The 284,964-nt window shown below is 50.3% G+C and overlaps 3 protein-coding genes and 4 long non-coding RNA genes across 18 annotated transcripts; 4 read left to right on the forward strand and 3 right to left on the reverse strand.

Annotated features, from left to right (window-relative positions):
- Positions 1-14,136: 14,136 nt before the first annotated feature.
- On the reverse strand, positions 14,137-30,161 carry PARD6B (par-6 family cell polarity regulator beta). Its single transcript, XM_053926863.2, has 3 exons — positions 29,707-30,161; positions 24,967-25,189; positions 14,137-17,341 (listed from the first exon to the last, which is right to left on the reverse strand). Exons 1-3 carry the CDS (start codon positions 29,770-29,772, stop codon positions 16,512-16,514), a joined length of 1,119 nt encoding a protein of 372 aa, XP_053782838.1. The 5' UTR covers positions 29,773-30,161; the 3' UTR covers positions 14,137-16,511.
- A 3,558-nt stretch (positions 30,162-33,719) lies between these two features.
- LOC123479654 (uncharacterized) lies at positions 33,720-34,824 on the forward strand. The gene is made up of 3 exons (XR_006655334.2): positions 33,720-33,938; positions 34,204-34,372; positions 34,497-34,824. It is a non-coding gene; the product is annotated as an uncharacterized lncRNA (long non-coding RNA).
- A 20,721-nt stretch (positions 34,825-55,545) lies between these two features.
- On the forward strand, positions 55,546-115,723 carry RIPOR3 (RIPOR family member 3). Of its 7 annotated transcripts, none has more exons than XM_024559830.3 (22): positions 55,546-56,106; positions 92,055-92,173; positions 97,774-97,920; positions 99,004-99,082; positions 100,213-100,236; positions 100,541-100,594; positions 101,268-101,417; positions 101,567-101,630; positions 101,969-102,012; positions 102,159-102,284; positions 102,361-102,506; positions 103,275-103,404; positions 104,453-105,013; positions 107,521-107,651; positions 108,067-108,190; positions 108,855-108,990; positions 109,551-109,712; positions 110,303-110,464; positions 110,927-111,129; positions 112,223-112,306; positions 113,515-113,605; positions 114,030-115,723. In XM_024559830.3, the coding sequence occupies exons 1-22, from the start codon at positions 56,104-56,106 to the stop codon at positions 114,131-114,133; spliced, it is 2,844 nt and encodes a 947-aa protein (XP_024415598.2). In that variant the 5' UTR covers positions 55,546-56,103; the 3' UTR covers positions 114,134-115,723. The 7 variants fall into 7 exon arrangements, with proteins under 7 accessions (XP_024415598.2, XP_045050935.2, XP_045050930.2 ...); XM_045194995.3 differs by lacking the exon at positions 55,546-56,106 and adding an exon at positions 58,567-58,672; XM_045194999.3 differs by lacking the exon at positions 55,546-56,106 and adding an exon at positions 87,775-87,890.
- A 460-nt stretch (positions 115,724-116,183) lies between these two features.
- Positions 116,184-177,881, reverse strand: PTPN1 (protein tyrosine phosphatase non-receptor type 1). Of its 3 annotated transcripts, none has more exons than XM_024559883.3 (9): positions 177,660-177,881; positions 137,998-138,088; positions 134,914-135,014; positions 131,978-132,076; positions 126,287-126,424; positions 123,009-123,218; positions 122,479-122,640; positions 121,881-122,104; positions 116,184-119,624 (listed from the first exon to the last, which is right to left on the reverse strand). In XM_024559883.3, exons 1-9 carry the CDS (start codon positions 177,720-177,722, stop codon positions 119,438-119,440), a joined length of 1,275 nt encoding a protein of 424 aa, XP_024415651.2. In that variant the 5' UTR covers positions 177,723-177,881; the 3' UTR covers positions 116,184-119,437. The 3 variants fall into 3 exon arrangements, with proteins under 3 accessions (XP_024415651.2, XP_045050936.2, XP_045050937.2); XM_045195001.2 differs by having other exon boundaries at positions 116,184-119,660; XM_045195002.3 differs by lacking the exon at positions 137,998-138,088 and having other exon boundaries at positions 116,184-119,660; positions 177,660-177,877.
- Positions 177,882-184,710: 6,829 nt separating this feature from the next.
- On the forward strand, positions 184,711-193,759 carry LOC123479684 (uncharacterized). The gene is made up of 4 exons (XR_006655377.3): positions 184,711-184,873; positions 185,959-186,125; positions 193,033-193,108; positions 193,649-193,759. It is a non-coding gene; the product is annotated as an uncharacterized lncRNA (long non-coding RNA).
- A 41,606-nt stretch (positions 193,760-235,365) lies between these two features.
- LOC123479606 (uncharacterized) lies at positions 235,366-240,538 on the forward strand. 2 transcript variants are annotated; one of them, XR_006655266.1, is made up of 3 exons: positions 235,366-235,469; positions 235,800-235,935; positions 240,262-240,538. It is a non-coding gene; the product is annotated as an uncharacterized lncRNA (long non-coding RNA). The 2 variants fall into 2 exon arrangements; XR_006655267.2 differs by lacking the exon at positions 240,262-240,538 and adding an exon at positions 237,551-238,065.
- A 5,699-nt stretch (positions 240,539-246,237) lies between these two features.
- LOC123479671 (uncharacterized) lies at positions 246,238-255,120 on the reverse strand. 3 transcript variants are annotated; one of them, XR_008427179.1, is made up of 2 exons: positions 250,359-255,120; positions 246,238-246,592 (listed from the first exon to the last, which is right to left on the reverse strand). It is a non-coding gene; the product is annotated as an uncharacterized lncRNA (long non-coding RNA). The 3 variants fall into 3 exon arrangements; XR_008427180.1 differs by having other exon boundaries at positions 248,282-255,120; XR_008427178.1 differs by having other exon boundaries at positions 247,849-255,120.
- Between the last annotated feature and the right edge of the window lie 29,844 nt (positions 255,121-284,964).

Raw genomic sequence — 284,964 nt, forward strand, 5'->3', positions numbered from 1 at the left:
TGGTTCCCAGCCCCCGCAACACTCCGGAACGTCCTGGGGAGCTTTTAGAAGTCAGGAGGCCAATCCTCCTCCCAGACCGCTGCAGCCCGAATCCTTGGGGGTGGGGTTTAGGCAAGGGCTGTTTTTAAAGCGCGGCGGGTGATTCAGCGAGTACCCAGGATAGAGAGCCGCTATCCTAAAGGATCCTTTCGTTTAAAGACCGAAGTCCCCGCCCCCAAGGCCCTCCTCCCTCCAGCCTGTGGTTGGCGCCAGGCGGGGAGTCCTGGAAATTCGGGAATGCGGGTGTGGCGGTCCTCTTCCTCGCTGGGGAAGCTTTCAAAATAAGCTCCGCAGAGAATTCTTAAACGCACTAAATTTGACCCCTTAACCTCCCATAGGAGGCTTGTCCAAACCCTTTAGAGGCTGCAGAGAGTGGGGTGCACCCCCCCAAAGCAATGCTAATAAAGAATATGAATAAGGTAAAGAAGTGGGGGAATCTAGAGCTCTTTTTTCCTATGATGACTTTTCTTTTAAAATATTAAATTCGTTTTTAAAAATTGGGCTGGGCTTAGCGTTGCAAATAAATTAAAAAAAATACAGACGTCGCTTATCCTCCTCAAGTTAAATCTGAATTTATACTTTTCCTCATGACCCTAGGGAGGGCGTGTCAGCACACGCTTGGTCTGCCTTCCGGATAATCTCACCGCACAATTTCCACTTCCACAGCTGCCCACTGCTAACTTCTCCACATCCCCGCCCGAACATTCAGGCCTTCGGGCCAGAGTCATTTTCCAGAAAATTCTTGGCAAAGACTTGGGCCTCAGGTGCTTGGGGAAAGGATTTGATGGGGACTCACTGAACCTGCACTTGGCCGCTCATTACTGTCCTGACCTTGCGGATGCGGAGCCCTTCCACGCACCACCACACACGCCCGGGGGTGGCGCTCAGACCCTCAGCCGTGCAGGCTGGCGGGGGCCCCCCTCGGAAAAGCCCAACGGGGGCCTCAGATGAGCCTTGAACACAGCAAACTTCCCCCATGGATGAATCTCAAAAACAACGCTAAGTTACAGAAGGCTCCGTAGGGCGCGCTGCCATTAGCATAAAGTTTGAAAAACATGTGAAAGCACACTATATATTGTTTATGGATACAGACATATGGAGCGAGAGTATAAAGCTGTGCCCGAGAATGATGTGCCACAGTTAGGAAAGCGGGTACTGGTGGTGGGAGGGGGGACTGGGGAAGGGAATGAGAGGGGGCTCAATTATAACTGCAATGTTTTATTTCTCCTGCGGATACTGGTTATACTATTTAAACTTTTTAAATGCCCAAAATGGCTCATTAAAAATAAAACAAAAAAGCCTGGGATGTGAGCTGAAAGCGCAGGCTGCCCAGACCCCTGCCCCTGGGGAAGGGGCGTCTGGGGAAGGAATCTGGGTTCTTCCCAGCATCTCAGTGAGGCACTCCCTGGGCCAAGTTGGCCAGCGAACAGTCATTTCGTTTCTAGTCTCCCCCGCCACCCCAAATGCCTTAAAAACAGTTTGCTAAGAATACAGATGCCCAGAGCCCTGCCCCAACTTTCTGTCTGCATCAGCATCTTTGGGGAGCTGGGCACTCGCGTTTGTAGAGCTCTGCAGCTGAGTCCCATGCACACCAAAGTCGGAGAGGAACCCCCACCTGGGGGGCTCCCTCTTGCCGCCATTAGCCAGGGACCTCCCGTGGGAGGCGAAATGAATGATTTTAAATAGAAGAATGAATTTTTAAAAAATCGCCCGGCCCCTCAGCGTGTTGGCCCATGCCCCAGCGCCCTGCCCTGGGCCCCCAGATCCTGGGGGAGACCGGGGGGCAGACAGCCAGCCCGAGGCCTGGAATGCAGCCTGCCTAGGCCGCACCCTGCCCGAACCAGTTTGAACCAGCTGCGGGGATGGAGCCGTGGCCGTCCCCACGAGCTCCCCCTGGCGCCCAAGCCCGGCTCAGAGCCGCTGCTCCGGCCTCCTGCTCCGGAGTCGCCCAAGAGTGAGGACTGCGGGGCGGTGGCCTCCATCCCAGCCTGGAATGTGGGTGTCAGTGACCGCCAGGCACTCAAGGCCCCCAGGAGCCCTAGCAATCCCGCCGCGCTGGGCCCGAAAGTCACACACCCTTCCACCTCCACGCCATCTGGCTTCACCTCCTGCGGCAAAATGGTGGCCTGCCTGTGTCTTGTCAAGGTCAGTTCCAGCTCAGGCTTCAGGCACACAAGGTTCTAGATTAGCAACGATTGCTGAGCTAAGCTGTATATTGGAAACTCCTGGGAAACTTCCACAAAACGATGATGGCCAGACCCCACTTCAGAGACTGATTTAATCGGTCTGGGGTGTGGCTTTGGTTTGGGGAGGTTTAAGAGATCCTGCAGGCGCTTCTAGCCTGCACTCTGTTCCCGGGCTTGCTTAATTCTGGAGGCACGGGGATCCTGCGGTCCCTTGGCCTCTACATGGGTCCTCATTGCTAATGAGTCCTGAGAGCAAACTGTGTGCCAGGCACTGTTCTCATCTTAACCCTGATGGCCCCGTTGAAACTCCACCACACCGTGTGGGATCAGCGGGCCTTGCAGTGATGCCCGTTTTACAGACGAAGAAACCGAGACGTTTGGAGGCTCCATTGCTTGCCCAGGATCATAACTAGCAAGTGGAAACGTCAGGATTTGAACTCTGATTCCAGAACCCAAGTCCTTATCTGCTACTCACACCAAGATAACCCCCTTTGGGTTCCTGTGGCCGCCTCCCTAGCCCCAGCCTAGCCTCTTAGAATAGCCCTAAGCAGCCCACTCTGTTCCCTGCCCTCCCAAAGCACATTCTGGTCATCTTCCTTCTTGCTCATAATTCTTCAGTGGCTCCCCAGGGCCCACTGAGCGAAGTTCAAAGACCTGGCCCTACCCTTGCCAATATGTTTGAACTGCTTTTCCCTTTGAACCCTAAATTGCAAATGGGAGCTCAGTGAGAGAGGCACTTGGATACGTACACGCTGCGAGCAGCCTCGCTCTGCGGTGGGCACCTGGGGCTGAGGGTCTCCCTGCGTGAAGGGCCCTGGGCTCCTGCTTACCTCTCCCGAGTCCTGGCCCCGCCACAGGGCGTGCCTGAGTCACAGGAATTTGTTCATCATTCGAATGACTGATTTTGCCAAATATAAAGGACAAGGGGAGAGCAAGGGCAGGCAGGGTTTGCTCTCTAGACGCTAAAAGGTAGTTTAAAGCTTCAGTATTAAAATGGGTCCAAAGTGGGCAAATCGACCGACAAATCAGAATGATTTGGCCCAAACAAACCCAAGAACATTTGAGAAGTTAGTAAATGACAAAGGTGAAACTTCAACGAGAAAATAGAGTCTTATTCAACATATCATGCTAGAACAATTAATGAAGAATTAAAAAAAAAATCAGACCTCTTACCCGAAGGCCAAATAATTTTCAGATGGATTAAATATTTAAGTATAAAGAAATCATAAAAGTATAGTACTTAGGATAAAATCTGGGTAAAGATATATAGAATCTGAGAGAGAAACAATTAGAGAAAAGAATAAAGGGTTTCCCTATAGAAAATAAGAAATTCCTACACAATGAATAGAAATGCCGATGATGCACACAGGAAGAAGCAGTAACTATAATTAGGAAAAGTGTTATCCATAGGTTGACCTCCTTAATATATACAACACCTCTGTGGATTAAGAAAAGACTGATACCTCGATTTTTTAAATGTTGTGCAAAGGACTCACATAGAGAAGCTAACGAAAGAAGAAATACAATATACAATAAAAATAAAAAAACACTTGCAAACGAATAAAGATATTCAAAGTCAAATAATGACATGCCTTCTTCCCCACCTTCCCCCACCTCCCACCGCACCGCTATTAAATAGGCAGAGTCTAAAAGTAAAAAGTTGGCTGGTTTGGAGGGGAAATGACTCACACACACCCCTGGTAAGGCTGTAAATTGGAACCTTTCCAGAAGGAAATGGGATTCCAAAAAAAGGGATGTGCTGTGACCTGATGATTCCTATTCTGGGAATGCATCCTAAGGAAATAATTGGGCGAAGGATAGAAGGATGTATTTACAAAGCCGTCCGCCACAGCACCGTGTGTGATCAGGAAGGAAAGAGCCACCGGTAGGGAATGGGTGTTAGAAAGTGCTGGTTCCCCTGTGCAGGGACGCCACAGAACCATGACGTGATGCAGAGCAAAGACATTCACAAGACTTTGTCCTCCGAAGAAAGCAAACTTCCGATAATTTATATGGATGCTGTGGTCCTGTCTTCATCCAAATACACATTAGGTAATACACATCAGTATGCACATGGACCAAAAACCATAAGAGACTATCTCTGAATAGTGATTTTGGGGGGTGGCTTTTTTAAAGATTTCATTTTTAGAGTTGGGGAGGGAGAGGAACATGGATATGTGAGAGAAACATTGATTGGTTGCCTCTTGCATGCGCCCCAACCAGGGACCAAACCCACAACCCAGGAATGTGCCCCAACCAGGAACCGAACTGGCGACCTTTTGCTTTGCAGGATGACGCTCAACCAACTGAGCCCTGCTGGTCAGGGCGGGGGTGGCTTTGAGCCACACCACCAGCGAGGGCATGGCTTTTTACTTTTATATACTTTTTTTCTAAAGTGTCTCCTGAAGTCATGTATTACTTCAGTGGACACACAGCTTCTTAAGCAGTCTACTTTTCATAAGCAACATTTATACACACAAATATTTTTCTCCTTCCCAAGTATGTCTCTGAAGCTCAGAGTAAACCCTAAGGACCAGTTCATGCATGTGTGTGTGTGTATATGTACACACATGTGTATATATGTATACATATATATATGCCTACAGTTTTTACTTTTTTTTAAAGATTTTATTTATTTCTAGACAGAGGGGTATGGAGAGAGGAAGAAGGAGAGAATCATCGATGTGTGGTTGCCTCTTACACATACCCCCACCAGGGACCCGGCCTGCAACCCAGGCATGTGCCCTGACTGGGAATCGAACCGGCGACCCCTTTGTTCACAGGCTGGCACTCAATCCACTGAGCCACACCAGCCAGGGCTACAATTTTTACTTTTGCTGCCTGTCAATGAAAACAACATTGAGGAAGGAGTACTTCGACTGGCAAATGGAGAAACAATTAGCCTTAGGAAGACAAGAGTAAAAATAAGCACAATGTCACTTTGCCAGGGAGACAGGATGGTTCGATGTTCTGAGAAGCTCTAATGGCTAGCAAACCCTTGGGCTGGAAGTGGGCATCAGCTTAGGCATAAATTATGCATGGCCACTGTTAAATATTTTATCCATCCTTAACCAGTGTTTGTCTTCGTGCAGCTAAAAGAGGAAAGAAAGAACATACCCGCATCATAGGCATCGTCAGTCTTGCCATCGTCCCTTCACCCTGGAAGGGCCACACCATTCAAACACAAACGCTTCTAAAGAGGAAAAACTAACCATGATTAAACCACGGATCAACTTGACAAGCTGAACTTAAACTTCACACCTTGATTGAGGGACGGCGGGGGGATCTCACCTTCTGCATCAAATCAGTCACCCCTCAAAATCACGAACATGTTGCTCTACCTAGCACGCTGTTTTAGAAATGAACATTTAAGGATCCTCGGTGACGTCCTGGCCCAGGGCTCCTGTGTTCCCCTGGCATCCACGCAGCAAGCAGGAAAGGACAGCGGGGATACTGGAGGAGCTGCCGGGATCCGATGCGGCCCGTTCAGCCTGGCGCCGTTTGGCCACCTTCCCAGCCACTCTGCTTCCTCTCCTGGCTCTCCTCCCTTTACCGTTTATTTCCTCACGCTCCCCTGGCCCTGTCTGCTTGGCTGGTGGAGGCACCTGCCAGCCCCAGCGGGCACGGGACCGGCGAACACCTGCCAAGGCACCCTGGCGGTGGAGGAAGGGCAGCTCAGTAGAAAAGCCCTGGAGTGTCACAACTGAATTGCAAAGGTTTCATTGCAAAGGTCTTACTGTTACCTTCCACGGAGGATGGAAAAATTATTACAGGGGCCTTTTTCCTTTTTTTGGTGAGACTTACTTGGAATCATTTTTCAAATATTGTCTGGCATTAACTTCACGTTCAGGCAGACCAGATTTGTCTGTGTATGTGTATGTGTGAATGCAAATACCCAATGTACAATCAATTAGCTAAAAGTTGTGTTTAGGTGCCGTGACTGGTGTGGCTCGGTTGGTTGAGCATCATCCTGTGGAGCAAAGGGTCTCCGGTTCGATTCCCAGTCAGGACGCATGCCTGGGTTGCAGGCTGTCCCAGTTGGGGTGCAGGATGCAGCCATACACTGATGTTTCTCTCCCCCCTTCTCCATCCTTTCCTCTCTCTAAAAACAAATAAATAAAATATTTAAAAAGTATGTGTGTTTTTAAGCCAACAAGCCTTTCTCACATTTTTGGTCACTGACATTATTGGAGGCCCACATTCTAACACTCTCTCCTTTGAGCTTCCTTTACTCATGCTCGGCAGGAATTTACCAGGTTAATGATTTAGTTTCTAAGCCACTGAGCCTGTAGAGTTTTGCCTGAGTCACCTGGGGCACATACCTGAGACAGCAGCTAAGGGCCTCTGGGAACGTTAGCAAAAACCTGCTATGCGACTTGCTATTCACTGTAGACCGGGGCTAGCACACGCGGGCAGGGCGGAAAGCCTGGGAACAGAGCGCTGCTGTGGCCTATCAGCACAGCGCCGGTTTCATCCGAGCGCAACCCGCTCCAGGTCTTGGTCAGAAACAATGCCGCGAATGTGACTTCCTTGTCATCTGCTGCATTGCTAGGAGACCAACGGAGCAGGAATGCTACACTGATACCATCTATGGGTTGTACTAGTAGTCCGACTCTAGGCTTTCTCCCTTTTTTTTTTTTTGCAGATAAGCCAGCACAAAAATCCAGCCTGGAGTTTTTAGAACCTTACTGCCTGCACACCTGTAATGATTTGGCACGGTGGAGAGGGGTGGGCGGGGGCTGGTATGCAACCAGAGTGCAATTCTGATGTCAGAGTCTACTGATTCAGGACATGGGACCCTCTGCGCAGGGGGCTGGAGCCTGAAGCCCCCTGTGGCCAAGAGCCCCGACAATACAGCACGCCAGGTCAGTACATGAAGGCTTTTCATAGTCTTCACGAATTCTAGAAGAAAGGATGGGCCATGCTTATTGAAGCAGTGCTGCTGAGAGTGCAGAAGGCTCACAGAACAGTGAGCTGGGTTTGAGCAGCTCCCAAACTGCCGCTGGCTTTGTTAAAATGCACCGCGCCGGACCCGATCAGCAGGGATGCTGTCCAGTGGGATGCAGGCGGGGCCTCAGCATCTGCATCTCCAACACGCACCCAGGCGCTATGATCTGGGAGCAACACTTCGGAGTCACGCAGGGTTAGGAGACTGCCTGGGATAGTCCCTTTGGGTCTCGGTCGTCTCCCGGGAAAATGGACAGAACAGCTCACATTCACTGAGCACTTAGTCCTCGGGCCCTGACCCCACCCCTTTGTCCACATTACCTGTGCAACCCTCACAGACACCTCACAGTGGGGGAATTCGAGCCACTGACAGTCTGTGGTCCCTGCCCTTCTGAGACTCGGGGCAGCAAACTGGCAGCCTGCAGGCCAGCTGCAGCCAGCGGGTCTGTTTGGTCCCTCTCATGAGTTGTTTTAAAAATCGGGATAGGCCCCAGCTGGTGTGGCTCAGCGAACTAAGCACCAGCCTGCTAACCAAAGCGTCACTGGTTCAATTCCTAGTCAGGGCAAATACCTGGGTTGTGGGCCAGGTCCCCAGTAGGAGGCAAGCAAGAGGCAACCACACATTGATGTTCCCCTCTCTTTCTCCCTCCCTTCCCCTCTCTCTAGAAATAAATGAATACAATCTTAAAAAATAAATAAATAAGTGAAATCTTTAAAAATCAGGATGGTTCACCCAGGCTTATATGGTTAATTAATCTAGGGTAAGACTATACAAGGAGGAAAAGACAGTCTCTTCGATAAATGGACAGATAAATGGAAAAACTGGACAGATGCACGCAAGAAATGAAATGGGATCACTTTCTTACACCATATACAAAAATAAACTCAAAATGAATTAAAGGCTTAAATGTAAGACCTGAAATCATAAAACTCCTGAAAGAAAACATAGGCAGTAAACTTTTTGACACTGGTCTTAGCAATTTCGGGGGCTCTATCTCCTTGGGCAATGGCAACAGAAGCAAAAATAAGCAAATGAGATTCCATCAAAATGAAAAGCTTTTGCACAGTAAAGGAAACCACCGACCCAAACAGGCAACTGAATGGGAAAAAATGTTTGTCAATGATACATGCGGTAGGGTTTAATATACCAACTATACAAAGAACTCATAAAACTCAACATCAAGAAACCAAAGAACCCAATTAAAAAATGCACAGAGGACCTCAACAGCCACGTTTCCAAAGAAGACAACAGATGGCCAACAGGCACATGAAAAGATGTTCAGTGTCACTAATGGTCAGGGAGGTGCAACTCAAAACCACAGCGAGATATCGCTGCACCCATTGGAATGGCTATAAGCAAAAAGTCACAAACAGGGGTTGTGGAGGATATGGAGAAAGGGGGCCCTTGTGCACTGTTGGTGGGATTGTAAATTAGCGCAGCCAGTATGGAAAACAGTATGGCGATTCCTCAAAAAATTAAAAATAGAACTCCCATAGGACCCAGCAATTCCACTCCTGGGTATATATGCCAAGAAAATCAAAATAATATGAATGATATAAGCACCCCTATGTTCATAGCAGCATTTTTTTTTTTGCAATTCAGTATATTTGGGGGGGTAACTTTTTAAAAAAATATATTTATTGATTATGCTATTACAGTTGTCCCATTTCCCCCCACCTCACTCCACTCCATCCTGCCCACCCTCTCTCTCCTGCATTCCCCCCCTATAGTTCATGTCCATGGGTCATACTTATAATTTCTTTGGTTCTACATTTCCTACACTATTCTTACCCTCCTCCTGTCTATTTTCCACCTACCATTTATGCTACTTATTCTCTGTACCTTCCCCCTCCCCCTCCCACTCCCCTGAAGCATTATTTTTAACAGCCAAGATCCAAAAGCAACCGAGGTGTCGATCGATAGATGATGGGTAAAGAAGACGTGGTACATACATACCACGGATGACCATTCAGCCATAAAAAAGAACGAAATCTTGCCATTTATGACAATACGGATAAACCTAGAGAACATTATGGTAAGTGAAGTAAGACAGAAAAAGACAAATACTGTATGATTTCCCTTACATGTGGAATCTAAAAAAAAAAAAAAGAATAATCAAAACGAAACAGAAACGAACTCATCGATACGGAGGACAAACTGATGGTGGCCGGAGGGGTGGGGGAAGGGCTCAGACAGAAAGGGGACGGGGACGAAGAAACCCACACCTCCAGTGACAAGCTCAGTCGTGGGGGTGTAAGCGCAGCCAGGGCATAGAGTCAGCAGCAACTAGCGGACGATGGCTACTGGACGGGCTGCAGTGACCACTTCATAAGGTACGTGAATGTTGAGCCATGATGCTGTACACCTGAAACCCACGCACTACTGTATGCCGACTACCGTTGAAAACAAAGTTTAAACATTGTTTTAAAAAATCAGGTTGTTCCACGTGAAATTCTGGATATCCGACACTTTCTGAAACGGTGGAAGAGCTCACAGCACTGGGCCTACAGGTCCCCGATGGCAACAATGGGGCACCATACAGACAGAGGGAGGGAGACCCTGAGTCACCAGCCCCACCTACCCTGCCCACTCTGGCTCCTCGGAAAATCTGAATTGACTCACTGCTCTAAGACCTATGACCCTCATCTCTGTAATTCAAAAGTAATAACATTTGAACTTTCTGCCATTTCCGATAGAAGTTTCTATTGGATTTATATATTCTTTATATATTAGACTTGTATCAGATCTAGTTAAATAAAATAAAAATCAACAATAATACCCGGAAACACAGGTCCAAGTGTTATTATGATGAAATTTAAACTTTTTCCTCAAATTCAGAACATGGCCACCTTTACCATTTTCCTTTGATAGAGGACTGTTGTTTTCTTCTTTTTTTCCCATCAGACTTTGTGCTTTTAATTCCCTCCTTTCTGAAAAATGGATGCCCAAATACTTCGGAAACAAAGCTGCGAGTGATAACCACTGTGCCGACTTCTGGGTGGCATCCTTCCTTTCTGGGTGGTGACAGTACCCTGGGTCCCTGATTGGCCTTTGGGGAACCGCCCCTTGCCAACCCGGTCCCGATTCGGGCCCAGGACCCAGACAGGGCCAGCGGGAGCCAGCTCTGAGGCTTTGGTTGTGATCTGTGGGGGGTTTGGAGGGACTCCCTCCTGGATGAGCTGTTAGGGGGGCAGAGCCCTGGCTGGTGTGGCTCAGCGGGCTGAGCATCGGCCTGCCAACCGAGAGGCTGTTGGTTTGATTCCCGGGTTGTGCGATGCTTCTCTCACATATCGATGTTTCTTTCCCTCTCTTCCTCCCTCCCTCCCCTCTCTCTAAAAATAAATGAATAAGGTCTTTAAAAAAAAACCCGACGTAATGTCCACTGAGTTGCTGGAGGCCCTTTTGAGCCTGAGAAAAGTGCAAACGGAGAAAAGCAAAGCAAAAAATGGGGAGATTCGAGCTGGTGCTGTAAAACACAGTAGCCACTAACCTCGGTGGCCTCAGCCACATCTCGAACACGCAGTAGCCTCGTGCAGCAGCCTCGCGAAGACTCTACTGTCTGGGCGGAGCAGATACAGGGCGTTCCCAGCAGCGCAGGAAGCTCTACCAGGCAGCGCTGCCACACGGCGTCTGTGGCACGCTCCTCGCCCGCAGACTCAGCTCCGTGAGCCTGTGCGTCCTTTCTCTTTATGCAGTCGGGGCTGGGTTTACTCGTCGCCCCAAGAACCCCAAGGTAGAAGCTTCCCGTCCGCACTAAGCACGTGCCCACGTGCACGAGGAGGCTTCCTGTGGGTGTTTGCCTTCAGCGCAGGAGCAAACAGTCGCTGGGTCCAGGAAGGCAGTGAAGGGAGTGACGCTGGAGGAATAGCTGTGCCAGTTCACCCTTTTTTCTGTTCTTTCTTCAGTTAGAAAACAACTGAAGATGTAGGACAAATGTTGCTGTTTGTCGGCGTCAGAATAATTAGAATGATGGACGACGCACAAGAATACAAGACACTTATTCCCCTTCAGAAAGTGCTTAGCATCAGCCACACAGAAATAAAGGGATGATGAGGATATAACATCACATACGTACCCTTCTGGCCCGAAACATAACTCAGACCTAATGATGAGGAAACAAACCCAAATTAATGGGCGGCCTACAAAACAGTTTGTCTTTACTTTTCAAAACCGTCAAGATTATGAAAGATAAAGAAAAACTGAGGCCCTGGCTGGTGTGACTCAGTGGGTTGAGCATCGGCCTATGAATCAAAAGGTTGCTGGTTCGATTCCCAGTCAGGGCACATGCCTGGGTTGCAGGCCAGGTCCCCAGTTGAGGGTGTGCAAGAGGCAACCACACATTGATGTTTCTCTCACACATCTGTTTCTCTCCCTCTTTTTCTCCCTCCACCCCTAGAAATAATTTTTTAAATTCTTTTAAAAAAATAATAAAAAGGAAACAATGAAGAATTATTCCACATTAAAGGAGACCCAAGAGATGGGACACGTGACTCTGGACTGGATCCTACCTCAAGGGAAACATTTCTGTAAAGGACATAATGGGGACAAGGGGTGAGATCCTAGTATAGTTTATACATGTTAATTTTTAAAATTTGACAGTGGAACGGTGGTCGTATAAGAAAATATGTGAAGAGCACGTCCTTGTCCTTAGAAAATCCGAGCATATGCTTGTCCGCTGGGGTCTGAGGACTGTGATCTCTGCAACCGATTCTCAGGTGTTTCAGGAAACACCACCTAAAGCAAATGTGGGGATGACCTGGTGAAGGGTGCCAACAGTACTTTTCATGAAGCTCTCATCTAGGTTTGATCATTTCAAAATAAAATAAAAAAAGAGAGCAAGCAGTAGTGTTTTCCCCACCTCAGAGAAAAAAAAAAAACCTAGTATTTTTCCATGGCAAACCTATCGAGTGGAAAGCAAAGTGCTTCAAATGTGTTCTTCAAATAGTGCATCCTAAAACTGACTGGATGTTTACTTTTAAACATTTTTTTTAAATGGACTAGGAAATCAGAGCATTTTCCCTGTCATATTGGCCTTGTGAAACTTTCGACTCTACATGTGTGCGTATACACACGTGTCCATACACACACATGTCCACACACACACATACCTGTGTGTGAGGTCACAGTGGTCAATGCCTTTCTCACGGAGGGTCACAGTTTCAAAAACAACGTTTGAAAGCCACTCTACGACAGAATCTTCACCAGGGTGGTCCGCATTGCCACTTAGCGGGACAGCTCGTTCGTGCTGGCGGCCTGGCCGGAGAGCACACCCACTCTCTCAAAGTGCTCCCACTTAGGCGATAAATTACAGTCACTCTTATTTTAAGCCAACTTAATTCCTTTTTATGATGAAGTACTGTATGCCTTAGTGGTCAAAAAAGGACTTTAGCCTTTTTTTTTTTAAAGAATGAATTTACATTTGTATGATTAAAAATGTTTTAAGTTTTCTTTACTAATATTGTATTAAATAATTTTGTTAGCCATTCCTTGGGATTAGAATGAAGAAAATAATAATAGACTAGAAAATAGTGATGTTCTATTACATGGAGAACAAATGGTTTGGGGATAAATACCATTTCCAAAAAACTTATTTAAAATGAGAAAACACCTAAACATAGCTTGTAAAGAGAACATGAACTCCACTGAATTTTAGTAGTAATTGATAAAATACACATCAAATGTTGCAAAGTAACTAGGATAAACACAGCAGCTTTAAAAATTTATCTAAGTCTTGTTTTTAGGGAAGGACTTGCTAGACTACTACGTAAGGGGGACTTGAAACAATGAAACCTAACAGATTAATTTCTATTTACCTCCCAACAGCCAGACCTCCACACCATTACGGCACTGAAATAGTGGATCAGTGACCTTACTGCAGCTAGGAGGCACAACTTGGGGCTCACCCAGTACAGCCACCATCACCAAGTGACATGTTGTCACAAGTCAAAACTTTCAGTGTCTCTGGGGTGGAGGGATGGGGAGAAAAGGCAGACAACTGTAATTGAATAACAATAAAAATTTTTAAAAAACAACTTTCAGTGTCTCAAGGAAGGCCTCCTCAAATTTTCTTAGGAGAGCTCACCTACCAAAGTTCCCCCCCACAATTTAACCGTCCACCTCCACCCATCTAAAGACGGGGAAGTCAAAGCCAATTACCTGTTGCTAACCAGGAACTCGAGCACCTTAAGGTGGATACACAACCAGAGGGGCTAGCCTTTCCTTGTAAATTGCTGCGACTTCAAAATCAAATTTTCTTTCTTGCCTGGATTGGAAACTTGGAACACAGCAGGGATTTAAGATACAACCTTGGGGTCACACTTTGGGGTGAAATGTTTTAGTACACCACCATGGACCCTGAAATCGAAGTGAACACCAAGTGTGAGATGCAGCACAAGGGTACCAGTCCGTGATGTGAAGGGGTCTATAACCAGGAGGCTGAGTTTTTCCTCAGAGGACTCCCGATCTGTTAATTGGGAGAAGGCATCAGGATTGTCACCCTTCACACCAGTTAGCAGAGATCAACTAGGCCAATGACAAGGGGACTAATTTGGGATTAGGAGTGGTCTACGGTATCTCAGGCCTCTTACATTTTTCAGTATAAACTGAATTCAATCCATACGGGGTGGCAATAAAAAGTAAAACTAAGTGAATTTGAGTTTCAGAAGATAAACTGTCACATTCCAAACCACTTTTTCCTTGTTTCAAATAATCTGACCCTAAATGGTAACTCTGGAAGGATGAGCATGCAGTTTCTCACTTTACCAGAATGAACTGCATTTCCAGTGCTACCTTCCCATCTATACACGCAAACAGAATCGTGGTGGATGTACGTACACTTTGGTGTTTACCACTAAAAAATTAAAAGTAAGGGTGTCAGGACCTTGCTATAACATATATGATGGGTGCTCGGTAAATAATCATTGGGTGACTTTTCATATATTTGCAAACAAGAAAGTAGCCTTTATACAAGTCTATCTTTATTTGTAAAAAATAATATACAACTAAAGCTAATTTGATTTTTAAAATCAAAGTTCAGTTAATGATAATGTACATTTTATAATAAAATTGTAGTAAAATACTGACATTTGATAGTTTAAACAAAGTATCATCCATGTAAAAATCATGTTGTCGTATGTAAAATTTAATTAGAAAATTCATAGTTCACAAAAAGTACATACATTTTGTTGATAGCACACGAGAACAATATCATAAATTTACTTAAAGGTACAGAACAAAATTCACAGTTAAGCTGGACATTCGGTACTAGAAAATTTTGTGCTGAATCCACTGATATTTTGGTTAATGATGATACACTTGAAATAATTGATTCAGACTACCAATGAAATGACATTTTATTGTATAACCAAGATCTATTGGTTTTACAATACGTCTAATAATCAATTATTTTACCAGTACATGAGATCTAGTTGAAAACACCACTGACGATTAAAACAAAACACACTAGCAGCTTCGACCCCCCATTTTCATGAATACCACACCCAGGACGAGTCTGTATTTTACAGTTAAAATTTGTACAAAAAGTCAAGCCCTGAAGTGTTTTCCCCCCGCAAGAAAAGTTCTGATGTTAAAACTTTGTTGAAAAAAAAAAAAAAAAAGGGAGAGCCAGAGAGAGGTAGTGTGTGAAAGTATTTTTACTTAAAATGCTGAACCCCTAGCACTGCGTATCAATGAAGTTTAACCTTACACATCATTATCGTTTCGCCATTCAAGAGTCAAACTTATAAAACTCACAGAATGCTAAAGCTAGGGTGCCCCTCAAAAACAGTCGTGGTACGTAGTAGAAGAACTCGGGTGAATTCAATAAAAAGTCCATTGCCAGTACACAGTGCTGTACAGTTATAATAGTTTAGTGATAATGTGTTTAGTGGTAATGTGAACAAAATACGTTTAAGTGTTGAGTCTGCTGATCGTCATTTTAATCAAGACTTTACTTCTTCATATTTTGACCATAGAGAGAAAATAACCTTCAAAACGGAGTCCTTGGATTCTTCATTGTTTTAATAGCACGCAACTGTTATAAGGTAGCCATACGAGCCCTACCATAAAATTAATCAATAAATAACTGAGAGTAATATCTGTAAGTACATAAGAGGACTTACGTACTTCACACTATTCTTAGTTTCTATATACAAGCATACTGCAGTGTTCACACACACCATACAGTAAAACCAGGCGAGGAACGCAAGTTAGCAGCCTTACTCTTACTTGTTCTAAGTGGATGCATTGGAAAGTAATAAATATCCTCATAAAGTTAATAGTGATAAACTCTACCTGTCAAAGGTGAATACTATATCATTTTCATAAAGTGTAGGCAGTGTCCCTAGAAATCCCATGAAGGAAAACCCAAATTGTTCATATAAAAAGTGCACAAGTTTGTCCTGGGTGTAAGAATCTCTTAATCTGGGTGCCTTTTTTATTCAACGTGATTCGCACTACTCGTATACATTAAAGAGTACAGAGAGCACACCAATGACACACGCACAAACCACCAAAGGGACGGTCTCCAGTGAGATCGGGAACGCGGCTGAGAAGAGGTCGAGAAGGGGCTGAGGCCAGGGGAGAGTCTCCCACAAGCCCAGCGTCGACGGAACTGCCGTTCCCAACACAAAGTCACACCCATTTGGAGTGAGTTTGTGGGCATGAGAGCTACACTACAGGATGGACAGGCACGGACCTGAACGACCATTAAGAGTTTCTTAATTCAGGAACATAGTTTCGATGCCTTGTAACGTAGGAAGCAACTCCTAAAAACGATCAATAGATTTGATTTCTTAGAAATTAGGGGGGGAAAAACACTTGAAAAAAATTACTCATTACAATTCGCAACAGAGGAACACCATTAAAAAATCAAAATAAAATACGGAGAACATAGGAGCTGAGGTCCCCAAGGTACCAAAAGATAGAATCAGACTTTTCTTTCACATTAGAATTAAAATATATATATATATATATAAAAAGGAAACATTAACTGGGCTCTGCACAGCAGGTTAAATACGCAACCACTTCACACAGAAATGATCCAGTCCTGTCACACGGTGCTGAGAGTGCGCTCGAACATCCAGTTCTCTGCAGACAAAATCGCCAAAGCACATAATTGCATCAGCAAAGGCCCCTTTGATTCAGACTTAAATTCACCTCTGACCCTCCAAAGTCTGTATTAGCAATTATCAACCTATTTTAATGACATTTTAAGCTTGCAATATTCTTGTTTCTCATGCCTATTCTGGGTCACTGGGTCAGAGGTACATATGCTGTACACGAGCCAGGTCTACGCGTCCCAACAGCCTCCTCACTCAGAAAACCTTCAGCCAGTGGTTTCATAGTGTTATGATTGTTCCGTCTTCTTCTAAGAGTTTCTGATCGGGAACGCGCGTTTCAAATTCAGTGTTGGTGCCGCTGGCTACGGGTGCTAAGCTCACTTCGCCAGAAGGGATAAAACCATTCTGCCCAGACTCCAAACTGAGCTCTATCTGCGTTAATGATTCTAGGCTCTCCGTGTTAGGAACAGCTTTGGGAATCTGCTGTGGCACTCCGTTATCTTCGATAACAAGGTCGTCTTCATCGCTGTCTTCGTCCTCTGGCCCGTAGCTTGGTTCGGTCTGCTGTGAGTAGCCAGGGAGGCTGTTGTCCGTAGACTGGCCGGAGCTGCCGGAGGTCCGACTGTTCCTGACAACATTGTTCCTCTGGTTCGCAGGTCTCACCGTTATGATGAGGTTGCGGCTGTTTGCGATCATCATGTCTGTTACTTGGTCCAGACTCTTCCCTGAAACTTCTATGCCATTCACTTCCAAAACTTCGTCATTAACAGCCAGTAGTCCTGTGCTCTGAGCCAGACCCCCGGGGACAAGTCTGGATATGAAGATCCCCGGGACCTTCTCTAAGCCGTGGGGCGTGACCCTGACACTGGAGCCGTCCCGGATGTAGAACCCGAGGGGCTTCTCAGTGCCGTACTTGTAAAGACGGACCCTGCGATGCGTTTCTGGGAGAATATCCACGTCTATGATGGAAGACACAGGTCTGAAGTCTTGGGGCATGCTAATGACTATATGTGGCTTTTTCCTATGGTTGTCAGGGCGCAATACATTGGTTAAAACGTTCTTCTTCTTTGTTAATGTGTCTGTACCAAAGGCACTGTAGTCTGCTTCTTCTGTTTAAAAATAAAATAAAATAATTATGGAAACGTTGTGAAAACACCCATTTATTTACAGTTGAATCCGTACAGAAAGAATAACTTAAATATATTTGGTACATAAACACACTAGTTAAATATTAGCTTATTCTATCTAAGTGGATCAAAATGTAGTGCAACTGATAGGCTGTATCAGAAAAAACCACTAGGTGGCCCTCTCAAGCACACGTCATAAAATTACTGAATGTTCAAGCTAAATTTGATAAAGTTCAGTAACAATTAAACAACATTAAGTATGGCAAATGAAATTCTGGGAAGTACTGCTAACATTCTTAAACAAGTTACTTAAAATATATTTTGCCCCGTTTAATGAATGACACAGCTTCTCTAAACTCCAGACAGTTTTTCTTCCTGGACTGTAGGAATTTGCCAGACTCATGTTTTTTAGGTAAAAATCTTCCCATTTTTAAATGCTGACATCAGTTAAACAACAACAAAAATCTATTTGAGCTAAATAACATCTGGGGGTTGAATTCATTCTTCAAGCCAACAATTTATAACCTCCGATGAAAACTAAGGGAAAGCAGGGCACCCACCACCAGATACCCTCAAACCACGCACTGCTGCAGGAAGACCATCTTCCTCACCAGAGAAGGAGAGGTAGAAAAGGAAATGAAATTAACAGCAGGCACAAAAGGCGAAATCGTGCTTCAAAAACGACTGGAAAGGGGTAAAATAAGAGACAAAAGCCCGCTCAACACGACCGCGAACTAGTTTAAAACCCTGGTGTCAGGCCACCGCCCAGGGCTTCAGTCTGTGTTCTCTCCATGCTGCTCGCGCCCCCCTTACTGATAGCTGTTACCATCTTCATAAACAAAGAAACGAAGGGGACAGGCGAAGTCACACAGAAAAGGCTGCACCAGGTTTTCTTTCGAGGCTGATATCCAACACATCTGCACAATGAATGTTCAGTGCCACCTGTGTCAGAGCGTGGAGTTCTTTTTTTCATACTACTTGAACCTTCTTCAAAAGTTAGTATCAGCCCGGGCTGGTGTGGCTCAGTGGATTGAGTGCCAGCCTGAGAACCAAAGGGTTGCCGGTTTGATTCCCAGTCAGGGCATGTGCCTGGGTCGCAGGCCAGGTCCCCAGTAGGGGGCATACAATAGGCAACCACACATTGATGTTTCTCTCCCTCTCTTTCTCCCCCGCTTTCCCTCTTTCTAGAAATAAATAAATAAAATCTTTTTAAAAAGTTAGTTTCAGAGAAATGTACAAGACTAGGGATACTTGATTTTTTTTTTGGCATTTTCCCCTCCCGGGGACAATTTTGTCTCATTTATAGATAAAGTACTTATATTGTGTTCTTACAGAGGCAGATATTTATTTATAATTTGGCTTTGGAAATAAATCCATTGCCACAAGGATCTTTTCAGCAAAAGTTGGCCAAAAATCTAACAACAATTATCTTGTAAATGTTCTTTTTCAAAATTATATATTTTCATTTTGAAACAATCAATTTAAAAAGCCCACACAATAAATATAAGGAAAGCTCCAGACCATACAAACTGAGAACAAAGTTAGGCTGCCTACATACCTCCTCATGGGAAACCTGACCAAAAAAGCCCCAAATCTGCATAGCTGGGCACCGCATCCAGTCTGTTTGAATGCACCCTGCTAAATTCTCAAAAGCAATCCGCCCCCATACAAAGGCACCTTTGTTCTCCCATCCAGCTAATCAGTTTCCAGGCACTGGGAAACAATATTTTGGCAGGAAGCCAGGGTGCAGGCTGTTAGTTTAAAAAGTGTAAAGGTGAATGTCCACACGGAATAGGAGTTCACTTTCTACCAGAGCGTGTCTACCAAAGCACTGAGCTCAGCACGTGATGGGAAGTTTGGAAACCTGGTTCATAGCAACCTTCCACTTGCACAAACCAGGCTTACGTAACAGTGCACGATGTAGGCTTCGAGGGCGACACTCACTCATCCCGAGCCTGCCGCCCCGCTGACCATCTCCACTGACAGGATCGACCAGGACCCACCTGCAAGGCTCCTGACCTGCCGAAGCAGGTGTCTCACTTCTCCCCACATGAAGAGCTCCTGTGCTTTACGAACAAGCCCTCCTTTTGCACCCCTTCCTCTTGAAACATTAATTCTGAAAAGCCTGGCTCTCTCATTCCTCAGCCCGCAGAGACTCTGAGTTACACATTCAGAGGGAGGGGCAAGGGTCCACCAGTGAGTGGTGGACACAGACACAAGAAATAAAAGCCTACAGCGGAGGAAAAGTAAATCTGGAAAAATTTTAAAAAGCTGTATGTGAACCCATCAGCCTCCCTGTGTGGTAACAAAGCAGGAACAGTTCACGGCGGAGTTGTCAAGAAAGTTCAAGGTGACGACCTGTTTGAAGTTCAGTGGGAAGACAGGGTGAAATAAAATGGTTTTTCAAGTTGTCCTCATCCAGGGGTTGAAGGGTTATACAGTAAATATTTTAGGTATTGCAGGCCCCACAGTTTCTGTTGCAAAAGCAGCCACAGGCAGTCCATTAAGGAAGGAACATGGCCGTGTTCCAAGAAAACTTTATTTACAAAACAGCCAGCAAGCCTTAGTTTGCCAACCCTTGTTCTAATCCAAAATGGTTAAATGAAATAGATCTGGGAACTTCACAAGGATTAAACGCCACTTAAAGCAATATTCAACCCTGGCTGGTGTGGCTCAGTTGGTTGGAGCATCATCCCATAGACCAAAAGGTCATGGGTTTGACTCCCCATCAGGGCACATACCCAGGCTGCGGTTCAATCCCCAGTCAGGGCGCATATGAGGAGGCAACCAAGTGATGTCTCTTTCACACTGATGTTTCTCTCTCTCTCTCACTAAAAGTAATGAAAAAATGTCCTCAGGTGAGAATTAAAAATAAAGCAATATTCAAAGCTTGCTTCCTAGTAAGAAAAATCTATTACCAGATTAGGAAGCACCTTGTGTGCGGCCAAGCTCTGTGCTATGCTGCAGACCCAATGAACGGAGCAGGTAAGGTGCCTGCTTTCACGGCGCTCACAGTCCAAATGGCTATTGACAACCCCAAGTGATTAAAGCATCACAGAGGCGCCAAGAGTGGCAACGTCCACTGTGCGGGGCAGATGTGTAAATGGGCACCTAGCCTGGTTCACAGAGTAAGGCAAGGCTTCTCCAGGAAAGTGAGCATCATGCTGAGACTGGAAAGCAGAGCAGCGAATCAGGTGGAAGGGTGGGAAGAATGTTGCAGGTACGGAAGACAATGAATGAAGAGGAGAATGGGAGGGGTCGACAAAGGTCCAATGAGCAGTCACGCACTGCTTAACGACAGGGATGCACTCTAAGAAACGCATCCATCCTTAGGTGATTTCCTTGTGCTGTGAGCCTCACAGTGACTGACACGAGCCTAGATGGTGTGACCTGCTTGCACACGGAGGCTACACAGCCTAGCCTACTGCTCCCAGGCTACCAGCCTGTACAGCAGGTTACTGCACAAAACTTCATGCGATTAAATCAAGCACAAGAGAAAATAACAATCAAGAGGCGTAAGAGGAGGATACTGGTGGTGTTAACAGCGCACACTGTTCACAGCAAACTTTTCCTTCACCAACAGAAAATAATCTGTAAAATGAGGATGCAAAGTACAGCGCAGTACAACACATACCTACCCCGGGAACACAGTCAGGGAATAAGGACTGGCCAGAACTGCACATGCTGGGCTTTCACAGGACCGCAGCGCAGCGTGTCCGCACCAGCAGCAGCACCAGCACCAGCAGCAGAAGCACGTGAGGAATGCGATGCACTGCGACCTTACGCAGTGCAGCTACCTCACTGGGCGACAGGAATGTTTCAGCTCCATTATGCTAATGAGATCACCATGTACGCAGGTGGGTTTGTTGACAGAAACCTCCTTATTGGCCCGTGACTGTGGTGAGGCTAAAGGGCAGGCGGGGAGGGAGAAGGAGGAGTCCTGAACCAGTCAGAGGCAGCCAGGGGCCCGCAGACCGACAGGGCCTCCGAGGAAGGGTTAAGGATTGTGGACTTCAGCCTAACAGCAATGAGGAAAAAAATCCAAGGGTTTGGGTCTTTCTCTAAAGCTCATTCTGGCCACAAGGTGGAGAAGGAAGGGACCTGAGGGAAGACAGGAGGATGTTACAGTTCTAGGGTGGGGCGTGGCCTGGAGCAGAGCCAGTAGAGATAGGGAACTACACTTGAAAAATAATTACAGCAGGCTTGGTGACTGAAAAACAGGTATGTGTCCAAGTGGCTCCCAGGTCATGAGAACTGGTGTCATCTTCTGAGATGTTACACCGCAATTCCTCTTCATTGAACTTTTAATCTCGGAGGTCGTAGCTCTTATTAAACTGTTTTTCACAAGTTTCTATTAAAGTGTATATCCCTGAGACCATTTCTCAATTAAATCCTGATTCATTAGAATATAACCCTTAAGACACATCTACAAAATAACATGCACTGCCCAGTAAAGTTCTAAGAGGTCATTTGGGAGCCTGCCAGTGACAGGTGTGTGGGCCACAACACACGTTCGGAGCAAGACAACATTTGAAGCAAGTCCCTTCCGGTGTTTCCAACAAGCCCCTTCGACTGAACCCAAGATGTAAACGCATTTGTCTCACGTCATTCAGAGGCAGGTCCCGCTGTGGCGAGCACATCTCATCAGATCTGGCGAGGGGTCTGCGCATGTCAGCAGACCCCAGACTTGGCTGCTCACCGTGACTGGCTGGGAAGCTTTTAAAAAATACACATTTCCCTGGCTGTCTTCCAAACCTACAGGAATAACCTGAGTATTCTTTACAGGTACAACCTCTGACTGTTTTCTAATACTGTTGGCCACACAATGGTAATCTAAACAAGAGAGGGAAAACTCTACTCCGTGCCTTCTCTCCCTCTCTCTCAAATAAATGATACCCTAAACTCCAGTGGGGGTGGGAGTTGGCAAGAGACCTGGGAATCCTCTCTGTGAAAATAAGTTTTCAGATATCAGGTTTTTTGTTTTTGCTTCCAAGATAACAGCCCTAGAAATAGAGTATGGGGATTGTCTTCTAACAAATTATTATAAAATATAAAACTTTTCAGTACTATCTTCAAGTCCAGGATATCAAGGAGCTTACGCATTCAATCGCGAGCTTTTTACTTCAAAGAAATTCTGAATTCCAGGTCTTCAGAAGGTAGTTAATCTGCTAAAGGTGGGGGGTATGGCCCTGGAGCCAGGGTGGTCAGAAGGGACCCCTCCAAGTTCTCTGAGCTAAGATCTGAAGGTGCAAAGGGCTGGAGGGAAAGCTTCTTTAGGAGCAAAAGCAAGTGCAAAAGCAGAGACAGCAACCATGCCCAAGAGACAGAAAGCCCGTGTGGCTGGTTGTGCTGAGGGAGTGGGGGGATGGGACGAGAGGAGCTTGCGAAGGCCACATCAGGAGGGAGTTTATTCTGGATGCAATGAAGAGCCAGTACAGGGTTTTAAGCAGGAATGAGTGGAACAACTTAATGCTCATTTTTGGCTTAAATCACATTTTGTATTAAATTTATATATATTTTTTTATTTATTTTTAGAGAGAGGGGAAGGGAGGGAGAGAAACATCAATGTGTGGTTGCCTCTCATGTGTCCCCAACTGGGGACCTGGCCCGCAACCCAGGCATGTGCCCTGACTGGGAATGGAACCGGAGAACCTTTGCTTCGCAGGCCCGCACTCAATCCACTGAGCCACAGCAGCCAGGGCTTAGATTTGTATTTAAAAAAAATTCTGTTGAATGGACTGCCTATTTCTAAGCCAAACTCTAAGGACTATTAATTGTATTGGATGTTTACCTCTACGACATAGAAGTTTTGTTGACAGAGAAACATTGAAAAAGGAAATAGCAGAAGAAAACTGTCCTTAAAAGATGTTAGGATGAATTAATCCCGTGATCAAGTGTTACAATTCCAGTAACAAAAACACGTGGGGCTATAATCCAACTCTTATAATCTTCCTAACGAAGGGGATGATTGTCAAATGGCAGTCGTTTAAAAATAGTCATTCTACATTTGAATAACACATTCCAAAAAGCAACTAAGTTTTTAATGAAAATGACACCGGCTAGGAAGAAAGGCCTCCTATTCAACAATTATTTAAATTACTCTGCTCAGAATGACAAATGCCACTCGCATGTTCTGTCCTCCTGCCCCCTGGTGCAGCTCCTGCTCCTCTAACATTGCATGCACAGTGTTCCAAGGGTCTCTCCTTGGTCTCCACTTAATATTTCTAACTCCCTACATTCCCATGGCTGAAACTCACCAGCCAGATATGCTTCTCTGCCCTAAAACCAAACCCCGTTTCTTTCTAAGGCAATTCCTCTCCATGTTCTGCGCTCACTCCAACTCATCCCAATAGCCAGGTTAATCTCTTGCCGTAATCCTCTAATCGTACCACACCCGTTATCTAAAAAGTTCACCGTGGGGGCGGGGGGGGGGGGGGGGGGGGGAGGTAGGTCTTAAGGAAAGTTGTGAGTTTGTTAGTATTTTGTGAATAGCCAAGTGATACAGACATAGATTACCCTTGGCAGTTCACTATGCTGGTGGACTTTAGTTCCTCCAAACCCAGAAAAGCTAAGATACATAATCAGTGGAATTTCAAAGCCCTGGGAGTGGTTCTGTGCTTATCAACTGATTGGAAAGAAAGTTTCATCTTCAAGGGTAATCCCTACCCATTCTCTGGCTTCTGGGGTTGGTTTACAAACACAGCGACCCTTTAATCACCCCACCAACACAGGGCCTGCTGCTCTCCCGCTGGCTTTCTGAACCAACCTCTTCATTTACCAGAGGCAGGGGCGAAGCAGCACACGCCCCACCCGTCTCCAGGAGGACAGACACACCCTTGAAGGAAGCCCAAAGCTTAAAAAAAGAAAAAAAAAAAGTTTAGGACTCGAAAACCATTAAAAAATGCTTGCCATATGGACTGGTTGTTTCAAATGTTCTTTTTGCAAGACTAATGTGAATGTTTACATTCCTCCAAAATAATGAACTGCTATCTACTTTTCCAGATAATTAACTAATTTTATGTCTGTGAAAAATAGCCTAAAAGGGAAAGGAAATATTCACTGGATACTTGCCCACTACATGCCAGGGCACTGCACTTAGCTCCTTTAATCTTTCTAGCAAATCTATGAGATAGTACATTTATTCTGTAGAAAGACACACTGAGACCCAGGAAGGACAAGCCGCTTCCCGTTAGGTGCGTATTTAGTAGTAAAGACGGCACCTGAAAGGTGGCTGCCACCAGAAACTAGGATGTTTCTCTGACTCCAGGGTCACCCTCTTTCCACCCCATCTTTCTGAATGGACGCAATTTCACTCAATGAAGCGAAGATGCAATAACTTCCTAATTTCTGTTTTTTAAAAAACCTAAGAGGGTTATAAATAAAGTAAATAAAAACACAAATTTCTGGGTACACTTAGTGAAGTGTAAACATAATTATCAAACCAACAATATCAAAAATGTTTTAAACCCACGTGTTACTTACTACGATAAGAAGATTCACACAAAATGTCTATTCATTACGTTTGTGGCAAAGTCTGTGTATCTTACCGATGATGAAAACAAACTACTTCTATGTCTAAAACAATTACTGTAAACAGTGGTACTCACCCTTTTTTTGTATAAAAATCCTAAGCAGCGGATTGGCCGTTGAAACAGCTTTGTGGTAGTTATCGTCATTATTTATAGGCAGCAAGTCTCCGTGGACGTCCGCATAGCCTACTAAAACGTCAACGTTGGGGATCTTATGGACATGCTGCAGTAATCCGTAGAACTCCTCAAATCTCCCCGGTTTTGATCTTTCCAGTGAAAAACGACGGAATTCAGCTCCGAACTATAAATATAATAAACTCGTGTTAATTTAAAAAGGAACAGGTCTCGATTTTAAAATGCATGCCATAGAAAAATTATCAGGCATATTCATTCCCTTAATAATGGAGACAGTTCCAGGGACACCGACTATTGTCAGAAACCGCATTATGTGCAGATAAAAACAGCACAAGGCACGGGAACGTGCCTTCTCCATGCCGTGTCTCTGAAAGGCATCACCTTCAAGAGAGCCATGCAGGTTCAACTCCACCCCTGGGGCACCCAGGCCTTACTGGGGACTGTCCTGAACAGTGTGGATCATCTCAAACCCTGTCTGCATCCCAGATCCCGACAGCAGACCTCTCCTCACTCAGGCCACGGGGGAAGAAGATGGGCCCAAGTCTTTCTTTTGACCATTCACAAGAAGCATCTCAGTTTCCTCCCCGCAAAAAGAAAATTGCGATTTCACAGGAAGTGGCCAGAAGTAACAACAAAACGTGTAACGTGCAGAAAGGGCTATGAGCTTCTTGGCGTTTAAAGTACGACACAAATGGAGGCATACTGCATAAGAACTAGGTCTAGAGATAAGCATCTTCCCTATGTTAATACTGTAAAAAGCTTTATTAATACATTGAATACAGGTCCTACAACTATCCAATTAACACGAGGAGTGTTTGTATACTTAGCACAGTGCTAGACCCCAGAGACTGAAGGAGCAAGAATTACATCAGACAGGTATTGTGGGATCCCACCAATGGGGAATGCACGAGGTCTCCACCAGGCCCAACAGTTACCTTCACAATTCAGAGTCTCAGGTCCGCTTCCCTACTCTAGAATCACACCTGTGCTCCAGATGCCAGACCAGTCAAGTAGCTCTTATTCAACACTGAGGACTGACGGACTTCTAGTCCATGGAAAACAGCATCTCTAGGACTTACTATGGGACTAGCATGGCATTTCCCCAAAGGTGGAAACTAAGAAAGGTTGATCAGCCTTCCTCAAAAAGTGTACCAGCCACAGAAGTCTACCAGCTACATAACTATAATCACCCTCCTGGGAACCACTGTGGAGACCAGATATTAAAGGCTCAGTTAAGTTCAGAGGCTGATTAAAAAAAATTTTAAACAAGTATTTGCCAAATGAGCTTGACACTTAACTCATTTTTTCTCTAAGTAGATATTATTAGTAAGAAGTATTAATGTACTACTAATACAGCCATAAGCATCACGCAGAAAAAGTCCCTTACGGAATAATTTGAGGTTACAAATATGTCGATCCTTTTTCCCAAGGGCCCTATGTCTATCTGGAGTTACAGCCCTCACTCCATGAAGTAAGAGCTCATACTTATGCTACTCACTAGTGTTACATTAAAACTCACTAAAACCACCTCTTACCTCCAATAAATAATTAAGTTTCCAAAACACATTCCTGAATCATAAACACTAACACTTGTCAAGAAAAGAAGGTGACTCATATCTAGGCCTCTCAAAAAGTTTAGTCACACCTTCTCATTTCAAAGTAAATAAAAACTCGGAACACCCTTCCTATCAGAGTGAGTTTTATGATGTTATCAAAAGTCATAGTTTCTCCTTCATTTTTTTAAATTCTGATATCACAACCTAAGGTTCCTAGCGCTTTCTGAATTCATCCCAGGGTTCATCACGTCCCCTGACACAGAAAAGGGAGGGACATCTAATAACTGAACATTTTAGGGCTGCAATGTTTTCACTAAAGCGTTTGGATGAAAATTCTTCGCCTAACATTTTTTGCCTCTTGCTTAAATGTTATGATTAAAACAATGGAAAACTGTATGGCTTCACAGTAGATGTGCCCTTTTGCAAATGTTAGCAGGGAAAAAAGAGAAATTGTTATGCTTCTTGGATCAAAACAATAGGATTAAGAAAACTTGTTACTATGTAAGGGAAAATACTAAGCTAGAGATAAAATTGAGACCAAGTAACAACTCTTCACTAAGTAAACCATTTCCAGCTTGTTTAGCCTGGTCTGGTCCGTCCTGATCACCCAGAATGTGAATCAACAGCCTTCTCCTACCGCCTGTGGCACATTGTAGAAATACAAACTTAATTTTAACATACTGTTTGTCCCCGAATAAAAACTAGGCAATGTACAGCTCAAAGGCTGTTCCAAGGTTATTAAAGGACACTACCTTGATCATTGATTAAGGACTTTCTCAACTCTGGCACAACAGGAAGATAAATCGGTTACCAAAAAAGTCACATGGTAGCTGGTATCACAATTTAACTAGAGTTATATTTGCATTACCCATTACTCCTATTTGTGCCATTTTCCCCTTCTGTGAGCAAAGATGATGAAGTTGACACTGTTTTCTCCTCCGAAGAAAAAGGGATTCTGAAGTGTGGATTTGCGTATTACCTAGGTGTGGTTACAACCTAACCTCTTCCCGATGACTTCGTAAAAAGCTGCCACGCCACAAAAGCAGTGAAAAAGGAAACATTGTTTCAGACATCCCTCCCAATATGTTTAAATGGTAAAGATGACAAGTGTTTTATTTACTCCGTTAAAGAAAAATGTATCAACCATATCTACTTGAAACACAGACACACGGGAAATAGTGCCTGCACTGTGCCTATTTATCAACAGCTAGAGTAGCAGCGGGATGACACTTCATTCCCTGCAGGTTCTCAGAATGCCTTGATCCAATTTAAGAGTCAGGGTTCACTAAAAGTGCAGTATGGCGGGTCAAATATATAATATAGGTTAGACAGAAGTATGGGAAAGATTCACCAATCAGTTGACAGAAGGGAAGAAAGCCTGAAATTCCAGTCCCCAAGTGCTCAAGGGTTCCTAGTCGGAGAGATTAATTACTGTTTGGTAGTATTTATCAGTGTACCTAGGGTTCCTACTCATTTTCTCCCTATGATTAAAAACAATTAAAGACTTGCTACCAAGATTAGGACAACAAACTGAATTTTAAGATCATGCAATGCCGTGTTTTTCTTTTCTTCACCTCAACTCCCACAAAACCGAACTAGATTTATAACAGAAATGCCATTAGAAGATTCGACCTTTGGGCACCAACCACTACCACCATTACACTGCTAGAAGGAAACTCTATATTTTTAATCATCTTAACCTTTATTTTAAGCATGTCCCTTCTTTGATTTGCTACAGCAGTTCCATGGGGGACACAGGGAAGAGCGTACACCTTAAATTGCTTTGATTACATTCCTGTTCTTATTGAACAGAAGGGTTTCTGAAACTAGTGCCCGTCCTGATACGTGAGTTAAGTTGCAGATAACATTGTAAAATGATGTTAAAAAATGAATGTAGATATGCTTGATGTGATGATCTCATTACAGTAACTTACAGAACTTTGTTTATCAACTCTAGATAATAAAAGCCATTCTACCCACAGGCTCCAGGAAGCTTTCCTTATCCTACTTCGCTTGCATTCTAAGCAGTCTTAGGTTCAACCACGTTTCGTTATTTTTAAAGTTGATATGCTTCTACTTTCTCCTAGTCTTCTGTGTGTTTTGGTCTTAGGGGCTCTATGTGACATGTCCTCAGGGCCCAGCAAGCCAGTGTCCTCTTTTTTGTATTCTACAAAGCTGAGAAGTTACTTTGTGAAAAGGCTCTCAGATTTTGTCCTAAAGGCAGAGCTTGGAGAAGTCATAACCTTCCTAAACCCCCGTCTTCTCGGAGAATTAAACCAGATTATCTAAGCTCCTTTTGGCTCTTCAATGCACGAAATACTTGCTCCAAAAGTCCCCGTGGCTACGGATCACCTTCAAATTCCAGCTCAAACCCTCCTTTGGAACGCATTCCCTAACTAAGCCCTACAGACTACCCTGCTCAGGGAGCCTGGCAGGGTAGGAATTCAGTGGATACCTAAGCAATTAGCAGCAGATTGGCATACCTCCGGTCAAGAATGAAAACACTTCAGGAGAAAAGTAGCACGCTGGAATGAAAAGAGCATCCAGACTCAAACTGTAAAGTGCTACTCAAACGAAAGGTGATAGTGTTAATTTTACAGATTCAATGCATACCAAAGTTAGCGCCAGAAAAATCCCTAGCAGGATGCAAGGGCTAACTTTCAAAGGGCCCTTTAGCTCACTGGGCTCTCTCCTCACCTCTCGATGCAACTCTGAACCACTGAAGGTGGTAACGTTTTGTGACCACGGGTGTTCCCAACACCTTTTACTCATAGGCCAGGAGGTGGAATTCCCCCAAACGTTTTGAAACCACTTTGCGTTCAAACGGCTTGCTGTACCCTGGTCCTTACTCCCATCCTCGAACACAAATGAGATGTAAGGAACGAGATAAAGTGCTCCGATGGTCTTCTACCTACCTGGGCCAGGAGCAGACACAGGCCTTACCCTCCTCCCCTTCTCAGCAAGTTTATCATCCACTATCTCTGGCCTCTAAATCCCACTACCGCGCCCCGCACTGCCCCGGACGCCGGGGCAGCTCCCCAGGCCGTCGCCGGCCAGCTCCTGGCCTTCCCCAGGCCCCCGCGTTCCCATCAGGTCGGTCGCTCCGCCCAGGCAGGGCCCCGCGCACCTTGCTCTTCACCTCCATGGTGCCCAGGCAGCCGCTGCCCGCCCCGTGTCGGTGGCTGCGGTTCATGCTGAGGCCGGGCCCCGCGGCGGCCTCTTCCAGCCGGGCCGCCCCCCGGGAGCGCGGGGAGAGAGTGCGCGGCCAGAGGGCTCTGGACGTGGCTGCGGCCCGGGAGCCTCCTCACAGGCACCTGCAGATAGACGGCTGCGGCTCGGGTCTCCGCGCAGAGGTATGCTCGGCTGGCTCCTAACGCCGCAAGACAGAGGGTCCGACTGGCCGCGCGGCGGGCGGGGACGGGACTCCCTCCCTCCGGGCCTCCGCGGCACCCGAGAAGGAGGAGGAGGAGGGGGCGGAGCACGGGCGACGGGCGACAGGACCTGCAGCCTCGCGCTCGGCAGCTTCCCCCGCGAGCTCGCGCGCGCGCGCGCGCACCCGACCCTGGCAGGAGCCGCGTCGCGTGCGCGCGTTCACCTGCAGCCTCCTCGGAAGCCTCCGCGGCTCGCGCTCAGTCCACACCCAATAGGAAGCGCGCACCTGCGCCCACGGCGCCAACCAATCGGCACGCGTCTTGCGCTGAGCGTGGGAGGGCCACCTTCTCGAAAATCCCGCCCACCGCGGCGCGATTGGCCTCGCGCTGCGAGGGGGGGCGGGATCACCTGAAGCCTTGGGCCTCTCTGACTTAGCATGGGAGCTAGAAAGCGCGTGCACGAGCTCTGGAGTTTCCGCCCCCAGCTGGCAGGCCGGAAGCGCGAGCGCACCTGGAGACGAGCTGGGGAGGGGGGGGGGGGGGCGGGTGGACCCTTTGCGCACGCGCAGGAGCGTGTCTGGTCGCCCTGGTCCGGGCTGGAGCTGGCACCCCGCTGGGAGATGGAACGCGCGACTGGGCGCGTCGCCCAGCCCCTGTGGGGCGGATGGGGTCCACCGTCCCCCTCCCGCTGGCACTGTGGGATGCTGCAGTCTGAAACAACGCCCCTCCACCACCCATTTGCATCCTTTAGGTGTCAGTCTGCAACTCTGGTTGCAAAATTCAAGTTTTCCCGCTTCTGCTACAGTTACTAGGGGGAAAAAGAACCTCAGGGCTCTTCTGACTTGGTTTTGTTCGTAGAGACTCTTTCTACAATCCGTCAGGTCCCAAGGGATTGAGTGGGTGCTTAGAGGGAGGGAAAGTGGGCCAAAGCCCGGGATGGCTCCTTGCAAGTCTGGCCTCCCTCAGGATTTCTCCTAGACAGGCCCTCCAGGGCTTTCCTTTTTTCCTTCATTCTTCTTTATTTGTTTTTAATTTCTGAAGTCTCTCCTGTCCTCCAGCCATTTGTTGGTCATTCGTTGTTTCCACCAATGACAGCCTCCGGATTGTGTTCATCATCCGTGATGGAGCTTTGTCCCTGATAACAAAAGATTGAATCCTTCTCTCCAAATGCCCTAGTTCTCTCTCCCAGGGACACTATTTAGCATTGGTCATCGGTCGTGTTGGGGAGGTGAGAAGGAGACCCCTAAATCCCCCCACCCACCTGCAAAAGGGCTCACCGGTGGGACTGTGCTCAACAAGGAGCTGTCGAGTTGTCTAGTGAGGTGGGCCTGGGCCTGCGGGCAGTTTCTAATCTGAGACGGCTGGCCAGGAAGAGCTAGTTAGGTGTTTGGCCAGGAAGAGCTGGTTAGGGTGCTTCATCTCCACCTGCATCCTCAGAGCCTTCCGCCCCTCATCTCAAATTCTCTCCTAACACCTTGCACACCTCCTTCCCAGCCCCTGTGACTCACAGTTGCAGTTTTCCCATGGGTTTTTTTGTGAGTAATCCACCTCCACTCTAGAATGAAAGCTGTGGGAAGGCAGGGACCCCATCAGCTTTGTTCATTGTTGAGCATGTAGCATGGTATCCAACTCCCTGCAGGTACTGAGGTATGTCTTTGCTGGGTGCTGGTGCTGGGGGAGTGTGTTTTCTCTGTGCTAACTTGGCCCCCACCTGGGTTCAAAGGTGAGAAACCCATTTTTTTCGCCAGAGGGGTTCAGGTCACCAAATGCCTGTGGGGGAATTTAAAGTTTTTCTAGCCATTTTGGGTGGCAGTACAGGGGGAAAGGGTACCATCCCAAACTGAGTCATAATACAGCTGCCTTCGCCGCTCCTGTTCAAAAGTTCCTACTTTGTGACTCAAGCTGAGCCAAAAATGAGTGTGGTCCTGTGATGGGGCAGGCAGTGGGATGGTTTGGTCTCAAGACCCCTTAATAACTCTTAAAAATTATGGAGGCCCCAAGTATTTCGTTTGTATGTGTTATGCTTTCAATATTCATTGTATTAGAATTAAAACTGAGAAATGTTTTAAATTTTTTATTTATTGACTTTAGAGAGAGAGAGATTCGTTGTGCCACTTATTTATGCATTCATTAGTTGATTCTTGTATGTGCCCTGACCGGGGATTGAACATGCAACCTTGGTGCATAGGGATGATGCTCTAACCAACTGAGCTACCCGGCCAGAGCAAAACTGAGAAATGATTTAAACACATGTATACATAAGCACAGTAGTCATCAGGGTGATGATATCACGTCATGTCCCTTCTAGAAAACTCCACTGCATACCTGGGAGATAAGGGTGAGAAGAGTAAGTGACATCACAGTATGGTGGAAAGTTTTGACTTTTGAGAATCCCCTAGTAAGGTCCCAGGGACCCCACTTTGAGAACCCCTGACTAGAAAACGTAACGATCTTTAGGGATCTCCATTCTCAGGTGTCACCCTCCTCTCCCCAGTCGCCAGGGCCACACCCTGGGAGCAAGGGCCTCAGTTCTGTGTGGGCGATTGTTGGGTGGTTGAGGTTTATTGCTGTTATCAGTACTGATTTATCAGGCTCTTTTAAAAAGGAAGTTTGTGGGTGCCAACACACCTGCGTGGGCCCTGCATTCCTGGAGGTGTCGTCACGTCCTCTCTCCCCTCCCTCAGGGTGTGGCATCCCTCTTTACTTGGACTTTCCTTTGTAGAAGGGAGGGCCAGGCCAGAGCTTCCTGGATCTCCTACGCAGAATGAGCTCTCAGGCCTGCTTCACAGTGCGCCTGGGCTGTGTAAGGCAGGAATGCAGAAAATGGTCTGAATTTGATAAAGGTGCTGTGGGGGAGGGGCACCCTTTCATCCTGAGAGAGCTGTTAGGGCCTCTTGTCTGTTCACGGGGCCTGAATTTCAGCCTTTCTTGAGAAGCAGGAAGCCCAGAGAAAAACCCAGAGGAAGGTTTTGTATTCCTTTGATTTGAAGACTGAATCCTAATCTTACTTCTCTCCATCATCCCTCCCCACCCCCAAATCCTCTAGCTAAAGCCGATCACGACCTACAGGTGGAATGAAAAGCCAGTCCCATGCCTGGGAGAATTAATACTCAGTGAGTTAGGACGGCAAGTAAGGCGAGTGTATGACCCAGACTCTATAAATTATAGGTTCACAAAATCATTCCTTGGGAATTGGCTACTGCTGATTATCACACCCACACACAGTCAGATCTCTCCAGCCCATCTCCACCCCCTGAAAGGAGCTCATGGGGGTTACGTTTCTGCTTAATCCTCTTCAAGACTTTCTGTCTTTTAAGTTCTTTGACTTAACACACTGTGGTGTTCCACCGGTGAAACAGTTTGTAATTTTCCACTATTAGTATTACTGATTCATGTCCTACACAATGATACTTTTTTCCTTCCTTCTTCCTCCACCTCTTAGGCGGTGGGGAAAGAGGTAGCAAGAAGTCATACATAATGGTGGTGAGGTATTTTTCAAGAAGTTTCTCTTGCCAGCTCTTTTTCTCCTTGATTGCTCAAGTTCCAGTTTTGATGGAGCTGGTTAATAATTCTTTGAGGAAGAGTTGAAGTGTATATTTATGAATCTGAGACTACTCACCAAAGCATTTTAAGCTCTTTAGCAGAGGTGGAATTAAGTCACATGGTCTGTTTTCTGGTTAATAGCTTATAATACTCCAGGACTTTGTGTGGGGGTGGGGAGCGGGGCTCACAGCTCCAGAAACTGGCCTTTAAGAGGAGAGATGCCCTTCTAGGTAAAAACCCATCTCCGTGGGAGGAACTTTGTGCCAGGTGCTGTGCATGAACCCGGCCCTCGAAGTGCTGACCTTCCCCCTCTCTGGGACTCAATTTCTCCATCTGTACATGCAGGCGCCTGAGTGAGATCATCTCCCCAGACCCATCCAGCTCTGAGCATCCCGCGGTACCTGGGGGATAATGAAGACAGATCATTGATTCGACAGTACCACAGGTAAACTGGAAGGGAAAGGGCAAGCTCTTCCCTTCAGGGCCAGCAGACAGGCCACAGTTGCAGTCATCAGCTAAAATATTCCAGTTCTGAGGAAGTGTCGGTGATGATGGTGAAAACTACCACCTATGAGGCTCCCGTCAGGTGCCAGGAACCGGGCAGATCTTTCCCGAGGATTATCTGATATGTGTTTAAGTAGCAGCATGAAAGAGCTTTGTATTCGGAGGCTCTCAGCTCTTAGGGTTTTTGTTTTTTGGGTTTTTTTAAGTGATAGATGTTCACCGGAGCCCTCGCTCTGCTCCTTGCTGGGTGGTGACCTGGACCCTGTTCCCTTACCCGCTCGGAGCCTCCGAGTCCTCCGCTCTCGAAGAAGATGAGGGTGCCCCCCCATCGCACTGTGGCTTGGATCAGATGAGAAGTCATCTGCAAACCTTCAGGTGCGGTGTGAACATTGGTGGTTATTATTTAGCAAATAATATTGCCTATGAAAGCCTTTGGGGAAAAAGTCCTTGAAATAAAACAGAAAGGTGTAATAAACCATTCCTCTTTGTTTTCACACAGGGCGACCTTTTAATGGGCATCTTTTAGAAAGGCTGAGAGATGCTGAGAATGTGGCGCGGGCCAGATGCCTGCATTCAAAGGTTGCCTCTGCCATGTCCCAGCTGAGTGATCTGGGCGAGTTCTTAATGACCCCGTGACCCTTGGTTTCCACATCTGTGAAATGAGGATACTCAGAGAATTACCTGTCTTAATTCAGGACACCAAGCACTCAGGATGGACTCAGTCCAGAGTCAGGACTCCATAAATGTTACCTTTTATTGTCCTTATTGCTGTCTAGTTATTTTTATTACCTACTGCTGTACTAGAGTTCATTAATGTGACGTATTAAATAAACCCCAACTGTGGATATAACACTGTGCCTGATGTGGAGATAAAGGCTAATAAAAAGAGAGAGAGCGAATGAAGACATTCCTGACGTCAGCAAACATTCCTTGAGCTCTTACCAGGGTCAGGCAAAATAAAACCCCCACAAATATGAATACGGTCGACTTCTTGCCTCCAAGGAACTCTAGCTGAGAAGTCAGACCCATAGAGAGATGACTTCTGGAAGTGGGGGGCATAGCTGTTAAAGGGTTCAGGGGGGTAGAGGGTGCAGGAGTTGACCACCCAGAGATCACATCTGGCTCTTCTACCCACCAGCTATGGAACTCTAGGCACCTGTCTTAACCTCTCTAAGAGCACTTTCCATGGGAGTAACCTGGAGATGGTAACGGTCTGTCTCTGCCTTCTCGGAGTTAACACATATTTAGAGCGTGTCTGTGGTGTGCCAGGCACTATTCTAGATGGAACCGTAGTAAAGAAGATGGGACAGAATCCCTGATCTCCTGGAGCTGACGTTCCGGATGAGAGAGCCAGAATCCACTAATGTTTAATTAAAATCTGTAGTGTGCTCTTGCTAAGAGCCTTGGCGAAAAATAAAGCAGGGAGGGGGGATGGGAGGAGTAGGTAAGGTATGGAAGGAGAAAGAAAAATGTAAAAGGGGTGGCTGGGAAAGCTGGAGGTGAGAAAGTGATCCTCTGGTTTTTCCGGTTGCCCCGTCCCTTCCCAGGTGGTGGGGGAGCCTTCCAGGCAGGGTGCTGCTGGGGTGTGAGGATTCAAGGTGATAAAGCCCCCTCAGTGCCTGGCACACAGCAAGTACTCAGAAGACACCAGCTGCTATTTTGAGGCATTACTCAGTACGAGGGCAGGGGATGAACGAGGGGGGTGGGAGCCGAAAAGACAGAATGACTAAGTGAGCCCAGGGAGGTCTGGAGTATTTCATGGGTGAAGTGACTGGTTCTAGCGAGGGAAGAAGAATGAGGAGGAGTTTGCTAGAGGCATGGGGATGTGCAGTGAGACCCGGAGGAGGCATTCCAGGGAGAGGGAGCTTCCCAGCAGCGGTGTGGGGGCAGGGAAAGAACAGGGTGCTTCCCCGGGTCATTGAGTGGGGCGTGGGTGTGTGCTGGCTGGGGGCCTCTCTGGAGATGGGGGGCTGGAGAAGTAGGTGGGAACCAGAGGACAAAGGTTTCAGAGGCCTTGGGGACAAAATTATATTTTCTCCAGTTGGTGCTGGGGAAAAAAAAATCTTAAAACCTGGGCAACAAAAGGGTCAGATTTGTGTTTTCATAAGCTCTAGCAAGGAGGTAGGCACTGGGGACAGCACACTAATGAGCCTTGCAGGGAAGGCCGTGATTAAAGGGCAGAATGAGCGGTATGGCCCGTGAGACTTAGGGAGGAGGCAGAACATCCATCCATTCCTGTATTCATTCATTTGGCGCACCTTTTGTGAGGTCCAGCTATACACCCGGCACAGGCTAGACGCTGGGCCTGCTCCGGAGGTAAGACCGTGTCTTTGCCTAAGAGAGACGGCAATTAAGCAAGTGTCACCAACAAGACTGCTTTGTGTCTGGGGCAGGTAACTGAAAGGAGTGAAGAGGCTGGGAGGGAATGGCAGAGCAGAGAGCCCCAGGCCAAGTACAGGGCTCCCTCCAGCTGGTGTGGCTGTGCAGGCTTCACCGGGGTAGATTCTGGTTCTTTAGCTGGTTATTCGCGTGTGAAACTTCCTGATTTTTAAATGATGGCAAGTGATCAATCGGCACGGTGACTGAGAATAAGCGGAGTAAGTGTGTGTGCGTGTGAGTGTTTTCTCCTGAGGACGGGAAAAGCTCTGAGACAATATGGAAGTCTCACAAGGTGGTGGGGTGGGGCTGCGTGGGGGAGAAGAGCAGGCACGAGGGCCCAGCGAGGAACAAGACTTGGTGTGTTTGAAGATTGAAAAGAAAGGCCACGTCTGGAACTTCCAGATGGAGGAGAAGGGCTCCGAATGAGCCCGAGGGCGAGGCGGGCAAGGCCGGTCCTGCAGGGTCTGCAGACCATGAGGAGGGGTTTGGGTCTCATTCCCAGCTCACTGAGGAGCCATCTTTGAATAATTAGAAATAACTTTAAGGTCTGTGATGGCCTCTGAATCCAGACCTAGAGGAAGGAAGAAATGAAAAGGGGACCTAGGGAGTAAAATGGTGAGAACAACGTAGTTCTCAAAGCACTCACTTGTCCCCAAGCAGAGGACTGTGGGGCAGAGTGAGGCAGGGCACAAATGGGATGAACTCCCAGCCCCCGGGAATCCTTGGGACATGACATTTAAACAGGGAGGTTGGCACCATTTTACGGAGATCATTGAACCAGGGGCTTGGTCTCCTCTGGATTCTATCTCATAGGCCAGGGTGTCCCAAACGTGCCTGAGGATAAGAGTCATCTTGGGTGCTTGTTAAAAATCCAGATTCCAGGGCCCCTTCTGTGGTCCCATGTCGGGAGGTCTGGAACCGGGCCCAGGGAACCTGTAATCTTAACTATTCTCTGGGGGATTCTTACCCTCAGGTTAAGTCTGGGAGGTGTTGATATGGGCATGTCATTTTCGGTTTCTGACCTGGGAGTCAAGAGACTGGCGTTCTGCAATAGACCTGAGGAAAGAAACCTCGCAGGAACACCTGGGAAGAGGTCTTTGAATTTGTCAGGACACAAGACGGGGAAGGTCTGGATTTGGGTTGTGCAGAAAACTGTATTAGTTTTCTAGGGTCGCCACCAGTGGGCAGGCTTAAAACAACAGAAATTTGTTTTCTCACAGTTCTGGCGCCAGAAGTCCAAAATCCAGGTGTGGGCAGGGTTGGTTCCTTCTGGAAGCTGAGGGAGAAGCTGATGCAGGCCTCTCTCCTCGCTCCTGGGGGTTGCCGGCGTCGTCGACATTCCTGGGGCTCGCGGGGGACATCCCTCCAGTCTCTGATTTATAATCACAAAGAATTTTCCCCATTTTAACTTTTAGATTAGATGCCGCCTCAAAGACGAAGAAAGGGACAAGGCTATGGGATTCGTTTAAAAGCTGCTTGCCTGGCATGTGATAAATTCTTCCAATACTTGTCCCGTGAATGGACAGAGACATTTGTTGAGGACTTTGGGAGTGTGCTGTCAGTGGCTTAGGAAGAATAAAAGGCACATTGAAGGCCCCTGCAGTATGAATAATGAGGAAACAAGAGACCATGGCAACCAATCACGAGGAGCAAGATGGCTGCTGGAGGCAGTCACAAATAAGGACAGAAATATCAGGGAGCAGTGAAATGTGCGGGGGCCGTTCCTAAGGAGCGTGCAAGCCTGCTCTCCTTTCATCTGAAGTTGATCGACTCGCCCAGTTTGCCTGGGACTGTCCCACTTTTCATCCTGAGAGCTCCGGAAAACCCCAGAAAAGTCCTAGCAAACACTATTTCATCTTCACGAAAACATAGGGACTGTTATCGCCCTCATTTTGGGGATGAGGACACGAGCCACAGAGAAGTAACTTGCCCAGGGTCACACAGGCTAAGCGGCAGAGCTGGTGCACAAACCCTAGTCATTGAATTCCAGAGCCTTCACCTGTCCACGTTGCCTTTTATGGGGTTGAGTGAATTTCAATTCTTGGTGTAAAAGTGTTTCTTCCTTTAAGAAATACATCGTTTTGTTTGGAAGAAGAAAGCAGGCTGTGTCCTTTCCCCCTGTCCTGAGACAGCCAGTCCTACAGGTAAAAAGTCAGTGCAGCCTCGGGTTGCAAGACCTGTTGCCTTCTAGGAGCCTTCTGGAAACATGATCCCCTGCAGAGAACCTTGCCCCACAGCCCCAGCATCTGATCAAAATTCCTCATGGGATATTTTTCAGGAAAAGAGAGAGTGCTGTTCACTACAGAGAGGAGTTTCCAAAATGAAAATAAACCAGCAAACAGCCCCACTTGTGAATGCAGATCCAGTAACTGAGCCTTATGAAGTTCAACATTCAGGAGAAGAAAAAGAAATCGTTTATAGAAACCTTTTGCTCCCTCAGGAGACATTTAAGAACCGAACATATTTTTTAAAAATTTAAAGGAATGCCAAGTTTATGTAAAGTTATCCCAATGATGAAAGAGGCTCGAGAACAACAACAGAGCCAGCCAAAGTCAATGCCCAAGGTCGTGTGCCCTGGGGACACAGAGAAGAAAGTGGCTCCCAGGAGCCCACAGCGGGAGAGCCAGGTGATCAGAGTGCTGCTGGGGAGCCTGTTGCAGCTCCCTGCTGGCTGGCTGGCCCTGAGCTGGCCGAGCTGGGACAGGGGACCTCCCCTCTCGGAGCCTCGTATCCAGAAGGGGATACTGAGTACCTAGCTTAGATGGGTGTGTTAAGCAATCCAGCAGATTGTAAGTATGTCACTTAATACTCTTGCTGGCCCACGGCGCGTGGTGAGTGAATGGTGACTGTTCTTCTCAGGACTCCTCTGGTCTGCCATTAGAAAGAGACCTGGGCTAGGGCTTGTGGAAGGCTCACGCCCTGTCAGGCCTGCTAGGGGTCCACGCATTCCCTCAGGCACTGAGATTACTCCAGTGCAGGTGTGCAGACTAAGTGAAGAGGGGAGGTTACTGGTTTGGCTTAAAGGCTCACACAGAGAGGAAGGGATTAGGATGCAGGTCTGCTCCGACTCTGCTTTTCACTGCGCAACTTCACAGGGAACCTTAAACAGTAACAATAATTTTTTAAAACATGCCATTTTTCTAGTCTACATTCCCTTTAAATAGAAAGATCGATTCGTTTCTGGAAAGGGAAATGGAGCAAGGTGTGCCTGGCAGCCCTCTGGATGGGGGACACTTTGCCCATGTTCAGAGGCGAAAACCCCAGACTGAAGTTGTTTTCCCCACACTTGAAGGGCTTCCGGGCAGACGGGAACCTGTGCCCCAGGGCTGAACCCCCCCCCTCAGTTTCATCACCCTGAGGTAAACGTGTCCAAAACCCTCCACTTAAACAGCAGCGGTCCTTAAAATAGGACCTCCTTGCATGGAGCCTGTGTTTACTGTTACTGGTTCAGGATGGACAGGAGAATGTTTATCTTAGTCTACAAACCGCGTCTGATTTTTGCAGTGATGAGCAGTAAATGTTGCTTTTCATCTGTGTGTGACCCTCCTCATACTTCTTTGTTGGTCAGGTCAGTTCTGTGACTTGGGGGGGGAGAGCAGGTAAAGGTCTCCCAGCTTCACCTTTAAATCAGGAGAGTGAATGGTCAGAGATGCTCCTATGGAGTCTGGCCATGAACTGGAAGCCCTAAGCTCTGCCCACTTTGCACGGCCCTGTGTGAGAAACCTGGATTCTGGTCCTTTTGCCTCCTCTGTCGTACCCTTGCTCATTCACACAGCCGTTCGCTCAGGGACGTACTGATTCCCACACCAAATGCGGAGGGCCTGCCCCAGTTTTAATCACTCCCCCCTCCCCAGCCGCCCACTGCTTCTCAGAGATCTCGCTGAAGGACCAGTTTTTACATTGTCTAAATTGTTACAGATGCATACTTTTGTAAAATGTAATAAAGATGAATTACCAGAAAAAAAGGAAATTAGAAAAATCCCAAAGACGTACAAAATGCAAGCCCCATTTTTGTAGCGCAAGATTCGACAGACCACCTTCTGAGTAGCGCGATGCTTGTCCACAGTTAGTTCCAACACAGTGTGATGTGTACTCACAGGTAGGAGATCCCAAAAGGTAGGAACCTGAATCATTCTGTAGGAACTCGAAGGGTTTGACTGTATGTGGGGCCACTGTTTCCCCACCACCAAAAGGCCCGCCCCATCTGGGGGGTTGGGTGCGGCTAACACACTAAGTACCGGCCACACCCAACTTCGAGGAGCGCTGTGTCCACCTCATCATCAAGCCCTTCTGCTTGTTCGAGCTCAGACTGCTCAGGTGAGACCCACGCAGACTCATCTCATGAAGCACTCTACATATTAAAATATTTTCAAATCCCTTTTCTTCTAAAAATGAAGCATTTTGTAGGGGAACAGAAACCTCCCCTCGGCCCTTCTTCCCAGGTCTTTTATTAAACATATATGAACATGGCAATGGGCTCATACCACACCGAATTTTTTTTTTTTAACAAATCTTGCCTGTTTCACTCAATGACATATGGTGATACTTCCACTCTGCTCCTTCGATACTTGTTTTTTTCCCAGGTGGCACTGCTTTCCAAGGTCAAATGGGCCAGAGTTCGTTCAGGCAGTCTTGTGACGGTGGATGTGCAGGTCACGATTACTCAGCGTTGCAGCGAACATCCCGTCCCGTGCACTTACCTGTGTATTTCTCCAGGACAGGTTCCAAGAAGTCAGGGGGTGTGCACACTTAAAACTGTGTAGGTGTTGCCAAAACTGTCCTCCTGAAAGACAGGACCAGTCGTTGTTGCATTTTCAAGCCGGGAAGTGTGCTGGTGAACTCACCGGTCCTTCTGCTGACCAAGAGGCCGAAAGGCCCCACGTGAGTTCAAGACAGAACCGTGACCACAGACGCCTGACTCTTTCTAGGGACACTACAGTATCGTCATCAACTTCTGAGAGCCCCAAGGCCATTGACCTTGACTGGTAGGGGGACCTGTACAGAACCCAGCGTGAAGGCTTTGAACAATTACTATATTTTGTCATGTATAATGTGCGGTTTTTTGCCCAAATTTTTTAGGGAAAAATAAGGATGTGCATTATATGTGGGTAGTACTAATCCTGTATCTATATAAATATTTTTATTTATGCTGATGCATTGAAAGTGTAACTCTAGAAAACCATAACAATATCTGTATGCAAAATAATACCCTGGAATACGATCATCGGTTTTGTTTCTAAATATCAATAAATAAAAAATTGCATTAAAACATTCAAATGAAAGATTTTTTTCCCTGAAAGTTTGGGCCTAAGACGTGGCTGCATATTATACATAGGGGCGCCGTATACACAGCAGAATATGGTATATTCATGTCCGATTTGGGCCTTGGTCCTTCTGATTGTGTCTTAAATCCCGTAGGAAGGGGAGTGTGACCTGGGGTGCCTTGGCAGCCCCTTTGGGAGGAACATCTGATTCTCGATTGGCCCGGTCATCCTTGTCGCGTAGAGGGATGACTGAGAACAGTGGGGTGAAGCGCAGGACCTGATCGTGAACATAAGATGGTAACTGTATGGGAAAGGCTCGGGCGGCTCTCCGGAAATCGTGCCCCTCCCTCATCCCTCTCCTGTGGAGCTTAACAGGGTCAGGATTTGCGGGTGAAGCATCCAACAGAGGGCAGTCTGAGCTGGAAGTGGGATTTTCCAACCCACAGAGAGAGAGAGAGGAGAGCACTGGTAAGAAGCTCCCAGGATGCTAATTTAGCCCCAGAGTTTAGATTTAATTGAGGTCAGAGGCCTCTCCGCCGTACTTATCACTGGTGAGTTGCTCCAAAGAGGTTATTTAAGGACAAGAAGTGGCCACCTCCCAAAATTCCACGGGCACTCCCTTCCCTTGAATCCCTGCCTGTAAACTCTTGTCTCCTAAACATCATCATCTGTCTTCTCTATCTCCAACGTAACCCATCTCTGTTCGAGGCTTCCCTGTCTCTCTGGCCATCCAGGACCGTAATTTTACTGGGGACCCTCTCTCTTCCTCACTCCCTGTGTCCACGCAGCTGCCTCGTTCAAATATCCAACATGCAGCGGCACCCTAGGGGGACCCTCACGATGTCTTGCTGAAACTGAACACCCCAGATACCAGCCCGGGCAGCCCGCGTCTGAGGGCCAAAGCCACAGGAGTGTGACCTGCCTCTCTGGAGCCCAGCTGGCTGGGTGACCGCCCCACCCCTCCTGAGCCTAACGCTCTGGGCTCTCCAGGGCCTGGCCCCAGCCCTCTGCCGTCAGTCCCCATACTGACTGACAGCTGTCATTGTGGAGAGTTGGCTGTGTAAAGTGACTGGCCTTTACAGGCATGACATTACTTCACTCTCAGGAGACAGGAAGTATTCTGATCCCCTGTGTACGGACGAGGAGACCGAGAGTCAGCAGAAAGCAGTGCCTTGCTTCAGGGTCAGGAAGCCAGGAGGCGGCGAGGCTGGCATTTGAAGCACCATGTGTTTTAACGGTGGCCCTAATACCCCCGAAGGGTGTGTTAAGAGAGTCCCCTGAAATATCAAAAGTGGCAATGGCTTCTGTCTCAAGTTTGACTTTAAAAAGATGAATAGAGTGATTATTTTTAAAGTTTCCTTACAGCACCTAGCAGGGCAGGAGCTTCCACCTGCCCGGTGAGTGCAGGAAAGAAGCATGCACGTGGCTCGGCCACTCGCGGGCGTCAGGGATGCTCAGGGACAGCCCCCCACACCGCGCGGCTATTGGTATTAAGTCGTTTCTTTCTTAGGCCTCATGTCAACCGCACGACGCTGCTGTTGCAATCTAAGGAACGGGGAGCCCGTGTTACTGAAAAGCCAACAGTAAAAAGAAAAGCAGAGCAACGATTCTACTCATGCACCTGCCCTCAGGGGAGCAGCGCTTACAAATACAAGCCTGAAAAATCTCTCTTCTCACCTCTTAGAATCAAACAAAAATCGGAAAAAAAAAACCCTTAAAAACACGAGGATTCTGAGAGAAGTAGAACTCCAATCAGGTTGGCTGTTTGGGCGATGGTCCTTTCGCTACAAGAGAAACTGCTGGAAGCCAGGGCCTGTGTCTACTTTTGCTGCTGGGTAACCAGTTCCTGGCACATCGGAGACCCTTGGGAAACATTTGCTGAGCGAACGGGCGTCGAGGACATGGACGGGCCCAGAATGAAGCAGGCATGTGTGGACCGGGCCCCTCCAGGAAGAATTCAGTGATGGCCAAGACCTGCTCTGTTGGGTGGGCGGCGCTGCCTCCCATCAGCACCTGCCTTGGTCCTCATGGTCACCTCGTGGCTGGGGAGGTGGTGGAATGCCATCCTCAGGATCCCGAAGTGAGTGGCAGGGACCGGGGCTTGCCCACCTGAGTCCAGCCCTCTCTGCACTATCCCCTACTGTCAGCAGGTCCAAGGGGGTCTGCAGATGGGGGACTATGTTACACGGGCTCAGGTTTCGCGTCTGTAGCGTGGGTGTTGTGACTCCCATTTCTACATCCTGAGCACCCCAGGCCATGGTGCTCAGACCTCCTCTATGACTCCTTCCTCAGGGGCCTCATCCGATACCATGGCCTTAAATACCACCTGTGTGCTCACGGCCTTCACATAGATGTCTCTGGTCCCAGTCTCTTCCCTGAACTCCATCTGTGTGTGAAGTTACTTAGGCACCTTGAACTTAACCCAGTCCACATTGAACTCTTGATCTCTCCACCCCCTGCTCATCAAGAAGCTTTTTCCTTCTCCGCGGGTGGCAACTCCATCCTCACCAATCTATCTTACAGATGACTACGGTTGGACTTATCCTTGGCTCCTCTGCTTCTTGTAGCCACAGCCAATCCTATTGGCTTGACCTAAATAATATGTCCAGCATCCAGCTGCACCACCGTCATTTCTTGTACCCTGGACCACATCACCATCATCTCTCGCTGGGACTGTTGCAGTAGTCACCTCTTTGGTTCCCTGCTTTTAGCCCTGCCCTCCACAGCCTGTCTATTCCCCACACCAAGTCAGACCGTAAAACCTGGAAACCCCAGCTGATGTCAGGTCCCTCCTCTGGTCAGAGCCCTTTAAAAGCTTCTTATCTCACACAGAGTTAATCCAAACTCCTTACAATAGCCTTTGATGGTCTCTATCTTCCCTTTGTTCCCCTAGCCTTATCTCCCACCACCCACCCCTCATTCAGGGCCTGGGAGGGCCCATCTGCCTCTCCCTCACTTCCTCCAGCTCCCTGCATCCAGCGAGAAAGACTCACACTCTGCAAAAATCTACTCGCTTTCTTTGCTTATTACCTGCCTCATTATTTGGAGAGTGTGAGCTCCTAGAAGGCACAGGCTTTGTTCTTCCTACTTTATTTCCAGGACCCAGAACAGTTGGTCCCAGGGTCAGTGCTCACAAGTGAAGAAGGGCAATCAATCGAAATCTATGTTGTTCTGAGGGGCGGCAACCACCTTAGACTTAACCCAAGGCAAGGCATCTCTACTCAACCTGGGGAAGGGCGAGCCCGCTCACTGGCCGCGGTGACGCATGATCAGGATTGATGGAGGTGCAGGCTGACGCCAAGTACGCCCTCCCAGGGACCACCTCTTGAGACGGAGGTTGGAGAAGGCGATTCTACAGATTTGTGCCTTTTGTGACACAGAAAATAGGAGAGAAGCAGGTGCCAGCATGCGGCGGAGGAATTCCCCCACTCAGGCCTCACACACCCCGGTGTCTGGGTACCGTTCAGGTCACTATTGTAAGATGGAATCGAGGCCCATAGGAGCTGAGGAACTTGCCCACAATTGCTCAGTTAACAGTCCCTCCGGGACATTCCATTTCACTGGGTTTAGGGTAAGGTCCTTAAACCTGCCTTTTGCACAGCACCTGTGGTTGTTTTTGTCCTGAGGCATGTTGAGAAATAAACCACTTTGTGGAAAAGGCTAGATAAACAGCAAGACTGGCTTTGGAAGGCAATTATGCTGTTCTTAGGCCTGCTGCTACCCAGCGGTCCTCGAGGGGCCCCCTCCGGGCGTTCCACGTAGTTTAAACCCTCAGGTGAAAAGCAGGTCGGTAGCACCTGCTGGGCATATGTCCCCATGCCTTTTTCCTTTTCAGCTGTCCCCCCTGTCTCCAAGCAGGTTTGCGCCAGTTCTTAAGTTCCAGTCATTATATCTTTTGTCCCTGCCACCTCCCCCTTGCTGTGCCCTGTACCCTTTTAAAATATTTCAGGGCTTTGTCCATGGCCATTTAAACCATAAGGTAAAACTATTCAAGTACATTTTTTGAAAAATGCATTACAGGAAAGAAAGGATTCTATCCCCTCAAATGGAATCCAAATAGAATTACACAAAAATTCGACAAATATGTATTTGCTTTTGGTACGTATGGCTCAGAGCAAAGCCAGGGAGTTTAAGTGGCAGAAAGGACACACGTCTGCGATTTAATATCAGGCAGCTGTCATCACCTCCTTGATGCAGCCCTGGCAGGTCAGGGCCTCGCTGGCACTTAAATCACACACGCCCTGCACCCCTATCTATGCAGGGGTGTCAGGCCTCTTCCATCATCCCCTGTGTGATGGTGGGTTACATCTTCCAAACAATGAGCGCGATGTCTCCCTTAAGGAAACTTACTATCGAAAGATTCGAGGGATTGGAATGTGTAATACAAAACAGGCATGCCGAGAAGCCTGAGTTTTACAGCTCGAGAAGAGAAAGAATGACTTTATTGACTATAAAATAAAGCCCACAGGCTACAAGTTGGCCCGGGCCCACCCTGTGCATCTTTTTTTCCCTCCCCCAAGGAGACCTCAGATGAAACGCCAGCCAGCCCCTTCGCAGCTGTGGGACTCCGGGTGCGAGGCCCTTAGACATCTTCCAACCTCGGCCTCCCGTTGGACAGGGGCTACTGCCTCACAGGGACGGGGGTTGGGGGGGGTGAGAAATGAGAGGACACGCTCTCCTGGCCGGCTGAGTGTGTTTTCCGTTGTTCCCGGGATGCTTGTACCACGTCAGGCAGAATTACGGTATTCTCTGGGTATTCCCTGGGTATTCTCTCTCTTAGGAGATGCAATGTGGTTTAAGGAGAAGCACATGGGTGCCTGGGTGCCGAGTTGCCAAGGGGTAGGCTTGTGAGAGGGAGCATCCTGTGTCAGGAGGACAGGCTCAGGGCTGCCAAAACATTATTTCTGGGCGTGACTGGGAGGGTGTCTTGGAAGACGTTAGCATTTGAATTGCTAGTGTGAGGAAAGAAGGTGCCCCCATCAATGCTAGTGGTTGTCATGTGATCTGTTGAGGGCCTGAATACCATGATAAGGGGAAGGAAGAGCAAGTTTGTCGTCTGTGAGCTGGGACGTTCATCTTTGGTCCTCAGACCTCCGCGTCTCTGTTTCTCAGGCCTTCAGATTTGGACGGAATGCCACCATTGTCTTTCCTCATTCCTCAGCTTACAGAGGGCACATCGTGGAACTTTTCGGTGTCCATAACTGCATTCACCACTTCTAGAATAAGTCTCCTCTTATCTCTCTCTATTTATATTCTGTTGGTTCTGTTTCTCAGGAGAACCCTGCTGAATGCATCACGTCATGTTTGTTCCCCTTCTGACCGGGCTAAACAGAAGAACCCCATTAACCTCGGGCACTCCTAGCCTCCATACTTGTGTTTGTGTGAGTCCTTCCTAGCATGCCCCCTGAATCTTTGTATGCCCTAAGCCAACCCTGCAAAGTTCTGCTCAGAGGCTGCCTCCTCCAGGAAGCCTTTCCAGATGCCACCAGTCAGAAGTAATTCCTCCCAGATCTTGTCTCATCAAGAACGATTATACCTCTGTGACAGCTGTTGCCACAAAATGTTCTCAGCAAGGCTGGCCTTCTAGGCTTCCGGCAAACGGCACCATGTCCATCAACTCTCTTGGTGTTGTTCTAGACACCTCGCTCTTCACCATGCCAAGACCATCCGTTTTTGCCCATCTCCCATCCACTGTTCACTAAAATGCAAACCTGTATGGACACCGTGATGCCCTGACCTTCAGCGGCTCCCGTCAGTCTGGGGTGAAGATGAAAGCCCCTCAGCCCGAGCCACGATGCCTTGTGGGGTTGTCTATCCGTTCAGCTTCATCCTTTCTGTTTTGTTTTATTTGAGATATAAGTAATTCAAATGCCATGCAATTCACCCTTTAAAGTATACAGTTTGGTGGTTTTTAAATATATTAACAGAGTTGTACAAACCATCACAACTATTTCATTCCAGACTATTTTCATCACCCCCAAAAGAAGCCCCACACCCATTAGCAGCCACTGTCCACTTGCCCCTCCCTGATCCCTCCTGCCCCTGCCCTAGGCCCTGGCAACCACGAATCTACTCTCTGTCTCTATGGATTGGCCTCTTCTGGACATTTCCCATAAATGGAGTTCTCGCGTACTGCCACCCAGACCCCAAACAGGAGGATGCACCACAGCAGGAGGAAGGAAGAATTTCTCCTTGTCCAGCAAATGCCTCAGCGGCCCCCTGAACCTCTAGCTGGTTGCCTTCAGGTCGGGTTCCTGGGTACAGCCCAGCCAGTGAGAAACTGATACACTCAGCCAATGAGAAGCCGTTTCCAACCAGACCACTCTGGCAACTGTCCCTCCCAACTTCCTCTCTTCCTCCTGCAAAAGCCAGCCCCTCCCTTCTGTTCTTCAGACTGGTCTATGGTTCTGTGTAGTTTGCTTGTCCTGGATTGCAATTCATCTGCTATTCCTGAACAAGCCCATTTTGCTGGTAAAATTACTGAATCTAATTTTTCCAGGTCAACACATGTATCAGCATTTCATTCCTTTGTGTGGCTGAATAGTATTCCATCGCATGCCTCTGCCACACTTTGTTTATGCGTTTACCAGTTGATGAACACTTTGGTTGTTTCTCCTTTTTGGCTATTACGAATACTGCTGCTAAGAACATTTGTGCTCAAGTTCTCGTGTGAAGGTACATTTTCACTCCCCTTGGGTATATGCCTAGGAGTGGGATTAAATTGCTGGTTCAGATGATGCTCTGTGTTTAACCTTTGAGGAGCTGCTCAGCTGTTTTCCATGGCAACTGTACCTTATCACATCCCCTCCAGCGGGGGTCTCCTTTCCCCACCTCCCCCTCCAGCCGCATCTTGACCCCACTGCCCCTGGCTGTCTGGGCACTAACCCCACCCCCTGTCAGTTCTCCCATTGGTCTGATTCCCTGTCCCACAGCAAAAGGAGGGTCTAACACTATCTGGCTCTGGCTGTGCCTCTTTGTCTACCCTGAAATGGCTTAGATAAACAATATGACCTACCTACTCATAGCACAGAAAACTGTGTGTGTAATTCTGAAATTATAAGATAAAGGAGAATAAGGGGAAAGTGCTCTGTAACAAAAACACATGCGTTGTAATGCTGAAAGTCCTAATGAAGGGGCCAGGTGTTTGAACTGGACAAGCGGAAACACGGAGAAGGTGGCAGCGACAAATGCAGGCAGATCTCCATGCGGCGTGCTGGCCACTCACGTATCATCGGCACACGGAGTGGAAGGGCTGTCACTCCAGAGTGGTGACCCATGGGGGTTCCCACTCCAGGGGAGTTCAGTGTTCTCTCAGTGGACATGGCCATTGCCTTCCAGGAGTGTTCCGTACAGATTAAAACCACGCAAAACACACTGGGTGTTTGTATGTAAAATGGACTCGGGCTCTAGCTTCACCAAAGTGCTCCTGGTGAGAACCACTGCCATCTGCTCTTCCCTCCACCTGGAACATTCTTCCTCTTCCCTTGTGGAAGGCAACGTGCCAGCATTTTCTGTTCTCAACTTGAAAGTCGCTTCCTCCAGGAAGCTTCCCTGGCTTCCTCCCAATAGACTAATTTTCTTTCAGAGCACCCTGGGCTGCTGCTCCACACCATTTGCAGTCGTATGTTTGTGTGTCTTGCTTTTACTAGTGTCCACGTTCCCCACTACACACAGACCCCACCCCAGGAGGTCCAGATGTGTGACTTTCCTGTGATGTATTCTCAGTCCTTAACGCAGGGCCTGGGATTCAACAATGAATTATTGTATAATATTGTGTTTGTCCATCTCCTTTGTTGTCCTGAGAAGAAGGTGGTATTGTGTCAAATTTGCCTGTGTCCCCAGTGCTAAAGATCGCTCTTTCATGTGGAGAGCAGTGGTCAAATATTTAATGAGAAAATAAAAGCAAAAGCATTATTGGGCTACCCGTGTCCTCATAAATGAGCCAAGGACATAGTTAAGAGGCATTGCAGTAAATTCCTCAGAACTCGCTGTCCTAGGGAAGGGTCACAGCAGAATTCTCTTCACAGCTGTGGCTGCCGTAGAGAACCTTCATTTTAACCGTGCATCGCCTCGCATAAGGAGCACACAATCAGCAGCTCTAGCCTGCGTCCCAAACCACCCCCAAACTTAGCGCTGTAACACCAAGTCCAGTTAGCTGTTGGTCACGATTCTGTGGGTTGGAGATTCTGCTGGCCTCAGCCTGGGCTCACTCGTGGGACTGCCATCAGCTGAGAGCTTGACGGGGCGGAAGGGTCCAGGTGGTCCCACTCCGCGCCCAGCAGTGGCCTGGCCGTCCCGGAGGCACTGCGGTTCCCTTCCACATGGGCCTCCGTTTTCTAGGAGGCCTGCCCAGGCTGCTTCCCCACTGGTGGTCTGGAGGCTCCAAGGCAGTGAAAGTAAAGACAGAAAGTGCAAGGTGAAGGTTTCAAAGCCGGCGGGCCACCACTTCCACCTCACTCTGTGGGTCACAGCAAGTCACAGGCCCGAGTGGGTATACACACACGTTCTACCTCTAGTGGAAAGGACGGCATGGGCATGTTATAGAGGACAATGGACCCAGGGAGGCGCACCCATGGGGCCCTTATTAGAGGGACCCTCACAGCACTCTCTCCAGAGTGCACCCTTCCAGGCCCTTGTGCTGGAGCCCAAATGGCAGGTCTGGGTCTTTCTTATTGATGGAGACTCCCCTGGGACCTCACGCCGCCTCTCTGAACTTGGCCTCTCTTGTCTGGGCCTGGAGATGGAGGTGGAGAAGGTTGAGGAGGTTAGGCTGAATGTGTCCTTTTCCCGTCTTTCTTTGGTTTAATTTGGGAAGTGGGACCTCCTTTTTGCTTTGGTTAAGGCATGATTTCATTTTATTTTCTTGCCACTTACCTTGTTTCTCTTCCAACTCAGCTGCAATGAAAAGTCCAGTTACTACAGCATTCTGGGTTGTTCTGTAGATTTTCCTTGAAAAGCACTTAAGGATGGAGAACATCGATTCTAGAGCAAGGCTCCTCGAGTTCGAATCCTGACTCTGCCAGTTGCTTGCTGTAGACTTTGGGAAAGTGACTTCACCTTCTTGTCCCTCAGTTGCCTCATCTCTAGCTTGGGCACAGTAATGCCTGGGATGGTTGTCATGGGGATGGAGTGAGGCAGTGAGTGGGAACTTCTCAGAATGGTGCACAGAACAGCTACCACCCTGAGACAGCTGGGAAAGTACCAGACTGGGGCATTTGCACGGGGCCAGGCAGGCAAGCTAGAGCTTCCACCATAGATGTTTCTCTGGGTAGGGGAGAGGAAAGAAAGGGGCTTAACTAAAAAGCGGTCTGCCATCTCTCCTAGTACGTCCACGAAAGAGCAAAAGTTCCGTGGGCTGTGGCCCCTGCTCATAACTGCGTCTCATTCTAGCCCTATTACAAGGTATTTGTGCTTTTGGTATAAATTATAAATCTAAACATATGCAGGGTTTGTTTTCCCCCCAAAGCAGATTCCAACCAGCATGAAACCAGCCAAGCCAAATAAATTGTGCGCTTAAGTCCATTGCCCCAGCACCGTGTAAGCCGTGGGGCTGTGGAGCATCGCTTTGAAGAGGGCGCCCATTAGGGCTCCAAGCATCAGGCTTCAATTTAGGCAGCGCATTTTTGAAGAGTTTCCTAGAAATTCACAGCGAAGAAAGACAGGCATGAGGTGGGGTGGGGGGCGTGAGGGGCTCTTATCGAATCGCACAGGATGCATTTCGGGGGCGCTGTCATCAAAGAACGCAACAGAGCGACAGCCCCGAACTCCGCCAGGGCCGCAGGGTTCCTCAGCTGGGGAAGTCGTCCCGGGAATGCGAAGATCACTTTCCATGTGGTATTTGTGAGGAAATGACTGTCACCAAGTGGAAAATGTCAGGTCCTCCGACAAGCCCTGTGGGCACTCAACGTGCAGAAAGCTGTTTACTTAACTGGAGCTGGTCCTGAAAGTATTTGACTCCAGAGGGTCCCTAAGGGAGTGTGGACGGTGTCTGGGATTCTCTTTCAGGTCAGGACTGGGCCTTTGCTAATCCCCCAACTGATAAGGCTCCCAGGTTTCAGGAAGGATTCCATTCCCCCACTCCACTGATGAATGGGCAGTCTGTCCCCCCTCCATGGAGCCGGGTGCCAGCAGAGAGGCTGTGGGTCTGGGTGAGAGTGGAGGAGGAGCCTGGGGTGATGCCTCGTGATGCTTATCTGTGGGAAGAATCCAGCCTTCAGATGTTCTCCATCAGTGCTGAAGGTTGACAGGCGGACAAAGGAGGAGAATTCTGATGCCACCGTCTGCAGGAGAGTGATGGAGGTACCAAGTGAGATGGCGCCTCCCCCTTCCCAAGCAGCAGACCCAAGGGCGAATGAGGTGGGACTAGACAGTGAGGCTCCAGGCTGGGAAGGGGGTCAAAGGCTACAGCAGTGACCTTACCCTGAGGACCTAGGAACAGAGGTATTCCAGGGGTGTGCAACCTTCCTGTTTACTCTCACACACTTGCCTGGGGCACCCCCTTCATTCCCAAGGCCACATCCTCCCCCACCCTCGCGCCCCCTCACTGACCGCCTGAGCAGATCTCTGTGAGCGTGTGGGTCTCACAGTAGAGGAATACATCTCCTCTGTATTAATCTCTGTCCCCTAAATGCTCAGCCTGCCACGCAGATAGCAACAGCCTCCCTGCTTACGGCACCAGGGGACCGTGGGTAGAGGTGGGAAATGGTTTGAAAGTGTTGGAAACGCTGTGCGGTTTGGAAGTGTGTGCCAGTAGGGGCGGCAGAGAAGATTCCGGGGCCCCAGGTAGTGAGTGTGGTCACTCAGGGACTTGAGAGGTCATTTGGAGTCATCCCAGATGTCCCCACGGGCAGCCCACCCCCTACCCTGGTGTCCTCGGGCACCCCCTTTACAACTCTGGCCAAATTCATTTGCCACCGGGGCTCTTATGTACTTAAGGTTTCCCTTTAAATTGATTTATTTTCTCTCCCAACTTTTTGTTTCGACTAATTTCTACCCTGCAGGAAAGTGAGACGATAGTGTCAAGAACGCCCATGACCCTCTTGCCTAGATTCACCAATTGTGAATGGTTTTGCCACATTTGTTTTCTCTATTTTCTCCACACATACATCTATAAAAAAACAACATAGAATTATTTGTTTTCTAAGTCCATAAAGTACTTAAATAAGCTTTCAATTTTAGAATAGTTTAAGCTTTAAAGAAAAGGTACAAATCATGTACAGAGAAATCGCCCATGCTGTACCCAATTTCGAATCAGTTCCCTTACTGTTGACACCTCGCCCTGTTATTGTACATTGTTACAACTAATGCAACAATGGTTGCATTGGTGCATCATCATGACCTGAACTCCACGTTTTATTACGGTTTATTTTATCCTCACCCAAGGACATGCTTATTGATTCTACAGAGAGGGGAAGGGAGGGAGAGAAACACCGATGTGAGAGAGAAACATCAGTTGGTTGCCTCTCATACATGTCCCAGCTGGGACGGAACTAGTTACCTAGGTATATGCCCTGACTGGGAATCGAACCCACGAACTTTCGGTTTATAGGATGACGCTCCAACCAGCTGAGCCCCACTGGCCAGGGCTTTATTAGGATTTTGTTAGTTTTTCTCTTACCTGGGGTGGGGGCAGGAAGGGGGAGGGGATGGCTGACCCCACCAGCTCAGGGCTATGGAGAATGTCATTTGTCTTCTCTGCAGCAGGTCCCCCCCAGGGCTGAACTCCCAACGCTGGCCTTTGGCAAGTGTGGAACACAAGGGAACATGCTGGAGAATTCCATCCACAGCTCGTGACAATGCGTGAGAATGCACCCCGCATCCCATCCCAGGTCCGCCTGCCTGTCGTGTCTGGGACCTGGTCCTCGTGGGGAACAATGGCTGGACAGATACTGTGTTGTCTCAGTAGCCCTTTGTCTGAACTCGTGCAAATTCCTGCCTTTAAAACGCTTCAAAATAGGCTTCACGTTTGTAAGTTCGAGTAGGGGACATGGGTCCCGAAAGCAAGTCTGCACTTTCCAACCCTTTCCAGTGCACGCCTGCTGTCCTCCTTGCCAGGGCCGGAGCCCGCCGCCGAGCCACTGGACAGCTCCTCTGCGCTGAAGGAATCCCACTCTGGGATAACCTGCTGTTGGCTCACGGGGTCCGCGCCTCTCAGCAGAGGTGGTTCAGCTGGGGCGCTGGCAGGGTTTCTGGGTTTCCTCCTCAGTGTTGCTGCGTATTTCTCCGCGGACGAACTGTAGAGTTCTTTGAGTTTGTCCAAGGGGGCAAATGGGTGGTTGACATTTTCTCCTCATGCGGGGCGCAGCGCCCCTAAAGAGGGAAGCTGGTTGGGACACTAGTGACAGAAGAATCCATCCTCATGTTTTAAAATGAAGCGGTTACAGGTCAGGGTGTCCCCTTAAAGCTTTCGCCTCCCCCTTTCCCAGGGGCAACGACTCAGCTCGGTTTATATCCTTCCAGACTATTTTCCTGGCTTTCTATGCGTTTCCATAGCATTTCACTTTATGAGTATGTGTAAGGGGGCGGGGGGAGGTTACATGTAAGGATCACAGCGAATGGGCCGCTCAGACCCTCTTTTCACTCAGTAACATGGCTTGGAGATCCATCTCTGTGGTTACATACAGACACTGCTCACTGGTTTTATTTTATTTAAAAAAAAATTAAATTTGTTTATTGATTTGAGAGAGAGAGAGAGGAAAGGGGGCAGAGAGAGAGAGAGAGAAACATCAATGTGATAGAGAAACATTGATCGGTTTCCTCCCATATGTGCCCTGACTGGGGATTGAACTTAAAACTTACGTATGTGCCCTGACCAGGAATCGAACCCATGACCTTTCAGTGTCCAGGACAACATAGGCTCCAACCGACGGAGCCACACTGGCCAGGGCACACTCACTCTTTTTAAATTGCTGCCTGGCAAACCATCATATGGTTCTTCTACATTCTATTTAACCAGTCATTACTCGATGGATATTGATTTCTAATTGTTTCCTACGATAAGCCATTTTTTCCTAGCATACCTATCTGTATATGCCTCACAATGCCCAAACATCAGTGATGTTTGGGGTGTCAGCCTGTTGCCCACTTTCAGTTTTCAAAGCTCTTGCCAGATCACCCTTTAGAGCGTGTGTGTGTGTGTGTGTGTGTGTGTGTGTGTGTGTGGTGGCGGCAGTGGCGGGGGCAGGTATCAGTTTCGGTTCTTTGGGGCTGTCTAGCCCTGGCTTCTCGTCTGCAGTAGCTGCCCAGCGAAGGGAGCCAAGGCGAGGCAGGGAGAAATTTGTCTCTAGGTGTTGCAGGCGGGGAGGCACTGCGGGTCCGGCCTCCCCGTCAATGGGGCTTTGTTCCTGGGTGCATCCCTGAGCAGAATCCCAAAACAAGATATGCCCAGGGGACAGAAGGAACCTGGCATCTCACCCCTTGACTCATAGCCACTAAGTTTCCAGGAGTCTCTCACACACAAATGTAACAAGGGTGTGTGTGTGGGGGGGTGGGCAGACCCTGAAATAATTAGGTTGTAAAAAAGGGGGGGAAGCAGGAAAAGAAGCTCACTGCTAACTATAAAGATGTAAAGGGAAAAGGCCAAGCCAATTCGCATCCTAGAAGGGGGCGGTGCAGAGGGGACAATGGGGTTTGGGGAGAACCCAGGACCCAAGGAAGGCGTGTGTGGAGGATCAGATCGGGTCAGAGGTGGGACAGATGGCGAAGAGGGAAGGCAGGAGGGACTGGAGAAAGCGTGAGGAGGGTGACGAGAAAGTGGCAAGGTAAGAGGAGGAAGGAGAGGCGGGGGAGGGAGGGGGGAGGCTGGTCCCTGTCTGTTTGTGATTAGCACGCAGCCCGGTGCAGGATGGAGTAAACAGAAACTTCTAGGCGTCCCCACACCCCCCTCTGAGGCAAAGCAGAAATCAGATGCTCCATGATTAATCTCGGAGAGTTCGGGACAGGACCACAAACGCTGTGCGGACTTGAAACTCGCTGCCTTTTCCCAGTCCCCCTGCCAAGATGGGAGTGGGGGGTGGGACATGAAGGGGTGGGGGCCCCGCCTGCTGGGGGCCAGCATGGAATTCTCCCTGGCGGAGCTCAGAGTGACACTGACAGGCAATCGGCTGCGTCCAGAGCAACAGGCAGCATCCGGGAGAGCGGGGCCCGCTGGGGGCGCCCCAGGCGGGCTTCCTGGAACCCGGGCTCCGCGGCCGGCTGCCGGCACCCTGACACAGGCCAGATAAGAGCCCGGCCACACTATCGGAGCCCCCAGTACGGTGTCCCCAAGACACTGCAGAGACAGCAGGGACGTCGGCGGGCTCCTGGGAGGCGATCACTGGAGTGGCCCCTCTGGCCCGGGTTTCCGCAGCCCTGGCTCATCTCCTCGTGTTCTGCGGTGGATACGAGCCTACACTTGCTTCAGCGAACAGCCAGGCGGCTTCAAGGAAGACAGCGTGACAGGGTCCTAAAAGTCCAGACCTGCTGATGGTGAGTGCAGGGCGACGGGTGTGGGGACCAGACGCTAGAGGGAGGTGGGGGGGGTGAGGAGGACGGCAGGTCCTTACTTTCCAGCCTGGAGCTCCCAAAGCTGGTGCAGGGCGTCTGTGTGGAAGGTGAGATGGCAGGGCAGTACCTTGCTGTGTGGCCTCAGGAAAGTTCTTTTCCCTCTCTGGGCCTCGGTCCACCTCTAAAATGGAGTGGTTGAACGAGGTGATCTTTCAGGGGCTCTTGCTGTGCCTGCTATTTCTTGCGAGTCTGCTGTGTGCCAGGCACCCTGCTGGGCAGTTTGAAACTTCAGTTTGGGGAATCCTCACCGGCCCCCTTGGAGTAGGTCTTATGATTATTATTCTTCTCGTTGTACATGGAGCAAACAGAGGCTCAGAGAGGTGAAGTGACTTCCCCAGGGTCACACAGCTGGTCAGTGGCAGAGATGAGAATCGGACCTTGGTTTTTCTGACTTTACTTTCACTCAACTCTCCACCCCGAGTAGTCTGAGTTCTGTGTTCTGAGAGTCTGTGATCACCCCAGGAAGCAGGGGTGAAGGAGAGGGGAGCGTTATCTGGAAGAGGGGGCCTAGAGGTCCAACAGAGGAAGAAGCAACAGGCTGAGCAGCCATCAGCTGTTCGGATTGTGTATCAGCCCAGGGAGTGGGCACGCTGTCCTGGGCTGGGCAAGGGCTCCTGCCTTGAGTGAGGAGTGCCCGTGTCATCTGCTGCGTTTGCTGCCCGGTTGTGAGAGACCCCTGGGTGTGAGAGAAGAGGGTTAATATTAGGCAGGGGTGGGGAGAGCTGGGGGTAGGAAGAGTGGCACATGCCTCCGCTCAGTTTTGTTCCAATTTTATTTTGCTGTTTCAAAAATGTGTTTCAAATCACCCTGGGCCCCCACTGCTCCTCCGGACGAAACAGAATTGTGAAACACATAGAGTTTTCCGCATGCCTCTCCCGGGGGATTCACACATGAGTATCATCACTGAGGGCTATTTGCACACACGTCCCTGCAGCTGTGGCGGGCAGCAGCCAAGAGATAAGAAATGCGCCACAGGGCCACGGCAGGAGGGAAGTCCCTCGGGTGCCCGGCATCTGGGCAGAGCTGGAGGTCCTGGCACCCAGATGTGGCCTCCTGTTTTCTCTCCCCTGGAAAATTCCATTCCACAGCAGCTCAGCACTGACTCAGACCTCCTGTCCTTTTAGGGACCAGCTCTGCCTTGGGCTCAAGCTGAGACCTGAGTGGTGGTCCCAGCTCCAGGGTGATTAACTTGTCCCAGAAGCCCCGTCAGTCCCGGGGCAAACCAGGACGGCTGGTCACCGTATCCATATTATCGATGCTCCGAAGGGTATCGATATCTATTTTAGTTGTCTGGTAGAAATACAAGGTCACGGTGAGCTATGGTGTGTCTCTTCCCAATGCCATTTTTAGTGATGTCCAGCTGGCAGCCTGATGTCGGCCACCTCGGAAAGATTTACACTTTGGGCATTGGCACACGAGTACAACTCAGGGCTTATTGTTTCGTTCATCGTCTAGATTCGAGGCAGTGAGGGCGAAAAGTTAACCAGCTAAACATCTGTTCTCTCTCTAGCTGTTACATTGTGAATAGCACCCCAAATCGAGGAAGTTGCTCATGTCACTGACAAACAAGTTAAGTTGCAACATGCTCTGTGTTGTATCTGTTGTTCTTAGTCCTTCAAGTAAATTAAATATCAACCAACATTCCTGAAGAAATACAGTTGCGTATCCCTCAGAACCACAGATTGACCGCAGGTGGAACGGCTGAGGGAGAAAAAAAAATCAATGAAAACATTCTGTGCGATTCAATCGGTGATATGAAATTTACAAAAAAGAGTATCATAAATTTTATTTTTACTTGTAAATTGTGTCCTTTACACCAATGCAATCTGTAATACCCCTAAGTATATGTGTATGCATGTGCAGTGTGTGCATACACATGTACACGTGTGTATATACACGCATGTGCACGCACGCACACACACATTTTCTGGTCGTTAACCCTTTCCCAGAGCACTGCGGGCTCCCCAGCACTTATAGACACTTGTGCCCAGAGTCTCGGCAGCCCTGTGGTGGACCGTCCCCAGCCCTCGCCCAGACGGATTAAAACTGCAGGCCTGGGACACAGTTCCCTCAGCTTCCTCGTCTGGGCTAAAACAAGCCAACAGCCCAGCTGCCCTCTACTGCTTTGATCACAGGACTAGATGCCAGGATTGGGGGGTGGGTAGGAGGTGTCGTCCGCACGTGCAGCATCCTGGCGGCCCGTCCGTGGCAGCTGCCCGCTCATTCCACTCCGTCTCAGGTCTCACCCCTGCCATCCTGTATTTTCACACACAGCGAACAGTTTTCTAATGCGAACGGCATCTTGGCACAAGTAGAAGGAACCACTAAGCCAAAACTATAGGAAAGTTAAGACAAATTTCTATTTTTAGGAACTTTAGGAGCCAGGTGGGCCCTTTCCAGCTCTCCCAAGCCAGCAAGCACGAGAGGAAAATACTTCTCCTTTCCAAGTTTCGCCTCCCCTTCTGTCCAGGCCAAGGAGGGGGCCCAGGTAGGGACACTGGCTAAGAGAAGAGCGCTGTGACGGCAGGCAGAGGGGAGCTGTGCCACAGCAATTTTTAAAAGAACTAAAAACAGGGCTTATTATCATTTTATTTTGCATGGGAGGAAGGGCAATCCTGAGTTTAAATCTTCGCTCCAGGTAATCAAGAGCCAGGTATACCTATTTTTCCACACCCTTCATTCATTCGTATTCATAGTTCTCAAAAATGAGATCACTTTCCATTTTGTTCTGTCTCTTCCTTTTCTTCTCCTTCTTCTCCTCCTCCCTCTCCCTCTCCTTCTTCTTCTTTAACCCTCACCCTCAGATATATTTAGAGAGAAACATCAGTGTGAGAGAGAAACATCGATTGGTTGCCTCCCATACATACCCAGACGGGGATCAAACCTGTGACGTCGTGGTGCAGGAGATGAAGCTCCAACTAATCGCACCTCCTGACCAGGGCCGGCTTCTTCCTTTTTTCACTTGACCACGTGTCCTGGGTGTTTTCCCCATTAGCCCACGAAGACCTACACCATCCCTTCCGATGCTGGTCTGGTAGAAGTCCCAGGAGGTCGTAGGAAGAAATCCCTTTGGATAACCACGTCTCTACTTTCTAGCCAGGTCTCAAACTTTCTTGACCCCAAAACACAGGCATGGAGCCCAGCTGCTTCCACTGTTCAGTGAAAAGAAATTGGATTGGCTGTCCCTTCAACCCATAACTGGAGGCTGACTGCTTGCAGTCACCTTCCCGGCGCCAGCCTGGTCCAAGTGGCGGGCAGCTTTCTCTGGACCCTTGTTGCTGCCTTTCCACTGAGGTTGCTGCTGCTTGTCTTGCCTCTCTGACAGTCTCCTCTCCCCTTGCAGTCAGTCATGTCCAGTTAAAAGGAAATTGGGCCTTGTCCCTCCTGTGCTCGCCAGTCCTGGCTCCCACCTCACCCAGAGTCCAGGACAAAGTCCTCAACGTGGCCGCAAGGTCCCGCAGGATCTGGACCTCACCTCCCTTGTTCTCCATCCACCCTGTACTTTCTGTCCTCAGTTGTGCCAGGCACAATCCTGCCTCAGGACCTTTGCACTTGCCCTCCCCTCTGCCTGGACCACTCATTGTCCAGATCTCCACGTGGCTTGCTCCCCACCACTTATCATTTATCATCCAATGAATGATATATTTTCCTTTTCTTAAATGTCCCCTAAAATGTGAGCTTCCTGAGGGCAGGGACTTTCCTTCCCTATCTGTCTTATTCAGTGCTGAAATCCATAGTAGTCACTCAATAAACACTCATTGCCCAGCGTAGGCACTCAGTAGGTACTTGTGGAAATAATTGCTTTGCTATGTCACCAAGGGCGACAAGACAGCCGGCCTTTTTGGGAGAACCTGACTGAGCCACCAGGCACCCGGGTCCATCAGTGGATGACCCTGGGCTGACTCACCAAGCCGCCCCTCATTTGCATATCAGTGAGAGTCAGTGACACTCTGCATCTTCAGATGCGCCTGTCCGACCAACCTGGGCCCAGGTTCCAGGGCCCTTCACATGGCCTCTGTCCCAGGTGGTCTCGGAGGGCCCTGGAAACGACACCCTCTTCCTGACCTGAGTCCCGATAAACCCAGGCTCAGGCGGATCGAGGGGCTTGGATTCTGCTGTGGTCGGCTGGCTGTCCCTGCCTTGTCCCAGTACTGTGGCGGCCCTCCTCAGAGGACCGTGCCCAGCACTGCCTTCCAGATTCACCCGTGAAGGGGAGGGAACACCCTGTGGGGTGGAAGCCTGGGGAGGGGGCACAACAGTTCCCTCCGAACACATCAATGGACACCCTCACTCACCAGGGGCCCAATAGGCTTGCCCCTGGTTACCCACAGAGGGCACAGCCTAAAGTCTTTTGCTCACCTACCCAGGGAGAGGGGTCCCCGTAGATCCCTGGTCCCCAATCCAGGTCTAGAGAGCTTTCCTCAAGATTTTCAAAGATGGACCACAGGTAGGATGGAATTCATCATTGCCTTGTCATCAGACACTGAAGAGGTGCCCGAATGGCCCCTTCCCCCCATCAAAGTCTCACTACATCACTTGTGAAATAAAAGACTCCTGTGAACCACCGCCCACTGAGAACCAGTGCTCCGACAATTATCTGTGCCCACTTCTGTGCTCCCACCCCCAGTGCAGTGGTCTCTGCTGTCTTCAGTTTGGGGCGCACCCCCTGTCTGCACCTCTAAAACGCCAGAGCTCTCTTGTCCAGAAGCCTCATTCAGTGTTTTTCTCTCGTGCTCATTGTTTCTGGGGGTTTATGTGCCGGCTCCTGAAATAGCCCTGGAGGACGCTCCTAAGCCTGCGTGGCTGTCACAGGAGCTGGGCAGCAGTCAGGGGTGGGGGCGGTCAGCTCCACCCCAACCAGTGTCTGGGGGCCCCAAAGCCAACGGCTGCTCCTAGAGGAGGGAAGGGATGCTGGGTGACGGGACAGCCAGCCATGTCCACTCCAAGCTGGGCTGGTCTGCCTCCTCGCCCCTTTTGACCATCTTAGTGCACAGGCGGCCGACCTGGTTGAATGGTGACCGGCGTAGGCCACCTTTGGCCTCGTCTGGGTGAGGCTGTCAGCTGCACATGAGTAGCTGCACACCACACGTCTGGAATACCTATTCTGAAGGGTAATTCCCAGGGATAAAGCATGTTTATGCTTTTTTTTTTTTTTTTTGGCAGGGTGGGGGGTGGGGAATTCCGTTTCTGTTGCCAATTAGTTCTGCTTGAGAACAGCTTTCCTCCACACCAGCGTGCTGCCTGCCCCGGCCTTGAGTTCTGTTGATGAGTGCAAAGTGGGGAGAAAACTGATTTTTCTTTCCTTCCTCCACCCCCAACTGTGAAACCCGGCTGTTAGTGATGAAAGGGGTCCTGTGGATCATTTCGTTTTGCTTGTCATGACTCCAGGAAAGGCTATAAAAATAATCGGTGGGCCCCGCTGGCCATAACTGACTGGAGAGAGAGGCCGGCTACCACAGCGTCTGAGTTATCCCAGTCGGTTTCAGACGGGCCTCTTCCAGTGACACCTGCTCCCCCGGCCAGCGCAGGCTGGGGCGTGGGGAAGGTTGGCTGCGCGCTTCTCTTCTTTCCCAGATTCCGGGGTGCTCCTGGCAGAGGGGGATCGGCATGACAGAGAGGCTGGGAGGCCATGTGGCAGAGTGGCCCTGAGCATGGCTCTGAGGCCCATTAACTGCCCCAAATCCCAGCTGCACCATTTTTAGCCATCGACCTGGTGGTGCCAGGGACTTGACCTCTCCACGCTTCAGTTTCCTCATTTTAAAGTGATGATCATGGTCCCGCCCTGCCCATGTGTAAAGTTCTTCCTAATGTCAGCGTTCAGTGTCTGCTCTTGACCCTCCCACTCTCCCTTGGCTGACACTTGAGTCCTACGCAGCTGTGCCAGAGCGTCTTCATCCAGGCTCCTGTTGATGGACGTGAGATCGGTTCCCGTCTTTTGTGATCGCAAATAATGCCGTATTGAATAACCTGTGGCTTTGGGTACCCAGCCCTGCCCGAAGGTATGCGAGCCCTGCGATAGCCTTGGCACCGGACCTTCCTTCCTGCGGCCTGCAGAGTGACGAGAGGTGCACAGGGCGAAGGGCCAGCCCAGGCCTGGCATGCAGACAGACCTGTGCGGCGGGGCGGGAGGCCGCACGTATTCCTCCTGAGTCCCTTGGGGAGTGAGGCACCCAGGGATAAGTTTCAGAAGGTTGGGGCGGGGGCCCTCCAGCCCTCAGGCTCCTGGCAAATGCCCTGAGGTGATCTGAAGAGAGGAAATCTGTGCCTCCCAGGTTCTGTCCATGCTTCCTGATCCTCTTCCTCCATGAAACCCCCTAGGATTCCACCCCCCACCCCCAACACCCTTGACTGTCTCCGCATGGACTTAGCATCCACGGGTGTCCAGCCCCCATTTTGAGAGGGTGGGGGCAAAACCTTAGATATGGAGTCAGAAAGGCCAGATTTTGGTCCTGGCTCGTCAGGGCCACCTCCCCTGTCATCCCCTGGGCCTCCACGTCCTCCCCTGCATGAACAGGAAAATAATAATGGCAACAACTGCTCGGGAAGGTTTTATGAGGTCTCCGTGGCGTACGTGTATGACTTGTTTGACCCTGCGCTGGGCACTAGACATACCAGCTGCAGTGAGGAACGTCCCATTTGTGGGAGTGCCCGGGTCTCCCCGCAGCCGCCCACAGAGCTCGCCGGCAGCAGCGTCTGCTTTGGAAGCAGAGTTTGAAGGCAATGCGACCTCACTGTGGGGCTCTGAGCAAGTTACTCCCTCCGAACTGCATTTTCTCTGGGAAACAGGGGTTCTAATCACACGTATCGTGCAGGTTTGTTGTGAGAATTCCACGAGGCAAAGCACTCGATGCTTTGGATGCAGCAAAGCCTCAGTAAGTGGTGGCTCCTGCTGACATTGCTCAGCATCAGCGTGAACGGCTGTAGATAACCTCCCGGAAACTGCTGTGGCCTCGAGCGTGCAGTCGGTGCTTTGTGAACACAAACAGATTCAACCCACAGTCCAAGTGTGCGCGCTGTAAAGCGGGGTCTGGGGGAGGCGCAGATAGAGGCCCAAGCCTCGTGTTGCTAACCCTTAGGGAGGCCAGAGAAAAGTAGCCCAGGGAGACCTGCAGCTGTCATCTGCTCCGGCTTAGGTCCGTGAGGTGACAGACCAGGCATTATCACCCCCAGTTTATAGTGCAGGAAACGGGTACCCAGAGAGAGCAGCCTCGCGCCGCATCCTATGGCAAGGCTGTGGCCCGGCCGGCGCCACCCCGCTGTCCCGACTCTCCGGGCAGTGGTCTTCGCCCTGACCCTCGGCCAGTGCAGGAAGTGGACTGCGGGGCCAAGATCCAGGGTCCCTCAGTGACCGAAGCCCTTGCACATTTCTGACATTTTTGCATCTTTGGACAAAAGGTGAAGGAACTCAGATGAACTGTTCTGGTTTCCTGCTGGAAAAATACTCCTGACCCAGACTGGGGATCTTTGCAGTTGGGTCGTATCTTAAGCGTGGTATTGCCTGTATTTTGCTGCTTCTCTCCCCCCACGCCCATTCTACTGCTTAGCAGCAGCGATTGCAAAACAAAAACAAAAACAGAACCCCAGATAGGGCAAATCCCGGAATGAACTAGACTTGCTGAAGGGCATCAAATGGGCCGGAGGGCTCCCTGCACCATCGACGCTGGCATCGGTCCCTGCCCAGCCTGCTGCTGGATTCGCCCCAGACAAGAGCAAATGAGTGAGCAGATATTCACTGCCTTCACAGGCCTTCTGTATACCCTCCCCTCCTCTTCTAGGGGCGCCCATCATTGGATTTAGGGTCACCCTCACCCATCATGACCTCGTCTTAATAATTCCACTTTTAGAGGCTCCATATCCAAAGAGAGAAACATCCTAAGACTCTGAGGAGACAAGCATATTCAGGGGGACACGGTCCAGTCCATGACACCACCCGATGAGTGTCAGCTGCCGCTTGCCCTCCTCTAACCTTGGGCCCCCGCAGCATGTTCTGAGCCCCTTTCTTTTGTTCTCCCATTCGGCCCTCTCCACCACCTGTGAAGTGGGTTCTGTGATTACTTGTCTGAGGCCCAGAGAGGTGAACTGACATGCCCAAGGTCACGCAGTTGGTCATAGCCAATCTGGGGTTCAGACCCTTTTCTTTCTGACTCCAACTCTGGTAAGGTTTCAGATCCTCCAACCCCATCCCAAGAGTATGGCGTTGCTGTTCTTTCTGTCCCAGAATCCCAGCTGTCTGAGGCAGGCTTCTCCTGGCCCACACCTCACTGCAGACACATCCCCCCCAAAGAGGCTATATAAAGAGGGGAAGGAATGTTGCCTGTTGAGGAGCAAACACGCAGCCTAGTTCTGCCTCAGATCCCTGGCGCCCGGCTCTCCCGCAGGTAGGAAGCTGCGTGACCCCCCGTGTATGGAAGAGTGTGCCAGAGGCACACATTTCATCCCTGGCAGCTGGTAACATTTTAGGAGTCTTGACTTGGGGCTACAAATTGAAAAATGGTCCATTAAGGTGTGATTTATTCGACATAGAGACAACACTATTAAACGCTTACAAAGTGCTTCACTGTGTCGGGTCCACAGGCCCGGATTTTGGGCTGGAGCCTGCCAAGACCATAGGGCAGGACATCGAGGGGGGAGGGGCCCAGTGGGGCCAGAGCGGGGCCTGACAGAGACAAATGAGCTTGCAGCCACGTGATATACGGCAGTTTACATTTTAACACGCCTGGGTCGAGGCTGTGGAAAGAACTTGCTTTGGCTAATAAGGGACGTGTGCATTAGGAGCCTCTCGGAGCCCTAAGCTCACAGTCAGGAAGGAAGGATTATAATTTCCAACAACTGTGGCTTCGGGGCCAAGAAATAGTCGCTGTGTCAGCAGGGCGAGCCGGGAGCCTGCCCCCAGCCAGTGAGTGGGTTGGAGGCCTCTGGGGAGAACAGGAGTTCCCAGAGGACAAAGCCAGCCTGCAAAGCTTTGCTGGGGTGTGGGGGTACCGGCCAGTGTGTAGGAGCCAGCCACAGTGCAGGGAGCATGGCGCCAAAGCTAGACCATCTGGGTTCAAATCCTGCCTCCTCCTCTGACCAGCAGGCCCTTGGCCAGCCCTGGGCCAAATAGGGATTATAGCATAATCTACCTGTGGAGTGGGGGTTTGTGGGGGCCCCTGAGCTAATGGCACAGAGTGCGTTTCATCAAAGCTGGCCGTTGTTGTTAGGGTGGCGAAGGGGGGCTGCTGATGGCGTGTAGGATGGGCCGGTGCTGAGGCGAGAGGGAAACTCACGGCTCTGGGTCAGGGCCCAGGCTGCTAGCTTGCCAGGTGTACCCTGGGCGGGAGTCTGCTTCTAGTTCCCGCCCTCAGGGCAATTGGGAGGCCAGTACTGATGTGGGTTGTCACCCAGCTTGGGTGGCCCAACTGCCCAGCGTCCAAGAGGCTGTGGGATCAGCTGGGGTAGGGAGGACACACAAGAGGGGCTGAGGTTACCCCCAGACCTCCACCTGCTGCAGGTGAGCTGCCCATGGGCTACCCAGCAGTCTCCATGCCTATGGCCATCAAGGGTCTGATTTACATCCCCAACTTAGGAGTGATGCAAGGACAGACAGTGGCCCTGGGGTGCTGGTGGCCCTTCTGCCCAGGTAGCTCCAGCCCCAGATGAGATGGGGGGCAGATGTGCGCCTCTATGGGCAGTTAAGCCTGGTTCAGCATGGCGGGTCTGGCGGGAGTAGGGATGACACAGACCTGGGCGGGGAGGCCTGGACAGCATGCTTGCCGGGGCCACCGGGCCCTGTGATGTTCGTCCAAGCCTGAGGGTATTCTCCCGACTCGGAGTCAGGCATCTGTTACCGAGTGAGGCCTGAGGTCTGACCCCGCCCCTTTGTCGCTGTCACCCCCAGGACTGACGGCCCAGGGGCTGTGGCCAGGTCGTGGCACTCGTGCCAGCTGGAGGCAGCATTCCCACGGGGTCAGTTTCTGGGGCTATCAGATGCTGTGGCTCTCAGCTTGTTTGTCCTTGTGGCGCCGAGCCTGGCCAGCCTTCGGGCCACAGCAGCCCCTGCGGAGCATGATCCATGAAGAAGGGACAGCAGAACCCAGTGTGGGGGTGGCAACGATGCCGAGCATCCTGGAAGCTCTGAGCACTGGTCCTTGGGAGCCCAGGAGGAGCTGGCTGGTGTGTGAGAGGGGCAGGGATTCCCCCTGGTGAGGGACCGGGCCGGGGGACACACGGGCTCTTGGCCTTGTGGCAGCTGCTCGGTGAGAACTCTTCACAGCTTCGTCCCAACCTGCCGCGTGGGTTTTCTTTCCTGAACCTGTGATGGTCTCCCTTCTTCAACCAGGGGTCCCATCCATCCATCCATTCATTCATTCATCATTTCTTCGGTCCTTGCAACAAACCTCTGAGGTGGAAGGGTGTGACTATTACGCCCCTTTTAGATGAGGGTACACACCTAAGGGTGAAGTAACTGGTCTGTGGGTGCAGAGCTGTCTGCGTGGTCTGCTGCTGCCTCACACAGGACCCCAAAACTGAGCAGCTGAAAATGGTATCACGAGCACAAGTTTCTGTAGGTCGGGGGCCTGGGTGTTGTTTGGGTGGGTCCTCTGCTGCGGGGTCTCCTGCAGGCCACGGCCAAGCTTTCAGCAGGGCTTCGCCATCCCAGGGTCCAGCTGGGGCAGGATCTGCTTCCAGGTTTGCTCCGTGATGTGGCCTGGGGGCCTCAGTTCCCAGCCGTGTGGGCATCCCCAGCACGGCAGCTTGCTTTGTCAGAGTGAGCCGGCCAGGAAGGGATGTGTGTGTGTGTGTGTGTAGAGAGCTGAGTCACTGTCTTCTGTTAATCCTCACCAGAGGATATGTTTTTTGATGGATTTTAGAAAGAGAGGGAGAGAGGAACACTGATGAGAGAGAGAAACATCAGTTGGTGGCCTCTCATATGTGCTTTGACGAGGATTTGAACCCGCAAACTTCTGGAATGCAGGCTGACACTCCAATCAAGTGAGCCACCCGGCCAGGGCTGTCACTGTCTTTTACAACCTGGTCTTGGAGATGACACTCCACCACTTTGTCATATTCCATTGATTAGAAATGATTCACAAGGTCCACTGACACTTAAGAGAGTGTGACCATCAGGAGGCCATGTCACAAGCTGCCCACACAAGGGCTAAGCCAGGGTTTGAACCCAACTGGGTCTGACCCCAAAGCCATGCCCCTGAGGAAGCCGAGAAAAGAATTCTCCCTCCCCAGGCCCACAGAGGGGCCCCTGTCTGCTGCCGATCAGAGTCAGAACTGAAGCGCGCGCTTGCCTCTCCCATGGATATTCACTGAACACGGACTGTGTTTCCGACACAGCGCTGGACACACGGTGTGGGTCTCGCCCCCAGGAGCACCCCCCCCCCCCCGCCCTGGTGACTGACATGGGGCCCACGGACACGCACTGTCACCTGCGTAGGTGGAGAGAAAGGTCTCTTCTTTATTTCCTGTAGTCGATCTGAGCTTTCTCACAAACCCCAGTCCTGGGGCAACGCGGAAAAACACCACAGGAAGTGGGATCTGGTCAGTGTGATCGGATCCAGCACTTCGGGCCTTAGCTAACGCTCAGTTCAGGTCCACTCCCATTCCGCCTCAGCCTCTCTCGACAATGGCATCATCGGGCCTGTGTGCCTGAGGTATCCTGACGATGAGACGCCCCAGTGGGGGGACGAGCCGGGTCCGCAGCCACATCTGTTGCCCGGTCACTCTCATCTTTCCGGCTGTGGCTGGAGTAGCTCGGGGCCTGGAGCCCTGCCTGGCTCACTTGTCTCCACCCTGGCTCAGGCCCCCTCCTCTCCACTGCTTCTGGTCCCCGCCTCCGGCTGCCACCACCAGCCACTGCCACAGTCACGGTGCCCCTCGCCCTAACTATGTGCCCCCACTTAAGTAGGCACGTGTGGAGCCCCAGCCTGGCCATGGGGAGGACCCCGTGTAGCCAGGGAAGGTGGAACATCAGAGCTCCCTTCCTTTCAACCTGCTGCATCTCCAGAGTCCCCACCATGAACTGGTGGCCGAAGGTCTCCATGCATGCAGCTTCCCCCGAGAGCCCCCGGAAGGGCAGTGCAAAGCCCTGCCTTTGGAGCTGACTTGGCTTGTATAAAAAAGGTGGATATGTAGAAACAGCACACACACAGTATGCCTATTGTCTGTTATCCACCCAAGCCCATCCTGAGTACCTCACACAGTAACTAGTTTAATCTGCACAGCGGCTCTGGGAGGGGCTCCTCTCCATCCTGCTGTGCAGACAGGGAGGGTGAGGCACAGAGAGGCGAAGCAACTTGCTCGTGGTGACACAGCCAGTAAGTGGTAGAGCTGGGATTTGAACCAGGTAGCCCTGCGTCCATACTCTTCTCCACTACCCCTCTCCATGCTCCTGTCCTGTCCGGGCTGAAGCCAAGAGGGACGGAGAGGGTGTCCTCCCTTATCCGCGTGTGTCCCTATGCTAGGTCAGAAGGGAAGACCTTCTACTTTCTGAACGGTTTGGGGACATTCTATGCCTCTCCTCTGTTAATCGGGAGCTAATGGACTTGTTAGAAACACTTTCTCACGGTGGTGGCTTTCAGTGTTCTGTCTCATGGGAGGATCTGTTTTGATCACGAGGAACCGAAGGTGGCCATGGTGTGGTTCTGTGGTCCCCTGTACGACCCGGATTTCCCCCAGCAGGTGGGTGTCCAAGGACCAAGAAGGGAAGGCTGTTTGCTCAGAAGGGCAAAGAGGAAAGCACGGGGATGGTTTCTAGACTATGACCTGTCACAGACATGGCCACACGCTTAATTGGTCCTGGCTGTGCCCACGGTGCCGACGGGGGGACAGAAAGAGCCACGAGGGTGTGTGAAATCATTGCAGCTGGGTGGGGCCACAGTGACAAAGTCCCACAGACCCGGTGGTCAGAGTTTCTGCCACAGCTCAGGACCTGCCCACAGGCCCTGGGATCTGGGGCGGAGGCCAGCCTCCATTTCCCCACGTGGGGAAGAAAGGGGTCGGATGAAGGATGAAACAGACAGTTCTCCAGGGGCTGACCCAGCACGCTGAAGAGGGCGAGTCCCGAATGAGGGACTCTGGGGAGGTCATGACTGCTCACCCCCCAGGGTAGAATGGTGCAGAAACTCTGAGGGTGTCCCAAACACCCTTCTCTCTCTCTCCTCCATCCCTCTTCCTTCCCACCATGGTGATCAAGAGAATGACGTGACTGTTGCTACGGCAACTCCCATTCACAAAATCAGCCATCGTCTGAGCAAATTCTTAGCATCGGCCCCACAGCGGATGGCCTTACCATCCCCAGTTTACAGAAAGGAAAACCGAGGCTCAGCAGGTTGACAACTTGTCTATGATGAAACAGCTCGAATGAGTCAGGCTAGGATTCGTCCCCAGGTCTATCTGACTCCAAAGCCTTCCCTGTTCTCCCTTAGCGGCTGAGCCTTTCAGGTTCCCAGATTGGGAGGAGAGGGAAGGGGCAGAGAAGAATTTGTTCCAGGACAAATGTCAGAGGCCAGAAGCCAGACATGCCGGGCGCTATTAGCTCCTTGTCACGGCCCCTCACTGTGAAGGAGCCAGGCCGGCAAGCTGAGCTTGGGACAGGCTATGCTCGGAACTTAGAGCAGAGCCCTGATTTTGAAATGCTCTAGGACAAGGCTGGGAAGGCCCCTCAGGGGGTGGGGTGGAGGTTCTGGCCCATTTAACTGGAGGAGATGGGGGTGCAGGGATGTTAACTTGGCTGCGTGGTGGTTAATGGTCCCCCTCATGGGCATTTATGATTCATGTCAATGCTTGTAAACAAACTTTAACCAGGCTAGAGTCAGTGCCCTGGGAAGCTAAGGAAAGAGTGTCATAAAAACTGCGGGGGGAAGAGAAGGGAGTTCCAGACAACGTGCCCCCTTTTCGACTCCACTCATCTAGAGCAGAGGCCCTCGGAAGGAAGGGGTCTCCCAGGCTTCTCCCGTTAGAGAAATTCGTGTCTTTTGTCTGCGTTCTAGGCCTCTTGACTTGGCTGGGTCAGGGGAAAAAAAAAGAAAAGAAAAGAAAACAAAACAAAACAAAAACAAAGCCCCAGATGTTCTCACTGCCGTGTTAGCCAAACCCTCTTTGGTGCCCATTCTTGGGCCTGACTGGGGAAAAAACCAGTCTGTGCATATCAGGACTCTCTGAGTGACAAGATATGAGCCTCTGACTCATCCTAGCTCAACAAGAAAGACAATGCACTGGCTCTCAGAGTTTAAAAGCACAGAATTAGGTTGAGCTTCAGGTATGGCTGGATCCAGCAGGGTGGCTGAGGATGGGGGGTCTTAAGCTAATTTTCAGTGACCAGGCCTGGAGGAGGTTTCCTGGGCTGAGCCTGTCACTGTGGTGGCCTGAGTGGGCCTCCATGCTGTGTGCTAAAGGGTGGGAATGGACCGTGAGAAACCTGGGGTGCTGTTAGAGAAAAGCTCAAAATGACAGAGAGCTCTTCTTAAATTCTGTGTGATCCAATGAGATCTTAAGCATCTGAGCCATTTCAAACCTTGAGGGACCTTACAGAACTTCCTGGTTGGGGTGGCCGGTATGTGGCACCAAACACACCGTTCTTCCCCTGCCTTCAATTCATGGCAGACGTTGCTCGTCAGTCAGAGCCCCCTTTCCTAGTGAGCAAAACACGGCCTCAGAATCCATCTCAACTCTGCATCGAAGCAACCCGTGCCCACCAGCTGCTGTTAGAACGTGAGCCAACACCAATTTGTAACATCTGCTCTGAGCCGATGGAGATGCGGAAACCAAAGCTCTGGGTGTTGGTGTGATTTGCCCACTGTCACGCAGGGACCCAGTGACTGGCCCCTCCCAGCATTCCTGTGGGGGTCTGCCTGATCGAGTGGAGTCTGTCCCTCTGGGGAGGTTTCCACTCCAGGCAGCTGCTGCGCATGGGTCAGAAATAGACTCGAGGTCAGAGGGGAGCCAGAAGGCTCGGCCGCTGACCTGGCTCTTGATCAGGGTACAGCCCAGAGCTGAGCTGAGCACAGCCCGGCAAGCGTGCAGGCCAGACGATGCACAGGGAGCCCACCCACAAACCATTTGTCCATCCACAGAGATCTCCAGGGGCTTTGGCTGCTCTGCCTGAGATACAGTAAGACCCGTAACATGCTCTACCAAACCCCATTCTCCAATGGGGGTGACACTGGGCAAGAGTCCCTTCTGGGGCTAGGGGCCAGGGCTGTCTCGGAGGGGAGAAGAGATGACTGGCAATCAGTCGAAAGAAGCCAGAAAGCAGAGAGTAAGGCCTTTGGTAGCTCTTATTCTCCCAGCTCAGCCACAGCCAATCATCCGAAAACAGGTGCCCAAGTCCCCGCTGATCACTTGGCGGAAGGAAGGTACCAAGGGCCATCCTGACCTCCCGGAGCCTGTTGGTCTATAGGGTTCACCACGTGCTTCTCCCAAAGCTAGGAACTTTGCCTGCATCACCTCAGTTCAAATTCACAAAACGGTCCCACGCAGTAGGTGGATTCTTTCCTACAATGGACGCTGAACCAGAGGCTCGGAGAGGGGGTCACAGTGGAGGCAGGACAGCCTGGCCCTTGTTCTGACTGAGCCACACTTGCGGCTGGCAGCCACTGTGCAGAGGATCAAAGCAGAGAGCGTGAGATGCGTAACCAGCAGGCACATTGTGCCCAGCAGCAGCTCCCAGCGACCAGGTGCCAGGTGGGATCAGAGAAGCACGCGCCCCTTCCCAGGAAGGACGGGGTGTACACCGCACCTCGGAGGCGGGATAACATGGCTACATGCCCGTCATGACTCTGTCCGTTGAGCTCACGGCCCACAGACAGGTGCAATCAGCCGTGTGAAAACTTCCGGTCGAGCACAAGCCCCCCATTGTACAGGTGAGAAAACTGAGGCTCAGAGAGGAACATCGACTTACCCCGAGTCACAGCCAGAGAACGTGGGACCAGTACTCAAATCTGTATCATGGCTCCGGTTCAGCCGACTCGACTGGGGCCCCTGGGGAACAGCAGGCAGCCAACGGCGGACGCAGTGCTGGGCATCTGAGAGGCGGGTGCCCGGATGAAGAGCTGCCTACAGGTGCTGGGCCTCCAACAGCTCCCCTAGGGGTGGCCCTGCAGTCCTTAAGGCAGCACCTATATGGCCCCCACCTGGGCTCGAACCCAGGCCCAGTGCCTGGCTCTGAAGAAGCGCTCAGTTTCACAGATGTGGCCAATCCTTATTGCATATTTACTTCCTTTTGGAAATTCACTTTTAATTCTTTTTTGGCTTTCGCCTTCTCGGGAGATCTGATTCCACCCAAGGCCGCCCTGTCTGACGACTACAGCAGATGCCCCCAGGTGGGCTGGACACACCCGCGCATCCTGCAGGTCTGGCAGAGGCTGGAAGGAGAGAGCCAGGTTTGCAGCTCAAATCCTTTCCCTCATCAGCAGTCAGCTCCTTGCGGCCTCTGAGGGACGTCTGGAGGGGCTGCCGATTGCAAAACCAGCTGGACGGGAAATTCGAGGGCCCATACTGGAAAAGGTGCCACACCTGGAGCCCATCAGACACTGGTTCAAATCCCAGAGCCACCAGTCACAGACAAGCCACCTCATCTCGATGAGACTCGGTTTACCCCTGGTAGTGCCCTGCACTGGGTCACGGCTTGTTGAGTGAGTGCTATTTGTCCCCACTGTGAGCTCAACTCACTGTGGATGACAGCTGGGCTCCGGGGACCCGAGGGAAAGAGAAGACGTTCCTGCCCACTCAGCTCCTTCTCTCCCAGGCCCCTGACCTGCCCTTCAGCCTCAGGAGTTCCTGGCTTCACCCTATGTCCAACCTCCAGAGAGACTCTGATAACAGCAGTTCTGTGGCTGAGAAGGGGTCGTCGTGAGGACAGTGTGTTCCTGCAGCAAAGTCCGAACCTCTTGTTCCTCCTCCAAGTGTTTCAGACCAGGAAAGGGGAGCTTGTTGTCACTGGGACATGCAGGGACACTGCTTTGAATCCTAAACTCTCCCACAGGGCTTCTGCCTGCGTTGGTGTGGTCCGTGGTACGGTTCTGTGGGTCATAAATCTACTCTAATAATTCCAAGTAGAAACGGGATGCTTTGGAAGGGTTTCGAGATTTCCTCTTGGTTATTAAAGAACACATCAAACCCCAGAAAAATCTAATAAAATGAATTTCAGAAGTCCAGCGGTAGTATAGGTTTCAGGTGAAGTTTGATCCAGCCACTCAACACTGTGACCCAGAGTGCTGGCACCAGCCCTCTCCCACATACGTCTGTGTGCTTGTGTGCCGAGCATGGCAAGTCCACCTCCAAATATCCGTGTCCCTCCGCTCAGGTATCTGGACCAATTGGAATGTCCAGTGTCTCTTGATTTGCTTTCCTAAGGGAGGAAATATGAAGTCTAGGTCCACCCTTTGGGGCCAAGCACCAGAAGTTGTATGTTTCTGGCCAGTGAGTGGATGGTCTATCCTGGGTCCAGTGTCCAAGACTTGTTCAGTCCTCAGTGGCCAGACCATGAGGGTCACGTGCCCACTCCACCTCAGTGGAGGCAGCATGTCTGAGAAGGGGATGTGGACCAGTCGCCACCCCAACACCTTCCCAGAGGAGTGGGGACTCAGCCTGTGAGTCCCCCAACACCCTGCCATTCCTCCCTGGCCTGGAGACTATCGCACGAGTACTATTTTATTTTTAATTAGTAATTCTAGGAAAATTGTACATTTGGGTTAGAGTTTTCTGCTAGGTATTTCCCGAGGCTCTGTTTTAGGTTCATGCAGGAGGAGAAACTCAGTCTCGGGTTGAGGAAACGGTTTCGCTCCCTGTCCCTGAGAAGTCAGTCCACGGCCACACATGTCCGCCATCGGGGAGCCCAGGCTGTGTCCAGATGGGCGCAAACAGACTGCTTCTCCAAACAAACGCTGCATTATTTTATTGCTCTCATACCAGGAAAAGGGTTGGATCTTCAAAACAATGCGCCCACGTCATTGATTAGGCTGGAAGAACTTGTTTGGCCATATTTAGAACCCACAGGAGTTTAGAGAATAAATTTAGAACTGAACTATGAACCTCCAGGGCCAGCAGCTCCGGAATCTGGCACCGTGTCTCGCTAGCTCCACATGCTACCTCACGTCTGGTTGAGCTTTCCCTCTGACTCCTGCGCCCACAAATTCTCCTAGGGTAGTGTGGCCTTCAAGGCTCCGGCCTGGCATCTAAATCTGTCTCTACTACTTAGAAGCTGTGTGGCTCTGGGAATGTGCTTCACCTCTCTGGGCCGTACTTTTATCGTATTTAAAAGAAGGGGGGAGGGTAATAATCAGATCGATTCAGATTTTTCTTATTGTGGTAAAACATGCACACCATTCAACTCGCCACATCAACCACGTCACGGGGGACGGTTCTGTGGCGTCACTCACTGTCACACTGTTGTGGCACCGTCACCACCCCCCTTCTTCCAAATCTTTCCATCTCCCCAAGTGGACTCTGTCCCCGTAAACAGTGACACCCTATCTCCCTTCCCTCGGCCCACGGTGACTCCCCTTCTGATTTCTGTCTCTATGAATTCGACTGTTGTAGGAATTTCATACAGGTGGAGTCACACGACACTTGTCCTTTTGTGACTGGCTGATGTCACTGAGAACATCTTCAAGGCTCGTCCACACTGTAGCATGCGTCGGAATTCATTTCCTTTTCAAAACCGAATGTGGTTCCGTCGTAGGCCTATACTGCATTTTCTCCATCCACGCACTTGTTGGCAGGCGCTTGGGTCGCTTCGCCTTTTGCCGAATGTGAAGAATGCTGCCGTGAACCCAAGTGTGCAAATGTCTATTTAAGACCCTGCGTTTACTTCTTACCCCGAGCGTGATTAAGATGGTTTAGCAAGAGCCCTAAGCCCATGCTTGGCATGTAGTAAACATGCAACAGATCGCAGCTAATAAAATCAGTATTAGAAAAGTACCAAGTGAAATTTTTAAAAACGCAAATTGAAGAACCGACACGACACTTTGCCTGTCAAATGAGCAATGACTGCAAGTCACAACCCTCGGTGCAGCCGGGACGTCCGTCGGCAATCTCTCTGGAAAGGACTCGTATGGCGAGATGTAATGTGATATACCGAGGTTCTTGGAAGCGCTCCTACCATTGACCCAATAATTCCACTTCTGAGAATTCATGCCGCTCATCCTCAAGACAGGCCCTCGAATGCAGGCCACAGCTTGAGTCTGGAGAAGTTTGTCACAGCAGTTTTTGTGAAATTGTGGCGGCAACCTGTATTCCCATCCACGGGGGACAGTTAAAAACTAACGTCGGTGCAACCCCGCAATAGAAGGTTCTGTCGTTGAAAAATGCTTATGAGAAGAGAGGAATGGCAACAACAAGGCATAAAAATTATATCTATTTATCCTATAAAAATAGGCAGCATTTATGGAGCATTAACTCCGTGCCAGAGATGGCTAAGCCCTGCGTGTCCTTTCTCTTGGTTACCCCTTCCAACAACCCCCAGGGGTAGGTATTGCTCTCGCTCCATTTCCCAGAGGAGGAGACAGAGCTTCCCAGTGGTGGTGACGGGCTGGTCAAGGGCACAGCACGTGGCAAGGCTGCAATTCAAACCCTTGGGCTCCAAAGCATGGAAAGGGGACAAAGAGAACTCTACCTGAAAGGCTAATCGTGGCTCCTGGGAAGAGGTGTGTGTCTTACTTTCTTCCTTATACTTGTCTGTATTTCTTTTTCCCCCAAGCCAGGAAAAAAAAAGAGCATATTAGATAAAAAGGGAAGGAAAGAAGTAATTGCCTCTTGCGAGCGGGCATCTTTGCAGATGAGACACCCAGGCCTTGGGTCCCACGTCATGAACTCAGCTGATGTCCTTTTTTCCTGTTTAAAGTAGAGCAGAGTGTCCCGGCTGTGTCTTCTGGCCGGTTGCTTAAGAATCGTGGACGCACGCACGCACACACATGCACGCACGCACACACACAGCCCACGCCACCGGAGACAGGAGAGGAGACAAAACCCAGCAGTAGCCAAAACTCTGCTAGATCGATGCAGACTGTTACAGGCGCAGCTTTCCAAAAAGCAGAGCTCGGTGAAATAAATATTTTTCCTCTGAGAAGAGGCTTAAGTCGGCGATGTTCACAACCCCCAATTCATTCCAGATCCGCTCCGAGTGGCTGGCGCTGATGCGCCCATCTTGAGGTACTTAGGATCACTTAGTAAGCGCGGCGTGCCTGTGTCTCTGGCGGGCTTCTCCTACTGGGCAACATGCCAGGGGCGCTGGGCAGGAGGGCCAGGAGGAGTTAGTCCCTGGGGAATGCTCTCCCCGCTCCTCCAGCTCCCCACAACTCCTCGAGGTCCCCAACTTTCTTTTCCTGCTAAACCATCACTCTTCAATCCAAACTGGAGGCCTGGGAACTCAACCTCTTTTCTTGGCAAAGGCCCCGCGCATTTAGCCCTGGAGACAATCTGCAGGAAGAATTTAGAGTTGGGGACTTTGAAGACATACACACATGAGGCCTGGGTTGTCTCAAACGTTGGGAGCTTCACTGTCCAGGCAAAAATTCATCGACTGATTCATTCATTCACTTTCTCACTCAGCCATTGTTTACTGGGCCACCTCCTAAGTGTAAGATTTGGTACAAAGCTAGTGTAAGGTAGTACAAAGCCACGGGAGAGACGAGATGCATTCATTCATCCACCTATTCATCCATTCATTCATTCAGGAGATATGTGTAGAATGCCTTTTAGGTGCCAGGCACTTTCTGTTCACACTGGGCCCTAAGCCACTCCTTAGAGCTTGCTCTCAGCTGGGGTGACAGGAAAATATCGTGTGTGGGACGATATATGTTTTCGATGCTAAAGGAAATATAAAGCAGGAGGTGGAGCCCCTCCCACAGAGGCAAGGGGCCAGAAAACAGTTCACGAGGAGGTGATATTTAAGTCACAATCTGAGGGAGACAAGGAGAGACGACTTAGGAGGTAAATAACAGTGACCCACAGCTCGCATCCGCCGCTTTCCAATGACCTCTCAGTCCTGGTCATGCCAGCGAGAACGTCTGTTGTTGTTAATGGCTTTAATGCCTCACTGAGACTTTCTGATCTCCCCCCTTGAAAGCCCAGAGGCCTTGCAGGCAACTGTGCCCACCCACACTTGAACGTGGTCTTGTGTTCAGCGGGACTATTTTGCAGTCCCTGTTTAGGTTATGAGGGATGGCAAATGACCCTGGCTCTTCGTTTACCGTCACGATGAAGCTGTCCTCTTAAAATATGCTTAGTTTGGGAAAAGTGAGTTGATTTAAAGAAAAGTATTCAGTAGCTCAGGGTACTGCTGGTACTCGAAGGATGGGGGAAAGTGTGGCAGCAATAAATGAGTGAAATCTGGGACACACTGACCTACGACATGACCCTTCTCCTCACGTTGCTCAGAGACAGCCTGGCTCCAGACAGGAGAGCGCTCGGGTGACTCGGGCTGCCATCAGTGCCTCCCTGGGAGGGCCTCTGGAAAGGGATGGCGGGCCCCATGGCTCTGCTGGGACCAGGGCAGTGGCTCAGAGGGTGCTGGGGGTGCGTGAAGGCAAGGGCGAGTTTGGACCTTCCAGCTTAGGTCATGCAAGGCATTCCAGGCAGAGGTAACAGGGTTAAGCCAGGGCAGAGGGGCACAACCCACCCAGCAGCATGTGGATTAGGGAGAAGGTGGACCATGGAGAGAGCACCCCAACATTCTACTCCCCCAGCGACTAATCCTAACACGGACTCTAAAACTTCCATTTGTCAAGCACTGGGCTCTTGCATTTTCTCGTGGGACCTCAGCAGCCCCATGTGGCCACACTGTGGTCACGTTCCCATTCCACAGCGGCCGCGTCGGGGCCTCCAGCCAAGTCATCTGTGCCAGGTCCTGCAGCTAGTAACGGCCAGAACTTTTTAAAAGATCAATTTTTACAAGTCGAGATACAATTCACATACCATAAAATTCAGTACTTTAAAGTGTCCAGTCCAGGGGGTTTACATATTCACAAAGCTGAGCAGCCATCAGCGCCACCTGATTCCAGCACATTTTCATTTTCCCCAGAAGAAACGCCGGACCCTCTGCCAGTCGCTCCCATTCTCTCTGCTCCCGGCCCCTGGCGACCATTAATCTACTTCCTGTCTCCATGGATTTGCCTGTTCTGGACTTTCATGTAAATGGAATCATACAACATGTAACCTTTTATGTTTGGTTCCTTCCGAGCATAAAAGCATGGGGTTTTCCACTCAGCATAGGGTTTTCAAGATTCATCCGTGTTGTACCAGATTCACACTTCATCCCTTTCCATGGCCGACTAATGTCTCATTGTATGGATGTACCACACTTTGTTTATCCGCTCACCAGCTGATGACATTTAGGTTGGTTTGTTTTTTTACTTCTTGCCTGTTAGGAATAGTGCCGCCAAGAACGTTTGTGTGCGGGTTTTATTGGACATACGTTCATTTCGCCTGGGTGTGTACCGAGGAGCGGAATTGCTGGGTCATGTTGTAATTTTATGCTAAGCCACTTAAGGAACTGCCAGACCACCTTCCAAAGCAGCTGCACTGCTTTACATTCCCGCCAGCAGTGTCTGAGGCTTCCAGTTTCTCCACAGGCTCACAAGGGCCAGGCCTTGACCTCAGGCCTGAGACAGGGGCTCAGCAGCAGAATCCTTAAAAAAAAGGTCTGCCTCAGTAAGTCAGTGTGGAGGGATCTCGAGGAAGGAAGAACAGGGACCACAGCCAGGCCTGAGCTGCGCAGGGGCAGCTGCGGGGTCTGAGGCCCGGGCTGTGCCCACTAAGACTGTTATGCACATGCCCCTACTTCCTCCAAAGTTGGGTCTTTCTTTGTAGGGCCCTGACTCCCCAAGTGGCCTGTGACTCCCCGGTCAGGGCTCCTTCCCGTGTTCTTGGTGTGGGGGCAGGCACGTGGTTGTTAGCGGGCAGCTGACTCCAGTCATGGACACATACAACGCTCAGGCCTCTCGAGCATTTGCCACCCGCCCTAACGATGTGCTGCTCCAATGCTCTACACACACTTCATTTCTTCCTTTTATTCCTTCATTCATTTTTCATTATATTTTCCCATTACCACACGTTTCATTCCCATCCCCATTTTACAGATGAGGAAACCGAGGCTCTGAGAGGCGAGGGAGGCAGGACGGCCAACGTCACACAGCTGGTGAGCGACACAGTCAGGATTTGGACCTTCGTTTCTAACCATCAGGCTACCCTGGGAGGGCAGATTGCGTACGAGGCTCCCGTTTAAGGCTTCCTTTACAGAGCGGGCATCGGTGGTCTGTTGCGGTGAAACAAATGGCCACAAGCCTTGCAGCGCCCACCAGAGAGTTTCTGGTTCTGCAGGGCCGAGTGCTGGCCTCAGGAGGCTGGGGCCTCTGTGCAGAGTATAGCAAGGCTGACCTTCAAGATATCGGCCAGGCCAAGTTTTTGTCCGCAGGGTCCAGGACAAACCCACGCCCAAGATCATTCTCCTTGGCGTCATTCCGTCCCATGTGGCTGTAGGACTTGCTAGCGATCAGCCAGGACCACTCTCAGCTTCCATCAGCCTCTGGTTCCCCTGGCCAGGCAGCCTCCCGTCTGCAAAGCTAAAAAGAGAGAACCTCCCTCACACTGAATCCCTCTCATGCTTTAAAGCTCTTTTGCCCAGAGGAGCATAATCAGAGAAGTCATAGCTCATTATAGTCACAGCTTCCACCCGTACTCACACAGCAGAAGACAATTCAAAGTCAGAGTCACTGGGGGCTTAACATTCTGCTGCTGGAGGAGGTCTACGGTAGTGGTAATGATAGCGACAGTTAGGTTGGTACTTTCTTTCACTTGCTTAGAGCGCCAGGGTTGCCAGGCTAGCTCTACCTCTACTGGAGCCCAGTAGTGAAGCTGGGTGATGTGCGTTTTATCCCCCTTTTACCCACGAGGGAGAGGGGAACTCCTGGCCGTCTGGGGCCCAGATCTTCCAACCCCCAGCCCATGCTCTTGGCACCCACAGCACCACCAACACCCCCACCATGAGAACTCTCAGACCTCATTACTGTGTTTGGAAGGGGCGAAGCATCTCTTCCTAGCCAGCGCAGCCCTCGGGGAGTGCTTCCTTGTAAACTCTCTGCATTGGGTCATCAAAACTCTACGGCTTTTCCAGGAATAGCCACTGGGCTGGGTGAACCTTACCTCATTAAGCAGGAAAACCAGTAAACCCCAGGGGCACAGAATGCAAACAGTATGCCTGCAGGAAGGCTCCACTTGGCGGGGGGTCCAGCCCCAGTGGGGAAGGGGGAGGCTGTGACACGCTGGTCCAAAGTGAGGGGCAGTGTGTCAGGTAGCAGCTCCCACTGTTTTGTGTCTCTGTGAGCCGGGCATTCTATTTGGGAGTTGACATGGATGCCCAAGCATCAGCCCCTTAGTGCCCCTTTCTTCTGGACTTGTTGTGGGGTACTCCTCCCTTTAAAATTTCTACCAGGCCAAGACCCCGGTGAGAAACCCAGGTCCCCGGCCCTTCCCTGCTCTCCCCGCCATCCCCAAGTATCCTGAGGGGCTTTCCATTTTTCACCACCTTTGTGCCAATAGGTTAATTTTTATCTTTTCCCCTTTAGCCCCTCGGTGTTCGCCACTCCAGTTCCTCTATTCTTCCTCGCACATTGCTGACCCAGGGCTTCCAGGACAGCAGACTTCGGAGGTGGCTGCCGTGAGCTGGGGCAAAGGAATCTGGCCCACGGAAGCTGGGGAGGGGGCTCATGGCGGATCCAGGAACCAGGCTTGGAAACGGGCCTGAACCAAGGGCCCAGGGGCCCAAGGTGGATTCACAGCAGACCCTCTGATCAGGGTCCCAAGCGGCCAGGGTGAATGCAATACAGCATGGCCTGTGCCCTGTCGTCCTGTCCCAGGTCCTTTCCCAGGGAGGCTGTGCCTGATCAGCCTGGCGTGGGTCGCGTGCCTCTCCTTGGTGAGGGGACCATGGGGCCCTGGGCCAGTCCTGTCAGACTGACAGGAGCAAGAACTAAACCCTCCAAAGGAAAACAGGGTGCTGTCAGAAGTCCACAGAATCTGGGGTCGTGGGAACCCGGGGAGAGCACACTTGGAAATAAACCCTAGCGCCCTCATCTTAAAGTTTCATCGCCTGGACAGCTTCACGTGTTGTCGCCTTGCCTTCCCCCAAACCCTCCCCTTCTCCAGCTCTCAGTCATCACGCACACCTTTCTGTGTTTTCTTATTCGGAACAGTCTGGCGTCTCTTCCCCCACCTGCCGATGCTTGGGGCCCACCTTCGCACATCCAAAACCTCATTAAACCTCTGGGCTAAACCAAGCGCTTTCTACCTGTTATGGGTTGAATTGTATGCCCCAAAACTTATGTTGAAGTCCTGCCCTCTCCCTGTGAATGGGACCTTATTTGAAAACAGGGTCTTTGCAGGGATCATCAGGCGAAAATGGGGTCATTAGAGTGAGCCTTCGTCCAGTAGGACTGGTATCCTTTTAACAAGAGGGAACCAGCTCGTGAAGACAGAGACTCGCGGGGAGAACACCACGTAACAACAGAGGCAGAGGTTGGGGCGATGCAGCCCAAAGCCAAGGAGCGATGGCCACCTCCAGAAGCTAGAGGGGGCAAGGAAGGTCTCCTCCCTTGAGCCTTTTCAGGGAGCACAGCCTCCCCACCCCGCTGTGAGGCTCTACACTTTTGTTGTCTTAAGCCACCCAGTGTATGGTCTTAGTCACAGCAGCCACAGAAAATCAGTACACTGTCTCACCAGTATAACCTTAGCAGCGCAGAGCAGTAGACAAAGCCGTCAATTATAGTTTGGGTTTTCCTTTGAACGAGGAGAAAAGTGCACATCTTCACAGCTGTAAAGTAAGGTAATTTCAACGGCCCCCATTTTATCAATAAGGAAACAGGCTCAGAGCACAAGTGACTTCTCCAAGTCAAATAGTTAGAAAGGGGTAATGGCTGGACGTGAACTTGGGTTTTTGGACCCCCAAGCCTTATACTCACCTCCTTTTCATGACACTGTGGGTGCGTATCTCATAGGTTACTGCAGTCCCCAAATCCTGGTTCCCAGATGTCCCCCCAACCCCTTGCTTTTTTTAATTACAAGAGCTCTGACCTTAGCACTATCCTTGTCCTTCTCCCCGAGGAAACTACCTGTTCCAGCCACGTTTTCTGTAATCTGAGCGAGCCTGTTTTCATTACAAAATTTTCATTGCAACATTGGAGGTTTTCATTGCAAAATTGGAAATGCGTTCCCACCAAAATCATCTCCCCATAGACCCAAGCAAGAATGTCTGGCAAAGAGGGATTTCATTGATAAACAGCTTGTAGTACACAAACCCCAGAGTCGGCCCGGAATGTCTTGCAACACTTTGGGAAACTCCAGGATGACAATTCCAGCACCAGCTGCTTACTCTAGGCAGTTAAGCTACATAGATACCCCACGGGCTTGGGAATCCAAGGGCGCAGGGAGCCCCTCTCTCTTGCTCTCCTGGGCATTTGCGGAGGCTGGCAGAGCAGGGCTGCGATACCTGGGGAGACCAGCAGGGGGTCTTCTTCTAACAGGAAATGGATTTCAGGCCGAAGATTCTAGAAATGCATGGTTTTGGATTCTAGAAAAGAAGTCTGTTCCTTTGGGAGGAAGTCCACTGTCCTTACAATGTGGGTTGACCATCTGGCATAGAGAGGTGTGAAAAAAAGCTGTCTTTTCCTGCTGCCCTGCCCCAGGGAGGCACTGGCTAGGATGCCGGGGGCAGTCTCCCTCCCTCCACCCAGCACCCAGAGGAAAGGAAAACACACATCCCTCTGTCAAAACCAAAACCAGAACAGCAGGCTGGCTTGATTTATCTCTTGTAAATTGTTTACCTCAGGATGACCAGATGGCTCATCTCTTGTCGAACCCTTGACCACTTCTCGTGCTAACAGCCTCTCTCAGCAAACAGCCCCTCTCTCTGGACCACGTGCCTGTGCAGGCGTCCGGGCCTGCGTTTGGGGGAGCCTCGGGCATTCCAGGAGGCTGACTCAGTGGGCCCTGGGTCCTTGTTGAGATACAGGGTGCTGGCTGGGCAGCCAGCCCTCTGGGTGTGGTTGTCGGGAGGGAAAGCGGCTCCTAATACCCACTGGGCTCCCCAGTGAGGACCCTCGCCCCTCACCCACTTACGGGCTCCTCCAGTGTGGTTCCTGTACACCCACCCCTCACCTGTCACCTCGAAAGTGCTCAAAATATACCCGAATGCCAACATTTCCCACCTGCCCCCACCCCACCCCCACCTGGCTGTGTGAGGGTGGGAAACCGCTTCCCCTCTCTGAGCCCCCCCGGACTGCAACTATAAAAGGGGTGGGGTGGGGCTCTGACATCTCTTCCTGCCTGCCTGCCTCACAGGCTGGGTGGGGTGGGGGTAAGTGGGTTGATCACGTAAACGCCCACCCATCTCCACCACGCAGCTGCTCGGACTACGGCAAGACCCGGCTGTGACTACTTTTTGAGGGGTGGGAAGGGGACACAATGGGGCGCTCTTGCCTTCCTGGGCAAGGGGTAGGGAGCTCTTAGCTGTCCCTGGGTCCCTGGGCTCCAGCCTTAGGCGCTGCTGAAGGAGGCCTCTCCCTCAGGGCAGTCTGGGTGTGGTGTGTGGGGTGAGATTTTAATTCTAAGGCGAGCCCAGAAGCCCCGACCGTGGGGTGGGGTGTAAGAAAGCTGACGGACGTTTTTAAAAGCTCACTCCATTTTCCAGTGGGGGCAGAGGGCGAGGTGGAGGCAGGAGACCCGTGAAGGGGGCCTGGACCTGGGGGAAGGGGGGGAAGGGGAGGGGCAGATGCAGGGTGTTTCTGAGGAGCAGGGAGGAGAGGACTCTACAGCCTGGCCGGGGAGACGAGATGCTCACCTAGGGAGGGAGGGTTCGGTGGTCAACAGATCAGAAGCGTCCTGGTAGAGTCACAGAGAGCGGGCTCCACACTCCAAGACGTGGATGGGAAGTGTTGGCAGACCCAGGCACAGAGATATGAGAAACATCTGCTACACACACACCGCCCCCCCCACTCATTAAGAATGAGTTAAAAGGGGAGCGAGGGGCTGGCGGAAAACTGGGAAAGAATTGCCATCCAGGCTTTATGGATGGCTCCTTAAAATCAATACGAAAAATCTAGATTAACCGGACAAAAGAATATGTAAATCCCTGAAGAGGTGATTCTAGAGACAGTGTACGCATGCATCTCGTTAGGAATCAGGAAATGGAAGTGGACCGACAACGCCCCCGCCCCCCCCCCCCCCCCCCGCCCCCCGGCCCAATACGGACTCAGGTGGAAAGTGGACTAGGAGGGCAGGCAGATGTGAGGGCAGAAACCAGACTCTTTAAGGAGGGGAGGCCCCCCACCCAAGGCACCAGGTTGGCAGGGGTGGGGGAGTCGCACTATCATAATGGGACAGACAGGATTCCTGTCTGAGGGCCCTGGCCGCTTCGCCGACCTGTGGCTGAGAGCCTGGGCCGCTGGCCTGGCTACCCGGACTTGGCCTCCTCAACCCCAAGGGCCCGAATGGGACAAGGTGGACGCCACAGCACCACATCTCAGTGAGGACTAAATGAGCAAAGTGGGGTCCCCAGAGAGGTCTGGCCTGACTCTCAGCTCGGCTGCTTTCTGCTTGGCCAGAGGGAGCTGGGAGTAGGGAGAGGGGGAGGTGAGCTGAAAGGACCGGATGGAAGTCCAAAAGGGCTTCCCGAAGACCTGGGTGGGAAGGAGCTGGAGAGGGTGCTGGGGAGGGAGGGGGGCTGGCGGGGAAGGGCTGTTTGCAGGCAGACAGAGGGGAGCAGAGCTGGGAGAAGGCCAAGGGCAATGACTTCCATGGGCCCCAAGCACCTTGGACTTCATGGGACTCTTCATAAAAAGTATTAAATAGCGCCTGTTATGACTGAATTGATACAAAGATGGGCATCTGTAAAGAAATACATCCATTAATATATAAATATTAATATATCCAATGTTATATGATAAAATATCCCCTTTGACCTAAAGGCTCATGGTTTCGTCTTCCAAGGATAAAACCAATCCAAGCATTTTCATGGGCCCTGTGCCCCGGGGCCCTCCGGGCCTGGCCGAGAGGAGCCCAACAGCAGGAGGGGGTGGGGTTCCTTCTCAGTCCTTTCGGGCAGATGTGTAGAGAGATGCTGCTCTGTGGTCCAGCTGTGTGTGGGGTGGGGGGGGGGGGCCGTGTCCCTGACGTTCTGGAGAATTTGGGTGGTTTGTGCAGCGCAGAGTAGTTGGCCGGGGTGGCCTTCGGGGCTCAGCCCACCTGCCTTTTAACCCTAAACCCTCCTGTGCTGAGCTCCCCACCCCAGGGTGAGTGCTCCCGCACCATCGGGCTCTTTTGGAGGAAAAGGGCAGGTAGTCTTTGGGTCTCTCCTCGCTGCCAGGTGGGGGTTACACTGGAGGGGGGTCTCACATAGAACGCACATTAGAGCAAACAGACCCCCAGGAGGAGCCCAGGCCTCTTCGCCAAGTTCTAGTACCCAGTCTCAGGCCTCCAGACCCTTGTCCGTGTCCTGTGCATGTGTGTTCATGTGTGTACATGCATGTGTGTGCAGGGTGGGTGGCAGAGGCCCACTGTGATGTGCAGGCCCAGCGCCCCTTCTGCCACACCAGCCTGCAGCTCCCCCACCTCCCACCCTCTGTTCCTGTGAGGGGGGAAGCCTGGGGCAGAGCCTGGGGTCAGCCGAATAAGGTGGCTTCTGTATGACTCCTCTCACCCATGAGAAATGCTCCGTGACACGCGTGAAGGCATTCCCCGGACCCTCCGTGCAGACTGGCAGAGCTGCCTTGGCCCGTGGCTCCCATGGGAGCTGGTTCCTCCTCCCAGGGGACACATGGCAACATCTGCAGACCTTCCTGGTTGTCACAGCCAGAGCCGGCAGAGCTCCTGGCATCCAGTGAGGACACTGCGAAATACACAGGCCGACCCAGCAGCAAAGAACTCCCCGGCCCAACGTGTCCTCGGGGAGACGCTGCCGCACAGCCATGAGCGCCGTCCAAGTGTGGGGTGTCGTTGGCGCTCTGACTGGCTTCGGTGTGGGACGTCCAACAGAGGCACTGGACCTGGGACAGCGACCAGGCTGACCTGACCCTGCCCTCACTGGGGGTCTCTCCGCACGGCCTCTCCTGTCACCCTCACTTCCTCAGCCCCTCCTGCCCTGCTCCATTTTTATCCCTGGTCCTACAGACCACAGTGGGGTCAACGTTTGGGAGGAGATTCTGCTGCCCCTGTGTCCCAGAAGCTCAGCTGTGGTCTCCACCCCTAGATGGATTTTCCATCCAGCACCGGCGTCTTCCCCATCCCCCGCACCTGCACACACACACACACACACACACACACACGCGCTGCATGCCCCCCGCCCCCATGGCAGCGCAAGATGCTCCTTCCCTGCAGAGTAGCTGTCACTTCCAAGTGACCCGGCCAACCTGGTGGTGGGAGGGAGTGGCTGGTGATCAGGGCAGGGATGGGGCCACTTAAATCAAAACACCCTGTGGGTATTCCCCAGAAACCACGAGGCTTGTCTTCCTTGTGAAAACCCCAGTAGAGTTAGGACGCTACGCTGGGACTGGAGACGGTATTTGGGAACCTTAAAAAAAAACTTTTTTTTAAGAGGAAAGTTTCTCCTCTGATCCCAGGTTCATCATGAAAAGCAACCTTCTCTAGATAAAAAGTCCCGCAGAGCCAGCTTCGCGGCCTCATTACTGTGCGGCCCAGCACAGCTGGATCCAGCTCTCTGTTTTCTTCAAATTAACGTTTTCTTCCTAATTCTGAGCGATGCATGTCCATTGCAGAACATGTGAGGCATTGTTTCAGAGTTAACACTGAGACTCTGGTGGCTATCGTTTACGTCTCGCTCATTTTTACCCAACATCTATTTGAACATTTTTGCACGTCATTACTCTTCAACGTCATGTTCCTGGTGGCCTCACCAATGTCCCCCATGTGGCCGAGCCATGGGTAATTCAACCTCTGCCTTGCCTTTGGCCATCTGTGGCTGCACCCCATGTTCTCACCTGTGAAACCGGCACAGGTGTGCTGTGAAGCCCAGCACCACAGCCTACCTGTGCCCTCCTGTGGTCGCTCAGGTGACAGGTCCTTAATGCATCTGAAGGTCTGAGTTGGAGCAGGATGAGAACCCCTCCCCAGCCTGTGCTGGGCAGGGAGGGCCCAGGGGCTGTAGACTGTGGACTCCACCAGGCCTCCCCGGGCCGCCCAGGCCTCCCCGGGCCGCCCAGGCCTCGTGTCTAAACGCACATTCCTCATCTTGGGCTATTTTGCCATTTCCTTTCATGCTAAACCAAAGGGGTTATTTTGGAAACTCCTATAAGCAAACGAAGCCCTGACTGGCATTTGAGCGGATGTAAAAGGGCCCTAAGTGAGGGGCTCAGGCATAAAAGCCACCCAGCCCTGGGAGCCCAGCGGTTAAATTTAGAAGCCCTACCTCCAAACGAGGTGAAATTGCAGGTTCCCTCGGCGGGTGGGTGGCTTTGGCCAGCAGTGAGCCGGACAGATTTAGTGGAGTCGGCTCCGGCTCCCTCCAGCCACACCTTGGGGGAGGAGGCCCTGGGCAGTGCCCAGCGTCTGGGGAGCAGCTAGCTGTGTGTGAAGCCCCTTCAGCTGCCAGTCTTCCCTGCGCCCACCAGCTGCACCCCAGTGGCATTGCCAGTGAGCGCCGCCCGGGTTGCCAGGCCAGAGAGAGACAGCGAGGGACACTCGGAGAGAGGCAGTCCGGCCTGCCGCCAAAGGTTTGGGACCTGCATGACTTCTGGGTCTCTCCCCTCTCCCAGGGCCCAGCGAAGTTGCTGGCCTGTCTCTTCCCAGGCTTTCCCACAACCCAGCAGCTAAAGGGTTAATGCCAGCCACAGCAGGGGAGGTGGGAGGAGGGGGCCTGCAGGTGAGTGAGTCCCCCAACTGCCCCGCTTCTGTTCTCTGTGGTCAGTGCCCCTGTCCTATGTCAATGATTAAACAGGAATATAACTCTTGGCCAAAGGCTACCAGCCTTCACTGGGGCTGGTCAGGGGCTGCCCACTGAGGGCACCTGAGATTCCAGGGGTCTCAGCCCGGCCATCCCATCTCCAGCCCTCTGGCTGGACGAGACAGCAGTGGAGGCTGACTCGGGCCCACAGGCACCGGGCCTCCTCCCGCCTGCAGCCTGCAGGACAGGAGGCTTGATTTTCCCAGGCCACCCTTCAGTGCTATGCTTCCAGCTTGGCAGGTCCCCTTCACAAGCTGGGGCCCTTGCCTTCCCCTCAGCCTGGGTCTGGCTTACAGGAACCGGGGTGCATGTTGTCTGCCGGCTCCTGGGAAGCCAGTGCAGCCTGGGATGAAGTGGCCAGGCTGTGGAGCCCATCACACCCAAGTTCAAATCCCAGCTCCTGGGTTTCTTCCCTGTGTGACCTTGGATGAGTCATTTCCTCTCCTCTGAGCCTCGGGTTTCTTTATTTGCAAAATGGGGGTAATAATAGTGCTTGGTTCCTAGAGTGTGGGGAGAATTAAATGAGATGAGGTGTTTTTTTTTTTTTAAAAGAATAGGTTTGTTTATTTATTTTTAGACAGAGGGGAAGGGAGGGAGAAAGAGAGGGAGAGAAACAGCAATGTGTGGTTACCTCTCCTGCACCCCCAACCAGGGACCTGGCCTGCAACCCAGGCATGTGCCCTGATTGGGAATTGAACTGGTGACCCTCTGGTTCACAGGCCGGCACTCAATCCACTGAGCCACACCAGCCAGGGCTAAATGAGGTTTTAAGCCCTTAGAACAGGTAGCAGGTGGAGTGCTGGCTACCCAGGCTCACCCATCAGAGGCTGCTGCTGTGGTAAATAGCATGTTATCGGCACACAGCCACGCGTGTTCACATTTGTACCCACTGTGGTTCTCCTGCTCTGAAAAGGCAGCGGCCGAGTCGCCGTGACAGGCCGTGCGGCCTGCTCTCCGGTGGTCTGCGGAAAACATTCGTCTGCCCTTGGAGTCTGGCACGTTGGGGAAATTTGTTTTTTTGTTTTTAAACTTTTAAATGGATTTTTCTTTTTAAAGAGAGACAGGAAGGGGGAAAGAGAGAGAGACAGAGACATCGATCTGTGATTCCACTTACTTATGCACTCATTGGTTGCTTCTTGTATGGGCCCTGACTGGGGATCGAACCCGCAACCCTGGGGTATCAGGATGGTGATGCCCCCACAAACCAAGCTGCCAATCAGGGCACCTAGTGGAAATGCTTACTTTTTAAATCCTCACTGTTCCTCATCCCCTGCCTGCACCTGGAGCTGCACAGCCAGGTGAAGTGGGGGACGTGGCCTCTGCCTTTCGGTCACTGTCCTCTGTTCCCATAAAGGTGTGTTTTGAATCTTCCCCCGCCCCGGGCTGGTTCCAGAGCCCAGGTCTCCACCTCTGACCTTGGGGGGCAGTGGGGGGAGGGTCAAGCAGCCTGAGAAGGTTCACCCAGAGCAGGAACCTAGAGAGGACAGGCGGTCCTGATGCAGGTTTACTGATCAGCAGGGAAGAAGCCTAGTTTGTAGCGCTTGCTGACGTGGTGGTGTCAGTATTCCCACCGTGGCTGCTCTGTCGCTACCAAAACTCCTGCAAAGGTAACAACAGACTCTACAGCACAGGTGGGGGCCGTGGGGACCTCCCTGCGGGGCTGGGGCACATCCTAGGGTCCGGGACACCTGACCGAGGACACGGGGAGGTGCCAGTGTTTCACACTTGGGCTCTAAACCCAGTGCTGCCGCTCTCGAGCTGGGTCCCTGGGCCAATGCTGTCCCCTGGCTGAGCCTCAGTTTCCTCATCTGTGGTTGAATTAGGTTTGCAGCAGCACCTTGGCCTGAGGGGGTGTGTGTGTGTGGATTTAATAAGATAATTTACATAAAGCATTTAGCCAGGGCTGGCATAATAATGAGCCCACAGTAAACGACGCTTCCATTACCAGGTTGCCTCAGCCTCCCCGTCTGTGCACAGTGCTGCTGTGTTGTCCATGGACTCACAGCAGGTGTCAGTCCCTGGTGCTGGGGCTCGACACACCATGGGCGCTCAGCATGCGCTCACCAGCTTCCCCCGTCAGGGCTGGAAGTCACCCACTGGCTGCTCCATTCAGCCCCTCACGGCCAGGGCAGGGGTCTTGGTCAGAGCAGGGGCCCAGAGACAACCAGCTCTTTCCGAGGGTCTCCCGCACGGTGGGCTCTCAGCTCATGGGCCCCTTGGCCCTTTTACAGCTGTGATAGCTGAGGCCCAGAGCTTGTGGGTGGCACAGTCACAGCCGGGAGTTGAGCCTGGGTCTGGCTTTTCTGCTTTGTGCTGCCTGTGGGGCGGCAGAGTGGGGGCTGCACAAGATGAGGGCAGCTTGTGGGGGCTGCACCAATCTGCTGCGTTCAGAGCGAGGGCTCTGGAGCCCCTGGCAAGGACTGACACACCAAAGGCAGGACTGGCTGGGGTGGCTCAGTGGATTGAGCACCAGCCTGCGAAGCAAAGGGTCGTGGGTTTGGTTCCCAGTCAGGGCACATGCCTGGGTTGTGGGCTGGGTCCTTGGTAGGGGATGCACGAGAGGCAACCACACATTGTGTTTCTCTCCCTCTCTCTCCCTCCTTTCCTCTCCCTACAAAAAAAAAAAAGAAAAGAAAAAAGAAAAAAAAAAAAAGGCAGGACTGGGCACCAGAGAGATGGGGCTTGAAAGAGAAAATTATTCCAGGCCGAGGCCCCACCTGAGCAGAGGTGTGGAGACTGGACTCAGCTGGGGGTGAAGGGGACACGGAAGCAGGGGCCTCGCCAGCAGGAATGTGAGGGAGTTGGTGGGGCGGGGCCTTTTTGTAGGTTTGGCCTGACTCCGCCCTGGCTGAGGAGTAAGGTATGAAACTGTAGCAGCAGAGATTTAGGTTAGATAGGGAGGAGAGCTTTCCGATGGTCCATGCTGGAAGGCAGCGGGCGATGGTCCCGAGGGATGTACTGGCGTTTTTTCCAGTCTAGGATGGTTTGGAAAAAAGAGAAGACAGCCGGCGTTCTCGGCTGGCCTCACTGCAGCCTGGGTCAGAGACAGGGCAATGGGGCGGGCACCTCTGGAAGCCTTTGAGGCCAGCAGGCTGGCCTCGTGGGAGTTGGGCTTTGTCACCCCCTGCTCGAAACCCTGCTGTGGCTCCCAGATACCCTGGCCCAGTTGCAAGGCCGAAGTCCTCTCTGGGGCTACCAAGGCTGTCATGACCTGCGCTGTGTGGGCCTCTCTCACCTCGCCTGGAGCCGCGCCCCAACCCCCTGAAATTACACCATGTTGTCTGCACCTTCAGGCCTTTACCATGCTGTTCCCTCTGCTCAGTCACCCTCCCCTCCCCTGACCTGCCCCTTCTCTTCTCCTCAGCCTTTCCTTCTTGCCTCTTGGTTGCCTCCTCCATGGCTGAGTCAAGGAACCCCGGGTTTCCCCACCACTTCCTGATGGGCTCCCTACTGTACCTGTCCCCTGGCTCATTGGCCCCCTTGCAGGACTGGGAGCCCTGGAGGGCAAGACCTCTGCCTGTCTTGCTCAGTGCGTGTCTCCAGCACTGTGCCTGGCACACAGTAGGTGCTCAGCGAGGATTCGTGGAGGGGGTAAGGGTTATTGGCAGAGAGGAGCAGCAGAGGGGAGTGGAGAAGAGCTGGGCTCAGGAGGCGCTGTCCACCCCCAGCACCAGGATGCAGCAGTACTCAGGCATCGGGAGACTGAGCACAGAGTACAGAGACCTGGGTTCGAACCTCGCTCCCTGCAGCTCCTCCCAAGCAGGTTCCCTGACCTCACTGAGCCTCAGTTTTTTTCCTCTGTGAGCTGGGGACGGTACCAGCTGCCCCCTCTCAGTTGTAAGGACCCTGGAGGCCATGGTGGAGGGTGGCCAGGCCTCTGTCAGCTCTCACCAGGTGGCAATGCAATGCTAACTCTCCTGTCCTCTCCCTGCAGGTGACAGCCATGTCGGTGAGGGTGCGGTTCCTGTCCTCTGGGGACACGGGGGCTGTGGGCGTCGTGGGCCGGAGCGCCTCCTTTGCAGGCTTTAGCAGTGCACAGAGCCGCAGGATCGCGTAAGTTCTGCCGGTGCGGTGTGGGGGGGGCTCATTCCAGGGCTGGGTGGGGACGTCAGGGACATTGTCTTCCTGCCCCAGGGACCCTGAGGCTTACTCTCCTGCTGGGCCTACAGCCCAGGATAGTGTGTGTGGCATGTGGTGCGTGGTGAGTGTGTGTGTGCGTGAGAGAGCAAGAGAGAGAGTCTTGGCGTTGGGAGAAACCTACCGGGCCGGCCCACTTGGCAGAGCGGGAAACTGAGGCTCAGAGAGGTAGAGGGCCACCCATGTCACAGGGCCTGGCCCGACTGACTCAGAGTCCGAACTTAGCTCTGGGGGTGGGGTTAGGACGGAATGCTCTTCCTGTTTGGGAAAATGGAAAATGGGGCCACCTCTCCCGCCTGTGACCTGGGGCAAGCGACTTCACCTCTGAGTCTCAGTTTCATCATGTGGGCAACAAGGATCACAAATGTCCCTCCCTCTCACGCGGCTGTCATGAGGGCAGCATGAGGTGGCGCATGGCTGGCAGCAGCACACACTGGCTCACAGCGGGTGCTTGTGGGCGGTTTCAAAGGAGGAGGAGCAGCTTCTGGGGGGACAGAGACGGGCAACCCCATCCCAGTGCTCCTCCAGGTGTCTCCTCCAGCTGAAGGCAACCCCCCAGGGGACGGTATGGGTCTGCTTCAGGGGCCACTGCCCGGCAGCCCAAGCCGGCCCGGCCCCGGGCTCCAGGGCGCTGTGTTTCACCACGTGGAGCTGTGTCCCCTCCCCCGGAACTCTCCTCCACTGTTCACCCAGCCACTTCCTGCTTAATCCACTTCACTGCCCTGTCCTGGGGGACCCCTGGGCCCTGGACCAGGCCCTCACCCTCCCATTGCACTTTCCCTCTGTTTAACAGGTGCTCATTAGGTTTCCGTGACACCCGGCCTGACGGTCAGGCCCTCCCAGCTCACTCACCTTGTCCCTGGGCTGCTCAGCTCTGAGGTGTGCCTGGAAGTGTGTCTCAGGGCTGAAATCCCGGGGTGCCCCAGCAGGAAGCACCCTTAGGAATCCCCAATTCATTCCACAAATACGTGCGGAGCACCCACTCTGGCCAGCCCCAGGCCCAGGCTCCCGGGAAAGGCCCAGGCCCCACCCTCCTCCAGGGCAGCAAACAGCAAGCCAAGAGGGATGCAGCTGCAGCCAGTGCGGGGGAGGAACTGCAGCAGGCAGTGAGGGAGGGCTGCGTGGAGGAGGCCCCTGACCCCAGCCTCCGACCCCAGCCTCCGGCGGGGGGGCGGGGGGGAGAAAGTGTGGGGGCCACTGTGAGGAGGCGCACAGTAGGCCTCCCTAAACGCTGCTGAGAGGCTAAGTGGAAACTGACTGGGGAAGGGTACTGTTTCTTGACTGAATGACCCATGTCTGAGCTGCCTCTTCCTCAGCTTCATCCGGGTCCCCCCCCCCTGGTCTGTAATCAGGGCTGCTAAGGACAGCTGTGACCCTCCCAAGCTCGGTGCCCTGGCATGGAGCTGGTCCCCTCCAAAGGCACTGTGGGGACTCTGTCCTGTGACCTGGCAGCAGGGAGGGGCCGGCAGACTGGCACAGGTCCCTCCGGGAGATTTAACCCTCTGCTGCCACCATCTAGAACTCCTTGTGTTGAGCAGAGGACTCTGGGCTTTCTTTTGCCCTGGGCCTCGCGAATTCTATAGCCGGTCCTGCCTGCACCTCCCCTCCTGTCAGGCCTTTCGGGGCCTCTGGGCTTCCCGCACCCATGGGAGATGTCCCCTCAGGCCCCATGGGGAACTCTGGTCGGCGTGCCCCCAGGTGGGCCCCCAGCCTCTTGCTGACCCCACCTCCCAGATTCCTGGGATCAGCCCTCTGGGAGGCAGAGAATAGACGAGGTCCAACCCCAGACACTAGGCCTTGTTGGTCAGCAGCAAGGAGGCAACATCCACACGCCAGTCCAAGAAAGTGGCCCCCGGTGGCTGTAACTGTCCTGGGGGCTCCCTCTCCTGGGGGTCTGTTCCCCCTTTAGGGATTTCCGGAGGATGCCTGGCCTTGGCTGGTTCTGCGGTCCCTGCGTGGCCACGACCTGGCCTCAGCCTCTGCAGTCCCCTGGCCCCTGGGTGAGGAAGGAGCTGCCCACAACGATAGGGAAGAAGCACGTCTGTTTACAACATCCTGTCTCTGTCCAGCTCCCAGGGGTCTGGACCCTTGGCTCCAGGGCTGGATGGCCTGGATTGGGTTTCAGGCCTCACCTCTGGCCTTATTTCCCAGGTAATTCAACCAGGCCGAAACTCAGCCCCATTGCCAAGCACCGAGCGGCTGGTACGGGTCAGGCAAAATAACCTTAGACGCAGGGTGGGAGAGCTGGGCTCCACTTAGATTGGGGGGGTAGATGGCCCCTTGGTCCCCTGTCCTACCCCTGCTCTGGCACCTGAAACCCCTGTGACTCTGGACATGGCTTTTTATTCCATAATCAAAGAATTCACTTGGGGAAGTTACCTGGTGGGGGAAATTTACACTAAGGTGTGAATGGCTGCTCTAAGTAAGCCATATATAATAAGGCAGGGATAAGAGGAGGCCAGGCCCTAACATTGTCCCATTCTGCCCTGACTGACAGGCATGGCTGCTCTCACTCCCTTCCTGCTGCTCCTCAGCCAGGTGTCCCCTCCTCCGGACTGTCAGGCAGGGCACCCTCCTGAGCCAGGAGCCCCCGCAGTGTCCAGCTGGAGGTGGGGTAGAGAACTCAGTGGCAGCCCCTGATTATCCAACAGAGGAGGCTGGAGAGAGAGTTCACAGTGAAGGCACCCACACTGTCCTGTGCTTGTGGAGCCACAGACTCTGGGAACTGCAGAGAGCGTGTCAGGAGAAATGGGCTAGTGCACACAGAGCAGAGTCCGACCTTTTCGAGGGCTGAATCCAAGTTTGCCATCAGCCCCCCCATCTAGTACCGCTGGACACAGGAGGAAAGGTTAGCTGACGCTGTTGTCCCACCGAGGTGTGGGCTGGAGCCCTGCAGCGGCCCCAGACCACGACCTCGGAGAGAGTCTCTCCCCACAACGCCGGGCGGGAGGACTGCCCCCGCAGCCTCGCGTGAGGGCTGGGCCAGTGGGTTGCACGCCACCGTCTGGAATCTTGTCTGGCATGCCAGGGGCTGTTGAATATTTACTGAGTCCTCATCGAGCTGGTGAAACATCCGTCCCAGAGGGTGCTCCCGGCCTGGCTGTTGTGACACAGGGCCAGCCTGCAGCCTGATTTCGCCATCCGGAGGCTGCTCACGCGTCGCCTGCCCCAGCTGGGCCAGCCCCCAGAGCACCTGCCTCACCTGCCCTGTCGACACTCAGACAAGAGCGCTGGGCTCAGAACTTCCCCGGGGAGTGGGAGCTTCCAGGCGCGGCCAGAGCAGCGAGGTCTCCAGGTAGATGGAAGTGGGGCCTGGCCGAGGGCACACACCTGCTGGCGACGGTGGGCCCCTGGGAGCCAGCAGGTGAGCGTGGCTCCCACCTCACAGCTGCTCACCCACCCCACTGGCCTGCCCGCCCACCTGCCTGCCCACCTGCCAGGGACCCTCGCCTCTCCTGCCCCTCTCTGCTGCCCCTCGATGGCAACTTTGTGGAGGGTCTATTCCAAGAGGTGGGTGAGGTGGCCTCAGGGAGGGTGAGGGAGGAGGGTGAACGGCCCCTTCTTGGCCTTTGGAAACTGTCGCTTGTCTCATAATGAGTGAGTGACAGCCACGGCAGCAAGGGATGAGCACTGGTGATGTGAGAGGCTTTGCGCCCTGTGCTCTCTGCACGTCCCTTTGTGTTACTTGACTGCGGGAGCCTTCCCTGCTCGCCCTCTTAAATCCATCATCCCGCCTTTGCCTCTCTCCTTACGACTGCGCACTCTCCGATGTATGATTTTTAAAAACTTATCTAACTTCGACACATACAGCGCTTACCCTTCCCCCACACTGTCGAAGCCCTTTACATTTACAAACTCATGTGAATGATTCTCGTGGCAAACCTGCTGTGGCTCCCATTTCATAGATGAGAGAACAGAGGCACAGAGAGGTTCCATGATTTGCCCAAGGTCACACAGCTTGTAAGCGGGGGAGCTGGAGAGACACCCTGGACCTGGCCCTGTAGCTGATGCTGGGACCACTTCCCATGGTCCCCTCCCAGCTGGCTCGGCAGCTCACAGGGAGGGATCTTGTCTGTTTCAGTCACAGTTGTACCCCCATCCCCTAAAGTGGTGTCTGGTGCACAGTAGGTGTTTATTCAAATATTTGTTGAGAGAATGACTACCTCATAACTCTGCAGGGCAAGCACTCTTATCATCCCCCTTTGACAGATGGGGAAACTGAGGCCCCGGTTAACTGTCTGTGACCTCTGGGGCTGGGATTTGAACATGGGCAGTTGACCAGGAGTTTGTGTCCTACCCACTTGGCCAGGCCACTGAGGGGCCAGGGTGCGATTCCAGACCCTTCCGTGCTGCAGCAGCCTGAGACTAGGCCCTGGGGGCTGTATTTCCAGCATGTTGGTTTGTACTGTGGCGGTGCAGCCACAGAGGGGAGCCGTGGGTCGTGGGGCCTGCCAGCAGGGGTAGCCAGGATGACTCCTCTCTGTCACATCAACAGCAGGTGTTTGCGTCTCTGTGTGGAACATGCAGCATCTGGCTGGGCTGGAAATGCAGCCGGGCCGCTTGCTGGGTCTCCGGGGGACCAGGGCATGGCGGTGGCCCAGGGGCCCTTCTCTGAGGCCTGCCGGAGGAGCAGGAGCTGTGTTCCCCTTGCCTCCTCCACCCCCACCTGGTTCTCCGGACAGCAGTCCCCCCCACCCCTTCCTGGTGGACTGCGAACCCTCGAGGGTGAGATGCTGGCCGCTTGGCCTTCTTTGCAGTGCCTGACCAGGGAGAGCCGTGCTCTGTGAGTGTCTGAATGAATGAACTAGTCCTATGCTGATTTTAGACCTTAAAAATGCAGCAGGCAGACTGTAGAGGCTCCCCAGGAGATGCAGAGCTGGGTTTCTAGCGACAGGGCACCCCCTGGGTGAAGCAGAAATGGTGACTCCCCCAAGACCGTGCTGCTCAGAGTGCGGTCCCCAAACCAGCAGCACCACCAGCGCCTGGAAACTCATTAAAATGCAAATTCTCAGGCCCCACCTTAGACTGACAAATTAGAAACTCTGGTGGGGTGCCGGGGCGGGGAAAGCGGTCAGCAGCCTGGGTCTAAGTCCTCCAGGTGAGTTGGAGGACCCTGGGAATCCTGCACCTGCTCCTGACTGGCTGGTTAAGGTCCCAAGCTGAGGTGCTCCACAGGGCTATGCCTTGGCCTCCCACGTTGCTTTGCCTGCATTGCCAAAGCATGCTGAACAGAGAGCACTGGCATTTGGGCTGCTTGGCTGTGTTTCTCAGTGCAAGCTAATTTCTCTTATCAGGTTGTTGTTATTAGTAGTAGTATCCTTTTAATCCTAAAACCCAAGCCTTCATTTTGCAGATGGGGAACCTTAGGCCCAGGAAGTCTTAGCAACTTCCCTGAGATTGTGCAGCTTGGTGGCGACAGGGTGGGACTCAGCTCCTGCTGCTGTCCCCAGAGTGCCTGCCCCTGGGAAACACTTTACCTGGACCCCTGCTCTGACCACCTCCATCTCTTCTCACAGAAAGTCCATCCAGAGGAACTCAGTGAGGCCCCGAGTACCTGCGAAGCCCTCCAAGATGTACGGCACACTGCGGAAGGGGTCTGTTTGCCTGGACTCCAAGACGGAGCAAGTGAAGAAGGTCTTCGAAGCTCTGAAGAGAGGCCTCAAGTAAGGACAGGCTGCATGGCCTTTTGCAAGTGGACTCCATGGCCTCTCGCCTGCTTGCCCCTCCCTGTCTGTCCCTAAGGAACATGGCCAGGTCTGGAAGGGCCACAGAGGGAGCTCCTGGTTATTCATTCAGATGGGAAGCCACTTGCCCAGGACCCCACCCAGGAGGCATCCCTCACTCTCCTCCCATGATGCACCTGGTGCTGGTGCAGAGAGGAAGCTGGGGTGTGAGCCTGAAGGGGGGACAGCTATCTCCAAGGTGCTCACCTCCCAGGACAGCTTCTGGTGATTCCCGTAGGACCGCCTGTTTGAGACTTGTCTGGAGTCAACAGCGCCCTCTTTTTCCTGGGGGGCCAAACCTCTGAGTAAGCAGTGCCTCGTAGATAGTGGTATAAATGGGACCAGAGAGGGTGAGTCACCTTCCTGAGTGACCCAGCAAATCTATGCTGAAACTCTCCCCCTGGATCCTGAGTCCAAACCTCAGGTTTCTTGTCTGAGTCTCTTTGGCCGGAAAACACAATGTGAGATGTCCCAGGCCATGGCTTTCTCTGTGCTTTCCAGGACAGGTTTTCCGGGCCGCTCGCCGGGGCTCGGCCCCAGGCAGCCAGGCAGCAGCACGCCTACCCTTGTCCGTGAGGGGGTGCTGCTCTCGTGGGCCTCCCCTGGGGCTGGGGGGAGATATTGGTCTCCAGAGGCCACTGCCTGGTTCCAGGCCTGGGTCCAGCCTTTTCCCTGCCAGGTGACCTTGTACTGGGTTACTTGCATCTTCGAGGGCCAGTTTGCCCACCTCTGAGACGGGTTTGAGAAGAGTGGAACCTGTTCATGGGCTGTGTGGGGATTACCGAGATATTCCCCACTTTTCACAGTGCGGGGCACACGACCCACAGGGTGTGGGATCTGGAGGCCCAGCGAATGGGGCCAGGCTTCTGGTGGGTGGGACAGTCTGCCCTCTGCCCTCTGAGAACCACAGCTGCTGTCCAGGTGGAGGCTGTGGCTGCCGGCACTCCAGAACACCAGTCATGGGCCCGTTTCTTTCTCTCGTCTTGTTCCTTTTCCAACTCCTCTTCCTCATTCTCCTCACAGGGAGCACCTGTACATCCAGCAGGCCGAGCTGGATTACCTGTCAGGCAGCCGCAAGGACACCCACAGGAATTCCAGGCTGGTGAGACCCCTCCCCGCCCCTTTCCACTGGGGCAGCCTTGGCCAGGGTTCAAAGATAGACTCTCCCCAACCCCCTTGCCTGCATCATGGGGCTGAATCTCTGGAGCTCAGAGGCCTAAGGAATGGACTTGCTTTATATTGGGGTGAATTTAACCTCAGAGGCTGGTGGGAAGCTCCCCAGCATCCCCAACATGGTGCAGAGTTCACCCATGGGAGGACCCACCTCCACTCTCTCTCTTTGGTTCTAGAAGCCACTGACTGTAAGGCAGGTGGGTAGGCGGAGGTGCTTGTTTCAGGGGCCCCCGTTTATAAGCAGTGGCCAAAGACTTGGGAATGTTCCTCGTTCCTGACTCCTTACGTGGTATTTAATCCCATAATCCCATGTGTGCAATTCCGCATACATCCGCACATGGGCAAACACAGAATTTGGGGGCGGGAGTTCAGTCCATTGTTCCTTTCTGCTTGACACCCTCCTGCATGTCTTTGCCACTCTGGTTAATGCTGACCCTTATCTTTCCACGTTTCTCTGTGGGCCACGTGATCACGTAAACACGCGCACCAGTGCACGGAGAGGGCTCTGGTCCATAGCTGTGGACGTGGACCCAGAGCTCGCACACTCTTCCACATCTTGCCTTTCCCGCCCAGCGGACCTCCACCCTTGCGCAAACTCCTCCAGGTTCCGAGATGGGGACTCTAGCCTACGGGGCAAACTAGGGTCTCTTTTGGAAATACTACGTTCGTCCACATGGGCCACGCCTGTCACTTACATGTAGTCTGTGGCCGATTTCATGCCTCCGTGGCGGAGGCCACCTGGCCTGCAAAACCTGAAATACATGCTATCCAGCGCTTTATACAAAGACTCGCCACCCTGACAATATATGTTTTTCTCTGGCGACACCCCCCTCCGCGCCTGCGTGGATGGAGCAGTCTGGCTTTGCCTGACCTCTCGGGTGGTGCTGTGCCTCTCCCCACTTCACTTCTGGTCATGGCTGAAGTCCTGGGCCTCAGAGGATGGAGTGGCTGCTAGCTTTTTGTCCTTGGCTCAGGTGCCCCTGGGATGTAGCCTCACGGATCTTAGGGGAGCATCCGGAGCCCTGACACCTTCTCCCTACCCTCTTTCCTCCCCCACAGGCTTTCTATTACGACCTAGACAAGGTGAGTGAAACTTCCTTTCTCTGCACGTGGTGAGCAAGGAGGGCCGTGGCTGGACCTGGCTGGATGGGAATAACATCTTTGTTTCCCACATTCCATCCTCTGGCCATCCTAATGGAGAAATACCTGGGGTCCTCCCCAATTTACACATGGGAACACTGAGGCCCAGGGATGAGCCTTCCTCAAGGGTGGTGAGGGGCTGGCCTGGCTTTGAGCCCAGCTCTCTGTGTCGGGCCTGAAGGAGGGTGGCAAGAGCTGGTGGGTGGTCCAGCTACGTTTAAAGCGTCATCTCTTTTTCTGGGAGAAGCAAACGCGCTCCGTGGAAAGGCACATTCGGAAGATGGAGTTTCACATCAGCAAGGTCAGCCTGGTTCCTGGGTGTCTCAGGGTGGGGTCGGGGCAGCCTCTGTCCTTGCCAGCAGGCCCCCTCTGAGCAGGGGGAGGGCTCTCCGGGTGCTGAGTAGCTGGAGAAACTCAAGGGAGCTGGAACTGCAGGGGCTGAGCTCAGAAAGACTTCACATTCAACCTTAGAGGGTTGAGACCAAGCACCCCACCGTAGAGATGGGAGAGTGGGAGCCCAGAGAGGGACAAGGATTGCCCAAGGTCACACAGCAAGTCCTTTAAGGTCCGAAGTCTGCGAATCCTTCTGTAATCTTGCTTTGCTTGGCCAGTAGGTGGGCAGGACATCCCAAACCCACCTGTCCCATTTACTGGTGACGAATCAGTCAGGGAGAGGGGACAGGCTGTGGTGGCATCTCCAGTTCACTAGCTTTCATTGTGTAGACTGTATGCCAGCTGCTGCCAGCTGCTGGGGACACCAAGTGGGTGAGACAGACATGGTTCCTGACCCTGTGGGCTCACATCCAATGGGCTGCCAGCTGGGGGACGAGTGCAGGCTGTGACCACCATCAGGGGCTAGGTGGGGACATTAGTGAAGGGGTGGCCCCTCCCAGAGGGTGAGTGACGGTGGGTGTGTCTGGGCCTGGCCCCTGCTCTCAGCTTGGGCAGCTCCCACCATCCCGTGCCCCTGGCAGGTGGACGAACTCTACGAGGGCTACTGTATCCAGTGCCGCCTGCGAGACGGCGCCTCCAACATGCAGCGTGCCTTCTCCAGGTGCCCCCCAAGCCGCGCCTCCCGAGAGAGCCTGCAGGAGCTGGGCCGCAGCCTGCAAGAGTGCACTGAGGTGGGCCGGCCGTTGTGGGGGTTCCAGAGGGCGGGGGCGCAGACCCGGCCTTGGGGGTGCCAAGGAAGTTCTGCCCACGGGCCTCTGTGGGGCAGGGCCTGAGGCTCAGCCTGGGGTAGTGCTCAGCTGTCCTGTATGGGGCTTTGCAGGACATGTGGCTCCTGGAGGGGGCACTGGAGGCCCACTTGGGCGAGTTCCACGTCAGGATGAAAGGTAACGGCGCTGAGGAGGGTGGACCGCAGCCTGACCCGGCAGGCTGCTAGGCCCTGTTGAGGGCCCTGGGACTTCCGCTGAGGGCAGGACATGGGTCAGAACTCAGGGATCCTGGCCCAGCCCTGGGTTTCCATCCTGGGACATGTGACCTCGGGCAGGGCCCACTCTCTCTCCGAGTTGGATGTGAGGGCACAGACCTGCCCACTGTCCATCACGATGGCTTATCTCTGAGTCTGATTCCCGGACTCAGGCTGGGGGCGGGGGTCCCCCAGTGAGGGCCCAACACGGGGTAGGGGCAGAGGAAGACAGAGAGAGATCAGCCCACCTCTGTGTTCTAGGCTTGGTGGGCTACGCACGCCTCTGTCCAGGAGACCAGTATGAGGTACGGCCAGCCTCCAGGATCAGGGCTCCCCTCCAGGCCTTTGGGGGTCTTGGGGTCCCAGCTGGCAGGGAGGGCCCCCATGCAGGTGGCAAGGGGGACCTCCACCTGGGGCAGCTGACCCATCCCTCCCTGGGCCTTGCCCACAGGTGCTCATGCGCCTGGGCCGCCAGCGCTGGAGGCTGAAGGGGCGAATCGAGTCTGACGACAGCCAGACCTGGGACGAGGAGGAGAAGGCCTTCATCCCTGCCCTGCACGAGAACTTTGAGATCAAGGTGGGTGGGGCCTAGGGGCAAGGCCAGGGCCTCCAGAGGCTCAGCTAGACACCACCTGCACCTCCTCACTCCGCAGGTGACTGAGCTGCGTGGCCTGAGCTCGCTGGCTGTGGGCGTAGTGACATGTGACATCACCGACTTCTTCATGACCCGGCCGCAGGGCATCGTGGTGGACATCACAGAGCTGGGCACCATCAAGCTGCAGCTGGAGGTGCTGTGGAAGTGAGTCGGGTCAGCCTCCCTCCCTGCCCTGCTGCCCTTCCCCAGGGCCAGCCCCGAATTCCCACCTGGAGGGGTGCCCACCCAGAGTGACAGCATGCTGGGTCTCACTGGCTCCCCCTGGTGTCCTGACCACACCCTAGCACCCACTCGTGGGCATTTCTGCCCTCACCTCCCAGGAGGCAGGTGCCTGCAGCCACTGAGCCACAGGCCCTGGGGGTTGGGCTGGGCCCCAGACACCTCTAGCCAGGCCTGTGTGCAAATGAGAGCCAGAAGGTTTCTGCGAGGTGGGGTGGGGGCGGCATCCAGACCTACCCGCTCCAAGGGCAGGGCAGGTAAGGCCTTGGTGTCCAGGCCTTACCTGTGACTGGGACTGACACAGAGGTCCTTCTAGGATGGTGCCCTTTACAGACGAGGAATCTGAGCGGGTGGTGACGTGGTTTACCCAGGAAACAGCAGCGCTGCGTGTCTCCCGCTGGCCTGCTGAGCTTCTCGGAGGGACCTCTGAAGGGGGCATCTCCCACATGTTGGGGGGGGTCAATCACTGTCCCTTGACCTCTGGCTAAGGGCCCTCAGGGTGGTGGGTGTCTGAGAGACGGTTCCAAGAAGGCTGAGAATGTGGACCTAGAGTCATTGGCCTTTGCCTGTGATCCCAGGCGGGGCCCTACCCCTCCCGGACCTCCCCTTCCTCTTCAGTCCCCTGGGTCCTGGATGTGCTTGAATGCCTCCTCAGGCACCAGTGACACCCTGGCCTTCTGTTCTCACCTCCAGCCCACTTGATACTGAGAGCTTCTTGGTGTCACCCAGCCCCACGGTCAAGTTCTCTGTGGGTAGCAGGAAGGGCTCCTTGTACAACTGGACACCCCCGAGCACCCCCAGCTTCCGGGAGCGGTACTACCTGGTGAGTGGGCCACACCGGACGGAAATGCTGTGGACTCACGCTGGGACTGGTGTGGGGGGGGCTCCCCAGGGGCCGGCATGTGGGGCGGGGCTGGGCAGCCTTGTACCTCTCCATGTAGCAAGCTTTGGGTTCAGCCTCCTTTGTTTTGGGTTATCCTGGGTGTTTTTCTGTATTTTCTCTTCCTCGATGTTGGCTCCTCTATTCTTGGGGGGGCTGCTAGGTTTGGCTGGTTCTCCAGGATGCCTGGAATAAGGTCTGCTGGATGGTTCTATCCCCCCAGCCATGGACTTGGCCTCCAATTTTTTTGTTTTAAAGTTAAACAGAGTATGTTTCCAGTAGGTAATACCTTGACATAATGCACAGTAAAACATCTTTTTCCTGTGGCCTCCAGGGATCTGGTCCCTTCCCTAGTGCTGTTGCCCACTTCTTCCTTACCCTTCCAGAGATACTTGATGCCACCTGGGAGCAAACACATCTTGTCCTCCATCTTTTAATCCAAAGCAGCCCTTTTAACCTCGTGATGCACTGGAGGGCTAGAGGTGGGAGGGGTAAACGGGATAGGACGAAGGCCCTAAGAACAGGGTGTGTAAACACCAAAGGCTTAATCTAACGATTAGCTGCTGTTGTTTGTATACAGTGGGCCCCTGTTGTGTTCTGCAGGGCAGGTCCTTCCTTCCTTCATTCACTTCACTCATTCAAAACTGTGCACCAGGCTCTCCTCCAGGTCAGGTGGGGACTGCGCCCTCAGGGAGGAAACGAGGTAGAACATTCTCAGGCAGAGAGCACAGCCAGTGCAAAGGCCCTGAGGTGGGAAGGTGGGAATGACCCTGGTGGGTATGAGAAAGAGCAAGGAGGCCCCTGGGACTAACGAGTCAGAGGGGGAATGGGGTAAGAGCAGAGAGGTTACAGGGCGCTATCAGCACCACCGAGTCAGCTGACTCTGGCATCCAGAGAATGTGTCCATGCAGCAGGGGTGTCTGTGGCGGGCAGAGCCTCGCTGTGGTCCCCGGAGCGGCCAGTGAGGATGGTCCTGTGTCCCCACCTCCAGTCCGTCCTGCAGCAGCCAGCGCAGCAGGCTTTGCTGCTGGGCAGTCCGAGGGCCACCTCCATCCTCAGCTACCTGTCCGACAGCGACCTTCGGGGCCCTAGCCTGTGCAGCCGGAGTCAGGAGCTGCCTGAGATGGACTCCTTCAGCTCCGAGGACCCCCGAGACACTGAGACCAGCACATCAGCATCCACCTCAGACGTGGGGTTCCTGCCCTTGGCCATAGGCCCCAGTGCCTCCATTGAAGAGGCCCAGGAGGACCCCCCATCCGTGGGCCTCCTGCCAGACATGGCCCACCTGGCAGGAGGCTCATTCGTGGAGCGGCCTGGCTGGCGGAATTTGGGTTTAGAGAGCCCTGACCTGCCACGGGGCTCCCCACTCCACAGCCATACGATGCCCGGCAGCCAGAAAGAGCACAATGAAGGGGACACAGTGGATGGGCCTGGGGTGAGCCTCGAGAGGCCCCTGCAGGAGGTGCTGGACTTACTGAGGTGTACAGGCCCCTCCCAGCCCCGGCTCCGGGAGCTGGAGTACCAGGTCCTCAGCTTCAGGGACCGGCTGAAGGTATGCACATGCTCTGCCAGTGGTGTAATGACTGGGAGTGGGCCCTGGGGGCAGCCAGCCTGGGCCGGCACCCCGCTCTGCCCTCTGCATGGCCTGGGTGGGCAATGTCTCCTCTCTGGGCCGCAGTTCGATCACCTGTCAAGTGAGAGCCCTCATCGGGTTGGGAGGAGGCCTGAGGGGGAGTCGGGGCTCAGAGTGGATAACTTGCTCCTCATCCAGTCAGAGCCCAGCCCCCTCCCACATCCCACCTGAGCCGGTGAGGCTTCCGCTTGGCCTTAAAATTCCAAACTTGGGGCATTCTCACAGTCAGAGCTGGCGCTGTGGAAGGCGCCCCACGCCGAAACCTCTCCTGGACAAGGAAGCCAGGGGCCGTTCTCATGTGGCTCTCAGAGGTGCTGGCCTGGGCAGATTACCCTATTTTTTTGGTTTGCATACATTTAAATGTATGTAAAATAAAATGTATCGCACCAGCACCACTTATACATCAATTAATTTATAAAGCCATGTCTTTTGTGTAGGATACACACTGGCACCGAAATAACAGCTCCCTATAAAAACTCGTTTCGTTTTATCCCTTCCCCACACCCAACGCTACAATCAGCGCAGGTGGAAAAAAGTGGGTTTTCATTTTCTATCCAGGAACTTAAAAAAAAAGTTCCCCATTTATCACTGCTGTGGTTTTTGAAAAGGATCTGCCTGAAGATTTCTAGAAAAAATAATATAAGTAGTTACTTTTTTTCCTATTTCTTACAGCATTTTTATGTAGAACAATTTGTCAGCGTGCACACAGCCCGTCACCTGTAATTTGAAAAATTACACCCACTTTACACACAGATCTTAAAATAATACCGCAATCAGGCAATAATTTTAAACATCTTTGAGGAACTTTTGTTGGCAAACCAAGTTAGAAGAATAAACATAATTACAGGCTATGGTTTTTAGTTTGACGTTTTAAAGAGAAATTATACCCGCATGTACGTGTGTACAAATGTGTGTGTATTTAAACATATACTCATTATTCATAGATTCTTTTTTTTTTTTGCAAATTCATCGACTTGCTAAAATTCACCTCTAACCCCAAAATCCACACTCATGATGCTGTCAGGTGCAGAGTGACCAAAATTTGAGTCACCTGACGTGCTCACGGACCACAGTGACACTCTGCGTGTCGTTTCAGCTCTTACTGCATGACTGTACTCTGCTGTCTGGTTAGTGCTGGGCTTTCGCATTTTTGTGCTTTTTGTTTTGGGACAATTGTGCTGTTGTAAACGGCCCCAGCACAGGGCTGAAGCGCTGGCCAGTGCTGGGAGAGCAAGGCGGCTGTGAGGTGCCTCGCGGAGAAAATCTGTGGGTTGGGCGTGGGTTACAGGCTGTGGCTTGAACTCATTGTTAGGCAATGAGCCATACATAGGAAGTGAGGCGTCTTCAAACAGAAACACACGTAAAACCCAGGTACCCGCTGGCTGTTGATGGGCATGCTGTGGCCGGAGGCCTGCAGCTTCTGCATTTCCCCAAGGAGCCGTGGTGCTTCCGGACCCAGAAACCCAGGGTCACTCACGGCGGCTCTGCAGACCTGTGCGGGTGATGGGAGTTGCCCGGGTGTGCATGCAGATAGAGACGTGCACTTTTTTTTTTTTCCTGTTAGGAAGGGAAATCTCTGCAGCTAGCCGTATCACTCTCTTGCTGCTCAAGGTTTTGTCTTTGGACTCCACTTCTCGGAGCCCAGTTTTGCTCACAGGGCAGCAACTGCTTAGGCTCTGCCTTGTGTGGGACAAGGCCGGGCTAGTGGGCCCGGAGATGGGAACCAGCCCTAGAGCCCGCCACGAGGGGACAAGACTGACATCTCCAGGAATGGATTTCTAGGTGCTGAAGGAGGGAAGCCTCAGGAGGCTTGGAGGCCTTGAGTGGAGGCAGCGGCATGGTGCCGAAGCTCTGTCCCCTCCCAGTTAGCGGCGGCCTCCCACCTCCTCTCCTTCCACGTCTCCCTGGAGACCACACACCTGGAGTTCCCAGGCTAATCTGGCACTTCTGAAACCCATGAAGAGGTGTTTGGCTTGACTCACACCATATTTTTTAAATAACTTGAAATTAGTTGTCAATATTTAAAAACAGGGTGGCTTCCCACAAAAACCCAGCTTTCCAGTTTTTCTTGGAAACTGAACAATCTGGCGACACTGGCCCCATGTTCTCAAGTAGCAGGTGCCGGCTTTAGCAACACTTGACCTCCTGGGGGAGGGCCCCTACTCTCCTGCTTTCCATGGTCCCCCACAACCACTCACTCACTCCCTTCACTTGCCCTGTCCTCGTGGGTGTCTGTGACTAGCTGAGTCTATTCAGATCTGTCTCCCTTGAGCATTTGCACCACGTCTTGTCACTTGCCTCTCGGGAGGGTCCTTGAAGAGTGCTGCGCCCCCGTGCCCATCACCCACTTGCGGGACGCTGTTAAGGTGGGGGTGATAGACAGGGTGAGTGGATCCGGCTGCCTTCAGGCCTTGCTCCATCCACAGCCCCGTGGAGGCCGCCGGGAGCACAGCTCGGCCGAGAGTCTGATGGAATGCATCTTGGAGAGCTTCGCCTTCCTCAACGCCGACTTCGCCCCCCATGAGCTGTCCCTCTTTGGGGGCCCCCAGGGTACCCGGTGAGTGCACCTGCCAGCGCTGGCCAGATGACCAGCCTGAGCTCTGTGCTTCCTAGCAGCCTCCTGGCCTGTGTCTCCCCTGCCCCCTCCCATCCCCACACACACTCTGTGGCACAGAGCAGGTCCCCAGGGACCAGAGCGAACGAGAAGAGCTCAGCCTGGCCCTGGGCTTTCTACTCCGAGCAATGGACTTTTTAAAAAGTCTTAAAAAATAAGGATGGAAGACAACAGTAGGGTCTCTGACCTTGACCTAACTGACACGCAGCAGCGACCATGCTCCCTGACCCCTCTGCGCAGCTGTCCACCTCGCCTCCGACATCACCTTGGCCTCTCTGATCAGAGAGAGCTCTCCAGGGAGGAGGGTAGCCTCTGCTCTAACCAGAATGGTCACCTAGTTCTTCTCCATTCAACTCAGAAAGGACAGGACCCTGCCCCCACCGCCGTCACTGAAAGAGTCATCCAGGGAGCTCACAGCTGGCACCCCCGAGCTGGACATGCTGCTCACGGTCCACCTCCAAGTCTGCAAGGCTCTGCTGCAGGTGGCTAAGGGACCTGGGGAGGACGGAGTGAGGGGGGACAGGGGGCAGCTGGCTAGGGAGCCTGGGTGGGGTGGGAGTTCTCCCTGCAAAGGGCTGGTCTTGAAGGTGGGGTGGGGAGCATGGTGCAGGGGCAAGAGACCTGAGCCTTGAGAGCCGGTGAGATTGGGAAGGTTCCCCTGTGGGAGGTCCAAGCCAAGTAAAGAGTCATGTGGCTCTTATGCAGCCCAAGTCCTGAATCAAAGGCAGTGGCTGTGACTCCTTCAGTTGTCGAAGCCAGAACTCCAGTCCAAACTGGCTCAACCTAAAGAGAAAGTGTATTGGCTCTCAGCATTGACAAGCTCAGAGGTGGGCTGCAGGCCCAGCTGGATCCATGGTTTCAAATGTCACCGTGACTGGGCCTCTCCCTGTCTCCGCTCTGCTTTCCTATGCGGGTTGGCTTCACTCTCAGGCAGGCTGGTCCCTTCTGGTGGCAAAGGCAGCCCCTGGTGGCTTCAGCCCGTATCCTGTGGTCTCAGCCACTTTGGCAAAGACCCCTAGATGACAGGCCGAGAGCAACCCCTGGGACAGAAAGGGTGGGTGCGGGGCAGGTGGGGGCCCGGGTCACGACAGCGGACATTGGAGGGCTTGTCCGTGCTGACCTGGAGCACTGTGGGCTGTTTCCCAGAAATTGGCCTCCCCCAGTGTGTCGGGGATGGTTCAGGAATGCCTTCTGGAAGAAGCTGCGCAGCAGAAGCAGGTTCTGGAGACTCTTTCTGTGCTTGATTTTGAGAAGGTCAGCAAGGCGACATCTGTTGAAGAGAGTAAGTAACCGCCCGCCACCAGGGGCTGCTCATGAGAATGGCATGAAGTGACAGGCTTTGTCTCCCTGATGTCCAAAGTTAACTGGAGCCCAGGGGTGTCTTCGGCCAGATGGGGCTCAGACACGCTGTGGGGGCGGGGAGGGAGGCCACACAGCCTTGGAGTGAGCCGCACATGCTCTGCGGTCAGCTGTGGGGCTCCGGGCCAGTGAGTCACCCCTTGGAGCCTCCACTTCGGAAGCCTCAAGACATGCTCCAGGCACCCAGCACGAGCTCAAACAACCAGTAGCTGTGACCCCAGTTCTGCCTCTGTCCCCCTGGGACCTCCCCTTGTCCACAAGGAGAGGTTGGTGACAGTAGCCGCCCCAGGTCATGAGGACTGTGGGTGGTGACCTGGGTAAGGTGCTTAGAGCTGAAGCTTGTCCTGTGTCACATGGAGAGTGGGAAAAGGACGCTGCATGTCGCCCCTCGGCGCCCCGGCCTCACATCCCAGTGGGGGGAATCTGTGGGCCCCTTGTGCCCGCTCCTCCCACCGCAGCGGGTGTCTGAGCCTGGGCTTTCAGTCATTCCGCAGGCCTCGCGCAGGAAGAGCTGCCTGAAGCTGTGGAGAGGGTGCACCACGCCCGGTGGGGTCCTGGCCTGCCCCGCCGCGTCGCTCCTGAGCCAGCTCAAGAAAACGTTCCTGCACCGAGTCAGGGGGAAGTACCCGGGACAACTGGAAATAGGTAGCTCCCTCCGCCCCACGGGAGACGCTGTCCTGCGCCTCTGGGCCCTCGGTACTGTCACAGCGGGCCTCATCTCAGCCCTGGCTTCACCCGAGTGTCTGCTTTCTCAGCGAGACTGTTACTGGGGGGATGCGGAGGAGTCTGTGAAACTGCAGACATTAGTGGGGGTGCTTGTTTCTGGGGACAGACTCCATGGCTTCCACCAGAACCTTAAAGGGGCTAAGGAAGAACCTCATGTCTGCGCCTTAAAGGTGTCCCGACACCCCCTCAGAGTGCAGAGCATTTCCTAACAGCTGAAGGGTGACCGTCTTACTCCAGGTAGTGGCTCTGGAATGTAAGCAGCTCTATCCATCCCCCGGGCTGCTTGGTGGCCTGCATATTCCCAGGCCCCGGCTCTGGCCATGTGGATGCTCGCTCCTCCAAGACCGCCCGAGCCAGGAGCATGCTCCTTCTCGTGGGGACAGGAGGTGCAGTGAGAAACATCCACCCATGTGCCCTTAGAGAGCCTTTAAACTGGCCCCCCAGCTAAGGAGCACCCCCGGGAGAGTCTCCATTCTGCCTCACGGCCCTCCCCTGCATCTTCTCGCCAGTGTGCCGCAGGCTCCTGGAGCAGGTGGTCAGCTGCTGCGGGCTGCTCCCCGGAGTCGGCCTCCCCGAAGAACAGACTATCACCTGGTTCCAGTTTCACAGCTACCTGCAGAGGCAGAGCGTCTCGGACCTGGAGAAGCACTTTGCCCAGCTCACCAAGGAAGGTAGGGGCTGGGAGGGTAGCAGGTGGCCTCAAGACCACATCCATGGAGCGCTCTGTCCCTGCTCTTGGAAGCCAGTTATTCAGAACCACGGCGTATTTCCCCTCCAGCTATTCTTCTGAGAACCCCGCCTTAATTAGACTGCACCTTTAGCCTGTGTGTGTGATGAGATTAGCTCTGGGGGAAGAAGGCTTCCAGCACAGAGTGAGGTCAGAGTTGCAGATGAGGGGGTGCTCCACTGGCCAGCATCCTTGGAGTGTGGGCTGGGGTTATATTAATCTTCAGGGCGAATTTGATCCCTTGCTAGAAAGCCTTCCTAGAGTCCAGAAGGCTCCTCTGAAGTCAGTCCGGACTGGCCTTGGCGACCACATGCACTTGCTTTGGGATCTGCTTCTCCGTGGCTAGTGGCAGTGGCTAAACCAACCGCAGAGGGGACCCTGGGCCCACTTCCTCCGTTTCTTCCAGTAACACTGGTCGAGGAGCTGCAGTGCACGGGGCAGGCCAAGACTGTCAGAAAGCTGCAGGGGAAGCGGCTGGGCCAGCTGCAGCCCCTGCCCCAGACACTGAGGGCCTGGGCACTGCTCCAGCTGGATGGGACTCCGCGGGTGTGCAGGGCGGCCAGCGCAGCCCTGGCCAGCGCAGCCAAGCACAAGAGCTTTCGGGAGAAGGTATGGTATGAGGGGCGGGGGTGGCGGCCGCCTGGCTGCAGGAGTGGGGAGGCGGAGGGGAGAGGGAGGCTTTCTTTCCGGGAAAAATACGAAAAAGGAGTGAGTGACTGGGCGTTGCATTCGCTGCAAGGTGTTTGGATTTAGGGGTGCTCTGAACCTGAACACAGCTCTCCTCACGCCGTCGGTAGCACCAGCCCCAGGGAGGGATCTGGGTATGGCTCTGGGCCACCACGCGAGGAACCCACAGAACCGCATGCCACACACCCACCTCACTCACCTCGGTGATCCTAATGCAACGCTATCTACCGGGTCTCTGAGATGTTACTTGTATGTAGATGTTTTTCTTAGAATTCCACCCTCATTTACTTGCAACGAATGTCTGTAGCTGCTTGGTTCATTGTGTTTGGATCGTTTGAAAACCAAGAAATTGGACTCATTCCGCCTTTTAGGTTCCTGGACCCGTGGCTATTCTAGACTTAAGGTCCCAGCCCCTGAGGTGGGAGGAGAAGCAGTATTAGGGCCTAATAGTCTCGTGGGCTCCCTGAGGGCCAGGCACATCCCCACGTGCTCATAGCTTTGTGAAGCAAGTGCCAGCTTTACTTTCCAGAGGAAGGGACTCGGCCTCGGTGATGGGACCAAGGGGGGCGGGGCAGAGCTGTGATTGGAACAAGGTGATGAAGGGAAGAAAGATGCTTTTCCTTCTGGCCTGAGGGGCAGCAGACGGGGACGGCTCTGTCTGTGTTCAGTTCTTGTCGTCCAGGCTGGACACTGGACTGGACATCTGATTTAGCACTTTCTCTAGAGAGCAGTTTTAGAATGCAGTTCGTAAACAGTATTACACGAAGAGAGCTTTTCATTCGGTTACCAGCAGCCCCCAAACCAGCGCTTTCGGAGGTTAAGTTCAACACTGTAGAATAGATCTCGAGACTGTGCCCCCGGCCCAGAGATGAATGGGTCATTGCCTGATTTTGTCTAGAAAAAGGTAAGAAGGGCCTGACTTACTGTCAGCAGTTGCAGGGTCAGCTGTGAGAACCGCGGACTTTGCTGTCGGCAGCCCCCTCTCCCCTTCGTTCACAGCAGCCTTATTTCCCAGGCTTTGCTTTTCTACACCAACGCTCTGACCGAGGATGATGCAAAACTCCAGCAAGCTGCGTGCATGGCGCTGAAACATCTCAGGGTGAGTTCAGCCTGTCCTTGCCGGTGACGGAGAAGCCTGCTCGTGGTCAACATTAAAGTTAGTTGATTCCCAAATCTTTCCACCAAGACCAAAACAGGAGCTTGAAGAGCTGGTTGTAGAGAGCAGCTGCCAGCCCCACCAGCAGAGGCCCCGTCAGTAGCAGCCTCTCCGCAGGGAGCATCTGCCCTGGCGCTGCGTGAACGAGCGGGGGGCTCCAGGGACTCAGTTTGGAACTCTTGGATTATGTACTTTAATATCCGCAATTAAAAAAGTATATAAAAGCTCATTGTAGGAAAAAAAAAAAAGAGTAGTAAGACACAGACATGTAAATTATTCATCAGCCTAACACTCAGAGGGAACTACTGACATTTTGTTATATTTCTTGTTCGTGGGTGTGTGTGAACACTGAAAATTGATTAAGTTTAATTATCAACAAAATCTAATGTAGTTTAAAACCAGTGAACAAATAAGAACTTCTTGTGTTAGACTGGTAGTACTTTGGAATTCTTTGTGAAGGGTCCACCACAGGTGTACCTTAATTTAACCTACTCCCCTACTCTCTTCCTGTAGAAAACTCAGGTTCATCATTTTCATTATAAACGATGTCATTCTGGGCATTTTTTGTGCATAAAGCTTCAACCTCATTGCACTTAGAACTCCCATTTTAAGAAAGAATTGCCAATTTATTAGATGACAAGTAGTTCTGCACACATTAAACGCACCCCATTCATTCTAGAATGATCTGACAGGAAATTCTAGGCCCACTGGTTAACATCAAATAACCAGGACGAGGATCAGGGTGGCCAGTGGAGGGCACTGGTGTGCACCCTGGTCCTTGGCCCTGCACAGCAGCCTGGGGGTCGGGGGTGCCTGAACTGGGGCCTGGCTGCTCCTCTCCTAGTCTGACCTGGAGCGGGGTTGGGGTTGGGAGAGCAGGGAGGAGGAAGCAGGTCTTTTCACTTTAAGATGGGCCTTTTGCTGGTCCGTATGTCGTTGCTAAGGCCAGCTTCATGGTGGGTGTCAGGACTGCAAAGATGAGACATTTGCAATGGTCCTTCTGAGGAACCTGAGGCAACATAAGCAACCCAGCCTTCGGAAAAGGGGCTTGGGCCCCAGAGACTACGCGAGGATGGTCCTGCAGGGCTTACCCAAGTGCATCCTACCTGCTACTCAAAATGCCCCCTAACGGATCCTCTCTCCACAAGCAGGGCATCGAGAGCATCGACCAGATTGCCAGCCTGTGCCAATCTGACCTGGAGGCTGTGCGAGCAGCAGCCCGAGAGGCCACGCTGTCATTTGGTAAAGTCGAGCGTCAAACGTCTTGTGTAGGGCGGTGGGGCTCCCGGGTCCTTAGAGAGGTCGTGCTAGAGCAGCCACAGCCAGCTCTCAAGACACGAAATTAGCACACAGGATGGGCAGTTCGCAATCCGTTTAACTGCACTTGGCCAAGGCAGGTTTTCTTCGTGGTTGAGGTGGCAAAAAACGCTTTAGGTCCTTTGTTTCTTGAGAATGGAAGCAGATGCAAGGGATGTGACTCCATCTTAGATGCAGGGGTAAGGCACGAGTCGGCTGTTGAGGAGTCCCCCCAACACTCCCTGCCCCTGCCCTGTTCAGCAGCACCCGACACCCAGGTGTCAGTAATTGCTGAGGCCTTCTTGGCCTGGCAGAGCAGGAAACATCGAGGCAGGGGACAATCCAGTGACAAATCCCCTTAATACTGCAGGTGAAAAAGGACGCCTCGCTTTTGAGAAGATGGACAAACTTTACTCAGAACAAAGAGAAGCAGCCTTTGGCCAGGACGCAGATGTGGAAATCACAGTATTTTAAAGAGCTTCAGCTGAGCAACTCAAACCTGGCATCTTTGTTTTTGCTGCTGCCCAGTCTCGACACAGGGACTGAGCTGTGGACGGGGGACATGTGATGTGCTCCCCCGAAGGCTAGGCTGTCCAGAGCTGCTCTCCGAGTTGGTTACAAGGCCCCAGGGCACAAGTGGGGCTTTGGTGTCGGAGCGCAACAAATTGATGTGGGGCGGCGCATCAAAGGCTGACCTACTTCCACCAAACCATCAGCTTTTGGCTTTGCAAACCTGTCTTCCCCAGGATGCAGTGCCAGCCACACTACGAAGGAGTTGAGGCCCGGAACGAAAGGCTCCAAGGTGGATGTGAACTTGTCTCCTTGCACGTCAGCTGGCTCAGCTCCTGTGGCTCAAGGAAGACTGGGGCGGCCAGCAGGTCTGTGAGCTTGCTAAGGGAAGAGTGATGATGTAAGGAGTCATTTCCATGGCAGCAGCTGTCACCTAGGGGACCTGGGGACGGTGGGAAGGCACGCAGCCAGTCCTTCCATGATTTAACTCTTAACCCAAGCTACGGCCCCAACGCCTGGTGGCAACCTACCGCCCACGGACCTCGTTTTCACCACGTTCAGCGGTGAAAGGGAAGCAGAAGCCTTGTGTTGTGTCTGTAAAAGCATTCCGTTTGACCTCACGAGATGAACCCGAAACTCAACTGTTCAAGCAAGTCAGCTTCGGGCCTGTTACGGAATCGCTTCAGAAGCTGGTGTGAACATTTCACTGACCATGTTGCTTTAGAGAAAGAAAATTCGTGTCCTATTTAAATCTGTTACAAAGACTCGAGCGTGTCCCGAGCTGTCCCTGTGCTCACGACGCAGGCTGGGCTCTGAATGTGCCTGACGACGACGGCCTCGGAGGGCTCTAGAACTCCAATTCTCATTTACCCTTCCTGTATATATTTTGTGCTTTTCGACTTAACTTAGTATTTATTTGCTTGGTTTATATGTTCAACTTTCTGAAATTTCATTAAAAGAAAAAACCTAACAATTTTTTATTGGTGTTCCACTCTACCTGAAAAAGGAAACAGTGGTTGTTTTCTCAAATATCCTGCTGTGGGGGGAAGCCGCCCACTACCCCTTAGCGCACCCCCGCCGGCATGCCTCTGTGAAGCAGTTGTCCCACAGAAGTAGGCGTGAGGGGGCACCGCGCCCCCGGGATTCTCTACACATCCTCTCCTACCAGACACCATGGAGGCCTTGGCCCCATTTGATTTCTGCTCCAAAGTCACACATTTACTTACTTTTCCCCACATGGGCACAGGCCTGGGCCTCTTCATAAAAGCTCAGATGCTGGTTTTTTGTGTGTGGAACGAAGACTGACGTCCCAGTGGGCATGACAACTGTGCTCGGGGCCCCAGCCCTCAGTGTGTGTTGTGCGGTCACAGGAGCATGGCTGTTTGTCCCCAGCCCCGGGGATCCTGCCAGGGGCCAAACCACGGTTTACTCAGCAGCAGTCGGAAACCCTTCAAGGATACAAGGAATTCTTTGTACTTTCTTTGCAACATTTCACAAGCCTGAAATGATTTCAAAACCAGAAGCCAAAAAATCACTTTAGGGGAGACTTACACATAGTTTTGTGCAAGAAAGACAGACTACATGAATTTTGTATTTTATTATCTCTACATCAATTCAGTATCGAATGGGACGGCATGGAGGTACCTCGAGGCAGGTGCACCACCGTGTCTCACGGGCAGTTGGTTAAGGTGCACGTTCGTGAGGTCTGAATAGCTCTTCAAACAACATGAGTCTGTAAAGCTATCCCAGGGCCCCGTTCGTCCCGAAGGTGGGTTCTCTTGTTGAAGGAAGTGGGTTGCGGCCTGACGTGCTCGGTGAGCCCCCAGTCAGGGAAAGTGCCCCCAGCCCGCAGGCACCCACAGCTCCAGGAGGCCCCTGTGATTCTTAAACGTGGAAACGCACTGCCTCGCTTGACAACACCCACCTCATGTCAGGGATGGAAAGAAGCATGAGCTGCCTGCCCATCCTGGTTTAGGCCCGTTAAGCAAAGAAATGGGAAGCACCCCAATCTGTGTTCTTTAGAAAAAATTTTTATTGTTGCAACTAAAATGCAAACCCATCATTTATATGGCAAGTTGGAAAACTGTACAGTTTGACAGTTCTGTGAGGTCACAGAAGACCCTGAGACGCGCCCCCCGCCCCCCATCATGCATCCACGTATACACACACCTGAAAAGGTATCATACCAAAACACCTCGCTTTTTTTGTTTGTTTTTATTTTTGTAAAAATGGTTTATTCCATGGCCATTGTGAAAAATAATGACCTGCTGAGTAAATATTGGCTTAAGGCATATAGCAGAGCAGCTTGCTACTTCTCTAACATACGTGTAACAAGATGGAGAGCCATCTGCTTCCCAAGGATAGGAGTTAAACCAGTATATCCATTTTGAAATGCTACTATATATACACACCCAAACTACTACTTACATATACAGGACTTCAAAAACAAACAAACAAGCCCAACTCAAAAATGCTTACAGCCTGGCGCCTCAGCCTCACCCACACCTCTCCAGGGCTCTGCGGGGCTCCGCCTTGAGTGTTCCCACCCCAGAATCTCACCACGTGGGCTTCTCACACGTGAAAGGCAAAATGTGAAAATGCTGGCAAAAGGGCAGCTTGTGAGCAACAGCTGCCTTTTTTCTTGTTAAAAAGCCACTTAATGTGGAGGTCATGAGTCCCCCTTGCAGGAAGAGTCGTGAGCACCATCGGTCCCCAGGGCTCCAGGGCAGGGGCAGACGCGCCTCAGTCAGCGAGGCCCTCCCAACTGAGACAGCAGCTGGCTGACCCCAAGGGACCGTCACATCCAGGTTGCTTCAAGAAGTGTGGTTTCCAACAGTTGCCTCGGTTCCAAATTATGGTCTTCTCAAGAAGAGTGTGAACTTGGGACAGTGGAGGCTGATCCCAAAGGTGTGTGAGCAGGGGACCCTGCTTGTCTAAATGTCCAGAGCGTGAGGTGTGACTATGGCTTCCCATCCCCTTGGAATGTCTGAGTTACAGTGGGACCCAGCTGGACCAGGACAGGCCGGGCCTCACCAGGAAGTCACCAGAGTGTCATGCCAGGAATTAGGCAAATACCTGTTACTGGAAAACATCCCTCCGGTGCCGAACAGCAAGTAGTTCAGCACTGGTCTTAGGAGGCACAGCCACACAGGGGCCTGGTCACGCAAGGGCGGACTGGACTTACACACGAGGGCACCTCAGTAAGCAGAGATCTAAGTATGTCACGCACGTGGCATCCGATCAGGACACAAGAAGACCGAACATGCATTCTAATACACATGGGGAAAGTGGGGGCCGAGGACAAGCTTCTAGCAGATAAAACTGGGGAGGGGAATAACCGGACAGAGTCATCCCCCGTCATCTACGGTGAATATCCAAGTGTTCGTTATATATTACCCCACCGCTCTATAAACACAGGCCAAACTTCCTCACGTTACCCACAGAGCCACGAAATAGCCACTGCTCACAGCCGTCCACCGTCCTAGTACTGGTCTGACGCAGCAGGCTCACTGCAGGTCCTACGTCCCAGTACTACCTGAGGGTTTATTATTGTATTTTTTGAGAAAGCCTTTGATGCAAGGCTGACATCAAAAAACTTTAATACATTATTGGTTTAAGAAAACGCTAGTGCACTAAGGACGCCTCTGGGGGGAAAATAAAAAAATAAATAAATACGGAGTGGAGAGGCTCCCGACACAGCCTCCGTGGAGTCTACCGGGAGGTGCTCTGCGCCGCCCGGCTGGGGCTTGCACGGCCACCTTTCCTCTGTGCCACCAGCGCGGCACTCTCTTTGCTCTCCTTCAAAAATGGGTTGTGGATTTGGTACTTAGAGGAGGAGGGGGGAAGCAGTAAAAGAAAAAGGAGGAAGACCAACAGCCAGGGCGGGTAGTTTTAGTGGGGAACAAAGGCCTGCTTGGATCGTGGTGGGCGCACAGCTGGCCCTCACTGCCCATGGCTTGCCTGCTGGTAGGAAGCGGGCTCCATGAGCGGAGGCCGGCAGTGGGATCGGGGCACTCAGGCTGTGCGTTGCTGGACAGGAACTGGAATGAAAGCGGACATTTCCAGCCGAGCCTGGATCAAGCCCACAGAGCTGCAGGCCTGGCCCTGACCTGGCCCCCCGCCCCGGCCCCTCCCCTACACTCCAGTGAAAGGGGCTTTGATTTTTTTTTTTTTTACAATGGCCCCCACCCCTTCCAAAAATCACCCCTAGGGAAAAAACTATGTTGTTCAACCACCTGATGCACTCAGAGATGGCTGCTTGAAAAGAGGTAAAATTTTAAAATGATAAAAACAGTCTCAGAAAGTGACTTCTATGAGCACAGTTCTGAAGCTGTCTGGATCCCTTCCCCTTATTTTAACAGCGACACACCTCTCAGGTGTGGATTTCTACCAAACAGCATTTCTACTCCAAATCAAACGGAAACTGCTCCTTCTGGACCTCAACGGCGGGGTGAAAAGGGTGACCTCTGTCCCTGAGGCGGGGGCCCCGAGGAACCCCGCTTTGGAGGATGGCTGCTGAGGGCAGGACATGGCTAGACGGCTGCAACAAGAAGGGATCGATGGAGAAATGAACGATGGAAAACCAGGGGGACACCCTGAGCAAAAGCACAGCCGGGTTTTATTCTCCAGAGATGGCTTCTTGCTATTTTTTTCTTCTAAAAATGGGAGAGCTGGCAGGAACTTCCCCAGCTCAGTGCACACACAGCAGAGGAAGTGACTGAGCAAGACAGCGCCCTACACCCTCACACCCTCCTCTCCAGAGGACTCGACCTTCCTCCAAGTGGGGGAGTCCTTCCCTGGGAAATCAAATAGAAATTGTGTATCGGTCACACCACCTGAGGGTGTAAGAAAGTTTCGTTAAGTGCCTATTCTTTTTTTTTGTTTCCCAAAAATAACAAAAAGCTGCTTTTTATAAAGGTTAAAAACAACAATGTGTTGTAATTGTACTTTTTTCAAAAACAAACAAACAAAAAAACAAAAACAAAAAAGAGAGAGAAAGAGAGAGAGAGATGTATTTGGCATTTTCTCTACTTACTCCTGAATAGGTTAAGGCCCTGAGATTAGATGCTTGTATTCTTGGGACCACAGGGCTCCTTAAAACCCCAGTGCATCAATCCTCAGTTGTCTCTTGTTAGCCCTTCACAGTTCCAGACGTCACACCTTTGATCCGCTTCTTCTGAGACTGGCTCAGACCCCCCACGGCACCGAGCGCTAAGGCCAGGCTGCCGGCCAGTGCTCTCCGTACTCGCGGTCTGGCCAGCACGTCCGTCAGTGGAAACACACCCTGTAGCAGAGGTACGCGCCGGCCGTGAGGACCGTGGCCATGCACATGTTGACCAGAAAGGGCTTCCAGTGAGTCAGCGCCTGGTCCTGCTCCTCCGTAGGTGGCGACGGCTCCCCCTGGGCAGGACCTGCCCCGGTGGCCCGCCTTCTCACTTCAGTGTCTTGACTCGTGCTGAGGAGCAGGAGGGGCAGAGATGGGTTACCCGCTCTGAGGACAACAATGGCAAAGACGCTGTCACGAGGGCACTCCCGGGAAGAAGTGAGCCGCATGTAAGCAGTCTAGTGATGCTGACACTGGTCAGATGCCCACTTGTCACCACCTCCCCCAGGGGTCCAGGCGGCCCTCACGGCCAGGGCAGGGGTCTGAGGAGAACTACAGCCACTGCTGTAACGACAGGTGCTCACTTTGCCCCGGCACCTGCTGTGCGGTGTTCCCATCAGATCAGGAAGGGCGACGGCGGGGCCCACCTGCTCCCACACTCTCCCCGGGCACCCCGACAGATGCTGACCCACAGGGCCCGTGTCACTGCTGACACGAAGACACCACACGTGCCCGCCCCACCCTGCCCCCCCGGATTCCCAGCACTGCTGCAATCCGGCCTGGAGGATGTTTCCCAGGCACCCAGGATGCAGTTGGTGGGCCGCCTTCCTGGTGGTGAGCAGGAGTGGACCGGGGTCGGCGGGGACAATGCGCAGTGTTCACGCCCCAGGGCTGTCTCAGGAGAGGCCAGCAGAGGCATGTGGGCCCATATGCAGGCAGCACCGGCACAGCCACCCGAGGCAGCACCTGCCCCGGAGACAGGAGGAGGCTGCCGGGAGCATGTGCCAGGCCTGGCTGCTGCGCTGGGGACTATGGCACACGGGCTCCAACTGGTGCCCAGCAGCGCTCACGTTCCTGGTACAACTCCATTTTCCCCTGGAGCTCTGTGGCTCTTAGCTTCCCCCCCACGCACTTCCTTACACACCGCCTGCACACACAGTGTGAGGGCGCTGCTCTCACAAGTGTCCACGAATAAAGAAAACAGAACACATGACGTGAATGAGACCTAAGTCATTTGCAGCCGGCGTCACTCAGCCTTGGCCCCCTGTGAGCCCTCGATGGAGCACACTGGCCACCCTGAGAATGTCACCAGAGGCCCTGGGAAGCTGGGCACTATCACTGAGGGACAGTCAATGAGCTGCTGCTAGCACATCATGTGGCACCTGCTCTGGGAGCCCCACTGGACGAGTTTCTCTCTGGAACCAGATCTGGTGTTTCTGTGATAAGGACCAGTTGCACAAAGGACCTTGTGGGCTCAGGGTAATGAATCAGAACCGGGGCCTGGCAATCAGCATTTAGCAAGGTGCCTAGGTGAGAGGCTGACGATCAATTTAACCAGAGGACCCTGCGTGGGAAACAACGTAACTTGCTTTCTCACATCCTGCCACCCCAATACAGCCAGGTCCCGCTCTTCAACAGCTGCAGAGCATCCCAACATGAGGAGAAAGCAGGATTTATCTAATTCCTGGGCATGTAATCGACTCGTCTCTGATTCCTCACCATGGCAAATGATGCTACAAATAAGCACCTCTTCCATACATCTTTTTGCACACTTGTCGAGAAGTGCTGCAGGCTAATTTTCCAGACACACACGCACACTGGGTCAAAATGTGTGCTCATTTTCAACTGTCCTCCAAAAAGCAGGTACCATGGGCACTGCCTCCACAGTCTCAGGCTGGAACTAACTCCCTGTCACTCTTTAAGCTTCCACACGGTGCCACCTCCTGCAGGCAGCCTTCCCTGACCACCCAGGGAAGACTGAGTGTCTCTTCTGTAAGGCCAACCACCTCAGCGTATACCTCCATCACATTACTGGCCACAGGCTCCCACTGCAACTTACTTCCCCCTTCCCAACAACAGCATCTAGAGCACAGACCAGGAGCTATATCCAGTTATCTCAGAGGTTCATGGGCATCAGTACATTTTTGATAATCTTTGTGAGACTCTAAGGAAGCAAAATAGCAATCTACTTGGTCAAGACTACACAAAAGGTTAAGTTCCCAAAGGACCAGCCTGGGGGCTGAAGGTACACGGTCCAGCCTGGACATCCCACTTCAGGACAGGCCGGAACCCTGGGGGAGGACACTGTCATCACCGGGCAGGAAGACTCTCAGCGGGCTGAGCTCCTGATTCCAATGAGCACCACGAGGTGGTGCTAGAAGCCCACCGAAGTTGGGCACTTCCCAGGGCAAACCTGCAGCTCAGTACCTGGGTTTGGCCAGCCAGGGGAGGAGGAGCTGGATGGTCCAGGGGCCCCATTCCCTTTGACACAAAAGCTCTGTGTGCTAACAGAAGGCTGCCTCCATGGGGTTTCAATATCAACATGTGCTTCTGGAACAGAAGGTGATTTCTCCTCACCCCCAACAAGCCAGGACCCTCTCACATTACCTTTCCAGGCTGCAGGGGACACTTAAGGGGGTTCTGGTTTCTTCCTTGATTGGGCCGTCTTCTTTATCCTCCTCGGACTCATCCTTTACCCACTGGTGGTTTGGGAAGAACTCTTTGCATTTCCCATTGTGTGGCTCCAGGATTCGTTTGGGCGGCCGGGGGGGTGGGGGGACATGCTCGGGTGGGGGCTCCAGGTCCTCGTGGGAGAGCTCCTTCCACTGCTCCTGGAGAAAGCGGCAAGAGAAAGCTCGTCAGTGTCCGCGCCTGAGTGCTCTGTCAGGAAACCTGGTCCCTTCTCAGGGAGCAGGTGCCCTCCCTCTGCTTCTCAGACCTCCAGACATACACTCGAAGATGGAGTCTTGAAAATGAACTCTATTCTCCCTTCTCCCTATCAATGTTCTCCATGTGAGCTCTTCAAAGGCAGAAACTAGAACTCAGTGACCACTGCCACAACTTTCTGACTATTTAAACACGAAGGACAGCTATTTGCTCTGGCCCATTATAGTGTTTGAATTTTTACAACTGACAGCTAGCTCCCTTCTTCAGAGAGACAAGTCGGAAGTCAGCACACCCGGCCGGGAGCATATGCAACGCTGACCTGAACCGAGGAGTCTCCCATGATGTACTTGGCCCCTTCGATCACAGCCAGGTAGGAGAAACGGAGCTGGTCTGCTGTCTGGATCAGTCCCATCCGAAACTTCCTCATTTCTAACAGAACTTTCTTGATATCAACAGAAGAAGGGTCTTTCCTTTTGTCCATCTGAAAGCCAGAGAGGAGACACAATTGAGCCGGCCCCAACTCTCCAGTGCCCGCTCAGGAAGCAATCGCAGCGGGGAAGGCAGGATCCTAGAAAACGTGAGCCACTGCAGCAAAACGGGGACCACGGGAGCACACGGGAAAGAAGGAAAGATAGGGGGACTTTCTGGATCTCCGGATTTCACTTTAAAATTAAGAACATTCCTCCTAACAAAGTTATTTAGGGTAAAGCTATTTCTACAGAAGGGAAGTTGCAGAAAGGGAAGATCAAAGGTCATTTACTGCGGAGACAACCCGAGTCGCTGTGGCCAGGCCAGAGTAGAGGTTTACACAGGGCCCCTTCTCTTCCCCAGGTCCTTGGGCCTCCTTACCAGCAGGAGACAGGTGTCAGCAAGACAGAAAGTCCCCGACCTGCCGATGCCGGCGCTGCAGTGCACCACGATGGGGCCATGCTCTACGCTCAGTGAGCCCGACTCGCGGACTTTGAAAAGAAAATTCAGGAACGAGGCTGGCGATTCGGGGACTCCGAAGTCAGGCCACGTGGTATAGTGGAAATGTAGGATCTCTCGAGTTTCTTTAGTCTGAAAGAGAAAAGTACTCACGAAGATTCCAAGAGAACGATCTGTACAGAAGTCACAAATTCCAAGTGAGCACGAAGTGCCTTTCCACCCATTCACTGTAAGAAGAGCTTTACTTCTCAGATTTTCTCCCACGGGCCGTGCGCCCCACCCCCCACGCCTACAAATAACAAGCACTGCAGTGCTGGGCCCCGTGCTCCCGCTGGACCGCTCTGACTTCATTTCCTTTAGGATGGGAACAGTCTCGCCCACCTCTTTCCTCCAGTGTCCCTCTCACCTTTGTTGTCTCATGGTTACAACTGACTTCTCTGCCCCACAATGACACTGCGCTGCCTGCCACCCACGACAACCATGTCATAAGGCAGCGCAAGGTTTCACATGGAAGAGCGAAACTGTAAACCATGTGGACGTGGCAGCAGCTCTGGGCAACTCGGGATTACCCAGAGGATTGTCATTTCAGAGAAAAGAGTAACCAAGCACATCAGCTCACTGAGCTCTCACCCCAGCCCTTCTAGGCATGTGCTCCCATTACTCCCCTTTTCCGGGTTAGGACACTGAGGCTTGGAGGCCAGCCTGCCATTAAGTGGGGGAGCAGGAGTCTCAGTCTAGGTCTGTTTGACTCCAGAGCCCATGTTCAGAGCCTGCCGTAGTAACTTTTGAAAGGGGTACATTGGCCCGTGTCCCAGTGCTTGTCACCCAGCCCAGTCGGCTCACGGGAAGAAGAATGGCCTCTGGTGCCGCCCCCAGCTCGGCTCCTTCCTCTGAGCCTGAGAGTCCACTCCCAGAGTGGACACCTGGTCCCCAGAAACAAGGATCAAAATGCAGTTCTCAGTGGGGAGAGAGCACTCAAGAGCTTTACTGGGCTAAGAGCACAGAGTAAACGGGAACCAGGCACGGGGTGAGCAAGGCCTTGCTAAAGCGGGCACAGGAAGGTTTAAAGGAACCTCGCCGGCCTCGAGGGTCTTCTACTAAGTGGCACCAAGGGCCATGGCAGTACCTTGGGTCACCTGGAGAGCAGCTGACAGAGAAAGGCTTCGAGCCAGAGACCAGCTTACCAACACCGTCTTCCTTCGTTTGGCAAATGTCCACAATGTGTCCACCTTGTGCCGGCCGCCATGCCAGGTACATGAGGTAAAGATACCACCCTTGCCCTCCCAGAGCTTACAGCTCAGTCATAACAACTTCCCTCGACCCTTGTGTGACGAAAACGTGTGAAAGGACCACAATAAACACCAATGACCTAAAATCCGAGCAGACCACCCACATTCACCCCTGCACCAGCTACTACATACACTGGTACCTTTCTGCAGAACTGGGAGAAATCTGCCTATGACATCAGGGTCGCTTATAGAATAGTAGTAAGCAATTCCAGTCCTTCCTCCCTGGAAAATGATCTCCTAATACTTGAATGCCTTAACAGAGAAATGCCTCTTCTATTTTTTAGGGAAAGAAAAACACTTAGATTTATTTTAAAAACTGAGTAAGAAGAAAACACATCAAAAGTGAGTTTTCTTTTAATCCGGAAGACAGTGGGGATTATCTCTTGTTTATACCCTGCCTCACACCAGCCCACCTCTCCCCGAGAAATCCATTCTGGACCTGTGCGAACAGACCCTCCTAGTAAACGTCAAGGCCTCTAAGCAAGCCGTATTTGCGCCGATAGCACAGTCCTCTTCTCCCCCATCCAAATTCCATTTCCCTCAATAAGCAGGAAAAATATTCTCAAGAGTTTACCAGAAGTCACTCTTAGTTTGTCAGGCTTACAAATGCTAAAAAGCATTAAGAAAAGTCTCCTACTTAATCCTCCAGGCACATTCCAACCCGCTGCCAACACTATTCCTGAAAATCCTCCCTCAACCCCCTCCATAAATCTATGCAGGCTAGGCAGGGCGCACAGCTGGCCTTATCGGAAAGGGAGGAGAGAGACAGCACCCAGATAAGCCACTCTGCCGCATTCCTCAAAAGCCAGGAGATTTTAACCTGTCTTCTGCGCTGCAGTAACCTGTGCTAAACTCTAGATCTGACTGCCATGATCTGTTCCAACAGTAGGGGTCGTGGTGACAGTAAAGCCCCTCAGCTGCGAACAGGACTCAAAGCAGATCCTTCCTCTTCCACGCCCCCAATCCATGTGGTTGCTGCCCCCCACTTCAGACTGGCCCTCTGCACTGCTCCTCAAGTGATCCCATGTGACTCCCCCCGCCACCCAGCCGCACCGCAAACCTTTCCTGAGCACACAAGCTGGGCTGGTGCTGCTCTGGCGCTTCACGTGTATTACCTCCTCCAAAATGACGGCAGAGGAAACAGACACGGTGAGCTGCGTGCCCCTGCCCGGAGTCTGCCAGTCTGACGTGGCAGGCCAGGGTCGACCCCAGGCACTCTCGTTCCAGAGGGTAGTGGCTGACCACCATGACTGAGGGTGTCCCCAGGAGCTTGAGCTATGGGCTCCTCAAAGCAGTGGCCCAGGTGAGTATTCCGAACCCCCAGGGGTAGGGCCTGCGGCGGTGCTGCTCCTTAGCACGTGCCTGGCCATGTTCCAGCACCATCTTTCAATAACAACCAGCAGTTGGTGTCAGCAATTCTCCCCACAACAAATACACCCAAGACCTTACCCAGAAAACTCACACCAGCTATGAAACTGGGCTCAGCCCCGGGAGGGCCCGTTTCCCCTCGCTTCAGAAGAAAGAGACTGCAGACCAGGAAAGAAGGCAGCGTGCTCTGCTGGATTTAACTCGCAGGCCGCCCCTTTAATCCCTCTGCAGTTGCAAAGACAGGAATAGGTAAGCTTTAGGTAAGACACTCCTTTCTCCTATGAGCCAGTGCTCCCTAGTGTTAAAGTTGAGAGAGAGAGAGAGAGAGAGCGCGCCCTGTGGGACAGGAGGTATCTACAACCACCTCCCCCTGTGCCTGAGACACCCTTGCTCACCTGGTGAGTAAGCAGGTAAGCTCTGCTCACCATACTGCCAAAGCCACGTTTTGCTCAGGGTACACAAAATCCACACAAACTGGCCTAGGTAATAGCACCCGAAGGCACCAGTGGCCGCCTGAAGCGCTGCGGTGCGTGCCGTACTCACCGAAAGGTTTTCCAACTCCAGCTGTCGCACTGTATAATACGACTTAATATCCTCAGAGATCAGTGTCAACTTCAAATTTGTGTCTTCAAAAACCATTTCTTTTTCTTCTTTTTGTGGCCAATACTGTGCACATTTTAACTAGGGGAGAAAAATAACACTGAATTACCGTGAGCAATGAACTATTTGCCTAGGACAGAAGGTTCGAAGTCCCTTCAATGAGCTTTATGACAACCCAAAGGCCTGAGGGTTTCTGACCTGGGAAGTCACCATCCGCATAACCTGCCTTCCCTTTGGGGAGACGGGAGTCTGTGAAGATCTGGCCGGCTGGGCTGGTCGTGCAGGCGGGGAGCAGACTTCCAAACCCAGCAGCTCCCCGGGAACCCACACAAGGAAGTGTTTCAGGGGTCAGATCCTTTCGTTCCCTATCACCTACCAGGGGAAGCCATAGTGCACAAAAGCTTTAGTCTCTCACAAAGTACTTTGTGTAGCCATTTCAAAGACTGCCAAGAATCTGATTGGTGCTGTTGGCATAGTGAAGACGCTCTACCCTGGGGAAAACGACAGGCTAATCAAAAGCATGGCCGGAAGAGACTCTGCATGAAACACTTGGAAGGGCTGAAGGGCTGTGATCCAGTGGAACGCACTGACAGAAGGCCTGGAGAGGGGCTCCTCCAGCACCTGGGGTCACACACTGCCTTGTCCGCCCTTTCATTCTGGTTTGGTTCAGTTCAGAAGAATACTTCTGATGTTCTAGCTTAATAATTTCAGAAACTACTTGATGGTCTTGATTTAAATGTAACATTAACTTTAAAGCAAGCAAACTCCCAAAGATTTGGTTTCATTTAGAGTTTAAAAATAATGACTCAAATTTTATGGCATACTTTGCTGGAGCTAAATTTCTGTGCCAGTCACCTACCATTTCTGCTTGCTAATGACTGTTCTGGACAAAACAGCCCATGGATGGGGACTAAGCTGCGAGATCTACGAGCCAGCAGGACTGACAATCTGCGGAGCAGAGGGGACCTCAAAGACGCTGTGCCTTCCATCAAATGAAACATCAGTGTGTGTAAATAGCGCTTTGGGAAATGGTACAAATTCAAGACACTTGTGATTCAACATGCATTCACCCACTCACCGCCCCCGAGGCAAAGGATGATTGTGTCTGAAATGCCACAGTAAGTGGTGGGAGTCCCTCCGGGGCCAACTGTCTGTCAGGACAGATTGTCCATGCCCGGCAGTGACAAGGTGGCCAGAGGGAAGTGCTGCGGAGGAACCACTGTGGATGTGCCATGGGAATTCAGAAGAGGTAAGTGTTTCAGGCTGGCTGAGGTTATGGGAAAGAGATCAGAGAAGGCTCGATGGAAGAAGCAGACTCTGAAGAGGCATGTTTGGAAGGATGGCTATGATTCCTAGGCACTGACTACAAAGAAGCTGGTCTCAGGGCAGCAGTGGGAGACAGGGCCAACGGAGGCCCAGACCACACGACTCCGGCAGCGGCCTGGGAACCTGCAGCATCACCTGGGCACTGAGGAAACAGGAGACTCTCGAGGGTGAACACAGAACCACAAATGCCCATCGATCCTGCTCTGCTGAATCTGCACTCTACTCCAAAACAAAACAGAAACAAATCAAGAAACACCAGCATGTGATGCTAACATAACATCAAACTCCACGGTCCCCAAACAGAAGGCTAACGGGGCTTTCCAAAGAGCGTGGACACACGCCTGTTTCAAAGTCTTGGCCAGTTTGACCCATGTCACCCCACTCCACACACTGGTGATGAGCTGCCAAAGGTGAACGAAGGCCTGGATGGGGCAATCTGTCAGCATCGGGCAACTCGGCCATTCAGGACACGGAGTGTTAATGACACAGCAAGCCACCTTCCTCAGCCGAAGGAGGTAGGGCAGCCGGAAACACGGCTTTAGAAGAACTTTAAAGGATACATCTTTTCCCAAACTTTAAAGAATTAGACCCGCGTAATTCCTTAAGACCCCAGAAACAAAGAGATTGTCCGGGTGGGTTCAAAACCACGTGTACCAGTGTGGGCACCCAATGTGGCAAGTGGAACGAGAATAGGGCAAAGAGGCAGAGACACAGAACAGCTAGTGGCCACCAAAGAAGAGGCCAATATTTTCATGTCTCACAGGCAGGGCAGATGAATTTTTAAATCTCACCTCCACAGAGCAAGCACTCACTTTCAAAATCAAATATAAAGCCTAATAAATCTCTTAGTCTGGGTAAAGACCAAGACTTTGGCACTCTACAACTGAGGAATTCTGGTAACACTTTGTCAATCAACTGATGTTTATTTTTGAAAACTGTTAGGCATCTATAGTAACATGCCACACTCTGCTCTGTCATTTCCTGTAGAAATTTTTGTCTTAAACACACAAAATAAAACAAACAACAAAAAAAGCACAAGCTTGCTGCTTCCTGTTATCCTATTAAACTGATACATGCTGCCTGAAAAGGAGATTTAGTTGGAAAGCAGTCCTCCCGCAGGACTCAAACCGAGGCATGCCTGGGATCAGCACCAAAGAGCCATGTGGCCGTGCTGTCCCACGGCCACGAAGGCAATGTGAGAGGGAGGGACCTTCCACAACAAATAGCCACAATCTTAAGGGAAACCTACGGAAGGCATGTGGGTGACCAGTATCAGGCGATTCCGCTTTCCCAAAGAATGATGAACACAGAGAACTGAGCGGAGTACGAGAGATGGAGGAGGCACAAAAGCACCTGAAATCAAACAGCATCTTTGATAGAACTTCAGGAGAGAGACAAGATCATACGTCTGGAACAGCAAGGTAACCTCGCCTTGTTTGTGTCCCCTGCCTCAACGACAATCTCCACCCTTACATACACAACACATTCCAAAATGACACCCCTAAAGCCAACCCTGAAATGGACCCACCGAGAACCTCGGCCACGTGGACGCCCACTGTCTGACACACACAATCACTTTCCGCACAGTTTCCCAGGAAGCACGGGGTGCCAACAGGGTAACGGGCAGGTTTGCCAAAAATAAGAAGAGAACATCCTATACTACTTGGTGGAGGAAGGAAACCAGAAAACAAATATACATTAAATGGAAACACTCTGCAAGCTGGTTTTACCACGGGCTGTGAGGACAGTTTATAATTAGATTAGCTGAGCAAATAAGACATTGTTTCTTCTTGTAATTTTTCCCAGTCAGCCCCATGGGGGTGATAATGTTGAAGCTGAATTGAAAACGTCAGATCACATGTTGCTTTTCATGCCAATTTTCATGCCCCAATGACCCCACGTGAAAAGAACCGTTATAAAGGAAAGTAGGGACCACTGTCACGTTATCTCAGTGACTACAAAACCAACCAGTCTTGTTTTCGTAACGGCCAGCATGGCAATCCAAGGGGAACATGGCTACAGTGGACCTACAGTCCGGTTGGGCCAGCCGTGGGTGGGACACAGCCAAGAGCAAGGCCTGGTGGCGAGCGCGTCACTGCAGTGCGGGGCACCGCTCCTTGTCACACCGTGACAGCAGCAGTGGAAGTGCGCCGTGCACAAATAACCAAGAGACTTTTACCAGAACTTTTAGCAACAAATAAGTGAAAAACAAATGCCACCATATCTGGTCATATTGAATAAATAAGTCTTGGTTTAAAACTCCCAAGCCTTAACATCATCTAGAACCGTCAACCAGGGACAATTCTGCCTCTCTGGGGACAGATGACAGTGTCTAGAGACATTTTTGGTTGCCACAACCAGGAGTGGGACGCATCTAGTGGGTGCAGACCAGAGAGGCTCCCGCCCCAACGTCAGGCGCGCCCAGGCTGAAAGACCCCGGGGCCAGGCTAATGTGCGCTGAGCACCTGCAGAGGCCACTGCGTTTCACTTTCCCTTGCGGGGAGGGTATGCTATGGAAACCCAATGTTTTGTTTCTTTATTCAAAATTGCTGACAGGGGTGGTGACAGCTGGGGGTTTGCTGCACATTTGCAACTTCACATTTTACTAACCAAGCCACTGATGAAGGAAAAAATTAAAAATCACTTTCACTGAAAAAAAATTTTCTAAGAAGCATTATTTAATCAATTTCAACACTCAGGTAAGCACTTCACTATTAGTGAGCAAATGAATACTTTCCTTTAAGAACTGGGGACAAAGGCGAAATGCGTGATTTTAAACATGTGCTGCGGTAAGAGGACGGCTGGCTGTGAGTCACTGAGACCGTTTCTCTTGGGGGGTCAGAGCAGCTTTGTGGTAAGCCTCCTGTTTGCACTGCTGCAGCTGCCTTTGATGTGTTCCTTCTGTGCACTTTATTTCTACCCTGTGGGACATGACTGTGCTTTGGAGGGGTGGCTTCTCTGGAGCCCTCCCGCCCTTCTGGCAAGCCGCATCTGCACCCCAAAGCGGACAGAGTGAGAGAGCAGTGCCCGCCGAACCCTGGAGAGCACCGCGCCAGCACCTGGCCAGGCCTGGCACGACAGTTTCCTGCTCCTGAGCGCCCATTCATATAGGTCTCCAGAATCCTCAGCTCACCTTCTGCTGGGGCCTCACCCCTGAGGCTGGAGAGCCCCAGCTGAGCTGGTGGTATCGGGGGAGGAGGGAGAGGCCCGGGGGGCGGGGATGTGGCATCTATTTGCTGTGTTGAATGCCACCCTTGTGCCAGGCATGTGGGCATTCTCACACGGAGGCAGGCCTTTACCAGGCAACCCCGCAGAGTGAGCCGTGTGGGAGGGGCAGCACAAGCCATGGCTGACCAGGAGGGCAAGGGGTCTGCGGACGCCTGAAGTGGTGTGAGGGTGGGCGCTGATTCAGACCCTTATTCCAGAGAACATGGCAAGATGGCAGGAAACTTAAAAAAATAAAAGGTGTGGTCAGACTGGAGTTTGGAGTTGGAGGCAGGACAGTGGGGTCCAGGTTAACGAGGTCCCAACCACGGTCAGTGCCATGTTCGACCCTAAACCCCCTCACATATTAATGGGAGGCAGGGGGAGCCCCGGAAGGGTTTTCAGCTGGGGAGAGGGGTGGTGAGACTGGGTTTAGATCATTCCGGATGCAAGGTTGGAACAGACAGAGGGGCGTGAGTGTGGCCTAAAAGATAGATGCCTGGAGGATGATGGCCTGGACAAACAGACACCTCTAGTCCACATGCCACCCTGAGGGACGTTTTCAGAGTTGCGAAGAACTTGACGCAGATCCTGAAGCGAACGCAGAAGCAGACAATGCCCACATTGAAGAGTGTAGCGGGAAGCCAAGCGGCTGGGATTTCACGGAGGCAAATCCAGAGTCCAGCTGCTCCCACAGCCAGATGAGCTAATGTGCAGATACAGCGGACGCCGGCCTTTCAAGATGAAACGATACATCCGCAGCCCCGTGAAGCACCGGCAGCAGCGCAGGGACCACAGGGGAGGGTGACGCAAGCACACACGTCGAACTCTGGAGAGAGACTCACTGATGGGGAGAGTGGGGGGACAGGGCAATTTCACTTTTGTCCCTCTTTTTAGTTCACTTATTTATCTGACTTGCTTACAACACACATGTATTTACATGATGCCTCTTTAAATTTTTTTTAATAAAAAGGATTTTTTAATAAAAAAGACAATTCAAAGACATCTAAAAGCAATTCAAAGAAATAAACTTAGACAAACTGTTGCCGTTGCGGACGGACGGACAGGCAGACTGATGTAAAAGTAGGTGAGTGCACAACTTACCGACCCCTTCTCCATCACTCTGTTGAGCATGACCACGCCCCTGCTTTTCTGCTCCCAGACCATCTCCCAAAAGTGACCGCACGTGTTAGGCAAAGGGCCCTGCAAACACACAACCCAGAGTGCATGCCGTTTACACCAGAACATACTGCAGTGCGAGCTCATCACTGGCGATTAGAGGGTAACAGTGTCCTGAGGCAGACTGGTGGCAGAGGCTGGGACCGGGGCCCGCCTCTCCCTGCCGAATGGTCAGTAACCACAATTCTATTTTCTAACGCGTGGGGAAAGGTCATTTCCGCATCTCAGGGCTGGTTCAGGGCTGACCAACAGAGGAGAGGAAAGTGCTGATTCTGCTTTCTGGTTCCGGCTGGTTGGCCAAGGGGCTGGCTCTGCTAGGACCCACCCCTAAGGGTGGGTGGAATAGAGAGATGGGGCGGAAATACCACTGCAGGCAACAGGCAGCCTCTGGAAGTGATCAGTGGTGACGCTCTGGTAGTTCCAGTCCCAGTCATTTATCTGTGGCCGTGGGCAAGTCACTTTGTCTCTCATGCCTCAGTTTCTCCAACTATCTCACTTGACTAACCATAGCATCTCCTCGGAGGGTTTTGAAAATTAACTCTGTTCACATACGTAAAGGCCTGCCCCTCGTATCTGGAACACAGTGAACCACCGCTGAAGCACTAGCTATCATTATTCCAGTTAATAATGGTAAACCTGACCACAGACAGCCTTCATCCTTGGACCAAGGAACATAAGAGATGCGGACACACAAACGGTCAGTCACGTGGCCCAAGGGGCATGGTATTACTGGGTCGTGGTGGGGTGACCTCCAAGCAGCTGGCCTGCCTCACTCTAGCCCACCTGGCAAGGGCAGAGATGTTTACTGGCTACGAGGGTGCAAATCCTTCAAGTCTGTCTCAATTTCTGGTAAGGCCTGGGGGGGGGGCATCACCTGTGACCTCCATGTCAGAACGTGTCATCTCCCCCAGCCAGCACTGGGATGGTTTCATCCAAACTCTCCATGTTCTTTACGTGTTTGCCCAGGAGTCTCACACCCTCCTCGCCCACACAAACCCTCAGTGTTTGCGTTCTTCCCTGAACTCTCCCCAGCCTTGCGGTCTGAGCCGGAAGTCTGCACTCCACGTGTGTGCCGCAGGGCTCAGACAACAGGGTTACACGTGTACCCTTCCCTCAACTAACAGGAAAGGGCCTCCTGGCTGGCCACCAGGGCCTTTCATCCTCTGACCTGGGCACGAGGACCCCTCATGGGCCTTCCGCAACCTTCCCTACCCTGAGCCCGCCCCAGGTTAGAATGGATCCGAGGGATTAAATGTCACCCAAGATCTAAAAGGATACACACCAAACTTAGCCATCACTTCCTGGGGGAGGTGAAGGCAGCATTGCTCTTTACATTTCTGTACCTCTGCTTTTTAAAAAGACTTGTATTAGCTGCATAATGAAAATGAAAATAAAAAGTGGGCAGGGTTTTGTGGCTTGGAAAATGTTTCAGTCATAACATCTAGAGGTGCAGCTTTGGGGTTCAGGCTGCTTCCGTCCCTGTTGTAAATCCCAGGGCAAAGGGGGCCATGTCAGCAGCTGGATACATCCACGGTGCCACCCGACAGAAGAGCTCCAGGTATGCCAAGTAACTGCCAGGGCATGGGGGTGAGAAGGACAGGGCGCAACTGTTCCCATGGTGATTTCCTTGCTCCATCTGACTTGATGCACCCTACCTGTCTTTGCTTTGGGCTTCTTAACCCCACACCAAAGTCCAACGGCTGAACTCAGGGTGTAAGACTTGACTTCTACAAAGAGAAGTTCCCAAGAAGCCACTTTTGTCTCAACCTCTTCTCACCAGCTTGCCACCACCAGGGGTTTCCCTCCTTATCACCCCACCCCAGGCCACCCCAGCCCAACCACCCCAGAGGTGCTGGGTAAAGGCCTGCCCCTACTCACACACCAAGAACTTGCTCCACAGCCGCGCAGAAGTGAACACTGCGTGGCTAACATTCCACACCGACTGGCAGGCCTCTGGGCCGATTTGGTGATGGACAAAGGGAACAGGGACAGGACAAAAAGGGGCAGAGAAGAAGGGCCACGGTGCATATAACCTCCTCTAGCTCCATGCCCCAAAGCGGCCCTTTGTTCATAGTGCTTTCTGGCTTCACCGTCATATTAATTTCCAAACATTAGGCAGAATTCTGATGCTCAAACTCACCCTGTAGCCCAAAGCTATACGTAAGACTGATAAATTGATGTGGAGTGAGAAAACAAAAGGAGAGAAACCTAGACTATTTAGACCCCTTTACAGGTAACAGATTAAGACTTGAGAAAATTAATCAAAAAGAATTTCCTTTATCCCCATTCCCAGATACCCATTGTTTTTGGGTCATATACCAGTAAATGTTTCACAGGAAGATCAATTATTAAATCACTTTTATGATTCTTTGCATAAAGATGCCAAAAGCTGATAGGAACTTTAGGTGATTCTATAACCTCGTTCATGTAATCTAATGTGTCCTTCCGCCCCCACCCCCCCCACACTGTGGAATTCCGAATGGATACCTGGTGACCGATAACCCTCTAAGATACTCATGAGACGCGCTCAGCGTTCTGAGGCAAACACCTGTGGAATCAGTACAGACAGGGATCTGCTGCCTCTGTGAACAGACCACAGCCAATCTGCCACTTTACCGCTGTGTCCCCAAGCCCAGCAACGCTGTGCTTCTCACAAGGATCAGTGTTACCGCCAAACGGAGTCTCTGAGGGAGGACTTTCTCCCACCCTGATGCTTTTATGGGCTGTGTACAGCCTGACCTTCTAAAGGCTGTGGCAGATTTTATTTGAAGTGTAGAAAACAGCACTCTAACATGTTTCGATTGATATCAAATAAGGCAAAAAACATTAAAAAAGAAAAATTCAGACAATCCTGGGTTTACCTGAGTAAGAATGTAACTTCTTTGCGCTTCTTCCATTTTTATCAAACTAGCATTGATGTAGTCATTATCTTCTTGATGTAGTTTAATCCGACTGTGGTCAACTGAAAGGCAAACCACACGCAGAGGTTAATCCCGGGCCACCCAAGTGTCTGTCGGCACAGGTGATGCACCCCCAGGGGGTGGGGGGGCACTACGGGTGTTCACAGGGGCTGGGGCCGTGCTTTTTAAATTGAGATCAGACACTGATCCGGGGATAACTCGTGCTTTCAGCAAGGTTTCTGGCGTGTCTGAAACTTAATGCTGAACAGCAACGGAGACAACCCGCACTAAAACACGGACTGTGTCCTATCTGCGAGAGCGGTTCTCAGGCCGTACCTTCCCATGCCACTTACTGCTGTCCTTACTACCTGGTAGGCTGGGGAGGGGGTGTCAAGAGAGCTGTTTTCTGATGCCTAATACGGGGTGGGGCAAAGGTAGGTGTACAGTTGTTCATATGGAAAACTATATAATAATTAACAAATAGTAACAAGAATAAACTGTTTCGTGTACTCCAACTGTAAACCTACTTTTGCCCCCCCGTATACATACTTTTATAGGTAGGATTTACAAGCACATCTCAACTTAACCTACATTTAAAGGCTTAAAGATGAAACAACCTAAGTATACAACACTGTGAAAAGTCACAGCTTGAATTTGTTTACACATTTAAAGTTCACGCATAACATTCTTAAACGATTCTAAATCTTTCAAAGCCAGACTCTGTCATGATCAAAGACATTTAGAAGACAGTTCACCTGAGAAAAGTAACTTTGAATCCAGAACAGTGAAAGTATATGAAATGGAACTGGCAGGACAGTGTTTTTTAAAAACTGCTTATTGGAAGCCCTGCCCAGGTTAGTGAAACACCAGAGCCACTCTCTCCCCTGTGACCGTGCCTTTGTCACAGAACAGTGGTTCCCGGGGCCACCCTCCTTAGCCTGCCAGCGCCGCTAACCAGAGCCGGCGAGCATTCCTATTTCAGGTACAACGCAAAGGATGATGAGCTGAGGCGACCACCCGTAAGCAGCATCTTCTCCCCAAGCCTATGGGAAAGGAGAAGTTAATGGGGATCAGTGGTTTGGGGCTTTTTGTTCTAAGAATTCCCAAGAGATGTTTTTGAAAATTAACCCGTATTTGGAATACGGTTTCTCATTGTGGAGGGTTAATACAGACTGAATCGTTTTGATAACACGTACGTGGATCATGGAGATAAAAGATCTCAACAACATTACGTGAGCGGCATTGCGGGCTCTGCGAGCAGGTCCACACGGCGCTGGGAGGCCTTGGGCAGAGAGCTCCTCCTCTGAGCACCGGGGCTTCCATTTGCCAAGTGGAAGATGATAAATCTCTCTACCTTGAACCTTTCCCCAGTTCCCCTATAACCTTAAATGCAAATTACATCTTCCACTTGGGAGTGGAGGTAGAGAAAAAGGAAAAAACGTGAGAAGTGAGACTGGGGGTAGAAATGTTGTGGAATGCTTCCCTGGAAGAATGTTTTGGATGCTTTTTTTCCTCTGTAGAACGGGTTCATAAAATCATTTGGACGAGCACTGATCAAAGACGTAGAAAAGGAATACCGAGCACACTGTCGACTAACGCAGAGCAAGTACAGCAAAGCCAGCGACCAAGGCACCTCCCGGCACCGCTGAGGACGCACGCAGTGCACGGGTCTTCCAAGCTCAGGGCGGCCGGCCAGCACCTCACAGCAGAACCACTCCGGCAGTTCTGAAAAAGCAAGACCTCTGACGTGCCACAGCCTAGACATGCTAACTCGAGAGGTAGCAGGTGTTGGCGCGCAGTCATTTGTCACCCGATGAGCTAACACGGCACTTCAGAAGTCGCTGGTGGGTGCCTCCATTCAGTTAATGACGAGCTCCACCGCCACCAACGTTCTGAGTGAGACGCTGGGCTACAAGGCTGATGTTACTTTGTTTCATCTTCACACAATCCAACAGGATCGGTGTGACTACTGTTTTACCGGCAGGCAGAGGAAACCAATGTGCCCAAAGGGGGCAGAGCTTTAAGTGGCAGGCCAAGATGCAGCCCCAGGCAGGTGTTGAGACAGCAGTCAGAGGCAGACTGCTCCGTACTGGGTCCATCTCCACCCCCCTCCCAGGAACCTGGGCTGCGCAGTTCAGGGCAGGAGGCACTGCTGGCTCTCCTGCACAGGGCACCGAAAGCCACCACCCACAGCCACGGGGGCGTGTGCTTTAGGAGGCGTGCAGGAAGCGCCTGTCTGAGGAACGACCGAGAGAGTCCTCTACCCGGGCAGAGAAAACCGCCACAGGCGGTGTCAGCAGCTACAACCAGCACTGACCAGCAGTGTCTTAAAAACCCCGGAGGTGAGTCACAGAGGCTTCGGTGGCCTCCAGGCGATGGCAAGTTCACGTTCTTTAGTCAGTTCCAGCATGTCTTGCTTCACATACACTCTGACATGTTTACTTATTTACTTTCAAGGTTATCAGCAGACTGAGAGCCAAGTACTCAGAAGGCAGAGGAGGCTGCCAGAGGCCAGCAGTCAGCCTGAGAGCTAACGGCAGGAGAGAGCTGGAAACACGAAGGCGGCAGGGTGGAGGCGGGGTGGGACTTGACACGCAGAGCTGACTCGCATCTGTCGCGGAGGGGTGGGCAGCTCCCACGCCTGAGTGCCTGCACGGGGCACCCTTGTAGTTCAATACAAGGTTCGGGGTCCAAGAATACTGCTGCTGAGTCACCCAGAAAAGGTTATATCATGCCGGCTCTACTGTGCTTCAGCTGGTAGGAAAATGATTCATCAGAAAAATAGTCAAAGCTAAAAACAGTGCTCTGAACTTAGCTGAATTTTCCAGAAACTAAAACCTTACCCTTCTACAATGGTGGAAAAACGAACCATTACTATAAGTCTCTAATGTCTTTGTTATAGGAAACAATCAAGTCATAAACCTCTATTGCTGTTGCTTTATTACCAAACCCCAGGGTGAAAGGAGTCTCGGCTGCGAAGCCCTGCAGTTGAGAAGAAGCCACAGGAGAAACAGTGAGACTGGTAACGGTGATATGAATACTTACAGGGACTGACATCTCTGTACCTGTTTCGGTTTTTGTTCTTGGGAAGCTTGGCCACTCTACATGGGAAGTCACTGGCTTTGTGTCGGATATCCTACAAGAAAAGGATAAAGAGTTCTCTTTTGAAATTGCTAGCATCAGGAATTCATCCAGACATTGAACTGAGCGTGGGCAACGTGCCAGGCACTGGGGGAGCCCCAGTGCAGAAACAGACATCAAAGAGAGCCAGGCCGTGTGGGGAACTCAAGGTGACGATTCAGAGGCATGTACAAGGTCATGAGAGAAAAGGAGAAGAGGAACAACCCCATGCCTGAGGTGCGAGGAAGTGGCATGGGGCCCGGAGCGGGATGCATGGGGAAGAGGGCAAGGAGATGGAAGGTGTGTGTGCAGGTTGGGGGGACTCCACTTGGGAACACCCTGCAAGCAAAGGCACAGGGTCGAAGTTCACATCCAGTGCAAGGAACAGTGAGCGGGCTCGTGGAGCAGAATGACAGACGGCTAGAACACACAGGTGGGTGGGCCAGACCTTGGAGAGCCTTGAACGTCAGGCCTGCAAGTTCCACCTGTAACTTTTATAAAGGTATTGTATTAAGAGCAGATAAAAGGCACTTTATGCCGGTAACCTATCCAAATGCCAGAGAGAAGTACCTGCATCACGCCTCCGGCTAGGAGGCTGCCGACACACGTCCAATCGCTTCCCCCTAAAATACCACCGTAATCACATTCGAAAAGCTTTCCTTTTTAATTTGTATTTTATTATTTTATTATTAAAAGACAAACCCACACAACAATGTGAATGCACTTAATGCCACTAAACTGTACACCTAAAAATGGTTATAATGGTAAATTTTGTTATGTATATTTTACGACAATTAAAAAAAAAAGACGAACCCACAAAGGGAGAATAAGGGAGAAGAAACCAGCAACAGAATTTTGAAAGCTAGAAATCAGACTGATTAGGAGCTGGCAGCACTGGGGAAAGCAGAAACTCCACCCTGGTTTCCACCACAGAACCCTGCAAAGGCTCAGGTGGGGCCACCTCTCGAAAGAGGAGTGGGACTCACTGCAGGGGGAGTCTGTCAAGGGTGGAGCTGTCCCAAATAGGGTCTCCCCCTGCGCACACACGCACGCGCACACACACACACACACACACACACACAGCTTCCCGCTCCAGCCACCTGGAGATTGCTGCCTCAGGAGTCTATAGAAACCTGGACATTTTCTGGAAAATGTGTATCAGGAGGCAGAGTGCTCTCGAGATTATATAAGAGTAAAGACCAAAAGATACATCACTACAGTGTGCAGTGGACAACCCCCTGAAGGCCCGGGGCCAGAACAGCACGAACAAGCCTCTTCCACCCGCTCAGAGCTCCTGAGTGGCCTATGAGCTCCAGCTCTCCGTCCTGCGAGCACAAGCACTGGTTACGAGGTGTACGAGGAAAGCCTCTAGCGTGAAAGAGATTTACAAGGAAAAAAATAAATAGGATAAGCCCTGTTTTATTAAGCCACAGAGAAAAGAAAGCTTTAAAAATATATACTAATGTACTAAGAAAGATAAGAAAAGATAATATACTCAGAAAGATAAGATACTGTATCCATGAATTAAGAACAGGATGTTACATAAAATAAACAAAAATGTCACCTGGAACTTAAAAACGAGATAGCAAAAATGATAAGCTTAATTAAAGAGGCAGAAGATAAAGACAGAAGAAGTTTTCTCAGAAAGTAAAGTCACACAAACAAAAAAGCAACCAGAACAGAAAAGTAGGCAAAACAAAACACAAAAAAGAAAACATCAAAAATAGCTCGAGAGAATCTTCCAGACCCGTCAAGTGCTCACTGTAATGACAAAAGCGGACCCACACTAGGGCACATTGACTTGTCATTCCAGAATCCTGCGAAGAGAATATTCTGTAAGTTTCCAGGAAGAAAAAGGCAGGTGACCGTCAAAGGGAAAGGTGAGCAGAAAGGCTTCTGACTGCCAGAAGAACACTGAGAGCTAGACCGCAATGGAGCGATGCCTTCCAAATTCTGAGGAAAAATATTTCTAGCCTAGAATTCTATGTATACCCCAATAATCAAGTGAGAGAGGACAATAAGAACATTTCCAGATATGCATGACCTCAAAAACCTCACCACCCACGCCTCCTTCTCTCAGCAATCCGCTGGGGCACATTTTCTACCCAAGGGGGGGTAAATCAAACAGAAAGATGTAAGATTTACGAGGAAAAAAAAATCTGACATAAGAGCAAAGACGAAGGAAATTTACTCAAAAACTGTGGAGGGAGGAGCTCCCAAGGGTAGCACCCATGTGCAGGCCTCGGAGGCACGCAGGCCAGATTAAAGCAGAAGGACCCAGAGACAGATGTACCAACATGTCCCTGTACCAACTGTGACCACAAGGACCAGAGAGAAGTGAGGGAAAGACCTGAAATACACGAAGAGGGAATCCACTCGAAAAGGTAGGCAAAGGAAGCCTCAAGATGACACAGCTGTGTGGCAGGCCTCGGGCCCAGCCACACCAGAGAGGACAGCGGGGTCTGCAGGGAAGACTGCACAGCGCCCGCCCGCAGGCGCTCTGTGCGAGCGGACAGCAGCCACCAGTCACACAGTGGCCGTGGAGAGCACTGCAGGCCCGGCCAGTCTGAAGAGAGAGGCTGCATAAAGTATAAAACACACTCGGGTGCTGACGACTCAGTGCTAAAGAAAAGAAAGTAAAATGTCTCAGATATTTTAAATATTATTTGTTGAAATGACATGTTGAACATATTGTGTTAAGTCAAATATATTAATTTCATTTACTTCTTTTAACCTTTTTCACGGTGACTACTAGAAAAGGTAAGATTATGTACAAGGTCTGTCCAGAAAAAACTCCAGCCATTGTTAATATAACGAAAATGGTTCACACAGTATTGATGTAACCTGACAGCCAAGGAGAGCGGACTGGAATGCGCATGTGTGAACAATGACGACTTCACTGTACTGGTCAGTGGGGATGGTGGACACTGTTGAGTGAGCACGTGTACTGTGTGGCCATCACATTCAAAATGACTGAGTGAGCAGAGCAATGAATCTGCATCAGATTTTGTGTTAAGCTTGAACATTCTTCCACGGAAACTATTCCAGTGATTCAGAAGGCCACCGCTATGGGCCACTGGTGACTGGCAGCTTCATCACAACAATGCGCCTGCTCATGCATCACATCTCGTGCAGAGTTTTTTGTCGTAACATCAAATCACCCAGTTGACTCAGCCCCCTACAGCCCAGATTTAGTGCCCCGTGATTTCTGGCTTTTCCCAAAACTAAAATCACCTTTGAAAAGGAAGAGATTTCAGACGGTCAATGAGATTCAGGAAAATGCGACAGGGCAGCTGATGGTGACTGGGAGAACTGTGTGAGGTCCCAAGATGCCTTCTTTGAAGGGGGCTGAGGTGTCATTGTCCTGTGTACAGTGTTTCTTGTATCTTGTATCTTCTTCAGTAAATGTCTCTATTTTTCATATTGTATGGCTGGATACCTTCTGGACAGACCTTGTATAAGGGTTGCATTGTATTTCTATTACACAGCACTAAGTGACCTTGAGGAAAATTGTTCTGAGAGGCTACAAGAAGGTCTGGGAAGAATTAGCAATGGGTACAAAAAAAGAAAACGAATGCAAATGAAAAGCACAAGGCTGTTATTAACTGCAGCAAAATTTTCCAAAAGATAACACAACGGCAGGACACTACCTGTGACTGCTATAGGCGAATAATGTCATAATGTTGGTTTTACTAAACGGCACACCATATTCGGAGGGTGGCGCAGGGAAGCAAAGGGGAGGAAAAGCAGGAGATGGCTGTTTAAGAAAAGAAAATTTAGTTTAACAAAGGCCTAAATTAGTGATTCAAATATGTTCCTTAGAGATACGGATGCTAGCACCAGCAGCTCAAGAGTCGTAAATGGCCTGCGGGGAGAAGAGACTGGGGGAAGGGCCTGAGGGGTGGGCAAGCCAGTACCTGGACTTATTACAAACCTGTTCTGGTGCTGTTTGACTTCTTAAGCCATGTGCATATTTAACTTGGATTAAAAAGTTTAAAAAAAAGTCCACATCCTACTACTCTACTTATTTAAAAACCTACAAAATCGCTGGGAGGAGTTCTTTACTCATGCTAGAGGTAAGCCAATAATTTAAACCACAATGACAGATTATAAACCCACCTGAGATTAAACAAATTAATCTATAGTAGCATATACATCACAGCTCTTATAGATGAGATTAAACTTTCAGGGAAATGCCACGGGACACAGGACATAACTTTAAGGAATGAAAATCAGTCTTCAGTCTGTTGTTCTACGTATTACTTGGATGCATTTAGCAACAGATACAAACTCTGCCTTGTGAATTTGTCAGTCCAGCTGGTGTGACCGGATAACGATGGAAGAAATAATTAGTAATATGGATACACTACTACATACTAAATAAACAAGCACCCAAATATCCATAGTAGCGTGCAAGTGATTCAGTTCAGCCAAAGGATTATTAATATGTACTTTTTTGGTGCTGGAGAGAGAGAGCGCAAGAGAGAAAGTAAAATTTGGACAGGTCATGTAATAAAGGGAAAAATTAAGAGGTGTTTACACAACAGTTTTTAAACATAGATTTTAAATTTGAGGTATACTCAGAGTAAAATGCACACATATTAAGCATGTAGTTCGGTAAGGTTTTCTAATGAACTCTGAGGTATAATTTACAAATAATAAAATATACCCATTTAAGTGTTTCTTTATTTTAGAATGGCCTATGGGAAATATATGCTGGCTCTGAATGCAAGTACTTATATTTCATTAAGTTTTTAAACAAGCCAAGATTCTAGTCTTAAAGTGATAAGACTTGAGGAGTGATAAACTATCTTTAAAATTAAAGGTCATTACTGCCCTGACTGGTGCGGCTCAGTGGATTGAGCACCGGCTTCTCAACTGTAAGGCTGGTGGTTTGATTCCCAATCCGGGCACAAGCCTGGGTTGTGGGCCAGGTCCCCATCTGGGGGTGAACAAGAGGCAACCAGTTGATGTTTCTCTCCCTCTTTCTCCCTCCCTTCTCTTCTCTCTGAAAATAAATTTTAAAAATCTTAAAAAAAATAAAGGTAGTTACCAATAGTGGTTTAGAAGAAAGTAAACTACAATGCCATAATATTTTATACAGAATTACAGCAAAACAAGATTTCTATATTCTAAAACTATCAAAGGTAGGCTTAACTTTCCAAGAGCTATAGGAAAAGGAGATTGCTCACTTCCTTCACAAGCATAAAATATCCCTATTAGATCTTATATTATACTGATCTAAGAATAACTAGCCCACCAAGTATGTAAAATTTCCACAAACTAAACTAGAACAAAAGCCTTAAAGCTGATGATGAGAAGTTGAATGCTGCATACATTTAGGAGCCAAGCCAAAAAGGAAATAATAAACTTGCCATGGAACAGGTTCCCAGAACCATCCTCTAAATAAAAACAAAGAACAATTCAAGAGTCATTCAAATGTACCCCAGCATTTCAGGGATGGGAGGGCACCAATTTAACACGGGGGGATAACATGCTTATGATACAGTTCTGGTAACAGAATGAACTCATGCCCAGAGTGAATTAATTTCTGCACTTGTTCCGGAAAGCTCATTATCCATTATTCAAATACCTCCCAAACCCAATTAGGCAAAAAGTCAAACAGGTGAAAAGCTGTCAATTTCTGATCTGAAATTTCTCGTTTTCTAGAAAACACAGAGGCATAAAAAAGCCAGTACAACCTTGCAGAGATATTTTCGTGTTTACAGGAAGTCCTTCGGTAGGCTGCGCAGAGCAGTTTTGGTTTTAACACCCTTCTCTTTAGTCTCACAACTGGCTGAATGTCCCGCCTTCGTTCTGTGGTAAAGTGCACAATCCATTTTAAAATTCTGACAAGTGAGGAGGCAGAGAGAGCACACCGCACCCCTTTAGCAGTGGGAAGCTGATGAGGGTCTGGATTCTCACCTCTCAACCCCTCCTCGCTTACATCCACGCCCAGAGTAAGCGCTCGACATAATTTTGCTGACTGAATTAATGAATGGTTCTCAAGGCTCCCAAAGCTCTGAGTACTTAATTCTATTACCAATATGCTTCATTGTTATGAAACAGAAATGTTCCTGAAAGGGAACACATTTAAGCAAATGTCGGGTCCAATCCCATTTTCTTGTTACGATTTACTCGCTACAAAATGGAAGTTATTGGAACAATAATAACAAATAGTATTATTTTGCTTTATAAATGGGACACACAGCCCCCTGATAAGATAGCACCAAAATACTACAATATGGATTCAAAGAAGAAAGAGTTATTTTTAAATAGTTCGGACAGTGATATGTTTTAAGTCCCAAGGAAGAAAAAAATTCCAGCGACACCTTTTATTCATTCATTACGCCTGTGGCAAATGCCAAAGTCCCTTAACACCTTTAACATCTTCTATGCTCCCCTCACCCCATTTTGCACATGGCTCCCTAATTTGATTGTCTGAGCTGTTACCTAGTACTTTCTGGAAGCCACTGGCTCTCAGAAATGGACAGAGGCAGCTAGATTGAAGGGAAATGCAGAAATACAGTAAAGGCAGTAATTTAAAATGCAGTAAGTGAGCACACACGGGGCACATTTCCTGGAACTCTAGCAGAAGTCACCACTGAATAGGGAGATAGATACAGAGATGGGGGAGGCAGTGCTGGTCTACACTTTTAGAAACCAAACCTTCAACATAATATGTGTTGAACAAAATTTGTCAATCATAAATCTCATTATAAACGAGAACATAAAATTTCTATATAACAAATGAGAGCTATACAAATAATCCAAGTCAGAGGTTAAATGTCTTTCAAAGTTGAAAGCAATGCTGTATCCTTTATATATGAAAATTAATGGAACAGTATAATTTACTACAAAAACCTTAGAAAAATAGTTTTATTATATTGCATATGCAAGAAGTTGTATACTCAATACTGTTAAATTTTAAGATAAATTGTGAGGCTTCGATAATAAAGAAAAATGCTTAAAATTTCGCTAACCAATACCAACCTTGTTTTTGGCTTAAAATTTTCAATGATTACCGTGTTTTTTGGACTATAAGAGGCACCCCCCCCCCGAAATTTGGGGAGAAAATGGGGTTGTGTCTTATAGTCCGAATGTAGCGTACCTGGCTCGCGGGGGCGGGGACTAGGGGGGCGGCGGTGGAATAGGGTCACAGGAGGCAGGAGCAGGACCACATTTTTTGCTTCAAAAATGTTTTTCCTATTTTCCTCCTCTAAAATCTAGGTGCATCTTAATGTCCAGTGTGTCATATAGTCCAAAAAATATGGTATGTAGTGAACTTTTAAAAATGCTGGAAAGTTAGCCAAGTACCTAAGAATCTTCTGTGGTAGCTCAGAGAGACCCTGAGAGAGGAGGGAGGAAGGAACAAAAGCAGGGGGCGTTTAAAGGCGGCAGGATGTGCAATAATCGTCCCGGCCAGAGCCCGAGGGAGTGCCGGTCATCTCTACACTGCTCTGGGCCCAGGTTGGGAGATCATGGAGTTACAAATCACTAACAGGACAATTGTGCACATTTGGATAACGACATGGAAAAAAGCACAATCACATTGCTTTACGAATTCCCCACAAAAGAGAGGATGAGCGCTGGAACAGGAGGTATGAAGCCCCCTGCCCGAAGCTGGCACGGGGAACATCTGGTGCAGACAGTGGGACTGATTTCACGCTTTGACGTCCACCCTCTGCTCTGAACACAAAGCAGTGGTCCAGTAAGTATGGAGAAAAGCACAAAGACACGGAGCTAGGCTCAAAAACAGAACAAGAACGACTGAGAAGGAAACAAAAGGCCTCCCATTAAAAATGATCTGCAAGCACCAGATCATTTTGAGCCAAAAAAACAGAAGATAACTAGTTCTGAAAAAGATATCCAACACAATAATAAACCTACTCCCACGTGCAACTTATTGTATAGCCCGTCAGGCACTTTAAAAATGTAAAGTATATTTAAAATCAGGGCTATAAAGGAACCATGTGTAAAAAAATGTTATGCATAAAAACAGGGAGAAATACAACCAGAATAAGTAGATAGGGAAGAACAAATAAGATTTTGGAAATGAAATTGATAGTCACTGAAATTTAAAAAATAATCCTCGCCAGAGAAGGCAAATGCTACACTGCACACAGTCAGAGAATGAGTAATGGGGAGCTAGCACAGAGGGCTGCCACAGAGAGAACGAGGAAATGAGGAGGGACAGGGCCAGAGAGGCCCCCGGCGCGCACCCCAGAGCTGTCAGCCCAGACACATCAGGGTGAGGGTAGAGCCGCACAGTCATAAGGACAAAGAATCTTCAAAATAAATTACAGTATCTTTTGGCAGCTTAATAGAGCTTTAATATTGTCATTTACTTAATTTTTAACAACTCCATGGTCATGCAACCGAATTGTTAACAAAGAGGTGTAAAATTGCTTTTTCAAGTGTTGCTGACTTTAGACCTTATTTTTACAGTCCTTAATAGTATCTGTTTGTTTTAATCACATGTTTTCTGTTTAATGTCATGAATTTCACCTTGGGCGAAAGTCAATAGGTAGAAAATGAATCAGACTTACAGTAAATGATGCCAATAAAACGTATTGGAACCAGTATCTGTTTAAATGCTGAGAACCACAGAACTCACAAAACTATTCCTGTAAGAGAAGTGTCTAAGAAATTGAATCTACTTTCACTTCTGTTTTGTTTACCTTCTGCTTTCCATAAGGACAGCCGAAGTGTCTCAGGCCCTGGGACTGCAGCACTTTGCCGAGGACAGGGCGCAGCTAAGGACACATGGCAGACATCTGGAAGTGAGAGGTTCACACCTTCCTTTCCAGGGAGTCAGACGGCATGCTGACCACCTGCTTCCCTCCTCCAGTCGGCTTCTCTAAGCTCGGTGGTCACTCGGGGGTGGGGTGGGGTGGGGGGGGAGGGGAGTGATGGACACGGGACCCTACACACCACATGCTATTCACAATGTCAGAGTGAAAACAGATTTGGTTAAGAATTTCTTTAATATTCTAAAAGCAGAACAAGATTCTGTTACCATAACCAAAGAATGGACTTCTGCATTATGAGTACCAATCGATGCAGTTTTCTAAGTACCTTCTAGATGGAAGGTACTTCTCTGTAACGCCGTTTGAGGGATTAGGGATGAAGAAGGAAAACGTGACCAACGCCCAAAGCATGAACTGACAGTTCCTCAGTGAGACCACAAAAATAAAACGACAACTTGGGGAAGGGAAGAAACAGGTGACCAAGCTCATCCACATGGCTTTCCAAAGAACCCCGTGTGTGTGGATTAGGGAAGCAAGGTTCAGATTCAATGTAGGGGTCCCTTCAGTCCATCCAAACCCCGGGTGTGGCAAAATTTCAATGTAGTTCAATTTATCAGTCTTGTCCTTTACTGCCAGCTATTTTTGGAGTGTCTTGTTTAAAAAACATTTGTCCATCCCCAAAATACATTCTCCTACATTATTCTTGAAAGTTCAACTCAAGAAGAAAAATATTTTCTGCATTTTAATTTGTATCTCAATTATGCCTCAAAAGGTTGAAATAAAACATACAGGCGACATGCGACATGCGTGTCCCTCTAACAGCTGTTCATGTGCACAGTAAGCACAACGTTAATCAGGGGGCCCACCGCCGTTAGTCTGTGCTTACGTCTGCTGGGCGAATGCCCGTGCAGTGTGGTCTGTCTCTTTCTGTGCTGTGCCTACCGATCTTTGAGAATGTGTTCTTCTTACTCATGTAAGCTCCTTACATATTTTAACACCATCAATTCTTTGTCTATGCTGGAAACCTCTTGTCCCATTTACCTGTTTGTACATCAGAAAAACCTTAAGTGTGGGAAATTAAAGTGTGGGAGGGTGGTCACAAAACGGTCAATGCAGTGACTATAGAGCTGCTATTGCTAGTTGGCAGGATTATGAGTGATTTTTATTTTCCACTGTTTTCCAGTTTTTTCTACAGCACATATGCACTATCTGGGTGATAAAAAGTTTAAAAGTAGTTTTAAATATTTATGTATTCAAACCTATTGACCTTTTCCTTTGCAATTTCCTTTATTGCTTCTAACAGAAAAAGTCTTTCTCCTTGGTATTCTTCCTTGTTTTTTTAAAAACATTTAATCTTAACCCATCTGGACTTAATTTTTTCCCTACAATTTTCAACTATGCCCATTTACTGCCTCTAAGTCTCACATCATGCTGGTTCAGTCAGCTTACCAGTTCCCCTGTGCTCAGGGTGACCTCTGTGTGTGCCCGTTGCAGCAGCTCAGCTCTACATTACAGAGAGCTCCTCCTCCTCCCTCCCCAAATTCAAATGGTGACAAAACGCAGCTGCATCTGATCATTCAAATTTCAGAATGAATAAATTACTATCTTTCAGAAATAACTGAACCATGACAGTTAGGTAGTTTTTTGTTTTGTTTTTTTAAGAAGATAATGTAGGCTAGATTCATTCTCTGCAGCTATTTAGCAAATTAAGGATCAAGGAGAACGCAAGAGATTAAAATATAGAGAATTAAAGCCCCCCACAATAGTATTTCTGTCATTGAAACGAACACTGTTACTTGGCCCTTCTGCAAGGAGAAAAGGCCAGGGTGGCTCTGGGACAACCCCCCCATATTTAGTTGGTGTGTATCACTGTGTGTACTGTGTACCATGACACATCAAACACAAGAAAAAAGTGAAACACTGCATTATTTCTGCCTACTTGTGGTCACAGGCGGGTCTGTTAAAACAGACACACAGGCAAACAGCGCAGTTTTCTCCTTGTCAGTTACCTGATTTCTAACTTTCTAACTTCACTGGAAGCAAATTCTGTTTATTAAGTATATTTAATTAAAAAACAGCTTTCAGAGTCACTATTTCAAATTATACCCAGCATAAAGTAGCAGTAGCTCAACATATTAAATTAGCACATGTCCCATCTCTTCAACATACTTAGTGAGACGGGGTCTTTTTTTAGAGGTTCCATCTCTTCCTCCTCTCCAGCCAGTCTTGGGCAACAGCTGCATGATCTTTTGGTCTTCTGCCTTCTTAGAGCTGAATGCATACAAATACATTTCTTTTCTATACAGCAGAAGGAGGCAGTAAACCTTTGCTAATAATATATAATCAATTTTAGAAGCTTTTGAAGGCTGACATGCCAAATGATTCCTCAAGAGGGTTTGGTCAATATCCCAACGCCACATCAAACCTAGGAACCAAAATCCATATATACTACACATTGCTAGATACAGACCCGGGGGGCGGGGGGTCAGTATTATCACATAATAACTGAAGCTGGTACAGAGATAACAACCTTTAAAGATACTACAATTAGACAGACACTCTTCCTCCCAAAGCTCATAAAATGATGACATCTAAGTTGGGCTAGAGGAAAATAAATCCTGAGGACTAAATGGAGCAATAATTAGGATTTGCTCCACAAAGCCTAAACACAAAGAATTTCAGAAACGCTAAATCTAATGACATTTTCATGTAACGGCACTACATAAACTAAAAATAAATCACTATTAGAAGTTTGTTTTCTTACTGTGCTAAAAAGCAATTTTCATAAGATTATTCACAGTAAACAGTGTAGCGTTTCACTGAGATATGTTCATTACAGGACAGAAGAGTTACAGAGCCAAAACCGTAAAGTTCTTTTAAAGGTAATTGGTTTTACCACCCAAGTATATTCTTTAAAGCAAATTCTTACATTCTAAGATGTTAAAGTCAAGTTTTAAAAATCACCTTCAGAATCAAGACCACAGTGTATCATTGTACAGGCTGCTCATTTTTGTCCTTGCATTTCAAGTGGTGCCAAGCGTTGACGGAGCAGGTCCTCGTGGTCCCTGTCCTCAATAAGTTTCCACTTACCAAGGGAAGGCCACCGGCAGCCACAATAAACACTGTTGAGTAGAAAGTACTGATGGCAGGGGACAGCTATTCTACAGGAAGAGGGGAGGGCATGAAGGTTAGCTAGTAAAAATGAGAGCCGCAAACTCAGGAGTAACTGTGGAGCAGCCACATCTGGTCCAGAGGAAAGAGAGATCTCCCTGGCATTGCTGACCAGTCGCCTCTCTTTGCAGACTTTGGTTGGCGTCCACGGGAGGAAATAAATTACGCAGCTATGCTCAAGCTGTTCTGCCCAATCTGTTCCAGTACTGTTGCTTGAAAGGAAAGCTCAGCAATGAGGATGGGGGTGAAAAGGGGATGGCCGTTCTCCATTGCAGCGACCTCAGAAGCCTGCTGCTTGTATTACTCTCCAAGCCCTTGCCTTCCCACGAAAGACCAGGAAGGAGAGACTGGACCCACCCCACGCTGCAGCGGCCCGCGACCCATGTCCGCGGGCTAGGCTCCTATGGGTTCACAGGGTACACATCACACTTTCTAAACTTCTTGTCTCTACTTAACAGGCCTGGACAGGCTTTTCCAGAAGAGATACTACGTGAGCTTCCCCAGCTCAAAGGAGCAGACACTCACCAGGTCTAGCCTATTCATCAGCGCAGCACAACTCCTGCACACAGAGGGCCCTCAATAAAGATTTAATGAATGAGTGTGCTAAACAGGTCAGAAAGAACTGACGTGAGAGCTATGAATCTAGAATAAGAAAACAGAAATAGCATGAGAATGACAGTGGAAAACAAAATAGCCCTGGCTTGTGTGGCTCAGTGGATTGAGCACCAGCCTGCAAACCAAAAGGTTTAATTCCCAGTCAGGGCACATGCCTGGGTTGCAGGCCCAGTCCCTAGTTGGGGGTGCATGCAAGAGACAAATGACTGATGTCTCTTGCACATCAATGTTTCTTTCCTTCTCTTTCTCCCTCCCTTCCCTCTCTCTAAAAATAAATAAATTAATCTTTAAAACAAAGGAAAAAAGAAAACAAAACAATGACTGCGTAAGAAAATACCAATGATCCAACTAACTCTGAGAACTCTGTCTTCTCTCTCTGACCTCCTCAGTAAAAAGCTCATGGATGATTTTCCAGAAACAAGTCATTTCCGGCTGTGATACCCAGGAAATGGCTAAGTGTGATAGAAACATTTCTTGGAAGAAAGTGCCTCTTCCTCCCTATTCCTGTAGGCAGCACTGTTTTCTGATGTAGCACATTCCCGGAGAAGACTGCATTCCATCTGCGATGGAATCTCGGCTCCCTGTGTCCTCCCTACAGACTTGGGGAGGAACAGGTCAAGGGCTGGGACATCTAGAAGGTCTGTACAGGGAGCCCCCACGCCAGGCGGAGGACAGACTCAGCGTGGTACAAAGCACCCTCAAATCAAGGCGCCCTGGGGTCTCTGCTGCAAATATTCAGGCAGGATCAGCAGGCGCTGTCTTTCTAGCTCCTTGTGTCACAGAGACTGGCAAGATGCTCAGCTTCCGACAGGCTGGACCCGGAATGCACTTCCAGGCTGACGGGCACCTCAGCACAGACCCTCGATGTCATCACGTCCTCTCCTTCCTGAGTCCTAAGTCGAGGTGGTTCTGGTTCCTTTGATCCCAGTGTTCAAAAATTATTTCTTTTTTAAAAAAGTATTTGTTATGATGCCAGGATTTACTTCAAAACAAATCAGAGCTAGGAGAGGTTAATGGGGAGGGGTACAAATGAAAGAAAAGGGGCCATGAGTTGAATAATTATTGTAACTGGGTGATGGACACATGGGGGCTCATTATGTTAATTTCTGTACTTCTATATGTTTAGTTTTCATAAGGAGTCTTAAGACTCAATTTTTTAAAAGCAGGAGCAATGATGTAAGCGGGTACGTTTCTGAGAGGGTGCTCTGGCGCTACAACTCTGGGAACACGGTGGCAGCAGTGGCAGTTTTTAACCCGCCCCGAATTCCTCCACAAAAATAAACAGCAACAGGGACAGGGAAATGGGCACAGACAGCCCCTCCCTCAGATGACAACTGAGACAAACCCAGGGTCGAGGCACCTTTTGATTCTGCAAGTACCAGTAAGTGGGGCTGAGGCACTTACTCAGACCCACGCGGGGTCAGCGTTTGTGTGAGAGGACAAAGAAGCAGGACAGGGGACTCTGATGGCCCTGGGAAGCGTGGCAGGCTGATCTGTGTTAGCAGCCCAACTGGGAGCAGATTCTGTAGGCTCCAATCCTCAGTCGGTGCCTGGTTCCCCTCCCCACAGGTGCCAGGGAAGTCTAGACCCAATGGACTTTCAAACGGAGGAACCGAAACGCCCTTCTAGGACAAAGCTCTGAGGAAAGGGGAGGCTGAGGTACAAGGTAGGATGAGAGGCACAGACAAGGAAGGCAGATCTGAGAAAGGACAAGGTTATTTTAAGAATCACAAAGACAAATGAAGAGAGAGTCTGAGAGCCCTGAACTAGAATATCTCTGGTCTACCCCTCCTTCCTAAAACCACAGGGAAACACTGTCCACTTAAAAATGAGCAGACAAGCCCTGGCCAGGTGGCTCGGTTGGAGCACCATCCCATACACCAAAAGGTTCTGGGTTTGATCCCTGGTCAGGGGACATACAGGAGGCAACCAAACGATGCTCCTCTCTCATATCTATGTTTCTCTCCACCCGTCCTTCCCCTCTCTCTAAAATCGATAAACATATCCTTGAGTGAGGATTAAAAAAGTGAGCAGACATTCCATACAGCATTACCATATTAAAGAGAATAAGGGACAAAACAATTTTTCAAAGAAAATAAAAGAAAGCTAGAAAGATGCTCCTAACAGGTAGACCGCAATCCAGCAAGCTAAAAGAAATTAAGAAAAATTGTTAGAAGCTATGGAAGAACAACATAAACGAGAATGAGAAATCAAGAAACTAGGTAACTGGAAAAAAGAAGTATTTAAAAAGAGGTGAAAGAAATCGGAAAAGAAAGAAAAAAATATTTTCAGAAATGAAGACAAAGCAAGAACATAAAAGCAAATAAACATATTCAATGCCTTAAAAGAAACAGAATATGTAAAGAATTTTTTAAATTTCAAAAAGAAATAATCAAATAGAAATAGGTTCCTTGTATTACTGTAATTTTCTGTAAAGTTATATTTAATAATTTTCCTTTATTTTTTAAATAGATTTTTAAAATTTTGTTTTTTAATAGATATATTATTATTTTTGAATGATTTTATTGTTGTTCAATTACAGTTGTCTGCATTCACCAGATTTTTAAAATTTTGAAAGTGAAAGAACCAGATTATAGGCAAAGAAGATCAAACACACACATAATAAGCTGAGTCCTTGAAGAAGGAGACTAAAGCAATGTAACAGAAAAAATACAGTGAATGATTAGACTATGAAATAAAAGGTTAAAATAAAATCCGTTGGGGATCCAAGCAAAAAGACCAAGTCACTTATAAGGGAAAGATAATTAGATTGTCAAACCCCAACAGAAATGTTTTATACTAGAAGACAATGAGATGATATATTCAAATTACTTTAGGAAAGAAAATATGACCCAGCGGTTTTCACACGGAGACAACATGGCCTCCAAACATAAAGCCTGCGTCGCTTTTCCGCCTTTCCGGTAAGATCGCGTGGACAAAGGCTGCAGACAAGCTGTTGTGAACTTGCACTGTTAATTTGCGGAATCAGCCCTCTCTAAGGCACGGAGCCGAGGTGTATCAGGCCAACAGTGACCAGAAAGCCGTAGGGACGAATTGGGAGTGAGCGTCAGCATTTACTGGTAGGTCTGAAACAAAAGCATGGCTGCGAGGGGGATGGCGTCCTACACGAGGTGGAGTACCACTAACGCCAAGGGAGTGTGGGGGGCGGAACAGGGAGAGTTTCTGAAGAGCAGTCATCTCCCCGATCGGTTTCACAGACACAAACTGAGAATCCTCTGTGTCAACTGTGAATACTTCAAACCAGAGGTGGAGGAGAAGGAAGGGAAGGGGAGAAAACCAGCGCAGTCGTGCCCGCTTAACGGCAGGGAAACATTCAGAGCTTCTCGTCGCCAGGCGGTCTCGTCGTGTGCGCACCTCACAGGGCGCACTTACACAAACCCAGGGGACAGCTCGTTACACACCTGGGCTCCGCGGCACACACCGCACCGCGCACGCGTCCATCGTGGACCAAAATGCCATTACGCTGTGCATGATGGGGGCAGCTGACTTCACTACCGCTCACACGAGGGAATCGCAGTAATACCCCAAACTGAGGGCGCCACGGGTACACAGTGAACATGCTAGTAAAGAAGGAACCTTTAGAAAACACAAACGTTCCTAAATACAAGAGACTTAATCATTTATAAGCTTTCTTCTCAAAAATTGTAAAATCACACGTCTACTATACATAGTACACAGATATAACGGAGACTTAATCAATGTTAATAGTCTAGTAGTGTCTACTCTTCCACACTTTTCTCCAAACACATGCAGACGTAAATCATACTTCTTACCGCTTGTTTTTACGTAGGTCAGCCCGCACTACACACATCATTGAACAATGTCTTGCTATTTAGCCATCTAACCTACCTTCATTTACTCCTGTTGTTTTCTGCGTGTATTAATCACATTGGCAAATAGAATAAACCTGTCACTCCCAATATTTTAGCAATAATTTAATTTTCCTACCTTGTTACTTTATCTAGACCCTCCAAAACAGTGTTCAGTAAAAGCTGGCATAAGTTAAAAATAACCTCAGCATTTTAATAGGTTTGTTAAGCAGGTTCTCTTGTTTAAGTAGGTTCCTTTTATTCTTAGGGTATTAAGTTTTAGTTACTAAGAGCTGCTGTATGAGTTCAGCTGAACTCAACAGTTACCATTCATTAGGGAGATGAGAGAACCTGTTCTAGACAGAAAGCCCTCCCTTTTCTCAATACCCGAAATCCGACCTGGCAATCACACCTAACTAGATTTCCTTCTCAGGTCCTTCCAGTCTGCTCTGGCAGAGTCTCTTGGCAGTTATCTCCTGCCTTCACATTTTTGCCAGCTGACTCTCTGGTCGACGTGCTTTCAGCTACGCCATGCAGCTGGACGACCAGCACCCATCACCTCGGCTTCTCTCCTGCTCTCTTCATGCTTTCTGGACTCAGCCACCCTAAGACTTCTTTTTACTTTTCATTTATCAAGGGTTTCTCTCCTTTTAACACACCAAATCGTGATTGGGGTATTTTCTGGTTAACATTTCTCATTTAGAAAACAAAAGCAACACTGAAAACCAGACCACATGTGAAAATCATATGACCACTGAAAATCAACTGATCACATATGTACCGACCAGGGTGGTAAATAAATTTTTGGTTATTTGTCCCATGGAGGGGGGTTCAGTGAAAAAGTCAGACAATCTATCACCATCTGAAAAGAATATTCACTCAAGAATAACAGCAAAGATCTCAAAGCCTCCTTTGTCACGGGCACTTGCCCTGTACATTTATCCTTCTACTCTGCTCTGCTTGGGCGACAGGCAACTTGACCTTTCTATCACTGTCAGGCCCTTTTCAGAGAGAGCTGACACTTCAGTCCACTTTGAATGGCACTAAATGGTTCTCTCTTGGTTAGAAACCATCCAGAGTATCTTTTAGCAGCCAACTCAGAAACTACAAACCAGCTAACTGTCTACACTAATCAGCAGTCTGGTAAAGTCCATTCAGACTCACAATTCTGTTTTCAATCTTTTTTATTTCTCTTACAAGTAGTTGCTTTCTTAAACAGGCTTAGAGAAAACACATAGAGCATAAGAGGGCCATATGATTAGGGGAGGGAATGCTTATAAAATCACATCAAAAATAGCATTACTAATACAACAGTCTATAGAAAACAAATAATGCACACACGAATGAGCACCAATAAAACTGGGGAAATCTGAATAACACGGGCAAACTCTATCGAAGTCAATATCCTGGTGTGATAAAGCACTATATACAGTTTTGCTCGGAGCGGGGCAAACTGTACAAGGGATCTCTTTGTATTATTTCTCACAACTGCACACGAATCTACAATTATCTCAGTGAAAAATTCAATTAAAATGATTGGCAGAATATAGACAAAATGTTTACAGTACTTATATTGTATAGTGATAGGATAAAGAAAAATTATTTTCAACAGTAAACATTCCACTTTATAAGATACATTATACAATTAGAAAAATAAGAATTCTCAACAAGAGGGGCAAGGATATAATCAGGACTTGAAACATGTAAAAAATATTTTATAAAATCTCAAAGAATTCGCGTAAAGTGATTATAGGAGTGTTTAACAGATCATGGGATTCTGATATAAAATAAATTCTTAATTTTAATTTTTAAAAGACTTTATTTATTTATTTTTAGAGAGAGGAGAAGGGAGGGAGAAAGAGAGGGAGAGAAACATCAATGTGTGGTTGCCTCTCATGTGCTCTCCACTGGGGACCTGGACTGCAACCCAGGCACGTGCCCTGACTGGGAAACAAACTGTTGACCCTTTGGTTCTCAGGTCGGCACTCAATCCACTGAGCTGTACCAGCCAGGGCAAATTCTTAATTTTAAATACTGAATAAACTAAGAGGAAGTACTACTTTGTAGCAGTGAATAATTAACTCCCCACAGTCGTTACCTGAGGAGGTGATGTACCCTGGCGATCCACGCCCCAGTCCCACACGCCTCTCCTGTGTTCTTGAAAATGGCTAAGTCACTCCTAACCCCAAGTCTCGCCCACCCAACCTTTAGGCCTCAGTCAAGCGCCCAGGGACCACTTCACACCAGCTCAAAGCTCCTGCTCCAACACTTTCACTGTGCCTTGCATTTTGCTCGTACGGCTCTTCCTCCACAATTAAATGAATCATGTGTGTGACGCTGTCCTGTTGTCTTCCACCCGTGACTGTAAAGGAGACCATGAGTATGTGCTCCCGATCATCCCTGAGTGTGTCAGCGCCTAGCACACTGCTTGGCCACTGTGGTCACACAATTGAGTTGTAAAGAATTAAGTGCCAACGTAATTTATATGAATTTATAGATGACCATCATAATGGATTACAGAGAAAATTAGGAGTCTACTGTTCAAGAGTAATTGTTAGGTAGAGTGTTCTCAAGTGCCAAGTCCTTCATGTGGTTTACTGAATTTCACAAACATTTCTGAAGGATGTACAGAGGCACCCCACCTTACTTGGCAATTCTGCAGTTAGCGAGAAGACAAAATTACATATAATTAAATTTAACCTTGGAAAGAATACTTTGCACTGCCAGGACTGAAGCCTTAGATATTTTAAAGCCCAGATCTTAATCTCTTTTGTTTCTTTTTCAACTTTGGCCTCCCTTCCCCTACAGAGGCAATCAAGGTGTGGTCTCAAAGGACAATGTAGTATTTCAAGAAATTTCTCTCTCTTTTTTCTCCTTTGGGGGAAGGGTAGTACATACAGTGTAACTAAGGAAGGTTAAAAGTGTGCGTGAGATGATTCCACGAGGCAATACAGAGCACCCTACCTTAAGTGCCGAGGATACAAAGGTGTGAAAGACAGGATCCCAAATTTGTAAAGAGTTCACATTCTAGCTAAGAAGGAAGTAATGTATAAGCAATAGAATACAAATATTAATTCATATAGACTGTTGTCAAGTGTTAAAAAGGAATAGCACGCTGCAAAAAAGTGCTATTTGGCATGGCAGACGGTGAATATGCTCCTTCTAGTGGTTTTCTGCAACCAAATCCTAATTTTCTAGCCCCAGATGGAATTCTCAGGTGCATTTGGGAAAAGTTAATAGAGGTATTAGTGAAAGCATATTAACATCTGGCATAATACAAAAAGGAAAAACCAATGAATCCAATAGAAAAGTTGGCTTAGTGTGAGAGGCAGATGCCCCACTGAGGCAGGGCCTGCGTGCTGAAAGGCAGACGCTGGTGGCGGCTCAGGGAAGATGCAGCACCCATAAGGATGATGAAGATGCAGACTGGAGTGTGTGGGGGGGTGGCGGGAGATGTGGTGGGGTGGGAGAGGGCCGGCTGGGATAGCTGAGCCTGGAGAGCTGGGGGACACTTTTATCCTGACCTGCCTTAAGCACTCGTGTTAGGTGAGGCCAAGGAATCTGGAAACCATACTCTTAGCAATGCCGAGCCACTGAAATTCTCAAGTAGGACAGTGACTTCACTTCTTTGACTCAGGAGAGACAGGACGGAAATGCAGACGCTGGGCTGAAAGGTGACTGTAAAAGGCCAGAGATGAGGAGGACCTGAACCAATGCAAGAGAAGAGGGTAAGAAGAGAACGAGGTTCAGATGCACGTTTCAAGAATACAGTTAGGGGGCTCGGCAATCAATCATATGTAAGGGTAAACTGAAGAGCTGAAGATTGCTTTAAGTTCTGAGCTAGTGCAACTAAGAATAGTAACATATACTAACTTACAAACTTATGTGTCCACTGATTCTATAATGAATGCCTTTCTAAATACAAAAAAAATCCTTAGTGGTTAAAAATATCAAGGCTACAAGACAAGATGAAGCAGTTCTCTACATCTCAAAATATATCTTCTAAACAAAAGCAGCAGAGTCTACAGAAACCTATTTTATATAAAAAGAAGGCATTAGAAAATAAATTTATGAGCAACCCATTTCTGATGTATTTTTAAGAATGCAACATATTTGCAGAGGTTAAAAAATGGCTTAAGTGTTTGAGTGATTTTTCTGGCAAAAACAATTATTTTTCAGAAGAACTTCCAGTAAATGAGAGAAACATCTAACTGTCACTTGAGTCAAATTTGCTAAAAGCAGAAAGTACTGTTTCATATGACAGCTTCCAGGGTGAGACAATCCCCCCATCCCTGCCTTCTGTGCTCATAATTATGAAGGGGAAGAAAACGCCAGAAACTCCCATCACACTGGGCCAGAGCGCACTTGTGGAACAATCTACAGTTCTGGGACACAGCCGTGTTTCACCGCTGCCCCACCTGACGCAGCTTTTTGGTTACAATGATGCCAGAGTGAGCCTTTCAGAAGTGGTACATCAAACCTCCCTTTCTGGATGGGCGTGGGTGTGCATGGGTGTACACGGGTGCCCCGTTCTGCTGAGAAGTGAGAGAGCAGCTGTCAAATCGGGGACAAGAGCTGCATGTGAACAAGCAGGGACCCTCCAGCTCTGCAGCTTCCACAGGCTGACTTAAAAGCACGAGCTGCAGAAGAGAGCGCCCCAGGCCTCTCCCTCCATCAGGTAGCAGCCCAGGGCCCAGCACCTCGGCAGTGTGTGGCGGGGGACAAAAACGGGGTCCAGGCTGAAGGCCTAGAGGTTTAAGGAGGGCGATGGGATATTTATGGGAGAGTAGAGTCCCAGAGACAAGTTGATTTTGGCACCACGGTGCCAAGGCCAGGCCCTGGGCCGTGAGGCGGTTCCAAGCCTGTCCTAGGTCCTGTGTTACGACGGCCTTGAATGGCCACACCTTTGAACCATGTGAAACATGGACGGAGCCCTCAGAAGCCACAAAGATGGCCAACCCACGGGTCTGTCCAGTCTTCCGGCAGGAGAAACGCTGCGGTGGGCAGTTTCAGAGGGTTTCAGGCAGGAAGCACACCGGACGGTTTCTTGTACTGTCATGAAAAGGTCACATCTGAAAACTAACCTTGAATAAGAAACATGATTCAGGGAGGCGATGTTAATTACAAAAGCTGTTGTTTTCTACACAGTGATGTCCAATAGAGGAGAAGGAGATTCAAATACACGCACAGGTTATAAAGACTGGTCTTCTGGGATTCTATAACTTCTCACTGCAAAATTAACACCTGGTAACTACCACAACACTTAACTTAGGAAACCTTTAAAAGATTATATATTTAGTTCAAAAACAGGAGATTCTGATAGGACATTCAGCTGTACACTAGAGGCGAAAGACCTGGTCAAAAGCAAAAACGGTAACCAATGAAAAAACAGGCCAATGCCTGGTGGCCCTGGCAGAAAACAGAAGGCGGTGATGAAGAGACAGCACAGCCCCAGTGGTGTCCCTGGAAGCTCACTGTCATTGCTCTCCAGCCCAATCCTATTGCTCGTGGCTCAGATCTCCCCCCAGCACCCCAGAATCCATCCTCCCTCCACAGTCCGTGGGAGTCAACGCCCCCCCAGATGGAACCCAGAATGGTTTCTAGTCATAAAACCACCACTGTATGTAATGTTGAACACTATATGTAGTAACATTATCCTATATGGTAATATAGGGGGAAATTTCATATTATCCTAGTAGGACTATTTCAGGTGTTCTGCATATTAAATATGTCCATGGGGAGCTTGGAACCTAACCACCATTCATAACACTGACTCTACAGCAAAACACGTTCAGTGCCAGACAAACCACCTCTCAAACTTCTGAAGGAGACGCAGTTGTGTACTGGGGACTGTCTGTACTTTCATGCTTGGTTACTGTTTTGACTGCACGCCAGCCAGAAAAGTCCATCTCAACATTGTTCCTGTGAAGTGACCCAAATAAGATTAAAGGGGACGCTCTGGAGAGCGATGATCTTTGAGCCTTCCAAGCCAGGTGCTCCATGACACGTAAGACTAGCCATGGCTTCTACCCAAAGCTACGGATTTAAGGAGGACTATCTGGGGATATTAAGAAACAAAACTCATGAACACAAAATCTTGCCGCAGACAGATCCCGTCAATTTCACAGGCTATTGTAGTTAGTTCCCCAGCTGTTATTAACATCTCTCCCAGCTTGCTTAAGCATATGCTTCCATCACCCACCCTCTTCAGCTGGCATTGGGAAAGTACAGATGTACCATTACATACAGAGGTTGAAAGGGACTACAGACAGATTAGACAGCAGAAGTAGCAGTTTATTGCTGGTTTGCAGTCTGTCGAATGCCATGAGGCACATAGGGAGGGAACCCACAGAGACTGGTTTCCGTGTCTACAGCCAGCCCCACATGCCCCATATCCTTATAGGGAAGTAGCCCCAAGATCCAACATGTGGGTAATTGCTAGTGGTGGCTGTGGTAGCCATGGGGGGAGAGGGTGGTGAGGAGCGGAAGCAAGGAAGGGGGAAAACGAGACGAAGAGTGTAATTGCTGGTGGGGACTCAGTGACACACACAGACTACAACATGGGGAGCAAATAAGTATGTCTGAATCACCACACTAGAATACAAACACTTATTGCTTCCCACACAATCTTCAATGTCTTTTCTAAGACTGGCTGACACCCCTGTCTTTAAAGCTTTATTTCTACTTTGTTTCTATCTTGTTAAAAGGCATTTTTATGTTGAAATGATCTCAGTAAGTATCACTGAAGATTCAGAACCACTGCTCTAATGCACACGAAACATCCATTCCGCTTAAACTCAGTCCCCGTGATGCAAGGCGATCCTGGGCCTTCAGGAAAGCAGCACATCTGGAGGAAAGTCTGCTGGACTGGGGAGAAAAGGGTTCCGCCCAGCCACAGGTCGGCCCTGGGACCACTTCTCGGGGTGGGTCTCCATTCTTTTGAAAAACTATCCTTGCCCCCAGTCATTTACCACGATGACTTGTCTTTAAAATCGGTAACAGAAAAGTAATCTGCAAATTGTGAAACTAAATGCCTTTATTCTAAATTCAATTACATTCACATAAAAATTCCAGTTTATAAAAACCTAAAAAAATAAATCGAATAGAATAAGAAGCCAAACTAACCCTAAATATCCCTTCTTCACCAGACTAGACTTGTCATTCCGCTCCAAGCTACAAAGCCAACTTGCCAAGGCAAGAACAAGGCTTCTACATTTATTTTTATTCTTCGCCTCCTCTTCTCCATTCAAAAACCCCTCATTTTGTAAGATCCAGAAGATGAGGGAAAAGTTGAAATCCACAAATAATAATCTTCAGGGCTGAGCCAAAAATAATATTAAGGAGAAAAGTTAAAAACAAAAACAATGATTTTGTTTCAGATGCAAATGATTCACCTGCCCAGATTTTGTTGCTATGAACTTTTTGGCAAGATCAAAATCTCAGGAAATTCCAAACAAATGAAACTCTAAAGACGAATTAGGAAAAAGGATCTAACTTTAGAGCCCAAACATGCTCCTCCCATTCTCGTCAGGTCCCTCACTTTCAGAGAGGACCACCAGACCAGCCACAAAATCACATGCTAACAGGAGCTTTGCTTCCTGCAGGTTGATGGCCCTCTGGCTGTGAATAAATGCCTCTATTTCCTGTCAGCACTGGTCAGCCCTAGCCGCCAACCCTATGAAGTTTGAACAAAAAAGACTCTCATACCACTGACTCCCCCGTACTTGGCCAGCACGCTGGAACACAAGAGCTAAGAAACCCCGGGGAAAGTGCCCCTCCAGAGGGGCATGGTCCACGCATGGCAGAGACAGAGCAGCTGGGGCAGACAAGGGTGGATTATGGATGAGACTCGGCGCCATCACACATATCCGGGATGAGGCCCACTGAGAGGAAGTCCGACTACACACCTCGCACATAGTCTTTGCTCGGAAGGGCTTCTAATCTCACTGGGGAGGTACACCACACAGAGAAAATGAACATAAAGGGCAATAAAGAAAACAAAGTGTGTGCTAAATTGATGGTGGGTCAGTATCAATGGTTCACACAACACCATAAACTCGGTGACCTCAGTTTCCAATTCAGGAACCTTCTAAATAGCACAGCGCAGGTTTTCATTCAGCAACTATTTATTAGGTCCTCTCTATATGCCAGGCACTGCACTGAGTAATAATAGGAAATACAAATGACTGAAATGAAAGCAGCCCTGCCCTTCTCACGCTTGATGGTTACTTGGCAATAGGTAAGTAAACAGGTTATTAGGGAACAATAGATATAATCTCAGTATAATCACACGAAGTGCTAGGAAAGGAGGAAGTACAGGAGCCATGGGAGGACCTAGGACAGGTACCTAACTTAGACCTGGGGAAAGGGGAAATCAGAGAAATCATCCTCAAAAAGGATGGCTGAGATTGGAAGAAAGAGCAAGAAGTAGAATGTTCCAGGAGGAGAAAACAGCATATGCAAAGGCTCTGCAGGAGACAGGGAGCACTGACATTTCAGGAACTACAGGTGCTTCTGAAAGCTGCACCAGAGAGCAGGAATGGGTACGTGCATGCTTCCAAGAGAAGGGCCATTACTACTTCCTGGGTGAATAAATGAGACGGCTGAGGAAGAACAGTCAGAGGAAAGGAGCAGCATGGGGAGACCCCTGACGGACTCCGCCAGCAAAGTGAGAGTTTGGACTAGTTAGAGAAAGAGAAGATAGCAACGGAAGAAAGGAAGAAAGAGTTATGGAAACTGGGATAAGAGGACATTCAAGAAGCCAACACAAGTCAACCACGTTAAAGGGCGTTATAAGGATGGAAACTACCCACTGGATAAGCAACAAGGAAGCTAACAGGGACCTGTCAAGAATTATTGTAGTGGCTTAGTAGGGTGGGGCCTAACTCCCCAGGGTGGGGAGTGACTGGGAGGTAAACAATGGACACAGTGATCTATTTATTTCAGACATGCCAACTGGACAAGGAAAGGAGACAGCAGTGGCTTCGGGGAGAACTGCAGTTGGAGGGTGCCTGAGAATGCTTGCATGGTCCAAGTAAATTGGCAACAGAGAGGGAGGGCTCAGGAGACGCACCTAAAAGAGTCTCTAATTTTGACTTTACGCCTGGAGCAGGTAAGCGGGGAAGGTGCCAAGAGCAGAGCGATACGGGCTGCCTTAGACAGGAACAAAGGCTCCCTTTTCCTTGCGAGACAGATGAGGCAGAAGGAATGGCGGGTGAGCATTGGATATGATGGCCAGAACTAAGGGCGAAAGATCTGAGGTTAAAGATTGGATTTCCAGGGCTCAATCTATCAAAGTGGGAGATTTTCTCCAGCAGCACTTGGGAGCCTGAGCCCAGGCGGAGAAAGGTAGGCAGCTGGCCTGGTGAAGAGCAGGAGTGGGTCAAGTACGCCGACGGCTAGAAGGTGCACAAAAGGGCTAGGAGTGCTGGAGAGGCAGCACTTCAAGTGATTGACCAAGGTCTTAGATGCACAAGGTGAGAAGTGCACTCAGGGACAGGAAAGGGGCTGCTGGAATCCGGATGCAGGAGAAAACCCAGAGATGGGGAAGTAACGAGTGAGCACACATGCACGAGGCTGTGAGAGGCTGTGACTGGAGAGCGGAGGGGCTGGGCCCAAGGATCTGTCAAAGGCACAAAAGATCCCAAGGCCAGGGCCTGCCTATGGGAAGGAGATGGCAGAACAGGAGGGCCAAGGAGAGGATGTGGGGTCAATCAGTTGCCCAACGTGGCCCAGGGAGGACAGCAGCCTTGAAACAGAAGACACTTGTGAGCCAAGTAAATTATGGGGAGTAGGGAGGGATGCGAAGGAGCCCATTTAAGATACAACTAGTATAGTATAGGCAAATGATTAAACAATTCCCAATATGGCAATTTACTGACTAGGAAAGCTTGATGGAATCCTCTCTGTGATATATACACACTCATGTCTTTATCTCCCTTCCCACCGCAAGTGTGTTCACTTCCCTTAGCAAATCTGAAGACAAAGCATAACCAGTGACCTGGGGGGCCCATCCAGAGTATGGACTTCTATAAAGAATGCCTTTTTATAATTCTTTCTTATTCATCCCTGTCTTAAAAATAATTGCTTTCCCCTGCAATATCTTGGCCATATAATGGCTCTGTTTTAGTGACTCTGTTGAGAGGCTTGTGAACTACCGTTTTCCTACTCCACACATCCACTTCTGCTTTGTAAATGACTCCAAAATAAAACTAGGAGAAAACCCACACTTTAATCACCCCCCCACCATTGAAAGAAAAATAGTCAAAGCTTCTTTTATTCTATTTTGTCATCCACTGTTAAGGGAAACTCTCCCCTTTTCAAGTCTTTAATGACTAGTAGCTGACAATTAGTTTTTAATTGTCAAACACAGTACTACTTCCACCCACAATCTTCACAGCGAGAAGTAGAAGAAGGAAAAAGATGTTTTCACAACTCTAATGGTTTGCAGATATCTAATCCTGACTGCTTCTCTATGGCAAAAAAAGAGTTTAGTAAATTTGTGAATGGAAAGCAATACTCATTAAGTCATTTAGAATTCTCAAGAAATTATCTAGAATTCCCAAGATAATTTTAGTTTAAATCAATCATAAAAAGTCACAGAATTTATAATCACATCCAAAATATAAAAAATGCCAAAAACTTAAAGCCTATCACTAAGCCATTAAAACTTGGATAATTATAAGTAACTAAGTTATTTTATAAGGTACTTGACTTGAAAGAATCACTCAAATAAAGCCATCTGTGTATGAAGAACTGCTAATAAACAGACCACATACTGGGCTAAGCCAGCCAGGATCATTATACATATCCTTTAAAATTCACAATGAATAAATGAGACCTTTATTTTCAAAGAGTCAGCTGCAAATCAGGGGCCTAACCACATTATTTTTAATTTATTCTTAGTGAGTCAGGCTTACACTTAAAGATTCTTTTAAAAAATACTCTGCATAGTAAATAGAATCTGTTCTTTCCACAGACTGAAGAGAGTATCTGCAAACGTACTTGGATAAGAAAAATAAAACTCTTTACACAGAGTTATCAGTTCATTGCAGTAAATGCCATACGACCTGCCCACACAGTGAGGCGCTCCTTGGTCGGCGCTTCAGGGCTATAAAACTTACCAGGACACCAACATCCTCCTGGAGGGGACACCCACACAGACGACCTCACTGCACGGTGGTGTGAGGTCAATGCCACAATGTGACCGCCACTATGTCACCCTATTAGAAAGGTTCAGAGGCCATTATCACAATCAAGGTGAGAAGTAATGGCAGAGGAAATAGAAAAGAAGGGACAGAGAAAAATGTATATACATATATATAAGGGTAGGCAAAAGTAGGTTCACAGTTGTTCATATGAAAAATAATACAATAATTAATAAATAATACAAGAATAAACTCTCATGTACTCGCAGCTGTGAACCTACTTTTGCATATCTATCTATCTATCTACCTATTTATCAAGAGAATAGGAAATTTGGGGGGGTGGGATGGGAGAAGGACGGTTAAGACCTAAGGCGAAGAAAATCAAATACGCTCCTATGCTTTCAAGTTAAAGTCACATAACACTTACTATGCGCAGAGAAGGGTGAGGAGAAGCAGGCCCCAGATTAGGGGTCTGCAGAACATAGGGGGCTTACACCTTCTTGCCCTTGGAGTCTTCACTTAGATATTGCTTGTACAGGCTATCCCTCCCTAACAAGTCCTCCACCTGTTTTTTCCTGCTCCCCATCCCAATAAGCTACCTCTTCCTGAGTGCCCCCACAATCCCTGGAACCTAGGGCTATGAGAGCTCTTAACACTCTGAACTGGGACCGGCTCTGTTCAGCCCTTCTGTTGACTGGACTATTAAGTACTAAGCTTCTTAAGGACAAGGACCAAATCTTGCTCACCACTTGTCCTCACTATCTAGCACAGAAGCTGGCCCCTGGTACCTGCTCGTGTGCTTGCTGAGGAACTCAATGAATGCGTGCTGCCTGCAAGCAGCTTCCAATCTAGAATAGCAGAGGAAATGGAGGAGAGATGAAAAGCTTTGTGGAGAAGCAGATCTCCAGTTGCTGGTTTTAATTTCATATATACAAGACAGTACAAAGGGGCTAGGCCATCAGGCCACATGACTCAGGAATGCTAGGATGCCAAGCTGGTTTTGTCCTTTTGAGATGCAGCTTCGGGGAGAAAGGTACAAAACTTAGAACAAAGACCTTGATTGTTTTATAATGGTAAAAAATCTTCCTTAACTATTGCTTGTTCTAATTTGTCATTTACAAATTAGACCTACTTCTATGAAATAACAGATGTCCAAGAAGGACCAAAGAAAAAGCATGTCATGCAATATAGTATGTACTTCAGTTGCTACATGGAAATAGACTTTTAACACCACACATCCTTTGTAACCTATACATCTATTTTATTTTTATCATGGCTATCATTTATTTCACCCTCTGATAGAAAAGGTAGAGAAACCGTCTAAACATGAACTCAGACAGATGGCACACAGTATGATTTCTAATCATAAAGCAAGTATATTTGGGCAAGTCAGTCCTTTTTATCAATTCCCATAGGGACCACTCAATTCAATTTCCAAGTTGGTCATCAAAAATAGTTCATGGAAATAACTGAACACGGCACAAAAATACAGTCACACTCAGTGGCCCAAGGTGGAAAAAAAAATGGTGGCAACTCCCAACTTCCTCAAAATAGCAGAAGGGGGCTAAGGATGAAAGGAGGAGGGGAAGCATCTGGGCTAGGATTCTATTCTGGAGTTTAATGTCAAGGGCACTCTCTCAGGTGTTCTCACACTAGCCACCAATCCTTTAACTCTGGCTCATCTTGCCTTGCTTACAAGGCCAAAGCAGCTTTTAAAAATTATCTTAAATCTAATATTAATATCAAACTCCAAGAAAAAAATCCAGCCTGGAGCATAGAGGTGGCAAACTCAAGTGCGTCCAAAGGTTGGGTAGCGCGCATGAGCAAGGATAATGTGACTCGCCATGGGGCTATAAATGAAAGAGCCCACGTGTCTGTCCAGCAGGACCAGTGTCCCCCGGCTCAGCAAATGACCACCAAGGGGGACCCAGCCAGTGCAGTTCTCAGGTTTTTCAAGAGAAGCCAGAAATGTGGATTTCTAGGCAATTCCTCTGGATTTATAAACAATGGCCCAAAACTAAACTCCTTTTTGTTCAAACACTGGGAGGACCAAGCAAAACATGACGTGGGTGGCCAATTTGTGATATTTAGGCAAGGTCAGATCTACTCTGGATCTGGGCACAGGTCAAATCTACAAACTATCCCTTCCTCTGTCCCAAGAAACCATAGAGGCTCAGCACAGCCCCTCATCTCTCTCTGCAGCCATGCGGCAGTGTAAGCACGCAGCGCCGGCTTCAGGACGGGGGGCCTCGGGCAGAGAGCATCCAGGCTCTGCACACCTAACTGTCCTCCTAAAACATTTCCAATTAAAGACCAATTTGCGGTGTGTAATAAACGGTACTGCACGAGAGCACTCTGCACCGTGCCTGGGGCACAAAACAGAATTCAGTAACCTTCAGCTATTATTGAGTTTTATTATGAATGAGGGTAGAACAGAGACCAGACTGCGCATTTCTCCACTGAATGGGAGTTTCTGAACCAATTACAAAACCCAATAATCCCCTTTAAGCATAGGAAAAATTTCAAAGGGAACTGCATCCACCAATGTGGCACTGGGTAGTTGTAATATGAAATTTTAAAGCTCTGTCCCACTTTTAGATAAGGGAGAAGACAGAACATCCAAATCCAGCTTGAGTAGGACACGAAGTCCCATTTTTTCCCAAAAAGGTGCCCCACTTTCCTGGCTCCTCCGTGACCATGCAGGTGCGGAATGTTAGATCTGAACCATGCTGCCAGGCTGTCCGGCCCAATCAGCACGTTCTACAGATCCTGCACGTAACCCCTGCTGGGTCCCACAGTCAAATGCAGACTCAGAAGCCCCAGCCCTCTGTTTCCATGACCTCACGACCCCTGGAGGCATGTATGTGTGCGAGGTGGTCAGTTAAGGGCAGCCAGGCAGCTCACAACTACAGCTTTGAAAGGAAACTGCTCTGTGGGAAACCCATAACCAGCTTCGCAGACAGACACAACCCCTGCCCTTGGGAGCAAAAGGCTCTCTCACCTTAAGGGACAGGCCAGGGAAGGGTGCCTACGCCCGACCAAGCCTCGCTCTGAGGTATCTCAGGTTGGTCGGCATTTTTTAAAAATCCTCTAATAGCAACTATGCCAGGGGCTAAACCACTGGCTTGGAACAAGAGCTCCAACACTCTTTGAAAGAATCTACTTTATTTGCTGGGAAAGTAGATTCAGTAAGCAAAGGCATCTATGATTTGCAAATAACGTTACTATGCTTCAAACTGTCCAACTTCCAAAGTACTGGAAGGTATTTTTTGAAATGTAGCCTAGGTAGAGAATACAGATTGTGTCCTACATTCAAAATTTGTCTTTCTAGAAAGCATGTTTCAATGTCAAAGGATATAAAGCAAGCTGTGAATAGGAGACTAAAATTAGCTCAAACCACAAATAACCTAACATACTTATCACTTCCTTATGATCAACCTACAAAAATCAAACACGAAAGGCATTTACAAAACTGAAGGTGTGGTGCCAAATTAATCCTTTACCTTCAGCTATATCCCTTCCTCCTTCTAAAATGGACCTGGCATGTAAATGTTACCAAAAAGTGACATTTTATTAATGTGGAGGCAAGTGCAAGGGGAACCATCGAGCGAAGTTTTGCCCTGTGAATAAAACAGCCTGTGGCATGCAGCGCTTAAGTGGTTAGAATGGTAACCACCTCCTCGCACCGAGGATAGGAAATTTTCGGTGACGGACCACACCCATCTCCAGCTGTGTTTCACACCCAGCACTAGGGACGTACCAGTTCCCACTTCAAACCAAAGCTTGCCTGGTCTCCTACAGCCGTTCAGTCCCCACTTTCAACAGCAACGTCGTCCAACGAACGACGTGTGCTGGGAAACACAAAAGCTTGCTGTCAGCAAGTAGAGGAACAGGTTGCCAAAGGAAGTTTAGTTGACAAACGTGTGTCCGTGAAGAAAAGGTAGAGGGTCTGTTCCGCTGTACCCACTGCCACAGGGGCTGTCTCTGCAGGTAACTGCGTCCCCACAAGCTGTCTGCACAGGATTCAAGCTCAAGATTCAGACGAGGGGTGGAAGGGAGTGCTGAAGCAAAGGTGAGTACAGAAGCTACCACCTGCCACTGGAGACTCAAGTGTTACTCAAACTCTCCAAAGCATTCTTTTCAGCAGGTAGAAAAGAAGGGAAAGTAGCAGACCTGGGGAGTTATTTGTGGCGAGAACAGATGAAATGAAACACTGCCAATGACACTAATATTCCTAGGATACATCAAGAAAACCGTCGGTAGGACATGAGGACTATTTAAACATACTTAGAGATGGCAGCACGACTGGTACATAAAGGACCCATTCCTTGGAATCCCGGCAGCACAGGGTACACAAGGGATATGAAGACGAGCTGATTCTTATGTGTGGCCAAGTCACCTGGTGTACTGGGGGTCGCTCCAGCAATGTGGCTCAGTGCCCGTAAACCCCATGTAGCTTAATGCAACTTCCTGATCTTGCTCCATTGTTTCACTCCACCTCCCAGGATGACCCTAAAGACCCTGGCAGCAAGGAGGCGTCTAGGTAGTAGAGAACAAGGATGCTCTTATCTCTAAGATGCTCTTAAGATACAGCCTAAATCAGGGTAAAAACAACAAAACGATGTGAACAAAAAAACACAAAACAAAATATCCTCCCCCCCAAAAAGGCCACGGGATATCTTCTCAGAGGTCCCTTCTTTCTGCACAAAAAGGAGCCACACAAATACCTGTGGCCCCATGAAGGAATATTTTGCCTTTATCCAAGCAGAAGCAAACTAAACCCCGACTATTCGAAGGGTGAGGCAGCACAAAATCCGAAAGGGATAAATACAAGAGTGACCAGTGTGTAACCATCGGGGGATGTAAAGCCAACCTACCGTTCTGTGCTAAATGCAGCGTGCCTATTTGTTCTCTTGAGTGAACTTGTATTCAGAATTGATTTCATCCACACCCATTTTTAAGTAAGTCCATGTTCTTAAGAGAGCTCCCACTATCTGGAATAATTACTTGATGTCCACTTTCCTGTAAGCAATTCACAATAGTGTTCAATCCTCCGGGTTAATCAGTGCTCATCAGAATAAAAACTAGCTAAGCTGTTTGCTGGAATTCAGCATGGCAATGTTTAAATGAGATTCTTCAAAAGGAAGAGAAGCACCAATAAGAGATCCATGAAGAAAGAAAGACAGGGAGAGGTGTTTCATAGCAGAGTAATGGAGATAGGGAATAGTTTTTCCTTCTCTAGTCACTAACTAATACATTTTTAAAATATGTTTTTGGAAACCTAGCTTTGCTATGCTCGTCTTATCTTTGCAAGTGGTGTTGCTCACCCACAAAAGCCACAAACACAGCCGAGGCTTTTCCTTCTTCACCTGTAAAAGAAAACATGCCTCACTCAGTCTTTAGGAAGAAACCTCTGCAGTAAGAGAGAAGAAACCCACCCAGGACACAGACCACTTGGGCCCAGAGGTTTCCATCAACAGTGGTGAAGCCTCAATAAGGATTTAGAATTTCCTGGCACAGTACTCTATTAATAGTAGTGGGGAATATATATGTTTTCTCCAAAGAAAATACAGGCCTCAAGTGTCACTTTGCTAACAAGCCACGTTTACTTTGAGTCCACACTAAAGAACTGAGTTCTGGAAGCACCAATTCCAAGTACCATGGTGTACCATAAAACTTCGTTGCCTTGGCAGAAACGTAAGCATTCAGAACTGCTAATTGAAACATGTCACTTAAAAAAAAAAAAGACTGCAAATCATTTACCTCTAAGATGCTCTTACCGTACACGTATTACTGTGTCTGCAGTGTAACTTGTACGACATCCAAGAATCAACTGACTGGCGGCGGGGGGGGGGGGGGAGGGGGGGGGATGTTAAACCTTTCTTTGGCTATTTATTTTGGGGGGGAAAATCTTCTACATGAAACGGTCTTGTTTCCAGTTTTCAGACATTCCAAATTTACAAACTGTCAGTCAGAGAGACTCATGATTATGTCAAGCGGCCTTGAAAAAGGAGAAGGCAGCAGCTAGCCAACCACACAAAGTAAAGCATTATTTCTAAAATGCTGGAGACTTAGGTACTTTCTTCTCAAGTATTGCAGATATGTAAACTATCACACCATTCAAATGAAGTTTAGACCAGATGTTGGTTTCTTTAAAAAATTACAACATAAAGGGCAGCTACTCTTTATGTACCTAGCTAGGCTGAATCTTTCGTAAATTCTCAAGAATCAGTTCCTCTATCTTTTACAGGAAAAACCACCCAATTGCTACTTAAGAGAAAAAATAACTCATGTGTCAGGGCTACTCATTTTCCCACATTACTAAATCAAATGAAGCCTACTTATTAAGAATGCTTAATTTAGTACCTCTTGGGAAAAAACCAGTCAATTCTTTTGCATCCTTAACTATCCTCACAGAACTCCTGTACATTTCTTAGCCTAACTGCACCCACCAATGCCCACACGTCCCACAAACTGAGAACCCCCTGCAGCATTTTGCAAGGGTTTCTTCAGGAACACCGAATTTTCTTTGCGAGCGCATTAAAGACTTTTATTACTTAAAGTGAACATGGTGATCAGTCAGTCTGGGATAACTTTTACAAAGGGAGGGACTAAAGCGCAAAGAAAGGAAGAGACCCACTCAGCATTGTTGGATTCAGAGCTAAGACTAGAGAAAAAGCAAAGACTAAACTACTCTGTTGGCCTGAAGGGTGGTCTGATCAAAGGCCCAAAATGTCAGCCTGTACCACGTACACTTTGAAATAAACCACAGTCTTTGGACACTTGTCACTCTCTGGTGAACCATATTTTACATCTCACAATCAAAAAACATTTTACAAACCAACTACAGGCCAAGCCCTTCTGGAAGGCATGTGAGAACAAGTCAAGAGTGATGAGGACAGAGTAATTCAACAATTCTTAGAGAGACAGATACATCACCTGCAAACTTCCCATTAAGTTCGCCTCGGACCAACGATCAATCCGCTGTTAAAAGTTCCTGTGAAACAAACCGGCGGTACCAACTTCTGCTGGGTAAGAAAGGCTTGAGCCTTTCTTCCAAGTCACCAGGCGGGCAGTACTGGAGTGCTCACCCGGCCAAGGCTCACAGTGCAGTGGCTTTCTCGGAGAGTGACCCCTGCTATTAGTACTATCATCCCCTCGTCCCCTCCCGCAGAATGGGAGTTGAGAACCATGTCTTGTCCGTCTTCATACCATCAGGGCCTGGCGAAGTGCTGACAACAAATTCAAGGCCAGCATTTGTTAGGCACCTACTTTGTGCTGGGGGCAGAGGACACCGCGATGAATGAGAAAGAGACTCGAAAGAGACTCGCTGGCCTTGGGAAGCAAGGACTCGGGAGGAGAAAGGTCCGGATCTAAAGAATCAGCCCCTGTGAGAGCAGGGCTTCCGAAGCATTAAGTATGAGGCTGTATGAGAACGCACAGGCAGAAGAGCAAAGGCTCAGCGTGAGGAGGCACACATCTGAGCGGGACAGGCAGGCTGGATGCAGTGTCGAGCCAAGGAACAGAGGGACGAAACAGAAGGCTGAGTCTGAAAAACACTGCGCCTTCCAGTGTGGCTACAACAGAAGGTGCACGGGAGGGGGTGGCTGGAAGCTGGCTGCCACACTAAGGGGCTTGCACCTTACAGGCATTACGAAAGCACTGGAAGTAGTTAAACAGAGGAGTGACTGGCTCAGGTCTGTTTTTAACACAGTTACCAGCCATCACGTGAAGATATACACGGCGGGGCAGGGGGAGGTATGGAGAGCCTTTGAGGGACCATGTTAATATGTGCCTGGTCTCACTCATTTCTAGTGTGAAACTAGAGACGACTGTAGTATTAACAGGCAAAATTTGAGAACCTGAACCACTGGAGTGGTAGCAAGGATGCTACGGTGACCGATCAACAAAATGTGGTAGGGGGGATCAAGAACTAGTCCCAAGTCCCCAGCACTCCTGGACACTCAAAACACACAGAGTGCCTCGTACCAAACTACACTGGCTTGGAAACAATGACCCGGTTAGACTGCCCATGTTCCGGAACACGGGCAGTAGCAAGAAGCATGCCCGGCCTGTCCGTGTTAGCTGGGTACCCTGAGCGAATGAATACAAACGCCGAAGGGAGGAATGCCAGAGTGTGCAAAACCCACGCGGGTTCAGGTCGGCTCAAGAAAAGCACCTGCAATTAAAAGCACATCAAAGGACAAGATTTCTACACTCTAAAACATCAGAAAACAGATAATATAAAAAAAGAAAAAGGAAAAGAAAAGGCACAATCATCATTCCAAAGGTTTATACTTTGAAAACCCCCTACAGGAAATTGTATATGCATTTCTTTCATGAAATTCAGTATGTATTCAATCACATGACTCCATACCAGGCATTTTTATAGGTTTGGGGAGTTATTCTTGCTAAAATGCAAAATGCAGTGGGAAGGCCATGGAGCCCAACAGCAGTTAACTGGCAACGGGAAATCATATGCATTACCATTACCCCCCCCCCCCCCCCCCGCGTTGACCTGTGTTTATGTACTTCCAAAAGTACCAAAGTATTCCTATAAATATGCCAGTAGGTCAAACAAATAATGAGAGCAGAGAGTTCCCTCCACTATTTCTCCTTGTGCTCCCAGCTAATTTAATAGGAGCCCAGACAATTACAAAGGTCTTAACACCATTTCCAAAGTGGTGATCAGACACCTAAATTTAGTGCTCTCAAACCAGGGCTACACCAGAACATTTAGATCTAATGGGTCACTCGAGATGACGAGCACTTCCCAATCTCTCCATGTCATTTCCGTTTGTCTTTTTTTTTTTCCCTTCTAAGTGAAGTGAGTCACAGAGTCATAGTGTACAGCTCTACCTCCTCTTCGTAAAATACGGTTGTTCTCTGGAGAGAATGAATTTAAATAAGCATTATCGGGAATTGTTAATATTCATCTCCTTGGACTAAAGCAACAGAAGGTGTACATAGCAGTGAAAAATGTTAGCGAGCTGCTGTTATAGCACAGTGTTAACCTAGATAGGCATTAGACCGTATTGCATAATGAAAGCAGCTGTAAAAGCAAACGCCAATTGGAAGAGTGGCCCATTTTACAAAGCCTGCCTCTAACATGGAATAAATCTTGCCTTCAAGCCCCAAGCTACAGTTGCAACCTCCTTTATGTGAAACAATCGAATCATTCACGTTGTAAAGCAGTGAACAGTGTGAGGGAATCAAAGAATTTAGAGATGAAAGAGCAAAAACACCTGACCCAAACCTTAAACTATAGATGGAAGGCTATTTTCATTCTTCCAGGCCCTGTCTTCTCATTCCAGCTGCAAATATCACTCCCTTTTCTCTTTCTGTGTTCTGTCTCCTCTTGGACAGTCAGACCAACTCAAACTCTAAGCTCTCTAATTATTACTTCCACTTTCAAATCAGACATACAATTGTTTCAGAGATGGAAACCAATTTTTAAAGCCATCTACGTGTGCTATCAAAGCAGACTTTTTATAGACCTACATGCGCATTAGCATCTATGCCATTTATTAGCGCTAACAGGTAAAAACGTGGTTTGCTCACAGGGTAAGCCTGCACAGAATCTCTGCCCGATACTTTTGCTTTCTAAAGGACCATATTCCTCTGTGTTCAAGTCTACTTTACCCTTGTTCATTTCCCAACTGCTGCCAAGTTTTTGCATCTTTTTGCTCTAGTTAGAAAAGTTCGTATCTGAAAGGAACTGTACTGCCTTGTTTACAAAATTCTAAGTAGAAATTATATTTTTCTCATCACAGTAGACTAAGCAAGCTCAAAATGACTGTCCTCATCGTGACATCCTACGAATTGTTCATTTTGTTTGAACTTCCACTTTCCTCCCAACCTGAAACACATTTCTTTGAATTCCTGGAAAATAATGATTTCGGTAAATTGACACACACTTTGGAAAGTCTGCTACTTTCAACTCAAGGTCATTGGAACTCTGTTTTTAAAAATGCCACACTGCCCGATAAAGAGCCACTTTTCAACTCTAAAAGAAGAGCTTCTGATTTCAATTTTAGAAAAGAAAAATACCTGTACGGTAGAGGTGAGAAAGCCCACAATGGACAACTCTCTAAGGTCAAAAGAAATCACTTCCAGGACCCCCGCAGCCCATTAGCTCAAGCAATCTCAACACACAGCAATCCTGACTAAGTCTTGGAGTTCAAAGGCAATAGGAAACTGAAGAACAATGAGGGAAATGAAAGACCAATGTGCTCCAAGCTCTGGCCTAAAATAGTAAGAAATCAAATTCAACCAAGAACTTTTTAGAATATGAACTTGCTGTTGCTAACTCAGTTTCGGGGTACAAGCTTTTCCCCAGCGCCTCTACTCGTGTATTGTGTACTACAATATCCAACATTTTGGGGCAACGGTTTTTCATTGAGAGCCACCCCAGATTCCACTGCATTAAATTGAACAGAGACACCACATCTACACATTCTCAAAGTTGCTAGTAGAATTCACTCAGTTACTTCAGGTAGACTAGACAAGGGATTCAAATCGGATATATCTACCAATCATTCCTAAACAGACTAGAGTGGCTATAAATATTAGTCTATCAATAACAAATATACATTATAGTCCAAGTAAAAAGAATCCTGTCAAATAAGCTTGATGCAAATGCACATGAAACCAAGCTGCCAAAAAAAAAAAAAAAACGCCAAAAGCTTTTGTTAGTCAAGCATATCAAAGAATTGCTCAAAGCTTTTTTCTTTTTTAAGTGGAGCTCAAAATAGATTTTAATACTACCAGCTGATGGATCTCCCAATTTGCCTTTGAGCCTATAAGCTGGTAACAGAATCAACTACCTTCTCCCTTTACACAAGGAACAAAATCTATTCTGTGCATCGTTTATTGAAAATACCGAGTGTGGTTTTGGTTAATCCTCACAACCCCCGCACTGACATTTAATCAGGAGCACATATTTTCTTGAGAGGATCTAGCTGCTTGCAAAGGCAGACCGTTTCAGGTTTTGAACCTTAGGTTTGAGAGGTATGTCAGAAACCTTCCTAACTTTTCTTTGTGAACCACCAATAATAGCCCTCGCTGCAGATGAGGGCTGGGAAGGGCCCGATCATTTCAGCCCAAAGGAGAAGATGCTCATCGGGGAAGGGTGCCATTTCAGAGAGGGTAAAAATGTCAACTTCCCCTGGTCCCTGCCAGGAAGGGTAGCACTTTGGCCCCAGTGAAGTGGGCACTCGGGCCTTGGGGCTGGGGGGATCTCTGGCCCGATACTGCCCTGGCTTGCAGCAGCCCCTCATTCAGCTCGTAGAGCAACTGTCTCCCCCTGATACACCTTCCCGATCCGCTTCCCCAAGGCAGCCCACCTCCCTTGGAAGGTTTTGTTTTCTTCACAGCACCTGCACTATCTGACACTATCTGCTTGTGTATTTGACCGCCCTATTCTGACTCTAAGCTCCACGAGGGATAAAGGCTTGCCTGTCTTGTTCGGAAGACACTACCTCCAGCGCCTGAGCAGTGCCTAGCTCGGAACGCCGAGCTAGGGCACGCCGATTCCCGTCCATTAAATGAATGAACAGGAAGGGGGAAGGGGGCTGTCATCCTGGGGACTCCCGACGCGCTCTGGGACTGGGGGAAAGGAAATGTGAAAGAGGGAGGGGGCGCAACCCTTTCCCCCTGGGAGACAAAGGAAGAGAGTCTGAGGTGGTCCAGTCTAGAAAAGGAAGTGGTGGGGGTGTTCTACCAACCCCAGGGGACAAAGAGTGGCTAGGAAGGGGGGCGGGGCCGGGGTGCGAGCGATTCGCGCTGAGAGCACAGACCCGCGGCCTCCGGGCTTGAGAGGTCACCGGGCTGGAGGATGTGAGGTAAGTGCAGGATCAAAGGGGATTGCGAGGTCCGGGAGAGACGAAGGCCCACCCGAGGGACAAAGAGACGCGGAGCTGGGGGGCGGCCTCAGCGGCCGTCGGATCGAATCCTCAAGCTGCAGGGCCGAGGCGGAGGTCGAGACCCAGGGAGTGAACGGGGCCCCGGGTTTTGAGGGGTAGGTTCACGCGGCCTAAGCAAAGGGCCTGCCGCGCTCCGGGGCGCTCCCGCACCTGGTAAATGGCCGCCCAACTCCCGGCCTTGTCGATCTGCTCGAACTCCTTTTCCATCTCCATGACGGGCCAGGGCGGCTGCTGCGCCTCCTCCTCTGCCCACTGCGCCGTCTGCCGCTCTAGGCCGCGTCGCGCACTCAGCCGGGAGTCCCGCTGCTAGACTCGACTCCCGCCGCTACCGCCGCCCTAGCCGCTGCTTCTTCATGTCAACCCGGCAGCCGGAAGTACGCACCGCGCTACCTCGGGCTCCGCCCCTCAAGCGTGAGGGCCAATCAGGGGTCGAGCACGTCGGACAGCACTTCCTCGGGGCGGAGCCGGGGGAGGAGCTGAGGGAAGCGGCCTCAGCCCCGCGAGAGGTCTTTCAGCGCTTGCTCCCTCCCCCGGTACCGGACTCCGAGCTTGGGCGTGGCCCGCGCCCGTTGCCTAGGCGACCCTGGGAGCCCCGCCCATGGCGCGTGGGTTTGCAGTGCCTCCGCGGACGGGCTCCGTGGATCGTGAGATCTAACCTCCAGTAGGCCCGTTGAGTCACAGGGTGGCCTTGAAGTCGTCCTGTATGTTTCCTGCAGCTCCAGGGCCCTGGCCTCAGTGCTCCAAGCTGGTGAATGGGCTTGAGAAGCATGATCCATTTCCTCCTGCCTCCCACCTCTGGCCAGATGTCTGCTCATTTCTTTTTAAGATTTTATTTATTTATTTTTAGAGAGAGTGGGAGGGAGAAAGAGAGGGAGAGAAACATCACTATGCGGTTGCCTCTTGCGCGCCCCCTACCAGGGACCTGTGCGCAACCCAGGCATGTGCCCTGACTGGGAATCCGACTTGGGATCCTTTTGGTTCGCAGGCCGGCACTCAATCCACTGAGCCACACCAGCCAGGGCTGCCCATTTTTTTCATGCAAATTAGAGCTTCATGATTCACCAGGCTGCTGAGGAAGGCACCCTACTCTCTGTACTGTCTTTGTACTGAAATGCAAAATTTCTGTTTGGGGTCTCCAGGTAAGAGTTCCTCAAATGAATGAATTGGGGTCCTGGCTGGAGAGGTCCCTTCAGAGGGTCAAGGACATGTTGCTCAGACTGTACTCAGCGGAGCACAGATTCCATGGTGCATTAGGATGTGGAATGATGCAGATTTCCTGGTCCAACTCCAAAGGATTCGGATACCAAGAATTTGTGCTTTTTACCAGCAACCCCAGCTAATTGTACACTTATGGTCCTGGAAGCACATATGAGAAGGGCTGGTCAGGTTGCCTTCCTGCAGGTTCTACTTGAAGCCACCCAGCTCTGGCCTGGCACATTATATGGATTGTGAACTGCATGGCGTCAGAGAACCTAGAGCAGGGTGAGTCAAACTCATCTTCACTGGGGGCCACATCAGCCTCACCGTTGCCCTCAAAGGGCCAAATGTAATTTCAACTCCTTAACAGTTAAGCAGTAGTTACATTTATACAGTCCTAAAATTATTTCGGCCCTTTGAAGGCAACAGCAAGGCTGATGTGGTCCCTGGTGAAAATGAGTTTGACACCCCTGACCTAGAGGACCGAGTCATCTCTGTTCCCTGTTTGCATCCCAAGCCTGCCCAGAGCAGCTGCTGGCCTTGCTGGTTGAATTAATTCCTTGAGTGCTTGTGGCAGGCACTGTGCCTGGCATTCCAAAACACACTTTCTATCTCCACAGCAATCCTGCTACATAGGCACTACTACTATAACCAGTTTATGGATGAGGAAACTGAGGTGCAGAGAAACAAAAGCACTTGTCCAGAGTAGCATTGCACATTGGTGCGAAAGCCAGGATTCTACCCCAGTCTCCAAAGGAATGCTTGCCTTCGGAGCCAGGCTGCCTGGGTCCAAATTCCAGTTCTACTAAATACTAGCTGTGCAACTTCTAGTGAAATACCTAACCTTTGTCTGCCTCTCTTCCCTCCTTTGTAGAATTAGGATAATAGAAGTACCCGCTTCATAGGGGTGGTGTGAAGATTGAACGAGTATAATGCTATTAGTATAGTGAGTGGATCAGTAAATATTAGCCCTAATTATTGTATACCTCCAAATAATAGCAAGTGGGGAGGCATATGAATTCTTATTGAATAAATGCAGTTGGTTTCATAGGCAATGCCTTTAGAAACTGAGTGTTCCATGGAAGAAATTAACAAAAGATGCTCATTGTAGTGAAAAGTTTGGGAATCCCACAATTGGAGGCTGCCTAATTTAAGACTTAGTCAACTTCAGTGACTCTCCAGGCGCTGGTATACTCTTCCTGCCCTCATTGATTTCAGAGGTAGTATATCTGGTCCTCAGAGCAGGGCTGGTGCATTCCTATCCCTGTGGGCTGAGTTAAATAAGTAAATAAATCAAATGCCCATGTGGAGCTCAAGTGGCCCTCATGCCTGCAGGGAGTGTCACCCAACGACTGGAGTGGCCTTTGAGTAGGGCCAAAGCTATGCACAAGATCTTGATAGAGGAGAGGGGGGCTGTGGCAGTCCAAAGCAGGGTCCGAGTTTGGGCTGTTTAGTGGCTGTGTTAGTTTCTTAAAGGTGCTGTAATTAATGACCCCAAATTTGGTGGCTTAAAACAACAAATTTATTTCGGGACAGTCCTGGAGGCCAGAAGTCTGAAATCAATGGGGTTACAGAGCCACATCCCTCTGAAGGTCTGGGGGAGAACCTTCCTCACCTCTTCGCACTCCTGGTGGCTCACTGTTCCTTGGCTTGTGGCAGCATCCCTCCCACCTCTGTCTTCATCTTTACATGGTTTTCTTGTCCGTATCTCCCCCTCTACCCTCTGTTTAATCTCCCTGAACTTCTTGTCTGATATTTGGTGGGGAGGAGGGACCCGTGGTGCTGGAGTCTTCCACGTCTTTCTGAGGCTTCCTCTCATCTGTAAAGCTCCCTGATTCCCTGCCAAGGCCGGGCCTTGAACCAGCCCAGCCCTGGTATGCCCCAGAGATATGATGGTGGTGATGGGAATCTTTTAGTGATGACTGGTTAGAAAATAAACAAATGGCCATGTGTCATGAGAGCTGAAACCTTTTCCTGGCAGGCATGATGTCACCCGGTTGCTCCGGCCTTTCCTTCACAGATTGAGCTAATGGAGGGAATCAATGACCCATTAAACTTTTCAAAATGTCCTGCAGGGTTGTCAGTGGAGAAGGATGGCTGTTTCCCAAGGATCATCGACTCCTCACTGAGCAGTGTCAGCAAGTTGCATGGTAAAATTGGTCCTGGTGTTTTTCCTGGCAGATGGCTCAGTGTTAAGAGCTCGGGATCCAGAGTGAGACCAAATTGGTCTCTGATGAAATGTCGTGTCCTCAGAGAGGCCCCTTCTGATGCCTCCTAATAAACGGTGCCCGTTACTCTATCCCTTTTCCTTCTTTGCACTTATCAGGCATTTGGTGTCTGTTTTCTCCCTAGTGTTACCACATGGCGTTATGTTACATATTTGTTTCAGGTGTTTATCGTCTGTCTGCACCACTGAATGTGGACTGCGTGGAGGAAAGGAACTAAGTCAATTCAGTTCAATGACGTCTTCCTTAAGCTACATGAGTCCTTGGAAAGTTTGAGAACCTGAGAAGACAGGACTTCTTTCCACCCAAGAGACCCAGAGCTGAAGGGTCCTCAGAGTCGCCCAGCTCCCTCTGTCCCCACTGAGGACACACAGCCAGGGAGGGATGGGGCCCTTCCCTTGGAGATTCACACATGCTCTCCTAACATAGTTCGGGCAGCTCGACTAGTTGGCTGCTTTGGGGTCAGCCAAAGACACCCCTGAGACGAATAACTGACCTGGGCCAAAGCCAAAGTCCAAAGCACTGGGAACTTGAGGCACGGAGCTTCCCACCTACAGCCAAGACGGCGCTGGATAACAATGTCCTCTAGCATTTTCTCTGTCCTGCAGGTCAGGTGTTGTCCGTCCCGTTTGTCAGATGAGAAAATGGCTGCTCGGAGAGGGTAAACCCCCAAACACAGAAGGCTGGCCCAGGCATTGGAGCAACAGGCTCAGCGGGTTAGAAGCCTCTAAATCCTGGGCTGGCTCCTCACTAGCTTTCAGGCCTTGGGCAAGTTGCTTAACCCCCTGGTGGCAGCCTGGATACTTTCCATTGAGAAAAATCCAGCTGAAAGTGGCTTTCACAAACCAGGGAATTTACTGGCTAACGAAACTGGGAAGTCCAAAGATGACTTGCTTTAGGCAAAGTTGCATCCAGGGGCTCAAACCAAGTCATCATGACTGTCTCTCAGATGCTCCTTTCTCTGCTTTCCCCAGCTTAGCTTTACCCTCAGGCAGCCTGTCCCCTCGAGGTACCCGGGATGACCGCAGCACCCTCGAGGTACCCGGGATGACCGCAGCAGCTCCAGGCTCTCGCAGCCTGCCCGCTCCGGCAGCTCCGTTGGAAAAAGCACTTCTTCTCCCCAGGGGTGGCAGCCCCAGTCCCAGCCTTGAATGCCATCGGTCCAGTTGAGTCTCACATACCATCTCTAAGCTAAGGGAAATATTGGCAAGTGAAGAGACGGAGGCCCGGAGAAGTCAATTTCTTAACCAAGGTCACACAGCTGTGACTGGTGAAATGGGATTTACATGCAGGCAGCCTGGTTTCAGCCCCTGTGCTCTCAGCCGTGACATTCAGGCTCTGCAGGGACTCCCATGAGCTCTAACAAGACAATAACAGTGAAGTGTTAATAATAGTAATAATATCACGGCAACAACGTGGTGAAGCCCATTATAATCCCCCATTTGAACAAAGGCACAGAAAGGTTAAGCAACTTGCCTATGGTCACACAGCTAAGAAATGGTGAACCCAGGATTTGAACCCAGTCTAGCTCTAGATTCTGCTTCCAGTTCTGAAATTCTATTAACGTAGGTGAGTTCTGCACTGTTTCAGAACTCACAGAAAGGTTAACAGCCCAGAAAGCTCCCTGTTCTCATCTTCACTGGGCTCTTTTCCCCATCCTTATAAAGACTCCCCCTCCCCTCCACCCCCACAAAGTATTTTAGACTTTACTCCAAGCCATTAGAAAGAAAACAAAGATAAATACATAAATTGAATCCTGAGCTGCCTGTCCTGTAAGGGTGACTTCCAGTGGGGGGAGGGGAAGGCGCTCAGGGGGAACTAGGGCGTCACATGGGTTCTGAGAAAGGAGGGCCAGAGGCCAGGGGGGAGGTCTGAGAAGGAAGTTGGGCGTTGGCCTCATGCTTTCAGCGAAGGAGGAGTCTGGGAGGGTTTCCAGAGGTCATTGAAACTGCCCCTCCACCCTTCAGTTTAGAGGGTCAGATGGGAGGACACTGGGTTTGCACACAGAGCGCTTCCGGGCGCAGGTTCTGGAATCTGGCTTACTTGGGCTCCGTGCCCTTGGACAAGTTCCTTACCCTTTCTGGTCCTCATTCTTCCATCTGTTACTTAAAACATGGATGCGATGGTTGGGTGAGATGGTGTCTCAGCCTGGTCTCTAGGTCACAGCAAGGACTTGGTGAACGTAGCTGAGGTTACCACGATTGTACAGGTTGCCAAGTGGAAAAAGCAGGCTGCCGTCTGTCTCCAGGTGTCTCCATAGTATATGTTGCAACCTGCTGTTTACATCTGTGATTTTTGTCCTGCACGCGGAGGCGAGCAGGGCCGGTGGGCTTTGTGGCGTGCGTGCGCCTGTGTGTTTGCGCAGGGCCTGCTCTGCTGTTGCTGTCTTGAGATTCTTAACCATTTTTGAACACGGGGCTCTGCGTGAGCGTTTCACGCCGGGCCCGGCCAATCATGTAGACAGCCCTGGAGGTGAGGCTCAAGGGTTCAATTTCTTGAAGTGGGCTAGAAGCAGTTTCTGTCTTCCAAGGTGGGAATGGTCTTCCCCCTTTATTCTGAGAGGAACCACTGCTCTTGGGGGAAGTCCTAAAACAATGACATTATCCAGATACAGATTCCCCATATTGGGTTGCTTATTATTTTTTAGTAATAGGAATTATAATAGCTACATTTGTTGGGCATCAACTTCGGGCCAGGTCCTGTGCTATCCTAGCATTTTACCTCTACCATCCTCCTAGATCTCCCCAGCAACGCTGTGAGAGGGCCTGCCATTAACCTCATTTCACAATAAGGAAACAGAGTGGTTATGTAACTTGTTCACCGCTGCACAGCAGTGGATAACGTCTGGATACATCTGCAAGTTAAGTGTGTCTGTAGCAGGACTTTTAGAGAAAAATAATTACCTTCTAAGTTCACATCGAGACAGAGGTGTTCCTGGAGTCCTTGGGAGAGATACGTATCTTTTTGATCAAGTATTTGCTCCAGTCCTTTCGTATTTGAAGATGGAAATGATCTTCCATTAGAGACCTGACCGTGCAGAGAGGGAGGGGCTGACCTGGACTTCTCTTCCCCTTGTGCTGGAGGGGAGCCCATGGAGAGGACCACACTTTGTGTGACTAAAAGCAGAGGGACCCAGACTTGGGGGAATATGCTTACAACTCTCATGCTGGCCTCACCTGGGCCATGGGGAACGGTATGAGAGAAAGGGCTTTCCTCCGAAGGACCTGGATAGTTCCATCGCCCACACCTGGGGTAGGCAAGGAATGGGGGAGGGGAGGGAGAGGAGGTGGCTCTAAATTCTAGCGAGCAAGACACAGGGAGCCTCCATCTATGGGAGGTAGACTGGCTTCCACAGTGTGGCGGCAGGTGAGAGAAAGGAGAGAGAAGATGGGCATGAGGGAAAGTACGATGTAGGTGTGTGGGCTCCAGGAGCTATGTGCTTACAATTTCATGCGGGGTTTCCTTTTCTGCATTGTATCATTCCCCTGTGTCACCCCCAAGGCTTCAGTAGAATGTTGTCCCTGCTATGAGCTCATCTTAGTTGTTGGGTCAGATACTGATTGTCCCCAATCTCAATTCTCTTCTTCTTTCATAGAAATAGAATTGTAGCCAGGCAGATGGCTGCCCAGCTAAAGATTAGATTTCCCAGCATCCCTTGAAGCTAGATATGCCATGTGACTATGTGGTGGCCAATAGCATATGGGTGGAAGTGATGTGGTTCACTTCCGAATCAGCCCTTAAGGCCCAGGGGGAAGTAGGGGGGGATGGAGCAAGGGAAGTCCTTTCTTTCACCTTTTCCTCCATCTTGCTGCCTGGAATGTGGACATTGTGGGCTTCACCATAAACTGTGTGGACAAGGGCATCATGCAAGGAATGGAAGAGAACAAGACAGAAGGAGCCCTGTGATCATCATCTGCAGACTGGTCACACACGGAATGACACGTGAGAGACATAAACAGGGCTGCCTTTCAGCTGATATACATGAGTGCAGTCTTCCTGGTTGCTTTGCTAGTGGGGGTCTCAGTAACTGTAGCTGAACCTGTATTCTAATTAACCTAGCCATGTTTTGTGGGGTTGTTAAGGAAGAGGATTGGTACCACCTCCAGGTCAAGATGGTGTTGGGGATGGGGAAGCATCTGGTGCAGGCAGTTAAGAATGGTAGACGCCGAGCAGAAGTTCTGGGAGGGACAGCTCACTGTGGTTGCCAAGCAACCGCAAGGCTGGTCCATGGGACATGTGAACGAACACCTCCCAGAGATGCTGAGTAATACCCTACAGAAAGAACCCGATAAAAGTTTGGTCTCCTTAAAGTCATGGGGTCCTATTGTTTTTCAGATATTAAGGAGGAAGTTGGAAATTTTGGGGACAGCTGGGGTTATAAATAGTGCCCAGCGAAGGTTAATTCCCTCCTGAGGCAAATACTGTTGGTTGCCTATGTACCCATCACTCCCCTCCCTCTTCTTGGCTGCAGAGCCCAGCCCACAACAGAGGCTGAAAATGTGAGATGCGCCTTTACCGAGCCACCTTTGCAGTTAACGTGTGGACCTGTGACTCAATCCTGGCCAGAAGGGTGTGAGACAAAGTCTGCCCAGGAGTTTCTGGAAAAGGGTTGTCCCTCTTGTAAGAGAGTTACAAGGGAGGAAATATGCCTCTTCTTTACCAGACTAGGGAAGGAGGGGCCTAGAGATAGAAAGCACTCAGGTTCTTGACAATGTCACGTGGTTGACCTGTCCCTGTGGCCACCTCGCTCTGGGCTTCTTTGTAAAGATCGTATATACGCTTTTATTGTTGAAGCTACTTTGGTTTGGCTTTTTGTTACTCGCAGCCAAATGCATGCTAAATGATACTGTCTTTTCTCTCTGCCGTCCTCCAGCCCTGTGGGTGGGTCTCAAGTTCAGCCACGTCCCTTTCCCAGAGTACCAGTCGTTTTGGAAGTCAAGACCCTTTGGAAACCACCTGCGTCAATTTGTCATCACTGTTCTTCTAAATAAGAATCTCCCTAATCACTCTTGACTTCTTCATTTCAGGAGCGAGATCTGTATTTGGCTGGGTGAAGGCAGAGCTTCAGCCTTTGAGCAAACCTCTAATTCGGCATGGATCGAGCCTCTCGTGTTAGTGTTATCAGTCCGCATGCGTGTCTCTCTCTGCCAACGAGGAGCTGCTCATGGGCATGGACTGTGCAGCATTCTTCTTGGTATGTCCCCAGGGCAGCTCAGGACCTGTGGGACAGGAGCTGCTCCCTGAATGCTTGTTAAATGAATCTATGAAAGAATGAATCATCTATACCGAATTTTATTGCCTCTGTAAACAGAGCCAATTTCCCTCCCACTGCCCTCCTACATGACTCTAGGACAAGACAGTTCTTGCAGAGACGGAGCCAGGCAAACAGAAGTTAATCCAATTCTCAGTTCCAAAGTAGCTTCTAGCCCCCCTCTCCTTAAATTCCCTTCAGTCCGCCCACTGTCAGCTCAGCTCCGGCTCAGCACGGAGCCGCCTCTGCCTGACCCAGTCTTCTCAAAAAAAAGGAAGAAGGGAGGAGGCGGTAAAGGAAGGGAACTGTCTTTGCAGTTAAGTCATTTCAAGAAACATGGAAGACCTAAAGTGAGAAGCAATTCAAAGTGGGTAGTGTCTCATTGAGAACTGTAAGTTTAGCATTGGAGGTGGGGCATTTTTATATTCTGTAATTCTTCTCCTACTCACAAAAGTACGCACACTTAATGAAGAAATCTTGGAAACTGCATATGAAAGAGAGAAATCGTACTTTTTCCTCTAACCACCTGCCATGGTTGCTGTCAATATTTGGAATGTGGATTTTCACGACCTTTTAGTTCTCGTTGTCTCCTCATCTCTGCCTCCATCTTGGCCTTGACCTCGGCCTCTCTCCTCTTTCACCCGGTCTCTCTGTCTCCAGGTCTCTTCTTCAAACTGAAATGTTCCCAAGCTCTTCACCCTTCCTCCCTCCCTTCAACAACCAGTCTGCAGGGCCTAATTCCAACCTTACAAAGCAGCTGGGCACCAGGTCGGTCTCCTCTGTGGTACTTCCTGTGACATCCAAGTACATTTTCCTTGAACTCTGGTGATTACTGTCTCTTCTTTCCCTCCTCCTCCTCTTCCTCCTTCTTCTTTTTAGATTTTAATTTTCTTTCTTAGCAGCTTTTCTATCTCTTCTCTGTCAGGCGCCATATGTGTCTGTTTTATTTTCTTAGCCTCACCCTAGGACAAGCTCATCGACCCTAAAGAGAGGGTAGGAGAGAGGGAGAGAGGGGAGAGAAACATTGACTGGCTGCCTACCGCACGTGCCCTGACTGGGGACCAAGGACTGAACCTGCAACCCAGGCACATGCCCTGACCAGGAATCAAACCCGCAGCCTTCCAGTCCATGGGACGACTCTTCAACCAACCAAGCCACACTGGCCAGGGCTCTTCTTGCTCTAAACTGTTGCTTCAGTCTACATGCCAGCATCTTCTTGCTTTCCATGCATCACGCAGGGATGCTTTCGGCTACAAGTAACACCCAATCTGACTAACAGTAGGTTAAGTAGGTCAGAGTTTATTTTCCCCACAGAACCGGAAGCCTGGGGATAGGCGTTCACTCCACATGCTGGACATCTGTCCATGGTCCCTTCAACCCGTGGTGTTCACGCCTGCAGCTCTCTGGCTGAAAGCTTCCTCCAGCCACAGGAGCAGGCTCGGCTCACCTCAGGGTCAGGTTGGGGGTTCCGGGGACTGCATGCCTTCAGAAGCAGCCCTCAACCAATGACAAGTGGAAGCTGGTGGATAAAAACCTGAGCCCCTTGCTCCTCAAGTAAGGCACCTAGAGGTGTGGTCTTCACAGCGTCCCAGAGGCCCCCAGTGGGCGTGTCCACAGTGGCAACCTGCTCGTGAATGCCTCTTCCCATCCCCACCCCTCGACAGGTATTTCCAAGATCTCCTTTCAAACAAGAAACGTCCTTGCATTCCAACCCTTGTCTCAGAGTTGGCTTCTGGAGGGACTCAGCCTAAGTCAGACAACTTTGGCGATGTTACGAGCCCTCTGGCCCTGTGAGTTGCTCAGCCTAAGTTCAGAGGTCACCCAGTGGCTGGGGCCACTTCTCTTCGGGGCTCACGGTGAAGCCAACTCAGCAGAATGGCTCCCCACCCCAGCTCCGAGCCCCTAGGGCCATGAGTCTAGCTTGAACTGGGTGACAGAGGGTGTATAGAACTTTGAATCAAATCTGAGATTGAAGTTTTTCACAAGTAAATTTTTTGAAATGTATAACAAGATACAGAAAAATGTATAAAAGTACACATCTTTAATAATTTCCACAAACTGAATATACGTAAGCAGAACCGTGATCGAGATACAGAACGATTCCAGCCACCCAGAAAGCTGCCTGTACCCCATCTCCACTTCCCCTGCTCAAGAACCTCCATCCTGCCGTCTAACACCCTGGCTTAGTTTAGCCTGTTTTTGACCTTGAGGTCGGTGGAACCACTCAGTCCTCACTCTTTTCATGTCTGCCCTCTTTCGGTCAACATTGTGCCCCTGAGTTCCACCCCCGTTGGGTGTAGTTGTGTTTCACTCGTTGAAAGGGACATTTTAATTTGAGGAGTTATGAGTTGTAAGAGCTGAAAATGAGACAGCTTTGGTACCCAGGAGTCTGACACGTTAGGGAATCGAAGAGAGGTAGGTTGAGGAAGCCCACCCCTTGGGAGTTGCATGACTTTGCACAAATGACTTAACTTCTTCTTTCTCTGTTTCTATAAAATGGGGGTGATATTGGTTCCTACCTCCTTAGGTCTTTGTGGGGGTTCGGGGAGCTAATGCACGCCAGGTGTTCAGGGCAGAGCCTGGCGTGTAGGGAGCGCTCCGCGAGAGCCTGCTGCTCGCTCTGCTTCTGCCTCTGCTAATAACCCTGCCACTGCTCTAGTATTCCTATCATCACCCAGAGGGGAAAGGAGCTTTCAAAAGAGAATATTTGGTAGTAGTTACTATAAAAATAAAATTTCATAGTTGCACCTCAACAAGTTGAGACAGATTGCTCAGCTGGTGAGATGTGTCATCCCGGTTGTTAAACTGTAGGCCAACCCTGAGAAGTTGATATGATAATGCTCGTTTGACAGATGAGGCAACTGAGGCTAGGGAGAGGAGCAACTCCCTTCGGGTGACAGAATGAGTTGGTGACAGAGCCACACCATGGAATCTTGCCCTTCCCTTTGCCCTTTTACCTAATTCCGCTGGGCCTCAGGACACATTGGGTCAGCCCAGTGGGATCAAAGGGTGCAATGGGCTCCCCTTGGCATGCCCCCCCGACCCCGTGTGGTGCTTCCTTTAGACCATGGCTGTCAAACTCATCTTCACTGGGGGCCACATCTGCCTCGCGGTTGCCTTCAAAGGGTCGAATGTAATTTCAACTCCTTAACAGTTAAGGAGTAGTTACATTTATACAGTCCTAAAATTATTTCGGCCCTGGAAGGTAACTGCGAGGCTGATGTGGCCCCCAATGAAAACGAGTTTGACACCCCTGCTTTAGAATTTACCAGAATGTTTTCAGGGTTGATTTTCCCATCAGCCCCTTCACACACAGCTCAATCTCTCCTGCATGCCTCATAAGCAGCACTTTGTGAAACACCAGGTGAGTCAATCGTACTCAGCAAACAGGTTCTCAGGTAGCCCCACGTAGTATGGTGGTTGGGAATGTTGGGGTTTGGGGGCTGAAGTTAGTTAACTGAGGTAACAGAATTCTCCCACTGCAGGTCACAGGCTCGGTTCTGGCCAACAGGGACAGAAGGGGAATTTGTGAGAAGGATGCAAGGCCCTTTATAGGAATGGAGAGAGCTCCAGAAGCAAGTTCGGAAAGGATTGGAAACAGGACGCCATGGGGGATCTTGGCTGCATAAATTGGCTAGTGTTCCCTCCAGCTCAGATGATGTGTTACTCAGGATGCTCTGGCTGCAAGTATCAGAAATCTCAACTCAAACCGGCCTCAGCAGTAAGCGAGTGGGTAGGGAAGGCAGCTCCAAGGCTGCTTGACTCAGAGATTCAAGAATGTAATTGAGAATCCAGGTCCTCTCTCTTTCCTCCCTCTGCCATCCGCTGTTGGCTTCATCTAAAAGCTGGTTCCCTCTGTGGCTGCAAGGTGGCCAGGTTATGAAATTGTTAACATCCAGTAAGGAAGAGAGAGAGAACATTGCTTCCCCTGGCTCTCTATGGAGTGTAAGGAAGCTTTGATTCCAGGAGCCTCTCCCCTACCCCCCAAATCCATCCTGATGTCTCACTGGCCAAACTGGCTTGGGTCTTCTCACCCTGCACCGATCATCAGCAAGAGGCACAGGGGCTGAACTGGTCCCCAGAGGACATTGGGCTAGGTCAGGAGACAATTTTGGGTATCACAATTAGGGGGATGTATGTGGCATCTTAATACTAGAAGTCAGGGATGCAGCTAAATGTTCCACAGTGCCCAGAACAGCTCCTCCTGCCTTCACTCACTATGGAAACGTCAACAGTGCAGAGCTTAGCAAACTCTGCCTTAGCCTCCCCGGGTCTTTCTTGCACCTGGGATGTAATAGCTGGTGAAGAATAGCCTACAGTGTCTACTGAAAACTTTTTTTCCAGAATTTTTTTGGCCACTCTGTCCAAGACTCAAATTTCAGAAAGGGTTTATTTGGCTTGGCTTGCGTCACTTGCCCACATACAGGCTAATGGAGTGCAAGGCACCGTGGTTGACCAGTAGTTCCCCCACAGGAGGCTTGGGGTCCTGGCACAGGAAGTGGGAAAGGATGTCAAAATGGCAAAACGGAACAAAAAAGCCCACCTCAACTTCTCCAAGAAACTTAAACTCTTGATGCTGCCAGAGGGGATAAATTTCGTGTCTTCACTAGAAACCCCAGAAAACTGTGATGCACTTTCTCAATGATACTGCCTCAGAGAAAAAGAGGAAGGCATCCAGAACGACATGGGGGAGGGGGAAGCTTGGGACACCCTGGGGTGATGGGGGAGGGTGGGTAGAGGAAGAGGAAGATACATATTTGCTTGACTTAAAAGGTGCCTGTCATCAATACTTCCCCTCTGTGCATGTGTGTGCCACTCCCCCGTGAGATGTGGGGTCTACTCATATACCTCCTCGAATCTGGACTGGCCTTGACCTTGTGCCTTTTTGATGGTGTGCCAATAGAAGATGGTGGACGCGATGCTGGGCCAGCTCTGGGCTTCCTGCCTGGCGTAGCCCTGACCCACAGTGGGAGGAGTCCAGCTACTCCAGGGGGAGAACGATGAGATGCTGTCTTGGGTGTCCAGCCCAAGTCAAGATGGTGTCAACCCCAGTTCCCATCTGCCTGCACCTGCACAGGAGACCCCCCGTGAGGGCGGCTCAGCTGAGCCCAGTCAGGCCACAGAACTGTGAGGGCTGAGGACAAATGATTGATTGTTGGGAACCACTCAGTGGCTTGCCGTGCGTCAGCTGATAGCCAGAACAGTATGTACGTGTAATGTGCATAGCTAACTAAGGCATTTCTGTTTTCACTAATGTTTACTAATATTTTCATTAAAATACTTCTATTGTAAGTGTTATGAAAGTGGAGAAAAGAACCACCCCTTAATTACATGGATTTAATCCCATCGCAGTCACTATTAGCATTTCCTGTGACGCTTTTCATACATCAGTTTGAGAGCACCTTTTCCCCCCACAGTCATCACCATTCCACATCGCTGCAGAGCTTCTGCAACCAGTGAGCTATACTAGTAGTAATACTATTACTAGCCACTTATGGTAGACAGAATAACAGTTCCCCAAAGATGCCCATAACCTCCTCCCTTGAATCTGTACAGGTGTCACTTTATGTGGCACAAGGGACCCTGCGGTGTGATTAGGTTAAGGATCTTGCAACGGGGAGATTATTCTGTATTATGTGGGCCAGCCCAATGTAAAACCACACGAGTCCTTATAAAAGGCAGGAGGGTCGAAGTCAGAGAAGGTGATGTGAGTAAGAAAGCAGGGCCAGGGAGAGATCAGAAGATGCCAAATGCTGACTTTGAAGAGGGAGGACGTGCCGTGAGCCAGGGAAATCAGCCGGCCTCTAGAAGCTGTAAAGGTGAGGAGACAAATTCTTCCCTCGAACCTCTAGAAGGAGTGCGCTTCTGCCGACACCGGGATTTCAGCTCCACAAGATAATAACTTCCTGTTGCTTTAAGCTTCTAAGTTTGTGACAATTTGTTATAGCAGCCATAGGACACAAATACATCAGCTTATTGGGCATTTTACACACAGTATCTCCTTAATTCTCACAACGACCCGATGAGGCGGGTCCTGTCTCCATTTCTATTGTAGACATGAGGAAGCTGGTGCTCAGAGGGGCGAAGGGACCTCCTCGGCCACACGGCCTGTGCTGGCCCTACCACGAATGGTTGTGCGTACGCAAGCCCCTTGCACAGGGTTTATTCGGGCTCACGCACACGTGCAGGCGTTGCGCCGTCATGTCATCTTTTCAAACTTGTTTGTTCCGGTGTTAATATTGTGACTTCTGTGGAAGGCCCCACCAGCCATAAAATAAAAACCACAGTTTCGAAATTGCAAGGGTCACTGACTCTTAGACTTGACTGTTATTGGCACCAAAGTGCCTCATTTGAAAAAAATGAAATCCCAATTCACTTTGGGGTTCGGATGAGCCAGGTGGCCTGAATCTTAACTGTTACGTCAATCCCCTGCTTTTGAGAGTAGGTGGTAATGACAGATTTGGGGAAGATCTGCAGAGCTTCTGAGATGGAGTCAAGAATAAATGTGTCTGTAATACGAAGACAGCCAAGAGTTTGAACAAACAGGTTTCTTTCTACTCAGCTCCATTTCTCCGTCTTTCAGCCATGTTGGTCTTTCCATAGCTGAGCTCACAAACAGTTGTGAAATGCGCTTGTATCCCCCCCAGACTGCTTTTGCATTGACCTGCTGAGAATACTCTATTTTGCCATGTATGATGTGTATCCACGGTTCAGTGTACATTATACCTGGATTATCATATCCGCGGTATGTGATCATTATACCCATGGGTAACGCACATCCTTATTTTTCCCTAAAAAATTTGGGCACAAAGTGCACATTATACACAGCAAAATATGGTTATCATTTTAGGTGCCAGAAAACAGCCATTCGTCACATCCAACACCGAACAGCTGCATTTCCATGAAGTTCTTCCCATTGCTTACAGGTAAGTGTGGTCGGAATGATTCTGGACTCTCACGGCTCCCCGTCTGAAGTCAAGATTTGCTTCAGAGTTCTCACCTAGCATGACAAACACCCCCCATACGTGCCATTGTACTGTAGAGTCTTCTGAAATAATTTTTTTACTATTTTTATTGAGACAATCTATCAGCCCCGGCCAGGTAGCTCAGTTGGTTAGAGCGTCTTCCGAAACACCAAGGTTGCAGGTTTGATCCCCGGGGGGGTCAGGGCACATACCAGAATCAACCAATGAGTGCATAAATAAGTGGAACAACAAATCAGCGTTTCTCTCTAAAAAAAATCAATCAATAATTTTTTTTGAAAAGACATCATCTCCTACAGTAAGACTAAACATCCTACAATGCACAAGACAGTCCCCACCACAGAAAAGTCCAGCCCCAAGTGTCAGTAGGGCTGAGGCTAAGAACCCTGCATCACAGCTGCTGTCCGGGAACAGCCTTCGCTGGGGCCTCCCTTCCCGTCTCCCTCGCCTGCTCTAACACCTGTGCTACCCTTGCCTTTGCAGGTCTCTTCCCCCTGCGGTAACATAAACCCGAGGGGCAAGGATGCTGCCGTCTCATTCTCTTTGTATGGCCTATAGTAGATGCTCAATAAATCTGGTGGCTGAATGAGAGCGCCAACGAAAACTATCTTTTGTGATGTATCTTTTAAATTTGAGGACACCAGAAGGCTCCTTTTGGCTTCTGTCTTAATAATGCTCTAAACATCATTTGGGAAAAAATAAGTGTGTGTGTGTGTGTGTGTGTGTAGAGAGAGAGAGACAGAGACATTGTCTTTGTAGACTAAACCTGGGCTGGAATTCCAGCACTGCCCCTTACTTGCCACCTAACCAAGAACAAGTCACGGTTCTCCTCTGAACCCCAGCTCTCTCATCTGTAAACAGAAATTACCACAAGATTAGCTGCACTAATGGATGTCAGATGTCCTGTTGGTTCTGCAGCCTCTTCCCTTTTTCCTCCTTCTCCTGAGTTGCCTGGCCAGCATCAGTGCCCACTCCACCCACCCCAGAGGACAGCCTGCAGCTCGGTGGACAGTTCTGCACGTGCCTACGGCTTCCATGCTCCAGCACCTGCCTCTCTGCAGAGGACCCGTGTGTTTGGGGTGCACACAGCAGGCCATGGGAAAGGCCAGGGGGATTGACGGCACAACTTCAACCGCTGTGAGATGGGCATTGTGGGTAAATGTCCCGCTTCCCCGCCCCTTCACAAGACAGCTCTGAAATGCACTCCACACCATCTCCCAGAGGCTCCCACTGGGACTGAGCCCCAGCTGCCCATAAAGGTAACCAGTTCATGGGCACCCCTTCGATTGGCGGTCCTCCCTTTCCTTTCCTCACTGTTCCTGCTGTTTCCTCCCAAACAAACAACCTACACCTAGGGAGCAGCGGTCGCTCTCTGTGGCCCTGAGGTTTTACCAGCTCCTAGCATCTGCATGTTTTTGTATGAGTTTGGTTTCCATCCCTGGCTGTTGGAAACAAGCTCAATGGGAGAATTAATGCTCCTGCCCTTCCCCCCAGCAGCAGTCCCAGATGTATGGAAGGAATGGTGTATAAATATCCCAGCTTCTGGTCCCTCGGTGGGATTAAGCTCCAGTTGTCCACAGTAAATATCTGGATAACTTACTTAATTTTGGTTGTCTTCCCTTCCCTGGCTCACTTTCCTCTTCCCTCTTTCTCCTTCCAAATTAATTATTTGTCCTTGAATCTTTGTCTCAGAGTCTGCTTCTGGGGAAACCCAAACTAAAATACAAGCTTTGCAGATGGGGGTTTCCAAACCAAGATATCACTTAGATCTCATTGCAAACAGTCTTGCTTTAAATCTCCTGTAAAGAACAGTGTGGGACACGTGCTCTTTGATTAAACAGCACCCCTGCAACGATACCAGTTGGAGCGGAAGCAGATGTCTCCTATTCATTGGGTGGAAGGACCTCATCTTTCCTGTGAAATTAACCAGCCTCACACCCCACCCTTTGGTACATAGTCACCCCCTTTATTTCACATGAACTCCAGTGTTGTATTTCATAGAAAGTTGCTGAAACCCGGAGGATGCACTGCTGGTAGCTTTGGAAATGTCCCTTGGGTCTCCAGCCAGGGGTGTCTCTTGCTCCTATTGAGTTACTTTCTGCAGACAGTCACATATGTTGAATGTTGCCTGGGAAGAGTTAGTCTGGCTCAATACTTTCATTTGCCAAAAAGAAATTCTGCAGAGTGGCTGATGGGAAATCCCACAGCAACTTCCCCGGGGATCACAATACTTTATGTTATTTCTAATTTTCTTTCTTTTCATACTGGTGAGTGTGAAGGATGTTTGCTGACTTGGGGTCCTCCTGCAACTATTGCATTCTCCTCTGTGCCAAGTACCAAGCGCTTCCACTGGGAGCCACCCCTTTCTGAAATGCTGTCCAGGAGGTTCCAGTGACACCTCACCCTGACAAAGAGCATGTGACTTAGCACCAGCCAATCAGAGCAGCTGAAGTACAAAGGCCATTATGATTGGTTCATGGATGGGTAGTGTTACAAATTGGTCCAATCAGAGTTCATCTCAGGATTTGTTTGGTAGCCACTAGGAAGCAAAGCAGCTCTCTTTCATTCCTTGTGAACACAGAGTGGTTGGGCTGCTGACAAATGAACTTGGCTTAGCGAACAGCTCAATTCCAGAGAAGTCTTAGGTTAAAAAAAATTTTTCCCCAGCAAACACTGCTCCCTACTGTATTATGTTGAATCTCCCTGGAAAGCAGATTCCTTAACAGAATTTTTGAGCAGTAACTTTCCAGTCACTGTTGCTTGTTTTAAAAAGCTCAGCCTAAAATAGTTCTAAAATCTGAGCAGATAACTGATTTAAATCTTGTACTGGTCAGGATATCAGTTCAGTTGCTGTAATAAAAGCCAAAATAACATGGCTTGGATAAAATAAAAGTTTAATCCTCTCTCACGGAACAGCCCATAAGTTAGTGTCTAGTTGGCCAAGGTGGTCCCACATTGTTTGGGATTCAGACTCTGGCGACCTGGTTGCTTGGCACCCTCAACACGTGACTTCCACTTTGTGGTCTAACAGGGCTGCTCTAGCTCCTGCCATCATGACCTTATTCCTTCCTGTGAGTGGAAACAGGAAAAGGTTGGGGAGCAGGGGGAGAGATGGTACTATTGTGCCTTCCAATGGCACAACCCAGGAACTCTCATTTATAGAGCTGAGGATGCAAGGCCTGGTCTCCAGCCTTCTCCACTGTGCTCTGTGACTTACATGGATAACATCAAAGAACTCTCTTGCCCTCTACCTTCTGACTGGGTTTGACCATTGAGAGATACTGGCAGGAAATGGGAGGAAGGGAGTAGAGTAGGTCCGGGTATTTATTCCCCCTGCTCTCTTACTGGGTCACCATGGGCCACTGTGTCCCTCCACCAAAGGACACAGCTCCTTCAGGCAGTGTCTCCACAGGGCACCCTCTCTCCAGATCTGGCAACTGCTTTCTGCTTTGCCCCTTCAGGCTTGAAGTAATAACACCTTCACTGTAACTATCTAGGCACTGGGCTGCCCCCCTGTTACTCTCTAGTGGGATAGCAGCCCCTCTGTTACTAGCCCTGGGATGCTGCAGCATCTATGGGGTCCCTACGCCCTGCCCACACCTTTACAAATAATCCATCATGAAACTCTCCTTCTGCTGAGACCCTGACTGATGTTAATCCTCCCAACAGTCCGAGGCAGTAGGTGCTTTTAACATCATCCCTAATTTATACATGAGATTGAGGGGCAGAGAGGTTAAGTGAGTTGCCAGTAGTCACAGAGCTAGTCAATGGTGGCACTGGTGTTTGAACCAGGGCAGCATGGATTCAGAAACCATGTTCCTCTCCCCCACGTGGCCTTAGCTGCTTGGAAATGTGAAGAGAGAAGGACCAGGATGTGGATCAGCCCCCGGGACATCGTGAACATGTTGAGGGACTCAGTTCCTTGTCTTTTTGGTGAAGGGGTTGGACGAGGCCAGGAGTTGCCTGCAGGGGCCAAGAAGTGACATAAAGGAGGGGAGTGCGCTGGGTCATCGCCACATAGAAGTGGCTTTCTCTGTTTTTACTTTAAACACGCGGCCCTCTTTGTCTGTCTGATCTTTCCCCACTGGCATAGGAAACTAGGCAGAGAGATAAACCATTTAGAAATTGCACTTGGCTGATAGGAACAGAGACTGGACTCCAGTGGCTTAGACAAATTAGAGATTCTTCCTTTCACGTGAAACCAGCCTGGAGGTCCACGCTCCACAGGGAAGGTGTGGAGCTCCATGATGCTGTTAGGGATCCCATTTTCTTACATCTTTAGCATGGAACTTCCCTCCTCAAGGTCACAAAGTGACTAATTGACCACCAGCCATCAGTCTGCATTGCAGGGGAAATGAAGGAGAACAGCAAACCACCAAAGGACTTTCTTGGAAGGCCCAGCATCAACTTCCACTTCCAATGCATTGGCCAATCAGCCTCAGCACTGTTGGCCTTCAGGACTGAATACATTCTTTGTTGTGAGAGGGTGTCCTGGGGACCGTAGGATGTTTAGCAACATCCCTGCCCCTGGATGTCAGTAGTATTTCCCCAGTTGTGAGAACCAAAAAAGTCTCCAGACATTGACTAATATCCTCTGGGGGACAAAATTGCCCCTGATTGAGAAACACTGGGTCACTCCTAGATACAGGAGAAGCTGAGAAATGTGATTTTGGAATATATTTCCACCCCCAATAGTGTAGGAATTCCTATTACTAGGAAAGACGTGGAGGCTTCTGGTCAAGATGGAGATGTAGGTAAACACACTTCGCCTCCTCCTGCAACCACAGGGAGAACTGCAACTATATCTCAAAGCAAATAACAACCAGAACTGTCAGAAAATCGAGCTGTATGGAAGTCCGACAACCAAGGATTTGAAGAAGCCACATTCATCCACACGGGTAGGAGGGGTGGAATCGTGGAGATGGGCAGAGAGGCGCAGAGATGTGGGGTGGCATGGAGAGGCAGCAGCAACAGCAGAACGGGTGGTCCCACACTCATGTGTAGTGGATAAAAATTAGGAAGGATACCTTGGGAACTAGTGATCCCAGCCCCGGGCCAGACCACACGGCCCAGGGTTCCAGCACTGGGAAGAGAAATCCTCATAACTTCTGTCTGTAAAAACCAGTGGGTGTTGGGGCAGTGGAAGAAACTGCCAGATTTTCAGGAGAGTCCATTTAAAGGGCCCACATGGACTTAGAATGCATGCAAAGCCACCTACTCTGGGATCCACCACCAGGGCGACAGCTGGAAGGGCGCCAGTCACATATGGGAAGTGGGTGAAGTGACTGGAAACAGAGTGAGTGCTGGGAAAACCTCCAGAAGCCAGGCAGCAGCACTGTCCCCTCTCTGAGCCCTCCCCCACACAGAGCCACAAAGGTGAAGTGGGCTGCCCCGCCCTGGTGATTACCTAAGGCTCTCCCCACACAACTTACAGGTGCCTTTTCTAAGACAGGGAGTCAAAGCAGCTCTACCTAATACACAGAAACAAACATAAGGAGACTCTGAATTCAGGAGGCAAAGAAATATGGCCCAAATGAAAGAACAGAACAAAACCCCAGGGGGGAAAAAAAAACTAAATGAAACGGAGATAGCCAGCCTATCAGATGCAGAGTTCAAAACACTGGTCATTCGGACGCTCAGAGAACGCACTGAGTATGGCAACATCATAAGGGAAGAAATGAAGGTCACACTAAGTGAAATAAAGAAAAATCTACAGGGAACCAACAGTGAAGGAAAGGAAGCCAAGAATTAAACCAATGATTTGGAACACAAGGCAGGAAAAAGCATTCAATCCGAACAGCAGGAAGAAAAAAGAATTAAAAAAAAAATGAAGATAGGCTTAGGAACCTCTGGGACAACTTTAAACATACCAATATCCGACTCATAGAGGTGCCAGAAGGAGGAGGAGAAGGAGAGAGCAAGAAATCGAAAACTTATTTGAAAAAAAAAAAGAAAGAAAACTTCCCTAATTTGGTGAAGGAAATAGACATACAAGTAAGTCCAGAAAGCACAGAGAGTCCCAAACAAATTAGACTCAAGGAGGACCACACTGAGACACATCATAATTAAAATGTCAAAGGTTAAAGAAAGAGAGAATCCTAAAAGTAGCAAGAGAAAAGCAGAGAGTTACCTACAAAGGCGTTCCCATAAGTCTGTCTGTCAGCTGATTTCTCAAAAGAATCTTTGAGGCAAGAAGGGGCTGGAAAGAAGTATTCAAAGTGATGAAAGGCAAGGACCAACCACCTAGATTGCTCTATCCAGAAGAGCTATCATTTAGAATGGAAGGGCAGATAAAGTGCTTCCCAGACAAGGTCAAGTTAAAGGAGTTCATCATCACTAAGCTATTATTACATGAAATGTTAAAGGGACTAATTTGAGAAAAGGAGGATCAAAACTATGAACATTAAAAGGGCAACAAATTCACAACTATCAACAACTGAATCTAAAAAACAAACTAAGCAAACAACCAGAACAGGAACAGAATCATAGATATGGAGATCATTTGGAGGGTCATCAGAGGGAGAATGGGGGGAAAAGGTACAGGGAATAAGAAGCATAAATGGTAGGTACAAAATAGACAGGGGGATGTTAAGAATAGTATAGGAAATGGAAAAGCCAAAGAACTCATATGCACGACCCATGGACATGAACCAAGGAGGGTGCGGGGTGGGGGGTACTGCTGGAAGGAAGGGGAGTACTGGGCAGGGGAGGGCAAAGGGGGAGAATTGGGACAACTGTAGTAGCATAATCAATAAAATATATTTAAAAAAAAGAAAGACGTGGATATTGGACATTTGGGTGGCAAGTAACAGTTTCCGTCCCAAGAGAACTCATTCACTTTCCTCTTATCCCTACTAAAGAGAAACAGCGGCCCATGAGGGATGAAAAACAGTCTTGTATCAGGAGCAACAAGAAGTGGTGGGGACCGTGGCGAATGGAGAGCAAAGGCCCCAGCTGAAGGGGGTGCTTTCCAGCTCTGCTACCAAAAGGGAGCGTGGAACCGGAGTTCCCAGAACTTCTGATTTTTAAAGATAATCTAGAAATCAAGATTTTTATATGCAATCTTCCACTTAAAAATACTGGCCACCAGTTCAATGTTTACAAAGATTTTTATGAGTGATTTGACCTATAGGATGCTAGTTTGCAGCAACTGGTATATATGATTTTCTAAAAAAAATAGTATGAAAAATTTCAAACATAGACAAAAATAGAATGATGCCATTAACACCCGAGCATCCATCTTCAGCAGTTATCCCCGTTTTGGCAATCTCATTTTCATCTTCTCCCCTCAGCTTGCTCTTTCTTTGCTAGAGTATTTTAAAGCAAATTACAGGCCTCTTGTCATTTCACTGCTAAATACTCGATAATTGCTTTAAAAAAATGAAATCACCATGCTATTCTCACACCTACCAAAGTTAACAATGAGATCTTGATATGGATGATTTTTTTTATGATGATCAGCTTTTATGTTATTTTATTTTTCATTAAGGTAACATTGATTTATAACATTATATAAGTTTCAGGTGTGCAGCATTATAACTTGACATCTGTATACACCACATCATGTCACCATGAAAAGGCTAGCTTCCATCTCTCATCACGCAATTGGTCCCCTTTACCCACTCCACGCCCCCACCCCCTTCCCCTGTGAGACCAGGGGCTTCACTTCTGCTGTCCGAAACTTCATTAACTGAGTCTTCTCCTTGTTCCTGACCGTCTTCCCTCTCTCACCTCTGTCCCTCCTCTTACGCAGACAGACAGACACACAGACCGATACACAGATACACACAAACAACTGCAGAAGTACATACAAACACAGACCAACCACAAAACACCACACACAGGCATTCCAACACACAGACACATGCACACAGCACAAACATGCACACACAGACACGCGTGCATGCCTCCACCACTGCATTTTAAGATTTATTTTATTTTTAGAGAGAGGGGAAGGGAGGGAGGAAGAGAGGGCAAGAAACATTAATGTGTAATTGCCTCTGCCCCCTACTGGGGACCTGGAACTCAGGCATGTGCCCTGTTTGGGAATGATTGGGAATCGAACTGGCGACCCTTCGGTTCGCAGGCTGGTGCTCAATCCACTGAGCCACACCAGCCAGGGCAAGAAAGCCTGCATCTTGCATTTCGACCTGCAAGCTTTTAAAACTGGGCTGGAACCAGTGCCTTCCCTATTCCCACCCACATCCTGTCATCCCCCTCGAGCTGACTAATGTTTGACCCTGAACTTGTTCACTTACCCAGGCCTTCATTTTCTTTTGTGCAAAACAGGGAGAGCAATTCCAACTCGCCTCTGACAGTGACGCCGGGAGGACCGTCATTAAAGGATTGCATACTTCTTATGCAAGTTATTAAAGTGCTTCATGATCATTGTAACAAGGGCAGCAAAGATAAGCCGATTATAAGCCCCAGTGGGAGCAGAGTGGAAGCAAAGGCCCAGGAAGAGCTCTCCCATGGCTTTAATCTTCTGACTCCAGACAGTGTGACCAAAAGTCCCTGTCCCTGAAGCCTCACACTCGCCTTCTATTAATACCTGGGGACATTTTGGTGGCCCAGCAACAGAAGAGGTTCAAAATCCAAATTCCCAACTCAAGCCATTACGGGAAGAAGATATTTGGCAACTTGGTTCCTAAATTAGAAGATGATTTCTGGGTGTTTAAATATCTCCCTTTATCTCTGACCCATTTCTATTGCTGCTGACACAGCCCTGGGGCCCCTTGTAGGGTCAAGAGGAGGCCGGGTGAGGCACTCTCTGGGTGCGCCTTTAGAGAAGATGTCCAAAGAGGCCCTTGGCTGCTGCCATGCTCTGCCAGGGACACTCCCCAAATACGCAGGGGACAGATGCTATTTCTGAGGTTCAGCTTCAAGGCCGCCTGTGGCCCCCACACAATTTGGTTTCATTCTGAGTTTGCTTTTACACAGATCCTGCCTTACCTTTTGTTCTTTCAGGAAACTCGGTTTCTCTTGGGGTCGTAAAATGTGACTTCGAGTCAGTTTTTGCCTTTTTAGAGGAACCCAAATCTCTTGATGTTAAAGGGATTTTTTTTTGTTGTTATTGTTGCTGTTGTTTTTAAATCCTAGGTCTTTCTTTCCTATTACTGAGTAGAGAGGCTGGCAGCTAAGTGCTTAAGATAAAAACCTTAAGATGCCAGCTTTTAAAATCCAGTCCTTCCTGAGAGGGTATGAACATATCATTCCTACATTCAGTTTCTGGCCCAGATTCAACGGAAAATGAGGAATTTTTGTTTCCTGTTGTTCTGCTTTTTAAATACGTATTGGAGGCTGGCCCCCTTTGACGAGAATTTCATTTGCAAAATACTCTAAAGTTGAGAAGTGGCCAATTTCACTTCTGCACAGTGAGCAAGTACCAATAAACTAATGATGATGATGGTGATGGTGGTGGTGATGATAATAGTCCTGTAAGAGTTCCCACTAATTTGAGCACTCACTGTGAGCCAGGCACTGTGCTCAGCTTGTCACTAGCCTGTCTCATTTAATCTTGTCCACACCCCTGTGGAGTAGGTATGGTTATTATCCTGATGTTGACCTCTTCCAGGATGCCCTCCCTGACCCCAGCTCTGTGCTCTCACCCCAGGCTGAGTCCTGTCTGCACTCTGAGCTCCTTAGGTGTGTTCCCTCAGTGCTCTTGCCACGCTGTTCGAAAGGACTTGATTTTGTGTCCTTGAGAGCGGAGCCCATGTCTCATGCAGGTTTTGTTTCCTAAGGGACCAGCACGTAGTAAGTATACAGTTAACACGAATTGAATGAATTGAATAAAACTTTGGGCGAATTCCCTAATTTCTCGGTGCTTCTTTCTTCCTCTCTAAAATGGAGAGAACACTAATAACAGCTCATATTTATTGCGCCCTCATGTGGCAGAGAAGGCCAGCTGCCCTCCCAGTACTAATTCCTTATTATTAACAAACAGACCCTGATTCGGTCTGGGCAGCAGTGTGCCTCCCGGGCAGCAAGGGGGTGGCCAATAAGAAGCAAGCAGAAGTTGCTGGGTGGGGCTGATAACTGGCAGGTAGACATCTTTTGCTCCTCTTCACTTCCTCCTTCTTCCGGCCTGGAATGTGGACAAGGTGGCTGGCATGCTGGCAGCTATTGTCGTTTACGAGGTAATCTTAGAGGATGATGGAACAAAAAGAAGCCTAGAACCCTGATGTCTATGTATTCATTATTCTACCCCTAGATGCCACACCTTTTGATGTCTTAAGCCTATGAGACAGGGGATGAGGAAGCAAGAATGTCTTTCTTACTTAAGTCACTTAATTGGGTTTTCTGTTTTATAAGCCAAATCTAATTCTACTGACAGGACTTGGCCAGGCCCATGTCGAGTGCTTTTATGCACCCCAGTTAATGCTCAGAACAATCCTTTTAGGCAGGCATCATCACCGTCACTTCTGTTTTATAGGTGAGGGACAAAGGCTCCAAGGGATCTGAAGCAGGCAGTCTGCCTCCAGACCCTGGACTCACGGCTGCTCCGTGGTGCTGCCTCCTTTATTGTGGTATCGTGGGGGCTGTGGAAATGCTCTGGACACTGTAAATCGCTGGACACATATTCACCGTCTTCTGTCATTTGCTCCTTTGCTTATTAATTCATTCATTCAATCAACAAACATTTCCTGAGAGCCAACTTAACAGACTTATGCTAGACTTGGGGGCTAATAAAACTACCAAGATGGTTGTCTGCCTTCTAGGAGCCCGCAGTGTGAAGTTCTGTGATCATTACTTTCCAGGGAAGGCCCGTGGACCTGAGTCCTATATACAGAGATGCACTGTGCAACGCTGGGGGTGCCATTTACCCAGACCTCAATATGAAGGGCGCCCCCTAGTGTTAGATGGTCCACAACTTGCACCACTATATATGGGGCTGCCCTGCTAGGAACTGAGCTGGGACGCAAATCCTGGTCTCCAGTCTCCTACTTGGATGCGTTTCCACCTGCTCCCTGAACATCTTGGTTTGTTCCCAGGTCCCTTTTACTGTTTGTTGGTTTTGGTCTCTGTCTTTTATGTTGAACATATTTACCCCTCCCTGCAAATTCTCCTATTTCCTTCCCACTCTATTCCCTCCCTCTTCCCCACCTGAGGTAATGCCTATGGTTACTTTTATCACCAGAAGTAAGTTCTGCCAACTCTAGAACCCTATATAAATGGAATAACATTGTATACATTCTTTGGTTTCTGGCTTTTTATAATGTTTGTGAGATTCATTCATGTTATGTTTATTAGCTCATTCCTTTTCATTATTTTTGCATATACCATCTCCCTATCTATCAAAAAATTTCCATTCTGCTGTTGAAGAACACTTGGACAATTCGACGTTTGGTCTATTATGAATCAAGCTGCTATGAACATCCGTGAACATGCGTCCGCCCTTTGATGGGGTAGGCACGGGGCCCCGACTTGGGATCCACGCGGGATCCTTGTTACTCTCTGTCAGCGTCTCAGTTCTTACTGGCTCTCCCCACTGCCCACTTGTTGTGGCCACTTAGCTGTTTCACTGGCCTCCCAAAGTTAATGTGCCCCACCCTGAAGCGGGCCCTCATCCAAGCCACACCTGGGCCCTTTCCCTAGTCTTCCCAGTCAACACCGTCACCGCCCACATGGCACATCAACCAGAAGTCAGCCTCCTGCTTGCCCTCTGCTTCACTGCTGCATCTGACCCCCCCAATCCCAGCGTCAGATTCTCCTTTAAATCCATCGGCTCCTCACCCTCTCCACCACCAGCTCCTGGTCCAGCCCTTGGAGAGCTGTCCAGACTCCTAATTGGTCTCCCTGTTTCCATCTGGCTTTCCTCCAATAGTTTCTCCAAGTGGCAGCAAGATGCTCTTAAAATGTGAATCAAATCATGTTCTTCTTTTGAATGTCTTCCCACTGCGCTTGGGCCCAAGACCAGGCTCCTAAATGGTGGTCTACAAGGCTCTGCCCCATCTGGCCACCAGCTGTCACATGCTGTCTTTCCCAGCCACACTCGTAGTCTTTGGAATTTACCACGTACTTTTTTTTAACCTAGAGGCCTTTTGCATATGCTGCTCCCTCTAGCATCTGCTTTTTAGTCCCGTGCATATCCTTCTATTTTTTGCATATGTAAGCAAATATAAATATACATCCTTTTCCTTTCCCCCCCCCCCCCACGAGGTTACAAATGAGAGTGCATGCTACCCACACGACTCTGTACATCGTTTCTGTTTTGCTTGGAAGGTTCTGGCACGGACTTTACTTACCTGTTCGCACACAGCTGCCTCCTTTTATACCACTGACTAATGTTTCGTTGTACAGATAGATTGCCGCTCACCCAGCCCTTTGCCAATAGGCATTGTTTCTTGTTACTAAAAACAACATCACAGTGGATAACTGCATGCATGTCATTTAGCAGATGCATGAACAAGCCCATGGGATAAACTCCTGAAAGCATTTCATGTTAATTTTTCATTAAATGTAATAAATATGACCAGAGTCTTTCTGTGGAGGTTTATGGTCGTACTAACAAGGACGAGTGCTCGTTTTCTGTTACTGTCACGGACACTGGGCTGTCAAACTGGGATTTTTGTTAATCTGATGGGGGGGGTGGAGAGTGATATATCATTTCTCTTACCATGTGTGAAATTGAGCCTCTTTTCATATGCTTAAAAGCCATTTGTTCATTCCTCTCTGTGAATAAGTATTTTTTCCCCATTTTCACGCTGAGTTGATCTTTTCCTTATTGACCTGTCAGAAGACTTTGTGGATCAGGTAAATTAGCCCCTTGTGATGGGCCCACATTAGCCCAATCTGTCTTTTGGCATCTTAATTTAGTAGGGTTATTTTTAGCCATAAAGATTATTTTTAAACATTTTTACATTGTCAAATTTATCTGTCTTTCATTTTAGGACATTTGGGCATGGCCTCATTATTTAAAAGGTCTCAAATGGCTAGAAGTTATGAAAGGGTTATGCCAGTTTTATTTTACCATCTACACTTGAGGTTGCCTCTGAGATGTTCCAGTCTATGATCTATTTGGACTTTGTCCTGGTGTGGGTGTGACGTAGGAGCCCAGCTTGATTTTTCCCCGGTGGCTACTGATGGTTTCTTCTCGTCTTTTGTGTCTCAGTTTAAATGTCACCTTCTCTCTGACCACCTTATTCAAATTATTTTCTCAGTCTTTTGTCTGTGTCTTTAGTAGAATTTATAACAGTTTGTAATTTTTCAAACATTTGTTAGTTTAATTTTTTTTTTAATTTCTCCACGAAGATGTTAGCTCCTTACGGGCTGGAAAAACATCTCTCTTTGTCTCCGTCATACCCCCTCAGCTTGCACAATGCCTGTGTGTAGTAGGTCTTTGTGGTGGACCAGGGAGGTAGCTTGGTGCTGCTTTCCAGTTTCTGTGGTTTCTTCTTCTGATATCAGCACTCCACTTTTCCTTTGGGCAAAACCACACTTCCATTGCTCAGGGTCCCAGTGATTTGGGGGTGTAGATGCCACCTCTGGCTTGAGGAATGGGGTGTGACCAATGAGCAGCCCACCCATGGGCAACACTGATTGGCTTAGATGGGCACATGACCCAAACTTGACCAATGAGATACACCATCAGGACTGATGGGGACTGAGAGGCATTGTCATAGGAGAGTTTTCTGCAGTGACCCTAGACTTTATGGGACAAAAGGACTGGCCTCCTCACCTTAAAAAAAATCGTAAGAGAGCAACTAATTTTGATCTCTCTCGTTCGTCTTGAGAACCAAATAATATTGTTATTTCTCATATGGGGTCTTTGATGATTCAGTTAAAGAGAAGCTTCTATTTCTTTTCATCCAACAAATATTCCTTGAGCACTTATGAAGTTTAAGACTTGAACTGAATTCTGGGCCTGGCTTCAGTTCCTGATGGTGATGTGTTTGCAGGCACAGTATGCTTCGAAGTTTTTTTTTAATTAAATTTATATATATAGAGATATATATATATAATAGTTTTTAAAATACAAAAAATATAAAGACGAGAAAGAAGGCCAGATGACCCTTACTGACATTTAAAAAAAATAACACAAGTAACACTTGTACATGGTTAAAATTCAGGAAGGATCAAAAATAGCACTCAGGTATAACAAAACATCCACAGATTCAGGGGATTAAAATAATAACTACTTTTTTAAGCTTGTAGACAAAAAAAAAATGGCACCAAGTCTACACCTCTCTTAGGAGTTTCCCGTGGTTGCTTCTAGAAAACTTGTATGCACGTGTAGGACTATTTACCCATATATGCCAAAATACTGCTTTGCTTTTAAGTTACAAAAATGATGACAAAATGCATTCTGTCCTGCCTCTTCACTTTTTCATTTAATGTCAGTAGAAAAATGGTCAAGGGATACGAGCACACAGTTCAAAGAAAAGGAAATACGAATAGCTCATAAACATGTAAAAGGATGTTCAACCTCTTTTAAAGTAAGAAAAAAGCAAATTAAAAGTGCACAGAGAGATCATTTCTCACCTATCAGATTGGCAAAAACCCAAAAGTCTGATGCAGCCTGTGTGGGGACGGAAGCACTCTTGTGCCTCGTTGGTGGGAGTGAAAATTGGCACACTCCTACGGAGGGCAATTTGACCGTGTTGCTCAGAGTGAAAACTGCATATACCCTTTGAAACAATTGCCCTGATTTCTGAAAGTGCATCCTTCCAATGTCTTTGTTCAAGTGTAAAATGACATGCATGCGGGGTCTTGTTTGGAATAGAGGTTAATTCCAAGGGGAGCTCGGCAAGGGCTGGGGTCTTGTTTGTCTTGCTCACCTCTGGGTGACCAGCTCCTAGAACAGGCCTTTGACATAGCAGATACCACAGAGACAACGCTCACTCAATATCCATTCACTCCACAGCCTTTCCCAGCCTCCCTTGCGGTTAGGTCAAACTATATGGCTCCTTCCTGCCCAATGGGATGTGTAAAAGGGATGTCAGCCACGTCCAGCCTAGCCCTTAAGAAAATCCCACGTGCCCTTCCGGCTGTCTTCTGCCTGCAGTGTCCAGCTCCAAGACCACAAGCTCCAGATGGCATGGCCGCAAGATGGAGAGCAATTCTCAGTCTGCACCAAAATGCAAAAGCAGGAAACCAACCTTCGCTGCATTGCGTCACTGCTCTTTGGGGGTTTGTTGCTGCAGCACAGCCCATTCTATCCCGACTCAAGCATAGACGCTCGATAAATGCGTGTTGAATAAGGATATGATGCGAGGAGCGTTCGTGGGCGTGTAGCAGGGCGAGCGAGAGCAGCCACAGCTGTCTGCAGCCGTGACATTGCTGGGGCAAAGGGCACACTGAAGAAGAGCACCTAGGAGTGCACCTTGGTAGATGGTGTACACTGACCTCCAGACAGTTTATAGTAATTAAAGCTCCCCCCACAGCTATAAGGATGACTAACACATCCTGGTCTCACTCAGTTGCAGGCCCTGTGCTAGGTGCCACCCTCACAACAGGTGCTGTCGCTGTCCCCATTTCATGGCTGAGGGAGTGGCAGAACTGGCAAACTTAATAACTTGTTCAAGGCCAGCTGTTAAGATAGCAAGTGTTTTTTTAAAAATGACAAATTCCTAATATTCTACTTCTTCAAATGAACCAGCCAAGGCCCAGGAATCTGTATTTTAAAAAGACTCTCCCTATGCTACGAATAGCCAGCTTTAGCAGGCTGGGGGACTTAGGTTAAAGGTGCCAAAGAGTGGTTTAGTTAAAGCAGCCAAGATACAGGGGCCCCCTGGGCCAGGTATCTTCCTTAGACGGTCTTAAATTATTTGATGAGGAGGAATTAACTGATGGAAGGGAATCAAAACTGTGTACTTCCTTCTGTTTAAATATTTATCCCATGTATATATTTTATGGAATTTTCCAAGCTAGACTAATTTATTTAGAGGTGCATCATTTAGAATATAATTTTATCTGTGGGGTCCAGACACATGAGAGACTGCGACACATTAAAAGTTTCTCTTTCACACAGAAGCCGGATGGGAGAGGTGGCTCGACACTGTGACATTGTCAGGGACTTGGACTCCAACTTGTTCCTCTATCATCAGCAGCATGTTGTCCCCATCCCAAAGTCCAAAAGACTGGCCACCATGTTTCCATTCTTTTGTTCTGCTCGCATCCCATTGGCCATACCCCAGTCACATGGTGAGTCCCTGCTGCAAAGGAGGCTGGGAAATGTAGTCTTTATTCTGAGCAGCCTGGTGCTTCTATGGAGCTCCTGACTTCACAGAAGGAGAACACTGACATTGGGGGACAGCTCTCAGACTCCACCACTGGAGGCGTTATTAAAGAGTTTAGAATTTCACTTCTGGAACAAAACAGATTACTCATTCCCAGGAACAGCATTGTGCCATATGGTTTCAGAACTGCAGCTGACCGTGACTGCCAACTTCAGGAGGCCTCTCTTGGCTGGTCGCAGGGTTTGTGGTGTGCCTTCTGGTTCTAGCATGCGATGAGCACATGCGGGTCCTCAAGCTAATCAACAGTAATAGAGCACAGCCAACAACGGTTATTTTAAAATTTCTTCGCAAGAGTGTCATCCCCCGTGCCAGAAGAGAGATTAATGAACATTTTGCTGATTATGTAAGAAGTTGCCCGTAGAAAACCGAGATTCCTTTTGGCTCCAAACTTCTAACCTCTTTCAACAATGTTTTAATGCGATGGATATACAGTTGTTCAGGGACTCCCTGGATCACCTGCTCCGTATTCTAGCTCCGCCTCTGGTCTTAGGAGAATCCCGCTCCCCACCCCCACCTCCGACCTGAATACAATTGGATCCCAAGTAAGGCTCCTTGCTCATAGAACCCACACTAGGTCCCAGGCACTCAGCTAGGTGAATTCTTGACCTTTCTGTGGTGGATGACTTGTTTTACCTGCCTAGCATCCATTCCTCACAGCATCGTGGTTTTCCTACAGAACAGGGGTCCCCAACCTCCCGGCTGCAGACCAGGCCGCAGACCAGTACCAGTCAGGGCCTGTCCTGGTTGGGCCTGGGCTGCACAGCAGGAGGTGAGCTTGAATCTAATACGCTTGAGTCATCATGAAACCATCTGCCCCCACCCCCAACCCCAATCTGTGGAAAAACCCTCTTCCCCGAAAACGGTCCCTGGTGCCAAAAAAACGTTGTAGAGCACTGCTCCAGAGCACTCCTGCCTCACTCTCAGTCTGTATACGGGTTAGGTGAGTGAGGCTTAGCTTAGCCAAAGGGATGGGTTCAAGGAGAGACATGTGATCTGAGGTAGCCAATGAGACTCAGCTTTGAACCACTGGAAAGGAGTTCTTTATCAGCCAGACGTGAAGCTAGCATAACTTGGGTCTAGAGCTGCTGTGTCCACCTTTGTCATCGCTTGTTCATTCCTTCGTTCAGCACATACTTACCGCGCACCTGCTATGTTCCAGGCAGGGCTCTAGGCACCGAGGCTAGAGCAGTGAAAAATAACCAACAAAATCCTTGCCTTCAAGGAGCTAACGTTCTAATGGAGAATGCAGACGGTGAGCAAATATGTAATCCGGTCATGGGGCAATAGGTAATATGGAGAAAAAACCAGGATGGGGGGCAGGAAAATGGGGGGTTGCTATTTTATATAGCATGGTGTGGGAAGAACTCTTTGAGGGAGGAATGGTTGAGCAGAGACCCAAGGGAGCGAGGGAACTGCCACATTCCTACCCGAGGCAAGAGCATGCTTGCCACGTTTGAAGAATAACGAAGAAGTCAGTGAGGCTACAGCAGAGAGAGGGAGAGGAAGACAAGATGGAGACGAGGGGACAGAGTGTGACAGGCCTGTTAGGTCAGGAAGAATGTGGATTATCCCGGGAACCATCAAGGAGGTTAGCGCAGGGAGGAACCTGATCAGATCTGAGCTTTAGAAAACTCACTCTGGCTACCTGATGGGAGGCAGACTGGAGAATTTGAAATGTGAGTGGAGAGGTGTTTGGGGGACTCTAAGATGAGCCACCTACAACCTGGAGTAACAATTTCACGTTCAAAACCATACACCTGACCCTGGCCGGGTAGCTCAGTTGGTTAGAGCGTCATCCCAATACGCCGAGGTTGCGGGTTTGATCCCCAGGCAGGATACGTACAAGAATCAACAGTGAAAGCATAAATAAGTGGAACAACAGGTCGATGTTTCTCTCTCTCTCTCTCTAATCACTGAATAAAAATTAAAAAAACAAACACTGCACCGGTGTTTCCCAAACCTCAGTCCTCCAATCACTGTCTTCATTACGCATGTCCCCTACTTTCTGCTCCATTATCTACTCAATATTCTTCTCTAAACAAACACATTTATTTTACTTAAGTGTATTTATTTTTAAAGGAAGTGTTTTATCTCTTCTGTATCAGTCAACTCAGGCTAGGTTTCACTGCAATAACAAACAACCCGGGAATCTCAGTGGGATGTTAGAAACGAACGTTTATTTCCGGTCCGTGTGGCCTTTTAACTCCAGAATTCAAGTGGTAGACACAGCCCATTTCTGGGGCAGGCCATTCCCCCAGTAGAAAGAAAAGGGCAAATGGCAGAACAACCTGCTGGCTCTCAAAGCATCTGCTTGGAAGCCTGGCTCACACACGATTGGATTGGTCTGAGGACGCCAGGCCGCCAAGCCTGCCACCAGGAGAGAGTCTCCAGGGAAATGCCGGAAGGAAGGACTGATAAATATTGACAATCTACCAAATCTATTGTAAGTGGAAAATCAACACCACTTGTCCTCAATAGGAGGTGACTACAAAAAATAAATATTATAAAAAACATTTAACTTTCTTAACGTGTCGCCAAATAACTTTGCCCTCTGAAGGCTCCAAGTCCGAGGCTCGCTCGCTTTTGGTGTTGAAGAGGGAGGTGGGTGAGAATTAGAAAGGCATAGAGACACATCAGCATCAAACCGAGACCGTTGGCTAGCTGTAGTCAGAACGACTGAAGGAAAATGGATGTAATTTGTTATTTAGTGGGCCCTGTACCCACTAAAATCTTCCCGTGAAACACTATTGGTCCTTGCTTTTTGGAAGACTTTGCTTTAGAATCACCCCGGGTGGGGGTTGAGGGAGGTTTGGGGGTTTGCCCCGGGGGAGGGGGTGGGGGGTAAGGAAAGTAGAAGTTTGAGAGAGGGATGATTAGGAGAGCCACGGGTTTTGAGGCGCTGGCTGGGTTACACAGTTTCATAAAGGGTGCCCCCTGAAGTTGTGCAACCTAGTGTGATTTCCGGGGGTTACCTCATTCACTCCTCACCTCCGCTCTGCCAGGTAGGCAGCGTTATCTCCGTTTCACAGCTGAGAAAACGGATCCAGAGAGATTCAGTGCCCTGCTCCAGATCGCAGCTCGAGGGGATGCAGGGGCAGCAGGTTCACGCTAAAACTGAGGCTGTAAGGTGTAGTTTCAGGGCTGGCCACTTGGTGTCACCCTCTCCAAACTGTCGGACGACTTGCCCGATAGTTGAGCGGTACTGGGTACTCGCGGACAGAGGCATTTGCAAATTGACCCGAGGGAAGCAAAGTGCCACCCCGCCTCAGCCTCTCCCCATCCCCCGGACCTCCAACTTTGGGTATGCAGAATTCCTGCCTGTTCCCTGATGGCCGGCCCATCGTGCGTGCGTGGGATTAGAACTGGGTGCCCCTCTGTGTGCACCCCGAGCTAAGTGCAGATAGGCATCATCTCGCGCCAGCCTCCTAGAGGCTCAATGGTTTGTCTGTTTGACAGACGCGGAAACCGAGGCCGAGAGAGTTGGAATGACCTGCCCAGCTAGTAAGCGGCCCATTCGAACCTAGTTCAAACGCAGATCTGAGTTAGAGGCTTGGCGTTTTGATGCACAGCAAGTCCACGGGGGGCTGACTGTATCCATTCTCTTTTTTAGAGTGTATTTCCAACCGCCCAACCCCAGACAGACTCTCTAACATTGTTGGACACAAAGATAATCTGCCTGCTTGGGGAACTGCATTTTCCTTGTTATTGTGTTTTGTTGTCGTTGTTGTTTGAATGTAGAAGTTAGTTTTCCTCTGACCACCAAGAAAACACTGAGGGTCTACTTTTTAATAGTTTTTTTAACTACCAAATATTCCTAGATAATTATTTTTAAAATGCAGAAAGTCCATCTAACTAAAAAGAAGAAAATAACCGTCCCCCCGAATTCACATCAGCCCCCCAGAGACAGTCACCGCTGGCACTCTGAGTACCTTCTTCCAGGATCTCTCTCTCCTGTCTATCAATGCATTAAAAATAAAAAAATATATAAGGAAACATATTCACATGAAAAAGAATTGAAAGTAAACCCAAATATTTACAGTGGCTATTCTCCTTCTAATCCTTAACCTCCTGCCCACGCCCCCCCCCCCAGCTCCAAAACACCTGAGCCGTCCCCAGAAGCCATCCCGGTTTATTATTTCTCGGGGACCATCACAGAGATATTCAGAGCATAGATAAGCAGACATGTGCATGGATTCCTGGAGCTGCTGCTCTAAATAGAAGCATACCACACACCCTGTTCTGCACTGGTTTGGATCTTTTCTAAACTTAATAATGTACGGTGGAGACCTTTCCAGACCAGCACCCGGAAAGCACTCTCCGACCATCCGAATACCATCATTTAGTTAACTGGTCCTCTGCTGATAACCACGTAGATGATTCCAGTCCTGCGCTGGACACGCGACTCTGCAATTAGTGTCCCTTTCAGAGATGTCTCCCCATTAAGGTGGATCTCCTTCTACGGGATAAATTCCTCGCGGCTGGACTGTCCAGTCATAGGGCAGACCCGTTTTTAAATTGTGACACTAATTGCCTAAATGCTCTCTGAGGTCATACTTACCTACTGACATACGGAAGGGCAACCTACAGTGAGCTCTGGTTTTCCCACCCTCCAGCAAAGGCCAACTATTATCAGACCTCTTCATCTTTGCCTTGCAAGGTAGCAGGAGAGGCGCTCACCACTCACCATAGCTCCAGTCTGCCTACCCTGCCCCTTCGAGTCAGGCTGAGAATTCAAAAGCATATCCACAGGCCATTTGCATTTCTTTTCTGGCAGCAAAGCCTTCCTGTCCTTTGCCCATTTTTTTCTGTTGGGCACTTGTCTTTTTTATTCATTTATAAGAGCTCTTTACATACTAAGAAAATTAGGTCTTTGTTTCTTATATATGTTACAAGTAAACATATTCAAAAATACAGATATATCGGACAATGATGGGACCCCCTGGGCACAGTGTTTTTGAGGCTTATGGTCATTTGATCATATACTGTGGATCCCTTTTCCTGTCACTAAATATGCCTTTGCAACAAAATTATTTATTTGGTACTTATTTAAAAATCACTCTGGGTACATTGGAAGTTCTTCAGAAGCAAATGCCTATGGTTTTATGTGGACACAAGCGTCAGGGAGGAGGGTTATGAAGCATTCGATATTTTTATTTGCCACCTATTTACGTATGTGACTTAATCTAATCCTCTCAACAATATTGCGGAGTAAGTAACATCATTCCCATTCTATAGGTGAGGAAACTGAGGCCCAGAGAGGGGTCATGGGATTTGTCCAAGGTCTCCTGCGGGTCTGTGGCAAGTGGGGTTCAAACCCATGTCAATCTGTCTCCCAAGCCTTCACTGACACCTTCTAGTATCTTAAATCCCCACATTCCCAGCTAGTCTGGATGAAGATCAACTCTGGGCCAAGTCCCTACCCCCCAGGCTAAGGAGTGTCTGTAGTTTAGGGATGAGGCCACCAGGAGGCGCTAGGGACACATCCCTTGCCTGGCTCGTGGGGCTGGCGACAGGCTAGGTCCAGGCACTCTGAAATGGGACAATTCTCCGGGCCTGATGATCCTGGGGGCTGGGTGGCTGGGGGCCGGAGAGAATGCCTCCTGCAACACCTAGGGCACCCTCCTCAACCTTGACCTCTCCTGAGAGAACGTTAGGGCTTCTCAGATGTCTGGCTTGGAGCCACCCCCTCTGGTGGCCTGGGTTCTTGTAGACCAGGGCTCTCCAGTGTCAGCACTATTGACCCTTGCGACCACATAATCCTTTGCGCTGGGGTCCGTCCTAAGCTCTGGAGGATGTTTAACAGCCTCCCCGGCTTCTACCCATTAGATGCTGGCAGCACCTCCCCTCAAGCTGTAACAGCCTTAAATGTCTAGACATTGCCACATGCCCCTTGGTTGAGAACCCCCACTGTGGACCTTCAGGGCCCAAGCAGGTCACACAGAGATCAAAGCAGGTTCTGCATACGGTTACTAGGGAACACCCTAGGGAGTGAAACTGACAGCAACCTTTGCTTTACAGATGAGGAAACAGACCCAGAGAGGTTCAGTGACTTGCCCAAGGCCACACAGCTTATATGTAGCAGAGCTGGAGCTTGAACTTGGGTTGTGAGGCTCTAGCATCTGTGCCCTTAACCACTGAACTCTACTGTCGCTCGGGAAAATAGGCATCTTCACTCCTCAGATCCACAGGAATATTCTCTTCCACACACACAAAAACACCTTCTCTCCCGGTTTTCTCTTTACCTATTTTCATTTTCCCACTTTTGATGGAGAGCTGGGTGCGAGGGATTTCGTGTTTTCCTCATAAGTGTACTATGAGAAAAACCCAGTGGCAATGCCATGATAAATGGCAGCTGACATCACCCTCAACATCAGGAAGCACTGGGGACCGGTGGGGACTGTGGTGTCCCAGAGGGCTCAGCCCTGCCAGTCCTGGCACATTGTTTCCTGGTATGTGTGCTGGCTCAATTTTGCACAAGAAGCCAAAAATCTAGAGTTCTAATGTGAAATTTCATAATTTTTAAATAACGACAATTAATTTTAAAGTTAAAAACCCTGTGACCACCGAACAAAACAAGTCTGAAGCCCAATAAGGCCGGAGAGCTGCCAGTTTGCAGGCTTTCTGAAGGGCACATTCGATGTCCGGGAGCAAACCCTTTCATCCTTAGTGCCTTCTGCCTTCCGTCATCATTTGTTTAATTAATTACTGACATATTCATTCCATGCTTACATTGCACACACCCGCTCATCTATGCATCCATCTACCCGCCATCTATCCGTCTGCCCTTCCATCCATCCACCCAGCTACTCATCCACCACTCATCCACCCATCCATCCATCCGTCCGTCCATCATCCATCCATCCTTCCATTCATCCATCCATCCACCCACCTACCCAGCCACTCACGCAGGCGCGCATGCATGCATCCACTCATCCATCCATAACCCATTCGTTCATCAATGTACTCAACCACTATGGCTCTTGGCCAGGCTTGGGGACATGAGGAAGACGGTGACCCAATCCCTTTCCTCTAGAAACTCACCATCAGGTTTAGTAGAAATGAGAGGAATGACGCCAATCACAGACAAGGATGAAACCAAACCGTGTTAGATTCAGACTCTGCCATTTACCAGCTGGGCAACCTTGGGCAAAGGATTCCACCTTTTGAGCCTGTTCCCCGACTTTGAAATGGGGCTAACAATAGTGACCTAGGCCTTGACAGCAGACAGGCTGTCAGGGCCAGGCTGGGTCAGGTAACGCACGCAAAGGGGGCACCTAGTAGGCCCTCTACAGTCACAGTGGTGTGATCCACGCCAGGCTGCCAGGAGGCGGAGGCTGTGGTGTCAGACAGGCTGCCGGCCCAGACTGGGGGTCTGGGGGTGCTTTGCAGAAGCAGCAGCATCCAGTACGCCCCACTGTGCCCCGTGCAGGGAGAAGGTTGCTTTGTCACTATCCGCACAACTTCCCCCAGGTCGGCTGACCCTGCCACTGGCCACTGGCCACTGCCCGGATGGCTCTGGTTTTCCCACTCTTGCTTCACTTCTAAAGGGCGGCTTTTTCTCCGAGCACCCGCCCCGCCCCACCCCACCCCACCCCACCCCACCCCAGTTTGTGGGAAAACTCTATGGCACAGGAAGGGCTCGCGGGCTCTCTTTTCTAGCCTTGTTGTTATTTTCTTCCCATTTAAATTGAAACAATGCTTATTCAAGAAGAGGAGGAAAAAACACATCAAACAAGAAAGAAGGAAAATCATTCTTTGTCCCGTCTTTCCAATGCAACCACATTGAACATTCCGTTTTTTGGTCTTTCTCCTCAGCCAGGGTACCAGTGTGTGCGCGCCCATGTGCACACACGCACAAGCACACACGTGTCTAGCTGTAAATCGGGCTGCTCCACTATTTAGTGTTGTGTTTTTGAAAATTTTTGCACCATATCACAAGCATCGCCCCTCCCACACTGCTCATCTTCACAAACTTATTTGAAGGGCTGCAATTATTTATCCAGCAAGTGTTAAGTGAGCGACTACTACGGTCTGTGAGAGAGACAGGAGTCGGGGTGGACTGCAACAATCAGCCAGCCTTTCCTGAGAGTCACCTCTGGGCCAGATGCTGTTCTCATCACTTGCGTTAAACCTCCTCTTCCTCACATCCATCTTGTGAGGAGTCTGTCACCAAAATGTCCATTTTCCAGATGAGAAAACTCTGGCCCACGGAATTACGGCTAAGAGGGGAGCCAGCATTTGAATCCAGGTGGGCCAGCCCCAGGGCCTGGATCCTGGACCACTTTGTCACCCACAAACTGGTGGCCTCTGTCCTGAGTGATCAGAGCTGGACCAGGGGTGTACAGGAGCATGTTGCAGTCCCGAGGAGACTCCAGGCCCATCCTGGGGCATCAGGAAAGGCTTCCTGGAGGAGGAGGTGACTTCACCACTGAGGAGGTGGGAGGTGAGGATGCTGCAGGCAGCAGGAACAGCGACACGAGGGCCCGAGGCAGGAGCGGGCACGGAGTGTAGACCAGCTGGTGACACTGACCCTGACTGCGGGGTGGGGAGGGCCAGGTAACGCAGAGGCTGTGGGCCCCAGGGCGCCCTGAAGGGGTGTTCAGCTGGGGTGTGGCCCGACTGGAGAGACCTTCTCCCACCCTAGGCTGGGCAGCACCCCTGCTCTGGCCCCACAGCCTGTCTGTCCCCCATTGGCCACCCAGCGCCCTGGGCACTTTTTGCCTGTTTATCATTTCTCTGCCATTCTAGACTGAAGAAAGTTCTGGAAGGCGGGAATCTGAACAGACTGGTTCACTTCTGTGGTTGGGACCTCAGTCAGTGCCCGGCAGGTGAGCACCCCAGGATGAGGTAAGGGCGACTAGCGTGTACTGATGCTGCCAAGGCCTGGCCATGTCATCTGTCACTGCCACGGAGACAGGGCCCCTCTGTGGCTCCCGCGGACCCCTCAGGGCACGAGGCCTCTTCGTGATGGGCCTGAGGCTAGAGATTTGCCAGGACTTTGCTCCAACTTGCCCATAATGTCTTATTTGCTTTAGAAGAGGCTCCGGTAAATACACCGGCTCTCGCTGGGCGCTCTCAACACAGTGCTTGAAGGTCGCAAGGAAGAGGAGCGGGCCTGCGTGTGGCTGCCTCCCCACCTCTGCCCCTTCCCAAGCCTGTCTGGGACCCAGCAGAGATTCACCATCCTCCTCCGGTCCGCACCGCTTGCTGCTGGCAGTGGGGAGAGCCTTGTGGGGGGCTGCAGCCCCCTCCTCCACTGGGGCGAGGGCCTCCAAGGTAACCATTGACTCCCACCCCCCTTTGCGAAGCCCGTTATCTTATCAGCTCAAACATTTCAGAGTTCAGGCCAAGAAGCCAAAGTCAATTCTGAAGAAGTCTTTAAAAGGCCAAAACACAAACACCAGGGAGGCTGTTTGGCAGGGGTGGGGGGGGGGTGGAGATGAGACTGGGGAAGAGTGAGCTTAGGTCCCTTCAACAGGCTCAGAGGGGCTCAGTGACTGTCCTGGGCCCAGAGCTGTATGTGCCGGGGCCATCCCTGTGACACTGTTCGCGCCGCAGAAGTCCGGAGCCTCCCTCCGTGTCCACCAGGAAGGGAAGGGACGGACCCCTGCCGACGTGCCACAGCGTCTCTCAAAAGACCAAAACCCTGTCTTGTGTGGTGACGCAGAAGCAGATTGTACAGTGGAAATAAGAGGGAGCAAGGGCCCAAGGCAGTGTGCACAAGCAGGTCCTTTATGTGGGAACGGATGAGGTCGGGCCCTACCCCTCTACACACGCCTGTTTAGGAACAGGACATTTCCGGAAGCTTTACCGGGTGTCTGGAAACGCTCGCCTCCTCTGGGGCGGCGTCAGAAGGCCGCGGACTTATTTTACACAACTCGTACCTTCCGAGTGACTTCATGCCCCGTTACTGCGATATTATGGAATTAGATAAGTACAGAGATATTACAGAAATAAATACGAACATCAGTGATTGTGTTCCAGGCAAACGGCCAGCAGCACAAAAGATGAGCTGCAGGAGGTGACGTGACTTCGGGCCCAGGTCAGGTCACTGAAGGTGTAGCTCCCGGGGAATCCTCAGACTGTAGAGATTCCTCTCTGTGGAGCTAACCACAGGCAAGCAAGGCCCTCGAAGTTCTCTCCTGTTTTATTAACCTGGCTGCTTAAAATGCACTTTCAAAGCACCCTCTCATGGAACCTCTTCAAGATCCTATAAAGTAGAATCCAATCACCGTGTAGATCGATTAATTAAACCGACAGGTATTTATTCTGCTGGGCGACGAGGATGTGGTGACGAACAAGACAATCGAGATCCCCGATCTCGTGGAGTCGGTGGGGAGAGAGGGAGCGCGGAACAAATAAGGAGCAAACAACAGCAACGCACACGTGGCGATTTCAGATCGTTAGAGGTGGGAAGGAAATGAGACCGGGAAATGCCTTGGACGATGGCTGGTGCGGGGAATGGTCAGCGAGGGGCGCTCAGAGGAGGTGGCGGTTGACCTGAGACAGGAATGAGGAGAAAAGAACCAATCGCAAGAAAAGCAGGCAGGGGCTAGTACCAGGTAGCAGGAACGGGCAGCGCACAGGCCCCGAGGCTACACGAAGCACCCCTGTAGGAGGGACAGAATGGTGGCCAGGGCGGCTGGAGCTTAGACAGAGAGCAGGGAGGGCTGGGAGACCCAGTGGGAGCGGTTGGCAGAGGTGGATCCTGTGGGCCTCGTGGGCTCGGAGAGGAGTCCCCATGAAGTCAGGGAGGCTCAGAGAGGGTAAGCCATTTGTCCAGGGCTGCACATTTAACGGTGGCCGAGCCAAGATCCAACCCGGGTTTCCCAACTTCCCATCTAGTCCGCTAAACAGTCACACAGGTCCACATGTGGCAAGAGCACAGTGCGTGTTTCCATTCAGCACAGCCCATGTTCTGAGAACACTGTGGGCTTTTTTTTTTTAATTGCACAGAAAAGCGCGTGCATCACAGAGGGAATTGTCACCAAGTGGGCCCGCTCGTGTGAGGGGCACTCACATACACAAACAGCACTCCAGAAGCCCATCTCACGGCCCCTCCCAGTGCGTCCCCCCGACTGGATTCTAAGCCTAGAGATCACTTTTACTGCTTTTGAACTTTACATAAGTGGAATCGCACAATCTGTGTGCTTCCTGTCTGGCTTCTTTCACTCATTGCTACGAAGATTTGTGGTATTTCAGTAGACGTGGCCTGTGTCACGGGCCAGACTGAGGTGCCATGCGAAAGCTTCCCCCTACAAAGGGCGCCAGGAGAAAGCAGCTTCCGCGGGAAGCAGTTCTAAGGGTGTCACTATATGAAAAAGTAAGGCACAGAACAGCACATGGAAAGAATCCCATTTCTGTTGGGGTGGGGGAAGGTTTCCTTTCATGTAGAATCAAAATGATCCTAGAAAATACACTGAATTCTCTCTCAACCATAGTGCACTGTGGACTCTTAGTGCATCAAAGCCCCTGAATGGAGGGCCTGTCTTGTTTTGGGGACAAAGACAGGATCTGCTAGCCGGACTCACCTGTGCCATATAGATTGTCTCTCTCTCTCTCACTCCTCCACCCCGTTTTTGGCCCGTGAGTTACAAGAATGGAGGGATTTTTATCTGTTTTGTTCACAGCTATAATCCCAGTGCCTGGCACATAGTAAGTGCTCAATAAATACTGGTTGAGTGAGGGGGGTCTAAATGAAAGAAGTGAGTGAAGCAGTCCTGATGGAGGGTGGTAGAGCAGTGGGGACGGGGGCTAACAGGTAGCCCTTGTCCCATCAGAAAGGTGCAACTACCACCTGAGCACAGCCCGCAGTTTCCACGTGGGAATGTGGGCCCAGTGTGGCTGAGCTCCAAGTATAATATTTCAGGGGAAGCCCGAAACGTCTACCTTTATGTGAAATGTCTTGGTACCATTGCTGATCAAAAATCCCTAGCGGCTGCTTACCTAGGGTGGGATGCTGCTCTCTGCGATCTCTAACCTAGGGCAAAATGCTTCCCAATGCATCTCACAGAACCCCAAATTTCTGGGAAAGCTGAGTGGAGTCCCAAGAGAGGGTGTTGAACAAGCTGACTTGGCCTTTAAGTGCTTCTGAGAAACAAGTGGCATTTTCATATTTAAGTTCTTGAAGCAATTTTATTTCAGGGTGAGTTCCTTTCCCTTCTCATAACTCTCAGTTCCACCCTCATATTTATGCTGAGCCCGGGCATCTTTCCTCCACTCTGGAGCAAAGATCGAAAGTAAATATTGGCAGAACACGGGTTTACTGTGACCCAGATAAGGAACAGCACAGAACGAAAATAGCGAGAGTTTAGCGCTCCTCCCACAGTGTCCGCCCCGACCAGACTTCCTCAATATTTGCTTATGAATTTTACTTCAGACAAGTGCCCAGGATGCGTTTCGTCGCCAACTGGGTGAGCCCTGCACGGGTCCGGGGGCTCCGTTCTGTGCATGACCCTGGGGACAGCGCCCCCTGGAGTTGCACCATGGTTGCCTACTGCGTTTACTGAGATCATTGTTTTGGGGCCCTGGGTGGGGGAGAGGGGTGGACATAGGAATCCTTTTTGCTTCTGCTCAAGTGTCTGTCTTGTGGAAGTAACACACACACACGGAGAAAAATTCAGTGTGAAAGGGTTGTCGTGAAAAATGTCTCCCTCCTGCCTCTGTCTGATCTTTCCCAGCTCCCCTCTCCAGAAGCTCTTCCTCTTGCCGGTTTCTCACCTGTCCTTGCAGATGCATAAACACATCTTTTCCACTCTCCGAATATCACACACACACAATGTAACATCTCTTTCTGTTTCCCATGTTTCTGTATCGTGTCTTTGGTGCCAGTGGTTTATAGGAGGGATCGGCGAGCTACAGCTGGTAGGCCGAGCCCACTCTCCCGCATGGATTTGTGCAGCCTGCAAGCTGAGAGTGGTTTTTACATTTTCTTACATTTTTAGGTGGTTGGGGAAAACATCACAAGAAGGATAATACTTTATGACACATGGAAATTATGATATTAAAATCTCCGCGTCCATCAATAACGTTTTATTAGAACACAGTCCGGTCCGTGTGTTCAAGGGCCATCGGCGGCTGCTTCCTGCTACCATGGCCCACTGCAGTGTTTGTACCAGGGTCGCACGGCCCTTTCTAGAAAAAGCTTGTCTACCCCTGGTTGCTACTGTACACACCACCATAGACCCTGGAGGTCTTTCGATATTGGCACGTATTAATGTACCTCATTCCTTTGAACAAAACCTCTAGCGCATCTCATTGTATCGCTGGGCTGTAATTTATCTGTCCAGTTCTTGCCATGGACCCTCAGATTCCTGTGTAAAGGAAAAGAGCTCATGTCTGAGGGAAGTTTAAAAATTCCTAGCAAGGACAAGAATCCCAAGTGGTCACTCTGTTTAATATTTGTATCCTGCTCTTTCAGAAATGGGGTCTGTGGCCGCGTATAGCAGGAGGGGCAGGCCCCATAAGGCTGTGAACCCACGGAGACAGAGGTGGCATACCAGGAAAGGACTGGAGTCACGCCGCCTGCCCTTCCCAGCCGAGGAAGCCTGGATTAAATTTGAGCTGGAGGCTGTATTTGAATCATATTTGCAGATGATGCAAAAATCTTTGTGGGTGTTTATATTCCTCAAGAGGGAGGTTGAAGGCAGAACGCCTTTGAGAAGTTGGAATAAAGGCCAAGCAGGATAACACAGAACAGTGTTTCCTACCCTTACGATGGCCAAATCCTGAAGTAAACGAAATATTATTTACTTACCATGTTTCTTTAACTGATGTAGTTTTTTTTAAAAAAAAAAACACAAAATATAAGTTTCATCTGGAGAAATAATATCCATGGTTCTGATGAGTTACTGATATATGTATTTTTCAAATGCACATAAATATTTAATAAATACTGAAATTTAAAATGCACACACAACCTCATCCGCATGCCACCTACAATAATCTTGCAAACCGGCAGTGACGTCTCTACTGAGCATTTTTAAGTGCTGGGCATCCGAGCCGGGGGTTGCCTCGCCAGCAGCCATGCCTCCCCTCCTCCCTGCTGACAGACCCTGACTTTTCTCAGCGGCCGTGCCCGGCCCTAGGGAATGAGCTGCGCTCGGTTTTGGTTTAACAGAGTCATGTCCATCGCGTTCTCCCGCACCTGTGATGGGCCCAGGGGCGGCTGTGCGGCCCCGGGCTGGCCAAAGGGAAAATCTGCTGGGGGATTCTGGGAAAGCATTTTCTCTCTGATAAGAAAGAGGCGCACGAAGAGAGACGTTCTTGCCTCTTTCCTTTCCTTCCTGCTCTGGACATTGTTGTGTGAAGAGGTGATGAGTGAGCTGTGACAGTCATCTTGTGACATTAGGTGACCAGCCTACGGACAAGCTGGTGACTTGCTGATGACGATGGTGGGAAGGGAGAGTGCAAAGAGCCTAGGTCCTTTATGAAGTCTTGGGACACCAAAGTCACCTTCTAAGTCAGCAATGACTGTCGTCACAGCCTGAACTGCTGCGGTGGAGCCTGAGACGACCCTGGTGGGGCCGATCAGTTTGGGGCTTTTGGGCTGGACTGCAAGTTCAGCCACACTCTCAGCCGTGTTCCGGCTTCACCATGCAGCCTGAGCTCTGGCACCTTGGGAGCTTGACTTCACTTTCCTAAGCCTTGGTTTTCTTGTGCATAAAGTATGAAGAGTAATACTACTTAAGACAGTGATTTTGAGGACAGAGAAATTTAAATTCACTTCAAGCACTTAGAATAAGTGCTGCCATTACTATGATCGCTATTATTATTAATTATTGTCTCTATACTATTTAGAGAATCCTCTAAAAACAGGGGGAAAGGCAACATGGACAGAGACAGGAAGTTGATGGCACCTAATTAAAGGCCACCAGCTGGGCACAGAAAGAGCAGAAAATGATCGAGTGTCAGGGCTGACCGAAAGCTGCTGTGGATGAGTCAGAGCTTCAGTAAACAAGCTCCATGGAAGCCCGTGGGGGGAGTTTGGGGGGTGGGGCGGGGGGGGGGGCTGGACCAGGAGCGTGATGGGCAGAGTCCTGGCTGCGAACCTTCTGTTCCTCGATTCGTGACTCACACCTTTCCAGGAGCACGGACTCTACATTTGGTTAACTCATCTTTTTAAAGGATGTGGGAACTTGTCCCGGGTCCGGAGGCATGGAGACCGTGGCCTGGGGGCTATTTACGTAAGAGAGCAGAAGGACTCAGGACCGAGGTCACACTGCTGCATGTGTAATGTACGAAGCAGCTGTTGGTCAAGTGTACAATAGACCAGGAGGGACAGCGTGAGCAGAAGCAGCCCTGGATGGTGAGTCACTGAACTCATGACTCCACAGGGGACCCAGACCCAGGGAAGTTCCTCTCTGTTTCAGACCTCAGTCTCTCCATGTGTACAGTGAGGGTCCAGGGCAACCTATGGTCGGTCCTGTGACCGTGACGGAGAGAAATGCAACTGGCTGCAAGGAACCGGAAATCCAACGAACCATGGCTTAGACAAGCCGGAGCTTATTTCCCCCACATAATACAAAGTTCTCAGGGAGGCAGCTATTGGTCTTGACTTCTTGGCTCGAGGGAATCAGGGCTCTTGCTGGCATCTCCGCACTCCTCTTGGCTTCTCCCTTGGGGTTTCAGCACGGATGCTTCTATTCTTCTTAAGGGAGGAACAAGGAAGAAGGGCAGCACCAGCTACACTGCCCCTTTTAACCCAAAGTAAAAGCTTTCCTGGGGCCTGCAGAAGAGCTCCCCTCACATCTCATTGGGCAGAGATGATCACATGACTGATCCCAAGCCTGCCTCAGCTGCAAGGGATGCTGGGTATGTGAGGATGTGGGCAGCACCGTGAAAGGTGAAAGAGTGGAGGGAATGGGTGTTAGGTCTTCTGACCACAGGGTCTCAGGGCAGCAAACTCCTAATCCTGGCCGCCCACAGCCTTGGGCGTCCGTCCACCTGTGGCCCTCCCGGCTAGCGTTTAAATTGTGAGAACAAGACCTGGGTTCGAATCCTGACTCCAACACTGGCCGTCTGTGGGACTAGGGGAGAGTCACCTCCTGTCCCTGAGAGTTCATGTCTCACCCGTACAGAAAATAGAGTCCAATTCCTACCTGTGGCTTCAGGGCTGGCCTCACGGGCGGGCACCCTGTGTAGTCACACAGCACCCCATGCCCCGAAGGGCCCTCCCCTTGGTTTAATGCTCTGCTATCGCCATCTTGAAATACTCAACAATTTCATAGCAAGGGGCCCTGCAGTTTCACCTTGCACTGGGTCCTGCTAATCCTTGGTGGGTTCTGCACTGTCAACTACCCCCCCACCCCAGGGTGACCCGCCTCCCTGCTCCTCTCAGCCTCGTTTCTTGCCTCCCTCTCTCCTCTCCTCACTCTGTTCCCACTGGACACCCTTCTGCTCCCAAATGCTCAGACGGGCATGGCCTGGGATGAGGGAGCTCTCTGCAGCTGAGGCAGCCCCCGAAGTTGCTGGAAGCCGCCTGCTGACCACTCCCTCCCTGGCTGAGCAGCAAGGCTTTCCTGGAAGGCGCGCTGGGTGACACACGTTCATGTCCACCACTTTATTTTTGTCTCTAAATATCTGTTTACCATCTCTTAGTAACACATGTTTTGGGAAAAACTTTAGGAATGAGGCAGAATAACAGAGGGGTGAGAAGTCTGGGTTTGGAGTCAGTGTTTCAGTCTCATCGCTGTGTGGCCTTGAGCAAGTCACTTCACCTCTCTGAGCCTCCGTTTTGTGTGACGCGAAGTGAGGACAATAGTATTTGCTTCATGGTGCTGTTCTGAGGGTGAACAGGCTGGGAAAAGGCTCGGTTCAGGGCCTGAGACCCGGTCATCATTCAGAAAACAGTCATTGGTATTAGAATATCGAAACTCTGAATGAATAACGAACTTTTGTGGAAAGAAAACAAAAAGCTGCCTCTTCCCTGAAGTCAGCTCTGGTTTTCTCTCCTCCCAACTCTCTACATGGATTTCTTAGGGTCTGTTTTTGGCGTAGCTGCTTGTTTTTCAGCCTGGAAGTGGCTATTTACTCACTTGTATCATCTGGGTCTTTGGTTGAAAGTGACAAACAAACTCAACTCAAAGTGGATTAAGAAAAAGTGTGAACCCTGGCTGGTGTGGCTCAGTTGGGTGGAGCATCGTCCAGTAGCTGGGTGGTCACGGGTTCGGTTCCCCATCGGGGCATGTGGCTGAGTTGTGGTTTTGACCCCTGTTGGGGTGTGTCTGGGAGACAGCCAGTTGATGTTTCCGTCTCACATGGATGTTTCTCTCTCCCCCTCCCTCTCTCTCTCTCTAAAAGCAATGAAAGAGTGTCCTCGGGTGAAGATTTAAAGAAAAGTATGTTTGAATGCATTGGTTTATATGAGTGAAAAATCCTGAGATAGGGTAAGCTTCAGGAAAGGCTGGATCCAGATGAACACCTGTCACCTAGGAATCATGCTCTCTCCAACTGTCAGCTCTGTCACATGGGATCACCCTGTGTGGTGGCAAAGAGAGTCCACAGCTTTCCCTGGACTTTCATTCTGGCAGGTCAGCCAGCCAAGTAGATAGAAGCTGACTCTCCTGTGGACCCAGCACAAGTCTGGGGGGTGACTCTGGTTGGCCAGACATGGGTCACATGCCCACTGCAGAACCAATCCCCAGGGCTAGGGAAAGGCACATGCTCACTGCCCAGGTCCGGCCCCTCTACCGCTCTTGTTGGGAAGACACCCAGGCCCTCCTGAGCCACGTGCAGCAAGAGTTGGAGAGGAGCAGTCCCCAAAGGAAAACCACGGTGCTGGGACTGACAGATGGGGCGATGGACAGTGGTCAGGTACAGACAGCAGCTGGCCACTGAGCAGCCCCACAATGGTCCTGCTATGTCTACTCAAGGCCTCCTGTAGACATGCTTGGTGCTCGATAAATGTTTGTTAAATGAACAAGTGATTGTACAAGAAAACTACCAATGGTAAAGTCGATCTGATTCATCAGGAAGGGTGTGATCTTAGGGTTGCCTTCTCAGGGGCAAGAAGACAGACTCTGATAGCCCATGTGCTGCCCACTTTTATTCTAAGCTCACAGGTTGGCATCATTTCCATGTCAAAGCCATGATCGCGCCTGCCCCAGTACAGAACGAGACTGCCCCACAGGCCCCCGCCCACCACAGGCCCGGGCAGATGACAGGTGAATCAAGCCTGGCTCACTCTGCCCCGTGTCAAATGCACAGGAGGCCCAGCCCAGGGAGATGCTGAGCAGGGTCTGAGAAAGGCAGCTGTCATCGCAGCCCTTTCCTCCCCATTGGCCAGTGCCAGCGGGCCACACGTTCACACGGTTCCTTTCCCATCAAGAGCTTCCCAAGGAGCCCCTGTGCCCAAGTCACACCCAGGGTCCGTGCAGGCGATGCCTGGAGCGTGGTGGGCTCGGGGCCTGGCAGACCCGGGCACACACAGCTGCAGCGCACTGCGGCCCCACGAAAAGGTGAGAGCCGTGCAGACAAACCATCTATTTTCCAACACTTTTCAGAGAGTTGTAAGTTCACAACCAGAGAGAGTGGAAAGCAGAGAATGCCCACATCCCCCTGCCCTTTCCACACACAGGCCCCTGCTATCAACTGCCCCCGCAGAATGGGACATTTGTTACCATCAGTGAACCCACGTGGACACATCATTGTCACCCAGAGTCTGCAGGTGACATTAGGGGTCACTCTGCGGGGTGTGCATTCCACGGGTTTGGACAAGTATGAAATGCTATCAATCCACTGTTCCAGGGTCACACAGAGTCATTTCAATGCTCTGAAAGCCCTCTGGGCTCTGTCTGGTCCCTGCTCCCTCCCCTGGCACCCCTGCTGATCGTCTTAGTGGCTCCACAGTTCTGCCTTTTCTAGACTGTTCCATTTTTTATGGCTTTTTCTTATAATATCTGTGGCTTCAGCTGGACTGACAGTGTCCACTCTGAAAGCAGATGCCCAGGCCAGTCTGGTTAAATATTTTGAATATTATTCCTGGAAATATCCCTTTCTTTAAATGCTGATAATAAATTTTACCTGTAGGGAAACACCGTGCAGGCCAAATCAAGCAGGCCGTAGGCCGTGTTTGGCTCATGGGCTGCCAGTCGGAGCTGTCAGATGTGGGGACGGAGAAGGGTGAGGCTGGCCCCTGGAAGACCTGTTCCAGCTCTGCCACTTCCTAGCTGGGTGACCCTGGGCTGGTTACCCTCCTCTCTGAGTCCATCTGCCAAGTGAAGGCCTCGAGTGTGTGATTTTGGAGGCAGGGACACACCCAGGGCCAGTCTCTGAGGTTTGATGGCCTGGCCTTTTTCACAGGTTCCCGCAGACTGCAGTACGCCCGGCCACGTAGATGTATTGCTCTTGCGAAAGGCGAAGACAATGAACATACTACCAATCCCCAGAAATACACAGGACTTGGGGTAGGAGAAGCGAGAGGCTGATGGAGTGAGACTTGGTGCCTGTCTGGCTGGGCAAAGAGAAAAACCAACTTCTCTGCATCCCAGAAACCCTCGTGGCAACAGCCATCTGGACAAGGGTTAGGAGCTGGGCTGCCTAGGGTCTAATCCCAGTTCTTCTGTCTACGGGGTGTGACCTTGAGCAAGCAACTTAACCTCTCTGTGCATCAGAGCTTCCAGGGCACTGCTGTGTGATTGATGGCTGCCCCCTCGGCCGGGCAGTGCATGTCTCTCCCTGGTGGCCCTGACGTCCTTGTCTGGAAGGCGAGGTTAATATTTGTGGGGGTTGAATGAGTCAACACATACAACGCGCTTGAAGCAGTGTCCGGCACAAGGTAATGGCCGCCTAGGCGGCCACCAAGAGAAGGGCTGTTACCTCTGTTCTGCGCCGTGGGCTTCACTGGCATCTAGCACAACTGGAGTCATCCCGTTTTAAAGAAGAGAAAACGGAGGCTCAGAGAGGGTCTATAACTCACCCTGGGTGACCCAGCTAGCGATGGCAGGCAATAGCAAGAACAATCACAGCAATAATGTAACAAGATTGGAAACATCTAACACTGATTTAGCTCCCAGAGTTGTCATGTGCTGGCCCTGCTGCTTTAAGTATTGCCCCCATCCCCTCACCCCTGCCCCAACAGGGTGTGTTTCCCACTGCCCCTAAATTCCACTTAGGGCCTGAGAGAGGCTCAGCTCCAGGCAGGCCTGCAAGACTACGAGTCTAGTTCTTGGGGTACATGCATGGGCTCCAGTGGGGCACCCTGGCCCTGTGACCAGAGCCTTACCCCTTCTTCCCCTTTTATCCTCAGACTTCAAAGCACTTGTCACACTCTAATTACAGAAGACACCTCCCTGCACTCCAGGGAGGCAGGTGTTTTGTAATTACCTGCCTCCGTGAGGCCGCAGGGCACCGGGCATTGGGGCTGCAATCATTACTACGGTAACTGCAGGATATACTCACAGGATGTGGCCGGGACAGCCTTGACCGCTACCTTCTCAGAGGCCCTCCCAGACTACCCGCTCCAAAGTAGTCCCCTCCTCTCTCTCTCATGCACCTGCTCGGCTTCTATGTAATTTCAAAAATTCCGTATTTGTTTCACAGCGGACAGTCTGAAAGAATAGCAGCGGCTGCCTTCATAGAGCAGCCCCACGTGCTGGTTCTGCACTTCGCATTAACCTCCTGGGGCGGTCGCGTCGCTAGTGCAGAAGCTGTATTTGATTGCGTATTTGTTTGCTCATCTGTCTATTTCATGTTTATCTCCCCCACTCATCCATCCATCCATCCAGTCATCTTTCCCTCCATTCAGTCAACACGCTTACTTAACAAAAACTACACGCCTGGCTGGGCTTTAGGACCCAGCAGTGATCTCGTCCGTCACTGTGTCCCCAGTGCCTAGCACACTGTCCAGTACGGGTAGGCACTCAGCAAACCCTTGCAGACTGAGCGAATTCGGGATCCTGTGCGTGGCCTGTGTGACAGCGCCAGTCTTTGTGTAAACAGAGGTGTCTCCTCGTGCCCCAGGAAGAAGGAAACCACAGCACTGGCACCCCGTGTCCCCACACCTTCACTCAAGCTGATCCCTCTGAGCCTTCCCTTTCTCACCGTTTAGACCAGGGTTGGGTAAACCATGGCCTGGGGGCCAAATCAGGCCCATCGCCTGCTTTTATATATAAAGTTTTATTGGGACACAGCCGCATCTATTTGTTTAAGTATTATCTCTGGCTGCTTTTGGTCTACACCGGCAGAACTGGGTAGTTGTGAAAGAGATCTGTGGCATCTAAATGTTTCCTACGAGGCCCTTTACAGAGCAGGTTTGCTGACTTCTGAACTAGATGACTTTTCATATGGTTTTAGAATGAATTGAAATGCCTCCTCCTCCAGGAATTATTCTGGGATCTCCCAGGTGGGGTTAAGGGTCCCTACTGTGTGCTCCCACAGTCACATGTTTCCCTTTAAAACTACTTCTTAATCTATCCACACCCAGGAGCCTTTCCAGATACTTTTCTGCTCCTTGCCAACTCCCCTCCCCCAGTGAAAGTGGAGCACACAGGCCACGGCGTATATCTACTTATGTCCTGTGGCCCTTTGTAAAACCTACCATGTTTTTTGCCCTTGTTGAGAATGCATGCTAACATAACTCGTATTACCCTGTATTTATTCAGTGGGCCAGAACGTATCCAGCACCTTCTATGAGCCCAGCCCTGTTCAACAGATGGTGAACGAAGCCTATGCAGCCCCTGCATCGCATCCTCTTCATAGGAGTGGTCCTTCACCAGACTCTGAGCAACTTGGAGGAGGGGCCTGGCTAATTCAACTTTACATAGGAATTTTTTCTCAGAGTCTGGCACATAGGGGGCATTTAATGAACTCAAATCCTTGTTGATGTGCATACTTATGGAAATGTAAAGGCACCAGAGGAATATCGTGATTGGAGAAAATAATTGCATTGGAATAGCGACAGGGATGGTCAGGCTGATGGTCATGTTTTGGAGATTTTCAGTGAGCCTCCTGCCAGTCACTCAGTCAGTCAACAAACATTTAGTCATTATGCAATCTGGACCAGTAGGCCACGATTGGGCACCATCTTTCCCAAGGCTCTGTGACATAGGTGTCACAGACCACTAGTCCCAACTATGGATGGGTGTTTTGCTTGTTCTTGACTGTTGATATCACACCTACAGAAATCAAATTGATTGCCAACCTTTAGAAATTGGGAGATTTCATATAAAAATCTGAACTTCTGTCTTCTTGGGAATACCCTGGCAGACTTGGGCCTGCATTCCTCAGCGGCAGGAACCAGATGGAGCGGAGCAGCGGCTGCCTCTTTAGATGGGACATACACTCACCAGTTTGCTCCAGTCCCCACCTCTCCCTGCTGTCTGCTTGACCTGGAGACAAGTCAGCTGCTATGCAGCACCACGTGGTTTTCTTACCCCCTTTCTTCCTGCTAGGCTCCTAAAGGCTTTTGAGCTGTTGATCCCCAGGGTGTGGTGGCAGGAGGGTCAGAGGTCTGAGGGGCGGGGTCTCTGACAGTGACAGCTGTTGGCTCTCAGCCCCAGGCGCTGCCCTTCCCCAGCTCTGCTCTGAGACTCCCAGCAGAGCTGTCTGTCCCCACTTCCCTGCCCTCTGGCTCCCTCCAGCACCTGTCTTGTGGGAGCTATGCTGGGGGATGGGAGGGTGGGGAGGGAAAGAGAATAGCCCCTCTCTGTGAGACCTGCTCCCAGATACCTGCAGTCTCTCCCCGGTTCCAGCCTCACCCAGCTGGTTCCTGGGCGTCAGTGACCCACCCTGACTCCTGTCCTTCCAGCCCCAGGGACTGTGGCAGCTTCCTGCTCTGGATGGTCTCGCCCTTCTGTGACTTCTCCACGACATGGAACCAGTCCCCTGGAGAAACCCCCTCTGTCGAAGGACATGAGTGTATGCCTGGAGGCAAGTGACTCGTCACTGGGAGTTACAAGAACATCAGGTTCCATGGTCTGAGTCCTCTGGGCGCTGCCGGCTGCTGAGCTCCCCAGGGAAGGCACAGCATCTCTGGTCTCCATGGCCCCAGTGGGCGGGCTCTACCACAGACCCTCGTGAGGCAGGAGGAGAAGGGCCATCTGGAGCTACTGGTGACAGACACTGGGATGAGTTGGGGCCATGGAGAGGGGTCAGCAGCGCTGTGGCGGCACTGGGGACGGGAGGCCTGAGCAGCCAGCTGGAGTCTTTCCCTGACTGCTGGGAGGGGCAGGACAGGAGCCCTGAGCAGGGAGGCCAGAAGACAGAGGCCTGGCGCCTCCCCAGCGCTGGATACAGAACCCGCTAAGGACAGGGCCAGCCTTGGCTCCCGCCATCGGCTCTTGCCAAACTTAAGGGGGGCTGAGGCAGCAGCAGGGAGAATCCATATGGGCGCATTCAATGTAATATAAATGGCGTAGCCCAATTTCATTCATTCCTGAAATCAAGAGTTTGCATCCCTGGGCTCGTAGTGATCACATGGGTGCAGGATGGTTAATTTAAATCATTTAAAAATCAAAAGGAACTATACCAAATGCTCTTTTCACTTCCTTTTGACGGGCAGTTCAGGGAATTCTTCATCTGCTGTGAATGTACACGCCCATGCATGTGTGTATGTGCATTTCATGTGTGCTCCATGTGTGTGCATGTGTGTGCCCTCCATGTGTTTCTGCAGCGCATCTGGCTGGGGTATTTCAGAAAACAAGCGTCTCCCATGCGATGTGACATGAGACTTGGCAGGACAGCTCAGCCTTTGGGAACAAACGTCTTCCCAGCTCTTCGGTCCTTATCTGTCCTCCACAGCTGATTGGAACCACCAAGGAGACAGCGACGTGCCTGCTTTGCTCCTCTTGTATTTAGGAGCCTGGCACATAGTAGGTGGGAAGGTATTAAGAAAAGTCTTGGTCCACCAGACACAAAAATGAATTCAAAATGGACCAAGGACTTGATTAGGAGACCTGAAACCATAAAACTCCTAGACAGAAACAGGCAGTAAGCTCCTTGACATTGGTTGTGGCGACAATGTTTTTGAATTTGTCACCAAAAGTAAAGGCAACAGAAATAAAAATAAACAAGTGGGGCCACAAAAAACTAAAAAGATTCTGCACAGTGAAGGAAACCACCAACACAATGGAAAGGCGGCCCACTGGATGGGAGAAGATATTTGTAAATCGTATATCTGATAAGGAGCTAATATCCAAAATATAGAAAGAACTCATACAACTCAACAGCAAAATAAAATAAAATAAAATAAAATAAAATAAAAATAAAACAAGCCAATTAAAAAATAGAGATCTGAAAAAACCTTTTTCCCAAGAAGACACAAAGACGGCCAATAGGTACATTAAAAGATGCTCAACCAGCAGGGAAATGCGAATCCAAACCACACACAATGGAATGAAATATCACCTCCCACCTGTCAGAAAGGCTGTTATCAAAAAGTCAACAAACAACAAGTGCTGGTGAGGATGTGGAGGAAAGGGAGCCCTGCGTGGGCACTGTTGCTGGGATTGCAGATTGGCGCAGCTGCCATGAAAAACAGCATGGAGGTTCCTCGGAACAGTAAAAACAGAACTATCACACGGCCCAGCAATTCCACTTCTGGGTATTCGTCCGAAGAAATCCAAAACACTAATTCGAAAAGATGTACTCACCCCACGTCCACTGCCGCGTTGTTTACACTAGCCAAGACTCGGAAACAACGGGAGTGCCCACCCACAGGTGAGCGGATGAAGAAAATGTGATATAGGCACACACACAATGGAGTATTATTCAGCCTTAAAAAGAAAAGTGAAACCTTGCCATCTGTGACAATATGGATCCACCTGTGGGCATGATACTAAGAAAATAAGTCAGACAGAGAAAGACAAATAACATATAATCTAAAAAAAACAAAAAAATGAGCTCAGGGATACAAAGAACAGGTTGAAGGTTGTTGCCAGAGAGGGGGTTGGGGGATGAGCGAAATGGGCGAAGGGGGTCAAAAAGTACAAAGTTCGGTTATGAAATACATGTGTTATGGAGATGTAGCCTGCAACACAGTGCTTTTAGTCAACGATACCGTTTTACACATTGGAACGTTGCTAAGAGAGTAGATCTTAACAGTTCCTATCACAAGGAAAAATTTTTGTAACTATGTATGGTGAGGGGTGTGAATAAGATTTATTGTGGTGATCATTTCATAATATGTACGGATCATTGGGTTGTACACTTGAAACTATAATGTTCTATGTCAATTATACCTCCATAAAAATTAAATAATTAAATTAAATTAAACATCTTTTACAGAGGGTGGATCTCTGCAGAGTTCTGGTGTGGCCTCCGGGGTCTACCTCTGAGCATTTGCACATGATGTTTCCTCTGCCTGCAGAGCCCTGCCAGCCCCTTTGGCCCAGTGAATGCTCCATCCTCGTTCACATAGCAACTCCAATGTCACCTCTTCCGGGAAGCCTTCCCTGATTTTCCAGAAAAGATCTGGTGCCCTGTCAAACATCCTTACATCATTCATTTACTTATTGTTCCTTTCCGTCACTGACACATCCAGCCACTTATCCAACACACATCCACAAAGCAGCTACTCGTCTTTAGGATTTGTTCCAGGCACTGAGATACAGCCCCCGCCCTCACGGAACTCACATTCGGGAATCATTCCATAAACAAGTCAACAGACTAAATATCTTCAGATTGATATGAAATAAACAAACAGGGTGAAGTGGCCAGAGAGTGACTGGGGTGAGGCAGTGGGGACCTCCCTGAGGAGGTGAGGTTTTGGTAAGTCAGGAAGGAGCTGACCGTGGGAAGATCTGGGGGAAGCACACCAAAGAGAGGGACCGGGAAGTGCAAAGGCCCTGAGACAGGAACATGCCCAGCACAATTCATAAACAGTCAGGAAGGCACTGTGGCAGGAGCACAGCAGGGAGAGGGGAGCTCAAGACGGGCCAGGGCTGGCAGGTCGTGCAGGGCCTTTGGGCCCCAGTGAGGACTCTGGATTTTGACCTGAGAGCAGAGGACAGCTGTTGGAGGGTTTTAACGAGGTCTTGTGTATCTCCACGGTGCCAGCCTTTACCCCCATTTGTAATTCTGCTTTTGCATGGCTGTTAGAGTGGAGCCTGGCTCCCCACCTGATTGTGAGTTCCCGGGGTGGGGGTGGCGGGGTAGCCATGTCCCTTCTGATCCCCAATGAATCTGTGCATCTGACTCATAGAATGTGTAGGCCTGAGGTCGGGTGTCCCCCAAAGCAAAACAAGGATATAAATTGTGTTTGGGGGAGGTAGCCTCAGGAAGCAAGGGAGTGGGGACCCGAGACAGGGACGGGAAGGCAGCCACCCAGGGTACCTTTCTGAGCAGGTTACTGCTGTGGGCACCTGAGGCTCAGTCCCACTGGGGAGCTCTGGGACCAGTGTAGAACATGCCCCCAGGTGCCAGGAAACCGGTTTTCATCCACTGCCTCCCACCAGTCCCTAGGTGAGGGCGGCTGCCAGGACGTGAACTCTCGGGCACCTCTGGCTTATTTCGCATGGGCTCAGGGGGCTTCAGTGGCCAGAGAGAGCCCTCAGCAAAGAGACGCCGGCACTGCCAACTGGAAGCCACCGGGTAAGCGAACGGTGGGGCGCGGTCCATGTTTAAGTAAATGAGTGACTGCTTACCGGGAGAAATGCCTCTGAACACGTTAGCATGGGCACCACTTCCTCTTGAATTTTCAGCAAATCTCCGGAATTCCTCCGGAGGGGGAAGGGGTGGCTTTTGCTCCAGTGTGTTGGTTTTTGTGTGGCCAGGATAGAAAATTCTGGAAGCCTGCCCTGCCATCCCAGGAGGCTAGGGCGCACCACATCCTAGGAATTTGGGGAAGAGAAATTTGGATTTTTCTCTAGGAAGCAGTTTCCTCAACAGTCCGAAAGTCTTTATCAGCATTCAGCCATCTCTCATTCAGGCAGGCAGCCCTGATGGTGTGGGCCCTGCATTCCAGGAGCAAAGCCCGGCTCTCCTTCCCCCGCCTGGGAAAACTGGACCGCGTGCGGATGGCACCGTGCCCTCCGCCCACCCCCCGGAAACTGGTCTGGCTGGCCACGGGGTGGTTGGGGAGGAACGCAGAGCTGTTTAAACATGCCCCTTGCCACCTTAGGAGGCATGGGAGACGGCAGGGACTTAGCTGCAGAAACGTGCTGAGGTCCTGGTTTCCCCGATGCAAATTCCCCAGCCCTACGAGTGGGCCTGTGCAGAGAGGGCAGGGATATAAAGACACCGAGGGGCAGAGGGACACCTTCCAACAGAGGGAATCAACGCGTCCTGCCCATTACCGGGAACCCGTGAGGCCTCCCCGCCCCCCTCACCCCCGCCCCCTCGCTGGGCCCTAGGTAGGTGGTGGGCCTCACCCCTTTAGACCAGCTTCCTTAACCATGGCACTGTTGACATTTGGGGCCAGTTATTTAATTCTCTGCGGTGGGGGTGCTGTCCTGTGCATTGTGGGATGTTTAGCAGCATCCCTGGCCTCCACCCTCTGTGTGCCAGGGGCAGGTCCACTCTCCCAGCCACGACCATCAAAAATGTCTCCAGACTTTACTAAAGGTCTCATAGGGTCCGACACCACCTCTGATTGACAGCCGCTGCACTGCGCCCACGCGCAAGCCCTTACACAAGGGCTTACTTTGTTCCAAGGCCTGTGTTCAGTGATTTACCTGTGTTGATGTGTTGAGTCTTCACAACAAACTTACCAGGTTGGGGCTGCTACGGCAGCTCCATACTGTTGAGCCCAGGCTGCCACTGTCGTTCTCCCCTCCTTTGGGTGTTGCCTGGTCTTGGGGGGCAAGATGTCTTGACCTCACACCCACATCCCAGACAGTGGGAAAAGGCTTATCTTTTTCCCTAAAGTACATTCTGGAAGTTGTCAATATTGCTTGATCACACCCAATTGGTCAAAACTGGTCACATGGCCACATCTAACTACAAGGGAGGCTAGGAAATGTAGTCTTTATCGAGATAGCCCCAGGTTCAGCTATGAGCCCATCACTGTGGAATAGGGCAGGATACTGAGGGATAACTCCCAGTCTCGACAGCATCCTATTTCACAGATGGGGAAACTAAGGCACAGGGGGTTAAGCACTTCTCCGAGGCCACAGAGAAAATAAGGAAATAAAGTAAGGAAATGTATATAAAGTACCAGGAACCCATAGGAGCTCACAGCTGTCCCTCTTCCCATACTTCCTTTCAGTATCATCCGTTGCAAGCGTCTCCTCCAGTGGAAGATGCTGGAAGTTTTCCTGCACTTCCAGAACCTACAAGTTTCCTTGGACCCCTGGAACCCACACCCATTAGGTCATCTGAAGTAACCCAAAGGTTTTCTGGATCAATTTCTCAAACAGAGCAAAGGACCCATGCATGGCCCCACTTCCACCCATGCCCAGATTCCCATGAACCGCAAGGAAACTGAGGCCCAGAGAGGAGAATGGACTTTCCCAAGGCCCCACAGCTGGCTCCAGGCCGAGCCAGGACTAGGAGCCCAGATGAGGAGCCCTGGCGAAACGCCACCTCCCAGCTTCTGAAACTCCTCCACCCTCCCATCGCCTATTCTCTGCTACATTTGTACCAAACCTGGTACATTTGCACCTGTTTCTGCCTTTTAATACCTTTACTGCTGTGTTGCTGAGACTTCTGGGAGAAGCTGAAGTTTACACTATGAAGACACCATTTTTTGTCTACCTGAAAGCCAGACTCTCTCCTTCTTAAAAGCAGAACCTTATTTTGTTCAGGGGTGGGAGGCATCAGGGAGAGGTGGGGACTGTGGGGAACTGGCGTGACCCCATGGTTGCTGTCAGGCAGAATATGGGCTCCACGCAGCCAAATCCTCCAGTGTTTTAAGGGAGATAGAAGTCTGTGGGTTTTTTTAGTAAAATCTCTTGATTTGTGAACATTGGCTCAAATTTTATTAAAATGCCACGAGGGCCAAAGGAAACATATCTGCAGGCTTGTGGGCAGCCAGGAAAAAAACCTCAGTTGTTTACCTTTGAAAGTGGAGGCTGCAACAGCTACAAGGAGGGAAACAGAGAAGGAGCCGGGCTGGACGCAGCCCCAGCAACTGCAGAGTGCTTGGGGTTAGGGACTTCAGCCAGACCCTGGTTCAGATCTTCTCACTTCCGGGTAACTGCTGTGTGACAGAGGCTGGGTTGGATTGCCTCTCTGTTTTCCAGACCATTTAGAGGGTGTCACTGTATCCATCTCAGCACTGTGAGGCTGTGAGGATCCCCCTGAACAAGCTCACGTGGGCGGGGCACCGGGCACATAAGGAGTATATGCTAATACCTTCCCTCTCCTGGGAAGGGCTCACACTTAGAAGTTCAATTTGAATTAGACTTTCTCAAGCCCACCCTCCCTCCCTCCCCACCACCTTCTTCTTCTTCTTAAGTTAAACAGTATGAAAATTTAGGGCCAGGTATCAGGAGACTTGGTACCAGGCCTTGGCTCTGTTCCAACCCTGGAGTGAGACTTCAGGGGAAGGGTCCCTTCTTCAAGGGACCTCAGTTTCTCCCTCAGTGAAATGCGCAGGTCTGACTGGAGATTTAGATGCTTTTTTGGGTACTAGGATCGTGCAATTCTATTGAGCCTTGGAGAGAGGGATGGGGGTGGGGACAGTGGCCTTAGCGGTGATGGGAAGGCACGGCTAGGGCAGGAGCCTGAGTCAGAGGGCACTCTTGGCTGGGGGGCAGGAGAGGAACATACCTGCTCATAGAGCCCGGTGACTAGGAAGCCACAGGAAGGCAGCAGCCGAGTCACCAGCAAGCCTGTAAACAGCCTCCGAGCATAGCTAGGTCCCTGCTTGTCTTGGATCCAGCCACAGGCCTATCCCAGGGATTTGGGGTCAAAGCTCTTACTAAATCATCCTGCCCAGAGCATGGAAATCCTGAGTCCTTCCTTCCAGCTTCCTGAGATCTGCCCTCTGCCCACCTCCCCTTTCACCCTCCTCCCTCCTGCCAGGACAGAGTCTGCTGAGTTTCTCAAACACGCAGTTCTCTGCCTGCCTTCAGGCCTTTGCACAAGCTGCTCCCTCTCCCCAAACGTTCTCTCCCTCTTCTCTAGGCCTCACCAGGGTAAATGCTTCCTGACGGTTCACATTTCAGCTCACGTATCACCTTCCAGGTGGAGGTCTAGCCCCCACATGAACACAGGCCCTTTTGCGGCCCTTGTCTTCTCCTCAAAGAACTCACAACAACTTGTGAGCTGTGTTGACAGGTGTGTGTGTGTTTGCGCAGTCTGTGCGCCCTTCTCCTGAGGGTTATTTCTGCTGCTACAGCCCATTCACCGAATGAACGAGCGAATGAATAGAACTTTCTGAAGGGTTCCAGGTAAGTGGTGAAAACCCAGGGAGCTCAGAGGCCTCTCAAAGGGATCTCACAGCAGGTCAAGTCGTTCCTGAGCTCAGGCCTCCAGTATCTCCCCACTGTACTTAGGAGAAAACCCCAAACTCCACTCTGGGCCTCATAGTGTCCCCCAGGGTCTAGCCTGGCTGACTTCTAGGACCTCGTGTCCTCCGGGTTGTGCATCCCAGCTCCAGCCACACTGGTCTCCTTTCCGTTTCTTCACCACACCAGTCTCGTTCCTGCCTCACAGGGTACACTTTCTGTGCCCCTTGCCTAGACATGCTCGCCCCCAGGCCTGCTCATCATGTGTGTCTCAGCCATTCAGAACATATATTGCTTTCTGAATTTACCTCGTTTATTTACAAATGCTCGATTGACTTTTAGCTGAGTGCATGGCTGTGCAGAATAAAGACAGCTTTCTTCAGCTTCCCTTGCAGCTAGGTGTGGCCATGTGACCAAGTTCTGGCCACTGGGTTATAATCGGGAGTGTGTGCGGCCTTTGCTGAAGATTCAGCTGCCGTCTGCCCTTTGCTCAACATCTTCCGTTGTTTTTCCTGCTACCTGGTAGGCAGATGGGAAGGCTGTGCTGTGACCTCCGTCTTGGAACCTGAGACTGAGGGCCACAGCCTAGGAACGGCAAGGGGCGGACGGGAAGGAGCCTACGACACTGGGAGTGTTCTGAAGACTCCAGATTAGCCCTGAACTGCCTGCATCTGGACTTCATTTACAACAGAGAAAAAGAAACTTCTCCTTTGTTTTTTGTTGATTTTCAAAAATTAAGTTTATTAAATTTTATTATGACCACATTTATATGCCCTGAGCAGTAGAAGCTAATGTAGAATGTCAACTAGCATACACGCTGGGCCTTTTTATTTTAAAATGTGCTCGATAGGCCTTTATCTATTCTGTCCAGAATTTTAGTTGGAGTGACCGAAAGAGCCCTGGACCAGAGACGGGAGGCCACTTGCCTGGGGTCACACAGCAGGGGAAGGGCAGAGCTGGAGTTTGACCCCATAGCCCCAGGCCCTAACCCCCAACGCTCGATTCTAAGAAGCTCCCAACTCGGGGTGTGTGCTGACTTCCTCCAGGCTCAGTCAGCACCATGGGCAGTGCGATCTACACCTTCTCTGCCTTTTAGACCAAGAACTTCTTTCTTATTTCTTAGGGCTCAGAGCATGTGCCCTCTGGGCCCTAAGTTGGAGCGAAAACTCCAACTGTGGATCCAGAGGGGACTGAATCGCAGCCCCCGCCACTGGCAAGCTGTGCACCCCGGAGAACACCTCAGCCTCTCTGAGCTGCGGTTTCCCTGCCTGGTAAGACGCCCAGCAGGTCAGGTGCTCTGCAGGCTCCGAGGTGCTGTGTTTAGAATGTCTGACATCTTGGGAAGGACACAGTGCTACACCCCACAACGTGGAAATTTCTGGAGCGCAGGCAGTATGGTTGGTGTTAAGAGGAAGTGGGCTACTTAGTGCAAACTTTGGAATCAGTTCTGGGTTCCAATCCTGGCCCCACACTTGGCAACTGTGTGACCCTAAGTGAACCCATCACCTTGCTGTAGCTTTCCTTAGACTCCGTGTTGGAAAATGGGGATGCATTTGATTGACTTTTAGCTGATTGACTTTTATCCCGCACCCACAGGCCAAGTACTTCTCATGCCAGACCGCTCCTTGATGCTGGAGAGTGGGCAGTGAAGGAACTGAACCAAGTCCTTCTCCTCATGGGGCTGATGATGGAGTGGGGAGCCAGACAGCGAAGAGCAGACAAAAGCAGCATGTAGGATAAGGGTGAGACCCACAAAGCAAACTAAGGCCCAGCAGGGGAGGGAAAGTGGGCGGGGCTCTCTGGGACAGGGTGGCCCGGGAGGACTACCAGAGAGGGTGACATCAGGAGAGACTGGACCAGTGGGAGACGGGAGGTTCTGGGGCAGCTCAGCCGGTTGCTATCCCATCACCCTGTAACTATTTCTGGGCCTCCTCCAGCTGAGCACTTTCTCAGAGCAGGGACACGTGGTGGCCAGCGCTGTGTCCTGGGCATCAGCCTAGGGATGACTGAGGGAGAAATCTCCTCTGCCCCCCGCCCCAACGTCCAGCCCGTCAGCAAGTCTGCCTGTTCTGGCCCCTAAAGCGCTCTTGAATCCATCGCTTCTCTCCAGCCACCCCCGTTCCTGCCTCAGTCTGTCTTTCCCACAGCATCTGCATTAGTCTCCTCTGGCTGCTGTAACAAATTACAACAAACTTGGTGGCTTAAAATAACATAAATTTATTTTCTTAGGGTTCTGAAAGCCAGAAGTCTGACTTCTCAGAAGTCAGTCTTGCTGGGTATAAGTCAAAGGGCTGGCAGGGCTGGGCCCTGCTAAGGGCTCCTGGGGCGAAGGCATTTCCTCTCCTTTTTCAGCTTCTAGGGGTCGCCTGCATTCCTGGGTTTGTGGCCCCTCCCCCTAGCCCTCCAGTCTCAGTTTCTATAGGTCTCTTTCTTCTCTCCACCTTCCCCTTTTTTGGTAACCCCACCTCCCTATGCCTCCACCTTACAAGGACTCATGGGATCCCGTTGAGCCCACTTGGACCGTCCAGGATGACCTTCCTGCCTCAAGATCCTGGACCCAGGTCACAGCTGCCAAGTTCCTTCTGCCCCATAAAGTACCATTCATAGGTTTTGGGGGTGAAGATGTGGACATCTTCGGGGGGGCATTATGCGGCTGACCACAGCATCCAAAGGGATCCTGTTAGAACCCAAGTCAGACCCCGTGCCTCTTCTGCTCAAAATCCTCCCATGACTCCCCCTTCCTCAGAGCACAGGCAAAGCCCTTGCGATGGGCACACGGCCCCACGCATCGGCGTGCTTGTTACTCCTCCAACCCACCTCCTTCTCTCTACTGCCTCACGTGACTCCCGCCACTGCCCTCCCTGCTGCGCCTCAACCCTCCACCGCAGCTCCTGCCTCAGGGCCTTTGCACACACTGTTGCCTCTGCCCAGAACCTCTCAGCCCACCTCTTCCCCGGGGCTGGGTCCTTGTCACCCTCTGTCCCCCCTCCTCAGAAGGGCCCTCTTGGACACCACCCTCTATGTAATAGTCCTTCCCTCTCCCTACGGTCACATTTAGCACACTCTGAAACGATCTTGCTTGTCTATTGGTTTTCTTGTTTATTGTCCACTTTCTCCACAAGGCTGTCACTCCTAAGGACCCAGCACGTCTTTGCTGTATGTCCCGCACCAAGGACAGGGTCTGGCACAGAGTAGGGGCTCAGGAAGTACTTGCTCAACGACTCCATGTGTGGCCCTTTTCAAATGCCCCTCAACACCGCTCTGAATAAAATACGAATCCATGTAAAGGCATTCTCGCCGTCCTAGTGACTTTTGGCCTCATCTGTTTTCTCCGTCAATGTTTAAAACACTGTTTTCAGATGTAACAAGGCGGTAAGGCATCACTTACACCAGGTGCACAAGGATTTAGGAGGGCCCGAAATCGAGGCAGGGGGTTCCTGATGACAGCAGCCACCGGGGACAGCAGGGGGTCTTGAAGAACAGGGCCACGGAGAGGGCCACTTGGGGGAGTGGCGCTCTGTCTCTCTGGGCCTCAGGTCCACACCTGCAAAGTGGGGCTCACCACAACTTCCCTCACAGAAGGGGGCCTTCGGGGCTGGGCCGCTCTGTCGTGAGGCCATCCTGTGCACTGTAGGAGGCTGGGCAGCCTCCCTGGCCTCCTCCCGCCAGACAGCAGTAGCATCTCCCCAGTGGGACAACCCAAGGTGTCTCCGGATATAGCCTACTATCTCCTGAGGGACAAAATCGCCCTTGGCTGCCTCGTAGGGCCATCCTGGGGGTTGAAGCAGGTGATGGGGGCTGAGCTCCTGCCCCCAGCTCAGCCCTCGGCAGCTGCTCAGGAAGTGGGAGCTGCTGTCCCGTTAGGAGGGCAGCAGCTTGGAATCCTGGCTCCGCCACTTGTTAGCAGGGGGCCTTGGGCAGGTGACTAGCTCTCGGAGCCTCAGTGTCTTCATCTGTACAATGCTATAATAACAGCGCTCACTCTCTTGGGGCTGTCGCCGGAGGATTGAGGACCCTCCCTGTACACAGGGAGTGCTCAATAAATGGGAACTCTGAGGATGAGGATGATGAAGACTCTATGAAATAGTGGGAGCAAATGAAAGGATGCTTTGCAAGTGCTACCCGGAGTCTCCAGAATGTGTGCCCCTGTTCGAGGTGGGGGGGCACGCCGGCACAACAACCCCCAACCGGGAGGGCAGCTGGCTCAGCCCCTCGGCCCTGCTGGGCCATTTAATAATTAAGCTCGATAAGGGACGATGAGGCTGGAGGCCAGCAATGACCAGGGCCTGGCCTTGTTTGGCTTTGGTGACGCGATGGCCCTGGGATCACGGCCTTCTTGAGCCCATAAACAGGGGGGTGGGCCCCGAGACAGGCAAGGCCAGGCCAAGGTCTGTGCCCGTGGCCTCGTGCTGCCTGCTGCAGGGGGTGGGGTTGGGGGCACTTGGCAGCTGCTCAGGGGGGAGTGCTGGGGGACAGAGCCTTTTTGCATGGAGTCAGTCCCCACCTATGCTCACCTCCAGTTTACTGAGCACTTACTACGGGAGGGAGGGCTCTGCCAGAGCTCGGCAGAGAGACTGACTCCCACCAGCCCCAGCATGAAGGGGGCGCTCTGTCCTCTCCCCATGTGAGTGACGAGGGCTGCTGTTGGCCAGGTAAGGAAGGGATCACGGGACCTGCGGCTGAGTCACCAGGCCTGAGAAGGCACAGTCCCATCCCAGCCCAGGTCTGGGGTCTCCCAAGCTTGCACGTAACCCCCCGCCTCGCCCAAGGTCCCTCCACCTCTTTCCCTGTTGTTCCTCCAATATCTCCTCTCTGGCACTTTCTCTCTTCCTGGTTTTCTCTGAGCAACTTTTTGTTTGTTTTTCCTTTCTCCGTGTCTCTCAATTTTTGCCTCAGTTTCTCTTTTTCACTGTCTCCCTCTTTTTGTTTTTCTGCTTCCTTCTCGGTTCCCTTGTTTCTCTTCTTCCCTTCCCCCTTCTCTCTCTCTGTTTTTCTCTCTCCTTTTCTCCCCCCTTCGCCTGTCTCCCTCGGACCGCCCCGCCGGCCGCCCCGTCTCCCTGCAGCCAGCCCTTGTCCTGACGCCAGCACATTATGTCCCTGGTCAGACCCTGACGTCAGGCAGGGCCTGGCAGGTGGCCACGGGCAGCTGCCGGGCAGGCGGAGGGAGGGCACGCCTTCCCAGTCTCCACTGGGGTGGCGGCCTGCCCAGCCTCGCAGCTCACAGCTCGGGGCTTCAGTTTTCCTGGCCTGGCCTCAGCTGGCTGGAGAGTGGCCGGCACTTGATGACCCCCAGGCCTGTGAGCCTAGGGCTGCAGGTCACTCACCTCTCCCTCCTCTCCACCCTGATCCCACAAGACCTAGCTCCTGCCTGGTCTCAGAGGGGAGACGGTACAGACAGGGGACAAGACCTGGAGCCAAGTTCTGACTGTGTGACCTTGGGCCTCATCTCTCTGTCAGACAAGGCCATCGAGGCACCTGCCTTTCAGGTCTGCGGGGTTGGGGGGGGGGGGTCACCTCTAACAGGAGGCCTAGCCCACCGCAGGAGCTCAGTGTCCTCACAGGGTCCCAACCGGCAGTCCTCAACGGGCAGAGGCTCTGAGGGGCACAGGAGTCCTGGCGACACCGGACTGGGGGGCACAGCTTCTGTTTAGAGGGCAGGGCCGTGCAGGGCCTTGCCGAGGGCAGGGGCAAGGAACAGTGAGGGTGCGCCTCACCCAAAACATAAACAGTGTCCCTGCCGAGGAACCCTCCCCAAGCCCGGCTGGTCTCAGGCCCCATCTGAGCTTGAATAAGTGGTTAAAAAAATGTAACATTTCTTGTTTGGTCTGTTTGCTTTTCTCTCCCCACTGGGCTCCCCCCATTTTCAACACCATGCAGTTTTTTTTTTGAAAGACAGTTTGAAAGGCACCTGAGCATCCTGGTTTAAAGACAGACATTGGGGTCAGACCAACTTGGGTCGAGTCCAGCTGGTGGCTTCACCTGCTGAGCCTCTGTTTCCTCATCTGTCGCATGGGGACAACTAACATCCAGGCCTCCGAAGGCTGTTGGGAAGATTAAGGCACACAATATGTGTAGAGCACAGTAGGCTCTTCTCTCTTCTTTTTCATTCTTCTCATTTCAGATATAGGAGCTACAGAAAAGCAAGAAGAAGAAAATAAGGTCGCCCAGAGAGAACCACCCGAAAATTTTCGTGGAAATTCAGCTCAGTTAACAGATATTTATGTAGCGATCCGATCGTTGCTTGCTTTTCCAATTTTCTTAAAATGAAATCCAACTTGAAGTTTCACTTAACAAATACCTTTGCTTATTTTATTATCATCGGTTTTTAATACACGCACACTCAAAACGGGCACCCAGGGCGAAGCCAGGCCCCTCCCACCCCCGCCTCTGGCCCCCTTCCTGGAAGCCCATGCAGGGAGCAGTTTCTTGCGGGCCCTTCCTTTCTTTCCCAGCGTTAAATCATCTTTGGACACATGATTTCCAACCCCTCCACTCATGTTGGTTTTGTTTGTGTTTTTAATTTACTCAATTATAAAGCATGACATTAAAAAAAAAAGTTAGGACAGACGATCCCCACGAAGGGGAACAGCAGGAGAGCGGGGCCACCTGAAATCTCGCGGCCCCTCTAACAGTGCAGCAGAGCCTCGCGGCCTGTCTCCGCCTCTTCACTCTTCACGTGGGTGCCCATTCCTGAAGCTCCGGGTATCCTTTCTTCTCAACACCGGCCAAAAGTCACAGCGATGTTTGTGCGCTGGCCTGATCGCCGTCTGTCGTCCCCCGTGGCACGGTGCGTCCCAGGGGGCAGGAGCGGCCATGCTTGTGTCTCCACTCCCAGCCCAGTGCCGCACACAGTAGGCCTGTGACGAATATTTTCCAAATGAATGAATGAACGAGTGCATTTCCAACAGGAATTGCACAATATGTCACTCTATCCTGTGACCTATTTTTTTTTTTTCGATTTTCGCTGCACGTATCGGCGGCCTCTCTCCACATGTCTAGCTAGGCAGCAAATCTTCATTTTTCATGTCTGCGCAGAGGCACCACAATAAACGTCTTTTTGATGCTGGCCAGAAGCGCCTGCCCCTGCCTGGGAAATTCTTCTTCAAACCAGATCTGTTAACAGATTCCACATGATCTGCCCTTGCCCCAGCCCTTCGGCCATTTACTTTCAGCCTGACACTTCCCTGGGTTCGCGGGCCCATTGTTTTCTGGGACAAGTCAAGATTTACTGTCTGTCCCTGACATCATGTTTTTTCCAGAGAAGCTTAAGAGCAAAGAACTCATCCCCCCCCCCACCCCTGCCCCACTGTTTCCGCCAGTTAAGGGTTCTGTGCAGTGGCTGAAGTCGGGAATCACGGTGTAACCCTTGCCGCCCTGGCTGCTTTGTCGCAGAAAGTGCATGCCGGGCCCATTCCTACCTCAGGGCCTTTGCACTGGTTGTTTCTCTGCCTGGAATACCCTTCTCTTGGGGACCTACTTGGCTTACCTACTTCCGGTTTCTACTTAAATGTCACCTTCTCAGACAGGAATTCCTCAAACATTTTTTTTTACATTAGCATTTCTATGTCACTTATCTAGTTTTACATTATTTTTAATCCTCACCCGAAGATATGTTTTTAAAATTGATTTGAGAGAGAGTGAGAGAGAGAGAGGGAGGGAAACAACGATGTGAAAGAGAAACATCAATTGGTTGCTTCCTATGTGTGCCCTGACTAGGGATCGAACCCACAGCCTAGGTCTATGCCCTCACCGGGGATCGAACCCACAACCTTTAGGTCTATGGGACAACATTCCAACCAACTGACTTACATTTCTTCATAAAACATTTCCTTGTACCTAAGACCATACTCATTGCATTATGTTATGTTACATTAACACTTGGGGGTTCTCTCATTTATTGTCCATCTCCCCCGCGATGAGGGCAGGAGCTTGGTTTGCTTTCCTTCCACAGTATCCTCAGCACCTAAAACAGGGCCTGGAGTATCGCAGGTGCTCAGGAAGTATCGGTTGAATCAGTCAGTGCTAGTTCCTGGATTCTAAGGTTCCTTCTGAGGCTGTGGATGGACTGCTATCATTCACGTATTCCTTCAAGATTCATCTATGGAGCACCTACTGTGTGCTAGGGCCCGTCGGGGTACCAGGAGTACTGCAGTACATCAGGCAGGCAGGCCCCCTGCTGAAGGCTGGGGTCAGCGGTCTGGGAGACACGCCTGCATCAGACAGTGGCATCCAGGTTGACTTGCCAGCTGTGGATGGTGCGGGGAGCACAGGGTTTAGGGCCCGAGGGATGTGGGTTCCCAGCTCTAACTCAGCATGTGCAGAGCTGGGTAAACTGCAAGGATGGCACAAACAAGAATGAGGTCCTTGTCATTTTCATTTCTACTTGCTGTTTTTTCACCGTAAGTGAAGGAAAAATAAAAAAGCGAGGCCAGAAACCTTTTTGTCTTTCTCCCCCAAGCCCAGCAGGTCTCTGCTTGTAGCGCTAAGCTTTGCCTTACTTTCCGGCTGCTCCGTACATTGCATAACTCCTTCCAGAAACTTCCTACCTTAGTAGCTATACCTTCCCCAGGAAGACGCCAGAAAACTTGCTTTCCCAGACTCCCTTGCAGCTTGGTGCAAGCTTGGGACTTGGGCTTCACCAGTCAGACATGCCTGCTAGAGACAAGAAGCACAGGACAAGAGGCATGGAGGGGAATGGCTCTGGCCCTAGGCAGAGCAGTGGGAGGGACCCCCAGGGAGAAAGCAGGCGCAGTGGGGCAGCTCGTCCACAAATCCTGGGCCTCACTCTATGACCCACCCAATAACCTTGAATAAACTCCTTCTCTGGGGAAGCTAGCCAGAGGGGTAGAGTCTATTGCTGGCAGCTCGGCCCTCCTGACTGACAATAGATCATTCTAGGTTCCTCGCAGTCATGGTCAATGATTTCTCATCTTTTATTCAAGAACTATTGGAAAATGACTATCTGTGACTTATTTTTGGCCACTGGAGGCAATGATTTTGAATGCTAGAATTGTTACCCTGGCCCCACAATGGAGCCCCACTTCCCCTGCTTGGGGGAGGGGGAACGCAGGTCAGCTGAACCATTTTGGAAAGCAGTTAGGTCACAGGTATTAACAGGTATTAAGAACGCTCATGTTCTTTGACCCCCGAATTCCTCTTCTGGAATTCTGTACTGAGGAAATAGTAAAAATACTGAGAATGCACAAAGATGTTCACTACAGAATTATTTCAAGTAGTGAGGAGTCGGAAGCTACCTAAATGTCCAATGACCAGGGAGTGGTTGAATTCATTAAGTGATAATTCTTAAAAGAACATTAGAGTTGAGTCCTCTAGCAAAATAGTAGTGCAATGCTCAGGATTAGGTTCATCTTTGAGTGACTGAAAAAACAATAACAGGGGCTTAAGTGAAATAGAAGTTTGTTTCTCTCTTATAGTAAAGAAGTGCGGAGGTGGCAGTCCAGGGCTAGCAGGGTGACTTCATAAACTAATCGGGGATTCAGGTTCCTTTGCTCTTGTTGCTCCACTATAGCCCAAGGTAGCCACTCAGATTTTCACCATTACATCTGCATTCCAATCAGCAAGGAGGATGGAAAGAAGAGGAGGTATCCAAGGACACTACTTGGAATTTACTTCCATTTCATTGGCCAGAATTTTGTCACATGAACACACCTAGCTGCAAGAGAGTCTAGGAAATGTAGTTTCTTTTTTCTGGGTGAACACATGCCCAACCAAATGGGTATGGGATTTCTATTACTAAAGGAGAGGGAGAGATGATAGAATTGGGGAGAAACTGGGGTCTCTGCCACAATAGGCAACAATTAAAAATAATGTCAAAGAGGATTTCATAATAACATGAAAACTGATCTTGTATAGTTTGGGAAAAGTAGGATTTGAAATTGTATATGAACTGTGATTGCTGAACGGTGTAACAAAATTTCAAAGCAGAGAAAGGTACTCAGAGGACAAAGCTGCTAGAAAGTTGGCCTGGGTGGGCAGTCCAATGCCAAATTTCTTTTTTTTCTTTTTGCTCCATTATTTTCCAAATTGTCAGTAATTGAGCAAACTTAACTTCCCAAAAGAAAGAATCTCTGTTCAGATTATAGAATCTGCTTGGGTATAACACATGCTGTGCAATTTCTGTCCCCAATTGTGCCAAGGCAGCTAGATGGGGAAAGAAAAAAATGAAATGAACTCCAGTCTCAGACAACATGACTGAATGAAATCCAAGCAACCCACAGAAAGCGACTAGACACAGAGGGACCAGGGACTTATCACAGGTTCAAGTCTCAGCTTTGCTAAGATGCCAGCTCTATGACCTCGGACCAACCACTGAGCTCCCTGTTCCTGTATCTGTACAGCGGAAGGACAGACAGCAGAGTGTCCACCTCCAGGTGCAAGGAAGGCTGGGAGGAGGTGGCTCGGATAAAACGCATGCGCAGAGCAAGCTCTAAACCAGAGGTCCTCAGAAGGCGGCGATTTTGTCCCCCAGGGGATATTTGGCCCCAATGTCTGGGGACACTTTTGGTTGTCAGCTGGGGAAGGGGGTGTGCTACTGACATCCAGTGGACGGAGGCCAGGACAGAGCGTCGTACCCCCAAACACACGTGCTTGCCAAAAAGTTACCTGGTCCCGAAAGTCAATAGCTCTGTGCTGAGAAAACCCGCTCTGCAGACCCTCAGTTGTTACCATGATCAGGCTTGTTTCCCGGCTTTTGCTGTCAGGAGCAGCGCAGCAGTGGTCAGCTGGTCGCTCATCTGTGGACACATGTGCTTGTGCAGAAGGTATTTGTAGAGTCGCTTCGGTACCCTGCTCTGCACTCGTCGGCTGTGGCCTCCCGCATGCCCCCAAGGGGTCTCCTTCAGCTGGTCCCAAGCTCTTACCCAGCAGGTTGGAAGCATGTCTGTGCCCCAGGGAGCTGTGAGCAGGGGCAGGATGGCCACTTCACATGACACTCTGCAGTGCGGACGGCCTGAGGGGCACTCTGCTTAGGTCATTCCATTCTCCTGCAGCCCCCTGGGGCAGGTGCTGCCATCGCCCCCTGTCACAGATGGGGAAACAGGCTGTGAGGCAACGTTTCAAGCCAGGTTAGGCCCTGGGGAACAACGACGAAGATGACAAGGTCCTTGGGCTCCCATCCTGGCAGGAGACAGAACCCAAGCAGGAAGTGCGTGTTCAATCACCATTTCGTTCATTCGGCACATGTGCTGATGCTTCCCACAGGCCTGGGCCCTGGGGACACCGAGACACAAAGGCCTTGGCCTTAACCCCAGCAGTGCAGCCCCGAGGAGGAAGAAGGCCAGTGCAGAGGTTCAGCAGAATGTTGTATGGGCTGTGACTAGGGAGAGGGCAGGGCTTTGTAGCAGTGACGAAGGGGCCATGGGAGCCTTTAGGAGGGGGAGGGGCCTGGCCTAAGCCTGAAGGATCAGGTGGGGTCTGCCCTACCCCCCACCCAGGATCCCCACGTCCTTTTTGCCTTCCTTCCCTTCCAGAGTGTGAAGGTCAGATTCAGGGCCCCCCAAAACATCTCCTCCCTCCCAGCCAGCCAGCACTTTTGAAGCTAGAGCTCAAACCCTCTCTCAAGGCAAGGCCCTGGGCAGCTGGCCGGCCAAACCTTGGAGACAGTCCCACAGTGACCAAGGTCCGCTGGTGACATTGAGGTTGTTTGTACAAATGTGCTCCACTTTTCCAGGCAGTCTTGTTCACAGGAAAAAAAAAAAAACACTGCTGATAGACTTATGGTGGGAGCAGAGGCGTGGCTAAGAATGTCTACCACGCATAGCATCCTGGGGAATGGAGACACTGGGGCCAGTGGGAGGGGGCAGCAGGAAAGGCAGAGGCTCAGCTGGAGATGCTCCTCAGAGGCTTTGGGAAGGACTCTGGTTTGATTCGAATGGGGAGCCTTTGAGCTGGGTTCAAGTAGATGAAAATATAAGGTTCAAAACCTCCAGATGGTTAGCGATGAACTCATTTGCTTATTCATTCATTCAACCAATCTCTGAGCACCTACTCTGTTCCAGGCACTGTTCCAGGCACTGGGAAAGCAAGGGTATAGACTCTGCCTTCCTTGGAGCAGAGGGGATACAGACCCTAAATCAAATAATCACACAATGAAACAGACTGCGATAAGCGCTATCAAGGAAGGCTTCTTTAAGGTGGCACATAAACAGCTGGTCTAACACTTCATTCAGCCAATGAGTATTGAGCACAGTGTCAGGCACTGCGCTGGGTACAGGGATGCAGGGTGAGCAAGACAGACCCAATCCCTGCCTTCAAGGAGCTGACATTCCAGTGGAGGTGACAAATCTACAAACAATCAATAGTACAGTGAGATAAATGCAGCTGGGGTATGGAGAGGGGCTATGGAAGCAGGGAGGGCTTCCTGGAGGAAGGGAATGAGCAGGAGTTAGGTGAGGAATTGTGCATGGAAATAGAGGGCGGGGACAGGTGGGGTATCTCTGATTATCTGCTGGGCTGGGGAAGGAGTGGTAGGAGAAGGTGCTGTAGCCTTGGGAGAAGGTCAAGAGCCATTGGAAGGAAACCCAAAGGTGTGGACGCTGCCCTTGGAGGGGCCCCAGAGGGCAGGGTATACCTGCAGGGCTCCCCCGCCTCTCCGTGCCTCTCTGTCTGGCTGTCTCCTCTTTTGGTGTCCTCATTACCTGCCTCACTTGGTCTCTGTCAGAGTCTGACAGCCTCTCAGAGTCTCTCACTGTCTCTCTCTGCCTCTCAGTTTCTCTTTCTCTGACTCCCTTTCTCGGCTCTGGTCATCTTCATGAGATGTCAGTAAGAGACAAGGATACTAGGAAAAACCCCGGGTGGGTGGGCAGGAAGCGAGGTCAGGGGCACAGGGACAGCTGAGCGCAGGGACAGGCGGTGACTAAATGTTCTGTTTTGGAAAGACAGCTCTGGTCAGGGGCGAAGGTGGCTGACCACGAAACCCGATAACCTGGCCAAGCTCTGCTCTAGCCAGCCCTGTAGCCAGCAGCCCCATGACCCATGGACGCGGAACAGGATTTTTCCATGGGGGGAGGGGGCGGGGGTAAAATGGTCCATGGCAGCTTCTCCTCTAGAGAGTGGGACCAACAGGAAGGGAAGGAAATAAAGGAACAGCGGACTCTCAGGGAGCCTCAGTGTGGTGCAGAAAAGGAAAGCCTTGCTTATCTCTACATGCTTTCCAAAGGTTTAACAACTTACAAAGCACGTCTGTGTGCCAGGCACAGTGCCTCGTAGTCATTGCTAGGCCTCGCAAGCGGAGCGGGGTGGTTTCAGACCATGGACACTGGAGCCAGACCACCAGGGTCTGCATCCTCGTTTTGTAAATAACTAGCTCCGTGACCTTGCATAACTTGCTTAACCTCTCTCTTCATGCACAAAATGGGAAGGCATAGCACCTGCCTCATGCATCTGAGGTCAAGGTTAATGTTAGCTCGTACCTGTCAAGGGCCTGGACTGATGCACGGCACAGAATAAGGGCTCAACACAATTCCAACTATTATCATTTCGGTCTTGTGATTGAGGAACTAACGCTAAGGGAGGCAGGGGGAGTCAAGTTCAAACCCTGTTTCACCACTTCCTAGCTCAGTGATCTTGGTCAAGTTTCCTAACCTCTCTGAGTGTCCATTTCCTACTGCCAGTGAAGATGTCTTAGTACTCACCTGAACACGTGGTTGAGAGGTTCTGTATACATGTAGATAGAAGGCACTGGCCTCACCGTGTGAAAATAGGTCCCAAAGAAGTTCATTCCGTTTTTTTCCCATGTGTCCCACAGGCTCTGGGTCCCCAGAACAGCTAGGACACGCTGGGTCCTGTGCTCTTCCTGTCCTGGAAGACAGCACTGAGCAGTTGAAGACAGCGGGAGCCCCCTTGGCCCTCAGCTTTGGCTGTGACAACAGCCTTCTGATTCAGGCATTATTGACCCATTTCACAGAGGTGGAAACTGGGGTTTGGGGAGGCTAAACCCAAGGCAAAGGGTTCAGGAGCACCTCATGGTCTGAGCTGCTCTTGACCTGAAGTCCGAAGACAAAGCCACCTATGCTTCCTATGCCGTCAGAGGCTTCTAGAACCTCTGCCTCTCTCACATGCTCAGCTGCATGCTCCCGCCTCAGTATCCCCAGCGCCTGCCCTAGAGCTGGCGTCAGAAATGTGGGTCGTACTGGGCAGAATCCACAAGCCCAAAGAGCTGCGCTGTTCTTAAATTACCTCTTCCACCCTCAGCCTGCTTCCGTACCCTGTGCCGGCCAGCTGGAAGACCACTCGTCTTGGCCACCAAACTCACTGCCAAGGCAAGAAGCAGGGGACGAGCACAGGCAGTGGGGATGAAGGGACGGGATGACATCTGGAGCCCCACAACCCCGGGTTCTCATGCCTAGCTGTGACTTCAGACATAGGCACTTCTCTCTGAGCCTCAGTTTCCTCATTTGTGGAATGGGTGCAGTCATCGCCCTATCCACCCCTTCTCCAGAATGGAGAGAGCATGGTACAGCCCTGGGCAAGGGGAAGGTGCTCAGAAAATGACAACTGTCCCTACTGTGTGAGCCCTCTCCCTCTATCCCAGTCCCACAAGCCCAGTTTGGCCCCTCACGGTCAACGGTGAGCTTCTCATGAGACAGTGCAGCAGTTAAGAGCATGAGTCCTAGTCTTGACTGTCTGGGGTCAAATCCTGCCTTTGCCACTTAGCTGTGTGACCCCTGGTCAAGTGACTTAACCTCTCTGGGCCCTAGTGTTCCCATCGTTCGTAAGACAGATGTAATAATAGTTCCCTTATTTTGAAGTGTGGTGGTCAAAGGAGCTCACACAGGCCAGGCACACGGTGAGGGCTGCAGAAGTGTCTGCTGGTCTTCAGGCACTGGGGAGAGAGGGCCTGGTGGCTTCTGTGCAATTTACCAGGGACTTGGGGCCAAGGATGAAGTGGGAGACCTGGGGAGAAACCCCGATCTGAACTGGGGGAGGGGGATTTCAGAAAGCCAGGCCCACCGTATTGGGGAAGGGCCTTGAGCAGGTCCACCTGGGGCTGGGGAAGGGCTGCTCCACAGCCGCCCACCTGTGGGAGCCTGCACAGAGCCTGGGCACCTCCCAGAGGTGGATGCTCCCTCCTTCCGGTTGCTCCTCCTAGAACCCAGAGTCACCCACCTGCAGTCCCGCAGTGCGTCCTGCCAGCTCCCCCTTCGAATCAAGCGCGCTGAGTATATGCTGACAGACTTCTCCCTACCTCCCACCTCTGCAGCCCCCGCCTGAGCCCCATCACCATGGTCCTTTGCCTGGACCACTGCAGGCGCCTCCTCTTCGCTTGTCCCCCTTCCCTCTTCGCTCCTGACAGTCCATTTTCCACACACAGCCAGATGGGTTCTCTCAGAACCTAGACCAGACCCTGCTCTCCTCTGGCCAGGACCTTCTATGGCTCCCACCTATGCCAGAAAAAAGCCCGGCTCCTCCCAATGGTGTGCAAGGCTCTGCAGGTCAAACCCCTCTTCTCCACCCTTGCTTCCTCCCAGGCTGCCCCTCGCTCGCTCCTGCTGCCCAGCCCTGCTGGCCTCCTCACCACCCTCACAGAATCCAGCCTCGGGGCCTTCGCACTTAGAGTTTCCTCTGCCAGGAATGCTCTTCCTCCAGTGATCCCCATTGCTCAATCCCTCAGGCCTTTCAAGTCCGTCCTCAAATATTTGCTTGACAAGGTCTCCCCTGGCTCCTGCATTTAGATCGGTGCCTCTCTAAGACTCTCCATCTGCCTTCTGGTGTATTTGTCTCCACGGTACTTACTGCCATCTGAAACACAATATATTTAATTTACCTCTTAATGTTTGTCTACCTCCCCGCCCCCGGCTCCCAAATGTCAGCTCCACGAGCTTCCTACTGGGAAGCCAGAGGGAGGAGCAGGTTTTGGACGAGTTCGGTGAGAGTTGCTTCTGAGACCCAGACCGGGCTAAGACCCAGACCTCGGGGCCTCGGGACCCAGCAGGGTGAAGCCCCTGACTTCTTGGCACTTCGGTCTCATAGATTTGAATGCCAGTGCTGCCATGAATTTCCCAAGACACTTTGACCCAGGGAGCGGCAGCACCCCCGGCCTCAGTTTCCCCACCCTGTAAATGGGGTGACAATCCCTCTCTCCCAAGGCTCAATGAGCTGATGCCTCTGAAGTGCCTGGTACTCAGTAGGCGCCCGGGCAGAGTTTGTTCCTCCCCTGGCCAGCCCCCGGGCTGGCTGTCCCCCAGGAGACAGCACTGTGAACCTTATTTTTAACTGTGGCTCCAGTGGACTGGCCAGCGGCTCTGAAGGCCATAGGAAGACCACCAGTGGAGCCACATCCCGGATCAAGACGCCCATTGACCACGGCGTGAAAACACCAGGGGAGGCCGCCCTGTGTCCGTGCTTTGCCTGGTAACCCTTTGTGCGAAAATATGTCTTGTCACCCGATGCTGTTTATAAACTTAGTGCTGACCTTTCCCAAGCAGGGTAGTGGGGGAGGGGCTGCCGCCCAGCCTCCTCACCCCCACCGGGAACTGTTGGTGGCCCATATTCACACAGGGAAAAGTCTGGTGTTGGGGGGGGAGGTTGGGGGCTGGCCTCTGGCCAGACTTCGCCCGCTGGTTTCAACACCTCTGAGTGTGCGCAGCTGAGCAGCCCTGGGGTATTTTTAAACCCTGGCCTCGGTCAGCCTCTTTGTCACATTCCGGTCAGCTGGGGTTTGGATCGAGTGCATGCCCCAGTTAGGGGTGTTGAGATTCGTTCAACAACAAACATTTAAGCGAATTCCAGGGCCTGCGGGCCTACTGTGTGCAGGGCCCTAGAGAAGGAATGGAGGCCCCAGGTGGCCTAACTCACAGAGCCTGTGCTCCAGGCTGTCTGATCTTTGGGGGGGGAAGGGGGGGCGCCATGGCAAGAGTTAAAATGGAGGCTAAGATGGCAATGACAATGCAAATATCTACGAGGCCCTCAGGCTATGTAAATGAACAAAGAGGCCGGGGCATGTGGCTGCAGGGAGGGGTGCGGACCGCGGTGAAGTGGGGCAGGCTCACGCCCTGCTGGAAGGGGGTGACTGCCCCTCAGCCCTGACCTCTGCCATCATGAGACACTCAGGCCCAGTGTGCCCAGAGCTTCGGACTTTGCAAGAGAGGCTTCAAATCTAGGTTTACGTGGAATTTCATGCAAAAATCTCTTGACTTTTCAATTTTGGCAACAAATTTTTTAAAAATGTTAAAAACATGCTAAGAGCCAAACGAAACCCATTTGTGGGTTGGATTCAGCCCACAAAGTCAAGGTGATGGAGGCGAACAGTTTGTGCTTTCTGAGGCAAACAGATGCATTACAACATGCTCAACAAATACAGGCTGAGCACCTACTGTGGGCTCCTCCTACTGTCCCAGGGAAACAGCAGGGAACAGCGTGGACAATATCCCTGTGTCCCTGTGGCCTATACCCAGGGGTGTGACTGGGCCTCCCTCTGGCTCACGGGTTCTCACAGCCCTCACCGGCAATTCAGTGCTATGAGCTTACAATGAAATAACTATAATAAAAATACAGGGAACAACTACTCAAAACACCACTTTCTATTTTACTATTTTCTAAGTTCTCGAGGTCATTGATGTCTGTTGTATCATATTGTGGCACAAGCCGTATTACAAGGTGAAAATAGTACAGACCTGCCCATCTCTTCCCGACTCCACGTTCAGGGAGTCATGCTGACGGCTTGAAATCGGCCTTGGTGGGAATATTTACACCACAGAAACTGGCAAGTGCAAACATCAGAGCTCCCCTCTTGCCGGGAGCCAGTGGTTAAACACTCAGCAGCAAGCACATGGACTGATAAGATGTAATAGTATGACAGACACAACTCGATGAAGGGGAATCAAGTAAGTAGAGAGACAGGTGGTGCTGGAGGGGAGTGTTTCAGACAGGCAGGCCACGAGCGTCTTCTGTCAGGAGCTGATATTTGAGCAGAGACCTGAATGAAGCGAGAGAGTGAGCCAGACAGCTATCCGGCAAAAGAAGGCGCAGGCGAAGGCAACAGCAAGTGTCTGCCTAGGGACAGGAACAAGCTTGCTGGTTCAGGCACAGGGAGGAGGCAAGAGTGACAGGATCAGAGTAGGGAAGCAGGTAGGGATGAAGTTAAGGAGGTGGGCGAAGGTCAGATCATACAAGGTCTTAGAGGCCACATTTGAGGAGGAGGAATTTTGTTGTAAGATGAACGGGGAGTCCTAGAGGGTTCTGAGCAGGGCCGTGACATGATTTTTTTTTTTTTTTTAATCTTTGAAAAAGTTTCAAAGCTGGAATGGAGCAAAGCTGGGTAGAGTGGAGCAAAGCTGGAAGCCGAGAGACTAGGGAGAAGCAACTGCCAGGGTCCAGGCAGGTGGGGACAGTGGCCTCCTGCACTGTGACAGCAGGTGAAAGGGGGCGACAAGAAGATGGGCTTAAGATGTATTTTGCCATCAAGCCAACAGGACTTCTGATGGACAGGTCATATCGGGTGAGGGAACAGGACCCCAGAGCGCCTTCTAGGTTCGGGCCCGAGCCCCTGGGTCGGGGGTGGCACCATTCCTGAGATGAGAAGACAAGAGGGCAGTGTGATTTCAGGAGGGGCAGTGGGAGGTTCCGTTTTGTGACATTCACGGGCAGGTGTCACCTCGACTGTTGGGCACCTGCGTCTAGAGCACCGTGTCTTTCTGTTGCTACGGCAACCTCAAGCCGGGGGCAAATGCTATTGGGGAGCTCAGGTGGGTGTTCTGGGAAGTCCTCCCTGTGAAGGGGTCACAAGTGTAAGGAACAGCATCTGGAGGTAGAGAACAGAGGAAGGGCATACCAGGGGGAGGGGACAACAGGGCAATGATCTTAAAGCGAGGAAAGCATAGCTTTTCTGGAGGACACTGCAAGGTGTGGCGGGGATTGGGAGATACGGCTGCAGGCTGCAAAGGCAGAAGGGAAGATCTTTCAAAGGACTGCTTCCGCCAGCAAAGGAAGCAATGGGGGTGAATCAGAAGCAGGTGCAGCCACAACAAGCACCTTTGGAAGATGCGGGCCTTAGGTGACACAGGTGTAGGAGCCCCTTGCCCTCCCCTCCCCAGTAGGCCCCCAGCACCCTGCCCCCAGCGAACGCAGCAAAATGCCCCTCCAAGTCAGCCTGCAGGCTTTGCCAACCCAGCCACTTTCTTGGAGATTTTTGCCCATGAACCAGGAAAAACAAAATAACCTCAAGGAAGGGAGGATGGTCAAGGGAAGGTTCTGGGACCTTCCCAGAACCTGCTCTGAGGCAGCAGCCCAGTGCCGACCTCATGCTGTACTCCAGATAAATGTCAGCTGTCAATGATTATTTACAAAGTTATGAATTATTGAGCACATACTATATTCCAGGCTTCAATGCATTATCTCTTTTAAGCCTCACACCCGCCTTGGGAGTGAGGATTATCATTGGCAGCTCCATCCTACAGACAGGAACTGGGCCTCCGAGAGTCCTCCTGGCTTGCCCAAGGTAAAAGCCAGCTGTGTCTGACCTCAAAACCTGGTCTTGTATTCTGGATTCTGCCTCCTGTGAATCGAATAAGCTCCAGCATTTTGGGAAACAGTAGTCCACATGACCCCCAGCATCTGTCCACACCAGTGGGGCCTCCTTCCTTCCCGGAGCCAGTCAGCTCAGGCTGCACCCTTGGCCTGGGGTGTAGACAGGATACGGATGGTGGAGGCCCCGGGCAGCGAAGGGCCTGGGGAAGCATCCCAGGCCTGCCTCGGGCCTTCCTCTGCAATCAGGAGTCTAGCAGATACTCATGTCCCATCAATAAACGTGCCCCAAAATAGCTCATTGGGCCAGTCCAGGGCAGCAGGACCAGGACGTCCTGTTCCCACTGGCTCTGGCCAGAGAGTAACCATGTACTTGGCCTTGTCCATTGAAGGCTGCTGGGAGGGTGGGCAGAACTCGTCTCGTCTGAGGACTCATGGGTGTGAGCTGGGTCCCCACATACCAACACCCCCCTACCTAGGACCATGCGGAAGCAGAAGACTCCTGTAGGTGGAACAGGGCCTTTTGTCTCAGCAGACAGCCTCCTGGGGAGGGTCAGGGCTTGGGTGCTGGAGTCTGAGAGGTGTGGGTTCAAATTCTACCTTGGCCATTTCCTAGCTGCGTGACTTTGGGCAAGTCACTTCCTCTCTCCGCACCTTGGTTTTCTCACCTGGAAAATGGGGATACTTATTTTGTAGGGTTGTAGATGCAGGGAGCTCATGCACACTTTGTTTGTGGACTCTGCAGGTGTACGCACCTGCTCCTCCTCCACCCGTGCCCCTGCACTGTGAGCCCCACCAGGGCAGGGGCCTTTTCCTGTGGTTTACCGATGAGCTCCAAGGCACAAGGGAGGTGCTCAACCACTGTTTGTTGAGTGAATGAATGAATGAATGAATGGAAATTCCAGGCACATAGCAAGTGCTCAGAAATGCTTAAAAATTCTCATTGTCTTCACGGGCATTTGAAAAAGAGAAACTTGAGGATCCAATGTGACTCACAAATGGAGGAGAAAGTTAACGTGAGTCAAGGGAAAGGAAAACAAATGTTATACACATGGGACAGGAGGGGCCTGCAGGGGGCAAAGCCAAGCTTTGGAAAGCCAAGCTGGGAAACCTGGGGCAGGGTGCTGGAAGCATCTGCCTCTTGGTGCAACATCCTGGCAGGCAGCAGCTCTTCACTGCGACCCCCTGGGTGTCCCCCATGACCCCGGATGTGGGGGCTCCAGGGCTTCTCCATCTAAGAAGCTGATTGGAGGGGGAAGAGGTGAGTAGGTCGGGCAACTCAACACTGTATGTTTGTAATAACCATGGCAACAATGCCGATTCACCCTCTTAAGCCCTCCCCCACGCCCAGCACTGGCCTTTGCATGCCTTAATCCCCAAGACAACCCTAGGAGACGGAGACTATAACTATTCCTATTTTACAGATGATACCACCAATATGATAACCCGAAAAGGTGGTGTGGGCTGCCCAAGGTCACACGTACAGTGAGGGTCAAGCCCTTCCCCCAGCACTCCAGCACAGGTGGCCACGTCCGGTTATCAAGGGCCTTCCTGGGCTGTCCCCCACTTGGAGCATCTGCCCAGTCTGGTTATTATGCTGACACTTCCTCGGGCCCCGCCCCCCCCTGCACGCCCCTCCTCAGGGAGCCTCCCCCCGACCTCCCCCTGCCCCAGCTCCTACAGTCTCTGCTGGGCTGTGACAGTTGTACGCCTCTCTGTCCTCGGGATCTTGGGGGCAGGGGAGGGGTCTGCATTTTCTCTGGAACCCTGTGCCCAGCACAGAGTTGGCTCGGCCGGAAATTGTGCGTGGAGCAAACACACCTACAGGTACAGCTATGTACCAGGAGCCTGGACCCCCAGAATCACACCTGGGACAGGTAGGCAGGGGGGAGGACGCTGTGATCACCAAGTCTCAGGCCACACTCTGGGGCCCGCAGTGCTAGCCCCTGCTGTGGTCACAGAGGCCACACAGCTGGGAAGGGCAGAGCCAGAAAAGGCCCTGTGGTCCCAGAGAGCATGGTCTCAGCCCCTCGGCCTTAGCCTTAAGCTATTTGTCAGTCCCCAGGGAAGCTCTCCGAGCCACTGGCCTGGGCCTCCTCAGAAGTAACGTCGAGGAAATGTCCTCTGTTTGTGCTAGACTCTGTCCAGAGCTCACCCCTTCCCACTCAAACAGGCCCAGCTCCTGACCTTGTGGACCACATGGCCCTCAGCGGGAGCCTTTAAAGATTGCAAACGACTGTACTTTGTCATCTCTCTGGACCTGAGGTCCAGGCATTTTTTTGGTCTCTCTCCCTGCGGCTGTCCTGAGATTCCCTAAGCCATTTTACAACAATAGCGTCCAAGGATTGGACCTACTATGTGCCAGGCACTTGATGGGTACTTGCTTGTTGAACCCTTAACAATCCCTTGAGGCAGATTTGGAAACTGAGGTTGAGTAGGGTGAAGTCACTTGCCCAAAGTCACACCGCGGTAAACAGGGTGGATTCAGAGCCAGCCTGTGAACCCCGGGGTCATGTGCCTTCTCTCCACCAGCTGCTGGGTGGGGAGGCATTTCTGTTCTTCTCCAGCAGCTTCACCCCTTCCGCCCAGTTCACTGCCAGGGCAAACGCCTGAGGGTTACACTTCCCCTTTAGTCCCAGGTAGAGGGCTCCTTCCTGGGATGGGGGGCTGAGCTGTTAATGTGCCAGAGGCCCCCTTCCAAGCCCCATGTCTCGTCTCTCATGCGGGGTCCCACGGGCTGGGGGGCTGTCCTCCCATCTTTCTCTCCATCAAGTCTCCTAGGAAAAGGCGAGAAGGGGAAGAAGGGTGGACGTTCCGGGCAGGGTGCAGGCTTTGGGGTCCCAGATTCCACACGCCCAGGGAACAGAGTTGCCCAACTCGAATTTGGCTGGTTCTTATCAGCTCCAGAGGCAGGCAGTGAAATCAGAGGCGGCCAAGGCTGTTTGTTTACTCTTGTCCTCCTTTTTGGCAAAAGGAGATTAAAACAAAGCCTCTGCTCTGCCCACCTCCTCCCTGCTTTTCTTCCTCTTTTCTCCCTCAGAAGTCTGACAACTAAAAACACTAAATTCTGAAGGGATCGTTTTTGTCATCCCATGCCACTGCCACCATTTCCTGGTGTGACTCTGCACGGAGCCCTGGGGCGTGCATTTCTTGGGAATGGTGGCTAGTGAGGAACGGCAGTCCTTATTAGTCCCATCGGCAGAGGAAGAAACTGAAGCACTGGGAGGGGATCTCACTCTTTAGAAATCGTTCAAAGCCCTTTGACCCTCCGGGCCCAGGCTGGTAACCATTCCTCAAGCCACATCCTTCCTCCAGAACTGTATCTCCACTGAGAAAAGTAAAATGAGAGCAAAGGCAGCTAACAGCAGAACTCCAACTTCAAATGTTCCCTGAGTTCAGGGGCTCTCAACTCCAATGACTTCAGTGCCCAGGCAGGACACATGAATGACAGAAGGCAGTCGGGTGGGAACAGTAGGGAGTGGTGAGGACTGTGGCAAATTGGAACATCCCTGAGTTTTCACTCAGCACCAGCCCATGGCTGCCTTGGAAAATGAGAGCCCGCTGTTGCCAGAGTTCTTAGGCAAGCTAGAAATCTAGACGTTTTATGTGAACTCTCCGGGTTTGCTTTTTTTTTTTTTTTTCCCACACATGGTGGAAGATAGGAGTCTGTTTTTATTTTAGTGATAAATAAAATAAATCGACAGTGCACAATGCTGGTCTCCTGGATTAAATATTCCATTTTCCCAGTGAGTTGAAAGACCCTCTCCATCATTCTTCCCAGTGTTCTTCTGTTGCACACTTTTCTTGTCGACCCAGGATTATTTTATCCAATTAAATTTTAAGTAGCAGGTCGCTACTTGAAATCATATGAAGTTTATACATTGGTGGCATTGTCATATTAAGGATGTGAAGGTTTCCCCTTTATTTATTCTCATCTGATGTCGTGCCCGCGGGAAGCTATTTCCTTTTTCTTCCGAAGTCTCTTGATTTTTTAAGTGATGATGAAATTCCAAACTGTTGGAACTGTGTGGGCCAAGTAACCTCCCGAGGGCTGCGTTTGACCCCAGGGCTCCCCGGTACCCCCCGAGATTCAGGGCGGCCTTACCCTGAGGGCAAGACCCAACACTCTGTCATTCAAAGATAACTCTGTCCCAGGCGGGGAGATCTCCAGGGCCTGAGAAGGTGGGCAGGCTGGGCCAAGGAGCCCTGGGATGTTTGCCGCGTGGCCCGCTCTGGGGCAGGCAGGGTTACCCTCCTCTGAGACGCCGTCTTCCTAGGGAGGCTCCAGGAGGCTCATTTCTCACCCGCACTTTAAAGCAACAATTGAAAATAACCCATATGTTTTTTTCTAAAGCGAATTTAAAACAAATAATAAGAAAACACAGCCCGTTGTCAAGTTATATCTATTGAGGCCCACTTGTGCCAGGCGCTGCTCAGGATGCTGAGGACAGAGCACAGGGGACAAGCTCCTGCTCTGTGGGTCTCCCGCTCTCGTGGGAAGCACAGGCGAGAAACCCAGAAACAAATGAGAAACTGAGGTGCATCCTGGTACTGATCAGCGAACGAAGAGATGAGCTAGGTGATGGGAGAAAGAGGGGCTGGAGGACCCCCGTGGGCGAGGACTTGGAGACAGCCTCTCCGCATGGGTGACATTCTGCTAAGACACCTGAATGATGATGGATGAGGGACAGCCGTGGGATCACTGCCTCGGTGGCAGCTGTGACACCCAGGACGATCGTTGTGACGTGTGGGCATACATGCTGTCTGACGTTATTGCCCACTTTTTAGATTTATATGTTTATTTGTTTAGTTAATTTCCGTGTTACATGTTTGTATTTTCAAAAAAACAAAGGTGGCCATGTGGTGTTTTGCAACCACCTTCTCTTCCTACTTGAAGCCTTGGTGTTCACACCTGTAAACCCCAGAAGGGCCTCGCTGCTGCTCCAGAGGGTGAACGTCACCCCAAGCAGGTGGCCTGGGGGCCACGATTGGTCCAACAATTAGCCATTATTGGTATTTTGATCGAATCACTTTGCAGTGGCAGCCCTGCGAGGCGGCGATCACCGTTTGTTTGGCGGGGGTGGGGGGGTGGGGGGGTGGATTTTAAGGCTGAGAGTGAGCTGGCTTGGGAGAGAGCAGCACGGGATTCCCCAGCCCCCAATCTCTACACCCTGAAACCCCAAGCACCCAGTGTCCCTTCCTCCTGGGAGAGGAAATCGAGGCTGAAACCAGGGACTTCTTTTTGGTTGTTTTTTTTTTCCCTCTCGGTGATGTTTTTCTTTTTTTTTGAACATTGCACTTATCTGATGTCACAGGTTTTAGGAACCAAAACCACAGACACAAATACGCTGCGTTATTCTCTGAAGGATTGCGCAGTGAGATAAGGGAGCCGGGTGCTGGGGGACATGGCGTGCGAGGACGCAGGGCTTATTTTTGCAGCAGGAGGAATGTCAGTGTTTGTTCTTGGGTTCAAAGTCGTCAGCAGCATCTTTGGCGGAAGCTCGGTCACCGTCACCTGGGCCACACTGCGGGTGCTGAGCCCTCACACCTTCCCCAGTGCTGTCCAGAACAGCTGGACAGCGAGCAGAGGGGCAACTGACCCCAACACCAGAACCACGGCCCCAGCATGGCCTGGGGACGCCACAGAAAAGGCGGCTGGCCCAGGAGGCCTGGGAATGGAGCATGCTGGCATTGTCCACCTTCTGGCAGATTCTGAAGCAACCTGAAAATCCTGTTTGGCCTTTCTGGGCTTTCTGAGAATGTCACTGCAACACCTGAATCCCCTCTTTGACCTCAGTGTATGAGGCCTGCAGAACCCTGCTTCCTGCTTCCGCCTGGCCCCATGCAAGCTGCTATCCACACGCAGTCAGAGGGACCCTGTGGCAACCTACGTGAGGTCACCTCCCTCTACTGCTCAAACCCTCTCATGGCTCCCACTGCACTCAGGGTCAAAGCCAAGTGCTTCCTGTGGCCTAACAGGCTGCTACCCTCCCTGGTGCTTCCCTTTTCTCCTCTGCCCTCACTTCCTTCATATCTCCCTCTCATTGCACCGGCCTCCACCAAGCCCCTTTTGTCTTAGGGCCTTTGCACTTACTGCTCCCTTACTTTCAGCATTGCCATAGCTTCTAGTCAGAGAAGCCATCCCTGACCCCATCAGAATAGTGTTTGTCACCACCTGACATGTTTCCAGGAACCCAAGAAACACAAAAGTCCCTGGGAACTTAGGTCCGATGACAAAAGCAAACAAATGAAAGGTTTGGGGCGTTTCGTTATGCAGCATATTGCACCCAGGGGTGACTGCTGCATGTGGTGAGATTTGAAGTGAGATGATAATGAGCTCAGGAGAGAAGAGGATGAAATAAAAACATCTGGTTTGTAGGCGTGCGGCAGACACTGTCAGGGGCCCAAACCACAGCCACCATCAACTCTTCTCCCTGGCTGAGGGAACCCTCTTTTATCTGAGGGGCACGCGTCTATGTGCTCAAGGAGAGGGGCCCCTCCCCTGCCTGAGGAGGTAGGTCAGGTCTCAGGACAGAAGCCCGCACACTGGTGATGGTAGAGAAGGAGGAAAAACATGTCCTTGCTAGTGTCTCTGAGTCACCGTATTGACAACCCTTGGACTACTTGTGGGAGACACCGCTTGGTGCCAACTCAATACCTGCGGTCCCTTTTTTGTGTGTTTACAGAACCCTGATTTGATTTGGGATGGCAATGGGACAGCTCAAAGCACACACTCTCTTTGACTCCCTCACAGCTAGGAGGGGCCATGTGATCCAAGCCTAACCAACGAAAACTAGGCCAAATTTGCCCAGTGGGACTCTCGGGAAAGCTTGTTGAAAACAGACAGACATGGTGGGCATGCTGCTCACCCCTTGCCCCTTCTTCCTGCTCATAACCTGGATAGGAGGTGGCAGTGAAGTGGCCATCTTGCAACATGACCAACCATGAGGACAAAAGCCATGTGTTCATGATGGCTGAGCAAAAAGTGGGTAAGAACCCGGGCCCCCGGTGGCATCATGGAGCCATTATCCTATTGGCTCTAGATGCCTGGATTTCTAGTAGCAGGAGACAATATAAGCCTGCCAATGGTCAGGCTTTTGTGTTCCTTGCAGCTGAATGCATACCTGATGGGCCCACAGGGTCTCTGCATTTTTGAACGTATAAGAAGATGCAGTACCTTAATGATTAAGCCTTTTGCCTTGGGTTTTCCTGTGCTTGCCCTTGAACACAGCTTAATGAATACCTAAGTTTTGCAGTGAGTTGACTTCTGGTGAATGGAGATATGCCTGATCTTGAACTTGAGTGAAATAGGGGGCAGGGGGTCATTCTTGCTCTTCTTGGAAAATCAGATGGCGAAAGAGAAGCAGTCTGATTGCCTGAGCATGTGTCTGCCAAGACCAAAAAGACTAAGAATCCAGGGTCTGCTTCCACTTCAGGTATCTCCAGAGAGTCTGACTCACCTGGTTGTTTGTTTGTTTGTCTTTCTGTTTTTGAAGGAGGAAGCTAAAGTTCAAGGAAGCAAACTTACCGCATAAGGCACTCAGCCAGAGTCAGGTCTGCCTGAGTCTGGGACCACCTTTCCCCCCCGCCCCTCCTTTCTGGGCCCCTGTCTTCTCATCAGTAGATTGAGATTATTCAAGATCAAAGCTTTTTCAAACATCTCATTTCAAAGTAGGCAAAACCCTTTTACAGCTGAACCTTTACTTGTTATCCAACCTATAAAAGAAGATAAAAGAGGAACTGCTCAGAGTGGCGGGTCAGGAGGGCCTGCAGTTTCCTCCCCAGCCCCACAGGCCGCAGGCCCCTCGCTGCAACCCCAGGCTTGCGGGCAAGCTGTTCGGAAACACCAGCTTAGATTATCCCAAGCCTTTTGGAAAGAACTCTGAGACCGAGAGGAGTGTCTCTGATCTTTCAAACATTATTAAAATGTTTCTCAGAAGACAGAACCAAAACAAAACCAAAACAAATGCTTTCCAACTATGCAGAAGGACAAGAACAGAAGAGTTACCTCCCTCCCGTGTCTGGCTTGCCATTCCCACCCTTGACCTCTCTGCCCAGCAGCTCCACTGCCACCAGGGCCTTGCGTCTCCCCCAGAGACAGTCAGCGTGCCTCCCAGCAAATACGCACATGGATTGCCCCTCTTTCCTTCTAACACACACACACACACACACAGTAGCATTCTATAATCACTGTTTGGCATCTTGTTTTTCTCAACAAGCCTTGTTGATAACATAACATGACATCCTGGCGGTTTTTCCATGTCCAGCGCTCAGAGATCTGCTTCATTCATCTCCGTAGCTGCGTGATGTTGGAACACTATTCCATTTACTTGGTGAGAAAGGCCCCAATTCTCAGATACTCCGGTTGCTTCCCATCTTTTGCTAGAAGAACCATACAATAAACGTCCTTCTGCCTGTATCTCATGTGTTAACTTAGATGCTTGGTTTGCCCCCCACCCCCACCCCTTCTCTCTCTGCTTTTTGGCCTTATTTATTTATTTCTTTTTGCCTATTTCCATTTTCAAATTTTTATTCCATGAGCATGTCCCATTTCTGTAATAATTAAAAGGATATGTTTACAGGCCCAGGACTCAAACTTCAGCCAAGTTAGATAAACAGCCCCACGCATAAGCACAATTCAGGAAGAAAAAAAGTCGGCACTGAGGCCCGTTGGCTGGGAGGCTGCATTTCTGCAGAGTCACGTGCCAGCCCAGGCCTGCCTGCTGCGTGCGGCGCGCCCTGGAGCACAGGGCCTGGGTTCCAGGTCAGACTGTGCCATTCGCTCCCCGGATGACTGCAGGTGAATCCCTCGGTCCGGCTGGACCGTCGGAAGAGCGTTCACTACTGCGTGCCGGGCTCTGAGCTAAGGATGATATGGTGTTTGGGGAGGCTGGGGTTAAGTGAGCGAAAAGCGACCCGGGGAGACAGAGCACTTGCCAGTCAGCCTCCTCTAGGTCGGTCAAGGAACCTTGGTCCATCCAGTCCAAGAGTCGGTCCCGGTTCCTTCCACCACCCCTGCAAATACCAGTTCACCCTCCAGGACTCTGGGCTCGACCTTCAAAATACAGCTGCCCTTGAACGACGCAGGAGGTAGGGGTGCCAACCCTCTGCACAGCCAAAAATCCAAGTGTAGCTTTTGACTCTCTGAAAACTTCATCACTAAATGCCGACTGCTGACCGGAAGCCTTGCTGACAATATTAACAGTCTATTAACACATATTTTGTATGTTACAAGTATCACAGACTTATCCTTACAATCCAGTAAGCTAGAGAAAAGAAGTGGTGTTAAGAAAATCACAAGGAAGAGAAGATACCTTTACAGTGCTGTAAGTATTTATTGAAAGAAACCGTGCGTCAGTGGATTCACGCAGGTCAAACCCATGCTGTTCGAGGTGCAGCTGTCTTTCTCTGTCTCCCACAGAATTCTCGCCATGCCTGGTCCTCGTGATTTGCACTCACCACCTCTCTACCGTCATCTCCACTCCCCGCTCCTCCTGGCTCTCTCTGCCCCATCACTCCGGGCTCACTCCCAACCCCAGGGCCTTTGCACTTGCTGTGCTCCTCTGCTTAGACTCTCTTCCTTCCCTGCAGCTCCAGGACAAGGTTGAGGCAAGTGAGATGCCCAGGATGACAACTTTGAGGAGGCACTCGTTCTTCGGGGCCAGGCTGAGACCAAGTTCCCCCGCACATTCTGTTCCCCAGGTCCCTCGCTTGTCTCACCCGTATCCCACCCTGCTTCCTGGACTTGGTTCTTATCATTTGGGTCTTGATTAATTGATTCCATCCTCAGAGAGACCTCCCTGACCATCTTAGCTGAAGGTGTCCCTGCCACCATGCAGCCCAGCACATTGTCTCATTTTCATTTATTTTCATTGTTCTTATTGCAAAACTATTTGTTTTGTGCCTGTCACTGCCCACTAGGGTACAAGTTCTATGAGGGCAGGGACTGTATCTGCCTTGTTTTCAGATATTTCCCTAGCCCCCAGCACAGTGCCAATGTTCAGGAGGTAATAAATATCCCTGGATGAATGAATGAATGAGCTGGTCAGTGGCAAAGCCAGGATTTGAACCGGGTTTGCCTGACTCTGAAGCCAGACCTATCCATGGTTGAGAAATGACAGGCTTATACCCAGTCAGCCAGGAGCCCTTGACGGTGGCCGGTGTCACAGCCCGTCCTGATGGGAACCCTGCGTCCCAAGGACAGGCTGCTAAGGAAACTTCTGGGAGAGGGAGGAGCTTGGCCACAATCACTGGGCCGCTCTCGGCCTTCGGCCTTCCTGGGGACAGCTGTGCCCGCCCCCCTCGTTCTAGTTTTTATTTTTAGCGGCGAGTTTTCGGGCACAGCGGACTCTCCTTAGGAAAAGTCCAACACGAGGATGAGGGAGGCAGTTTTGAAATCCGGTGGGAAAGTAGGTCAGGCCGGGTTGCTGGCTGCAGTCCAGGCGATAAGGCCTCTGTGGAAGCTTAATAACGTGAGCGGCCGTATCCATGACACAATTCATAACTGAGAGGAAATAGCAATTAAGGGGCAATTGTGCAACGTGGGACAAGCCTCCTTCTCAGCTCATAAAAGCAGGAGGAGGAAGAGGTGACGCTGTCATGCGGGGCCACTGGGGGCCGGGCAGGCAGCCTGCAGGGACTAGGGCTAAGTCTCCATACTGAGGGGGCTTGCACCCACCTTTCCTCTCTCCCTCAGGCCTCTGGGGACTGGGAGAATGTGTAAGGCAGAGATGCCCTTCAGCAAGCACCTACTAAGTACCCGGCTGGGCTCAGGGATCAGCGAAGAGCCATAAAGCCGGCATTGTGCCGCAGTTGGGAGCTCTGATCGCAGCTGCACTGTTTTGATGCTGCCTTGTCAAAATGGAAAATGCTTTGATTATGGGGTGAGCTGTACAACAGACACCCCTGGTCCTTAGTCCGTCTCCCTGCCCCCTTCCCGTTACTCTGGGTTTTTCGTTTCTCCTTTATTTTTTCTCTATTATTTGATCTTCCCATGAGCACCCTTTGCTTTTCTATCAGTTAAAACCACACACAACATTAAGTGAGCAACTTTTCTCTTCCCTGAACAAGCCAGGCAGGCACTCGCCCCAGGGCCTTTGCACTTGCCCGGCTGTCTGCCTAGAATGCTCTTCCTCTGGATAGCCACAGGGCTTCCGCCTCACTCCTCCAGGTCCTCACTCAAATGTCATCTTCCCACCGACGTCTTAGCTGACCAACGCCTTTAAAACAGAAAACCCCACCTGGTGCTCTCTGTCTGCCTCTCCAGTTTTGTTTTTATCTACAGTCCTTGCACCCATTAACCCTCTACAACTGCTGTTCACTTACTTTATTGTCTGTTGGTCCCACCAGCTTGCCAATGTCACCAGCAAAGGGATTTTTGTCCATCTCTCTCTCGACTGCATCCCCCGTGCAGGACACCGTGTCTGGCATAATGTGGGAGCTCAGGAAAAATGGGCAGATGAATGAATGAGTGCAGGAATGAATGTTTGCTATTTTATCAACTGGTAAAAAGGCTATTTGCTGGTTGCATTTGGGGCTGCCTCAGCATGTCCCCAGGTCAAGACCTTCTTGGATGCTGGCGGGACCATCGGAAGTTGGGGTAAAAAGAGCCGGCCTGGCTGGCCCAGGTATTTGCAGCCGGCCCCTGTTCTGATTGGTCAGTGTTCAGTTTGAAGATCATATACCTCGTCCCTCCTCCCTGGGAGCTCCTGCACACCTGAGTTAAGGTTCTAAATGCACTGACCTCCACTGTCCATGAGCATTCCCGTGCAAGGCAGCAAAGCTCTGTATGTAAAAGGGGTCCCTTGCGGGACTTTTCATAATAGTGCGTGCACACACAAACACACACTCAGATACACCTGGCCTCAAGATTCAGACCCAGGGGCACACACTCACACAGTTAAACACACACACTCATTTTTGTCATTCGCACACCCAGACACACACAAGCTCAAACCGGTTTGTGCATCCCATATGACGCTGCCCCCACCCAGGCACCCTGGCACACACTGATGCCTACTCACTCACACCCACACACAACCACACACATGGACACATGCTCGCTTGCTTTCTTAAAGCCCTACTTTCACTCACTCCCATAGTTACTCCCAAACACACGCGTACAGAGGATCCCTCACACCCCAGCCACACCTCCTGGGACACATGCCACCCACCCTTCCTGCAGGCCCGGCCCCAGGGTGCCAGCCCTCAGCGGTGTTTTGAGGAGTGGGAACAGACCACGTGCCCTGCCCCTAGCCCACCCTGGATCTCCACTCTGACCTAAGGCAGCCGCAAGACCACTTGACGTGGGCAAACCGTAAGCAGCAAGTGAGTGCATGAGGATGCCCACATCAGCCCTGACTGTGCCACCTTGGGGCATGTCTGCCTGGCTCATCTGTGCTCAGGGCACCCGCCCACTTCCTCCCCATCAGAGGGCAGGCTGGCCCTGCTGGCACCAAGAACAGAGGAAGGAAGCAACTGGTCCCAGCTGCAGGAGCCAAACAAGGAGCCCAGGACTTGCCTGGTGGCCTCGTGACCCACGTCCACTGCGGCTGGGCTGCCTGCCCCCAAGCCCACAGGGGCCCTCGTGACACAGGCTGGGGCTGCAATTCTGGGGAATGGGCGCCCTGAATTAGCTCCCCAGGCTGGGAGCACCTTCCCTTCCACACTTGGAAACAACGAAGACAGGGACTTCGGTTCCCTGAGCACCTACTGTGTGCCCAGCACCGCCCTGGCTCACTGTGGTGATCTTCAAAACAACCCTGGGGGCCAGAGCCGTCACCTCCAGTTTCACACAGAGAAGCAGACACACAGAGAAGTTAGGGGGCTGGCCCAAGGAATGGGATTCGGTCCCAGAGATCTAGCTCTAGACCCCCACTCTTAATCAATCCCACCCCCTCCAGCTTGTTTGTTTTTGTGAGTCTCTGATAGTCCTAGCCTCTGTACCTCTCACCTCTCTGAAGCCTGGCAACAATCTCATGGGTGGGGCTCCAGTATTAGCCCCATGTAACAGATGAGGAAACTGAGGTTTAGATGACACGCCTGGGGCAGACAGCAAGAAGGAGGCAGAGCCAGGTTTGTACCCGCGGCCCAGGGCACTTTCGGCAATGGCTGGGCATCTCCCTCACGTGACAGAGGCTTTCACAGGACCAGAGGTCAGGGAAAGGGAGCCAGTGGGGCTTTGGTGGCCACAGAACAGTCCGAGAAATAATCGCGTGTTTATGTCAACAGAAACAACCAACATTTTTTCCTTTTTAAAACGAGTGGGAAATAGTGAACATACAACAAAACACACAGATATTTATGGGTTCAGCCTGGTGAGTCTGACCGAGGGACTGAAGAATCAACCCCTTCAAATAAGATACAAACATTTCTACCACGAAGGGCCCTCACGCTGCTTCCAAACACCTGTCCATGACCGCGGCCCGAGGTAGCCACCGATCTGCATGATGAAATCGTCTCACCTCAGGTTTCAGACGCAGGGAAGCCCACAGTGCGGGCTCTTTTGCACCTGGCTTCTTTCGCCCAACAGAAGGCCTGCAAGACCCACCCTGCTGCTGCAAGTATCAGCCGTCGGTGCCTCTTATTGCTGAGTCGTGGTCTGCTGTAAGAATGTGCCACGGCCCGTTTAGCCAGGTCTGCGTGTCTGACTGGTGTGGACCCCACGCACACTGGGTGCCTGATAAGGACCAACTGCAGGGACCACCCTGTGTCTGTTAGTCACTGTCCCCGCTGCAGGGCAGGCAGAAATGCGGGCTCAGGGGGACAGACCCAAAGACATAGAGCTCGCAGAGGCCAAAGCAGGACAGGAACCCCAAGCAAGGGGAGACAGAGACACAGTGATGACAGGTGGCCTCTGGCCCTGGGGTCACATGTGGAGTGAAAACGAGCTGGAGCGACAGTGTAGGAGCAGCCTGCAGTTGGTGTCTACTAAGTTCTATCAGGCTCTGTTCTCGGCAACCCATGCAGTCCTCCCAACAGCCTCTGTCATCCTGTTTCACAACAGGGGAAACTGAGGCACAAGGTGGCTGAGGCACACATCCAGAGTCACTGAGCTAGTGAGGGGCAGAGCTGAATTTGGGCTCAGATGGCCCAAAGAGCCCACATGCCTCGGGGGGGCAGGCGTGGGTCTTGTTTTGCTCTGGTGGCATTTCCAGTCACCCACTCATCTCCTGCCTCGCGGGGAGCTCCCCTGGACTGGTCAGTATAGGGTCCACAGGCCTGGTGCTGGGAGTGTAAGCGGCAGGGTAGAAGGTCGTGGGCAAGACTTTAAACTCAACCTTTGAATCCCAGCTGTGCCCTTTGCTGGTTAGTGACCACGGACCAGTCACTCACCCTCTCTGTGCTCCCACTTCTTTACCCGTGAAACCAAAGACGACGATGAGTTGGGTGTGTCACAACCACAGCTGACATTTGCCAGCATTTTGCTACCTGAGTGGGGCCTCCATACTTCACCAGCCTCATGACAGCCTTGCAAAGTGGATGCTGTTTGATTCCATTTTACCAATGAAAACACCAAGTTTCTAAGTAGTACGTCCACACTCCGAATTTCTAACATACATCTGCCAGGAGCATCACCTGAACTCAGGGTCGAACATCCAGCTGTGGCAGCTCGGCGTGCCTAATCGGCACCTCGGACTCCAGGTAAGAATCTGAACTTCTTACCCTCCCTGCAGGAGCCTGCCCCTCCTGCAGCCTTCATTTCGGAAAATGCCACCTCTGTGTTCCCAGGGCCTCAGGCCAAAAGCCTTCAGGTCCTCACTGACTCCTCTCTTGCTCACCCGTAAGACTTTAGAAGTCATCCGGGTCCTGTCACTTCGCTCGCTCTGCTCCCCCCCAGAGCCCCACCCTGGTGTGAGTCACCCCATGCTTGCTTGGATCACAGCAGTGTCTTCCAAACTGTCTCTCCCATTCTGCCATCTCTCCCTACCCAGGGGGGTGTCAGGTCATGCTTCTCCTCTGCTCAACACATGCCGGCGGCTGCCCTGTTACCTGGAGTAAAAGACAAGGTCCTGGCCGTGTCCACAGGACCTGAGTGGTCGCCCCCATCTTCACTCCCTGACCACTGCCCTGCAGCCACACAGGCACGCTCCCCAGTCCTGGAACATGCCAGGCACACTACAGCCCCAGGGCCTTTGCACGCGCTGTTCCCTCTGCCCAGGACTCAGCCCAGACATAACAGCCTGGCTCCTTTAGCACCAATGGCAGGTCTTCGCTCAGACGTAAATGTACCCACGGGCTTCCTCAACCACCCTGTTTAGACGAACAAGCCTCCTGCATTAGCACTTTTCACCAGTAGAGGAATGGAGTTTCACATTTTACATTTTATTAACGTTAGTATCATTATTTGTTCTGAATGTCTCCACCCACAGGGCCCACAGGGCAGGACTGTATCTGGGGTGCCCGTGGCAGCACCCGCAGCATCTTCACGTCCTGTTCAGAGTGCTTGCTCAATAGATGTTTGCTAAATGCATGAACGGGATCGGGAAGGGGTTAGCTGACTTCCCTGGGCCACCAGGTTAGGACACATTGGAGCCAGGATTTGAACCCAGGGATTTGGGCCCCAAGCTGTGTCCTTAACCTCCCAGAGCCTGCTTCCAGGTCAGCACCCCAGAAACGGTGGCTGTCACTGTCATGAGTTTTGGGGTGATACACCCATCCTTCCCCCCCTGAAAGGGAAGGCTGGGGAGGGGGGCAAAAGGACAAGTCAGACCTGCAGTGGCCTCCAGTCAGGAGGAGGTGACTCATCACCAGGTGACATTCCATCCCCTTCCCCCCGGGGGACTTTGGCCTGAGATAAAGGTAGCGCCCTGCTTCTGGGAAGAAGAGGACAAACCAGTGGGAAAGGTGGCCAGGCCACTGCCTGGGGGGTTGTGTGTTTGGACTGGAGAGCCCCGGGGTCCAGTCATGAAGTGGGAACAGCCCAGCTGGGGCAGGCCAGATGGACCCTGGAGCCTCCCTTCTGGGGTCAGAGACCCAGCCTGAGTCCTCTTATTGGGAGAACGGAGCAGTCAGCCTCTGGCTGCCCCTCCCCCTTCCCCAGGCATCTCTCTCTGGGTCAGGGGAACTTGAGCCCATCTGCAGACACCTAGGCTCCAGTCAGATGAGCGATATTTGATTTCTACTTTAATTTTTAAAAATCCTAACTGTACAGATAATACTTGAATATAGTTCTGTCGCAAAAGACTCAAGCAATGCACTCCCTACTGTGAGTTTACTGCACCTCTGAGGCTGTGTTTGGCTGCACGTAATGAATGCCTGCCTTTGTTGGCTTTGCCAGCTGGAGGCTCCATTTTTCTTGTGTAAAAAGGAGTGGGACATCCAGGTCTCCCACTTTGGCATGTGACTTTCAAACTCATGGCCGTAGACGGCCGCTTCACTGCCTGGTGTTGTGCACACAGCCCAGGCAGGAGGGCAGGGCAGGGGCCCAGTGTGGGCCTCGCCCCCACCGCAAATCAAGGACACGTGGCTCTCCCAGAGCTCCACATGGCACTTTTCTGTTTACATCTCATTGACTGGAATCGGGTCACATGGCCACTCCATTGTGACCATGTCCCCTTCGAGGGGGCCTGGGGAGGCAACTATTTTATTTGGGCCCATTGCCATCCCATTCAAAATCACAGGCCTGTTAGTGAGGAAAAAAAGACGATGGGTGATGGGCAAATTCTCATGGGTTTGTGTCAGATGTGTTATTTGTTACCTGAATGAAAAGGGACTTTAAATGTGGTTTGGGCCTTGCTTTTTTAAATTCACCTACTCACATGCATTTAGAGATTTTCCTTATCACTTTGACTTGCTGCATAGCATCCATGGGATGGGTGTACCACGGTTTCTTTACCTAACCCCTTGCTCATGGACATTTAGCTTCCCCCTGCCCCAGATGCTCGCGTGCTAAACAATGCCTCAGTGAGTCGCTCACCGCACCCTAGGCCCTGCGTGCTCACAGAACTGGAACTCCGGGTAGGCTGCGCGCCTGTTTAAATTGCTGGCCAGCGTTCCCCAATCAACAGCAGGGCTTGCCGGTGTACACTCCCGCCCCCTGTATATTGTCGCCTACCCCTAGGGTATTGTCCCTTAAAACTGTTTCCCATGTGATGGGGGGAAAAAATCACTACTTTTGTTAGAATTTGCATTTTCCTGACCAGAATGGAAGAGAAGCCCTTTATCATTTATGTATTGGCTATTGGTATTTTTGGATGTGTTAATTTGCTTTTTTGAATGATCAGGCCATTATTTTTTATGGAGTGGCATTTCCCCTTTCTGGCTGGCATGAATCCTTTTCAGGTTAAAATCCTTTTTTTAAAAAAATCGATTTTATCGAGGTCTGATTATGTGCAATAAACGGCACGTACTTACGGCAGGGGTTCTCAGTCCTGGTACCGGGGACACTGGGGTCAGGCCGTCCTTGCTTTGTAGGATGTTAGCAGCGTCCTGGCCTCCACCCCAGGCAGGACAGCCACCACTGTCTCAGGACATCGGTCAGTGTCTCCTGGAGACAAAGTCAGTCCCTGTTTAGAACCTCATATTTATTTACTTACTTACTTATTTATTTACTTATTTATTGTATTTTTTCCATCACCATTTATCCCCCCATACACTCTCCCCCCTCCCCCCCACACCCCTCTTCCCCACAATCACCACACTGTGTTGTCCGTGGCCATGAGTTCTTCCTCCTTTCTTTTTTATTTTTTTGCTCAATACCCCCCACCTCCCAGAACCTCTGATTTAAAGTACACAGCTTCTGGAGAGATGTGTGTACCCCAAACCTACTCCTGCCTCCGAGATCTTTGTTATTCGGTTGCCAGTATTTCCCGCAGTCTGAGGCTTGGCTTCAAATCCACAGCCTGCCCCTTCCCGTTGGAGTGGCCTCGGTAGAGTCACTGCGTTTCTCTGCGCCTCAGTTTCCCCAGTTGTGACATGAGGGTAATAATTCTGACCAGGCAGTGATGCTGTGAGACTGGAAGGGAAGAATAACGCGGCTGCCAGGTAGCAGTGGTCAATAACGCTAGCTCCCCCATCCCTCCTCATACGTATGTATCCACACGGTGCATCAATACTTACTGAGCACCCACCACGAGCCAGGCCCTGCGCTCGGCTCTGGACACCACGGAGAACAAGATAGAAAGGGTCCATGTGCGCACCTAGAGGACACAGAGCGTAAGTGAGCCAACGAGTGAACGAGAACAATGTTCTCATAATGATGCTGATCAATACCAGGAAGTCAGTGAGAGGGTGCAGCGTGGGAGACACCTGGGGGTGGCTCTTTGGGGACAGTAAGGAGGTGACATCTAGGTGGAGGGCAGAAGGAGAAGCTGGAGGAGCAGGGAAGGGAGATCCAGGCAGAGGGAATAGCAAGCCAAAAGGCAGTGGACACCTTTGCGGAACAGCAAGAAGCGAGGATGGCTGGGAGAGATCGGTAGGGACAGAGGTGAGACTCAAGTCAGGGAGGTAAAGGGGTGGGAGCAGGTCACTCAGGGCTGGGGCCACCTGGATAGAAGTCCTGCTATTGTAGCATGCAGTGAGAACCCACGGGGAAGTTTTTAGCTGGAGAGAGACACAGCCCTTCGCTCACCAAACTCTGAGGTCTCACTCTGTGCCTAACCCTAGAGAAGACACCTTGGACTATGGCTTGCCCACCTCTCCCACCCTCTGCTTGGCAGGGCTCCATTAATCCTACAAATAACCAACTGATCTCTCCAGGACTCAAGGCCTCGAAGCCCCTTCACATTCATTTTCCTAGTTGAGTGTTATGCCAACCCCGAGAAGCCAACCTGGGCTGTGGGCACCCATTTCGCAGACAGGGAAGTTGAGGGGGAGACACACAGCTGGAAGGCATCAAGCTGGGACTTGGACTTGGGTTCCTTCAGCTGAGCCTGCCTCTCCTCGATCCCAGGCCACAGCCGTTAGGGTAGAGAGTGAGGGCTGTGTTTCCTCTCCCTTCCGAAGACACCCTTGGGTCTGGGAATCAAGTCTGCAGTGTCCCCATCGGGCCTTACCCGCAGTGAGGCTCTCAAGCTGCCCACAGGGAAGATGCTGCACCCCCACCCCCTCAGGAGAGCAGCTAAGGGCCCAGGAGGCCTGGCAAGGACCGAGGTCAGATGAAGTTGGGGCGGGGCAGGAAGTGTGGGGGGCCCAGAGCCAAGTAGGATGGGGATTGGGGACCTGCCCCACCTGTGAGCACTCTGGGGCTTCCTCCTTCTGGCTGTGGACTCCACCCTACCTGAACCAGTCCCTGGGACTCCTCAGCTCACCCATCAGATCTTACAGCCCCAGACCCAGTGCCTGTTGGGATTCTGCTGGGCCAGGCCAGCCTCACCGGCCCTGTCACCTGAACCAGGCTGGACCCCAGGACTTTATGTGTAACAGGAACCCAGAAAACATGTGGGGATCCGAACTGGGGCCTGCCTCAATTTCTCCAGCGTACACTCCTGGCCTCTGCCATGCATTCTCACTTGCTATGTGCCAGACAGGCTGCTAGTTTCTGGGGATGTGACAATGACCACCATACATGGTCCCTGTCCCGAGGGGGCTCACGGTCTGGCTGGGCCGATGGATAGTGACCAGACAACACTGTGCTCAGTGCTAAGGGTGAGTATGGCGGGGACGATACTCACCAACCTCCGCAGTCTTTTCTCCTCATCGTGGGGGAATATTGGGAGTATTGGCGGGACACATGCTGCCCAGATAGTGAGTACATTTCCCAGCTTCCTTTGCAGTTGGTGTGATCATGTGACTTGAGTTCTAGCCAATGGAAGTGCTGTGAAACCACTCCTGGGCCATGCCCTTACAAGGAATAACCCTTTCTCTCTTCCTGCAGACTGGAATGTCTGTGTGATGGAGGAGCTGGAGCAGCCATTTTGGACTTCACTGGAAGCTGTGAAATGACGATGGCAGAGCAAGTAAATAGAAGGACCCAAGCTTTCTAGAAGGATCCTGCAGAACTAAACCAACCAGCCAACCGTGAACCTTCCACCCCCATGTTGGAAATAAAATTGCTTCATTGAATGACTGTGGGTCTCTGCTACAGCAGCTCAGAGGGCAGTCTGACATATAGAGGTGTAAACACATGGTAGGAGAGCCTCAGAGGTGTTTCGGCTGGTCTGGTGGAAGTAAGTATGGAGGGCTCCCCAGAGGAGGCAACCTTTAATTGGGGACTTGACCACGAGAAGGGGGATTTTTCTAGTCAGAATTTCCAGGCAGAGGCATAGCATATGGAAATCTAGAGGCAAGAGAGAACACAGGGGCATTTGAGGCTCCCAAAGGAGCTGAGGCTGGCTGGAGTATAGAGAGTAATGGGGTACAGGAGAAGATGGGGCTGGGTGGTGGCAGGATCCTCCTCTAAAGGCCTGGAAAAAACGTGTTAAACTCTCTGGATTTTGCCCTGAGGGTACAAGGGAGTCATAGGAGGCTTCAGGCAGGAGGCTGAGGTCATTAGTTCTGCTACTTCGAAAGGTCTTTCTGGTTACAGGATGAGGAATGAAATGTTTTTTATGTACTTGAAAAAAGTTGAGGCTCTGCTTTGTGCCAGGCACTGAGGATTATCAGTGAACACAACTGACTTAGTTCCTTCCCTTACGGAGGTTGCAGCCTGGCAGGGTGAAACAGGAGTCAAATGACCACACAAATAAATATGAAGCATGATAGGGGCGATGCGAGGCTGTGATGAGGGAAGGCGTGTAGGCTGTGAGGGGGTGTTAAGTGGGGGGTGACCTGGAGGCAAGGAGAGTGGCTTCCCTGAGAAAGGGCATGGGGGACAGCGGTGGGCAGAGTGCCAGGCACAAGGGACGGCAGAGGTGTAGGAGCCCAGGCAACATGAGGGAGCACAGGGGGGTTTGGGTGGAGGATGATGGTAGAGACGGAGACACGCGGGCATGGACAGTGAGGGAAAGCAGGGACTCACGGGCTCCAGCCAGCTTGAGCAAGGTGGGCAACAGCAGAGGCGGCTGGGGACGGGGAGGTGATTTGAAGAGAAGACCCCGAGTACAAAGATGGTTTGTTGACCTACAAGCCATCCAAAAGATGTGAGCAGGTGGTTGGACAGAGAGGTCTGGTATGCAGAGGGAACCCTGGCCAGTAGTAGTTGCCCTTCATGCACGGACTCCCAGACCAGAGTTCACCCAGTCCTGGCCTTTGGGGGACCTAATGTGTGCCAGGAACTATGTTTACGGTGGATATAGTAGTTGCCCATTCATATTTTCTTTGCTAGCAATGTCCAGTTTTGTTGGATGTGCATCTACCCCAGGTGCTCAGGGACAGTGGCCAAGGCCCACTCTATTCTCCAAGTCAGTTGTAATGGGTCTAAGCCAGTTGTGGTAATTCTCATTTCCCTCATCAGTGGTTGGCTTGGAATTAGGCATGGGAAGTCTGCAAGGGAGCTTTTGGGGACAATGTTCTCCTTCATAAAAGGAGACACATGGGAGGAGATAGCCTTTCTCTCTTTACTTGATACACTATCTGTATGTGATGGCTGGAGCTGCAGCAGCCACCTTGAAATTGTGAGGACAGGCATCCGTAAATTGCTGAGAATGGCAGAGCAGGGAATGGAACTCATTTGAGTTTTTGTTTACATCTTCATGCCTTTGAATTAAACAGTCTTAACAGATGAAATTATGAATTTCCCTTCCCTTTTCTCTTTCTTTTTCTTTTTACTTGTCTGAAGGTGACTACAATGGCTGAATTAGTCATGCTAATTTATCTCCAAAGGTTTGCTTAGCACACCCGAAATACCTTTTCTTTTGACATAAAGAAAAAAGACAATGAAATGTGCACCTACTTTCCTTCTTTTTTTGCCACCTTTAGCCAACAGTTCTATTCCTTGTGGGTGAACACATTCTAAGAAAATGCTTTCTATGCATTGTCTTATTTAATACCCTTAATAACCCTCTGAAATTGATATTATTATTAATATTGCCATTTTTGCAAATGAAGAAACAGAGATCAGGTCAGTTAAGTGACTTTCCCAAGGTCCCAAAGATAGTAAGTTACAGAGCTGGGACTGGAATCGAGGCTGGTCTGATTGGAGAGTGCATCTGAGCTAAAGCCACAGTCCCCTTTTAAAAGTCTTTCCCTTAACACGTTTTTAGTAGGAAACCATAACCCCATTCTTATGTTTCCCTGGAAAACCATTATTATGGCTGGTGGGAGATTTCGAGTGGGCTGCGTTTCTTTGCACACAGTTAATGGCTCTGATTATACGTTTCTGACTTCTTCTTTCTGAGAAAGGAGGCCATTGGTTGTACAATATAATCAAATCATTTTTTATGTAAACAGCCGTCTGGCCCAGAGTCAACAGCAGTTCCAACAGCAGGAAGGTGAAAATGAAACTGTGTTCCCAGCTCCGGAAAGCAATCTGCTCTTCAGCAACAAAAGATCAAGGGTTAATGACATGGAGCTGGGCAAAGGCTGCCGCTGTGACTCTGAGCGTTGTCAGGAGGCGGGAACAAAGGATGGTTGTTAAATGGGTTTGTTACAAAAGTTATTTCCTAATGTAATTCACGAAACCTTTGCCAGAACATTAGGCACATCCTTCGAAAGCACAAGGGAACTAAAAAGAGAGAGAGAGAGAGAGAGAAACAGAGGCTTCTAGAGTCAATTATAGAACTCTTAGAAAGGGTTAATACCTTTAATATACAAAGAGTTCTTGCAAAACAATGGGAAAAGGTAAACACCTTATTATAAATTGACTATTCAGAAATGAAGAAGTACAAAAGGCAGGCAAACATATGAAGACAAGATCCATCTTGTAAACATATGCTCACAAGATCCAGTAATCAAGGAAATGCAAATAAAAGCTACAATGTTAAGGCATTTCCCACCTATCAGATCGGCAGAGGGTGGCAGTGTGTGCCAGGATGCTCCGTGAGCAGAGATTTTAAAGCAACTCAGAAATTTAACCTCGGAGCATTTCTCCTAAGGACATAACAGGCCACGTAGTCTCCGTGGACAACGGTGTTCACTGAAGTACTGTTTATAACAGTGAAAACCTGGGGGAAACCCCCAAAAGGCTAAACTACGGAGGATTTAAATAAACAATGGCAAACCTACATAACAAAATACTGCCTTAAAAACAACGTGTATTAAATAAATATAAAAATTGTATTAAATGGTATTTAAAGTGGCAATTAAAATGGCAGTACAGAGAAATGTCACAGCATTGATAGAGAGAAATATTTCGTGAGCGCGACCTGGGTTGTACAAAACTGTGTGTGCGCATGCGTGTAGGTTAAAGCCGTATTCTAAAGGATGCTCACCAAAATGTCAGCGGTGTTTATTTCTGGGTGGTGGAATTTTCGGTGATTTTTTACTTTCCTTTAAGTCAGAATTTCTTTAACTGAGCACTACTGACATTTTGAGCCAGTTTTGTTTTTGTTTTTTTGTTTGTTTGTTTCAGGGGACTGTGCGCTGCACTGCGGGGTGTTTAGCAGCGTCTGTGGCCCCACCCACCAGATGCCAGTAGCAGCCCTGCTCCCTCCCGGTCCTATGACCCCCCAATGACTCCAGACGTCGCCACAGGTCTCCTGGGGCACAAAACCACCCTCTGTTGAGAACCACTGTTTCCAATAGTTTTCTGCGTTATTTAGATATTTTAACAACAAGCATGTATTATTATCATAATCAGAAAAGCAAACACAGTAAGAAATATTCAGCAAAGTCATTTAGCGGCTTTGTGAATTGGCTGTGGATTCAGGCAATGGAATTCAGTCCAAGAGCAGAGAAATCTGTTATCTTCTTGCCTTGGATACAAGATTCTAGAGAAATCTCTCGATGTCTGACAAAGTTTTTCCTGGTTTACTTTTGCTCAAAGAACACCCTTTTTGCCCCCTCCAGATTTTAATATAATTAAACTCCCGGAGTGGATATTTTGACTCTCTCGGCCCCTCTCCCTTCTCTTGGTGTCTGCTCCAATTTAGGGAGTAGTCACAATTCTCTCAGGTAGCGCTCCTGTTTTGAAAAAAACTTATTTATTTTTAGAGAGAGGGGAAGGGAGGGAGAAAGAGAGGGAGAGAAACATCAATGTGAGACAGAAACATCGCCTGGTTGCCTCTCGCACAGGCCCCAACTGGCATGTGACCTGATGGCAACAGAACCCAGGACCTTTTGCTTTGCGGCACAACGCCCAACCGACTGAGCCACACCGGTCGGGGCCTGGCAGTGTTCCTTTTCAGGGGGGTTGACTGACTGTCCTCCTGGCTCCAAAACTGAGCTAATGTTTTAATCTCACCCTCTGGCCATGGCCATGGTTCACGGATATAACCAGCTTAGTCCACTGAGTCTAGAAGTAACTCAAATGTTTCCATTTTAATGCCACGAAAAAAGCCAGCCAGAGGTGGGGGGTGGGAATCAACACACAGAACCACAGAGCTGGGTGAAACACAGAGGGCAAAAGTTGGGGCCCTGATCAAACCAAGCCTGAAGCTCACATCCTGCTAGGTTTGTGTTTATGGGAGCCAATAAATCTCCTTTATAGTTAAGTCCATTTGAGCTGCGTTTCTATGACTTGGAGCCCCAAACTAACTGATACGAGTCCCTTTGATGACAAAAATCCCTCCTAAATTTCTGCTTTCATGTCATTTCAGAAAACACATATTGGACACTTCTTACTGGGTGCCAGGCTCACTGCCTGATCCTGGAGGGGCAAAGATAACATAATTCCTTCCCTGACAAACACACTGCCTGGTTGGGGGTTGGGGCAGGGGATGGAAAGAGGACAACACATGGGCAATGGGCCTTTGCTGGGACAATTCGGACACAGAGACGCTGTCCAGGCATGGGGACAGGAAGAGGAAATCCTGACTGAGCTGGTCTTAAAGAGAGGGTGAGAGAGGGAGTTTTGGAAAGACGGGGCAGTCTGGATGCTTGAGAGGTCTTATGGGCTCAGGGCAGGGAACCCCCTGAAGAGAGAGAAGAGCTGCTGGGGGAGGGTGGCACGACCCCAGTGGATTTCAGGGGATCCAGGCAGGGGCTGGGTCCCCAGAGAGAGCCCTGCAGCTTGGAGCAAGAACTCTTGCCTCCCCGGCCCCTTGATGCAAGCCAGCTGTTAGCAGAGAAGGTGGAGGGTTAGAGAGAGGACACTTGTCAAAGCCCAGCTTTTCCATTCCAAGGACAGAGAGACTACGGGATAAGGAAAGATGACACTTTATGACTAATACTCTCTCAGTAACATTCATTCCATACAAGCACTGCTCTGGCAGAGGGCAAAGGTCAACCTGCACTCATGCCCTGGTGGGAGACAGATAACCAGCTAAGGATTCTAAAAGGTAGAAACTCCAGCCATGCTCTGGGGTCCTCTGACAGAGGTGTTTGCCATTCCAGGGAGTTCAGGGAAGGATTCCTGGAGGAGGTAGCACCAGAGCTGAGAGCTGAAGGGTGGGAAGCAGTTCCCTTGGCAAAGGCAGGAAGAAAGGGGTTTTAGGCAGAGGGCACAACTTGTGCAAAGGCCCTGTGGCAGGAAGGCATGTGTACGATGAAGGACTGAATTGAACAAGTCCTTTGCTTTTTTGACACGATGCTGTTCACGGGTCCTGGAAACAAGCATGTATTGTTATCATGCTGTCAGGTAGGTCTTGTTATCACCATTTGACAGATGAGAAAACTGAGGCATAGAGAAAGCAAAGTGACCTGTCCAAGCACACACAGCCAGGAAGCTTCCTGCCCTGGCACGTCTCTGCTGGGAGTCAACCAGAAACTTTCTGTCTGACAGGGTATCGTTCTTCTTTAAGAGCTCAGCAGTACTCAAAGTGTGGCCCAA

The sequence above is a fragment of the Desmodus rotundus genome, chromosome 6 (assembly GCF_022682495.2).
Source record: "Desmodus rotundus isolate HL8 chromosome 6, HLdesRot8A.1, whole genome shotgun sequence".
NCBI lineage: Eukaryota > Metazoa > Chordata > Mammalia > Chiroptera > Phyllostomidae > Desmodus > Desmodus rotundus.

Coding starts and splice junctions, on each gene's coding strand:
- RIPOR3 (XM_024559830.3), top strand. Junction 102,507..103,274: donor CAGCTGGAGGTGCTGTGGAA/GTGAGTCGGGTC, acceptor TCTCACCTCCAG/CCCACTTGATACTGAGAGCT. Junction 111,130..112,222: donor ACAAGAGCTTTCGGGAGAAG/GTATGGTATGAG, acceptor CTTATTTCCCAG/GCTTTGCTTTTCTACACCAA.
- PARD6B (XM_053926863.2), bottom strand. CDS start 29,772: ATGAACCGCAGCCACCGACACGGGGCGGGCAGCGGCTGCCTGGGCACC. Junction 25,190..29,706: donor CCATGGAGGTGAAGAGCAAG/GTGCGCGGGGCC, acceptor TTATATTTATAG/TTCGGAGCTGAATTCCGTCG. Junction 17,342..24,966: donor GATTTTTATACAAAAAAAGG/GTGAGTACCACT, acceptor ATTTTTAAACAG/AAGAAGCAGACTACAGTGCC.
- PTPN1 (XM_045195001.2), bottom strand. CDS start 177,722: ATGGAGATGGAAAAGGAGTTCGAGCAGATCGACAAGGCCGGGAGTTGG. Junction 122,641..123,008: donor CTGACACCTGTCTCCTGCTG/GTAAGGAGGCCC, acceptor TCTGGCTTTCAG/ATGGACAAAAGGAAAGACCC. Junction 119,661..121,880: donor GTCCCCTGCAGCCTGGAAAG/GTAATGTGAGAG, acceptor TGTTGTCCTCAG/AGCGGGTAACCCATCTCTGC.